Here is a 282,689-nt window from a genome sequence, read left to right on the forward strand (position 1 = left end):
AATAAGAAAATTAATAAATATAAAAAATATATTTTATATTTAAAACTAAGATGAAGTACAATAATTTCCCCGAAGTTGGGTTTCGACTTACTTAAACCCCAGGAAAGCGACACAATTGATAATCAAAATTGACGTAATTTACTTTTCTAATTTTTTTAATTATTTCTCCAAACTTGTCCCTAATGCGTCTCTTAAATCCAAACTTAAATAAATATACATGTCTGTGACTTTTAACATTAAATAACATATATGCTTAATTAAAAAATCATTTCAATTTTCTTGTAAATAAAAAGTCAACACAATTTATAAACTAATTTCTCAAAAAATAACTTCGTGAGACTAAATCAACTGAAAATGTATAATTATATTTTTTGGGTCTACCTTAATGATATATTTCCAAAATAATGTCCTCATTTCCTTCTCATTTTCTCTCCCAGGATTTGAGTAGCCATGATGCTTTTTTTCCTTTGAAAAAAAAAAAGCACAAGTATCTTTTTATTAAAGTTAATTTTATTCAAAAAGTTATTGGGCATTAAATGTGATTGTTTTTTTAATAAAAATTTAAATATTAATTCATCATATTATAAGGTACTAACTGATTCCGCTAAATTTACCCAACTTCTGTTGTTGTTACTCGATAATTCTTGCAGGAAATTGGATCTTTCACCAATTGAGGATTGAACTAAAATTGAACGTTTTCCGTATGATTCTTATATTATATTTTCTGCTCTAAATCTCTTTATAAAAATTGAATGAGAGTCTTTTTTTTTTTAAAGACAAATGCTAGCATAATTAAATGCCAGAAAAAGAAGTTAGCATAATTAAATACACAATCACCATGTTAAATATTTCCCCATCTCTTTTTATAAAATATCTTCAACCGCTTTATGCACACAAATAAAAAAGGTAGTTGTTCAATTAATAAGTTATAAAAGTATGCCAACATTTCATTTTCGCCTCTTTTCATTTAATAAAGAGTTGTTTTCACACTATAATTAATTAATATTTTCTGAAAAAAAAACCAAGGGGCTAAAGATAAAATGGTCTGACTACGGAAAAGAATATGATATATTATTCTGGGGCAAAAAGAAGTTCTATTGTATCTCTTACAAGAAGGGACGAAGCAAGTACTAATTAATAAGAATATTTGAATAAAAAATTAAAAATATTATTAATCTTAATTGTATTCTTAATTTTTGTGAAACAATTATTTGTTTCTTATAAAAATTCGAAAGAATATTGAACCTCAAACGATGGTTCCTCTTTTTTTTTTTTTTAATTATTACAAAAGATATAAGAGAAACGCTAGTCTGGCTAGTAGATACCCATCTTCAGTGGGCTCGTACTCCAAACTCGGTGCATGAAGGAGGTCCTCCGTTGCCGTCTCCAAGTTGGACGGTTCTACCAAGGAACCTTATTGCAGCATGAGTAAAAGGACTACTAATCAATAGAATGGGATCTAACAAATGAAACTAATTTTTCATGAAATGATGAATTAAGGTTTAAATTTTTATTTAAAAATGTGTCTATATTTAGTGTCTAATAATACCTCAAATAGAATTATTTATAATAAAAGAGAATTCTTGTAAAAAAAAAAAGTACGGAGACTTCTAATGCTTCCTATTAATCATAGTACTCCACCGGTCATATATAAAAGTAATAACTAACTAAATTATGTAAACTAAAATCTTAATTAAAATTAATTAAAAATAATACTACTAGTTGTGTTAGAAATGAATTTGTATTTTAAATAAACACTTACTTATGAAAAGAGTAAACGAAAGAGAATGCATAATAATCAATGCAAAAACATGTATTTAACAAGAGTAAAACTAAAAAGAGTAGCTTAAAATTTTAGACCTAAAAAACATTAGTTATATGAGATCTAAGACCAGCTCTATATAAAGAAATTGCTGCTTATATATAAGATCAGAGGGGATACATCTTTAGCTCTCTTGTTTCTGTGCTGTTCTTTCAAAGTTAAGTTGTTTTAATCTTCTTGTTGCCGGGTCTCTATTTCCCTGTTTGTAGTTTGTGAAGGGTTTGGTGTAACCCTACTTTCCATGCAATGAATATACATATATATAGCAGTATTTTAGTGATAGCTAATTATTATGCAATGTATACAATCCCAAAAATGAAAACCCCATTGCTTTATATGTCCATGTCTATCTATGTCAATGCGTCCCAAAGGGCAATAATGCTATTCTCAAATGTAATAATTAGGGACAAGCTGATCCCCAAAAAAATAAAGGGACGTGATTTTTTTTTTGGCAATCAATAATTCTAGAATGGTCATTTCCTTCCCTGAAATAACTTGAAATTTTAGGAACCATAGTCCATCCTAAAATTATATATATTAAATTAAATTTATTAAAAAATATAAATTTGAAAAGTGAATATCTTGCATTTAATATCAAAATAAAAATCCTACCAAGTAGCAACCCACAAATTTGATCAAAATATACCCCAGCAACGTGTTGCGTGTCTGAGACCTTGGAGCTATGTATGAGTGACATACTAGTAGCATGGCCTTGATCTTGACGTATTAATTAATACATGGAATAGAATATAAAATCCATTCTAGAAGTGAACTTTGAAACTAATATGAAAACGAACCCAAAAAAAAGAAAAAAGAAAAATAGAAGCGTGTAGATGGGACGAAAGGGAGCCTGGGGAAGCATCTTCCTTCTACTTGAATTCCCCTCCACGTTTCCTATTAATTAATAAATTATTGCCAAACAGAGGATTGGTGCTCTACATATGCATTCAGAAATTACATTATTTAACAATTCACAACTTCCTAAAAATATATACATAGATTTTTTCAATTGCCCGTATTAGAGTATTAGTCATCATAGGTCTGGGTTGTTAGCATTAGTTCAGTTAGTTCAGTAATATGGTCAAAAAGTCATACTCTAGTTGTATTGAGATGTCACACTACTCACCACTCATTTGTATATATCATACTGAACTTCCTCATATTCAATAAGATCCAGATCATTACATCTAAGTCTCTAGGATGGTATCAGAGCCAGACGGGACTGTCGGCTTTGATTACTATTCACCAGAAAATATTAATCGACATTGTAGTGAGATGATCTCCTCTGTGGATTGATTGATTCACGCAAGATGGCGACTCTGGCTGGATCGACTATAGAGAATTCCTTATTCTCTGCTCGTGGTTTTTCCAACAAGAAAATCACGATTAAACTCGATGATTCAAATTTCTTGATGTGAAAGCAATAGGTTTACTTTATGGCCAGCCACATCATCCACAGTGCTGATATTAATTTCGAAGGTCTGCTTTATCAAGAGTACTGTCCCAAAATGCCATGTACCAGTCTCCAAATGTCATGAAAATACAGCTTCTATTGAAGCATCACAAAGCCTCGCCGACCAAAGGTTCTATCCTCCTTCCCATCATCCATTCCATTCTGCATGGGTCCTACTCATACAAGCATCACTATAATAATGAACGGCCACATATAGTTTTGCAGTCCTACTCATAGATCTGAGTTTGTTGCCTTTTGACCCTTCTTAGGCACTTGTGGTATTGAACAAAGATTCTCCTGTCCTCATACATCTGAATAGAATGGACTTGTTGAGAGGTGCTATCAAATGATAGCTGAGACAGGACTTGCGTTATCAGCACAAGCATCTTTATCGATGTATTATTGGGACGATGCTTTTGCTACTAATGTTTTCTTACATAACAGGCAGCCCTCTAAGGTGATTAATAATCCTACTCTGTTTGAAAAGTTATATGGTATTAAGCCTGATTACTCTATTCTAAAAGTGTTTGGCTGTGAACGTTTTCCTCATATAATACCTTATAATACTCACAAGATAGAGTTTTGATCAGTATCTTGTGTTTTTCTGGGTTATAGTTCTCAACACAAAGACTACAAATATAAAGATTTAATCACTGGCAGGATCTATGTGTCCAGGCATGCGAGGTTTAATGAGACTGTGTTTCCAACAGGACAACCAAACAATGTTAAAGTTGTTGAAACAGATAGTTTTCACATTGTATGTTCAGCCTTCTTCCACCTTACCTAACCCAGTTCAGTTTGACCTATTTCCTCATGCCTATCACCCATTCCTAACTCACCAATCCCCTCTCTTTCCTCCCTACTAGCTCCTCTTTCTACCCCCTCAGTACCTTCTTCATCCTCTCATAACATTCACCCTATGGTAACTCGCATCAAAGCAGGTTTTTATAAACCAAAAATCTTTGTAGCACTACAACATCATGATCTACCTGCTAACATTGATGAAGCTCTAGTAGATCCTAATTGGAAACAGGCAATTTTGAACGAATATAATGCTCTCATTGAGTTTCGGATGTGGGATATAGTTCCCTTACGTTCTGATTGAAGGACCATTGGCTGTAAATGGTTATGGAAGGTCAAGACTCATGCTGATGGGTCTTTTGCAAAGAGAAAAGCAAGGCTTGTTGCCAAAGGTTATTCACAAGAAGTTGGTGTAGATTATAGTGACACATTTAGTTTGGTGGTTAAGGCAGTGACCATGCGCATATTACTGACTCTAGCTGTGACATTCAAATGGAAGTTACATTAGCTTGATTTTAACAGTGCCATTTTGAATGGTGACTTGACTGAAGAAGTCTACATGGATCCTTCACTTGGTTTCTCACATGGGACAAATGGTGTTGATGGTAGAACTTTGGTTTGTAAGTTTAAACGAGCTATCTATGGTCTTAAATAGGCTCCTCGTGCTTGGTATCAAAAGCTTACCTACTCCTTGTCCTTACAAGGTTTTGTTAGGGTTTGTGACTGACTCTTGCTTGTTTATTTGCAAAACTAAGAGCAATATTATGTCTCTATTACTGTATGTTGATGACATTATTTTGACAGGGTTAAATAAAATGGAGATAACACAAGTGGAAACGGCTATGAGACATGTGTTTTCTCTAAATGTGTTAGGTGATCTCTCTTACTTTCTGGGTATTGAGTTCTATCCAAATTCTCATAGATTATTTCTATCTTAGTGTAAGTACTTTTTTGAACTGCTACATGATGCAAAATTTTAATGCTTGTCACTATGAGACACCCATGGTGACAAACGCACAGCTAACTTCCTTCAATGGATCTCCATTCCTCAATCAAAAACTATATCCAAGTATCCTTGGTAAATTGCAATATCTATGTTTTACTCATCTTGAGATTATGTTTGCTGTGAATTTGTTGAGTCAATACCTTCAGGATCCTCGAGAGCCACATTGGATCTGTGTTAAGCATATTCTATGCTATTTGGTTAGCACATCAATCATGGCCTCCTCATCAAGCCCATGGATAGGTTATGTGTTCAAGCTTTTGCTGATGCTGACTGGGTTATTAACAGAGAAGATAGATGTTCTATCAACGGATATTGCACTTATTTGGGTCACAATCCTATCACTTGGGTCTCTAAGAGTCAACGAGTTGTCTCTCGCTCAACAACAGAGGCGAAATATCATAGTGCTGTTGATGCATCATCTGATGTCCTGTAGGTTATGTCCTTACTAAAGGAAATGCATGTGCCCATCACTAAGCCATCTACTGTTTGGTGTGACAACTCAAGTGTTGTTGCTATTGCTGCCAATCCAATTGTATACAGCAAAACCAAACATGTGGAAATTGATTTTCACTCCCTCCATAAGAAAGTTGTCGCGAGTCTCATTCGAATTAGCTATGTAACAATACATGAACAAGTTGCTGATTTGTTAACCAAGCCTTTAGGCAAAGCTATGTTTCTTTGATTTTTCTGATTGACTTGGAATTGTTAAGAAAGATGATTTTTTGAGTGTCCATGCTCAAGTTGAAACAACAAAGTAGTAAGAGGAATATTAGAGTATTAGTCATCATAGATGAAGGTTGTTAGCGTTAGTTTAGCAATGTGCTTAAAAGGTCATACTCCAGCTTTATTGACACGTTACACTACTCACTCACCACTCATCTCTATATATTGTACAGAACTTACTCATATTCAATCAGATCCAGATCATTACATCTAAGTCTCTGGTAGCCCAGAGTATCTTCTCACCCGAACGGTAAAAGACTAATCTCCTGAGATACTATCAGGTGCCGTAGCAAGGACTCCTCCCAATAATGTTTTTCCCCATACACACCGTCCAAAAAATTAAACTTGGAACATGATGTTTAAAGTGTCCAAGTCCTTTCTACTTGAACCAATACTTGTTGGTGTATATACATAGATTTGTTCACTCTTAAAATACAAACAAAAAAAATGTTTGATAACTCTCATTTTGAAGTCATGACCAAAAAGAGATGAACTTCTTTTAATTTTAGTAAAACAAGAATCATGCTTTTGCATATAGCTTTAAATAAGATTGATTCAAATCTTGATTTACTACATTTTAAAAGACTAACTCATTTCACATCCCCACTTCAATTTGGCGAGATTTTCTTCCTCTTCTTCTTCTTCTTCTTTTTTTTAAAACTAGGCACAAGTATCATTCATTGGAGACAATCATATTTGAGTCACTGTCAGGTATTAAATATGGGTATCTCTCCTAACACAAAATTGAACATCGGTTCACTATATTGTAAGGAACGAGTCTCTTCGCTAGACTCAACTCATTGGCAAATTTTCTTCCTTAGTTAGATTATTTTCTCCTTTTTTTTTCCTTAGGGAAAAGTATCTTATTCTTAAAGGCAATCCTGTTTTGAATGAAAATTTAAATATTAACTTGTCGCATTGGGAGAAACTAGTGTTTTCGGCTGGATACTTCCTTAGTTACATTATATCCTTCCGAAATACTTATTTGCAGCCCTGAAACGGGCCAGGCGAAATGAAGCCCATAAGCTAAAAACGTGCGATTGTAGGCGTAGGCCACTGAGAAAGCCCAAATCATAATGTTGCAGGAGAATATTTTATAGGGAAAATTACTGTAGAGTCCCACAGAAGAGAATTTACTACTGAAAGGTCTCATGAAATCATAAAATGTATATGAGGTCCCAAGAGACTTTATAGCAAAAAATTTCAAACGTGCAATTACTTTCTTGCCCTTCTGATTAAAGAAAGAAACTGAAGCACACGATTGAGAGAAAAACTCCTATCAGTTGTCATCTTCATGAAATCCGCCGCCGTCTCATTCGTGTCCATCCTTGTGTGCTCCGACAGCTTCAATCTCCGGTGAGGTCTGTCAGTGTCTGCTCAGTACATTGTCGCTCGCTGCTCCGCACTCCGTCAATCTCTGGTCCGCACTCAGTCGGTCTCTAGTTGGACGCCTCCAATCTCGTGCACGGTCCGTCGGTCGCTGGTTCGCACCCCACTACCAGTGAGCCTCGTGGGTTCCATCATCGATGACCTTCGCACCCCACCGCCGGCGAGCCTCTCTCTTGGTATATCATATTGATATTATCTATTACTGGTATATTTAGGTGAGGCGCTTCTCAGTTTCAGAGCAACAGTTGGTATTGTGTAAGTTGTATTATTTAAATTTCGAAGTAATGTTGGCTATTGTCAATTGTTGTGCATAAGTTGTTATTACAGTGATCGAAGGTTGTCATTAACGACCCCATGACCTGTCCTATTATGTAGGATGGAAGACTTGTGTAAGTTGTATTATTTAAATTTCGAAGTAATGTTGGCTATTGTCAATTGTTGTGCATAAGTTGTTATTAAGTGATCGAAGGTTGTCATTAACGACCCCATGACCTGTCCTGTTATGTAGGATGGAAGACTTGTTCGAAGGTTCAGATGCATTGTCCATGTCTCCACCCAATGTGTTTAGTGAAGACCCACTATCATTGTCATGTGGTTCAGAAGTGATGTCAACTCCAATTTCGGAAAGGAATTCAACAAAGTGAAAGGGTCTGGTTATTGGAGAAGGATAAATTTTTCCTAATGCAGTAGCCCTTAGACAAGCACTATATAGGTACAGCATTGCTGATAAGTTTTCATACAAATTTGTTTGGCCCATTGCGAAGGTTGTTAGCCACTTCTCTTCGGGTTGTCAACACCCACTGTTGAGGTTGTAAATGAATTGCTGTAGTAAAAATCTACTGTAATCCTATTGGGTTCAATTAAAGCTGTTAATAACTTTAAAATGCTCTTAATTTTTTTTTAAGGTCGTTATATATGCTGATAATACAATCTATTTAGAAGCTGTGGCATCCTACAGAGTGATTTGTCAGGGACACTGCCCAGGTTGTTAACCACTTGTCTTCGGGTTGTCAACAACCCCCGTTGAGGTTGTAAATGGATGTGGCAGAGATGATTGTGATATATGCCTATCATGTCATCATGGTTACCATTTGTTTATCCAGTTTTATTTAATCTGCATTTGTGGACATGATCCGTGTATGGAACGAAGAATTTCCTGTTTTGTCAAAACACATGAATGTCATTACAAAAACTTCATAATCAGTAAATGATGTCAATACACATTAACATATCTTAATATCTAGCTATCACTACATGGTCAAATAAAGAAACAAAATCTGAACTTTACATTCAACTGTCAAATAAAAAAAACTAAATACAATCTATGCTCATCGTTTATTTCTTCTTCTTGCTTTGGGAGTTTCCTCGTAGCAAAGACAGCACTTGATCACCATGCAGGTTGTTCTGATAAGTTACAAGCCACCACAAGCATCCAACCTTCAAGTAATGGATTTCTTGAGGGGATTACAAGCATCCAACATGCACAACATACAGTCACAACCTACACATCAGACAATCACAACCTACATTTGTGCCATTCACAACATACATAGCAGCCAATGACAATCCACGCTAAACCGAATGACAACAAGAACAGTAGGAAATTACAACCTATACATAAGCAAGCGACAAACTAACAGAGGCTAATGACAACCTACACACAAGACAATAACAACCTTCTCACCAACCAATCACAACATACAAATAAGCAGTTGACAGCGTACATACTAGTGAATGACAACATAGAGTAGTAAATGACAACATAAAGGATAGTAAATGACAACATACAGAGCAACCAATTACAACATATAAAGAATAGTATATTCCCACTGAGGGAGTTACTTGATATAACCCTAGAAAATACAGGAATATGATGAATGAATGAGATTTGTCCATCCTTATAACAACATAAATTGGATGAAATGAACCAGAAACTACATTAAAATACTGCACTCACGAACTTCTGAGCTGTGATAGGTTTCCTAGTTCATTTGGAATCGCTCCACTTAGGTAATTGCAACTTATGCACAACAATTGACAATAACTAACATTACTTCAAAATTTAAATAATACAACTTATAGAAATCTTCCATCCTACATAACAGGACAGGTCATGGGGTTGTTAATGACAACTTTCGATCACTGTAATAACAACTTATGCACAACAATTGACAATAGCCAACATTACTTCGAAATTTAAATAATACAACTTACACAAGTCTTCCATCCTACATAACAGGACAGGTCATGGGGTCGTTAATGACAACCTTCGATCACTGTAATAACAACTTATGCACAACAATTGACAATAGCCAACATTACTTCGAAATTTAAATAATACAACTTACACAATAGCCAACTGTTGCTCTGAAACTGAGAAGCGCCTCACCTAAATATACCAGTAATAGATAATATCAATATGATATACCAAGAGAGAGAGGCTCGCCGGCGGTGGGGTGCGAAGGTCATCGATGATGGAACCCACGAGGCTCACTGGTAGTGGGGTGCGAACCAGCGACCGACGGACCGTGCACGAGATTGGAGGCGTCCAACTAGAGACCGACTGAGTGCGGACCAGAGACCGACGGAGTGCAGAGCAGCGAGCGACAATGTACTGAGCAGACACTGACAGACCTCGCCGGAGATTGAAGCTGTCGGAGCACACAAGGATGGACACGAACGAGACGGCAGTGGATTTCATGAAGATGACAACCGATAGGAGTTTTTCTCTCAATCGTGTGCTTCAGTTTCTTTCTTTAATCAAAAGGGCAAGAAAGTAATTGCACGTTTGAAATTTTTTGCCATAAAGTCCCTTGGGACCTCATATACATTTTATGATTTCATGGGACCTTTCAGTAGTAAATTCTCTTCTGTGGGACTCTACAGTAATTTTCCCTATTTTATATCAATGAAATGGGACAATGTAATTGCCCATTGAAAGCGTGTAATGACTCGTTTGGTTTCTAGATCAGTGGTAATTGTCAGATTAAAAGAAATAATTAAAAGAGAGAGAGAGAAAATAAAATATAATTAAAATATGAAAGCTGTAATATTCCTCTAATGAGCCGACCATCGTTGAAGGGGAAGACGAGTCACAGGTCAGCTAACATATCCATACCATATCATTTCAGTCAATATTTTTACACAAACGTGTTTGGTAAAAGAAGTCGTTTATGACCATAAATAGCAAAATTACTTATTGTTAACCGACCAAAATTCGGAATTAAATGTAGAATCAGGAATGGCCTTTTCTGTTATTATATGTACTCCTCCGCTCCTTAATATAGAATCCAATTTTTAAGTTAGTTTTGGTCCTAAATATAAGATCCATTTCTCATATTTATCAATTTTTTCTAAATTACCCTTATGAATACTCCCCCAACCATAATTAAGTAGAAGAGAGAGATATGGTATTAAGAAATATTATTATGGTGTTTTAGGAAAAATGTGTCACTTTTCTTATAATTAATTAACTTACCTAACTTTCTTAATCTAATCAAATTAATTAAATAGGTCTTATATTAAAAACCGAAAGAATATATATATATATTTATATATATGCGCAAAGTCATTCCAGCTGATTTGAGTGCCAACCCAAGCCACCGGCTTCATTTTGATAATTTCATTTGATTAAACGATTTTTTATATACAAATGTGTGTATTTAAATTTGGGAGAATTACAATGAGATACTAAGAAAGAAATATAATTACTAAAAAGTCATGATAACAACTTATAAGGATAAGTTTCAGAATAGAAAAATAACAACTTTTAGAACTTATTTTGTAATTTGTAATTATTTTTCTTACTTAAAATCTTATTGTAATTCTCTTTTTTAAATTTTATGAATTTGAATGCTCTCCCTCTCTCTTCTTTTCCATTTTTATAGGCAAGAAAGTTGAAATAAGAAGCCCCCAGCAAGACGCATGTTCTTGCAATTGATATGCCTGCTAAGTGCTATCCGACTAATAGATCAACCTTATTTGGCTTCTTCTTTGTTTTTCTTCAAGGCTGATCGTGTTATTTCGTAAAATAATAAATCCAAATTGTGTAAAACCAAGTTAACCAACTCAAGCTGCTAAAAAATAATGCATTTCGCACACTGAAAGTTAAAAGCACGCGATTCACTTATAACTGTGGCCCCAAAAAAAAAAAAAAAACTCAACTGAAAAAATGATAAAGAGAAATTAGAACTTAGAAAATAAGGAAAATAATAATAATTTTGTATTAAAATATTTTTTAATTTCAAATAATTTGTATTTTGATGGAAGAAAAATACTTTGTAAGTTAAAATATACTTATATCGATAACTGAGAGATTTGTTAAATTTTTTTAAAAATAAATAATTTAGATATTTTAATTAGAGAATATTTTTATATGAAAAATATATAAGGAATAATTATAATGAGGTGCAAAAAAGTTATCAATAAGTCCCAAAAAGTTATTTTTTTACTCTGAAATTTATTATTACAAGTTGTTATTAAGACTTTATAATAATAATTTTTTTCTCCTCAGATCTCATTGTAACTCTCCAAATATATATAATCAATATAATTATTATAATGAAATTATTTATAGACTATTATTTAAACATTATTGTATGCCTGTACTATTTTTTTTTTCCAAAAATCATTGAGCAAAAGAAGGCATCACTCATTAGGCTGGCAGCCCCCCCGGGGTGATCCACTGACCCGGTCCCTCTTTCATTCCAAGTGGGCCCCTTTCGAGAGTTTTTTGTCTTCACTTCTCTGGTGCACGTGAGCCCCCCTTTTCCTCTCTCTCTCTCTCTGCGCTTTCAAACTCACCTTCCCCCTCCCACTTAACTCCACTCTCTATCACGATTCAGATCTCATTCTCATTTCCCTCATTTCACCGTTCATGATTCCTCCTTCCACTTACCTTCCTCTGTCTCCTCCATGTCTTCTCCTTCAACCTCTTCCTTTCCCATCTTCACTCTCTGCATCCTCCTCCTCAGCTTCCTATCGCAGCTTGCTTCTGCTCACACTTGTTCTTCACACCCACAAACGTCGTCTTCTTCTTATTCTCCTTGCCCACCTTTCACTTCGAATCCTCCTTTTCCATTCTCTTTCTCACCAGGCTGTGGCCACCCTTCCTTCCAAATTCAATGCTCTACTCCTCATTCTCTCATCTCCATTAACAACATAACTTTCTCTGTTCTTAGTTATAACCCCAATTCTTCTTCGCTTACCCTATTGCCTAATCTTGATGATGCATCAGAAGCAGCAAGTTCAGCCGCCCGCAGAAATTGCTCCACTCCTCGCTTACTTTCTATTCTCAATCGTTCTATTAATCTCTCTGGCTCTCCTTTCACAATCTCCGATGCTCTCTGTTCCCGACTCTCTGATATCCAACCTTGCTCGCCTCCCAGTCTGCCAAACTGCAGCCACTGTCCGTGGGAATGTAGCCTCATCAAGAACCCGGCTCACCTCCTCCGTGGCTGCGGATCTGCCCGTCGCTCCGTTTCAGACTCAGACGGTCGCTGCGAAAGTGATGTTTTGGGGTATCTCGACAACATACTTGCTCGAGGGATGGAAGTCGAGTGGAATGAAGCTCAAGATCCTTACTTTTCAAGCTGCAGAAACTGCAGCGCCAACAAGGGAGTTTGTGGATTCAATTCATCGGACCCACACAACCAATTTATGTGCCTTCTCTCCAAATCTGAATCTGGTTTTTCGCCTGGTTGGATTCGAAGGGTGAATCCCAAGCGTAACACAGTTTTGTCCCTTGTCATCCCTTTAATGTTGCTGCTGCTTTTTGTTTCTGTCGCTGCTGCAATTTTCCGCTCGAGGAGATTCAAGTCATCGAAGACAGAGGAGGACCCAACAATCCTTTTTCTTCACAACCAGCGCTCGGCTAGTCTTCTTCCTCCCGTCTTCACCTACGAGGAACTGGAGGCTGCCACTAATCGGTTCGACTCGAAACGCAAAATTGGCGATGGCGGGTTCGGGTCGGTGTACCTGGGGCAGCTCCACGATAGCAGAATCGTCGCCGTGAAGTACCTCCATAAGCACCACGCGGAGGTCGCCGCGGGACGAGCTTTTTCCACCAAGTCTTTTTGCAACGAAATTTTGATTCTATCTTCCATCGACCACCCGAATCTAGTCAAGCTTCACGGGTATTGCAGCGACCCGAGAGGATTGCTTCTAGTCTACGACTATGTCCCCAACGGAACCCTCGCAGATCATCTTCATGGCCCCAAGAGTTCATTCCAAAAAGGGTCTCTCACGTGGCAAGTGAGGCTCGATATTGCTCTACAAACAGCATTAGCCATGGAGTACCTTCACTGCTCAGTTGTGCCCCCGATAGTTCACAGAGACATCACTTCGTCCAACATCTTCGTGGAGAGGGACATGAGGATTAAAGTTGGAGACTTTGGGCTGTCTCGGCTATTGGTTTTGCAGGATTCATCGTCGTCTTCAACTGGGTATGTCTGCACCGGCCCCCAAGGTACACCCGGATACTTGGATCCGGATTACCACCGGTCGTTCCGATTAACGGAGAAGAGTGACGTGTACAGCTTTGGGGTGGTGTTGCTGGAGCTGATTTCCGGGTTGAAGGCGGTGGATCAGAGCCGTGACAAGCGGGAAGTCGCGTTGGCCGATCTGGTGGTCTCCAGAATCCACATGGGTCAGCTGAATCAGGTAGTGGACCCTGTTTTGGCGAAGGAAGAAGTGATGGACGCCGTCGCCGCGGTGGCGGAGCTGGCGTTCCGTTGCGTGGCGGCGGACAAGGACGACCGCCCGGACTCAAAAGAAGTGGTGGAGGAGCTGAAGCGGGTACGGATCCAGACCCAGGCGGGGCTTCGATCGGCGTCGAATTCCCACGCAGGTGCTGAAGTGAGGGATTGTGGATTGTGAGATTGGATGGGCCCAAAATGCCCTGTGGTGTTTGACTATCTCAGTTCACTTTTGTCGACTAGTCAAACGGACCCCACGAGAACGATAATTCCACGTTGGACTTACTCGCACGAGGGATTTGTTTGGTTGGATGAAAGCGTCAGCGGCCCCTCCGTACGGGATTTGAGAGGTTTTAAATTTACACCAGAGCCTTCTCCAACTCCTACCTCATGTCACCTCAGAATATTTTGTGAGTAAATATCTTGTATTTCCACTCTCTGTGCTTTGGAGATCAAGCACATTTCGTCTTTGTAATATATGCCATGCTACTCTTCAAGCCCTTTTAATTTGCAAATTGTAAATTGATGGGCGAGTTTAAACCATTTTGGGAGGAGCATACAGAATGAGAGCCAGAGCAGCGGGTGACTAAGAATAAATGAAATATAATAATGAATAAACTTTGAAAATACGAACGTGAAACTCTCACCCACCATTTAGTTTCTTGCGCAAATGTTAATAAAACTCGTACAGAAGTCAGAACCTCTCACATGTTTACGTAACTCGGCCGATGCTCTTTGCCCCCAAAAAAAAACCAAAAAAACTCGGCTCATGCTCATTAAAGCCCTTTGGTGTCTTGCGAGAGATATTATTATTATATTATGACACCATTACGCTGTAAAGAGAATGAGGCTGCGAAAAGTGAAGTATTGGAGTTGGTGACTGGTCAGCATTTCGTGCAGCCCCGGGCAATGCAAATTCATGGCGTGTCAACAACGCAAATAAGATATCTATCTCCATGACCTTCCCGTGATTTGCGCTAAGAAAATGACCCGACAGGGCTACCATGTGTCAAAGTCAATAAGAAACACGGCACTGCACATGCCACAAGGTTTCACAGCCTCCAAGGATGCAAAAGCTACAACTTTTTCATTCTTTTTTATAAGTTCTATGTTTGCATTACACAATAACACTCTTTTTTGCATCGACCATTGCAGTGCACTCTAGGATACCTCAGTATTCATTCAACAAGCATAGTTCATGTAAAGGAGGCGATTATTCCTTCGTTAGAAGTATGCACTCTCCAACGCCCTGGCCTTTTCGTTTGCTTTGCCGGCTTCTGGCCTGTTCGCTAGTCTGTATGCTTTCTCCTGATACAAAATTTGAAGTAACAGTAATGATTATAAGAATAATCATGGTTTTGAACAGTCATTAGCTTTTGGCTCTCTACTATAGGCAAGGCAATTGGCAAACTGTACCAGTAGGCGCCACATGAATGGAACACCTTCCCTTTTCTTGATTTGCTTCTCGATCACCTCGATTGCTGCATGTTAGTTACCATTTGTTAAGCATAACTGAAAGGTTTGAACTTTTAACTTGCAGTGGAGTTCGAGACTATACCCTTCATTGTTTCTCCAGCGTTCAGTAACATCGTGTACCAAACTTGATTGAACACTTCAAGTTGTTCATCTGACGCTCCGATTATCTTTACATGACAAAGGAATTGGAATCGTCAGATGGAAAACAAAGCTAAAAAGAAGCATCAGTAAAGTCTAATCATTACAACCTTGTAATTACAGGCATCAAAATCAGAATCCAGTAACTCCAGTCCTTGCCTGTCGTTCCCTCTCCCATATGCATAAAGAGCTTCTGCGAGCTGATCTAGAAAGTATCAATAGAAGGGAGTTTCAACTGTAAAAGAATGATAAGAGTTCACTCGCATAGTCGCATGAGCAAAGGATCCCATGTTTGTAATAATTTCTACTGACGTTAATCATGAAAGTTTGGGAAGGGTTGTCATAAGCAACAATATGGACAAATTATGCGCTTCACCATATACTTGAATGATTCTAAGAAACGGATACCAGGCCAGTAAGAATTAAGTAGGATTTATGCTAAAGAGGCGAGAGATGGCGATCCAAGGTAATCCATATGAATTGTAGTCCTATTTGTCACATATTCAGCCAGCACCACATGATGACTGTTGCTTCAAGCACCTAACTGATTGTTCTGAGTAAAATATCCAAAAGTGAAGGATGACTACAATTTACGGCGATCTGGCCCACATTTAATGGCTGCGTTGCCCAGGGGAAGAGCCTCAAACTTTTCCTTGATACATATTCTGTAACACTACTGGTTATTGTAATGAAAAGCCTAATTCACCAAATCAAAATTGAGTGCAACAAAATCGGATTGTCAAACATCAGAAGAGATTCACAACAAGCAATTAAGGATCATGAATACAAGAAGGCAACATTTTCACGTGGTCGTGGAAACAGCAGCCTAGGGCATACCTGCATTCCCTTCTGCATTGATTGTTGCTTCTTTGTGCCCATTCTAGAAATCCTACAGTAAGAAAACTTGATAAAATAATGCATAACATATCTCTACAAAAGTTTCTCTAGAAGATAAGATGATGCTTCTACCTGTATTTTAACTCATTTAGAAGATCCTCAGCTTTAGAGAATTTTCCAGTCTTTGCTAAAGCCCAGACGGTCATTACATCAAGGTGCCACTCTATATTCCAATTTGCCTAAACAAGTCGTGCGTACATTCATAAATTGCAGAATTGAAGTTATTTCAACATTGTACTTTTTTCTTTTTTTTTGGCCAAATTTCAACAATGGACTTGAAGCACTATATAAAAGCCATATGAAAAGCATCATTAATGGACATGGAAAAGATACGTCTCAGAAAAGTAGTAACTTGTAAGAGAAAAATACATTTTCACCAGCGATTCATAAAATTCCTAAATAACTTAAAATATCCTGACAGAGCTGTATCTTTTAATCATAATTTTTGGCATCTGGTATTTGCACCCCCCATTACAAAATCTTGATTTACTGTAGAGACATAAAATTCCATGTTTCATACCACATTGTGGAAATATCATTAATGATAAAAACAACGATTTCATTTTAAAGAAGTTCCAGTCTGAGATAGAATCCTAACAAAAATCAAGGTTCTCCTGATAGAAAAAGTTACAAAATAAAGTTACTTCATTACTAAACTTGTGTCAAGTCTACCTTCTCATGGGACAAAACACCCTAACACCTGTATATCACCCAGGACCATAGTAGCTGTTCCATCACCAAAGCAATGGTTTCTACGGTTCACTGGTTGTGCTTAACATGTTTCTGTGATCATCTATTGAATAAGTGCAAACAATTAGTGAGTTAGACCTAAATCTAGCCAGGGACTTAAAAATTGGTTTAGAAACCTGAAACTTTTAACAAGCTTATTTCAAATTATTTCTTACGCTTCAGACACTTAAGCTTCTATACATAACACATTTGGTCCATGTTAGCAAAAAGTTTTATGCTTTAAAGCGTCATCAGTCCTAGACTACATGAAGGCACACACGATAATAGCATCAAAGATACGCAGGCAATAGTATTGGTCCTTCGGTATCTGCTTTGTTAACCACTTTGACACTAAAAGATACTATGGACACAAAAGTGTTTAGTAGACCTTAGAACTTCTGATGTAAAAACTTTAAATAGGATTACCACCTTTGTTTTCATATTGGAATTGTAAAAATTTTAGTAAAATTATTTTTGAGATCATTACAGTATTCCAAATTTTACAAGAACCCTTCTAATTTTCAATACCAACACAAATTTCCCCAGCACGAATCCCCAAAGAAACTGCCATGGATTTTCTTGAGTGTTCACACTTTCTCTGTTCAATGGAGGTTTATGTAGAATAAGGCAATGAACTAGAGGTTGATGTAAAGATCCAGTTCAAGGTTGCAAAAGGAGGTCTACATAAATTCAAAAAAAGTCCGTGACAAAATCAAGTATTGCATTTTGAAAATTATAAATGTAGAATTTTTTGGGAACTCACTTGGTCACTTAGGCATCCTGCTAGTATCTCGAGACGATCCCCAAGGACATCAAGCTCACCATGAACATGCAATCGCAAAAGAAGACCCACAGCATTTAAGTAAACCTATGCGCAGATTAAGTTAGAATTGACAATAAAAGGAATGAAGAAAATTTAAAGCTATTGATTGCAGTAAAGTCGGCCAAATAATATACCTCTCCGGCAGCATCAGCTCTTTCTAACTCTTTCCATATATGATGGTCATATAACTCAAGGACTCTTTGTGTTGGGGCATTACCTTCTAAATAACAAAGTGCTACATGCCACCAATTGTGGGTCAGCCTGGAAAGGAAAAAAAAAGAAAGAAAGTTCTAGCTCACTATGACAAAGTGGGATGAAGCTTTGTAATAATGAAAAATATGCTTACATAAATGACAAACAAGAATTCCATGAAGACGCACATCCTTCCATGAACTGAACTGCTTCTTTAAATTTACATTCATACTGAAAAACATGGCATAACTGCAGAACAAAATTTGATGGTTTCAATAGTCATGTAGGTTATAACTAATTAGAGGTTCTTGAAGCAAATACACTTGACAGTAACTTGTGTTTATATATGTTACTCATTATAAATAAATTATATCGGAAACAAAAACATGAAATGATTGCTCAATCAATGACTGAATTGCCGGTGATAATTGAAGCCTAGGTGCCTAGCAAGCAGGAAATTTAATTTCCAGGGCACTGGGGAACCTATTTATAACGTTTGGATATGACAAATATGAACATTTTAGAATTGTTAAGTGCTGTACAGGATGTGTGTTAGTATTTTGTATAAATAGTTTCCTACGGTCTTGACAAATTCGATTTCCACAAGCAAAATGCCGCCTCATTGTCAATTGAGTAGCATGGGAAAAGGAAGCATGTCCTGTATAATAATGACACGGTAAAATATTTCTAATGTTTAACAAATACATCAACCTACAGCATGCTGCGCCCAGACGTCTTCCTTATTGATTTCAAGTCCCCTTTTGGCAGCTTTCTCAGCATCTCTCATTTGTCCAACCTCTAATAAAGCAAAAGAAAGCATGCCGTATACGTAATTATCTCCTTCATTTTCAGGAAGAACCTGCACAACTTAGAAGCATAAGGAATTGAAATGCCCTTGAATAGATAAATGATGTACTCCTCCAGTCCTAAATATAAGACCCACTTTAATTGAAAATCATCTAAGGATTAAAGAATTAAATATCTGGATTAAAGAAGAGTGTGATTTCCAGTGAGCGCTAGGCATCAAGCACAATGGTGTTTGGTACGGTAACTTAGAATGGTGAAAAGAAAGTGTTTGAAATAGCTAGGGGGAATATGAATTTATCCACCAGGCACGAGATTCATAGCCAATTTCAATTACTTGATGCAAATGAAACAGAACAAACAAAAAACCAACAGAATACATTCTGGTTTGGTGATTCATACTCGACCTTTGTGCACTTCAATTTGGTACGAGTCATAAAATTCAGTTCTGTACTATATGTCAAATGTTAATAAAAAAGCTATTATATATCTATATTGGCAATTTTTCCATTTCTTTAAACATGATGAAAGATTGCTGCTAATAAACCCAAGGTTTTCATATTCCACCTAAAAAGGTGCAAGAAAGTTTTTCATGACCACTGAAAAAAAAAATTGCTGTTTACATGAAAATTGTTGCAGAAAGAAGCAAAACAGTTTCAGATAAGAAAATAACCTGGCGAATAAGAGACAGAAAAAGATCAGGTTGACCCATGTAGAAGCACAGAACTTGAGCTCTCTTCAGGGATGCCAGATCTCTTGGGAACTCTTTCAGAACCTGCAAAGCAAACGGAAGTTGTATAAATCAAAAAGGCATGAGAAAGCATTATAAATTAATTTCAAAAGTAGTACAGGCACTAGAACTGGGGAAGTATCTGCAGCATCCAATTACTTTTCTCCAACTTTAACAAGAGATTGTCAATGTAACAATATACCATACAGCATGAAGATTCTTAGTTCACTGTTTTCATTATATGAACGATACCTAGACTTCAAATTATCAAAGTACTCTGTTTAAACTTCAACTTCGTACAAGCCAGCATTAAATTATTTGACTACATCCTTAACGCCTTCTAAGTTTACTGGTTTGGTTCACATTGTGTTCTCTAGTATTTAGGTCTTCCAGTTAATGCCAAAGTAACCAGCAATTATCACCTCAAGACTCGTAAGAAAAATGAGAACTTTTACAAAGAACTTTAACGGTGCTTTTATATTTTGAATCAATCATGTCTTACAAAATATACCTATAACTTCTTTAGATATACTGATTATTACATTGATATGCAAGAAGGAACTAAGATAGTATATACAGATTGGTTTTTAATAGATTCTGTGTTAAATGCAAAGGTTTTGGGCCCATCTGAAGCTCCGATAAAAAAATTTAGGCATTTATGCAAAGGAAGTGAGGAACTGCCAGCAAATTCTACAGGATGGGAATGTGTGTCAAGGTGATATTCCATACAAAACTATTTGTTAGCAATTCACGTAGTACTGAAGTGCTGAGATATTTATAAGAGAAGAACTTGAATTTAAAAGCCAGGGGATAATTCAGTATCTATTGTTGTCACCAAACTCACCACAGACCGTAATGATAGATTGAAAAGCAGAAGTTTTGGGCAAAAAAGGAAAGAAAAAAAAATAGCATCCATTAACGAGGGCCAATCACCTTAAGATGTAACTCAACAGCGACATCATCATCTCTGTCTTTAGAACCCAAATAACTGACGGCATCGAAAACTAGTTTCTCATACCGAGTAGCTTGTTCCTGTCACAACTGAGCTCCAATTATGCACAAGAAAGACAAATTGAGGCAAAATCATTTTCAACGGTAGCCAAGTTAATGAAAGATTACAAGGTTGGCCTTAGCAGCTTCAAGAAAAGAAGGAGCTCGTGAAGGATCAGAGAAGTTAAGGAGATGGGCTGCCAAGATGTTGGCCAAAACGCAGTCTTTATCATGAGCTGCGGCTTCCAGAATCACACACCGATCTCTGCCATACCCTAGAAACTTCGCAGTCCCAAAGATACCAATTTCAGATAATCGAAGTTCCGAGCACAGAGTAGAAGAAAACAGCGAACAAGAGAGGAGTTAGAAGCAGACCTGATCGTAGAAGGCGTTGATAGATGAAATGCAGGCCTCCGAAGAAGTTCTCACTTCGTATCCCCATTTGTCCAGTTTGACACCTCCTTCCATCTTTCCCCTTTCCTCTTTCATTCTATAATCTGCTCTCTCTGTGGACTGTGAAAATCTAAAAGAGCGAGAGTAGAATAAATGGTCTCAATCTTGTCCGAGGCTCGAACCTCCTATACGAGAATATCAATCATTAATCAATATTATCAATGTGTACTTATCATAAAGATCCTCGTCAGCATAACCGCAAGAAAATGTTGATGTCAATCATTGTCGTCATCTACTTGTTGATTTGTGGGCTTGCCGCCGAGAGTTGAATTTTCATTTTGGCACTGTTTGGTAAGTGGTTTCTAGATATTTTACGGACAATCAATGCTTGCCAAATTCATCCTTCATCAATTTATCACGCCCCGGCATCCCAAAGCTTCATGGTTTCAATTTTCATAAAATAAGAATAAATTGATTATCATACCTTTTTAAAGATATAGCTTCTTTTCTTTTCCGCAAAAAAGGTCAATGGGGTTACAACTCATAATTCACCTGTCGTGCCCCCGGAATCGGCGTAACTTATTGATGCGAAATTGGTCAATTTTTTTTGCTCCTAAAAAAGGAGGCTTAGGAAGCAGGCTTACTGATAAAATAAACTAAGCTTTACCGGTTTAACAAATTTAGAGAATTATGACCGCCGAGCTTGATTCTCTTCTCGGCAAATATTGATGCATCTCTAGGTTGCAAACTGAAAAGGCCTTATATATGCCTATATGGTTTTAAAGCATCGCGCTGAAAGTTTGAACATTAATAAGGTTTCGGATCTTATGTTACATAGCCCTACTTGTTGGGAGGCAACATGTTGAAATATACCTTTGGTTCCAAGTCTGTATGATTTTGCTACAACTAATGAAAATTTTTGAAGATTCCTTTGTCTTTCTGCCAATCACCAGACAGACTGATTTGAAATCAAAGTGCTAGCGGTGTGCTCTGTTAAGAAAGGATTTGAACTCTGCATTAAAACAAATGACCCTTCATTGAATGCTGATACCGAACTTTGTGATCTGCTATGAGAGTTACAGCTGCCTTTCAAGCAATTGTTAATCATCTAAAGGTTCATTCTTATTATTGTGTCCTTGGATGTCAAGTTCAAGAATCATAGGAACATATTTTCTGCATTTGCTCTGATGTAAAATCCATTTTGTTTGGAGCCCATTCCGTGTCATCTACACAGATAGGAGAGGAAGGGTTGATTCATCGGATCCTATCTAAATTTTCTTTATCATATAAAAGAAATCAGATTCACGTTTTAAAAGGCGACATCATTCTCCCACATCCATTTGGAGAAAAAGGAATATTGCCTTTCATCAAGAATTCAAAGGAAGCGAAAACTATCTTAATGATGTCTGTTCATGGTCTCATTTCCTGGAAAACCAATACAGCAGAACAATTCTTTTGTCCAAGAAATTTGCAGTAACTTTGGATTGTGAAGAATTTCTTGAATCAGTGTAATGTCAAGAATCATCGTGGGATCATTTGCTACCAGAAGAAACATATTCATTGACTTTTCGAGCTGGACATTACTATCCAACGTGCGCTTCGTCTCTCCAAGAATTTTGATTCATACTAGCTCCGGTCCTACTTATAAGAGCCAGTTGACTAATTTGAAGAGATTAAAAAAGTAAATTGAGTTAGTTATTTGTCCTAAATAAGTGTTGTTTTTTTCTAAAATATCTTTACTAATCAAGTGTATTAACTAAAACTATCATTGCTAGAAGGGCTATTTTGAAGAAAAAAATATAAATATGAGAGACAAAGTGGATTGGGATTTTATACTCAAGATCAAAATAAAAGTCAAACAAGATCTTATATTAAGAACCGGACGAAGTATTACTTAAAAAGTCAACGGTAAACTCAGATTGGGCCAGAAAAGAAACTGCTTATTATTACGCTCCCAAAAGCTCATCAAAAGAAAATTATTTTAAAGACCAAATGCAGTTCGTCATCTCGTTACAGAATTGTAAACGAGTTCGATTACTTCGCAGAAGCCGCGGCAGCTTTCCATCTCATATGAAGAGCCTCCACATATTCAATGAGTTTCTCAGTCTCAGGTATCAAACCCTTCACGTTAGGATCAGACCCGAATCTCTCTGCCCATTTCACCAAACCAGGATGTTTGGCTTCAATCATCAACTTTCTTCCATTCATAGTCTCTATCACACTCAACCAACGCAGCAAGCTTCCAAAAGTAATATCAACCAACCCAATTTCCTCTCCTCCAAAAAATCCCTTTCCTTCTTCTCTGCAACATTTCTGTAACTCACCTTCCATTGTCACAAGTGCATCTTCTACTTCCTCCAGGTATGACTTCCTTGCTTCTTCGTCTTCTTCACGAACAACATTTCTCATCGCCACAGTACACTATTCCCAGTGAAACTCATTAGCAGTAACCAGAAGGGATCGGAATAAGAGTAAAGATAAAGTATGAAGAGAAATTAAACGTTTGATACCTTGTCATCGATGTAGGCAGCCCAGAAACGAGCCATGGCTCGATCGTAAGCATCTGCAGGTAAGATGGAGGGACCGGAGTTCCAAACCTCGTCTATGTATTCGACGATGACTCTGGATTCACAGATGGGTTTGTCCGTGAAGTAGGACTGGGATTTTGGTGAACAGGATTTGACTGGAGAAGAAGCTGGCTTTTTGGGTTCAAGGTGTCCTCAATGTTCTCATATTCCATAGATTTGATGTTGAGGGCAATCTTAACCCCAAACGAATGGACTGAACCATGCACCCAGAAGCTTGAGGCTAGTGTTTGCCATGAGTAACTAGCATAAGCTATAAACTGTGAAGGAGAAAAACACAGGATATGAGAAATAATTGTGAAGGCAACACGGGTACAAGCAAGTATGAGGTGTTTATGTAGGAAAACTGGTAAAGTGGGAATCACCAAATTCAACAGAGGACACCTACCGTATATTATATTAATGGGTTAAGGTGCAAACCAGCACCCCCATGTACGGTGTACCCAGTGGCCTGAAATAATTTGTGGTGCAAATTTGCCCTCAAAGTAATTAAATTGGTGCACTGGTATCCCATGCTAACAGATCTGTTAGTTTGACCGTTAAATTGATGAGTCAGCACAAGTTTGACCAGAAAATCTGACGTGACATGTCTAATAAGCAGGTGATGTGGAATTTTTTTTGGGGTTAAGGTGCATCCAGCACCCCAAGTATTTTTCCAGGTGCACCCAGTGGCCTAAAGTAATTTATGGTCCAATTTTACCCTCAAAGTAATTAAAATGGTGCACCGGTATCCTATGCTAACAGATCTCTTACTTTGACTGTGAAATTGATGAGTCAGCACAAGTTTGACCAAAATAATTTGACTTGGCATGTCTAATAAGCAGGTGATGTGGAATTTTTTTCGTCTGCCACTGCTTTGTTTTCTATGTTCAGTAAATGCTCTCTTCGGCTCTTGGAATTTTTTTCAGAGTAAGAAATTTTTTTAGAGATACTCCTCTAGTCCTATTTATAGGGTAGAGAGAAAACATATTTTTTGATCCTATTTATAAGGCACTGAGAGAAATTTTTTGTATGGATATACAAATTTAACCCTCATTTATTATTGTATTGACTTTGTTTATATGAGGTATAATGTATATTAAATAGGGATAAAGTTGGAAAGTTATTAAAATTTAAATGAGAGTTAATGAAATTTAGGGTTTTCCTTGGTCTGTGTGAAACATGCTAGAAATACCTTATAAATAAGACCAGAGGAGTAATATTCAGACAAAACAATGGAATTAACAAGAAAAGCCATGTCACCTGCTTATTAGACATGTGAGGTCAGATTATTTTAGTCAAACTTGTGCTGACTTATCAATTTCACAGTCAAAGTAACAGATCTGTTAGCATGGGATATCGGTGTACCATTTTAATTACTTTGAGGGCAAAATTGCACCATAAATTACTTTAGGTCACTGGGTGCACCTGGAAAAATACTTGGAGGTGCTGGATGCACCTTAACCCCGAAAAAATTCCACATCACCTGCTTATTAGACATGCCACGTCAGATTTTCTGGTCAAATTTGTGCTGACTCATCAATTTAACGATCAAATTAACAGATCTGTTAGCATGGGATACCGGTGCACCAATTTAATTACTTTGAGAGCAAATTTACACCACAAATTACTTTAGACCACTGGGTACACCTGACTAAATATATAGGGGTGCTGGGTGCACCTTAACCCTATATTAATTCACTGAGCAGCCTTGGCCCTGATGGCGGAAAACAGTGGGCAAAATGGAATTGACAATTGACTCGGTTACACCGACGAATAGCCTGCGCCTTGTAATTAAATTTTAATATTAATTATTCAGATCTTAAATGGAGTACAGGATAAAAGATTATCATTTTTTTTATTTTTTTAACTTCAAGAATTAAAAATAGAAATATAATAAATTGTAATTTTTTTAAATTAAATTTAAATATTTTAAATAAGATTAGAAAATAGAATTTACGGTCAAAATTTTTTTTTGCAGCATATAAAATAAATACATAAAAAGAGTTTTATTTTGTCTTATGTAAAAGTGCTTACCAAAAACTCTCTGTCTCACTTTTAAGGGGTTTGGATAGAAATTAAAATCATAATTTGAGAGTTTCACTGGAAAAAAAATCATAATTTGGGAGTAAAAACCAGGATTTTGGAAAAAGTAGCTAAACTGCTGATTTTTTCTCAAAATTAATTGAAAAACTATGGTTTGGATATGGAAAATTATGGTTTTCCAAATCGTTTTTTTTTTTTTTTGGCTTTCAAGGGTAGAAAATCATGGTTTGGTGTGTAATAATTTAAATATGAAACAGTAATTCTCATAATAATCATAAACATTTTCAATTTATTAGAATTACTTTTTTTCACATAATTTATTTTTATAAAATTTATTCTCAAAATAATTTTTTTATTATTTTTAGAAACTATTCTCTAAAAACTAATCCACACATTAAACACAATGTTGTTTGCTGCTACAAATGACAGTACAGCCCAAAAGAGAAGAGAATTCAAGCAAGCTTGCAAGAAACACTCAGACTCAGGATAGTGACGCTCAGGACAGTCGGTCATCATTTTATTTATTAGCCATACAACACCGTAATAATCAATCAACATCAAAATAAAATATATTGATATTTTTTATATATCTGAAAAAGTGAAAATGTCTGGTTTGAGCCCAAACTATGTAACTGAGAGTGTCCGTTTCACATCATGACACTGACAAAAAACCAAAACTGCTTTCGTCAGTATTTATTTTAAAAATACAATAGGTTTGAATAGTAATCAAACTATAATTTTAAAAATAATTTTATAATATATAAAAAATATTTATTTTAATTTATAAAAATATTTTTAAAAAGTATTTTTAAACGTTACCAAACACCCTCCCTAAATAAAAGAAGTTTATTCCGATCGCAGAAAAGTAAAACGTACTTCTTACGCTACCTAAACAACCCTGTCATTACATCCCAAAAGCTTGGAAGAAAATTAATGTAAAGACCAAATGCAGTTCATGTTCATCATCTCACTTACAGAAATCTTGTTCATTTCACTCTGCAGAAGGCGCAGCAGCTTTGAATTTCATCTGAAGAGCCTTTGCATATTCAACGAGTTTCTCAGTTTCAGGTATCAACCCCTTCACGTTAGGATGAGACCCGAATCTCTCTGCCCATTTCACCAAACCAGGATGCTTCGCTTCAACCATCAACTTTCTTCCATTCATAGTCTCTATCATACTGAAGCAACGCAGCAAGCTTCCAAGAGTAATATCAACCAACCCAATTTCTTCTCCTCCAAAAAAACCCTTTCCTTCTTCTCTGCAACATTTCTGCAACTCACCTTCCATTGTCACAAGCACATCTTCTACTTCCTCCAAGTATGACTTCCTTGCTTCTTCGTCTTCTTCACGAACAACATTTCTCACGGCCACAGTACACTATCCGCAGTGAAGCTCATTAGCATTAACCAAAAAGGATGGGAATAAGTGAAAAGATAAAGTATGAAGAGAAATTAATCGTTTGATACCTTGTCATCGACGTAGGCAGCCCAGAAACGAGCCATGGCTCGATCGTAAGCATCTGCAGGTAGGATGGAGGGACCGGAGTTCCAAACCTCGTCTATGTATTCGACGATGACTCTGGATTCACAGATGGGTTTGTCCCCGTGAAGGAGGACTGGGATTTGCTGGTGAACAGGATTTAGCTGGAGAAGAAGCTGGCTTTTTGGGTTCAAGGTCTCTTCAATGTTTTCATATTCCAGAGATTTGATGTTGAGGGCAATCTTAACCCTCCAAACGATTGGACTGAACCATGCACCCAGAAGCTTGAGGCTAGTGTTTGCCATGAGTAACTAGTATAAACTATAAACTGTGAAGGAGAAAAACACAGGATAAGAAATAATTGTGAGGCCAATAGAAGCAAGAGGCGTTTATGCCGGAAAACTGGTAAAGTGGGAATCACCAAATTCGGACACCTAGCCTATGTTATATGAATTCACTGAGAAGCCTTGGCCCTAAGGGCGGAAAACAGTGGAGAAAATGGAATTGACAATTGACTCTGTGACACCAACGAATAGTCTCCGCCTTGTAATTAAATTTTAATATTAATTATTCAGAAAATTATCATTTTTTAGTTCAATAATTAAAATAGAAATATAATAAATTGTAATTTGTTTAAATTAAATTTTGAATATTTTAAATAAAATTAGAAAATACTCTACCAAAAAAAAATAGAAAATAGAATTTACGGTCAAAAATCTTTTTGCAGCATATAAAATAAATACATAAGAAGAGTTTATTTTGTCTTATCTAAAAATGCTTACCAAAAACTCTCTATCTCACCCTTAAAGATGTTCAGGTAGAAACTAAAATCACAATTTGAGAGTTTTACGGGGAAAAAAAAAATCATAATTTGAGCGTAAAAACCAGGATTTTGGAAAAAGTAGGAAGACGGCTGATTTTTTCTCAAAATTAATTGAAAAACCATGGTTTGGATATGGAAAAGTATGGTTTTCCAAGTCTTTTTTTTTTATTTGCTTTCAAAGGTAGAAAATCATGGTTTGGTGTGTAATAATTTAAATATGAAACAGTAATTCTCATTATAATCATAAACATTTTCAATTTATTAGAATTACTTTTTTCACATAATCTATTTTTATAAAAAAATTTCTCAAAATAATTTTTTATTATTTTTCAGAAGTTATTCCCTAAAAACTAATCTAAACATTAAACGCAATCAAATCTATGACAGTTGTTTGCTGCTACAAATGACAGTAGAGCCCAAGAGAGAAGAACATTCAAGCAAGCTTGCAAGTAACACGTAAGTCTCAGGACGGTGGGTCATCATTTTATTTGTTAGCCATACAACACCGTAATAATTAATCAACATGTATTGGCAAAAAAAATAAATAATCAACATCAAAGTAAGATATATTGATATTTTTTATATACCTGAAAAATTGGAAATGTCTGGTTTGAACCCAAAGTCAAGTTGAGCGTCTTTGACTATTTAATTGAGAGTGTCCGTTTCACATCATGACAGTGACCAAGAAAAGAAACTGCTCGCGGGGTGTTCGTTTTAAAAGTATTAATGTTTATATACAAACCGACTCATAATTTTAAAGATAAATTTATAATATATAAAATAAATATATATAAAAATTTATCTCAATTTATAAAAATATATTTTTAAAAAACATTTTTTAATATTACCAAACACCGCCCAAAGAAAAGAAGTTTATTTCCACTGCAGAAAAGTAAAACGTACTTTTGATGCTACTCAAACATCCCTGTCATTACATCCCAAAAGCTTAGAAGAAAATTTAATGCAAAGACCAAATGCAGTTCATGTTCATCATCTCACTACAAAATCTTGTTCATTTCACTCTGCAGAAGCCGCAGCAGCTTTCAATTTCATCTGAAGAGCCTTTGCATATTCAATGAGTTTCTCAGTTTCAGGTATCAACCCCTTCACGTTAGGATCAGACCCGAATCTCTCTGCCCATTTCACCAATCCAGGATGCTTCGCTTCAACCATCAACTTTCTTCCGTTCATAGTCTCTATCGCACTCAACCAACGCAGCAGGCTTCCAAAAGTAATATCAACCAACCCAATTTCTTTTCCTCCAAAAAATCCCTTTCCTTCTTCTCTGCAACACTTATGCAACTCACCTTCCATTGTCACAAGCGCATCTTCTACTTCCTCCAGGTATAGCTTCCTTGCTTCTTCGTCTTCTTCAAGAAGAACATTTCTCATGGCCACAAAACACTATTCCCAGTGAAAGTCAGTAGCACTAACCAAAAGGGATCGGAAAATAACAGTAAAGTTGAAGTATGAAGAGAAATTAATAGTCTGATACCTTGTCATCGATGTAGGCAGCCCAGAAACGAGCCATGGCTCGATCGTAAGCATCTGCAGGTAGGATGGAGGGACCGGAGTTCCAAACCTCGTCTATGTATTCGACGATGATTCTAGATTCACAGATGGGTTTGTCTCCATGAAGGAGCACTGGGATTTTCTTGTGAACAGGATTTAGCTGGAGAAGAAGCTGGCTTTTTGGGTTCAAGGTCTCTTCAATGTTTTCATATTCCAGAGATTTGATGTTGAGAGCAATCGTAACCCTCCAAACGAATGGACTGAACCATCCACCCAGAAGCTTGAGGCCAGTGTTTACCATAAGTAGCTAGCATAAACTATAAACCGTGAAGGAGAAAAACACAGGATTGTGAACAACAATTGTGAAGCCAATAGAAGCAAGAGGTGTTTATGCCGGAAAACTGGTAAAAGTGGGATCACCAAAGTCAATAGAGGTGCACCGACTTTGTATTATATTAATTCACTGCGCAGCCTTACCCGAACCGGATAGGGGCCGAAAACAGTGTGGAAAGGATAATTCACTGTGCAGAATAGCAAGTACGTTTGAATTGGAAATAGAAGAAGCAATTTATTTTTAATTTGATTTTTGAAAAAAATGAAATTAGGTAATATAATTTATATTTAAATATTTTTATAAATAAATTAGTTTGTAAAAGTAAATTGCTTAAATTATGATTGAATAAATAATTTTAGTTTGTAAAAGTATTAAAATGGGTATCACTTTTATTAAATAATAATAAAAAAAATATCAATTTATATAATATAATAATTTTAAATTATTTATAAGCTCATATATATTTTTTAATTTTTATTATTTATTATAAAGGTATATTTAAAAATAAAAATATTTTTTTAATTTATTTATTATTTTTAATTGATTTTTCGTTATTCGTAAATTAATTATTTGATGCCTATAATAAAAACCAAATGCAGTAGTAAATTTTTTTAAAAAATTTCTTTTCATATTTCAAAAGCCATAAACCATAAGCAATTAATTTTTACTTATAGCTTATTATAATTTTTTATGTAAAAATCAGATAACTCCATCATTAATCCAAACATATAACATAAACTTTTCAAACGGGCTTACGGTTAGGGGAAAAAATTAAGGGAAAACCATTTTGTAAGTACCTAAACTTTACTTCAATTTTTAATTTGGTACTTATATTTTTTTTGTTTTTTAAAAAATCCTTTAACTATCTTCCGTCATCTCCGTTACCCCCATAATTTACAAAACACACTTAAGGGCTAACAGATAGATAAACAACGTTAAAGGAGAAAAGAAGAGGGGAAAAATTAGAAGACACAAACGCAGATGCACAAACGAATAAGGAGTATTGTCTCCTCTGTCCTACGCATGATTTAGGTCAATAAAATCCCTGAACAGTATGTGCTATATGATTTATACATTACACTCAGCAATTTGTGATGCCAAATATAACTTTCAAAGTCTCAGTGTCTCGCAAATTGTTATCTAATCAGAAACTATTATACTGTTTTTCAATATCCCGAATTTGCTTTCAGATAAGAAAAAATAAAGTTGCATTGAGCAATGAAACTTGCAACTACCAAAACTAACTTGGAGTAGCACTTTAAAGAGTTCATACACTTCGAATAACATGATTCTTAAAATAAAGGTTAGTAAGCATTTTAATCCCCTTTTCATATATAAATATATATATACATACAGCTAGAATTATAGTTTCAAACTGACAAACTAAAGCTTAAAAGACAAAAACTTCAAGCAAAATCAACTGACCATGGAATCAAATCGCATTGAAGACAAATTACAAATCTCACCTATCCAATCGAAATCACTTTCTTGCCAAAGGGAGAAGCAAATTGCACGATCAATGGGCCTAGTAGAAGGTGAAATCAAAGAACCCATCCTCCCTCTACGGCAAAGATCAAATCTATCGAAGAATATCCCTTTGCAAAAGGTTATGATTCTGTTAAAGCCCTCCACTCCAAATCGCTTTGCAAATCGAACCCCCCGTCATCGAACGCCTCTCTGTCGCTGAAGTTCAATTTCAATGAAGAAGTTGGATTTTAACCTCCCTCTACTGCGGAGATCAAATTCGTCAAAGAAAATCTATCTATATAAGGTTTCGATTCCGTCAATGCCTCTCCAAATCACAATACAAATCGAACCCCTCCATCCATGGAAGACCTCCTCTGTTGCTGAAGTTCAGTACGTTCTGATGAAGAAATTTGATTTGAATAGTGTTCTGTAAAGTATAAGGGTTAACGGAGATAACAAAAGATAGTTAAAGGATTTTTAAAAAAGTAAAAAAAGTATAAGTACCAAATTAAAAATTAAAGAAAAGTTTAGGTACCTACATAATGGTTTTTCCAAAAATTAAAAAAAAAAGGAAGTAATTTATGGACCTCTACTCATTTTCTGGATTTGACCTGAGCATTTTACCTACGGTGCTTTATGCTTCATTGTGATGATCTGAACGAATTCCAGTAACTTTTTAATACATTAAAAATTAAAAATAGAGATTTCATAAATTCTAATTTGTTTATATTAAATTTAAATATTTTAAACAAGATTAGAAAATAGAAAATTACAGTAAAAAATCTTTCTTTATTGTGTATGAAATAAGTATATAAATAATATAAATATACTAGAAGAGTTTTATTACGAGCGTCACCATTTGACTCTTCCAAAACACTTATTTGTTGCTACGAGTGACAGTACAGCCAAGGCAGAATAAATTTAAGCAAATTTATAGTCTGTTTGAGATAGTATTCAACAATATTTTTAAACACATTTTATGTAAGTGGAAACAAGATTTTTGTCATATATTTACCTTATATTTTATAAATTATAATTAAAAAATTAATGAGGTTATAGTAGTTTGTCTTTTTCTTGTGAACAGTGGATCATCATTTTATTTAGCCATACAACACTAAGAATTCATATTAAATGTCAACAGTGAATTCATATTATTATCAGCATCAAAATAAATTATATAATTACCGATATTGATATTTTTTATATACCTGAAAAAAAGTGAAAATGTCCGGTTTGAACGTGAAGTCAAGTTGGGCGGCTATGGCTCGGAGTGTCCACTCCACATTATGACATTAACCAAGAAAAGAAACTGCTTCTGATTACATCCCAAAAGCTTAGAAGAAAATTAATGTAAAGACCAAATGCAGTTCATGTTCATCATCTCACTACAGAAATCTTGATCATTGTGAACGACTTCTTCCATTACTTTGCAGAAGCCGCAGCAGCTTTCAGTTTCATCTGAAGAGACTTTGCAAACTCAATTGAGTTTCTCAGTTTCAGGTATCAGCCCCTTCACGTTAGCATCAGACCCGAATCTCTCTGCCCATTTCACCAAACCAGGATGCTTCGCTTCGACAATCATCTTTCTTCCATTTATAGTCTCTATCACACTCAACCAACACAGCAAGCTCCCAAAAGTAATATCAACCAACCCGATCTCTTCTCCTCCAAAATATCCCTTTCCTTCTTCTCTGCAACATTTCTGCAACACAGCTTCCATTGTCACAAGCGCACCTTCCATTTCCTCCAAGTACGGCTTCCTCACCTCTTCGTCTTCTTCAAGCACAGCTTTTCTCATGGCCACAAAATACTAACCCCAGTGAAATTCATTAGTATTAACCAAAGAGAATAACGCAACAGTAAGATGATGTGTCGAGAAAAATTAATAGTTTAGTACCATGTCATCTATTTAGGCTGCCCAGAAACGAGCCATGGCTCGATCGTAAGCATCTGCTGGTAAGATGGAGGGGCCAGAGTTCCAAACCTCGTTTATGTATTGGACGATGATGCTGGATTCACAGATGGGTTTGTCTCCATGAAGGAGGACTGGGATTTTCTTGTGCACAGGATTTGACTGGAGAAGAAGCTGGCTTTTTGGATTCAAGGTCTCTTCAACGTTTTCATATTCCAGAGATTTGATGTTGAGGGCAATCTTAACCGTCAAAACGAATGGACTGAACCAGCCACCCAGAAGTTTGAGGTTAGTGTTTGCCATGGCTAACAAGTATAAACTGTGAAGGAGAAAACCACAGGATGTGAGAAATAATTATGATGTCAACACAAGCAACTGTGAGGTGTCTATGCAGGCTAATTATTGAATGCCAATCATCAAATTTGCTACATATCAGTGGTGGAAAATAATAGGTAGACCAACCTTTTACCTATATTAATTCACCGAGCCGCCTTAACCCAACAGGATAATTAAGGGCCGGGAACAGTGTGGAAATCTGTTGATGATCTGAATGAATTTTAGCAACTCTTTTATTAACACTTAGTATTAATTGTTTATATCTTAAGTGAAGTGAAATACAATAAGTAATCATTTTTTAATTTTTACTTTAATTTAATTAAAAAAGAAATATAATAAATTCTAATTTGTTTATGGTCAAAAATCCCTCCGGGGAAACAACCCATGGGAAGAAAACCAGGCACAGGATTATACTTGACGTGCACGGCACAAGCGATGACTTCCGGGTCATGTCAGTCTGCATGATCTATTAACTTCATCAGTGTCTTTTGTTGAAGGGAGCCAGGAGGTCGTGCAATGCTGCATGTTGCAGCTAGGATAATTCACAATGCTGAATGCCCTCAAATTTCTGTAGCCTGGAATGGCCCCTTTTTTTTTTTTTTTTGACCAGAAGAGTGGCCTAAACTATCAGAAAATGACCTGAGAAAAAGATCCAGTATTCAGATTTTGAATTTCAAGTAATGGAGCAGCGTTTTGAAAAGTATTGCAGAGATACTAGCATGTTATTTGACTCTGAAATCATCTGATCAAATCCAAAGCACTTAATTGCTGCTACAAATGAGAGTATAGCCCAAAAGAGAAGAAAATTCAAGCAAACTTGTAAGAAACACCCAAAACAACATATCATTATCTTATTTAGCCATACCACAACACAAGAACATTTACATTTTACAACAGCAAGCCGTTAATTCTACTTCTTGGCAATTGCAGTTCTCCATTTGATCTTAAGGAACTTGGCGGGCTCTATGAGTTTATCAGTTTCAGGTATGAGACCGTGCACAGCAGGATCAGCAGCAAATCTCTCAGCCCATTTCACCAGAGAAGGAGCTTTTTCCTCCACAAGAAACTGTCGTCCATACAAAGTTTCTACAACACTGAGCCAACCCAGATTGCTTCCAAAAGCAATGTCAATGAATCCAATCTGGTCTCCACCAAAAAAAGGGTTTTCCTTTGCTGATTTTCCCAAACGCATCCTCCATCCTCCCAACCACTTCGTCCATTGTCTCATAGCGTGGCTTTCTTGCCTCCTCATCTTCCACAGTTATGATGCTTTTCATTGAGGGAAACCACTACCACAATTAGAGATCCGACACAACTCCTATTCAGAAACGCAGAAATTGATGGAAAATACACAATTTTTTTCTCGAAAAGTCAAAATCTGTTACCTTCTGGTCGATGTAAGCAGCCTATAATCGAGCGTTTGAGCGATCATAAGCATCGGAGGGGAGGATGGAGGGGCCAGACGACCCCGTCTCGTCAATGTATTCGATAATAATGAGGGATTCGCAGATGGGTTTACCATGGTGGATAAGAACTGGGATTAGGGCGTAAACTTGGTTGGATTGAAGAAGAAGATCGCTCTTGGGGTTCATATGCTCTTCCATGTATTCATATCCAAGAGATTTGATGTTCAGAGCAATCTTCGTCCTCATCGAGAAAGGGCTCGACCATCTGCCCAGAAGCTTCAGCTCACTCCCCGCCACCAGGATCGACCCAAGTTGGTTCGATCATAATCATTTGTTATAGGATATATTAACCCCCTAAGACTCAATCTATAACGTAAATTATTTACACTGCAAAATAAGTTTTATAGTAAGTTTTAGACGCAAATTTTATTGGTTTATTCTCAAGTTCTTTGATTCTGGGGATATCATTGGCTTCGTCGCCAGGATCACTGCACCAAGCGTCATGGAGATGATTAAGGATTTTTCTGAGTGCTGATAAACACATTTTACCTAAGTTATGATAAAAAAAATTTCATATGCTTACTTTACATTTTGTAAATCATGATTAAAAACTTGTTTATAAATCATTCCAAAGAAGTCCTACTAAGTAATTTATTTTATGTTTGGTTGAGATGATAAGCAATCTCAAATCATAACTAAAAAGCATATTTGTTGAGAGGGATAAAAGTCCTTTGCACTTATACTCTTTGATCAAATAAGAAAAAAGAATGAGTCTTCTCATCACGAGATGATCAAATGTCTGATTGCATGACAATATTGGTCAGTATTACTTACACATAGTAATTTCTTAATTGATGAAAGCATCTTATTGGTTTTAATGGTTTTTTTTTGTCAAGTGCGCCATCAATGAAGCACGCAATAAATAATCCAACGGTCACCTTCGATCACGCAATCATTAATTCAATAATTCACATTTATCCCATTTAAAATTATAGTGCATTTACTGTTTTTGCGGTTACAGTCTGGTTCTTACGCCAGTGGAGGAACCGCTCTCTTTTTGAGGAAGAGTTTCCTGGCCGACTAATCCTGCAGTAATAGTGATGAAGTAAACTGAGCTTTACTAGTTAAACAAATTGAGAGAATTATGACAGCAGAGCTTGATTCTCTTCTCAGCAAATATTGATGCATCTTTAGGTTGCAAACTGAAAAGGCCTTAGATATGCCTGTATGGTTTTAAAACATCTTGCTGAAAGTTTGAGCATTAATAAGGTTTCGGATCTTGTGTTACGTAGCCCTACTTCTTGGGAGGCAACATGTTGGAATATACCTTTGGTTCGAAGTCTGTGTGATTTTGCTACGACTAATGAAAATTTTTGAAGATTCCTTTGTCTTTCTGCCAGAGACTAATTTGAAATGAAAGTGCTGGTGGTGTGTGCTCTGTTAAGAAAGGATTTGAATTCTGCGTTAAAACAAATGACAAGCACTTGTTAATCATCTAAAGGTTCATTCTTATTATTGTGTCCTTGGATGTCAAGTTCAAGAATCATAGGAACATATTTTCTGCATTTGCTCTGATGTAAAAAACATTTTGTTTGGAGCCCCTTCCGTGTCATCCACACAGATAGGAGAGGAAGGGTTGATTCATCGGATCCTATCTAAATTTTCTTTATCATATAAAAGTACTCAGATTCATGTTTTAAAAGGCGTCATCATTCTCCTACATCCACTTGGAGAAAAAGAAATATTGCCTTTCATCAAGAATTCAGAGGAAGCTTTCATTATCTTAATGATGTCTGTTCGTGGTCTCATTTCCCGGCAAACCAATACAGCAGAACAATTCTGTTGTCCAAGAAATTTGCACTAACTTTGGATTGTGAAGTATTTCTTGAATCAGGGTAATGTCAAGAATCAACGTGGCATCATTTGCTACCAGAAGAAACATGTTCATTGACTTTTCGTGCTGGACATTATTATCCAATGTGCACTTCGTCTCTCCAAGAATTTTGATTCATATTACTTAAAAAGTCAACATGAATACACATGAGGCCAGAAAAGAAACTGCTTATTATTACTCCAAAAGCTCGTCAAAAGACAATTATTTTAAAGACCAAATGCAGTTTGTAATCTCATTACAGAATTGTAAACGAGTTCGATTACTTTGCAGAAGCCGCGGCAGCTTTCCATCTTATCTGAAGAACCTTTACATATTCAATGAGTTTCTCAGTTTCAGGCATCAACCCCTTCACGTTAGGATCAGACCCGAATCTCTCTGCCCATTTCACCAAACCAGGATGCTTCGCTTCAACCATCAACTTTCTTCCATTCATAGTCTCTATCGCACTCAACCAACGCAGCAAGCTTCCAAAAGTAATATCAACCAACCCAATTTCTTCTCCTCCAAAAAATCCCTTTCCTTCTTCTCTGCAACATTTCTGCAACTCACCTTCCATTGTCACAAGCACATCTTCTACTTCCTCCAAGTATGACTTCCTTGCTTCTTCGTCTTCTTCACCGAGAACATTTCTCATGGCCGCAGAACACTATCCCCAGTGAAACTCATTAGCATTAACCAAAAGGGATCGACATAAGAGTAAAGATAAAGTATGAAGAGAAATTAATCGTTTGATACCTTGTCATCGATGTAGGCAGCCCAGAAACGAGCCATGGCTCGATCGTAAGCATCTGCAGGTAGGATGGAGGGACCGGAGTTCCAAACCTCGTCTATGTATTCGACGATGATTCTAGATTCACAGATGGGTTTGTCTCCGTGAAGGAGGACCGGGATTTTCTGCTGAACAGGATTTGACTGGAGAAGAAGCCGGCTTTTTGGGTTCCAGGTCTCTTCAATGTTTTCATATTCCAGAGATTTGATGTTGAGGGCAATCTTAACCCTCAAAACGAATGGACTGAACCATCCACTCAGAAGCTTGAGGTTAGTGTTTGCCATGAGTAGCTAGTATAAGAAAAACACAGGATGTGAGAAATAATTGTGAAGCTGATACTAGTACAAGCAAGCGTGAGGTGTTTATGTAGGAAAACTGGTAAAGTGGGAATCACCAAATTCAACACCGACCGTGCTTTTGATTGAAAGCGATAAGCTATAATTATCATTTCTTGTATTTATATACAAACAACGTTTGTGTTCTTAAATTTTTATAACAAATTTTTTATTTTGCTCCACTAATTATTTAATGTTTAATGTATTTATTGTTTTATTTTTTAAATTATTATCTCTCTTTATTACACATTTTTTTAATAATTCTTTTTAAGATAATAAATTTTTTATTTTTTTAATACTCTCTCCATATTTTGGTAAAAGAATTTCTATTTTTACCTACTTATTATCTTTAATTAATTTTTTAATCTATATAATAGAGTCTTATATTGTTTATGATAAAAGACGGAAGAGTATTAATTGACTGAGCAGCCTTCGCCGAACGGAATAAGGGCCGACAACAGTCCAATAGTCTCTGCCACTCATTTTCCGGATAAAACTTGGGCATTTTACTTGCAGTATTACCCCGGTCCTTAATATAATTAATATAAAAATTTATTTGATTTTTATTTTAATATTAAATATATAATCCAAATTTATTTTATCTTTTATATTTATCTTTTTTTGCAAAATAGTCATTATAATAATAATAGTTCTAACCAATACACTTAATTAGTAAGAATATTTTAGGAAAAACAACGCTTATTTATTATAAATAATTAACTTAACTAATTTTTTTAGTCTACTCAAATTAATTAACTAGCTCTTATATTAAGAACTGGAAGTAATACTTTTTGTTTCAGTATTTCATCCTGATGATTTGAACAAATTTTAGTAACTTTTTAATAAAATTTTAATAAAAATTATCGTTTTTTTAATTTTTTTACTTCAAGAATTAAAAATAGAAATATAATAAATTATAATTTGTTTAAATTAAGTTTAAATATTTTAAATAAGATTAGAAAATAGAATTTATGGTCAAAAAATTTTTTTAGACAGTGTATAAAATAAGTACATAAAATGAATTTTATTTTGTTTTACGTGAAAATGCTTACCAAAAACTCTTCATCCGACTCTTGGGAGTGCGTCGAGATAGAAATTAAAATCATAATTTGGGAGCTTCACCAAAAAAAAAAAAAAATCTTAATTTCGGAGTAAAAACCGATTTTGGAAAAAGTAGCCAAACAAGTAACTTTTTTCACAAAACCACTTGTACATTGAAAAACCATGATTTGGATATGGAAAATAATGATTTTCCAAAAAGTCTTTTTTTTTCTTTTTTTTTTGCTTTCAAGGGTAGAAAATCATGGTCTGGTGTGTAATAATAAGAGTCTCAAATATATTATACTCAAAATGTAACGTCTTAAATATTATTTTAATATAAAAATTATTATTTCAAAAAATAAAAATAAAAAATTAATTAAATAAATAAAACAAAATAATACTCCCTCCGTTCCTTATTATAAGAGACATTTGGTGCTTATGGCATGTTCCTATATATAAGAGACACTTAAAAGTTGTCTCTACTTTTTTGTGTTGATTTTCTATTTTACCCATATTTATTGTCTCCAACTCACACTCTCTCTCCTTCCCACTTCTCTTTTTTTTAAATAAATAAAACAAAATAATAATATTTTAATATTATAAAATAATAATATTTTATTTTAAAAAAATACTAATTAGGTGGAAAAGCTTGAGGGCATTTAAGAAGAAGAAGAATTTGGGAGAATGAGTCATTTATTGAGGAAAGAAATTTGAAGAGTGTGGTTAATAAATGAAGAAAGAAAAATGAAGGGAAGACGGTTGAGTGGGAAGAATCAATGGGAGAAGAAGTGATAGACAGAAGAAAAAGAGAGAGCGAGAGGCAGAGAGGAAAAGAGAGGGCAAGCGTGTTGAGCTACACCATATGTGATAAGCTCTAAGGATCATTTGGGTATGTAAAAATACTTCTTTTTATTAAATTTTTTAAATAAATATTTTCTACATATTGAGAGCTTTATGATAGGTCTCTTCAACATTATTATATTCCAGAGATTTGATGCTGAGGACAATCTTAACCCTCAAAACGAAGGGACTGAACCAGAGCCACCAAGAAGCGTGAGGTTAGTGTTTGCCATAAGCATAAACTGTGAAGAAGAAAAACACAGGATGTGAGAAATAATTGTGATGCCAACACAAGCATGATGTGTCTATGTAGGAAAATTATCGGATGTTCTTTGAGAATTTTCCAGAGTTTTCCTCTCCAGTAGGGAAGAGGAGCAATCATCTCAAAGAGTGTGGTAAGAGGAGAATTTTCATTCCTGATGTCATTCAGGTGATCATGGACGACTACAGCTGAGAAGGCTATGGCACAGGTATAATTGGCTGAGACAGACCAGATGTACCATAAAAGTTCCTCTGGTATGGGTCCTTTGATGATGGGAACAGTGAGGTAAGGAGCATCGGCATCAAAGTGCTGAGGATAAGGGTGGATTCCGGTATCTACAAAAACACGGTGGAGCCAGTAGAACATAGTACTTCTGGCAAGGTTTTGGACATCTGCTGGAGATTCAGGACGGGATCCAGGAGGGAAAATGGTGGCTCTCATTCTATGAGGCATTTCTGGTTCAGAGATGGTTAGGATGAAAAGAGGTTGAGGTCTGGAGAGTGACAGGACTTTTGGAGGTTGGGAAACTTTCTGAGGTCTTGTGAGGAAATCTGCTATGATGTTCTGGTGACCTTTGAGATGATGGACGGTGAATTTATAGCGAGAGAACCAGTCTTTCCATCGGAGTAACTGGCTGTCTGGCAAAGTCTTTCCCTTGGGATCAAGCATTCTTGGAAAAGACGTATTGTCCATTTCTACTCTGAATTGATAAGGACTGAGATGGAAGCTGAACTTCTCGATTCCTCTTTTGACAGCAAGGATCTCCTTGTAGGCAGCATGATAATGCTTTTCTGACTCCTTGAATTGTCCGCTTGCATGTCCACAGTAAAATCTCTTTCCATCTATCTCTTCAATTAGGACAGCTCCCCAAAAGTCATCACTGGCATCAGTCTGGAGAATTCGTAACCCTTTGTCAGGGATCTTTAATGGAGGTGGTTGCTGTGCAATTCTTTTGAGGGTCTTGACAGCTGAGGTCTGCTCTGTCCCCCACGCGAGAGGATTCTTTTTGAGAAGTTTGGACAGCTGGCTGGTATGATTTGACACATGAGGGATAAAATCCCGAAGATAATTAATAATGCCCAGAAATTGTTGGATTTGCTTTGTTGTCAGATTATCGTCTGGGAATTTGAGTAATTCTTCTGCAATGTGTGGTCCAGGATAATACTGGCCATTTTCAAAATGCATTCCAAGGAACTCTATGCTGTTGACACCTATTTCACCTTTCTTTGCCGACAACATAATCCCGTATTTTTCAATTATTTCCCCGAACTGGGTCAATAAAATTTTATGGGAGTCCTCATCTTTTGAGAAAAGTAAAAGGTCATCAATGTAAATGAGGAGGTTATCAAGCATAGGTTCAAAGATTCTGGTCATGGCTTTTTGAAACAGTGATGGGGCGACCTTAAGCCCAAATGGCATGACAGTCCATTGGTACTGGGCGTTTGGAATACAGAAGGCAGTTTTGGGTCGATCTTCTGGGTGGATACCCAATTGCCAAAATCCTGCTTTAAGATCAAACTTGGAAAAGATTTTTGCATCCCTAAGATGGACTGTAAGGGAACTGGGCTTTGGTAAAGGGAATTTGTCATCTTGAAGGAAAGTATTAAGAGGCTTATAGTCAATGACTAACCTTTTCTTCCCTCTTTTGATTTCTGACCTTTTTTCAACATAGAATGCCTGGCAAGCCCAATTAGATTTTGTTGGTTCAATAAGGCCTTGTTTGAGAAGTGCAGCACATTCCTCTTTAGCGAGCTTGAGATCTTCTGGATTCATTCCTGGATGAGAGGCCTTTGTGGGACTGATGTCTTCATTTTTCTTGAAGGGGAGTTTTATAAAAAACTCTTGATTTTTCCATAATGGAAAAGGATGAGAGAATTGTTGATGACTATCAGCACAAAATTTGAGAAGATGATCTCGAATATCTTCATATCCTGGTGGTGCCTGTTGGATCTCAAAGAGATTAGGAACTTCAGTATATGCACTAAAGAAACTTTTATATCTAATCCCTTTAGGCAAGACTTGAAGATTCCTAGTATGATTATAAGCATCAAATCCAATAAGAATATCTTTCCCCGGGAGATCACTACCAAGAACTTTCATCCATAGAACACATCCTGGAAAGAATTGAATACCAATCTTCCTGCGAGTTATCCATTCAATCTTGAAGGGCTTTGAATCAGCAGTAAGGAAAATTGATCACAAGGGATCCATGCTTCAGGGGGAAGAATATCAGGATTCATGATGGTTCTGCATGCTCCAGTATCAATAAAGGCAATAACAGGAATTGGCTTTTCATATCTTCCTGGAAGAATATGAATCTTGACATTTGGCTTAGGAGTAACTTTGTTGTGATCTGGCTGAGAAGCCACGGAACCAAGGAAAGAAGACGGATGCACAGGCTGTTCAAGGGAATATAAATACCCTTGAGGACTATCATCTTCTTGAGAAAAGGATTCAGAATCAGTTTCTTCATTCTCAGAGTAAGGAAGAACATATTGCGTTTCTTCATTCTGAGCATCTTGTTCTTCGATCACAGATTCTATATCTTCATCTTCATTGATCATGAGAACAGTCTGCAAGTGTTCTAGCATTTTGACATCCTTTCCTGTCTTGTTAGGACAATTTTTTGCAAAATGCCCCTTTTTCTTGCATATGTAACACTTGTCAGATTTCTTTGAGTAAGGTCTGCGCCTCCTGAAGTATCTCAGGAAAGGCTTTCTGGATCTTCTCCTGGAATAAGAACCCTTTGGATATCTGAATCGACGATAGTGAGATTTTCTCTTGGTAGAACAAGAACAATCTTTATCATCTTTGCACTTTATTTTCAGATGTGGTTTCTTGCAAGCATGCCTGAGCTTTGACTGTCCTTTCAGCATTCCTTTGAAAAACTTCTGTTGTTCACAGAGCTTATCCACAGTTGCTAATGCCAACTGATATATTTCTCCAATAGAAATGTCAGCCATATTTCTATGGAGTGCATTGATAGCTCTATGAAGTTCTGGTAGTAGTTCATCTGGAAGAGAGGCAATAAAAGTATGCCTGAGATTGACATCATTGGCTCCTCCAAGCATGTAGTATTTTTCAGACATTCTCTGAAAATGTTTCTGCAAGTCTCTTTTGTCTAAAGAGCAGCATTTCATCTCAAAGTATTCTTGGCGATGCCTTTTGTTAATGATCTGGAAGTCACCAATGAATTCCTTATGAATGAGTCCTAGGAGAGTTCCTGCATTATCAACTCTGGCTGCTGCTATCTTCTGGTAATCGCTGAGACTTTGATACCATTCTCTTAATGTTCCTGTTAGTCTTGAGAGAAATTCTGTAAGAACTTCCCCAAGAGTTGCATGATGTCTAGCAAGCTGTAGGTCAATCCATGCTCCGAACTCATGGAGTCTGTCTCTCCATTTTTCTGGAGGGAGATCATCAAAAGTGAACCATGGACCTGTAGTAGGTCTGTAATCTGTTCTTCTTGGCTCAGACGTATGAGGGACAGATGGGTCTTCATCAATAGGATCTTCAACTGTAGGGTCTGGTTGGACCATTGCTACTTTAGAGATATCAGCATGATATGCTTCAGAATCAGAACTGTATTCAATAGAGGAGTCAGACTCAGGTTCAGAGGTTTCATCTGCTGATGAGTGATCTTTATCCACAGATTGGAAAGTGGCTATGGTTTTGTTTGGATCTGCAACTTCTTTTCTTTTTTCTCTGTCTGGAGGAGGAGTTTGTTTTGGTGGAGATGATGGTGGAGTTCTTATTACAACTCCTTGAAAGGACGGTGTTGGTTCAATAGGTTTAGTATATGAGGATGATGGGTAGAAAAGTCTTTCAGATGAAGGGAAGTGAGGTGGTCTTACTAGGGGTCTGGGAGGAGGGTTTGGCTGGACAGGTGAAAGAGTGGGTTGTCGTGATTTTCTCAACTGTCTTAAAATAGGATAAGACATTTTGAAAACCTTGCTATAATCAGATTCTCTAGGGTAAGAAGGAGGTGATGTTGGGTATGTAGGAAGTTGGAAACCAGACGGATAAGATGGATAAGGGTCATAGATGGTTTGTGAATGATCCTTTGCGATATCTGACTTGATTCTTTGTAAATCCTTTTGGATTTGTGACAGTTCTTGCTCTTTTTTGGTAAATTCTGGTCCAATATATCCCTTCTCGATAAATTTCTTCAGATCTGCATCCAGTTGATAAGCCTGAGAAGTGAGAGTCATATAAAGCTGTTTGACTTGATCAGAGACTTGGTCAAGCCTGCTCGTCAGAGTATCAGTTCTGAGAGTCAGCAGGTCAAGCTTTGAATCAATCTTTGTCAGAGTTCTATTCTGGCCGATCGCATTCTGGGTCTGCCAGTTAAGAACTTCTTCTGCTGCTGAGACTGGTCTAGCTTCACCAGTAGGAGAGATTTCTGTCGGAAGAGAGAAAGGTCTTGCTGTAACCTTTGTTTCTCTGTTGGTTCTTCTTTCAAGAGGAGGAAAATCCTGCTCATACGGATCCATCATTGCTATACACGGGATGGATTGTTGGATGACAGGAATCACTGGATCTGGCTTCTGTTTAGGGAGGAGATTTTCGTGACCTGTTTCCTTAAGCAGATCATATAGAGATAATCTGCTAGAAGGAACAGTAGAGACAGGAGCCTTCCAGCTTCTAGCTTTCTGCTTCGGACCATGATCATCATCATCATGGTGGCGATGGTGACGTTTGTGGGAACAAGGAGATGTATTTTTCTCCTTTTTCTTCTTTTTTATGGCATATCTGATGGGGTAAGACCATCCAGCTTCATCTTCATCATCTGATGCTTCCCACCAGTAAGGTGTATCACACTCACAGTCAGGATCACATTCTTCTGGTGCATGATCCCAAATGAAGTGGCCATTTATGTGAGACACATAACATGGCTTGGCATTCTGGTCTACCCAAGCAATTGGAGGGTCTCGCTTAGATGGGAGATAGGCTGGAGTGATGGTCAAAATACGTCCAGAAGGTACAGAAGAACCTTCCTGGCCCGGCTTGGTGAAGATAGTTTTGACTGTGCCATCTGGAAGCCTTTTTATTTCAGGAGAAGTAGAAGTATGGACATCCCTTTGAACACTATGAAAGTGTTTTTCATAGTTGGTGATCCACTCAAGAGGCATCAACTGAGCAAGTTCTTCTTTTGGGATCTGTCGAGGAATCTGGATGATGGAGGTATCATCAGCTCTATCAGAAACCACATAAAGGGCATCTTTAGTGGAATTTGAAAAATGAAGATCAAGAGCATGATTCTAGAGTCTATAAATGACTTGATGATGAAGAGTTGCTGCAATAGCTCTGGGATCTTGTTCTGCTCCAACTATCTGGACTTGGATTTTTAGTCTGTCCGTCAAAGTTGGATCTGAAAGCTTGATATTGAAGTCTGGAGCCATAGTAAGGATGACACTACCGTTGCTAAGAGTGGTCAGTACAGCACCAATCAAAGCATTACTGTAGGTAGTATAGGTAGTATCGACTAGAGCAACCTTAGCAGTGGCTGGGATTCCTTTTCTCCCATGGAGAGTAAGGATAAGACGTATAGCACCAATATGGAGATGGGTATAACCTTGAGCTATCCACTCATTGATCAAAGGTTGAGGTATGTCAATATTGACATATTGTTCAGAGGAAGAGGCAGGAAGACCACAGTTTTCTAGTCTGGTAGACTGAACAATTTCTTTAACATGGGGTCTTCGGGTGGAAATCAGGTTTCTAACATTTCTGGTAACACGGTTGGTACGATGATAAAGACTGTAAGGACTGAGAAGAGGTAGATCTGTTTCCTGGACTCTAGCATCTTCAGGAAGATGGTCTATCTCAACAAGGTTCTCTATTTTTCTGGAAAGAGTTCTACGAACAGAGGAAGGAAGTCTCTGTGGGGTAAAGGAAGAATCCCACATAAGTAAATATACAACAAAAAAATTTCTTGAAATGTGACAATTCTTCTAAAGTCTCAAAGGGATTTGACTGCAATTTTCAGAAAGTTAAAATGATTTTATTGCCCTACCATATCAGAAACAGAAGACGCTAAGGTCAATTTCCCGCGCAGTGTGGCTCTGTTATGACTGAGAGAGAGGGCGTGGAAAAAGAAGGAAGGAGTCATTAATAATAAAGTATCTTCCCCATTATCATTAGTGAACTCCAAAGAAGTTTCATTTGAATCTCCATAAATCTTCAAGTCAAGAAATTTCTTTCCTCTCCTCTCTTGGAACATTTTTCTTGACAGATTGATTGTGTTTGGGAATGAGAAATCAGAAAATCATTTTTGCCTTTAGTACTGTAAATTTTTTTGTTGTCTAAGATGAACAAGTAAATCAAGGAAAAAACTGTGTTTTTGATTAGTGTGTGTTAGTGATTTAAGTTGGGTTTGTAGGATAATTATGGGTGTCATATTTTTGGATGTATTGTGGGTGATTTTGCTCTGTTTTGGCATTAGTTCAGTAACAAAAGAAGAAAAAGATGAAGGTTAGGGTGGATAGAAGCCCTTAGTACAAAATGGGATATTGTGTTGTCAATCAAACCACGATAGTTGTCAAATATGTGCCACGACAGTTGTCAACGTTGCTGCTTGACTTGTCAATAACAGTTGCGTGATTTTTTATGCAGGTTTATATTATTGATGGTGAATATGTCTAGAAAGCATCTATTGTACTTTGTTCATATAGGAGAAAAATTTATAAATGATGAAAAAGATGATATGAGATATGTGGGAGGTAGTGTAAGAACAACAACTATAAAAGAGGAAACAAGTTATGAAGAATTGAAAGAAATTATATTATCAATTGTTAGAAAAGAAAAATTTTAAAAAATAAAAAAATTTCAAAAAAAGAAGAAGAAGAAAATACTAGTTGGAGGTTGGCTTTTCATTATGCGAGGCCTTTTTAACCCGTATCGCCTAACCCTAACGCGCCACGGGTCAACCTGCAACCCACAATTTGACCTATGTTACCACCCGTACTCATCAGTGTCTTCCTTTTTTCTTCTTTTTTTTTTCCTTGGTAAACAAGAGGGCTAGAGCCCATACAAGCTAGTACAAATTGATCCCAAACACTCAACATCAAATAAGGTCCTCAAACGAGAAGGACAGGTAGCAAAAAGAGAAGACTTGGATAAACCTCCCTTGGCCAAAGCATCAGCAAGCTGATCTTGCTCTCTTGGAATATATTTTAATTCAAGGTCCCAAGCATAGGACATGTATTCTCGTATTGGAAGGCAGAGTAAGCTCTCTGAGTTGGTGCGCGGCTCCTTCTTGAACATGTATATCAATCGAACTCTTTGAATCAGATTCTAGAATTACCTTCTTGAATCCAAAATCCCAAGCAAGTTTGAGACCCTTGAAGATAGCCCACTGATCAGCTTCGATGGTAGTGCAATTACCGAGAAAACAGGAGAAATCTACTATCCACATACCTTTACAGTCTCTTAGAACACCCCCCTACCCAGCTTTACTCAAAGATGAAGTCATAGCACCATCCACGTTAACTTTTATCCAACCTAAGTATGGAGGTTTCCAGGAACCCCCACTTGTATTAGACAGGTTTGTTCTAGCATCATCCTGGATCATGACATAATTTCCCCGGCTATTTTCAATGACTACTGCTGGATCAGGAGGCTTTTGAAAATCAGAGCCAAACACCATCTCATTCCTCCATAACCATAATTTCCAGGTAGTGACAGCCCATTTTAAATCCCAATTACTATCTTCATGCATACCCAAGTCTCTTTTCAGATTTAAAGCAAACCAGTTTTTCAAGGGAGAGTTGAAGAATTGCGCATAATACTTTGGTTTGATAAGCTGCCTCCAAAACTGCTCAGCATAAGCGCAATCTCTGAGAATATGCATGGCACTTTCCTACTCATCAGTGTCTTCTGTTCTTGCAAGTTTGATGTTTTTCAACCCCACGCTCTTGCGAATATTGCAGCTAGGATAATTCACAATGCCCTCAAATATCTGGAGCCTACAATAGCCTAAAATATCAGAAAAGGACCCGAGAAAAAGATCCAGTATTACTCAGATTTTGAATTTCAAGTAATGAAGCAGTGTTATGAAAAGTACATTGAGGAGATACTAGTATGTTATTTCTTCAAATTGGCAGCAAGAGAAGACAACCATTGGACTCTGAAATCATCTAATCAAATCCAAAGCACTTGTTTGCTGCTACAAATGACAGTGCAGCCCAAAAGAGAAGAAAATTCAAGAAAAACTTGTAAGAAGCACCCTAAATAATGTATCACCATTTTATTTAGCCATACAACAACAGCATAAGAGCATTTACATTTTACACCAGCAAGCAAAACACAGCCGTTAGTTCTACTTCTACTTCTTGGCAATTGCAGTTCTCCATTTGATCTGAAGGAACTTGGCGAGCTCTATGAGTTTATCAGTTTCAGGTATGAGACCGTTCACAGCAGGATCAGCAGCAAATCTCTCAGCCCATTTCACCAGAGAAGGAGCTTTTTCCTCTACAAGAAACTTTCGTCCATACAAAGTTTCTACAACACTGAGCCAGCCCAGATTGCTTCCAAAAGCAATGTCAATGAATCCAATCTGGTCTCCACCAAAAAAGGGTTTTCCTTTGCTGATTTTCCCAAACGCATCCTCCATCCTCCCAACCACTTCGTCCATTGTCTCATAGTATGGCTTTCTTGACTCCTCATCTTCCACAGTTATAATGCTTTTCATTGAGGGAAACCACTACCACAATCAGAGAAACAAATTTCATTCAGAAAACCCAGAAATTGATGGAAAACACACACTTCTTTTCTCGGAAAGTTAAATTCTGTTACCTTCTGGTCGATGTACGCAGCCCAGAATCGAGCGGTTGAGCGATCATAAGCGTCGGAGGGGAGGATGGAGGGGCCAGAGGACCAATTCTCGTCGATATATTCGACAATAATGAGGGATTCGCAGATGGGTTGCCACGGTGGATAAGAACTGGGATTAGGGCGTAAACTGGATTGGATTGAAGAAGAAGATCGCTCTTGGGGTTCATGTGCTCTTCGAAGTATTCAAATTCAAGTGATTTGATGTTCAGAGCAATCTTCGCCCTCATCGAAAAAGGGCTCGACCATCTGCCCAGAAGCTTCAGCTCACTCCCTGCCATCAGGATGGACCCAAATGGGTTCGATCATAATCATTTGTTAGAATATATAAACAAGAAGTTTTAACTCTCCCTTGTCATTTTCAAATATTACGATTCTGGGTATATCATTAGCTTCGTGGCCAGCTCAGCGATCCTATCGATGCACCAAGCATCATCAAGACGATGAAAGTAATTCATTTTATGCACTGAGAATTAAAGAATGGCTCTTCTCATCACGAAATGATCATCTGTCTGATTATATGATAATAATATCGGTCAACATAACTTATAAACATTGATTTTATAATCACCGGCGAAGACAATATTACCTTTTTCGCAATAGTAATTTTATAATTGGTGAAAGCATTTAATTGGTATTAATGGTTTTTTATTTGTCAAGTGACATCAAACACACACAATAAATAATCCAACGATCCCCTTCAATCGCACAATCATTAATTCAATAATTCATATCTCTTCCATTTAAAATTATAGTATGTTTAATAATATAAGGCAATTTTGAATTTTCAGAGCGTAATTAACAAATATTTTTTGAAAATTATTAAAAATAAAAAATAAGTCATTCTCATAGAATAAACATAAAAAGAATGGGTATTCTCTAATGACATTAGTTGGTTGATTGATAACATAAATGAATTAAAAGTGTCTTTTATAATTTTAATGATAAAAATATTATTTTACCATATATAATCTGTTTCTGCTCTTCTTGACCTGCATTCATGAAGGGCTAACTTCATGTGATGTTGCAATTTCCGAGAAGATAAAATAATTCCCTGAGCAATGTCGTCTTGATATTAAAAACTTTGGTCATAGAATTTTTAAATTTCAGGATATTATAAGAAGCACCGCCTGCAATCTTATATGGCGCGTTTGGTAAGACTAATAAGAAGAAATGCATAGAAAATATTTTATCTCGATTTACATAATAAAACATGTTTATAATCATGATTCCAAACGAGGTTTATATGAATTGTCAGGCCTTTAGAAATTATGAGTTTAAACTTTTTAAAAATGCTTCAATGGATGGGTAAATTAAGAGAGAGAAAATCTTATATGAGAATCTTTTATTGCTCAATTTATTACTGTAAACGAAAAGTAGTAATTTCAGCAAATGATTTTGTTGAACTCTCTCTCATCTCATGAGGTTGAGTCCTTACATCGATTTCCATTCTTGTTTGGAGCAATTTTTCATGAGTATTTGTAAATACATTTATATAAATTAAAATAAAACTTTTCTAGTATACTTATTTCATATTATGTCTATAAATCATAATAGAAAAATTACTTTTGAAAGCTCCAATGCCCGTTCTAAACAAGGTTGAATTCATTAGAGGAAAATACCACCATACCCAACTCACGACGCAAATTCAGTCATTCCACTAACAACTGACTATTTCCAAAGCACAACTGTCTCTAATTAGTTAAATACCTCAAATTTAAAATATCGCTCAAATAAGTCTCGAATGATCCGTATAAGCCTCACTTCCTCTCCCTTCCCCATTATGGATTCTTCAGATTCATGTGTTAAGGCACAATGAAGCTGTTGTTATTTGGAGGATATGGATATATCTGCAGAATGAAAATGAAACAACCAGACTATGATAAATACTACCAATATAGTTTTAAATATAAACTCTAATTTGCATTACAAACTACTTCTCCGGTCCTAAATATATAAAGGTCTTATATTTAAGATCGGAGGAGTATATCTTATGTTTAGAATTGAAAAAAAAATTATAAATGGAAATTTTATTAAGAGAGGCAAGACGCAGACAAAGCCAAAGCCTCAGTGACGAGGCAAAACGACAGACACAAAATGAGACACAAGCCATTGCATGGATCTGCAGCGCAACTAGTTTGATGCCGTTTTAGCCATAAGTAACTTGGCGAACTCGCTAAGCTTGTCCGTTTCAGGCATGACAGGCTTAACGGCATCATCCGCACAGAATGTTTCGGCCCATTGGGCGAGGCCCGGTGTCTTGGTTTGGTCCAACAACTTGAGCCCAATATGCGACTCGGTTACCCTCAGCCACCCAAGGAAGCAGCCGAATGCAATATCCAGATACCCGACCCGGTCACCACCAAAGAAGGGCTTGCCTTTGCTAATGTTGTGATAGGCGCTCTCCATTAACGCTAATCCTTCCCCTAATTGCTGTATCAGAGCCTTCCCCTCTTCGTCCCCTTTTGCACCAGCAATAGCTTTCATCGCAGGGAACCACTACATACACGACACGACAATTTCACTGTCAACTTGTACTAAATCCAGTTCTAATTACAAAACTTTATTTATAGTTTACAAACAAGGTCTCATAAATAGGACTTAGTATATATACAAAATCATCCTAATAGCATTAAATTTTCAATTATATTTATTTACTTTTCTCTCAACTTGATATTTCAAATTTCATCACCCGACAGCCACGCTTATATGACTTGGGGTTTTTAATATATAATACTAAAGTTAGTTGAATTAAATTTGATTTTAAATATAAGATATCAGTCTATTTTGTTTCTTAAAATTATAATCCATTCTCCAAAATATTCTTACTAGTTAGTAGTTACACATATGAAACGATTCTATCGAAGAATAGTCATGATTAAAAAAATATATTTAAAAAAAATCAATTCATATTTATTATAAATAATTAATTTAATTATTTTTTTTAATTCTACCCAAGTCCCCAGTTTGGTCGCACCAAAAGCACTTAAAAATATGTTTTCATACAAATCGAAATAAAATTATTTTCACATGCGCATCACAGCATCACTTCCAGAAAGCTAATGTAAACAAAGGAACTCTTAAGAATCGGAGTTAGCCTAACGAAGAAAAGTACCTTGTCGTCAAGATAGGCAGCCCAGAAACGAGCAACGGAACGATCGTAGGGATCAGAAGGAAGAATAGAAGGACCAGAAGAGAAGACTTGGTCGACGTACTCAACAATAATGAGAGACTCGCACACAGGCTTATCTCCATGAATCAGAACTGGGATTTTCTTATGAACAGGATTGGACTGAAGCAGAAGCTGGCTCTTGGATCCCAAAGTCTCTTCAAGAAACTCATAACTCGCAGACTTAATATTCAGAGCTATGCGAGGCCTCATCACAAAGGGACTCGGCCATGCACCCAGAAGCTTCACTACTTTCTCTCCCTCCGACATATCTGATCGATCAATGTGTTTAAGTTACAGATTTACAAATGACATGGCAGGTTGTGGTAGGGGGTACATATAAATACAAGGGCTGCTGTGAAAATTAAAAACCTGCAGAAACGGTTTGGCAGGTTGGTGCATCATAGTGTGAAAAGAGTCTAATGGTTGGATGAAAGAGGAGAGTGGGGTCATTAATGGCAGAACGTAAATGTGGAAGAGGGTCGGCGACTTTTTGTGGTGGAGGGGGATGCACCAAGGCCATCGCTTTAATGCATACTTGTTGCTATTAGTTGTATTCATTAATTTCGTATGGCAATGCCACCGGTCTAATACGGACTTGTGCTTTTATTACTTGCTAGAGCTCAGTTCTATTTTAAGTCACTAAAAAAAAAAGTTTATTTTTAAAATAAGTTTTAAATAACTAATTCACAAATATATAATAAATAATTAGTTAAAATTAGTTAAAAATAATAAATAGATTAAAAATATTTTTTAAAAATATGTCCTTATAATAAATGAGAAGAAAAATAAAAAAATATATGAAAAAAATGATAAGAGAGAAATAATTAAGGACAATATTAAAAAATAAGCATTAAATGTTAAGATAAATTAAAATTGAAGTTTATAAAATTGATGACACACAGTCCCTAATTTAAAGACTATAAATTACTTATAAAGGAGGGAAAATGCCAGAAAAAGGATTGTTGAAATTTGAAATGACAAAATGGGTATACAAATAACTGAAATGACCAAATGGGCATGGGGTATCAATCTAGAATTTTGTCAATTCGGTAGAAAGACTAAAATGCCCTAAACCTCTCTGAAGATATGAACCGCAAAGAAAACAATAATATACCAGAAGAGAGAGAGAGCTGAGAAGACGAAGCTAGAACAAGGGTCGAAATCTGGAAAGAGGGAAAAGGTAAGCAATTTTTTCGTTAAAATGCTAGTATCACCCGATTTCTTGACTCGCTTTGTTGCTGCATGCTCGAATGGAGATGGGTCTGTGAGTGTAGAGGGTTTGGATGAAGAATTTGACCAGGACGAGAGAGTGACACGTCAGAAATGGAAAAATGGTGACAAACAGTAAGCATGAGGTGGTCAGTGTTGTTAAATTCATTAGTGAAATTGTAAAATCCTATATTTAAATTGTCAATGGAGTAAGTGGATGTGTGTATTTTTTGGGTGTTTTGAAAGATAAATGAAATTGATTATTGGGGAACTAAAATATTGATTTATGCTTCTTTGTTGCAGGTTAGCAGGCTTTGATGACATCTAACATTGGGTCTAACATTGAGGAGTAATTTTTTTGGTGTAAATAGAATAACTTTTGAACCCTTAATTTTTTTGAGAGAATAGTTGATAGAGAGGTTATCCTTTTTGTAAATGATGTTAACTGGGTAGGATATGTTTGTAATCTGAATGACAAGGAAACATTAGGTGGTAGTTTAATCTTAATGTTAACTTGTCATTTGAATACAAGTTATGTAACTTCTGTCATAAACGTACTGGTTTTTGGTAAATATTATCACTTCAGTAGTCAATTCCATTATACATGTAGTAAAGTCTGAATGTTAATATAAACATATTATGATGTTCTTCAGGTGTACTTATATGCTATTTTGTCAACACATTTTTACCGTTTGCTTAATTCCTCCAAGGGAGATGGCGGAAGTTGCCAATGGGCATGACCGAAGTGGTTAATTTGATTACAAATGCTGTTATTCACATTACAAATGTTATTATCATTATCGTGGTAGTAAAATTGGCTGAAAATAGATGTTATTTGGGTTTGAAAGAAATGAGTTAACAAATGGCAATAGCGAGATAGTAACTCTTATTACAAAAGTTGTAATTCACGTTACAGATATTATCATTATCATTATTATGGTAGTAAAATTGGCTCCAAATACATGTTAAATTCATTTCACATTAACCAGTTGCAAATGGCAATAGCAAAATGGTAACTCTCATTACGAAAGTTGTAATTCACATTACAAATTTTGTCATTATCATTATCGGGAGTGTGAAATTAGCTCCAAATATATATTACTTGAGTTTGAAATAAACGAGTTGCAAATGGTAATAGCGGATGATAACTCTCATTACAAAAATTGTAATTCATATTACAAATGTTGTCATTATTATTATCGGAGTAGTGAAATTGGCTCCAAATACATGTTATTTTGGTTTAAAATAAACGAGTTGCAAATGGCAATACGGAAGTGGTCACTTTCATTACGAATGTTGTTAATCCCATTATGTGTGTAGTGAAATTTGGGTCCAAATAGATGTAATTTGGGGTACAAATAATTGAGTTGCAAATGTCATGACAGAAGTTACAACTTTCATTATGCATGCTATAATTATCATTACTTGTTTAGTGAAATTATTCTAAAAAAGATTTAAATTAAGCCAACAAATATCATAACTTACAACCTACAACCATAAGTCAAGTATTTTGATAATATATGAACACTACTTTCACAAATACTATATGTTTAATTTACGTAATCTTTACTACTATCACAGATGCTGTCTTTTGGTCAGTGTGGTGGCTTCATTTGATGAAAACAAGCTCAATGCTTTGTCATGTCTTGAATTAAGGTCATGATTCACTAGCCACCACACGAATGCATAATTCAGTAACTTGAAACTGATTTTTCAGCTCCTACTTTGAGCTCACAGGTTGAAAAACAATCTGATTCAAACAACACAATCATAATTCAGCACTTAGAGACATAAATCATTATGTCCTAATCAGTTTTTAATCTCTAGCTCTTCAATCCTCAAACCAACAGTTTTTTTTAAAAAAAAAAGAAAGGAAAATCAGTTTTATGCCTTGATACTTTAATTTCACAAGCATCAATTCACAAGCAATAACCCACAAATTCATATATATACAAATATTTTACAAGTATTGAATCAACTTTTAACTTTCAAAACATTTCAACTAGCAGTAATATATAATCTGTAAATTATTTTCACTTTCAAAACATGCTAATATATAATTCAGATTCATTAAACAGTCTCTGAACACCATTATATCAGCTTCTAAATTTTCAAAACTTGAATCCCGCAACCTCAAGCATTAATAGCCCCAACAGCAATGAACACACACACATGCTTGTAAGATGACATGCCATAGCCACTCACTACCCTAATAATGATAATAACAACATTTGTAATGTGAATAACAACATTTGTAATCAAATTAACCACTCTGGTCATGCCCATTGGCAACCGCCATCTCCCTTGGAGGAATTAAGCAAATGGTAAAATGTGTTGACAAAATAGCATACAAGTACACCTGAAGAACATCATAATATGTTTATATTAACATTCAGACTTTACTACATGTATAATGGAATTGACTACTGGAGTGATAATATTTACCAAAAACCAGTACGCCTATGACAGAAGTTACATAACTTGTATTCAAATGACAAATTAACATTAAAATTAAACCACCACCTAATGTTTCCTTGTCATTCAGATTACAAACATATCCTACCCAGTTAACATCATTTACAAAAAGGATAACCTCTCTATCAACTATTCTCCCAAAAAAATTAAGGGTTCAAAAGTTATTCTATTTACACCAAAAAAATTATTCCTCAATGTTAGACCCAATGTTAGATGTCATCAAAGCCTGCTAACCTGCAACAACGAAGCATAAATCAATATTTTAGTTCCCCAATAATCAATTTCATTTATCTTTCGAAACACCCAAAACACACACACACACCCACTTACTCCATTGACAACTTAAATATAGGATTTTACAATTTCACTAATGAATTTAACAACACTGACCACCTCGTGCTTACTGTTTGTCACCATTTTTCCATTTCCGACGCATCACTCTCTCATGCTGGTCAAATTCTTCATCCAAACCCTCTACACTGACAGACCCATCCCCATTCGAGCATGCAGCAACAAAGCGAGTCAAGAAATCGAGTGATACTAGCATTTTAACGGAAAAATTGCTTACCTTTTCCCTCTTTCCAGATTTCGACCCTTGCTCTAGCTTCGTCTTCTCAGCTCTTTCTTTCTTCTGGTATATTATTGTTTTCTTCCAATTCATATCTTCAAGAGGTTCAGGGCATTTTAGTCTTTCTACCGAATTGACAAAATTCCAGATTGATACCCCATGCCCATTTGGTCATTTCAGTTATTTGCATGCCCATTTTGTCATTTCAAATTTTAACAGTAATTTTTTTATCATTTTCCCTATAAAGTAATTAATCATATTTTTAAAACAAAAATAAGTGAAAACAAAGTGGGCCTATTTGCGTTGATTACCGTCGTGAGAGGGCAATGCCAATTGCCAACGACCGCTCTCATTCATAAAAAGTACAGTTCGAGATATTTTAATTTGACTAGGGCAGAACACAGGTTAGGATGAGACAGCAGAAATGTCCAGCCAATAAAAATATTACATGTATTTTGAGCAAATTGTCAGTCAAACACACAAAAAGAGGTATTAATTAAATTTTGTGTAACTCCTTCCTGCTTACTGCACTCCGCAGTTCAATCTTGAACAAACAGCCAGTCAACCCTTGTGTTGAAGGTTTGTTTATAAACTTGAAAAGAACGTACAAAACCCCCAATATAGTTTTAAAAGGTTAAGTGAGACTAAACCTCCTCGCCACCTACAAAGTCATCAAGCTAACTCAAATATCTGAAATTGTAATTGTTCTCATACGCTATTTTCAATATTTCCGACATTACTCTCAAGAAAATACTAGGAATCATATATAATATTCAAGCAGAACCGCCAAATTTTGCACGAATAACATGGAAGAACTCAACAAGCTTCTTCGTCTCGGGCATAACAGGTTTCACAGCATCATCTTCACAAAACTTTTCAGCCCATTTGGCCAGCCCCGGCGTCTTGAACTCGTCGATCAACGCGGTGCCCGTGACCGTCTCCGTCACCCTCGTCCACCCCAAGAAGCAGCCAAATGCAATATCGAGGTATCCGATACGGTCGCCGGCGAAGAAGGGCTTGCCTTTGCTGATCTTGTTGTATGCATCCTCCAGCAACGCCAACCCTTCTTCCACCTGCTGTATCACAACCTTTATCTCTTTCTCCCCTTTTGCTCCAGCCATGGCTTTGAGGGTGGGGTACCACTGCACAGACATACACATATATATAGTAACGCAAATTATTAAACAACATTAACAAATGCATTGTGTATTAACAAATCATCGTTTTAGACTTTTACTTATCATATTGTATGTTGATTTATTTTAAGAACATAAAATATCCAAATAATAAAAGATAAAATAACGAGAGTACTTTTGTTCCCATGCAGCTGCACAAGACCTTCCCGACCCTGCAAACGGATACATTGAAAACTACAACTTGGTAGCAAATACCCAAGCAGTTTTCACCCCATAAAAGAAAAAAACCCAAGCAGTTAATTATACAAAGCATTTATACTCCAATCTGCCGTGTGTTATTAGAAGACTCTATAAAAGACATAATCATGATCGAATAATTGTCATATATATATATATATATATATATGTCGTACTTAAGTACTGTACAAATTAAACTGATACTCCTCCGGTCCTTAATATAAGATATATTTAACTAATTTGAGTAGATTAAGGAAGTTAGGTAAGTTAGTTAATTATAAAAAATATGACATGTTTTTCCTAAAACACTATAATCATCTTCCTTAATATCCTCTATCCCTCTTCTACTTGATTATGATTAAGGAAGTATCCATAGAGGTAATTTAGAAAAAATTGATAAATATGATAAATAGGTCTTATATTTATGACTAAAATCAACTCAACAATTAGTTTTTATATTAAGGATCGGAAGAGTACTAAAATGGCAACAACAAAAAAAACGATACGAAGAATGCTATACGCGTATTATTGTGCATACCTTGTCGTCGAGATAGGCAGCCCAGAAACGAGCAATGGCGCGATCGTAGGGATCAGAAGGAAGAATAGAAGGACCAGAAGAGAAGACTTGGTCGACGTACTCAACAATAATGAGAGACTCGCATACAGGCTTATGTTCATGGATCAGAACAGGGACTTTCTTGTGAACAGGATTGGACTGAAGCAGAAGCTGGCTCTTGGATCCCAGATTCTCTTGAAGGAACTCATACTTGACTGACTTCATATTCAGAGCAATGCGAGCCCTCATCACAAACGGACTCGCCCATACACCCAGAACCTTCACTGCTTCCTCTCCCTTCGGCATGATGATATGAGTTCTTCTTCTTCTTCTTCTTCGATTTGAGATCTGTGTGTTAAGTTACGATAATGACGCAGGTTCTGGGAGGATGCTATACATAAATACAAGAGGGAGAGTGAAAAATTAGGAAGCGTTTGGTTTGGTTGAGCAGGCTGTTTCATGCCGCATGCTGTGAGAAGGGACGGAATGAATGGTAGGTGAATGGGGGTTGGATGGCATGAGCTGCACCTGGCCCCTTCGTTAATAGTGCCATTGGTGGTATGAAGTGACTAAGGGAAAACGCCAAAGCACTATATAACTTGTAGATATTTTATCTTTTTGCGTATTCCGAGCTACTAGATTTTACACAAAACAGTTTTTTGAAAAGGACCCTTTAACATGCACCAGCCGGGAATCGAACCCGGGTCTGTACCGTGGCAGGGTACTATTCTACCACTAGACCACTGGTGCGAGATGTGAAATGACCGACCATTTTTCCACTCGTTTTGAGTCGTCGCAAGATTCATCTTCTAATTTCCATGCAGTAATGGAACCATCGGTATCTGAACTCTATAATGTAGTCTCTATCCTTTAAACTATAGCATATCATAAAGATTGAAGGAGAATTTAAATTATACTCATGAGATTATATGGCCCTGGTAGAGTAAATATTTCGCTGTTTCAAGAGTATGTTTTGTTGCAGTTTATTATTTAAAGTGTATAGGGGAATGCTTTGTTATGTGTTTCATCTACATATAGCCTAGCAACTTCTTTGTAAGCAAGTCCGATTTTTTTTTTCCCGAAAATGAAATGTACCACTTCAAATGTCATACTTTTTTTTAAATTAGAAGGAAAAATAAAAACTTAAAATCATGTCATACACCATTTTTATGTAATGTTTTTGATTTTTTAAAAATAATTTAAGGAGACAAAAACAGAAAATATTTATCTTTGTTAACAAAGGCATAAGATGCATCCAAGATCTTCAAATATTTTTTCAAGTACATCTAACAATCTAAAATATTTTTTAATTCATTTATTATTTTAAAATATTTTTTTTAGGTAAATTCAGTACTTTAAATAGAATATAGCAGTTTTGATTTCGTTTATAATTTTAGACAATTAATTCTTACATAGTTCTTTAATTAAAAAATTAAAAGCTTTTGACTCACTCTTGCACTTCACATTTCACTCTTGAACAAACAACCTTTCAACCTTGTTTGAAGGATGTTAATGATTAAACTTGAGAAGAACGTCCAAACGCTCCAATATAGTAGCAGTTTAAAGGGGTTAGGTAAGGCAAGGCTAAACCGCCCTACGACCTACCAAATCAAATTAAAAGAGTGTTTGGATGAACCCAATTCATGATTTGAAGAATAATTTCTGAAGAATAAATTTTGTATAAAAATGATTCTGAGAAGTGAGAGTATTTGAATAGTTGTTATCAGAAATACTTTATATATATAAATTACTAAAAAAACATAAGTTAATATAATAATTATATAAAAGATAGATTTTATGATATATTTTAATTTGAAGGAATAAAATTGTTAATAATATATTTTTTACCAACATAATTAATAATACATAAGATAATATAATTAATAAATAATTAATGTGTATATATATTTATAAGATATAAGATTAAATGTGTTTATAAAAAAATAATTGAGATGTGTTAAAATCATATTATTGTTGAAATCTACTCTGACAGGCACAATCATATTTTTCAATTTGAACCAGAAGCAGAATAGATTCATTTCTCCTGAAACCATGATTTTAAACTCCAAAATCATGGTTTCGGATTATTTCTCCAAAATTGATGTTGTTTGAGTGACATCCGACCCAAACCATGGTTTTGCCTCCCAAACCATGGTTTTGGGGGCATCCAAAGAGGCCCTTAACCCAAATTACTGAAATTGCCGTCATACATTATTTTCAATATTTCCAACGCTGCCCTCAAGAAAGATACTAGGAATTATAATATTCAAGCAGAACCGCCATATTTTGTACGAACAACATGAAAGAACTCGACAAGTTTCTTTGTCTCTGGTAGGGGTGTTCACGGGACGGGACGGGACCGGGACAGGCCCGTCCCGGTCCCGTCCCGGTGAACAGGGACGGGACGGGATTTTAGTCCCGTGTCCCGTCCCGTCCCGGTTTTGTCCCGGTCCCGTCGGGACCGGGACGGAACCGGGACGGGACAGGACGTCCCGTTCCCCTCCCCTTTTTTTTAAAAAAAAATACTATAATTTTTTATATGAAATTTTTTTATGTTATAATGCTTATTTTTTGTTAGGCTTTTAAAGATAAAAACATTATAAAAAATATTATGTAGAAAGCTCAATTATATAGTATAAAAAAGGTGTAAAAACAATACTGTAAAAAAAAATACGATAAAAGAAACACTATATAATGGCTTTATGAATTATTTTATTGAGGAAGGAGATATTGTTCAGATAATATTACAACTTAAGAGTTAAAAATCACTATAAAAATAATTATTATTATTAATAAGTAAATTGAATAATCTAATAATAATTATTAATAAATAATTTTTTTTAAAAAAAATTATCCCGGGACGGGACGGGACGGGACAACCCCGTCCCGCGTCCCGTCCCGTCCCGGTCCCTGTCCCGTCCCGTCCCGTACTTGTCCCGTCCCGAAATTTTTTTTGTCCCGTCCCGTCCCGTCCCGAACTCACCGGAACCGGGACGGGACGACCGGGACGGGACAAATTGAACACCCCTAGTCTCTGGCATAACAGGTCTCACCGCGTCATCTTCCCAAAACTTTTTAGACCATTTCGCCAGGCCCGGCGTCTTGGCCTCGCTGATCAACTCCGCGCCGGTGACCGTCTCCGTCACCCTTATCCACCCCAAGAAGCAGCCAAATGCAATATCAAGGTACCCAATACGGTCGCCGCCGAAGAAGGGCTTGCCTTTGCTGATATTGTTGTATGCATCCTCTAGCAAAGCTAGTCCTTCATCCACTTCCCGCATCAGAACCTTTATCTCTTTCTCTCCCTTCGCTCCAGCAATGCCTTTGAAGGCTGGGTACCACTGCATATATATAGTGGCACACATTAAACAAATTAATAAAATTATTGTAACACTTATTTTGAAATACAATATATGCATGAATATGTATATATGTATGTATAAAGTATAAACTGATCGTTCCCAAGTTAATAATATGCAAAATATCTATGCTTAATTTAATTAACTGATCCACCAAATTTTATTCCCGTACAGTACAAGACATTCCCGACTGCACAAAACGAATAAACACTACAGTGACTTGGGAGCTGGGATGAGTATAAGCGCAAGCAGAAGAAGAAAATCCAGTCTCAAAAAATTAGCCTATTAGGAGGGAGAGTCCCTGTAACTCCATGACATTCTCTTAATGAAAACACTAATATGATGAGCATAAACCTAAAGAAAGAGTCTAATCTCAAAAGATGAGCATATTAGAAGAGAGTACCCTTTAAACCTATAAACCACACAATACCTGTGAAACTCTCAATGTGGGACTAATAACACGAGCAAATACTCAAGCAGTTAATTATACAACAATTATACACACACACTCGAATATAATCTGATGTGTTAAGACTATATATATAAGACACGACGTATACTTGAGATACTGTACATATTAAACTGATACGAAGAATACTACTGCACATATTATATGTACATATATACGTACCTTGTGGTCAATATAGGCAGCCCAGAAACGAGCAATGGCACGATCATGAGGATGAGAGGGAAGAATAGAAGGAGCAGAAGACCAGACTTGGTCGACGTGCTCAACAATGATGAGAGACTCACAAACAGGCTTATCTTCATGGATAAGGACAGGGACTTTCTTGTGAACAGGATTGGACTGAAGCAGAAGCTGGCTCTTGTCTCCCAGATTCTCTTCAAGGAAATTATACTTGACTGACTTAATATTCAGAGAAATGCGAACCCTCATCACAAACGGGCTGTACCATACACCCAGAACCTTCACTGCTTCCTCTCCCTTCGACATGATGATGATATGAGTCCTTCTTCTTGGATTTGAGATCTATGTGTTCAGTTGCAATAATGGCGCAGGTTCTTGGAGGAGATTGTGTATATATGTTATATATATATATATATATATATGTACACACACACAAGAGTGATAGTGAAAAATGAGAAAGGGGTTTGGTGGGGTTTAGCAGGTGTGGCCTTTTGGGTGCATGCGGCATAGTGTGAGAACTGAGAAGGGAGCGAATGGTAGGTGAACGAGATGGAAGGCAGCTGTATGGACAACCTGTACTTGGCTCCTTCGTTAGTAGTGACACTTTGAAGTGATTGGAGGGGAACACCAAAGCACCAGTATAATATTTGTATATCTTTTATTTTTTTGCGTATTCCTATGATGAAGTTATTGCACTTACCAAAAAAGAAAATGCTGAAATTACATCACCAAAAAATAACAATCGAACCCGGGTCTGTACCGTGACGGGGTACTGTTCTACCAATAGACCACTTGTGCAGATGGGAAGGTTGGATTTTACTTATTGTGATGCAAAACTAATGCAACATTCATCTTTTTATTTCCTGGCAGTAATGTTCCTTTAAACAAGTATATATAGTAGAGATTGAAAGAGAAATTAAATTTACTCGTAGGATTATATAGCTTAATTATGACCCTGGTAGAGTAATATTTTCGTTGTTTCAAGAGTGTTTTGTTACAGTTTATTATTTAAAATGCAGAGGAGTGCTTTGTTCAATTGTTGGGTGTTTTATCTTCATATAGCATGCTGAAACATTTTTTTATGTGTATCTAATACTTTAAAGTATTTAATAGTTCATTTAATATTTTCAAATATTTTTGTAAAAACAACAAAGGGCCAAACTTAACTTGAAGCCTATACTCATGGGTTAGCTAACCTAGCCCAAGACGGCCTAATACATAGAAAGAAATATCAACCCAAAAATAAGTGATTTTTAAACCGTTTACAAATTTTATGAAAAATATAATTTAGTTTATACTTGGCTATTATTATAAAAAATAGTTATTAGGATTTAACAATTTTAAGATTTTATGATGTCTTCGTGTATATTCGTATTTTTATAAGCACTCTCTCTTATATATAGTATCCATTTAAAGTAATTTTTTCAAGTCACCAAAATTTCTCAAAAGTGCTTTTCATTTAAAAAAAAAACCAATCTTGTCGTATAAACTGAAACAAACAGGCACAAAAATGACAAAAGATTTAAGTGTTTTTAATTGGAAAAAAATCAATATATATGTGTGCATATTAGGAATAATCGGTCAAGTTTTTCTTTTCGTCAGGCTCTTTTTAAGCATAATAATGAATAAAAACATGCACTTTATGTAAAAAACACAAACTTAGAATTGTTCTGGTAAAAAAAAAAAAAACCTTGAATTCTATGCCAATTGCCAAGCACAAACTTCTTAAAAGGACTAAATTAAGTAATAAAGTAAAATCAAATAAAAAAGGAACTCAGAGCGTACGAATCTGTTGGTCCGTCACTAAATGAGACTTGGATGTCTTCATTTGAGATGTGACGTGATTAATTTGCTCTTTTGCCCTATTTTATATACCTTACTCATTACCATTCCCGAACCGTGAGGTGGACAGGACGGTTAAAGGCTTAAAGCTCATTCCTCGACTGAAAAAACCAGAATACTAGAATGCCACTTGTATAGAACAGAAAAGACCTCTGCTTCATTTTCACTCCCCAAAAAGGAAATTTTCATCTAGCCAGCTCTTTGATTCAGCAGTATAAATGATATCAGCACCAAACTTTTTAGCCAACCTCTTATTCTTCCTGCTTCATCTCTTTCCAATCTTTCCTCTAGAGAATCAATGGAAGCTAGGTATGCTTCAATTTCTCTTCTCTCCATTTTCTTCTTCCGGTTTCTTGCCAATTTGACCTCTGCTCAAATCTGCCACAAAACATGTGGCAATGAGGTTCTTCTGTACCCATTTGGCAGTTGCTCTGGTTGTGGCGACCCTCGTTTCCAACCACAAGCAACCAACAAAGGCTGTCCTTCACCACTCACACAGGGTCTTATCTTGTAACCTCAATAGACTACTACAGACAAGTCATATGTATCTCAGATCCTACCATGTCAACTTGCTCTGGGCTGTTCCCAGCAAGGGCTTTGGCTTAGATTGGGATGCACCCTTCACGTTGCTTTACTAGGCTTTTCCAAAAATTCATCATCTATTCACAGTTCTAAGCTTCTCTGTGATCAAGGAACACCAAGTTGCAGTCTTCTGAATTCATGCAGCCTTATTAATACCTTCAGTACTAACCAGCCCAGCTCTACGTGCTGCGTTTACACACCAGTCAATCTTGGGCCATCTTTTGAAATGGATTTGCAGAAACTACAATGCAGTTCATATTTAGGGTTTTACAGCCTCAATGGAGAGAAATCCAATCCTTTCAAGTGGAAATGCGGAATAGCTCTGAAGTACTACCTCTGGTTTTAATTATAAGACCTCGTTTCTAAACTACAAACAAGGTCTTATGATTAAGATTGGAGGTAGTATAAATTTAGTATGACAGATAATTATCCCAGCTCATGTATTGCTTGTCAAAGAAGCAACGGAGTATGTGGGTACACTGGAGATTTGAATTCATTTTTTTGCTACTGTCCTAATGGGATTAACACAACCCCACATTGCTTATTTGCAGCACATTATGATGTTGGATTTAGAAGTGGTATGCAACTTTACCTCCCGTTCTTCCCAACGTGTCAATTGCATAACTTAACCCTGAGATTGTTTTGGTTATTTTGTTTCAGGGGTTGCTTGGCTGTTGGTCTTTATGGCTTGGTCTGTGGTTGGGTTCTTCTTGTAACTTAATATGGAAGATGACGAACTTCAAGTCAACCTGATGGTCCAAGTAAGAAATGAAACTTTTGAGGCTTCACTACTTCGTTATCCTTGGGATTTTCAAGATTCTGGGGGAATATATTATTATGTACCAATTTATTACTTAAAAATTTAGGCCGTCAATTTCTGATCTCACTGGGAGGCAGAAGTGTGTAAAACTGTTACTTCCTCTGACATCAGACATGTTCCGCAATCAATGAGCTCCAAAAGGGGATTAATCTTTAATGAAATGTATCATAGAATGGCCATATGTTACATTAAATTTCTGTTCAGATCATAAAGGTTATTGAATAGCATGTGAAGGAGAAAGCCTTGTGGGTTAACATCGGTATTGAATTTGTGATGCAGCAAGTTAAAATTAAGGAATAGGCAATAGGGTTCCAACCCATTGATCTCTATTCATTAACAGAGAAACCCTTTGTGAAGAAGTCTTTCACATATCTATTAGATATTAGTGAAGCTGGTGGTCAGCACGCTCTGTACCTAAAACTACAGGTTCATGTTCGAAGCATTACCTCAGTGGCATCATATCACTTTTGAGAACCCCATAAACACAAGTTTGAAGATTGAACTGAAGAAAACAGAATCGATAGATTAATTCACAAGGTTAGAAAATGCAGAGTTATTTTAAACTCCACCTCGGAATCTCATACTTCTAACATGGAATCAAGTTTCGTACTTTACAACGGTTAACATTCCACCACCTTCTACAACTTTGACATCATAGACGAGAGCGAGGGGAGAAAGGGCTCTATTCCCTTTTTAAACTCAGCATGTGAATTTTAACTTGTAAGATGTCAAAATGTCTCTCAAACCCAAAATAAATAAATAGAAGGACGAGGAGGAGGAGATGAGTATGAAATATAAAATCTCTAACAAGTATTGTCCAAAAATCGTGAATAATACTGTTTATTGTTTCACTATAATATCTAATAATTGGTGACAAGAGCTATCAAAGTTGCCGAGAAGTAAGTTAGAACTACTGTTAGGCTTATTTATAGAAAAAACAGCTTATATTTAACTATAATTTATTTCTTGCAAATAGGTCGTGAGGTAATATCAAATTGTTGTCTAGTTTCATCGCTTTTGTCTGTTTTGTTTATTTCTCCCTAATGCAGGAGCCTGCCTTTTTTTTCTTTTCTTTTTTTTATTGGCTTCTATCTGCTGCCTTCTCCATTCGCTGCCCTCTTTTACGTCGCATCATGCGTAATATAATGCTCCGTTTGCTGGTCTCATTCATTTGCATAAGCAGCGCACAGTGAAACGTCTACAATTTTATTAAGATTTGTATTTACCATCTGTTAATTAAAAGTTTAATTGTAAAAATATAAATAGTTATATACTATATATTACTCTCCCTCCCGTTTTTAATATAGGAACCAGATGACTAGCTTATAAATATTAAAAGTATTTATTTTAATTCAAAATATATGAACTAGTCTATTTTATCTTCTAAATTTTTAACTTCTTTTTCTTAAACTATTCTTATTGAATGATAGTTCAATGTAAATGATGTTTAAAAATAATATTTTAGGATGACCACCACACATTTTTAATTAGTTAACTTAATTAATTTTTTAATATCTATACATTAGTTACCTAGTTCTCATATTAAAAACACATGGGAAAATAATATATAGTATATAGCTATTTATATTTTTATTATTAAACTTTTAATTAAAAGATTGGTAAATACGAATGTTATTAAAATTATATAAGAATTTATTAATAATCATATTATGATATAATTATTTTCTACTCTTCCGATTCTAAATATAAGACCTCTTTTATAGTATAATTTACATTACGAAAAGGGTCTTATATTTAGAATATCAGGAGTATTACGGATTGCTTGGGAAAAGTGATGCTTAATTTATGGTTATTTGCACACTCGTACGTTTCGTTGTGCGTCGCTTACTCGCTTATGCAAATGAATGAGAGCAGTGAATGGAGCATTATATTGCACTTCACACATGATGCGAGGTCATTTTCTAGGTAAAGGACGGGAGGGGATGGAGAAGGGAGTGGAGAGAAGCCAATCCCCTCTTTTATATATATCTATATATCTATATATATATATATATATTTTTTTTTTGGGGTGTTAAACCACTAGTATTCGGAGAATCTGGATAATGAGCTTTTCTGGTCCAGTATTTTTTTTGGGGGGATTTTTGCACCCGATATCTCAAGTCAGTCTTTATTCACGGGAAACTCAACAGGCCCGAATTAATTCAGATTCGGGTTCTATTAGCCTTGTATAGGGGAGACCCAGCCCCATGTGCTATTGTGTTCCCACGCCTCGAACTCAAGACCCATGATTAAGACAAAACAACTCTGATTAGTTGATCTAAATGCTCAGGTTTCTAGCCCAATATTTTTGTCCAAGCAAATGACTCGAAAGGGTATTGAAGGGTCAAACCTACCTCTTCTATTAAGTGTGCTTCTTAAAATTCCAATTTATTTTCTTTTTATACGGCAAGTTGATGCCACTCCAACCAACCACAGAACCACTCCCCCCACCCTCACCACAAAAAAAGGGTGACCATTTAAAGCTTTGCTTAGAGTCGGGAAAACGGGCCGAGTCCGTTTAGATTCTGAAATTATAAGGGCCGGGCTTGATATTTTTCCTTTTAAATGGAAAATAAATTTGGAGAGCCGTGGGCCGCAGGCCGGCCCGTTTAAACCCATTTTATAATTTTTTTTGTTTTTAAAATTTGTTATATAATTCTAATGTTATTAATTTTTTACATTGTTAATAATATTTCAAATATTTAGTTATTATTATCATTTTAAAATTTAATTTAATTTTAGAAATAATTTATCAAATTAAATTTTTAAAAAATAGGTTAATTTGGACTTTAATAATAATTTGATTTATATTATATGTGTTGATATTTTAAACTATATATATATATTTGACAATAGAGTATTTTTATACTTATATAACTTATGATTCTATAATTTGAATTAGAAATTCATGAGTTTTAACAACAATGTTTCTCACATTAAAGTAAAATAATAGCTAGATTGCAAAATTTAAAAGTAAAATTTCTATAAAGAAGAAAAACTTGATATTTTTGTTATAAAAAAAAGCATACTTATGAAGAAGAGTAATTAATTATAGTGATGATGAAATTTCAAAATATTAATGATAGTGTTTATTTATTACACAATTGCACTATAGATAAAACTTTTGGATGTTATCTTATTAATAAATATTTTAGATGTTCTTGAATGTTGATGGATATTTATATATGATGATATTTTATATTTGTGACTTAATTTTATTCATATTTATGTCTTTTATTAATATTTTTATTGGTTTATTTTTATTTTTTTATAAAAAATATGATAAATATAAAAAATAGTTTTTTTTTTTTAACGGGTCAAAAGCCGGCGGGTCGGCTCCGAGTCCTATAACTTAAGGGCCGGACCTAGCAAATTAGGGTATTTTTAAAATTTCAGTCCTGAAGGCCAGCCCTTTTAAGCCTGGAGGGCCGGGCCGATCCTGATTCTCACCTCTAGCTTTGCTCTTGAATTCCAAGGTCAACTATCCAGTCATGGCACACCAGCTTCGAAATGGTGTTTGTTTGCTGTGGAAGACCCCTCAACTTCGAAGTGGTCCTTGAACTGCTTATAAGATTCCAAAACTGAAACGAATCCTATGACTTTTGGACAAGAAATTTTATTCGCACGGGACTATTGCTCTATGCATCTCAAATTTTCGTTACTCTCAAAAGATAAGCTCCTGGTCTGCCTGAGCACATCCAAAGATATTAAAAAAGGATAAAAAATTTTAACATCTCAAATAGTACTTCAATTTTTTTAAAAAAAAAGTATAATGAAATTTTCAACCGATCCTTGACAATCGGGCAAAAAAGATTCCGTGACAATAACTGCCAACAGAGAAAGTGCACCTGCGCACACGGGGTATCAAAAACACTGTGGGGAGACGAGATTTGTGGCGCTTATCCAGATAATTATCAAATGGCCCATTCTTTGAATTCCTTGACACTAAACATTATTAAAGGCATCATGAGTAAGGGACAGCATGCTTTTGAGCGTCAAAACTTTAAAAGGAGAATAAAAAGATGAGCAAAAAGAAAAAAGTTGTACGTTTCTGAGCAATGCTGGTTGTTTTGTTCTTATCTATTGGAACTATTCGTCAGAATGAAACACAAACCAAAATCCATTAGTTCCTTTTCAGATAGAGCAACTCCATTTGCTAGCACAAAATGAAGTATCAGTTGATACGGTTTATAGTTACTCTGTTTATTATAATCACAAGTGGAAGCGTGAGAGGAAGTACGGAAGCTTGCAATGCCAATGACTTGGAAGGTTTAATGGGTTTCAAGAATGGGATTCAAATGGACACTTCTGGACGCCTAGCAACGTGGGTTGGCCACAACTGTTGCCAATGGGAAGGTGTTGTCTGTGAAAATGCAACCTCCAGAGTCAGTGAGATAAACCTCGCAGGATTCATTTCCACAGGTGATGATTTGTCTCAAACCCAGATGAAGGGCTTGCTTTCTCCTTCCATAACGCTTCTTACCTCTCTTAAAGTCTTAGATCTTGGTGGTTTAGCTGGTCTCAGTGGGACAATTCCACAAACAGTGGGTGTCCACTTGCAAAATCTCCAAAAGCTCCGCCTTTACGGCAACAACTTGACTGGTCCAGTACCAGAAAGCATTGGTGAGTTGTCAAATCTTCAAGAACTGGCTTTGCATGAAAATGGGTTATCTGGGTCAATCCCTTCAACCCTGGGAAGCCTGAAAAATCTCAAAAGGTTGCTGCTTTATACGAATCATTTTTCAGGTATAATGCCGGACTCACTTGGTAATTTGACTAGCTTAGAGGAATTGGATGTTCATGGCAATTCTTTAACTGGTCATATACCAGATAGGATCGGTCAGATGCAAGCTCTGGAGAAGCTTGATCTTTCTAACAATCTTTTAAGTGGCAATATACCTGCTTCACTAACCAATTTAACTGCCATTTCACTTTTATACGTGGACACCAACCTTCTCGAGGGGAACATCCCATTTCCCTCAAGATCTGGTGAAATGCCTTATCTGAAATTCTTAAGGCTCCATAGTAACCATCTCAATGGGAATATACCTTCCAGTTTTGGCTATCTAGTTTCCCTCCAGAGAGTTTCGCTCTCAAACAACAAGCTTGAAGGAGAAATACCTTCTAGTTTGAGCAATTTGCAATCTCTGACAGAACTTTATCTCAGTGACAACTTCTTATCTGGCCAGATCCCAAAATCAATAGGACAACTCTCTGAGCTTATAATGTTTAACATTTCCAATAATCTAATTGAAGGACCATTGCCTCAAGAGATGTCATCCCTTCAAAATGTGCAAACCCTTGATCTGTCTTTCAATCATCTGAACCTCTCTTCCATCCCAGAATGGCTTGCAAATATGCCATCGCTTTCTCGTATTTACTTGGCAGGTTCTGGAATCAGGGGTCGTATTCCGGACTTTTTGCAAACAGCCGATAGTCCAATTCAGGAATTGGACTTATCAATGAACTATCTCAGTGGAGCCATACCCTCCTGGATTGGAACCCTGGACCAGCTATACTTGCTAAATCTCTCAAGGAATTCACTTGATTCAAACATCCCTGATTCTATTTCAAACTTGAACGATCTGGGTGTTCTTGATCTTCACTCAAATAAGCTAACAGGATCCGTGAATCGAGTTTTTGAAGCACAAGGGGTTTCTGGGGGATCGCTGACATACATTGATCTTTCTGACAACAACTTCTCAAGTGGGATTGAAGATATTGGCGTGGGAGGGCAACGTGACATTCAGTTTCTGAATTTGTCTCACAACATTCTGAGAGGCAGATTACCAAGTTCTATTGGGAGTTTGAAATCAATTCAAAGTTTGGATTTGAGCTTCAACGATTTAGCCTCCAACTTGCCGGAGATATTGGCAAATCTAACCTCGTTAGAGAGATTGAAGCTGCAGAAGAATCACTTTACAGGCAACATACCCAGTGGATTTCTGAACCTGAGAAACCTGAAAGAACTGAATTTATCAGACAATTCTCTTGAAGGGGAAATTCCAGAGGGCAAACCTCTGATTGACTTTCCCGAGACTTCTTATTCTGGCAACAAAGGCTTATGTGGGAGGCCTCTCGTTCCCTGTAAGACCTGAGAATTGCCGGATGGTTTTTCTCTTTCCTTGCCAGAAATTGTCAGATAACATTGGAACGAAAACTTAAGGGTTGGATTGATTTGTAATGAACCATCATGTTTAAATTATCCAGAAACATTTTGATTTGGTTTATTTGTCGCGCAAAATTAGGAAGTTGAACATCCACTTTTTTCCCCTTGCAGAATGGAGAGAACTTCTGTAATTATATCTTTGGTTAATTTGATGATATTTGGTTAATGGGTCGAAGATTACTGTATCGACAATGCACGATGTTTTTATTAAGTTGCTTTCACACTGTAACGCGTCGAACTGCTAAAAAGAGGTTAACTTCTGGGATCCAAGTTTGACGAGCAAGACAAAGGAGAAACCCGTCCAGGCAAAAAACTTTTCTTTTTTATAACCCTACCCAAATGAATTAATTCATAACTAACAATAAGTTTGAAGTAGTTGAAGGCATGGACCCTCCTTGACCGTAATATCAGCAGCCATCCCATCATCACACGCTTGGATTCTCTATAATTGAAAGATGACAGGATTTTTTCTACCAACGAACACGAATGAAAACAAATGCATTTTCAAAACATGATTTTCTTTTAATGGACCACAACTCTGGGATTCAAACGTTGTTGAAGTTTACATTAGATGATCTTGAGTTACTCCAAGTTGCTGATATCTCTTGTAGTCAATTCCGTTTAGTCTAATACAACATAAGATCTGCTCTGGTAGCTCCTCCGGTTTGTTCCCCTGTTATTTAATCACGATTATCATGAGACTTAAAGATGATTTAGGTTCATCAAAAACACAAATTAATCCATGTCAAACATTTTTTCTGCCGCAAACTTCAGAGCCGGAAAACTAGTTAGCTACCTGAATTGTGAGACCAACGTCTAGAATGCAGATCGTTAATCTGTCTAGGAAAGCTTCAAAGCCTTTTCTGGAGATATAACTGAATCTATGCATATCCAAATCAATCTCAAAGTAATTTTCTCCCTGCAAAAATTTCATATCTGGGTTAGCTGATTCAAAAAACAGCGACAGCAACAGTTAAAGTACCACGCGTGTGTGTGGGTCTATGTCTGTCTTTAGTAGGGAAATGACACCACTTTAATTTGCGGGCCAAACTTAAAGGCGTCATAAAGAATCCACAAAAGATACTGCCAATCAAACAAGGATAAGGAGCCCACACACAAAAAATAGTAACTTGAATTTTACTTGTTCAGATTTTTGTCACGTCTTCAACTAGGAAAACAGTTTCCTTTCTGTGTCTTTTGCTTTATCCTCTTGTGAGAATGAACTGTTAAATTAAAATTAACCGGTGAAACATGTAGTTTCAAAAACAACAATACACAAAGCATTATCTAGGTCTGTTATAGATATTCTTAAGGACAGTCAGAGAAAATTATATTAGTTGGAAAAAATTATAATGGGTCAATAAAGGCATACCGTGTAAAACTCATGCTGAGGACGAGAAAGAACAGGTTTCTCATTATAAGCCTGCATAAGCTTTCGTTCTGCTGCACTCAAATGAAGATCTTCCACGTTGGCAACACGGCCTAAAATTTTCAACCTTTCTCGGAAGGGTGCAATTGTGTCTACGGGGAAGCCCTTCACCTTCTCAACTTCATCATCCATTAATCTCTACAAAAGGGCATGGATGGAATTCAGGTTCAGCATTCCCATCTCATCAGTACACAGTTGTTAGAAGGTTAAGAAAGAACGAAAGAAACTGAGACTTTGAGACATACTCTGATGTTTTCTTGGAAAGCAGGTGGAAGTTCCTTCGAGTAACTGTTAGAAAGCTTAAAGTACAACACAAAACTCATTCCTTCCCCATCAATTTCACCTTGAAAAAGCGTGGTAGGATACAGTGGAATCTGAAGAAATCCACAGAACATGAGTTTCAGAATGAAACGAAGGGTTTTCTATACGAATATAAACAATTCATAGGAATAAAAATATAAGAGAAATTTAGATGAAATGGTGCACCTGAACGTTGACAACAAGTATAGTTGGAAGTTTAGCAGAAGAATTCATGGCCGGAAGGTCCACAAACCGAGCTATATGGTGCACCTTTCGTGGGGATAAAAATACATCAACACCAAATGGATAATATGCAGAAAAGTTGGGAGCAAAGTCCTTCTTCTTATCCCTGCCATGAGCAACATCAATAATCAGGTGAAACGTAATTTTACCACAGATTGCACAGTTTATACCCTTCACTGATTTGTTTACATATGATGCAGGGCAGGGAAGTGAAAAAAAACGAAAGAAACTATAGTTAACGATGCTTACTTGAAATAATTCACTCCTCGTACTTTGAACGTGCTTGGGTCGATGTGTGACCAACAGTCAAGCATTTTCTTGTCCACTGGACAGAAGGGTACCTGCGAACCTGCTATTGGTCTTTGCAGAAGTGTCTTGGAGGAAACTGAAGACCAGAAATAGAACAGACAGATGAATTAGAAACATTATAATACTCTTTATTGATCCATTAAAACCTTTCTTCAGAAAAATCTAGTCCACTAACATCACTTGTTAAGAGACAAGAATGATACCAATGAAAATGAATAGAGACCAGAATCTAATAAAGAGAGCTTAAAATATCAGAAGCTTCTGACACTCTATCGAGAACAGATCAGTTTCATTTGACAACCTCATATTGCATTTTCATACTAATGAAATCATTTAATTATCCATTTTGGGCACATATGGAAAACAAATTTTCTTTCAGTTACTGCAGGAAACTTTAAAGGCAAACAATGACTTGAAGATATAGACTGAAAAGAAAGTCTCCTACATGCAATGTTGTGGCAAGCTATGAATGCAACAATGACCAGTAATGAAAAGTTGCGGTTCTGAGAATTTTAACTCACGTAGGTTAGCATTGCCAAGCCCTTCTTTCCATTTAAAGGGTAGTTTTGTAGGAGCCTTTTTCCTTGTACTAGGAGGACTAGAACTCGATGATCTCCTTTTTTCAGTGGAAGGAATGGTCGATGCAAGACAGGGCAGACAATTGTTGGGAAGAATCCCACAATGGTCCATAAGTCCATCATCCTTGTTGGAGTTAGCATCCACTGAGGAGATTTCATCAAGAAATACAGGTTGATTTACTTCATTCATACTTCCATCACGTTTACAATGCGAATCATTGTCATCTGAACTAATAATCCGAACATTAGAAGTTCCGGATGCTTCTGATAAATCCCCCAGTTTCTGAACCTGATCAGTTGAACCTCCATGGCTGCCATCTCTCAATTGAAAACCAGATATGGTTCCTACTTCAGTCCCATTCAGCGATACATCTACAAGATAAAAATTATACGTGATTGTCCATTTTCATAGGTAAATATTTCTGATCCATCAAACAGGTAAAAATCCACAGGTAATTAATTGGAAATTTTTCAAAATCATACCATCAGGAACACTTTTGTAGTCATCATCACAGTCAGAGTCAAATATTGCAGATGAGTCAAACCATGCCTCCTCAGTACTTCCTGGTGGTACACATAAGTATTCCATCAAGGGAAAGCAAGAGTAAGGATTATTATAAAATCCAAACTAATTGGTACGTAGACAGATACGTTGATCAAAAGAGCAACTAAAGAAAGAGAAAGTAAATGCAACAACCAACTGGTGGAACAAATCCTTCAAGGCCACTTATTCAGAGACATTACTGTGAACTAAAGTTTCAATATTACTAATCTACCCATAGCCTTGTTTTACCCTTCTTCATTCCAATAATTGGATTTCAACGCCTCCCTGACCTCATATAAAGAGGAAAATGAAAGCTCTTAGCGTTATTTATAGTAAGCAATGATACAGACAATAGGGACCACAAGCTATTTCCAGATTACTCTGGCTCAGATTTTCATGGAAATGAAGTTCCTGAGCATAATATCCATCACAGATGTTGACGTTACTTCCAAGTTCTGAATAAAATTAGCTCATTAAATTTCTGTTTCAGCTCAAGCTTTTATGATAAAATCTCATCTAACTTCAGCCTTACAGTAAATTAGATTCTATTTATCCATCATTATGACTCAAACAAAAATGCCGCAACCTTCAGAGCTTAGGTTAAACACTATACCGGTATCAATTATCAAAACCGTATCTATCTATGTTATTCAACTGTTTAACTCCTAAAGAAATAAATTAGCGTTAGTTTTCCACAGTGATTAAACATTGCATTACATGCCGAGACTCAGAGCAGAGGGAGATGAACTCCCCTGCTATGCCTGAGCTTACACTGCAACCATGCAGAGACATGAAACAGTATCAGCAAATTTCTTCAACAGAACAGTAAAAACATTAAGGAATTCCAATATTGGAACGCAATTGACAAGCTTTGAAGGTTTCAGCTGAGAATCATTTTGCCAGAAAATGGAGTGCGAAGAAAGAAATGAACCTTGGAGAGTGGGGTTGGCGAAGGAGCGATGATCAGGTAAGCCAGGCACGTCAGGTTTGTCCAATGATCCTTTGGCTAGCCGAGATGACACTCTTCTTCTGAATCCATCTCTTCTTCTTTTGCGAGTCTTCTTCTTGGAGGAACTCAACCTCCCTCCCACACAGCCCTGATGCGTTGAAGCACACGCGCCCATACCATAAATATCTCCTGCCTCAGATCCTCATCTCCATTGCAGACAAGGAAAAGGAAAAGGGGAAAAAGGGGTGGAAGCTACGGGTTTGTTTGTTGAGGTAGGAAGGAGAAAGACAACGTCATAATGAACCCCAATAAATTAAAAAGCCAACCCAGAAGAAGGAAAAGAAAAATTCAAAAGCGAAAAGAAAAAAAGAAAGGATTTTTCAACTTGAGAAGGCAACCAAATATTTTTACACAGTGACGGCACTTGTCGTAGTCGGTAGCAGCGTAACAAGGCATCAAAACTTGCTGCCATATGGGTGGGGAAGAAGCATGGCTAAGTGGGGCGAAGGAGAGGACCCCATGTAACACAGACGCAAGCCACGTGGCAAGACATGATAAGCTGAACGTGTGGGAAGCCTGGCTCTGAGGTTTGTGGACCACCTTAAATTATAGGGAAAATTTCACTGTAGGACCGCAGAAGACAATTAATCTCAAAGAGCCCCTAAAACTTTCTGAAATCTCACTGCAGGACCAAGGGGCCAATCTGATATTAATTCTACAAATGAAATGACGTCACTGCCCCTAGTAGGAGGGAACAAGTGCGGGAGAGTGCATTTGCAATGAGAACTAACCAATTTGCAGAATAAATACATATGTTCACACGTGGAATCAGTCCGTTCACATGTGGACTGGTTCATCTGATGCATGCGTTCGTGAGGAAACAAGTGTGGGAGATGCATTTGTAAGGGGAACTAGCCAATTTGCAAATGAAATATATATATTCACACGTGAAATCAGTCTGTTCACATGTGGACTGGTTCACTTGATGCATGCGTCCGTGAAGGAACAAGTGCGGAAGAGCGCATTTGCAAGGGGAATTAGCCAATTTGCAGAATAAATACATATATTCACATGTGGAATCAGTTCGTTCACATGTGGACTGGTTCACCTGATGCATGCGTCCGTGAGGGAAAAAGTGCGGGAAAGTGCATTTGCAAGGGGAACTAGCCAATTTGCAGATGAAATACATATATTCACACGTGAAATCAGTCCGTTCATATGTGGATTGGTTCACCTGATGCTAAGGGTAGTGGCGTCATTTCGTTTGTGGAATTAATATCAGATTGGCCCCTTGGTCCTGCAGTGAGATTTCAGAAAGTTTTGGGAGCTTTTTTAGATTAATTGTCTTCTGCGGTCCTACAATGAAATTTGCCCTAAATTATACATACGGTGAGGCTGCGGTCCTTTTGGCGTTTATTTGACGTCGTTTCACACTCTCATGTAAAAAAAGGTCATTATCGTTTTCCGATCCATATATGGCCACGCTCGTTCCAAATACTGTGTCTTACATTGCCAGAGTTTGCATCAGTATCGTTAAACTAAATATTTCTAATTGCAGACTCTGCTTAAATATCAGGCGTTGTATCTTTTATATATGGTTAGGGAACCTAAAAGATTGTGAATATTTTAGTAAATATTGTTGAGGTTAACGAGTGATTTGAGAGTTTGAGGAAGGCATGGTTTTCAGGAGCCAAGAGATGACGATGAATCATGTTCGAAAGTATCACCAAAGGGAAAAGGCACTTTTATGTACAGGTGTAGGTAGAGAGGGTCGTACAGGTACAGCTAATTGAAGAGACAACCCGTGTACTGAGACACAGACGAAGAGAGAGAGAGAGAGAGAGAGCGTGTTTTGACAAAGATAGTGTGCCAATCCCAAACGTCATTCTCATGTATGTTCATCTCACGACTCTTGAATTCAATCTTAGGAAGAAAATACGAGATGGCTACGTCTCTCGTCTCTCTGCTCTCTTAATGCGAGGTCCATGATCTTTCACCAAACCTTTTTTTGTTTTTTCAGCCCTATAACATCATTCTCAGTTCTCTTTATTTTTTCATTACAAAAATGTTTGATATTCAGAATCTATTAGGATCCAAAGTATATACTCTTCCGGTTCTAAATATAAAATCATTATACTAGTATGTATAAAGATCTTATATTGAGAACCGAAAGAGTATATCTAGAGAAAGTATCCAATGGGGATGGAAGTAACAAAAGTATGTATGTAAGTGAATTTGATATGATATCTTAACTCAATACCTTGATAAAATAATAAGTTTATACCAGAAAACACCCGTCTAATCTAAATACTGCACAGCCAAGCTTTTTTGTATATGATTCAAGTTCAGTCCACCATCTTAACTCTACATCTCTTGGCCATTTTCTTTTCTCTGGAAAAAAAAAAAAAGGAAGTAAAGAGAAGAATTATCAGTGTGCGGCATTTGAGTGAGTGGTGGAATCTTTTTCTCTTTTGGCCATGGCCAGCAAAGTACGTATGAGGGTATTTGGATCGGGCAAAAGATATTTTTAAAAAGTGTTTTTATGAAAATTAAGACAATTTTTCTCACCTGCTTACTTCATATACTGTAGAATTATTTTTAAAATTATAATTTAGTTTCCACCTTAACACTCCTAAATATAATCTTTATGGTTTGAAGAACATCAAATGAATCAGAAATAATGAGACACTGCTAGGGACTCTTTTTTTTTTTTGGTTACGTACTAGGGACTTTATTTTGTTTCCTGACAAAAACGTTACGATTGTTCATGGACTCTTGTCTTGTGCTGGGACTCATGCCCATTTTTTAGTAGTAATAACAATAATAATAATAATTAATAGTTATATCCACATATAATACTACTTCCGGTGTTTAATATAAGAGTTAGTTGACTGGTTAGTTATTTATAAAAAAACAAACACTGTCTTTTTTAAAATTTCTTGTCAATCAAGTGTATTGGTTAAAACTATCATTATTATAAATACTACTTTAAAAAAATAATAAATAAATAAATATAAAAAATAAAATGAATTAAAATCTTATATTTAAAATCAAAATAAAATTTATATAAGTTCTCATATTATTAAGCACCGGAGGTAATATTGTACCGTGGATCCCAACACCGTCCTTCCTGCGATTTAGTCCACAAACTAAGTTGACGTAGACTCAATAATTTTATACATGTTTTGTTTAATACGAAGGCGTGACTTTCTCTTGTTGTACTCTTGTGACCTCCGTTTTTATTTAAAAAAATGATATTTAAAAAGATTGTTATCAAGTTTTAAATTAAAGGACTAAGCAACATATATCTATATATTTATTTTGATTTGTGGGAGGCTGGGAGCCACGGTTTAGCTTGGCTCAATGCATTTTTGGGTTCTGTGTAATTTTGTCTTTTCGTATATTTAATGCAGGGATTAAGAAAACATAAAACAGCTAAGGTAGCATATAAGAATAATGGAAACTTCGTTTCAAGGGAGGAATCCCAGTTCAAACATATGAAATAAAGGGAAAGCATAATTTTAAAATATATGTTTTATTTAATTATTCCTCAGTTTGTCGATTTTGTCCGGTATATGGAACATTGGATTTATACTAAAATCTTCTTTTGATATACTCCTCTATTTCTATTTACAAGATAGAGTAAGAAGATTTTTCTTAGTCATGTTTATAAGTTATTTTATTAAATTTTTAGTATGAATATACTATTTTGCTATACATTAATTATAATGTAGATAGTTAATTTTTTTAAATGTGTATATATTAAATAAAGGTAAATTTAAAAAGTTATTAGATTTTAATTGAGAATCAATACAGTTTAAGATCTTCTTTTATCTGTGTAAAACAAGCTGAAAATTCCTCATAAGACCAAAAGAGTAATTAGACAAATATTGGCCATCAATTAAACAAAATTTTTAGTGCGAGAATAAGAGAAACGAAGCATATATTAACTAGCATAAAAAATTCGAAAATTATTCGAATATGAGATAATATGGGAATAAAATTAAACACTCTACAAGTGGGTTAAACGGATAAACCAAAAAAGAAAGAGACACTTATCAAAAGCCTTGGATATTTGATTTGTTTTATTAAAAAATTAATAATGCAACTATTTATTGTTATATTTGTAAATTAGTATATTTCCATCTGGCATCAAAGCAAAGCTGTGATTGGTCAAACTGTCAAGGGAAACAAAACTGTGAATCTGAGAAATACTTTGCTCAGAACTCTCTGAAGTCTTTTCGATTCCTGTTGGAAAATGACTTTGCACATTTGTTTTTTAATTAAAAAATGAAGCAAGTGGTAAAGAATATAAAAAACTAAATAAACAAAATGGCCTTCATTATATTCTCTTTAAATGGTTGTTTTTTAACATCATAAACTACCGTCAACATCAATCATCGATAATTCATGTTACATTCTATAATTAATTGATAATTGATGTACATACACATAAACGAATCTTGTTCTAACCATATTATTTTTAGCAAATTCGATTCTTCAATCCAAGCTTTTTGTTCTAGCCAAGTAAAAATCCATGCTTTTTCATTGGCCGAAAACGAATCCAAGCTTTTTGAAAATATACTAAATTACTATATAAAGAGTCCAAATGTTGTTTAATAAGCTCACATGAACATCTGTCCTTGGTTTTAGAATATGTCTTTTAGGTAAATTCAAATTTGCCTGACTAAAATACTTTTCATTAGAAAATATGTAAGAAAGTAGTTTAAAATTAAAGGCAAAAGTATCAGAATTAATAAAAATATTTTTAACTAAAGAAATAAATAAGATGACAAGAAATCATAGCGAAAGAATATATTCCTTTTTTATTAAATACTACCTTCACTCTTTAATATAAGAGCTAGTTGACTAATTTGAGTAGATTAAAGAAACTAATTAAGCTAATTATTTGTAATAAATAGGTATTGTCTTTTCTAACATATTCTTGCTAATCAGGTGTATTAGCTAAAACTATCATTATTACAAAAACTGCTTTCGGAAAAAATAAATTAGAGTTTTATTATTAGAACCAAAATAAAAGTCAAACAAGCTCTTATATTAAGAATTGAAGATAGTACTTATATAAATTTTAAAAATAAATACAAATTACTTTGTAAGATCCATTTATATATATATATATATATATTTTACATCAAAGAGGTTTGATTATTTAATCTATTTTTTGAATTCATCAAACTGGGAGACAACAAGAAGAAGAACCTTGCAAAGCTAACGCATTTCAGATACTGAAAGCACAAACATATTCGATATATTAATTGCCTCAGCTACCAAATACAAACGCAATTGACCTTTCATTTAAAAAAAAGGGTAATTTTTCGGCTCTCTAGAAGCGTATATGCTTAGAATATAAAAAACATGTTTGAAAAGAATAATGAGAGGTTAAGATAATAAGAAGAATATTTGAAGAAGAGGTAAAAACAGTGAAGAATAAAAAGTCAGTCCAGAAGAAGGCAACAGTACAAGTAAACAAGACAGAATTTATGGAGGGTTTGACTGTCTTCTTCTTCTTCCTCACAGACAAGGAAGAATATTAAATGCGCCAAACATGTCAATACAGTCTCTGGTTTCTGTTTTTCACTTGCTGGGTAAAACTGAGTTTATACATATAATTATATATTGGATCTTTAAATATTGGTTTCACAATTATTATTATTATTATTATTATTATTATTATTATTATATATTCTCCTAGATCAAACCAGTTCGTGACTTGGTCAATGCACAGGAACTGTGAACTGTGAAGAAACAGTCCCAAGACAAATCAATGAAAGTGACTAAATCAAGATTTTCCATAATTTTTGTCCCTGATCATCAGACGATGGTGAAGTATGTATGTATATTTTTTAAAAGTTAAATCTCTCGTAAAATTATCTTGTTCTTATCAATGTGGATGAGGTGAAATAGATAAAAGACAAGGATGAAATAATTCAGTAATGCTTAAATGATTAGTACAGAACATACAAGGGTTGTGGTCAAATTTTGAATGGACAAGTAACCACCGGGAGTGAATGGACATAATAACTATAATTAAATTGATTTTATTGTTGCGCTGATTATTGTGTGGGGAAGCAACGTTAATTATTTGATGTACTCCACCAATAATAATAATAATAACAACAACAACAATAACAATAATAATAATAAAAGAAGGTCCAGAGAGGCTACCTCTTCGGCTATAAGTATTCTCATTACTCATTAGATATAGGCAATGCATGTGGTTCACAAAACAAATTAAATATGTGTTTGTGTGTGTACATTTTTTAGGGACCCAAAAACTAATATTATAAAACTAACTTCCTTGGACAAGTAATTGAAACAATCTTGACTTTTTCTTATTTTTAAATTCAGGGAGTTCCAAAAATTAATGCATGGGGATCTCCAATTATTTTTGAAAAAGAAATACATAACTCATAAAATATTAGTATTTAAAAATGAAACTTAAAAAAAATTAATAAAAATCAATTAAATGATTTTCACGTCCATAACTAATAAGTTACTACTTTAGTTTTCCATAACACTGTATCTGCTTTTTTATAAGGAAAAAACTTGGGTCAATTTTCTTAATATTCATTTTATCAAATTCTCTAATCATGCATGATGATGTGTCCTTTTTTAATTTCATGTAGATTTATACTTAAATGCTGTTAAATGTTAATATTTAAAAAATAAGACACATAGTTATATGTGATTAGTGAACTTGACAAAATAGATATAAGTAACTTGATGTAAGTATTATCTTTTTTATAATATATTTGGATGAGAGATTTTTTTATTTTTAATTATTTATAAGATATCATATTGGATATTTGTTACATTTTTTCATATTACGCTTAACTAGTGTCGGTTTATATTTTCTAAACATACCTTTTGGACTTTTCAAATGTTAAATTTAATAGTAGCATCGGTCCTTAATATAAAATATTGTTTGACTTTATTTTAATCCTAAATATAAAATCTCAATCCACTTTGTCTCTAATATTTATACATTTTTTCCAAGATAGTCCTTCTAACAATGATAGTTCTAGCTAATATACTTGATTAGTAAAAATATTTTAAGAAAAACAACACTTATTTATTACAAATAACTAGCTTAACTTTTTTCCTTAATCTTCTCAAATTAGTCAGCTAACTCTTATAATTAGGACCAGAGGTAGTATTTATGTATTTTTTTTCTAACATTGTCCTTCTAATAATAATAGTTCTAACCAACACCCTTGATTAACAAGAATATTTTAGGAAAGACAATATTTATTTATTATAAATAACTAACTTAACTTACTTTCTTAATCTTTTCAAATTAATCAACTAATTCTCATAATTCGGACAGAAGGTAGTAATAGAAAGTCGACAACCTGAAATATTAGCTAGTTCATAGATAAAGTTAATAGGTTTTAAACCTTATCCCAAAGGTGTGTTTGGGTGATACCCCAAACCATGGTTTGGGGATCCAAACCATGGTTTGGGAAATAATCTACCCAAACACCCCCTCCAAAAACCAAAACCATGGTTTTGGGTCAAAACCATGGTTTTGGAAAAAGTAAAATTTTTTTGCTTTTGGAGAAAAAAGGGAGAGTGTGAGGGCTTATATGATATGTATCTTGTTATTTTTTTATAAACATATTTTTTTATAAATATATTTAATCTTATATTTTATAAATATATATAAACATTAATTATTTATTAATTATATTATCTTATGTATTATTAATTATGTTGGTAAAAAATATATTATTAATAATTTTATTCCTTCAAATTAAAATATATCATAAAATCTATTTTTTCTGTAATTATCATATTAACTTATGTCTTTTTTTTTAGTAATTTGTATATATAAAAAGTGCTTTTGATAACAACTATCCAAACACTCTCACTTCTCAAAATCACTTTTTTACAAAATATATTCTTCACAGAATCTATTTTCCTCAGAATCTATTCTCCAGAATCACTTTTCCAAACCACGGTTTGGTTTCATCCAAACACACTAGTTACCAATGAAGCGCGTTAGGAGTTTTTCAAAGATATCATTGGCTGGGACCCATTAAAGATGTGCAATGAAATATACGCAAATCTTTTATGGGGAAAGAAACTAAAGTCCATTGCACAATCATTAAAACCAATCCATAAAGCAAAATCTTGCCCCTGCCAACTAATCAAACAAAAGAAAGCCAAATCCATTATTGTATTTATATTAGTTGGTAACTGAATCATGATGTTGTGGGAATAAATTTGATTAGCATCAAGACAAATCACATAGGTTCTTTATTATCCTAAACTTCACCCTGATTTTTGGATGCAAGCTTTAAACAAATCATTTTGTCCACTTCCTATTCAACTACATAACTAATCTTTACATCCGCTAGAATTGAATATAGTGAAAAGAGTTAGTTCCTAAAAAAGATGAATTAAGGTTTGAATCTCTATTTACAGAAGTATCCATATTTAATACTCGACATTGTTTTGAATATAATTAACTTCAATAGGAGAATAGTTATACGTAGGGAAAAAAAAGTAACTAATCTCTATGTTGTCGGAAGAGCATTTTTAAAATATATTTAAAATAGAACTTCTGATATTTTATTTAATAAACCGGACCAGGCCCAAATCATTTTTCCTCTACAGCAGCGTTGTGCTTGTGGGATCACGAATGAAAATATTTAATTATCCATAGGCCTTAGCTACATGTAAATGCAGAAATTTCACATGTGAATACGACCAAGAAAATAATTTTGTTCCTTATCTAAGACTTAATTGTGATTCTCCCAATTTCTTTTACCGTGTGACAGTTAGATCTTGAAAGACCAGATAACAACTAGATAAAAAATTGTTAAAATAGACGCTGTAAGTATAAGTAAAGATAATAGCTGCTGGCAAAAAAAAAAAAGAAAAGATAATGGCAAATATATAAATCTCAGTTTTAAACCAGATATTTAGGTCTTGTATTACCATGTAATCGACACTTTCATATTTACACTTATATGAATTAATATTTATAAGTTATTTTATGGAAATTCTTTAAAACCCAGTTATAATTAAATTAAATTTAGGAGAATCACTGCGAGGTTTCAAGAAAAATATGATGATAAAAAAAGTTTTAATAACAAATAAGGAATTAGAATTTATTATCATTTTTTATACTGGAACTAATTATTACAAACTACTCAGTTGTTGTTACAAAATTTTTTGGTTAATATATTTATTTCTTAAGATTTTATCATAATTCTTTTATTAAACTTTAAAAAAATATTTTCTTTTGTTTCATTCAGTGGAGCTCAAAGATTGCGTGTTTTGACATTCACAGCGCACAAGTCACAACACAACGCTGTCTTTGGGAGAAAGTGTGGCTTCCTTCAAACTTCTATATCAATCTACTTTGGTAAAGTTAGGCAACTGATGCCCATTTAAGGAGCCCCACGTCTTGTGATATGAAAAGGGAAGAATGAATGAAATTGGGGGGAAAAAATAACTCCCCCTGTTATACATATAACTATTACAAATAATTTTTAATGTAAAAAGGTAATTTTTCTAAATATACTATTGTTCATAGCTAGAGAGACGACGAATGGGAGAGGAAAAATGAATAGAAAAACACATAAAAAAGGAAAACGCTTAATTAGGTGAAATTCATTATATTTATTATGTCAAGTTCTCCGATAATACATGATCGTGTCATTTTTTGTTTCATGTGAATTTATAATTAAATATTACTCCTCTGGTGTTAAATATAAAACTCATTTTGTAGTGTAAATTACACTACAAAGTGGGTTTTATATTTAGGACCGAATAAGTATTAAATAATATTTAAAAATAGGACACATAATCATGTATGATTGAAGAATTTGATATAATAAATATAAGAAACTTGATGTAAGTATTATCTTATAAAAAATTAATTGAAAAAAGAGATAAGAATAACATATACTCCTCTAATTCTATTTATAGGGCAAAGAGAAAAGATATTTTTTGGTCCTATTTATAGGACACTGAAAGAATTTTTTTGCATAGATATATAATTTTACCCTTCATTTATTATTATGTTGACTTTGTTTGCATGAGGTACAATATATATTAAATAGAGATAAAGTTAGAAAGTTGTTGAATTTTAAATGAGAATTAATAAAATTTAAGCTTTTTTTTATCTATGTGAAACATGTTAAAAATAACTTATAAATAAGAACAGAAGAGTAATTATAGGACTAAAAATTTAAAAAAAAATAAATTAAATTTTCGGACAAGTAATTCGGCATAGAAAAATAGTAGGAGGGAGCAGTAATAAATGGGCCGATGAGAGGAGAATCTGCAAACTAGAATAACCATGAGAGATCGGAGGGGGACGTTTTATTTTTTGGTAAGGTTCTGACCAGCATTAAATTCTGAAGTCCAAAACCAAATTCAAAACTCATCATTTGATTAATAGGAAGCCTGGGAAGACTCATCATTGCTTTCCTCTTCACTATACCCAAAGTTTTCCTTTGAATGTGGCCACCTCACTTTCATTTATTTAACTCCACGCTTTGCTGTCCTCTTTAATTGCAGTGCTCAAAGCGGTCAACCAGACAACCATCTTGATCACCCCATATAGGGCTTTAAATTTTCTCTCCATCTATGATTTTCTTTAGATTCCCCACAGATATACTTATCCAATCCTATTTAGTAAGTCATTTTTGTTTTCAATATATTTTATATAAATTAAGAAAAATATTAAATTTTATTAACTCTACTTTAAAGTTTAATAACTTTTTAACCTTATCCCTATTTAATATACATTATATCATATAAGAATAAAGTCAATACAATAATAAATGATAAGTAGAATTGTATATTCATTTGAAAAATTTCTTTCTACCTTGTAAATATGATAAAAAAAAATTTATTCTCTCTCTCTATCATATAAATAGAACTAGAAGAATATATACTATCAAATTAAACATATTTTTTACACACCTATAAAATCATTTATCACTCCCTCCCTCCCTCCTACTCCTCTGATCCACTCTTTTCTCTTCTTCCCCCTCAACTCACTTCGTTCAAGATACAAATTTAGTTTGATAACATGTAAAAAAAAAATACTCTGGTTTTAAATATAAGACTTATTTTATAGGATAATTTATATTATAAAATAGATTTTATATTTAGGATTATAGTAATAAATTCTTTTTTTGAATACAGACGGGAACGAAGAACCTGCATTTCCCAACAAAAACCAAAGGCTATAAAAAATAAAAAAAAAGAACTAAAAGGAAAACCTAGCTAATGCTCCTCTTCAACGTCTAAGAGCAGTAACATCTAAAAAGAAGTATTGTACTCCTTTCCATTAAATAGCACATTAATTATTTATTACAATTTTCTCCTCTTACATCTACGAAGTTGATATAGAAAAATAAAAGTGCCAGTGTGCCACAATAAATAGAAGATTATAAAAAATAGTTAATATAAGAAACAAGAGAAACAGACCATATATTCAAAATCAAATTATATCTTTCAATAAGGGCAAGTTAGAAAACTTCTTAAATGTTTAGTGATTTCCTTGATTTAAAAAATTGTCTTGGTTCCAATAAAAATATTAAAAGTAGTTTATAAATGGGAGCAGAGGGAGTATACAGATATTTAAAAATTTATGGCATAAATCACCTCCAGCGCAGCAAATTTGTCAAACTTTCCAGAAACTAATCAAATTGGGGGATGGGATCATGCTTTATTTTGCGGGGTCTGATGAATCACGTGGGTAGACTTCACGTACTTGTATGGGTTTTCTATTCTTTGGAAGCAATTGGCAGTATTTGCAAGAGATTTCAAACATAGATCTTAAATCTCAGACGGCTCCCCCAGTCAAGTGTGTCCAAACAAAACTTGGATTGCTATGCAATATTTCAATTCTGCGGCTAACTTTCTTTTTTGTTTTCGCAAAGGCCAACTTATTTCCTTTTTGCAAAGAGTTGAACTTCAGCCTCAACATTTTTTGCATTCCCGTTAAATTATTCAAGGAACTTTTGGCATCTCATTTACCTGCATGCTGTTCAAGAAAAGAATTTCTTTCCTTCAATCGCTCTGGTCAACTGATCTGACATCAAAATCAATCGACAATCTTGAATACATTTTTAAAATCATACTAGGAAGAATATTTGACGAATCTCACATAAATAGCTAAAATAACAAAAATTTGCTGACAAATGTCAATTCAGTATATCTGAAGCTGAACCAGCCAAACGCAAAAAATGCAACCCCAGAAGAATTGAATATTTCACTTTGAAGGATAAATTATGTACTCTGACCGCCATAGTTCAAAGGAAGTAAGGAAGTGTTTCTTATGCATACATCTGCCATTCAAATGGATGGTAAATCACATAGATTTCTGTAGATAACTTGAAATGTTAACCTCCGACGACTATGCTAGAATTCAGAGAGGAAAAGCACATACATATCAAACCTGTATTTAAGAGGGTGATTCCACGGGTTCTTGATCATTCTCTTCTTCGTCTTGAGCTACATCTTCCATCCTTGGAAAGGAATTTCCACGTGAGAAGAATGTAACAATTGATTCTACTTATCCATAGCTTTAGAGCCATGTCATCTCTTGTTTCTTGCGCAAACTATACGTCAATTCTCACACAATGACCAATGAATTGTCTCTTAATAATCAATAACTCTGGACATATTAAACTAATTTATGACGTGAATTGTTATTTATAAGTATACATCAATATTCCAAATATTTATTTTCTACAAATTATTTACAATATATCAAAGCTAAAAGACAGGTAAAGCATATAAGGAAGATGCATTTGCTCATTGTGAAGACTGGAATCGGATCTAAGTTCCAGGTCCATTGACGCCCTCAAAATAACGCAAGCTATGTACAGGATATACCAATGAAAACCATGCCCCGCTTGTTCATATTAGACTGAAATTTCAGTACATGATACGGTGGGTCCAAATTTTGGCCACGCAGGCTTATAGGCCTTGCGAGTAAATTTGAATCTAAAGCTTAAAATGCAAACTCAAAATAAATTAGCTGTTACGAGCCAAAAATTGTCTTTACCTGTTTTCTTCAACCTTCATATCCATTCCAGACGCTTCATTATGTTGCAATATTGAACAGAATAAACTTTTGTCCTAGCGTAGAAATAAGCATTGTGCTTAAGAACTCATTGGAAGTAACGATATCTAGAGGGAATGAAGTAAAAACTTTATAGTAAAATCAAAATACTTATCTGGTAACTATGCAGCCAAGGACACTATGTCACTCTATAAAGCACAAGAAGAATTTTACAACTACATTTTCCTTTTAGGGCCATAACAGCTACTTGTTTGAGTATACATTTTTCTCTAAGTGCTAGGTCCAAAAATTGAGTAGGGATAAAGATTTATTTCCAGCGCCATAATTTCCCGGAACACAATTGTCCTCAGGACACATTTGTAAAATACTCTAAATAGACGTAATTTAAGGGCATAATAATTAAATGCGCAACTTGAAATGCTTCATGAAATCCTTAATGAGAAACGAATCTGAACAATCAAAATTTTGTACCAAAGTAACTTTGAATTATATTACCTCCTCATTCATATTTCTGACAGTGGCGTTAATCTTCTGTAGGACGAATCTTAAACTTCCAACTTCATACTGCAATGCCTGTGAACAAAGTATGTTCAGAGAAGTAGGAAAATCTCCAGGATTGACAACTTCAAAATATAATATTGAGAAAACTGAATGCGGAACCTCTTTATCTGAAATTAAGTTCTGTATCATCACGTCCTTTACTGATAAAGTTTTCTGAAGGTGAGGCTTGTTAAGACAAAACTTTAAAATACGCGGACAAAAGTGCATATTATTTTTCTGGTGTTTGGTTCCGATTGTCATTCCTTGCTGGTAAGGATATATCTTCAATTTGAGGTGGGCTATTGTTGCTGAGTTTTTCTGCATCTAGCTTTGCTTCTAACTCTGAGATGAATTTATCCTTTCTTCTCAACTCATCTTCAATCTTTTCCAGTTTATTTCTCGAGTCGGTGATATTCTCTGGGAAAATTCAATTTTTCAGCTAATAAAAAACAGCTAATGTATCTGCTAGTTTTCTTTTTGAATTGCGCACAGGTGTCCTCCTATTCGAAGCAGTCCTATTCAAGGTATGATTGGACACTATATATGTTAGTTTTATTAATTCAATATGCATAAACAATTATTTTCTTTTCTTGTCTTAATAAACAAATATTATGTATACACACTCAACATTCCACATATTAAGATGGGTGGGTAAAAATTTAAATTACCTACAAATGCTTTTTCAAATGTGGAGATTTGATCCATTTTGTTTCTCAACTCAGCCACTAAATGCAGGAAACATAAAAAATGTCAATAGGCAGTGAAACTATAATTTGTCTGAGTGCCCTTAAATGAGAAGGCTTCTGAATAAGAGTTTGGAAAGCCACTTGCCTATTTTCTCTTTTTCATTGACAAGGCTGTGGACGTTATCAACAATTTGCTTGATAGAAAACACCTCCTTCTCTATTGAATTGAATAACAAGAGGTGGGCGTTTATCTTCTCAGAAAGAACGTTGAGCTTTCTATCTTTGGTTTCAATTGAACGTCGCATTTCAGAAGTGGTTTCCTGCACAACAGCAGAGTAGAAAAATAACTAAATTGAGAAAACCAATTGTGCAATTAAGCTTCCCCCCTGGTAGCATGCAATTCATTACGACAGTCATTTTTGTTGCTGTTGCTTAAGTGTTAGCCTTCATTGTGGAATACTAACGCTTAATAGTATCATTGTTTAACAAAGAACAGGGAAATGGTATCGGGCATGACATTAAAAAATAAAATCAGATACCAGCAATAAAATTAATCCCGTTCGTGTTTGAAAAATTACCATATACGAACCTCGTAAGCATGCATGAAATTTTCCCTGGACAAAAGTAGGCTTTGTATGGTATCCTTCAACTCTTTTTGCTGGATTTCAAGCAAAGCATTGTCGTTCTGAAGATAATTCACCTGCAGTTATAATGTTACATTTTAAAACTCCGCATTAGCAAGTAGCAGCTGATAGAATATAACTCCAGCGAACAATCACGTTAATTGGAATTTTTGATTGAAACAAAATGGGAAAAACGCACCCTCCTTCGAGTTTCTGGCACTCTTCTTTGACTGAAGCTAACTCGGCTTGCAGGTCCTGTATTTTTCTGTTATGCTCTTCCTCGCTTTGTTTATGCTTCTGTTTTTACTCTCAATGTCACAATCAGACCAACAGAAAATAAAAAACGGCCAAAAATAACCAATCATATCGAAATGAAAACCTCAATTCCGTGTTGGTGTTGTTCGGCCGTTGTGCGTTCCCTTTCCTGAAAAACTATCAAGTTATTACCGATCTACTGCGCTTAGAACACAGAAAATAGCGGGCAAAGAAATTTTTACTCTGAGCTCCCGAACTTCAGTGACAAGAGCTCGAAGTTGGAGCTTGAACTTGGACAATTTGAGCAATTCCATTACCATTCCCCCGAATTCCCCTCAGCTCGTTACTTCGCGATTTTCATTTGCAGCGTAAACGCGCCAAGACCAACAGGTCAAACTCCGCATCGGGTTTAGGCCCAAAAAACACTCGGGATCGGGTACTTTGGGCCGGAACATGAAACGACGTCGTTACATTTTGGGTTTTTTCCTGCAGTATAGCCCTTTTCTTTTTGGAAACTCTCTTGTGGAAACATATTCTTCTTGTCCTAAATATAAAACCCTTGTACATACTAGTATAAAAATTTTATATTTAGGATCGGAGGAGTATATGAAATGTAGCTGTCTTTATAAAATACTACCTCCGAAGTTTAATATAATAGCTCATTTAATTTTTATTTTGGTTTTAAATATAATACTCTAATTCATTTTATTTTTTATATTTATCTATTTTTTTAAGATAGTCCTTATAATACTAGTAGTTGTAGTTAATATATTTGATTAGTGAAAATATTTTAAGAAAAATACTATCTATTTATTACAAATAACTAACTTAACTGATTTTTTTAATTTACTCAAATTAGTCAACTAGCTCTTATATTAAAGACAACAAGTAGTATAAGAGCCATTTAACTAGTTAGAGTAGATTAAGAAAGTTACAAGTTGGTTATCTATAATAAATAAGAGTTTTTTCCTTAAAATACCTTTACTAATCATGTATATTAATTAAAACTACCATTTGATAAAACTTTTAACAAATACAACTATTATAAATACTATCTTTAAAAAAATAGACAAATATAAGAGACAAAGTGAATTGAAATCTCCTATTTAAAATTAATTTGTTGCCAAATTAGCTTTTATATTAAGCAAAGGAGGCTGGAGATTATGTTTCCAAGAAGTACAAATTTATACTCCCTCCGTTCCTTATTATAAGAGACATTTGATGCTTATGGCATGTTCCTATATATAAGAGACACTTACAAGTTGTCTCTACTTTTTTGTGTTGATTTACTATTTTACCCATATTTATTATCTCCAACTCACACTCTCTCTCCCTCCCACTTCTCTTTCTTTGAATAATTTAATTTTCTCTCTCATACTCTCTCTCCTTATTAATGAGGGTATTTTTGGAAAAAAATTATACTTTTTACACATTAATTGTTCTTAACTAATTTTAACTGTTTTTTTGATCAACGTATTTCGGTTATTTGTCTCTTATAATAAGGAACGGAGGGAGTAATTGACTTATACATACAAGCTGTTTCATTTGTTATTATTGTTATCTGTGTACTGTGCATTATTAGATTTTGGCGGCTTTGGAGCGGATTTTGGCGTGGATATATGGTTTAAATAACGTAATTCTTATAAGATTCTTAAACACGTTAAACGAACGTCCTTTCCACAATTGTGAAACACGGTAGTAATATGGATAGGCCGAATCGTTGTCCTTGGATCGTCTCGTGTACGAAATTGCATGTCAATATATCAACGTTTACAAACTCAAATGTTCGCTTTATCAATTTTTTAAAATATGTTGTCATTATATTTAAATTTAACTAAAAGCCATACATTATTTCATGCGGAAAAAATCAAAATTAAAAACACGATTTTTAATTAGGCAATATCATCATTATACTCACTCCAGAACTTAAAAGCTAAATGATGAATTTGCAGATATTAAAATAATTAATTAAATTAGTTATTTATAATAAATATATATTCGTTTTCCTCTAGTACCATTAAAACTGTAACTATCCTTTCATAAAAACTCTCTTACGGAGTGCAACCAATAGGAGTATTTTATTCAAAAAAAATATAAATTTAAGAGGTAAAGTGAATTGAAATCTTATATATATATGAGCTAATTAAGAAGTTGATTTGATCCTATATATAAGACCTATTTCACATTTTAACAATTTTTTTCAAATTAACTTTATTAATATTCCCCCAACAATAATTAAATAGAAGAGGGGGGAGAATTGAGAAAGATGCTTTTAGTATTTTATAAAAAAACATATCATATTAACTAATTCAACTAATATATTTAATTTATTTAAATTAATTAATTAAGTTTTATATTTAAAATCATAAAATTACTTAAAATCCAAATAAATTACTTATCTAACTTCTATATTTTATAGACACTCCCGAAAAGGAAGGGTGTGGGATGGAGCTTTCAAGCGGAGGAGTGAAAACTTGGAGAAAGGAGGGGGCCGGGGGACAAATGCTAAGAAAATTTTGCCCATTGTCATTCAATATGATAGTTCAGCTCATCATCATCTTTCTTTTGAAATTGCCTTCTTGCCTTCAATCATATTACCACATTCGCCCAACGCATTCACTGCTTTCATAAACGGTCGAACCCCACATAATTTTTCTTTTAACATATTATATATTAATTACTTTACCTAATACTCTCTTCCTCTCTTATTATAAGATTCAATTTTTTGAATAGGTTTATTTTTTTTATAAGATTTCTTTTGAGTTTGTCTGAACATTTAATATATTATTAACTATTTTATCCTTAATTTAATACATTTAATACATTCTTTTTCTTCATTTATCCTACTATTATTCTCTCACATCTACCCATTTATATATAACGGTGTATTTGAAAAAAAAAATTGTATTTACTACATATTAATTATTTTTAACTAATTTTAATTATTTTCTTAAATCATGTAATTTAATTATAATTTAATTAAAAGGATAGTACATGTTTCATAGAATGATAGGCCGATACGTATATTATTCTGTACTATTCCGATACCGTGGATGCTTTACAGCCATAGGACTAGTGAGCCTACTGTTTTTTCCTAACTCAAAGTATTTTTATTAAGTTATTTTGAATTTAAGACTAATTCTTATTAAGTTAAAATTATTGAGATTAAAATATCCCTAGCAAGTGTGTTCTTAAGATTTTAACTAGTGATTTTTTTTTCCCCGAAACGAGAGCACTTATCGCCTCAAATTGGTAAAACTGTTTTTATCAAAGTGAATAGGTGTTTTTTCACCAAAAAAAAAAAAAGTGAATAGGTGTTGAGAGTGGCTGACATTGGAAACCCAGCAAGAAGCCAGTGTCACGCGAAATGACACAAAATTGGAGTTTTCAATGAAATCTCTGCCACTTGAGGTAATGTAGCACGTGGCATGCTCCTGACTAGCTGCCTGTAAATTCAACGTGATTTTTTTATCCACATGTGACAGCCATACGAAACATAAAAAAAAATCTTAGGAAGTATTAGGGTAAGATTAAAATTATAATTTCAAAAGCATTTTTTACAGTATATTTGAGAATTAAACTTCTGATATTATTGAAATTATGTAAATAATTTTGAAATTTAAATATTTGATCATGATTTTTTAGATACTGGATTTAAAAAAAATAAAAAATGGAAATGTGTCTTAAGCATTGAGTTTTTTTTTGGGGGGGGGGGTGGTTAGCCAGGGATGCTGACTGAAGAAGATGGTTAGTCATTTTCGTTGCTTTTCTTTTTTTGGTCAAAGTCTTTTTCATTGTCCGGCATGTGTTTGTTATATCGTTTTCTTTTTTATCGCTCTTTTTTTTTTAAATCCCATCACCATTTTGTATTACAACTTGATGCCGAAAATGATCTCATAATCTAGCAGTATGATGAAAAAATCAAGTGGTTTTGATTATTGATAATTGATAGTTTTCTATGGTGCATATATTTTTGGATCAAATTTATGATGCTGCGTGCATAATTGGTTTATTAAATACAATATTCCAATTCTTTTTTTTGCCATCTACGATATTCTAAATACTTCATGTTAAAAAAAGGATGGAATAAAATAATGTTAGGATGGAATTACCGAATTAGCGGGGGAGAAAAAGGGAGAATTAGCTAGAAGTGACATAAGGGAGGAGCTAAGATTCTTTTTTTTACGAAAGGGAAATTTGAGAAAAACGTGGCGACAATCTCAGGAGTGAAGGCTTTAAATTTGTTATTCGTATTCGATGCTTTTTTTTTATATAATATTTTTCGTTCTGCAGTATACAACTTTGTGGTGTGAGAAGGAAAAGAAAGAAAATCAATGAGGAAGGATAAAAATTCAAAATATTCAAGCAAATAATTCTACTCTCATTTATAAATATAAGATCTAGTTTTTACAATATAAATTTTTATATTTAGCATTGGGAGTAATATTATTTTTCCTTCAATATAAGTTGCTTCATTAAACTTATTGTACTCTAGAATTTTACTTCCAATTTATTACTATTTAGAGTTTTATTTTATTAAAAATATATGTATTAAATTAGAGTAAAATTAAAAAAATTATTAAATTTTAAGATAAAATTAAAGATATTCAAGTTTACTGGCATGAGATATTTTATACAAGTAAAATATTACGCGTTCAATCGTACTTCTAACCCTATACCATGTTCGTGTTTACCTTTTAATTAACAAAACAAGTCATATTCAGATATTATTTAAGTAATTCATATCTTTTTTCCCATTTACTAGATTTAAACATTTGATCTCGCTTGGAACGACTGTTATGCCGATTAAATGTTTGATGCTAACAACTGGTCTAACTTGTTTTCAATTTAGTTTTAAACTTTGCTTCACAATTGTCCAAAAAAAAACAAAGGAAATTATTGATATCTATCATCAAACTGGACCTCCTAATATAATGCCAAAGACATGTAGAGTAGAAGAAGGATCAATGTCAAGGAATTAAAAAAAGACCAAATCGATTGATGCAACAAGATAAGATTTGTATAATTTATTCTGTTATTTTCCGGATTAAATTGAATATAATTAGATTATTTGTCTTAAACACATCTGAGCTCCATAGAGTTACGTGTTACTCACATAAAACTCAAACTATAAATAGATTATTTATACATAAAATTGACTTTAATAAGATTTTTCTTGGTAAAGGACTTCAATAAGATATTTGATTATTAATGATATATATATATATATATGTATATCATGTTGCTCTATCAAACAAGGATCTGAGTAAGAGGTTTCCACTGAATTTAGACATCAGAAAATTATTTATGGGTAACTTAAAACTGGATAATTTTGTGTAATTAACTTAATTAATAAAACATGGTGAGCCACTTTCATGGTGGAATTCTCTTCACAGAAACTGGGTCACTGCAGTCTGAAGGCGCAAAGCTCGAAGCAGAATTTCTTTTGTTTAGTTGTTTTGGTTTTTCTATACTCCTATACTTAATATAAGACTAATTTGATTAGATTAAAAAAGTTAAGTAAGTTAGTTAATTAGAAGAAATATGACATATTTTTCTTAGAATACCATAATTATCTTTTTTAATATCCTCCATCAATATCCTACTTGATTATGATTAAGGGAATATCAAAAGAGATAATTTAAAAAAAGTTAATAAATGTGATAAATAAGTCTTATATTTATTATTAAGATCAATTCAATAATTAAATCTTATACTCCTCCGGTCCTAAATATAAGGCCTTTATACATATTGGTATAATGGTTTTATATTTAGGACCGGAGGAGTATTAAGGATAAGAGGAGTATTTTTTTGGTTGTGTTCCGCGGTTGGTCCATGGATTTTTACTTATTATTTTTAGTTGTGATTAAACTTTCGGAAGCTCTGGTCTAATCAATAATACGAATTTCTTCTGACCCAAAAAAATTTGAAAACACATAAATCTCACCGTAAGGGACCGTTTGGGCGGTGGGCCTCATTTATCCCTAAAATTCCAATCTTGAATTGACTACCGCTCATCATCAAATTCTTAACCATCGTTTTCCCCAATGCTTTCCCACAAACCACCTCTTAAGTCTCCCTTTTTCTTGGATGATCAGGTCTCCCCCTAATCATCATTGACATCCCCTTAATCAAAACCATCATTAATTTTCCCATAGCTTTTCCCCTAAATCATAGGATAATCAATGAAGCCCCGCTGCTTTCTCTTTCCCCCTAAACACTTTGTACGCCGTATTCGTACTTTGGTTAGCTAAAACTCTCAAAATGACCTGTCATTTTTCGCTTTGCTTTTCTTTTCCCGGTTTTTGCCCCGTTTTATCATAACTTCTTTTAAAATTTAAAAAATTGATCGAGGCAAAAAATTTATAAAATTGATACTCATTTCTACTTTTACCTTTTTAAATTTTATAAAATTTACCACACACTTTTTAATTTATTTTATTATTTTAGTATTATATTTAAATTGAACTGTATACTATATTTTTTTTTATTTTATCATGAAAAGTCTTAATCACGTGAGACAATTGTATTAGGCCCAAAAGATGATGGGAAAATTACACACAGATCCCATTTGACAGAATTTATTAATTTAATGTTCTTTGAAATCTTAAAATAAATAGAAGGTCCTATAAGACCTGAGAATAATATATTTTAAATAAGAAATTATATTGTTATCCTTATCCTGATTGACAAGCTGATGGGGGTAAATTAACAAGTCAATGAAAAGCTATTGACAAATCAAGGGTATAGTTGGTAACTAAATTAATAGAATAATATAACTTTCATATAAGATCAAATTATTACAAAAGAGTATTATATAATAATCTTTAAGCTGAAATTAGACGTGACCAAGGCATCCACACTAATATTAGACAAAATGATAGGTTTGTGTCATAATTTCATTACAGACACCCATTAACAAGCTTAGGAGTACTGATTAACAAGTTCATGGAAAGCTATTAACAAGTAAAGAAGTGTTAGTTAACAACTAAATTTATAGGATAATATAACATCCATATAGGATCAAATTATAACAAAAGAGTATAAGAATTTTTCTAATTTTATCTTATATGAAAGTTATATTATTTCATAAATTTAACTATTAACCGACACCTCCTGATTTGTCAATAAGTTCTCACTGACTTGTTAATAAATATCCACAAGTTTGTAAATGGATGTTCCCAACAAAATTATAAGATAAATTCATCATTTCGTCTAATATTAATGAACATGTTTTGGTGACACATGATTTTAACATAAATATTGTTATGTAATACTCTTTTTATTATAATTTGATTTTATATAAAGTTTATATTATTCTATAAATTCAGTTGTTAATTAATGCTTTTGGACTTGTCAACAACTTCTCATTGATTTATTAATTCACATGGGTTTGTCAATTAAAAACAGGAACAATGACGTAGTTTCTTGTTTAGAATATATTATTTTCAGGCTTGACAGGACCTCTTATTTATTTTAAAATCTCAGGGGTGTTAGATTAATAAATTGTGTTGTTTGGGATTTGTTTGTAATTTTATCAAAGATGACTGGGTAGGCAATCAGCCGTTGGAATTTTCTTCTCGAGCGATGCTGTTGAAAGATCGGACGGCGAGAATCGGGGGAGTCGGCCTGATGAGAGAGATAATAAACACGATTTATAGAGTGAGAAATCACGAAATGCTGGACCCTGCGGGAAAGACCTCACTGGAAGTGACTTGGTTCGCTACTCTCGAGGTCTCTGTCTCTGAAACAGTGCCAGGGATGAATGGAATATAAATATTAACACGGGGCGCATCAGCCTGCACTGTCCATGGAGATCAAACACGAATACGAACTTGCAAGTTGCCGCTTCTCTTCTCTCTTTCTCTTTGCCTAATTGCAACCTTTTCGTTGTTCTGAAGCTTCTCGAATAGCACACTTACTCTTGAAGTTATTCGCCCAGCGATGGGGGGTGGATGTTGACTGTTTGAGTGAAAGTTCATTGGCGGTGTTGGCAGGGATCCGGCGGCTATCAATATGATGAACGAGGGTTCGTTTGCGAACGGGAACGCCAATACGGCATCGTATAACTTGGCCGAGATCTGGCAGTTCCCCATGAACGGCGGTGCGGGTCTCGGGGAGTCTGGAGGAGGGTTGGCCTTGAGGAGGCCGCAGTTCGGACAAAATTTGGGGCTGTTTGGCGAGTTTACATCGGGTTCGAACCCGAATGGCCCGGGTATTGACCCGAGCTGTTCGGACCAGGGAGCGAACGGGGTCAATAGGAAGAAGCGCGATTCCGAGGATGAATCGGTGAAAGGCGTCTCCACCACGAGCAACGGTGGCATTGGCAATAGCAATGGCGTGGTAATCACTCGTTCGTATGCTCAATGATCTAGTATATGTGTATGTCTCAAAACCATTGGAAAGTTAATCCAATTAAGTGAGATTAAGCGCTGTTTTATTTGGCAGAAAAGTTGACGGTACGAAAAATTATAACACAGAAAATAAATCTGAAGTTATATTTTTAGAATCCATCCATTTACCAATTCTGAATTTGAGTTGAGCAGAATGATGGTGATGGAAAACGGCTTAAAGTATCTAGGAATAGGAATGAGAGCCCTGAAACTAAAGCTGAAACAGAAACCAGTTCAGAAAAGCCAGCGGAGCAAAGTACTCAGCCAGCTTCGGAGCCTCCTAAGCCGGCTTACATCCATGTACGGGCGAGAAGGGGTCAAGCTACTGATAGTCACAGTCTAGCGGAAAGAGTAATTTACCTCTGCTACTGAATTGCGTTATTGTTCCGATTTTTTTTTTATTTATTTAGTGTTGATCTTAAAAGAAGTAAATGAAAAATTATACTCTAGTTTTATAACCTTCTGTTACATATTTGTGATAAAGTGATTGGTTGTTTATGGAGCGGTAGACTAACTTGCTAGGCATTCTGATTGGAACAGGCGAGGAGGGAAAAGATAAGTGAGAGGATGAAAATTCTTCAGGAGTTAGTTCCTGGTTGTAACAAGGTATGGCTTAGTACTTGATGAGTTCTTTTCTGATCTGGGTTAACTTGAACTGGAGAAACAGGTGTTTGTATCTGTAGGGTCTAGGTTATTGATAAGACATCTGAAAATCATTCGTCACGGTTGTTGTTGTGTACCAACTTCCTTTGAAATTTTAAATTAAATGATTTTCTCGATTCAGGTTATTGGGAAAGCGTTGGTCCTCGATGAGATAATAAATTACATTCAGTCGCTAGAGCGCCAAGTTGAGGTATAACCCCGTTTTGACTTCTTTGGTTTCTTGTCCCGCTAATTATGATTTTTTTTCCAACACTTATTTATCGATTGAAATTGAGCCTTGTAATTTAACTGGATGACACAGTTCTTGTCAATGAAGCTTGAAGCCGTAAATTCAAGTGTGAACCCAGGTGGCATTGAAATTTTTCCTCCTAAAGATGTAAGTTGTCTACGACGTCTTTGGACTATGCATTGAATATTTACGAAACTTAAATAAATTGATGAGTCGAAAACTGGTTTTAATTGGTTTGTCTTAAATATTGAATCCCGATAGGCCATTAGTGCTTGTTCCTTTTGTTCTTCTGTACTGATTTAAAGAAGAGTCAAACTTCCTTTTATAGACAATATTCATATCAGGAACCCTAAGCTTCAAGAGTAATATTCATATCACGCATGCATATTGACTTTATATTGAATTACTATATGATATCTTTGTATGGGAACCTTCCTTGGGAAGTTGAGGATTTGAATGATATGTGAAGTTAAATTTATCATGAATGAATAGTGCAAAATTTGATTCTTCTGAAACTTGTACTTGGATACAGTTTGGTCAACAAGCAGTTGACATGGTAATTGGTTCTCAAGCCCCGCGAGATCAGTTCACCCGGGGTTCGTCACCGGAGTGGTTACACATGCAGGTGGGCGGCGGATTTGAAAGAACAACATGATTCCATAAATCCTTGAATCTGGTAATAAATACATACAGATGCAGTGTTTCCTTCCTCTGCTTAAGACAGATACTCAAAGCCCGAGAAGAAAATGGACAGGGCGAATGGTAACGCTGTCTTTTACAGGCCTGCTGAAGTTAGTATATACTGCTACTAGCATGTCCATTTACTGCCGTGTTGTAATATTTATTATTCACTGAATATGTGGCATGGGGGAATAGAAGGCAATATTCAGCTCCAACCTATAAGGTATTGTTCTTGTAAAAGAAGGCTGCCTCTCCTGATTACATATCGCTTACTTATTTTGTGCGGCAGTTTCAACATTGGAGTTTGTTTGTGACGCTATGTTGAATAAAGTATCCGGATACTAAATACATCCATAATTAAGCAGTTCAGAAAATGAACCCTTCCAAAACTGAATAGTAACTGATGATACCCTAAACTGATGATTAGTCCGTTTAGAATCGACATTTCCATAGGCTCTCCTTAAGAATGTAAAATTACAAGCTGAGGTAAAATGGATCGCGAAGCCCTCTTGGCTCGCTTAGAGACCTTCCTAAACAAGCTCCGTAAGAATGTAACCAGCAAATCGACACTGTTCTTCGCGTCCTCTTAGCTGGTGTCTGCCTCAATTCCGTCATAGCCCCCGAATAGGGCTTCGTCCATTTCCTCAGGTTCTCCTTCAGTTGAATTATTCAACGAAGAAGAAACGGGGCAACGGTGAACTCAGTTCGAAAACAAATGTGTATTTGCTTTCAGAGGAAGCAGTTGTGACAGCATACCTTGCCATGGCAATGACTGAGTCTGAGATTGGAACAAGAGTGGTGGTGGAATCGGGAACCAAGTGTTGCGGGTGGAAAAGGTGCCGTTGAAGAGCAGTGGAGGAGCTTGGTGGATGGATATGGTGTGTGATTGATAAAAGAGGCTAGAGTTGCAGAAGCTACTGCCATTTTTAAAATAGGGAGCTCTCACCTCTGTTCCCTTATTTTTTGATCGGCATACTCCATTTCTTATTTTCAAAAATAAAACATAAGCCATCTCTGCTTTCAGTTAAATGGGCTCAAGCAGTCAATAAGTCATGGGTCGGATTGGGATTGGGTCAGTCTTGTGAAGTGGATCAGGCGGCCATTTTACGGTGCTTAGTCGATACTGATATGCTACCCTGCTACTTTCAGTCCTAAACTAGAAATTTCTCCCACATGGACTCGTGTATTCAATTAGATTTGAAATTAAGCAATACTCACATTAATTTCTTATATCTATAATATCAAGTTTTTTAATCATAATTATGTGTCCTATTTTTAAAATATTAGCATTTGGTAGCATTTAATTATAAATCTATGTGAACTCCTATTTAATAATGATGCTCCTCATTTAATTCTATATATTCAAATTTTAATTAAGATATTTAAGGTCAAAATTAATTGTTAATTTTTTCATGTGAGCTTCCAATTGAAACCTCATTTAATAACGATACTCCCCATTTAATTCAATACATTTAAATCCTAATTAAGATATTATTCAAATCTCAAATTAATTATTAATTTTTCTATTTGAGCTTCCAATTGAAATCCCATCCAATTATAATGTTTCTTATTTAATTCAATATATTCAAATACTAATTAAGATATAGGAAAATTGGAAATAAATCCCTTATTGAAAAATTAATTGGCAAATGGGACCTACCAACTTTGTGCAACTTGATTTCTATTGTGTGCAACTAAATTTTCTTTGTGTGCAATTTATCTTTCCTTATATATAATAATCTTCCTTTGTGCAATATGCAACTCAATTTTTTTTATACAAATAAAATTCTTTTATGTGCAAGTTATCTTCCTTATATGCAAACTCTCTTATATCCAAATAATATTTTGTACAAATCATCTTTTCTTTGTGTAACTTACCTTTCTTTATACGTAACTAATCTTTCCAAGTGTAATCAATCATCCTAGGGACCATTTGCCAATTGAATTTGTAATAAGGGATTTATCCCTAATTTTCTCTTAAAATATTATTCAGATCTTATTAATTAAATATATTTGGATTCTATAATATCATATTTGACTCATTTTTAAACTTTCAAGAATCTGGTCAATCAATTGATGATGATATAAAATCTAATTTGTAGCGTAACAATTACCATTCACTGGCGGATGGGAGGACGCTTTCAAGTGGAGAAGCGAATACTCAGAGAAAGGAGGGGGGGCCGGGGGCAAAAGCCAAGAAAATTATGTTCATTGTTACTCGACATGATAGCCCAGTTCATCATCTTTCTTTTGAGAGTCCCTTCTTGTCTTCAATAATATTATTACATCCGCCGAACGCATTTACTGCTTTCATAAACGGTCCAACCCCACACAATTCTTTAATACATTTATATATTAAGAAAAAAAAATGATAAAAATCCTGTTGAATTTCAAAAAAAATAAATAGGTCATGTTAACTATTCTTATAATGATTTTAACTACCCTTATAATTGTTTTAACAAGTCAAAATCTATTAAAATTACCTATTTATTATTTTGAAATTCAATAGATATTTTTCTGTCATTCTTCTGTATATATAAATGTGTATCAGCTTCTCATTCTATGAAACATACTACCTCTGGTCCTTAATATAAAAGCTAGTTGACTAATTTGAGTAAATTAAAAAAATAATTAAGTTAGTTACTTATAATAAATAAGTGTTATTTTTCCTAAAATACCTTTCTTGATTAAGTGTATTAACTAGAACTATTATTATTACAAGGATTGTCTTGGGAAAAAATGGACAAATATAAGAAACAAAGTGAATTGGAGTCTTGTATTTAAAATTAAAATAAAAATCAAACTAGTTCTTATATTAATGACAAAATGTAGTATATAATTAAAGCGATATATGTAATGCTTACCTCCATAAAAATCTTATTCCACCTTTTCTTCTATGACCTTTCCTTGATTTTCGGCTATGCTCTGTGTGTGTGCACACACACACATATATATATATATATAGACACACATATTACCTCCGGTCTTTAATATAACACTAGTTGACTAATTTAAGTGAATTAAGAAAACGAGTTAATTTAATTATTTGTAATAAATAGGTATTATTTTTTCTAAAATATCCTTACTAATCAAGTGTATTGATTAGAACTATTACTATTACAATGATTACATTGAAAAAAAATGGATAAATAAAGAAGACAAAGTGACTTGAGGTTTTATATTTAGGACTAAAATAAAAATCAAAAGAATTCTTATGTTAAAGATCAGAGGTAGTACATATAGAGGTGATACGAACTTTAGTCATTCGAGTTTATATTTATTTGGGTTTTGGTTTTTTAAATTTCAAACCAAAAATTTTGGTCCATCAAGTTTCTTTTTATTTATAACATTAATTTCTATAATTTAATAAAAACTTGAACTATTTTACCTTCTAAGAACCAAAACTTATAGTTTAAAATTTGAGAGATCAAAATCAAAATGAGAATAAATTTAAAGGATTAAATATTATATTAGCCATATATATATATATATATATATATATACACACATATATCCTGTACTTCGTACACCGATGTGAGAATCATATGGTAGAAGCTTTTCAGCCACGGGACGAGTAAGAGTGTTTCTATCAAAATGAATAGATGTTAATAGTACCTGACATTGCAGCCCAAGAAAAAGTCTGTCACGCGAAAATGACACAAAATGGGAGTTTTCCAATCAAATCTCTTTGCCATTTGAGGTAATGTACCACGTGGCATGCTCCTACCTAGCTGCCTGTAAATTCAACGTGATTTGTCATCCACATGTTACAACCCTACGCAACATCATTGAAACGTGCCCAAATATAACGGGGGAACTTGCTTTGCACGAATTTTAAAATAAGTGGCTACTTATAAATAACATGATTCATTATAAATTTACTTTGCGTTAAGAAGCCTTTTGCTTATCATTTTCACCTTTAGATGAAACAACAACGAGGAGTCATATCTAATTAGATGAGATTAATTACATTATACTGTTATATTCTATTAACAATTAAATATTTAAATAAATTGTTAATTAAAAGATTCTACTCAGTAATTTAATCGAGTGTTATATTCAGCCATTCATTTTCTCTGTTCTATGATATAATTTTTTTTACTGGCGCATCTAATGATTTTCTTTGCACGTGTATGAATTATCTCAAAACGATTTTACTCCAGCTCTTACTCACATATATGTTCAAAATTTTCATACTCTTCTTTCTACCGTTCTTTTTCACGTGGTAAGTTAGAATGAGAAACGTAAGTTCCGAATCCGTGAAATTCCCTCTTCATATTTTATCTCTAAAGCATACTACTTGAAAAGAATACACATGTGTGTGTTATTTGAGAGGAACTAAGCGAGAAAGTAAGTGGGTATGGGCAATAAAGAGAGTGATGAAACATAGAGGAGGAATAATAATGGAGATAGTTATGTAAATTAAAGTGGAAAAAAGGAAGGTAGCTTTCTGGGCATCATATATGCCCAAGCCTAACTATATTTGATGAAGAAAATGGACACGAGATCATGGCCTTTCATGCCTGTCAGTCTGGCAACTGTTTCTTTCGCTTTAAATTAGGTCGCTCGCCAACCCCACCAACTACAATATCCCTTCACTCTAATAAATAATACTCCTTCCGTTCGTTATTATAAGAGACATTTGATGCTTATGGTATGTTCCTATATATAAGAGACACTTACAAGTTGTCTTTACTTTTTTGTGTTGATTTACTATTTTACCCATATTTATTATCTCCAACTCACACTCTCTCTCCCTCCCACTTCTCTTTCTTTTAATAATTTAATTGTTCTCTCTCATGCTCTTTCTCCTTATTAATGAGGGCATTTTTGGAAAAAAATTATACTTTTTACACATTAATTGTTCTTAACTAATTTTAACTGTTTTTTTGATCAACGTACTTCGGTTATTTGTCTCTTATAATAAGGAACGGAGGGAGTACTGTATAAGAACTAATTTAATTTTTAAATTAATCATAACCATAAGAACTCAGTTTATTTTATCTTTTATACTTATCTATTTTTTTAAAGTAGTCCTTATAGTAGCTGCGCATATTAAATATTCTATCAAATGATCGTTTTAGCTAATACACATGATTAATAAGGGCATTCTAGGAAAGAAAACATCAATTTATTAGAAATAACCAACTCAACTAATTTTGTTAATCTTCTCAAATTAGTCAATTAGGTTTTATATTAAAGACCAGATGTAGTATTATTATTATCATGGAAAGATTTTGAAATTGTAGAAGTTCGTTTCTCATATTTATTTGCTGTTATTAGTTTGTTTCTGGATTATGTAGGGGCATAAATTAATTAATGGGTAAAAATACAGGATAATGAAATAATAAAAGGAGGATTTTGATAAAAAAAATTATATTTTTAATAAGATCGAATATTTTAACAAGAGAATTGAACTTTTTATTTATAAGCTAAAGTATATATTTGGTTCTTTAATTTTATACAAAATTTTAATTTGGTCCCTTAACTTTAAAAAAATACATTTAGTCCTTTAACCCTAAAATTATTAGGCTTTAATGATGATTTTTTTGTAACAATCGTGGATGTTTTGAAAACTAAACTTAATATGTTAGTATTTGAGAATATTTTATCAACATTTAAGATCTTAATGTCATCATTTTTTGAAAAATTTTTAGGGTTGAAGGACTAAAAATATATTTTTTAAAGTTAAGGGACTAAATTGAAACCTTATACAAAATTAAAGGACCAAATATATACTTTTGTCTTATTTTTATTATTGAATTAATTTAAAATAATTTTAAATTTGAATTTTCGATCATGAATTTTTTTGATCGCTCTTTTTCCCCAATGAGTTTTTTTTTTTTTGGGACGGTTAGTATTTTCCTTGTTTGCAGAAGATTGTCATATGGCTTTCTTTTGAATTTGATCGCTCTTTTTTTCAATCCCATCAACATTTTATATATCCATATACATCTCACATACACGTTACGACTTGATACCGAAAATGATCTCAATATCTAATGGCAAGAATTTTGATCAGAAAATCAAGTGGTTTGGATCATTGATTATTGATAATCGATGGTTTTCCATGATGCATATATTTTTGGGCCAAAGTTATGAGGCATAATTGATTTATTAAGTACAATATTCCAAATACTTCATGTTAAAAAAAGAATCGAACAAAATAATGTTAGGATGGAATTAATAGGAAAAAAGGGGAAACTACCTAGAAGTGTATTTAATAAAAAAAATATTAGAGGGGAGTTAAAATTCTAAATTTGTTATCCGTATTTGATGCTGTTTTTTTAAAAAATATTTTTCGTTCTGCATTGTACAAGCTTCTGATGTGAGAAGGAAAAGTAAGAAAATGAACTAGAAAGGAGAACAATTCAAAATATTCAAGCAAATTTAAACATCATAACGGTGTTGTTCTCTCGTCTTATTCATGGGATAGAGAAAAAGAATATTTTCTTTGTCCTTAGCATAAGTTATTTCATTAGATTTATTATAAGACTGTACAAATTTACTTTTAATTTATTACTATTTAGACTATTATTTTATTAAAAATATATATGTATTAAATAAGAGAAAAGTTGAAAAGTCATTAAATTTTAAGATAAAATCAATGATATCTAAGATTTTCTTTTTCATTTTTAATGGAATTTGTTGAAAGTGCCATAGAGATAAAATTAAAAGGAAAATTGTCGAAATACTTATTAAATTACACACTCTACTAACAAATAATGTCGCTAATAACTTTGTAGTTTATAAGAAATTTTACAAGCAAAATTCAATCTTACTTCTAACCTTACATCATGTTAATGTTTGCCTTTTAATTAAAAAAAGAGTAAAATACACTTATCACCCTTCTATTTTATCTCAATTACAGCAACTTCTCATCTATTTTTAAAAAATATATAAACCTCCCTTATAATTAAAATGTACTCCTCTGGTCCTATTTATAGGGTAGAGAGAGAAGGTATTTTTTAGTCCTATTTATTGGGCACTGAGAGAAATTTTTTGTATGAATATACAATTTTACCCTTTATTTATTATTGTGTTAACTTTGTTTATATGAGGTATAATGTATATTAAATAAGGATAAAGTTGAAAAGTTATTAAATTTTAAATGAGAGTTAATGAAGTTTAAGGTTTTTCTTAGTTCGTGTAAAATATGCTGGAAGTGGAGGAATATGTTACATAAATCTTCCTCCTATATTTAAAATTTCATTTTCACCCATCCAAACCGTTAAGTTTTTTGATTTTAAATTATTTTTTAATCAAAATGTGCCTTTTTAATTTAATAATTATTTAGACATTCATATTGTCTAAAAAATATTTTTTTATAAAATCAAAAAATAATTCTAATACATGTATTTTTAAAATTTCTAATATGTTATAATTTTTTTAATCTAAATCATAAAATTTTATTATTTTAATATTTTATTTTAAATTGTAAGAACACATTTCAAATACATAGTTTTTGTTTATTGTAAAGTTTAAATGATATAAGTTTAAAAGATTTTATAAATTATTTAAATTTATAATTTAAAACTTTTAAAAACATGTTTGTTACGAAAACTTATAAACATATTTAGTCAAGTATATATATTTATTAAAAAAATAATGAAATTTTTTATGTTTATCTTAACTGAATGAAATTCATGAAACTATAAAAATATAATTTAAAAATTTATTAGAATGAGAGGTAAAATAGTAAATAAATATAAATTTTGGTTAACAATAATATTTTAAGAATCTTTTTATAATATTCCTAATGCTGTTAATTAATTGGACTAAACTATATGTTTTAAAAATAGAGAGGAGGTCTCTATAATTGATACAAACTAAAAAGGTATTCAGGGTATCTTACTCTTAAAAAAAAGTCATATTCAAATATTATTGAGTTCAATTTATTTTTTTTCCGTTTACTAGATTTAAACATTGATCTCATTTGAAACCACTGCTCTGCAGATTAGGTAGTTGATGATAACACCTGGTGTAACTTGTTTTCAATTAAAACTTTGCTTCACAATTGTCCCAACAAAAAAGAAGAAGAAGACATCATTCATGTCTATCATCAAACGGGACCTTGCGGTATAATGCCAGAGACATGGAGAGTAGAAGAAGGAACAATGCCAAAAAAAAAAAAAAGACCGAATCTATTGACGCAAGAAGATAAGATTTGCATGATTTATTCTATTATTTCCCCGATTAAATTGAATATAATTGGATTATTTATCTTAGCGTGCTTGAAGCTTGTAGAATTACAGGTTACTGACATAAAACTCAAACTATAAAAAGACTATTTATATATAAAATTGACTTTAATAAGATATTTATTGATGATACAATTATTTTTTTTTTGATACAGATGATACAAATATATATCACGTTGCTTTATCAAATACGGCTGACTAACGATGAATGAATTATATGCACGAATTTAAAAGTGTAAGGAGTTTCTACTTTCTACTACATTTTTAATATTAGAAAATTATTTATATGTAACTTAAAACTATACACTCCTCTAATCCTATTTATTGAAAAAAGAAAAAAAAATTTTGGTTCAATATGAAAGACCAAGAAATTTTTTTTTATATGAATGAACAACTTTATTTTTAATTTATTATTATGTTGATTTTGTTTTCATAAAGTATAATTTATGCTAAATTAGGATAAAATTGAAAAGTTGTTGAATATTAAATGAGAGTTAGTAAAGTTTAAAATTTTTCTTAATTTGTATAAAACATGTTAAAAATGACTTAAAAATAGGAATAGAAAAATTAAAAAGCATACATCTCACCAGAGGGGACTATTTTGGCAGTGGACCTCATGTAGGGGGTGTTTGGGTAGAAACAAAATCATAATTTTAAAAGTGCTTTTGCTATATATGAAGTAAATATATGAAAGAGTTTGTCTCGATTTGTTGAAACATACTTTTTAAAAGTATTTATTGAGCAATCCAAACACCCCCTCATTCTAAAATTCAAAGCTTGAATTGACCTAAGGTCGTAATCACTCATCGGTCATCAACTTCCTAACCATCGTTTTCCCCAGTGCTTTACCACATATCACCGCTTAAGTCTTTAAGTCTCTCATTAATCATCATTAGCATCTCCTTAATCTCTGGCAAACAAAAATTAGCATCTCCTTAATCAAAACATCATTACTTTTCCCATAACTTTTTCCCCAAATCATTGGATAATCAATGGAACCCCACCGTTGTCTCTTTCCCGCTAAACAATTTGTCCACCGTATTTGTACTTTGGCTCGCTAAACTCTCAAAATAACCCGTCATTTTTTTCGCACTTTCCTTTTGTTTTCTCATAACTTTTTTTTGTAAAATCTAAAAAATTGACCGAGAAAAAAAAATCCAAAATTTATATTCATTTCTACTTTTTACCTTTTTTAATTTCATAAAACTTGCCTGACACTTTTTTTAATTTTTCGTTGCTTTCTTTTATATTTAAATTTAAATGTGTACTATAATTTGTTAGTTAATCATGAAAAGTTTTAATAACTATAAACACAATTAACGTAAATTAAGATAAAAATTATTTTATATATTTATTTCATATTTTGTTATAATTAAAAAATTATTTATAAGTTATTCCAAATGAAAACCCAAGATGATCAGGTTTGGACGTTTGGTTTCATGTGGGCAATCAACGGTTGGGGATTTCCTCTTGAGTGCCATGGTAGTAGCATCAGACGGCAAGCAATCAGGGGAGTCAAGCTGATGAGAGCATGAAATGCTGGACCTCGAGAAAAAGCTAACTGGAAGGGATCTGGTTTGGGTACTCTTCGAAGATTAGCATCCAGGGTTCATTCTTTGATGAGCGATCTAAACCGTTCAGATTTATTTTTTTTAAATTTTTTTAAAAATTAAAAATATTAAAACCGAATCGCTCACATCGCTCTCTTCCAAATTGCTGATCAGATGAGCGCTCAAATCGATCCGTGGGAGGGACGAATGAAATATAAATACTCTTCCGGTCCTTATTATAAGATTTTATTTGACTTTTTATTTGATCCTAATTATAAGACCCCAATCTATTTTGTCTCTTATATTTATATTCCTCCGGTCCTTATTATAAGACCCAATTTGACTTTTTATTTGGTCCTAATTATAAGACCCAATCCATTTTGTCTCTTATATTTATGCATTTTTTTTCCAAGATAATCCTTCTAATAATGATAGTTTTAGCCAATATACTTAATTAGCAAGGATATTTTAGGAATGAAAACACTTATTTATTATAAATAACCAACTTAACTTACTTCCTTAATCTCCTCAAATAAGTCAATTGGGTCTTATAATTAGGACCGGAGGAGTACATTTTTTTCCAAGATAATCTTTCTAATAATGATAGTTTTAGCCAATATACTTAATTGGTAAGGATATTTTAGGAATGACAACATTTATTTATTATAAATAACCAACTTAACTTACCTCAAATAAGTCAATTGAGTCTTATAACTAGGAGCTTAGGAGTATTAACAAAGGGCGCATCAGCCTCCACTGTCCACGGAGATCAAGCACGAGGAAGACCTTGCAAGTTGCAGCTTCTCTTCTCTCTTTCTTTTTGAATAATTGCATCCTTTTCGTTGTTCTGAAGCTTCTCGAATAGCACAGTTGCTCTTGTAGTTATTCCCCAGCGGTGCTGGGTGGATGTTGACTGTTTGAGTGAAAGTTCATCGGCGGTGCTGTTACGGATCCCGCGGCTATCAATATGATGAACGAGGGTTCGTTTGGGAATGGGAACGCTCATACGGCGTCGCATAACTTGGCCGACATCCGGCAGTTCCCGACGAACGGCGGTGCTGGTCTCGGGGAGTCCAGGGGAGGGTTGGGCTTGAGGAGGCCGCAGTTCGGACAAAATTTGGGGCAGTTTGGGGCGTTTACATCGGGTTCGAATCCGAATGGCCCGGGTATTGACCCGAGCTGTTCGGACCAGGAAGGAAACGGGGTCAATAGGAAGAAGCGCGACTCCGAGGATGAATTGGCGAAAGGCGTCTCTACCACCAGCAACGGTGGCATTGGCGATAGCAATGGCGTGGTAATCACTCGTTCGTATGCTCAGTGATCTAGTATATGTGTATGTCTCAAAACCATTGGGAAGTTAATCCAATTAAGTGAGATTAAGCGCTGTTTTATTTGGCAAAAAAGTTGACGGTACAAAAAATTAGAACACAGAATATGGATCTGAAGTTATGTTTTTAGAATTAACCTATTTACCAATTCTGAATTTGAATTGAGCAGAATGATGGTGATGGAAAACGGCTTAAAGTATGTGGAAATCGGAATGAGAGCCTTGAAACGAAAGCTGAAACAGAAACCGGCTCAGAAAAGCCAGCGGAGCAAAGTACTCAGCCAGCTTCTGAGCCTCCTAAGCCGGCTTACATCCATGTACGGGCGAGAAGGGGTCAAGCTACTGATAGTCACAGTCTAGCGGAAAGAGTAATTTACCTCTGCTAGAATTGCGTTATTGTTCCGATATTTTCTATTTAGTCCTGATCTTAAAAGAAGCAAATGAAAAATCATACTCTAGTTTTATAACCTTCTGTTACATATTTGTGATAAAGGGATTGGTTGTTTATGGGGTGGTAGACTGACTTGTGCTAGGCATTCTGATTGAAACAGGCGAGGAGGGAAAAGATAAGCGAGAGGATGCAAATTCTTCAGGAGTTGGTTCCTGGTTGTGACAAGGTATGTTTTGAGAACTTTAATGAGTTTTTTTTTCTACTCTGCGTTAACCGTGATTCTTTCAATTTGAATAAAATAACTTGAAAGGGAGAAACCGGTGTTTTCATGTGTATTTTTATATCTAGGCTATTGATAACACAACTGAAAATCACCTGTCACCAACGGTGTTGTTTGCCAACTTCATATGAAATTTTGAAGTAAAATACTTTCTCGATTCAGGTTACTGGGAAAGCGTTGGTCCTCGATGAGATAATAAATTACATTCAGTCGCTACAGCGCCAAGTTGAGGTATAACTCCGTCTTGACTTCTTATCTTAGTTTCTTGGCCCGTGAATTATGATTTTTTTTCCAACAGTTATTTATTGATCGAAATTAAAGTTCTGCCTTGTAATTTGACTGGATGAAACAGTTCTTGTCAATGAAGCTTGAAGCTGTAAATTCAAGTGTGAACCCTGCTGGCATTGAAATTTTTCATCCAAAAGATGTAAGTCGTCTACTAGGTTTTTGGACTACACATTGAATTTTTTACGAAACTTAAATGACTTGAAGGGTTGAAAACTGGTTTTAATTCGTTTGTTTTAAATATTGAGTCCTGATAGACCATTACTATTTCGTTCCTTTAGTTATATGGTGCTGATCTAAAGAAGAGTCAAGAGTCAACAAACTTCCTTTCGTGGACAATATTCATATCATGAACCTTAAGCTTAAAGAATAATATGAAAAGACTTATTAAGCAAGAATGATCTTGCATCCGATGGATTTTGGGTTTGCAGCCTTGGAGGCGTGTTTATTAAGCGCGTAGCAAATAGTGTCTCCTAGGTGTTTTCTAGGAGTGATTAGTTGAGGAACACACCCCCACACACACACATGCATGTTGAATATTACCTCATGATATCTTGATTCTTCGGAAACGTCTATTTAAATACAGTTTGATCAACACACACTTGACATGGTAATTGGTTCTCAAGCTCCGCGAGATCAGTTCAGCCGGGGTGCATCACCAGAATGGTTACACATGCAGTTAGGTGGCGGATTTGAAAGAACAACATGATTCAATAAATCCATGAACCTGGTAATAAATACATAAAGATGCAGTATTTCCTTCATCCGCTTAAGACATACTCAAAGCCAGAAGAAAATGGTCATGGCGATTTTGGTCTTTTACAGGGCCTGCTCGAGTTAGTAAACACTAGCATGTCCATTTGCTGCCGTGTTAGAATATTTATTCACTGAATATGTAGCATAGGGAAATATAAGCTTTCTGTGGCAATATTCAGCTCCAACGTATAACGTATTGTTCTTGTAAAAGAAGGCTGCCTCTCCTGATTACATGTCGCTCATTTTGTGCGGCAGTTTCAACATTGGTGTTTGTTTGTGACGCTATGTTGAATAGAGTGACCCAATATGACTTCGTATATTTCTTCTTGATTTTTTAGGATTTTTATAAACGAACTTGGAAAAAATAATTTAAATTGTCAAGTCTAATATACACTGTTCACATGAAAAATGCGAATGACATCCACAGACTCTTAATGGTTGGCCCAAAAGATTTGATATACAATATATAGTACATGATATGATGGCCTCTAGCCTGTAACCAAGTAGCACAGAAGGAAAGAATGCGAGGTTTTTAGCTTACGGAGTGGTAAAGAGAGCTCTAAGCTGCGGCGCCAAAGGAGCTGCCACCCTGGTTAAAGCTATTTCCACTTGACTGAAAGTAAGCAACTGCTGCCCAGATCACTCGCAGTAGCAAAATCCCAGCAAATACTGTACCTCCAAGTGTGCATATCACCTATGATTCATCCATATGCACTAATGGTTAAGTCCGTCGTCATACAGGAAAGCAAAGAATACTTCTCAAAGCACATATTGAAAAATACTAGAACTAGAGTTTATTGATATATCCTTGCTTATTGATCCTACAGGTCTCATGTTAGAGCTAGCGTTGATTCTTATTCAATGTGCTTTCATCTCTTTTTTGAGCGGTAAATGGATACGTGTTACTAAATTATGTACAGAGTTTAAGTACAAAAATTACAAGCAATTAAGTAGGGCTAGCAACAGTGTCTAAGAGTCTCCTCGCATTGGTGTAATGTACTTTCATCTCTCTGAGACCATATTCCGTTCTGTCCATAAATTGTTTCGATATTCAAAGATATTGAAACCAAGGCTAAAGAGGATGGTAATAAATTAATACTAACCTAACAATAGCCCGCTTAATGTTAAATAGATAGATGCTATTTGCATACAGCTTTTCTCACACCGTTATTTGTTGATTGATTGTGATTCGCAGAGAAAGTCTGAAATTGAGGAGGGCGTGAATATGGACAGGGAGAATCAGGAAAGGGTTTTGATTTCCACTTGATTAATGCTTAATAGGGTGGTTAATCAGTTTCGCCAACAAGCAAAAGCCCGGAGTGAAAACGAATATTATTTCACTACCAACCATTCCATATCTTTGTAGGATCCACCAACTTATGAGTAATTCTGAGTCCCAAAACGGAAACAGTTAATTTGAGTCCAGATTGAAACCCTCTCATTTCCATCCCCTATTTTGACCTTAACCAAACAAACCATTAATCGTTGGTGAAAATAAGATGTGCAAGGAAATACAATGAAGATTCTGCAATTAAAAATCTCTATCAAAGACGCAGCCCATTTCTGCATATTTAGGTATATCAAAAAAGAATTGATATGATAAAATAATATAGCAGAGCAATTTCTACGTGAAGTTAAAGAAAATAAAAAAAACGGTTTCAAGTAACCATAAACTCTCCATCAGGACATGAATCAGCGATAGAAAACAGTACCTCAAGAAACGCTCTAACAATAGAAAGTGAAGCAAGTAGCAGTGTACCGTCAACTGCAAAAGAAACCTGAAATCCCAATCCACATGGAAAGAATTAAGAGAGAAGCAAACAATGGGTTAGGAAAAAAAAAAACTTCAGCTGCATCAACTCTCAGACGGGCAGCAGGCAGCAGAATAAATCAAAGGAACTAAGACACAAGAATCAGTGTTAAGAGATACCGCACAAGTCTAATGCAGAGCGAAACTTGTAAGAGAGATTGCAGTTTATAACAAAACATGCAAACGATCGCCAAAGAAATAAAGTGGATATGGGGGCTAGTAGAAGAAAAGAAAACTAGCAACTTGAGCTACTTGTTTAAGCAATTTTCAGCTACATATCAAAGCAATAGTTCCTTTTTGACCTTTCAAGTAACTTCCTCTGTTCAACTCAGCGTTATGAATAGGAGGCCAATTAGTAGTCATCAAATTGCATCAGCACAGGCAAAATCCTCTCAGTTTACCAATGAGCTCACTGAACACATTCCATAATTTCTTAATTCTAAGAAGTTCAGAAATTGAACCCTTCAAAAACTGAATAGTAACTGATGATACCCTGAACTATATAAGTCCATTTAGAATCGACATTTCCATAGGCTCCTCTTCACAATGTAAACTTACAAGCTGAGGCGATATTACGGAGGGTAAAATGGATCGCGAAGCCTTCTTGGCTCGCTTAGAGACCTTCCTAAACATGCTCCGTAAGAATCTAATCAGCAAATCGACACTGTTCTCGGCGTCCTCTTCGTCGGAGTCATCCTCAATTCCGTCATAGCCACCGAATAGGGCTTCGTCCATTTCATCTGGTTCTCCTTCAGTTGAATTATTCAACTAAGAAGAGACGGCGCAACGGTGAGCTCAATTGGAAACAAATGTGTATTTGCTTGCAGAGGAAGCAGATTTAATAGTATACCTTGCCATGGCAATGACTGACTCTGAGATTGGAACAAGAGCGGTAGTGGAATCGGGAACCAAGTGTTGCGGGTGGAAAGGGTGCCGTTGAAGAGCAGTGGAGGAGCTTGGTGGAGGGATATGGTGTGAGACTGGTAAAGGAGGCTAGAGTTGCAGAAGCTCCTGCCATTTTTGAAACAAGGAGCTCTTTTCCTTTTTTTAATCTTTTTTGGGAATTGGAATACTATGCTTTTCATTATCGTTCGGAAAAAGCCATCTGCTTTCAGGGATGAAAAGAAGAAAGATTTTTTGTTTTGTTTTAATGGGCTCAAGCATTTGTTAATAGTCCGATTGGGATTGGGTCAGACTTGTGATGTGGATCAGGTGGCCCTTTTATGGTGCTCAGTTGACAACTTTTTTTTTCTGGACCAGAAAAGCTCAGTTGATAACTGATTGTAATGATTAAACAGGAGATAATGGTACAAGATTTTTGTTTGGAAAAATTAAAAAAAATTGAAAATTGTAATATTTCAATTTAAGCATCTAAAAGTTCAAAATCTCAGAGAAAGAAGTGATGTTTGATCTGGTATTTTTCAAATGCAGTCCAATATTTGATATGTCATTGTATCATATTTTAAAAAAAAGGCTATTAAATTAGTCATTGCTAGTAAATTTTTTGTTAGTGAATGTTTAAAATTTGTTATTGTCAATTCACAGCTTATTAATAAATAGCTTTTCACTGTTAGTACATTTTCTATCGTTTGCTGTCAATACTTATCATTACTAGTTCACAATTTATTAATAAACTTTTTAATATAAGAGTATTTTTATCATTTAACTATATTTGTAAAATAACCAATCAAGCATCACTTCCTTCTTTAGGATTTTGAAGTCTTAAGTGCTTGAATTGAAATATTACAATCTATAATAAAGTGTACAGTAATGTTGATTTTATGTCATTTTCCCTCTTTTTGACTTGGAAAAAAAAATCTTATGCCAATATCTCTTGTTATGATGGCATAAGATGAAACATTAGCTATAAAAATTATTTCATTTATATTTATCAAATTTCAATTTTAAACTAGAAATTTTCACACTTATGGGAATGAAAAACTGAAACATAAGAGAGTACATGCAAAAAAAAAACAATAAAGTGTACAGTAATTTTGATTTTGATTTTAATATTATATAATGATAGTTTATATTAAAAACAAAAAAGAAACTTTTATCCAAATAAAAAATTTTTGTTCAACATCCAAATAAATTTTCAGAGTGCCAAATTAAGTACTTAAATAAATACGAAAAAGACAAAATAAGCAAATGGGTGGCCTTGACCCTCTCCGGTCATCCCCTTCGTTAGCCGTTACAAATGTCAACTGCCTTGAGAAATTCTCTGCCTTGAACTTCCCAAGGGGATCGTTGCCACGTGTCGTGACTTTAGTGAGAACTGAGAATAACCCGCGGCAGCGCGCCAAATAATCATTCTTTAAACGACTTCAATCTTCGTTATTGTCTGTTTTGCCCTCACCGAAACTCCCGTTTAGCGCTTAAAACGGCACGTTCTTGTTCTTCTCCAAGGCGTCGTTTATCGCAGCAAAGTCTTGTTCTCCAAACGCTTGAACCAAATTTCAAAAATCTCGAGATAATAGTTGGCCTGAAATTTTTTTATCTTCACATATAAATTTAATTCAGTACATGAGATTAAAAAATTATAATACTTGTATGGAAATTGGAAAGAAACCACATTCGTCAAAAAATTGGAAAGAAACCAAGTTTAAAAGAGCGAGCGAATTAAGCGCGGAGCTAAGCCAAGACTACGTTGTTTCCAAATGAGTAAAGGAAGTGGAAATGGAAATGGAAAAGGGCAAAATGGAAAATAGGAAACTAAAGGGCGAAATTTCGAAGGGGGATTGCATGTGCATTGTGCACTAGTAACTCTGATTCTTCTGCGTCGACCAAACGAAGCCATGGAGATCATCAACGATTGATTTGAAACCGATCGCAGAAGAACTGAAGAATATGCGGATAGGTTAGGCTTATTTCATCGTTATCGTTTCTTCGTCTTCTTCTTCATCGAGAATGGATCGAAATTCCAGAGCCAGCGTTCAAATACCTTCGTCTCGAACGGGTGGACTCAGTGGAGTGGAGCCTCAGGCCCCGGACAAGCGCACCATTTTCTGCAATGATCGCAAGGCCAACCTTGCCAGTCCATTCATGGTTTGCTCATTCTATTATCATTATAATAATAATGATTATTTTTGTTTCATGCATGCCGCTGCTATATGCATCGCATTGTTACTGCTTTTAATTCATCGTATTTATTTATATTTTGGCATCTGGTTTCTCGAAGAATATAATTGGGAATAGGAAATGTTGATGGATACGCATCAGGTGTGAGTTATATTTCTGCCATTTTTGGTTGGGACAAAACAGGACATGAGAGTACTTGCTCTGTATTTATTATTGCTGACAAGCTGTTCGGAATTCATGTATGCGATGTACTTCTGCAGAAACTTGGCCGTTATGAATTATTAAGTTGTATCAGAACTATTTATTTACTACAACTTGGTCACCACCTGCCAATATGGCCATCATTGTTTTCTTTTTCCTTGGTTCGAGTTATTTTACTAAGGTGTGAACTGTGAAGCCTCTAAAGGGCCTCCATATTAAGAGAGACAGAAAGAAAGAGGAAGTGAGTGAATAGCGAAGAAATATGCTGTATACGCGCTCTCATTCATCCTCTCTCTTTGTTTTACACCTTAGAGGCATTTACACGACGACACTTCAAGTTCCATATATACTCCTCTCTCTGTCTGTCTGTGTATCTCGATGAAGCTAAGCTTATATTAACATATTGTAGTAGAGGTCAGAGAATGATGGTCCGATGAACTTTGGTTTTTACATGGTAGGGCTTCAGGCATTATGCAAGCAAACAATGGTCCCCAACTTTCTCATGATGTTTTAATACTTTCTATTCATGTAAACATTTTTCTGTTATTCAACTCAAGGTTTTTTTTTGGATCTATGTATTAGATGAACATAACCTAACAATTTTTTTTTGGAAGTTTTCCCATAGAATGCCTTTTCCCAAAAAAAAAAAGTAAAAAAAAAAAAGAAAGACTGAAAAAAAAAGAGACCGTTTTGGTTGCAGACAAGCAGACTCACTATGGGTGAGGCATTGAAAGTTGCGGCTAAATATATTAAGAAAAGGAAGCAAAATTACTTGTTTGTTTTGGGACATATCTGCCTTTTTGATAGGAATGTGAACTGTGTTGGTGATGAGATGTCAAAAGGTTTGATTTGAGACGTTCTGTTAAAATGCTTTAATAAATATCTAAAAGAAAATACACCCAATTTGCTAAAAATTAGACATATTTTCTTTTCCTGTGCATTACAAGAAGTCTGAAGAATGAGCTGTTGTCTATAGATTTCATGTTTTATTTTGATATACCCAGAACTAATATACAGATTAGAACATCGGTTACAAGATACGTTTATGGAGTAAATTCTTAAAATTTTAGTTAGAATTCTAAAGCTAAGTTTTAGCAAGTGGTGGACTTTGAGTTATGTTTTAATTTTGTGAAGCATGAAATAGGATTATGATGGCCAGTGGGGAGTGAATTATCATTTTTCTACTTTTCTTAAAGAATGGATTATAGTTTCGTGATATTTCCTTGTGCAGACATTGGATCTATTAGAGTGTCTAAAATTGATTAATTAAAAAATGGTGACGAAAGGCGTTCCCATACTCAAGTATTTATGCCAAAACAACTTGATTGTCCTCTCTAATCCCATGCACACACCTTGAAATCACTTAATTTTCCGTTTGCAAGCTGCTAGACATTGGGGGCTCCTTTTCATGGATGGTAATTTTTTTTGGGAAAATCACGGGTGTTAACATTTTGTATATTTTTTGTATGAATTTATTAATTTTGATCAAATGTTGACTAGTAAATATCCATTATGGCAGAGCAACTCGATATCAACTACAAAATATAACATCTTCACTTTCTTGCCAAAAGGGCTATTTGAACAGGTAAGTTAGTTGAGCCCTTTTGATTCTCAAAAGTAACCAAAATGAAAGTAATTTCCAATTTTTTTAAAAAATGATATTTGCTTTCTATTACATGACATCGCAATTGGTGCTACAGGTGCACCACACTCTATTAACAAAGCTGACTCGCAAACTTTGTTAAACATTGATTTATTTTAGGGTTTATGTACTTCATGTTTAGGTTTCTAGGTGATTGTTTGGCAATGGGTTTATATGAAAAAAAATCTACATTTTCATTTAGCTCACACAACTCTAAATGCTAGGCACTGTAATACTTGGAAGTCGTACAAGTGTGTCACATACTCACATGCAAATAATAACTATGGTTTAGAAAATGCCAAGCCCAAGAAACATATGCTTAAATCAATTTATTGATGATTTAAAGTAGGTCATGTTTTTACTTGACAAGGACAAAGGAATAATCGGGTGAATGTTTAATGTTTTGGAGAAATAAGAGATTTTTGTTTGTGATGCAGTTCAGGCGGGTTGCTAATCTCTATTTTCTAGCAATCTCAATTTTGGCAGCAACTCCAATCAGGTACGTAAATGTTAAGCGCATTGTTAGGGTATTGTTTTCCAACTTGCGTGACTCATTGGTGTAATGCATCAATATTTTTGTTTTCGTTAGTTGGCATTCCTCCGTGATAATTAATACATTGGGAATATTTGGACTTCAACATAATATTTAGAGCACAAAAAATCCTCTGCATCTCCTTGAAAGACGGAAATTGTGCATTTTTCAATATCAGCTGTTCATTATTCAACAAATTAGATCCTTTGTGCAGAAATTAGTTTGCTTATGCTAGTTGATTAATTGATTGCTTTTGTTAGTTTGTTTGAATCAACTAGTTTGTGCCTGTCGCATTTTCTGGTTTGAATTGAGTTTCTTGTACGATGTGTACGGTGTGCATATTGATGGGGAGATGTGAAGGATTTGAATCCACAAGACTCAGCAATTATAAGTCAGTTGAAGGTGCACTTATTGCAATGGTGAACGTGAAGCTCTTTCAGTGTCACATTTGTTGAATATTTTAGGACATTAAAATCTTGTTGTGATATACTTAAGACCTTCCGCTGCATTAGTATGGTTCTCCTTTATGCATTTACTACTTCATTCTTTTTTTGCCCCCCTTGGGCCTTACATCTTGTTTTCCTGCTATGCTGTAGTTATTGAGAAGGTAGTTATCAGTAATAATGTGCTTGATATGTGGTTTTCGCTTATGTCACATATTATCAGCTAATAAATTATTTATACAGTTTGCAATTATTCTGATTACAATTTTCTGATGATGTAGTCCTATATCTCCGATAACTAATGTGGTTCCTCTGTCTCTGGTGCTTCTTATCTCTCTTATTAAGGAAGCTTTTGAGGACTCGGTGAGGCTTTTTTCTTTCCTTGCTCTTTGCTTTCTTTCTGATTTTGGATATAAAATGTGGCCCTGAAAATTCCCTCCCCCCCCCCCCCCAAAAAAAAAAACCCCTTTTTGGGCGTTGGTCGTCTCTTTGACTGTGCTTTATAGTAACCTACCTAGGGTGACATAACACATGAAAGATAAATGGGTAGAAGTAGGGATTCCATGTTACCTTTTTAATGTTTGTACTGACACACAAACACACACACACACACACACACACACACACACAAACTTGGTGTCTATGGTTTCCTTCTCTCTTCTAAATATGAATTTTAATAGGGCATTATAGTTTGTGATTATAATGTAAATAGGTCCTTTTTTTTATTAAAAAAAAACAGTTATCTGTACTTGAAATCTTGTATTACGCTTTTAGATATTTTTGGCATCTGTTGTGATCTGAATGTAAAAGGGGAAATATAGTTAATATATTATATAATGGCATTAACATGATATTTGTGTTTTTTTTTTTGGTTGAATACTTTTTTTCCTTAAATTATGTACAACAGAAACGTCTTCAAAATGACAAGGTCATAAACAATAGAATGATAGATGTTTTGCAAGATCAAACATGGGAGTCCATAGCCTGGAAAAATCTGCAGGTTGGAGACATTGTCAAGGTGAGCGTGGTACACATATCTGCCAGATTGAATTTTGAAATGTCTATGTTTTGAACATCTACTTGCAAAGATATCAACAGTGATGATAGATCATATCGTTTTAAATCTCACAGGAAGTAAGCTATCATTTGTTCAAGCTGCAATAATGTTCGCACATATTCAATAGAGACCAGGGCTTGCAAAGACTAGGCTTTTATACCCTCGCCAAAATTTTGTGAACCTTGCTTTCTCACTCAGGCCTCCTTATATTAACCTTCATCCCAACTACTTCCAGAATTCTTCTCATCAGCTTCAACATGTCCTTCTACCTAGCCTCCTTCTCATAACTGGATTCACTTCGGTTATGTTGCTTTCTTTCCCCACTACACCACTTACTTTTTCTTCTTTATAGGTTCTCCTAATTGGAGCCCCGTCACAAGCCAACTCTCTGAACTTGTAGTCATAACTGCTGTTTGTTATGTTACCATTGTCCTTGTTCCTATGTACAAAATAGAATATTTAGTATGAATTATAATTACAATCTTTGTTTGTATCAGGTTAAGCAGGATGGATTCTTTCCAGCAGATCTGCTTTTCCTGGCCAGTACGAATGCAGATGGTGTCTGCTATATTGAGGTTTAGCTCCCTACCAGCAAACCAAAAAAAATCCAATGCTGAGTTTTTTTTTCAATGTTCTTCAGCAGACTGCAGTCTCTTACTTTGTGTCTGGGCTACAGACTGCTAATTTGGACGGGGAAACCAATCTCAAGATCAGGAAAGCATTGGAGAAGACTTGGGATTACCTGACTCCAGAGAAGGCATCTGAGTTTCAAGGTATGGATTTTTTATTGATTGAGTCATATAATAGTTGAGTGTGATTATGTGACCACCTTTCAGCCAAAATTTTCTTCTCAGCTCTTCTTTTATTCATTTTTGTGTGTTTTTTTCTATTCCACATCAGCATAGGCTTGGCACATCAATTTGAGCCAAGCTCCTAATCAGTCGTCAATCAGTTTTTATGTAAAAATTCTTTGGGAAGGGTTTTTGCTTCAAATCTTATATATGTACCACATGGAATCATTTATTTGCCTGTCTAGCTGGTGAAATTGAGTTTTGGCATCTTCTAGATATATTATTACCCCACAGACTACTTGCTTGATTTTTAGTAATAATTTTCTCTGATTTTCATGGTTTTCTAACCCTGAGGCTGTTACACATTTCTAATCTTGCTTTCCCCACAATATGCGTTTGAACATCCATGCACATGTTCGCCATTCTGCTTTGCAAGTGAAGTCTAATTAATTGTATTTTATACTGCATGGCAATAGGGATCCTGCAACAAATGAACAAAATATAAGCATCCAGTTTGCATACGCAAGATTTAAGTGGCAGAATCCATGAAGATAATAGTGAATTTATGGCTTAATGATATTTTTATATCCAGATTATAGGGCTTTTCAAATCTCTTTTCTTGCATGCTGATTTTTCAGGGCATATCTTTCTAGAGTTTGAAAAGAAGCAATTTAGTACTGGTGTGATGAGTCAGCTCTCACAATATATACGAAACTGACTTGTTGCTTATTTGAGTTCTGACTAGCAGTTTTGTAACTAACTGCAGGTGAAATTCAGTGTGAACAACCAAACAATTCATTGTACACCTTCACTGGAAATCTTATTATTCAAGCACAAACACTACCTCTCAGTCCAAACCAAATCTTGCTGCGAGTATGTAATGCTTATTCTTTCTCATTCTGTTTGAAGTGTGGTGTTTACTATGAGCTATATATTTGCTAGTAGTCTGGCCAGAATTGTCGCAATTGCTAGGGTGAGTGAAATCATTTTCTTTGCTGGATCCTGCATCAACTCACTGAAATTTCCTGCATTTTCAGGGCTGCAGTCTAAAAAATACAGGGTATATTGTTGGAATAGTTATCTTTACAGGGCATGAAACAAAGGTTTGTTGCTATGTAGGAGATTCTTATAACAAATTTGTGTTCCATCATCTACTATTTAGTTGAATATAATTATGAAACTGAAATGATGGGTATGCACTGATTGCTGAGATTGCTTGTAATCAAAATTTTAATGAAAAATGGTGATTTATCTCAGCAATGACAAGCTATCTTTTTCAAGCACGCCACTCATCAATTTTCTTAAAAGGTTGTAGCAAAAAAAGAAAAAAAATCTTAAAAGATGATGTTGTGGATCAGATAGAGTTAAACCAGAGAAGACGTTTCTGTGTCTTATTTTCATAAAAATTGTCGATATGATAGGTCCAAGCCCACTACAGCTTATGTTGGAAAAATAAGAAGGAAGAAATGGGTCAACCAGGCCCACTAGTGATGGGAGGGACAATGGAGGAAATGTGAATTAGTTTTTTTTTTTCTTTTGGGATGGGGGAGGGGAGATTCTGTGAACAGAAAAGAAGTTGTGTGCTGAAGAGGGAGGAGGTTAACAAGAATTTCAGAGAGAGTTTTAGGGAGTTTTAGGGAGAGTCTACCCTCGTGGATGCTAGAGTGTGGTTGTGTTGCTTTGCATTCCCGGCGACTATTCTGAGTTATTTCTGATTACATAGCAATACAGATCTTTTCATCATCTTTTTCTGGTTCTGTTAAGCAGAGTTTCTTGTAGGTTCCACAATGGTACAAACAGGGAATTGATAGGATTGGTCAGCCTCAACTCAGCCATTCAATTCCCAGTCAAAACCCTTCTCAGATTAGGTAGGATAAAACAAAATAAGATAAATTAAACTAAACAACTACCTTACAAATACATTCATCCGTGCATGTCCCCTTGATGATGCAAAATGTAGATCCAACAATGTCTGAAATTTTAGGATACAGATATGGGAAGCATGTATATTGGTATATATCTGAACAAATCAACAAATACAAATAAAATGTAAACAACATAATAGAAAATTGAGTTCTAAATAAGAACTTGAAATGCAGTTTGACTCTTTATTTTTTTGTTGGTGATATGATGAGGCTTATTTGTGTCAAATTATTTGGGTTGATCTCTTCATCATGTTTGATTGTTGATGGACTCTGCTTTACAGACATTTGCAATACATTGCAGGTGATGATGAATTCCATGAATGTACCTTCTAAAAGAAGTACATTGGAGAGGAAGCTTGATAAACTCATACTCGCTCTATTTGCAACTCTCTTTGGAATATGTTTGATTGGAGCCATAGGCAGGTGTGTGATTCTAACTGTGTGTGGGCACATTGTTGAGAAGGCTTGATCGTTTCCATTTACCCTGGTCCGATTTTTTGTTGCTACTATCAAATCTGCTGTTGATAATTACTATAATCATCAACATCAACATCAACATCATCTTAATTAGTATTATTATTCATGAAGTTTCTTGGGTTTGTGTAAATTGCAGTGGCATCTTTGTAAACAACAAATATTTCTATTTACGCCTTGATGTAGGTGGTGAGGGCTCAGCACAGTTCAACCCAAGTAACAGATTTCTGGTACCAAATACTTGCTCCCTCAAGATGAATATCTATCTCCTTTCATTCCTTTCTTTTCTAACTTTTCTCCATTTATTCATCTTTTTAGGTTATTGTCCTGACTTTATTTACCCTCATCACTCTCTATTCACCACTCATCCCTATATCACTTTATGTGTCAATAGAGGTTTGTCTCAGCTGATTACATACCCTAGCAGTGTCTCTATTATTGACAAAGGGAAAACTTTATTTGTTTTGGCAACTGTTTCAGATGATTAAATTTATTCAGTCTACTCAATTTATCAACAAGGACTTGTGCATGTACCATAAGGACACCGATACCCCAGCATTGGCCAGGACATCTAATCTAAATGAAGAACTTGGGCAGGTTTGTTGAAACCACATTCTTTGTAAACATGACAAAAGAATTATTATTGAAAAGGAAGAAAATTTAAGCCACAATATCATGCAATCTTTCTAACATCTAAGAAATCAAGAACAGAAGCGGTTGTCTAGTTTGCAACCCTATACACAGATTCCCACATCACTGTAACTAGCAAAATAACTAATAATGAAAGAAAAGCCCACTGCATGGGACGAAAAACCACTGCATATTCCTGAACAATCCCTGCCCTGCCAAGAGTTTTCTTATTAAAAAATTAAAGCCATCTCTAACTTGCACAACTGGTAAGATGCTCAAATTAATCATTAAAGGCGGTAAAGTACTTAGGCTCTGATTTAAGGATAACAAATTATCCTATTAGGTCCTAAGATGTAGGCTTACTGAAGCAAAATCTTATCATTGGCAAAATAAATAAAAAAATATAACATGAAATATTCTAAATAACAACAATTTGATACGAATAAAAGGTAAACAAAATAAAGTTGCAGGTGCAATAGACTCTAGTGGACAATAGCAAGCCAAATAACTCCATAATTTTCAGCAGTCTTTTTTTTTTTTTGGGGGGGGGGGGGTGGGTGTTCAATTCATAAAATTTTAACTACCGTCTCCCAGATGAGGTTATTACATGTGTCAAGAAGTTATACTTTACAGAAATCCTATCGATTTACTCAATGCTTATCTATTTGGCTTTTTGAAGTTCTTAGCTGAACTAAACAGTTTCGCTGCTGACTTGGTAGGTGGAATACATCTTCTCTGACAAGACAGGAACTTTAACAAGAAACTTAATGGAGTTTTTTAAGTGTTCAATTGGAGAACAAGTCTATGGAACAGGTGTTACTGAAATTGAGAGGCAAATAGCAGAGCGTAATGGGATGAAAGTTGAGGTGGTACATTTTTTCATTGAATGAGAGTAATTGTGCTGTTAAAGAGATCATAATTATGCAGTATCAATCTTTCTCTACAGGAAAATAAATCAGACACTGCAGTGCAAGAGAGGGGCTTTAATTTTGATGATGATCGGCTTATGCAAGGATCTTGGAGGAATGAGCCTAATCCTAACATTTGTAAGGTAAATATTTTTTTTCATGTTATTACAATATACTTATGCCATGAATTCAAAAATTTAAAATCTTGCACTATTATATGGCATGTTATATTGCTCAAATTAATGTAATATTCTTTGTTCACAATGTAGGAATTCTTCAGATGCCTTGCTATATGCCATACTGTACTCCCTGAGGGCGATGAGTCCCCACAAAAAATCACGTATCAAGCCGCCTCGCCTGATGAGGCTGCTTTGGTCATTGCTGCAAAGAACTTTGGTTTCTTCTTTTACAGGTTCAAACTTATTCTGCATATCTGCTGTGTGATTGTGTCATTTACTCCTTTTGCCACGCATTCTCAGCTGCAAACAAATTATAACTATGATGGGTTTTGGGTACTTCAACATAATAGGGAACCTAACTTTTTACCCCCACTTTTTATGAGGATGAATAACTATGAACGTTGTAATGAGAATGAAATAGAACGTAAATCTCAAAAAGCATAGGCCTGAGACTTTTTTTCCCATTCAGTTTTCTTTCTTCCTTTCTTTCTTTCTTTCTTTTTTTTTGGTGTGTGTTTGGGTGGGTGGGGGGGAAGGTTGGACCATAAATATAGGCTGATTTCATATATGTTGAGAAGAGGTACATTCCAAACCTATAAAAATTAAACATTATATATGTCAGGAACTTGGAAGGTCATAAATGATAGGGTAAATCATAATTTATCCGTATATGATTTGGCCTCAATTAAATATGAGTATATGACCGAATGAAACAAAAAACAAAGGTCGGCTTAAAAAAAAAAAAAAAGAAACAAGAAAAATGGGAGTTAAATGAGATGTTTCAAATAATAAAAAGGGTTAGATTGACTTTGAGACAAACTACAACAGCATGATTTATCCTAAATTCGACAAGCCTACATAGATTTCAAGATATTTTATAATTTTTATTTTATTTATTTTCTCGCCTTTACTTTTGGGGTATGTTTTATCCGATTCATGATCAACAAAATGATTTTAATTAACTTATGACAAAATCACCATCCTACTCTTTATGATATCCACTGATGGATCTGGCAAAAAAAGATATCCACTGATGGATTATTCATGAGAGTTGCTCTTTTTACTTTTATTATTTTCAGAGATATCCAGATGTTATTTTGCATGTTTGACATGTATAGTTTTTGAATCTGAAATGTTCTTTATTGTCCTACTGTTTGTTAAGAATACCATATCCGCTTCTTTTCTTTTACTTTTCTCCTCAATATATAACATTTTCTAACCAAAAAAATTAAGATAAAAACTGTCATATTCTTCAAAGACTGTGCCAAAGATGATCTGTCAATTGGGATGCTCAGTGGGAGTCGGGCTCCTTTATACGCTTTTAATATGGCTTACTATGGTTGGTTCTGCTATGCATAGTGAGCTGCTAGATTTTGAGGTTAGTGCAGCTTGATTTGGCACTAATCAATATTATTCTTTCAGACGCACACCAACAACAATATATGTCCGCGAATCCCATGTTGAAAAGAAGGGTAAAGTCCAAGATGTTCCTTACGAAATTTTGAATGTGCTTGAATTTAACAGGTAGTCATTATTCCCCCTAACTGGTATCTAATTCTAAGGTTTTGGCATTAATTTCTGATGTTGCTTTGCAACCGTTGCTCCCTTAATAGTACAAGAAAGCGCCAGTCTGTTATATGCCGTTATCCAGATGGGAAGCTTGTATTGTACTGTAAGGTAATGGTTTCTTGACGCTTCTTTACAAGACTTGAAGTGTATGGCTGTTGGCTAAGAAGATAACATCTTCCCAGGAACTTGAATTTCACAGGGTGCTGATACGGTAATCTACGAGAGACTGGCCAATGGTGCTGATGATATAAAGAAATTGACCAGGGAGTATTTGGAACAATTTGGAGCTGCTGGTTTACGTACATTATGCCTGGCCTACAAAGAATTACGTAATCATGTATATGAAAGTTGGAACGAAAAGTTCATCCAGGCCAAGTCTTCTCTAAGTGATCGTGACAAGAAGTTGGATGAGGTACATTTTTATCATACTCTGGTAGCTTTTATTTAAATGTCAATCATCAGCCTCTTCATATTTTTGGAATTGTGTGCCTTGCAAAAATTTAAATCTGACAAAACCATTGTTTTGATGTCCAATCTCTAGGTGAAAATTTTCAATTTTGTTAATTGGTTGTCTTTACATTGGTCAAATTTTCACCAATGTAATTTGTTGCATATATCAAATGTAAGGCATCACAGTTAAAAAGTTTGGCATGAAAATTACCAGTCTAACAAGCTAGCTAGTCACAGTTGCTGCTAGGTATAAAACAATATGCATCCCGTGATCTTCTGTACCATCATTTTAATTGGAATTACTTTTATTTCTCCAGCCTTTTCTCATTTCTTACCATTAAGATGTTTAGAATGAGATTCCGAAGTTTCTAGCTCTAATTCATGTCATATTAGCTGTTCAGCGCTTTATTTTCTCTCTTCTTATGTCATTGTGGATTAGAGTCATCAACAATTGGATTGGGTGGTTTAATTTTAACTGTTGAAGAAATTTCCCTTGCGACTTTGAGGGATTTGTGATTCGTATATAGGGGATACAAGTGATGAATGTTCCACAGCAGCTGATGTGAAAATACTTGCATTTTTTATGCATATGCTGTAAAAGAAAAATAATTTATATCAACACTGTTGTTCTTATCTATCTTATTAGGTTAGGCTGCTAGCTCATGTAGTACTATTAAGTTTTACAAAAGGCTTTCTTTCTGGAACTATCTTAAGAAATTAGAAAAAGTATTGTCATAAAATAGGGCAGCAACTATTCCCTAAATCTCAAGTTACCAGAAAAAGACTTTATTGTGGAATGTTCAGATGAAATTTTATCCTTACTGATACCAGCAGAAATAAAACAGGTGGCGGAACTTATAGAAACTGATCTGATTTTGATTGGTAGCACTGCCATAGAGGACAAGCTTCAAGAGGGAGTTCCAGCATGTATAGAGACTCTTCAAAGAGCTGGAATTAAAATTTGGGTGCTTACTGGAGACAAGATTGAAACAGCAATAAATATAGCCTATGGTGAGTCTGCCTTGGTTGAGATCTGGTTTTTCTCCTTCTCTGTTGGTGTTCAAAGAATGTCACCATGTTTTATCTTATATCATGTTCCCACACTCTGGCTGCAGCATGCAATTTAATATCCAATGAGATGAAAAAATTTATCATCAGCTCAGAAACTGATGCAATTAGAGAAGTTGAAGAAAGGGTAAGCTGCAATCTTAGTTTCTGGACTTCAGACCTAGTTTACAATTTTCCTCACTATGTCAGTTGCATTATGTCTTTATTTGTAGGGTGACCCAGTGGAAATTATGCATTTTATTAGAGAACAAGTTAAGAAAGAGTTGAAGTCGTTCCTTGAGGAAGCACAGAGCTATCTACGCTCTCTAAATGGACAAAAATTAGCACTTGTAATTGATGGGAAAAGTCTAATGCATGCATTAGACCCAAGTTTAAGAGTGATGCTTCTGAATTTGGGTTTGAATTGTCATGCGGTTGTTTGCTGTCGAGTTTCTCCTTTACAAAAAGCACAGGTAATTGACTGCTGCACAGGAGCTTATAACTTGTTTTTGCTGTCACACTTGGACTTTCTGTGCTGTGAAGAGATTTTGCATCTGGGGAAAATTAGTTCTGAATTAATTTTTGGCCTAATAGTAAGAATGCTTGGGATAACATCCTTGATAAACATTGATGGTCTTTGCTTGTAGCATTTTGTCAAATATCATGCATTATTTTTGCTCATAGGTCACAAGGCTAGTCAAGAAAGGTGCACGTAAAATAACATTAAGTATTGGTGATGGAGCCAATGATGTTAGCATGATTCAAGCTGCTCATGTTGGTATTGGCATAAGTGGGATGGAGGGGATGCAAGCAGTGATGGCTAGTGATTTTGCCATTGCACAGTTTCGTTTCCTTGCAGATTTGCTACTTGTCCATGGCCGCTGGTCATACCTTCGAATATGCAAGGTATCATATTTTGCAAACAGTACATTTGCGTTGCTGTTTTCATTGGTCTTAACATAATTGAAACTTGATTATTGCAGGTTATTACATACTTCTTTTATAAGAATCTCACATTCACTCTTACTCAGTTTTGGTTTACTTTTCAAACGGGGTTTTCTGGTCAGAGGTTCTATGATGATTGGTTTCAGTCATTATATAATGTGATCTTCACAGCATTGCCTGTAATTGCTCTTGGACTATTCGACAAGGTAAAGCATTATTCTCGTCATTGAGAAGTGCATTTTTTTTAATCTTTCCGTTTTGCATCCACATGGTATCTTGTTCAGGGAAACACATAACATTTGCCTGCTTTTTATTTTCCTTTTAATGTGGGTTTCTGAAACATTGTGCATTTTAATGTGGGTTTGAAGACTGTATCTGAAACATTGTGTGTCGTCATTAAAATGGTTTCATGTGCCTTTCCCAGGATGTCAGTGCATCTCTATCCAGGAAGTATCCTGGACTTTACATGGAGGGAATAAGGAATGTCTTCTTCAAATGGAGTGTTGTGGCGACATGGGCCATTTTGTCGGTCTGCCAGTCTTTGATATTGTTCTATTTTGTGATTTTGTCAAGTTCAGGTGCTAAAAATTCAGCAGGAAAAACATTTGGACACTGGGATGTCAGTACAATGGCCTATACATGTGTTATTGTAACTGTCAATTTACGACTACTTATGACCTGTAATTCGGTCACAAGATGGCACTTAATTGGTGTTGGTGGAAGCATATTAGCATGGTTTATTTTCGTCTTTATATATTCAGTGGTCAGACTGGTAAATTCTCCCTATTTGTTTCTCTCTCCATTTGGCCCGCTGTTCATTAAGAAGGAAACTGACAAAGATTACAATAAAATTATAATGGACCCTGCATTTATAGAGTTCAAAATGAGTTGTAGTGTTCATTGTCTGTCGACAGTGCAATTTATTTCAACTTTCCGGGATATACTGCTGATTATTATTCTTAAACTTTTATTTTAAGGGCTTAAAGTTTAAGCGAAGTAATCTTTGACAAAGACTGGTACATTATTTATGACCTCTTGGAAACATTCTTACCTTGGCTTCTGTTTCGTTTACCTGCAGGAGAATGTATATTTTGTGATATATGTCTTGATGAGTACAATCTATTTCTACCTCACGCTTCTGCTTGTTCCCATTGCTGCCCTCTTGGGTGACTTCATCTTCCAAGGGTAAGGCTTTCAAGAACCCTCAGAACAAAAAGATGTATGGGCAAGTTTTGTATTGGATATTATGCACACAACCTTTATTAAATATCAATGTGCTGGCAGGAATATAGAATGAGGTTCTTCCTTGCATGAGTGGTCTAGCAAGGGATGGCTTTGGCCATTTCTCTATCTGCTGCCACTTCTTTTTAAATTGATTTGAGTTGATGTGCTTACAGGATTCAGAGATGGTTCTTCCCCTATGATTATCAGATTATTCAGGAGATTCACAGACACGAACCGGATACTGGCAACAGGCAACAGTTGCTGGAGGTGGGGAGTCATTTGACGCCATCAGAGGCGAGGAGCTATGCCATGTCTCAACTGCCTCGTGAGGTATCAAAGCACACAGGCTTTGCATTTGATTCACCTGGCTACGAGTCCTTTTTCGCTTCACAGTTCGGTGTGTATGCCCCGCAAAAGGCATGGGATGTTGCTAGACGAGCTAGCAGGTTTCGAGCACCAAAGACAGGCCGCAAAAAATAGTGGAAACATACTGATTTTGATACGCTCAAGTGCATGCACTTTCTTTAGTCATGGTTTTCCATTTTGAGATGTGCATATCCAATATTTGTCAGGACACACACACCCGCCTTTTGAACCTGCTAGAGCCGGTTTTCTAGGATGCCGTGAGCCAAATGGCTCCTCATGTGATCAGTTACTCAGGCAGGTTTCCTCAAAATGAGATGCAGCATATTACCTTTTCTTTTTTCTGATGAGCAAGAGATTAAGTTTAAATACTATCCTTTCCTTACTGAATTACGCCCAGCTTAAGGAATCAGGAGAGGTAATACGTTCTTCTTCGGAGCAGATTTCCATACTTGAACCTCACATATAACCATAGCTTTGTTGCCATTAATAATTTTCTTACTTCCTTTTACAGTGATACAAATTATACAACCGACTGTGTAGTCTTCATTGTTACAATGTGCTTTAAAAGAAAACAAAGAAAGAAAGGAAAGCAAGCCCTAAAGCATAAGAGGGTAGAGAGTCTGCATACCTGTTCGCTTTGCGACAATGTCTAATTTTAAAGCCTCTTTGCTATTGAAAGCAATTCCACATAGTAATTAATTGGACTTGCATCAAAACCACGGAATAAATAATGCCCAGAACTTTTAATGGTTTGCATTAATACATAGAAAAGATTTTAACCAATTCTATATGCTAAAACTAGAATAAGTATGGTCCTTAAAAGATCTAGGAAACGACTTTTACCGAGCGGGGCAAACAAAGAATAACACTCACTGACACTTCTTAAAAGCAATTGGACTGATTGGGAAGAAGCCAGATGGGGATACCAGAGCATCAACAAGAACGTCATGAGGACTGACAGCTATTCTTTCATTTTCTGCTATTTGTATTGAGTATGATAGGGCAACTGCAACCAAGTAAAAGACAGCAAGGATGAAGAAAAATGAAGTGAATGATTAAGCCCAAGAAGCCAGCACATTACATATTTTCCCCAAGGCAAGGGTTTACAGTAATTACCGAGAAGTGGCTGCGGCCAATTTTGCTTTTTGACCAGCTCTTGGTATTTCCTCAGGAACATATCATAGTAACTTGCAAAATTTTAACATGTAATGAAAAATGAGAACCATGTTATTCAGTATTCAGTGTTGTCACTAAAATATACATGAAGGTAGAGATGAATATCCCAGCTACATAAAACCGATAACAGTGTGGAGAAATTTCGAAAATTTTTCCTATTGAGAATTCCACGAATGAATACATCATAAGTCATGGCTTAACTACGTATAATTATCCTGGACTCATGTTGAACAAAGCACCTAACATTCCGGAACTCTCTCCCATGTATGATGGCTTTTTTTTTTTTTTTTTGGGGGGGGGGGGAGGGGTATGGATGGTTAAACAATGCCATTCTATTGGCAGCCATTATTATCTATGTATGATTTTTCTAATGAAATCTGTAATATAAAATACTGGAGTTCTATTTTTAACTCAACAAAAAGCGTAATCCTAAATTCCTAGGTTAAACCTGTAGACAGCTAGTGTCACAAAAGTTAGGTGCATAAACTCACCCTCCACTGCGGCCCAACCGTCTTCCTGATCTATCAAATGCAAGGCCTGTCAAGGTAGCATACATGGTGAAATGATAAATTTGTACCATATTGCTAGTTATATGACATTACAAAGGAGACCAAGGATTACCTGGTAGGATGATCAAGTCGATTGGGTCAGTTGCCTGCATAACTGCCAGACATTTTAATATGCTCTCAGTAGAAAACACTAACTAAACTACATTTAGAAGAGAAACAACAAGAAGCATATTTTGTCAGCCAATTAGAAATAATCTTTACGTCAGGCATCACCACGAAAGCAATATTCCTCTATGATGTGTGGACAACATGCCAATAGTATCACAATTTCCACATTGAAGAACAGGATTATGTATCTTATGCCTAATTCTCCCAACTGCATTCCAAAACTACTATCCTAGTGACATTAATCTTACAAGACGAGTATCTGCAACGTTTTATAATGAACATCCACTCGAATAGGACAATGACCATACAATCAGAAATTATAATGGAATTGTTAATGTATTGAATACTTTGTGCAGTAAAATACCCGAAAAATATTATAACCTGTAAAATACCCGAAAAATATTATAACTTTGTGCAGTAAAACAAACTTAGTCAAGGTACGTAATTAATAAATAAATGCTAATCCCACCATCTCTTATCAAAGTTTACCAAGGCATAAAACATAATAAGGAAACGCACAAGAAAATAGTAAAAGGTTGTACCATCTTCTCGAGGATTTCCATTGTGATCTACTAAGGTTGGCTCCAAAATGTTCATTGAGTTCAGAACGAGATCATCAACAGTTGATATCCTCAGCATTCTCATGTTGCTATTTCTATCCTCTACACGTGGCACGTAAAGCTTCTTCTTGATCTGTACATGATCCTCTTCAGTTGAAAGATAGATGTAAGAAACTTCAAGTTATAACAGCAATGCAATACATGTAGGTGCCCTACAATAACTATGATGTAGGCTCAAAAGCCTGAGAGTATTAGATTGGCTTGAACTTTGTAGTAAATTTTGTATGCGTCATCTGCTTCTCTTTCATACATTGATATTGAATTCTGTCCAACATATTTCCAGCACCAACAATGCCGTTAAATTCTTTATCCACTCAAGGTTCTAACAATCTTTGTTGACTATCTGATCAAACATACATGCATGACTTCACATATTTACTCATCTGAATTGTGGTTTACTTGTTATTGTATATTATTAATTAGCTCAAAACCATTTCTCAACATGAATTGCCATGCTACCCCCTTCACAAGGAAATAAAGAGCAGCTAGAGGTATGACAAAAAGTTTAAGAATCTAAGATATGTTATTGATTATTCATCAAAGCATGTATGACATGACCAGCAGGCCAGTCACTGGCAAAAGGCCGAATACAGATCACACCTGTCGCGGGGTTAGATAATATTGCTGAAACAATTTTTGATGTATCTACTTCTCGTAAAGCATTAGAACTTATATAAGCACATATGCTGGTACTGTTCTTGAACCACGGAGCTTCTAAAACAACCCTCTGAATAGCATCATCTGAAGAACAAACACCCTTGTTCAGAATGAATTGAACGAAAAAACCAAATGATACTATTCATATGTTAAGAAATCTGCAGGACACTGCAAGAAACAATGTTGATACACGTCAGAAATTCATAACTACAAAGAGACCGCCATATTTGAGATGGCGCGATGGTGATACATGTTGAACTCCAAGTTCACATTCGAAGTCTCACTAATACTGTTAAAGTGATTTGATTACGAATTTACCATACATGAAAATTACAGATTCGATTACTTATATATCCCGAATGACATCGACTCACACCTTTGGTCGCTCTGTGCCAGTGATCAAAGAAATTCAATCCATCTAGTTTCAACAATGTTGTCTCTCCCTCCAAGTCTCAAATTCTCTTTGTTATATCAAAGTAAGCACCACTCAGGATAATTCCCAACACGAAACAAGACAACCAAAACAATTAAGGGGAAAAAAAATACGCCTTCATTCTTTTTTTTTTAATAAATAAAATCATCCAAAAAGAAAAGGAAAGGAGTAAAAGAGAGAAGCACCTTCTTGAGATCTCAGAATAGGGTCCATATTCTTCAGTTCTCTGCGCATTTGGGTCCGGAAAGACCGCTTTGCATCAAAGATGCGGTCGAGCTGAGGATCGTGGTTGGTTTTCATGGTGCAGAAGGGGCGCAGGTTAGCAGAGGGAGTGGACGATACTATAGTGCGCGGGAGGGGGAGGGAAACCAACTTGGAGGCGTTAATGGTGATCATGGAAAGCTTAACCAGACTTGTTCTGCACTGACGAAGCATGCCTCGCGCTCTCTTGTTCTCCGCTAACACTCACTTCAGCCGTTGCGGATAGAATTAGAATATGAATAACCGTTGAGGCCCAGCAGAAGCAGCGTCCCGTGCTGGATAATTTCCTTCAACCCTCCTAAAAACTCAACTCTACGTAATCTAATGCCATCTTTTTAAGGGGAAAAAAATAGGAAAAAAAGACAATAAAATCTCCTGAAAATTGCTAGGGTGGGTGAATTTTAAAATTTTAATTCAATCTTCTAGTACTATTTTGAAATTTGTAAATCTTGCAAATAAATATTCTTCGTTATTTTTTTTAAAAATATTGACACCTTAGCACCCTAAGCTGATTTTGGACTGTTGAAGTTTCGACGTGCTGCCAAAACTTTGGCGATATGTCACCAGAACTCAGATGATTAGTTGCCGAAGCTTTGATGACTCTTTTCTTATGTATCAACTATTCTTTTTTAACTATTAACTATATTTGTTTTCAAAACTCTGATGACTACTCTTGTTTAGTTATTAACTACTCTAATATTACAATTAACTAATTTTATTTTTAAAAATTTGGTGACTACTCTTGTTTAGTTACAACTACTCTAGTTTTATTATTGACTACTTTTATTTAAAAAATTATAAAAATGCATTAAGTGTTGCTGGAGGCTTATTGACTACTTTTTATTTAATTATTTATTACTATTATGTAATCAATAGTTATATAAAAGTAGTCACCAAAACTTTGAAAAGAAAAAAAGTAGCTAATAGTTATGTAAAAGTAGTCACTCAGAATAAGGACAATATTGTTACTTTACAATATTTTAAAATTTCTAAATAATAAAAGGGGTTTGGGATTTTGAAATTCACTCACTCTAATTTGTCCTTTAATATTTTTGAGGGTATTTTAGTGTCTTTTTCCCTAAAAAAAATATAAGCTCTTTCTGCTTAGTATTATTTATTTATATTTCAATTTAAATTTATAAATATATTTGACATTATTTAATTTGATTGTTCGTTTATACGACAGAATTATATGACTTCTATCTTTTAAAATATATATTAATATATATCTTTCGACATTCATTTATTTTAAATTTTAAATTTTTTCAATTCTCAATTAAAGTTATATGATCTAGTTTGTAAATGATTGTGATGATTATAGTTTTATTTTTTAAGAATGGTTCTAGTCTTCTGGAATATCAGTTTAGATGATGCATGAAATCGGCATAACTTATTTTAATGATTGATTCTTGATCTTTATACAAACAATTTTAAGCCCCATCTGATACAAAACAAACGTTCATTAAAGATGGCCCGCAGCTTCTTGGATTTAATTATATATGTAACCTACAGATCGGGAAAATACAAAAAGAAAAAAAAAAGAAAAAAGAAAAAAGGCATCAAGGCGAACTTATAGCAGTCACCACTGAATATGTTCTACAAGGCATTTTTACCATAAACAAAGCTATCAATGCCAGCTTTAGTTCAAAGTGGATTTATCACTGAATATGTTCGAATTCATACTATGGATCTAACGGTTTGCTTAAGAATTAGATCTCCCATCTTAATTAGTAATTAATTATTGCCATTCTATATCTCTTTTATTCGGATTGACATGGTTTATATGTCTAGGTGTAAGTAGACTGGAGCTACGTAAAAAGTCCCATATTAAGTAAAGTTAGGCTTAATAAATAATACTCCTTCGATCCTTAATATAAGACCCAATTCTTGAGTTGGTTTTGGTCTTAAATATAAGACTCATTTATCATATTTATCATTTTTCTCTAAATTACCCCTATGAATACTCCCTCAACCATGATCAAGTAGAACAGGGAGAGAGGATATTAAAAAAGATAATTATGTTATTTTAGGAAAAATGTGTCACTTTTCTTATAATTAACTAACTTACCTAACTTCCTTAATCTAATCAAATTAGTTAAATGGGTCTTATATTAAGGACCGGAGGAGTATAAAATAAAGTAAAATAACTCATGGGTACACATTTTAAGGTTTGGTTAGCCAGAACAATAACCCAACGAGAATGAAAAGTATCAGCATTTGAAATATGAGATGGAGGAGCTAACATGTATAGTTTGAACCCTTCTTTAACAGTATATATAGATGCTTGACGAATTTCTACGTACACTAACTGATTTAGTTATGCGTGTGTATCAAAAAAGGACACTGATGGAGAGTTCTCATGATCAGGTCACACAACATTAGAAGGGTATAATTGGTAGCTTAAAGACTTGCTCCGTCGGACTGGGGGGCCGGTCCTAATTAAAAGAAGTATGCAGTACGTAGGAGATCGATAACATGAAGCTGGTTCATTTGATTTGCTAAATCTTAATGCATAGGCCACCAAAATGATGTCGTTAAGAGGGCAAACCATTATCAATTGCCCATCTCAATTTACTAACTATAAGCTGAGATCCCCCCCCGGGTAATCCTTTCCAAATTCCAAAAACCCTGTCCAGGCTTCTTAAGTGTCATTTTGAATTTAAGACTAATCTCGGCCAGCTCAGATGGTTAAGATTAAAACCCGTTTAACAACTATACTTTCCGAATAGGATTTGATCTGGCGGAAGGAGTTAGTCTCCCACAATGTGATAAACTCAGGTTCGAATTCCTGTTGGAAAAAATACTCACATTTAATGCCTAACAATATTTCGAATAAAATTAACTCCAATAAGAAGATATCTATACCTACAAAAAAAAAAGTGCATTTTCTAAAATTTGAATTTGTTTTTTTCCTTACAGAAATAAAACTGCTTATTATTTTAACCAACAACTTGTTGGTTGCTTGCCCACTAATGCTTTAGTAAATCATTTTGTAGGCCTCCAACCAAAAACTCCTTAGTCTAAAGGAAGAAACAAAATGACCGTCCTTAAAATGTGACTCCTGTTACAATCCCTTTCAAAATTAATGCAATGCATGTGATAAAATTGTGTCTCGGTAATTTTACACAGAAAAAAAAAACATGGAAGCTAGCAGCAGATAAATGGAATATAATAATGTATTTATGTTTTTATAAAGATGATTTAATCAAGAAGTTAAATTTTAATGATGAGCACATATCTTTTAACTAGAAATTATATAAAATTAATTAATTAAAAAAAGTAAAGCATTTGACTGATTCACTTTAATTGAAGATGCATTACTTTATGGCGGGCATTACAATGAAAGAAAAGTAGGAAGTGAAAAACACACTATACCAGTTAACATGAAAGTTGGTGTTCTTTCTTTTAAGAGATATATTTACCTATTAAATAATGATATCAAGTGCAAAGTAAAGGAACTTGAAGTTCCCAATAAGTGCCCCTTTAATTATAATTATTAAATAGGATTAATTAATTAATTAATGGGACTAGAAGAAAAGAAGCATCTTTTGATGGCTGGGATATTGGAGGGTGATTGGTTAAACTTAGACGAAGAATTAAGATGATGAAAATTGAAAATGAAATGCTTTTAATTTGGACCAAAAAATTGCATTGGAGTTCCTGATTCCCACTTTTTTGCCTTTGAGGAGTTGAACTTATTCCCACCCTCACGACATATATTATTTTATCATTCCTCTATCTTCCTTTTGTGCCCAACATCTCACAAAGTTGTTGTGTACGAATCCATAAAAGTTACACTTCCAATTCATCATTCATGCACGCCTTGATTCATAATTTAATTTGCTCCGTTTATTCTTGCCTACATTTCTTCTTCTTTATAAATGTCCTGGCATTTGAGATATTCCTGAACTTCATGAGAATTAAGCAATTGGTTTTTGCTTAATTGAAAAATATTACTTCTTCGATCCTTAATATAAGACTTAAAAAGAGTTAGAAGCCCAACTTCTACCAAAACATGAGCTGTATGTTTTTAGTTGCAGTTGTCTTTTTCAATAACGTATTCGTTTGTAAGATGCCGGCTTTTGCTCTCTTTGGAGTTGGCAGCTTCGACATCTGTACCTCTTCCCGTTGGTTTGTTGCCATGGTCGTACTCATGCTACTGGAAGTTTGCTTTAATATCCTTACACATACTTAGAATACTTAAGAAGAATAAGCGTCAAACAGCCACTTCAACAAACTATTGTTAGTTACTACCTCCGATCCCCAATATAAAAACTAGTTGATTAATCTGAATGGATTAAGAAAGTTTGTTAAGTTAATTATTTGTAATAAATAGGTGTTGTTTTTTCTAAAATATCCTTGCTAGTATGTATATTAGTTAGAACTATCATTTGATTAAATCTTTAACATGTGTAACTATTACAAGAACTACTTTGAAAAGAATCGATAAATATGATAAACAAAGTAGATTGGAGTCTTATATTTAGGATCAAATTGAAAGTTAAACTAGCTCTTATATTAAGGATCATGGGTAGTATTTATATTTTTAATTATTGTGTATTTGCATGACAATCGAGGTTAATTAGTTTGAAATAAGAGAGTAATGAGTAAGTGTTACTTTAATGTAGCTTTAAGTTTAGATAAAACTATTGAGAAGTACTTGAGATGACATAGTGGGGGAATCCAAATTTGGCCACAACAGGGACTGATCATTTTTGGATCAACGGTGCCTAGTTGATCACATTATCAGTACACTACAAATTTTGCTGATAAGCTTGAATCTGGTAAGGTCCCGTCATGATGATTAAGAAGAAGAAGAATTTTTTTTTTTTTTTTTCACAAGCCATCTTCAACATTACTCATGCATCTTTCTTCATCTTTAGTTCTTTACATCCCACATATACACTATACAATGTAGATTTTCTTCTTTCCTTTTCTTGGCACCATTCAAGGGTCCCACTGAAACAGAATGAAATATGTACCTATATATATAATATTTATAGTAACTGAGCTAAAGCCAACTAACTTCATAGTCGCCTCCAGATTAATGGCTAAGATCTTAAATATATGACAAAGATTCTTGCACAAAAAATTTAAAAGCATATGTGAAGAAGATGGATACTTTGTTCCATTAAATCAAATCCAGGCTCTGAAATAAAGCAATGGTGATCACAATTCTTTCAGTACTGGCAGTCATCTTGCTACAGATGCAAAAAGATAATCTTTTTTTTTTTCTGTGATAAATCCTCAAAAAAGATACGGAAAATCCAGTAATGTATTCACTATTTCACTTCCACTGGTTTAAACATGGCTTCCAGCTGGGCTTTTTCCGTCTGTCTATCATTATTTATTTTCAGAATGGATTCTATTTCAAAGAAACATTATCATTCTCTTAGTCACTTCTTAAAATGAAGGGCAAATTGTGAACGTGCCTGGAGCCATTAATTTTATCCACTTTGTCTGTGCTAAAGAAACTGGTAGAGCGAGAATTATGCAGAAGAGAAGAGAGCAGCTCTGCTATGTAATATACTACTACATATTCTATACAGAAACTTCATGTCACTGCAAAACTGTACAGTACAGAATCAAGTCACGTAAGCTTAACTTGTCCTTAAACAAGATGAACAAACCTACGGCGACATTTTGGTTTTAGGCTCTGGCTCTGCTAAGATTGACAGGTTACTGAACTAACTAGCCAATATCTTTTTTATGCTCATTCTTCAGCAAAATGCTTATTCGTAAACTAACTAGCTAGGTAGCCTACGTGGTGCCCATCTAACTGATAGGTGTCCAACATCTTACTCTGACAAAAGCTTGAGAAGAAGTCAGAGTCAAATAAAAAACATGACTTCTTGGGGGGCAAAAAAAAATTGCGTATGAATAAAGATAAACACTTGAAGTAATTAGCAGGATCGAATCCAAGACCCACTACCATAACTAAGGCCATTAATTGGCAGAAACATGACGTTTGAGCTTGTGATTAAGTAGAAAGAATTGCGTCTTGACTAGTGGCTTTTTCCATTTTTTCCACTAGTGATTTGAGCTCTATCCAACAATTAATATCAAAGTCTTGATTCTCTTGTTCAATTTCTCAGGACAATACCTTGTGGAAGACATGGTGAATCAATAACTATAACCCGTGGCCTTGTTATATACGCCTGATGTAACGTTAATGACGCACCGTATGTGCCTAACATACTAGTAGTCTGAATTGTAGCCATATGAGAGTATGTGATAGGTCCAAAAAGGTTCTGCAGAATGAGCAAATCAGTTTGTGCCTGCGTGTCTCAGTCTTGTAAATTCTCAAATTTCTGAACTTTGGCATGTCAAATTGATACAAATCATGCTGTCATGATCAAAGAGTCTAAGCACATATAATATTCCAAATCAAACATGTGCCATAGGCAGGGTATAAATTCCTAAAGCTTCTCAAGAGTAATATGTTAATTACTGTAAGTTATTTATCCATGCACCTTCATGTTGAAGCTATTACAGTAAAAAAAATTAAAGAAGCATTGGATTCTCCCAACAAAAATCACTTTTGGTTTGTGATTTATTACTGTCTGATTCATCATGTAGAATGTATAAGACAAACTGCGCCTTATGCTTTGGCCTTAGGGAGTAATGAGAAATGTGTGGTGTGCTCTATATATTCCCTTAATCTCAAATCTCACTTCAAAGGAACCAGCTTCTGTTAGTAATCTATCCTAAATATAAGACCACCAATCCTTAATATAGGACCTAATTGTTGAATTAATTTTGATTCTAAATATAAGACCTATTTTTCATATTTATCAATTTTTCCTAAATTATCCCTATGGATACTCCCTCAACCATAATCAAGTAGAAGAGCAGAGAGGATATTAAGAAAGATGATTACGGTGTTTTAGGAAAAATATGTCATATCTCTTATAATTAACTAACCTATCTAACTTCTTTAATCTAATCAAATTAGTTAAATAGGTCTTATATTAAGGACCAGAGGAGTATATGTACATCCTCCTTGCTATTCATTTAGCATACAGATTCCTATACGGAGATATCCTATAAAAGATAAATTAATCTAATCAATATGTGCAGAATCTATAGATATAAGATTAATCAACATGCTTACTTGGTAAAACGCACACATGAGCACAAACATGTGGGCCATTTTTGTGGCAGCTACTGCTCGGGTACAAATTTTGAAGCATATGTGGCAGTAAAGATGCAAGCAGCCAAGCATAAATTGATGAACAAGTTTTCCAAGTACAGGATTCTGAAAGAGATAGGGTTTTAAGAGAAAAGAGAGTATTATTTTGTGTTAGCTATGTGTTTGTATATATTATTATAGATGGTGATATCAAAATCAAAATTATTTTATTAGTCTGACATGGACATAAGGCCAATAGGACCGTCTAATACTTCTGAACTTAAGGTAAGTGAAAAGTTAAGCACATTGATATGGAAGGTAGGTATGCAAATTGGTGTCTGCTCCTTTTCTGTCATTAAATAGTAACCATGTACAAAGAATGTTGGGTGCCCACTGAGTCCAACTTGTTCTTAGTTCATCTATTTTGTTTTTTTTTTTTTGTTTTTCCGCTCATTTTTGCTCCCATTCCTCTTTTCCTAGCTTTGCTTTATTGGTCAAACTGATGGTTTCATTGCTCGTTTGATTTCTTTTTTCCAAGTAGTTTATTTCATGTTTAACAGTAACAATTAGAAGAAAGAGTGAGGAGCCAATATTTCAATTGCAGTTTTATATGACTTATGAAGAACTAGTTATAAATTATGTATATAATTATTTATGATATTGTATCATTTTAATTAAAGGATAAACATTATATGCTCATCTCTCCTTTTATTGCCAGTCATGTTTTGACAGGAAAAAAAAATCTTAAAACTATTTCTAAGACCTAATGTGGTAGTAGCAAGTGAGTGATAACTGATAGGGAGTTACATCACTTTCTGGTAGCACTATATATATCTATAGATGGAGGGATCACGAGTTGTGAGAATTTTATACTATTCCAGCACTCTGCTTGATTCCGGATGGCACTGAGATGGATGGATAGATAGAGAGAGAGAGAGAGAGAGAGAGTGAGAGAGAGATAAGCAAAGGCAACCCCTATTATTTTTTCCTTTTAACAACATTGTACGTAAAGGCAGTGTTAGATAGATAGAATGAGGTAGTCTTTTGGTACCGTAGTTGCATGAAAATACACAAACCCAAAGCAAAAGGGGTGTCGTATTGGGACCTCCCTCTTCAGTATAAAGCAAAGTGTTCCCTCCTTCTCTTGTTCGAAACCAGCTAAGCTCTCTCTCTCTCTCTCTCTCTCTCTCTCTCTCTCTCTGAGTTCGGGAAAGTGCAATAGAATCCCTCTCCAACCTATAAAGAAAACCAACCACAGCCCATAATCCTCTGAAGTAAAAGATAAATAAATAACAAAAACCAATTTCTTTCCTTAGCCTTCCCTCTATTCTCTCTTCTCATCTCTTCTTTGTCTACTTATATAGCCCCCATTTTCACCCCAATCATCAAGCAATCATAGGCTTCTCTGTTTTCCTCCTTCATCTATCTGTGATAGCACTGTAAGGCTTATTTACATATATAGATCGATATATATATCCCCTTCCTTGCTACTATGTCATGAAATACACATACAAGGATATTTGAAATATGGGTAGGGGTAGTGGAAGTTGTTCCTGTCTTCCTAGGTTGTTCTGTGGTCGAGCACTTGCAGTGGTGGGGCTTGTCAGTCTTCTGGTTGTTGGAAGCTTGGGTTCTGTTCTTGGAACCACACTATCTTCAGAAGAAAGACTCGAGCATGAGTTTGTCTTGGGTCGTACTGACAGTGATCATAAACATGTGAACCAACAAGAGTTGGATTTTAACCACATGAGCAAAAGAAGAGTTCCCAATGGCCCTGATCCCATCCACAACAGGTTCGTCTCCTCGCAGCATTCATGTGTATAAGTATTATGGTCAGATGTTTCTGTAATATGTTCTGCTTTGATATCTACATTTGCTTTTGACAATTAATATCATACATATGGTACTCTGTCTCTAAACAGGATAAGCTTACTAGTTCTCAGGTCTCTTACTTGCCTGCTTATCATATCTTCTACTATCTGCAGTAAACTTTCTCTTCAGAGGACATTTATATCAGTTTCAAGTTTCATGGAAAAGGGTGTTAAGTTACAGCTACGAAGACTAATATCCGCTATAACTGTCACATTGAATTCCTGTCTTGAGGTGTCTTAGAGGCATAATAAAGAAAATAAAGTGTGGTTGACTACTTTCTTAGTGAATCATCAGTCTTCAAGCAACTAGTCGCTATTTCATTGTCTTCTCTCAGCATATAATAAAATTTTGAATTTCTTTTTCTGTTCGTTTCTCTTTTGATCCTCCTTTTATTACTTCAATCACAAGATGCTAACTATCCGTTGGTAATATAATGGACAATCTAGATTGCAGCAACCAAAAGATGCTATTTTATTCTGTAAGTTGTAAAGAGAAGGTTGGGCTGAGCTCTTAGTGTAACTTACTGAATCCAAATCCATTAGAAGACACTTAACAAACACTTTCTGTCAAACTGTTTGATTTAGATGGCGTCCAATTTTACTCAGCTTTTGGGTATCTTAGGATTTTACCTGAAATGTTACTTGATGATTATGTTCAGGAGAGCTGGAAACTCTGGTCGACCTCCTGGTCGGGCTTAGTGAACAGGGAATCCGACAAGAAGATGATGACACAAGATGTTAACCTTGTACTTGTGAGCATGGGACTTTTTATGTTTTGTGTAATATCTCTGAGCTTCTTAGGATTCCAGATTGCATGCGAGGGTGAATTTTTCATAAGGAACAACAGAAAAATAAACTCAAAAGAATCAAACTCAGATCTCAGTTTCTGCAGGAGCTGCAATTTAGTGGATTTTATTTTTATTTTTTTATCAAACTTTCGAACTTGTCTTCTTGTGTGTGGGTGAGAGAGAGAGAGAGAGAGAGGGAGGGAGAATAGTATCACAAATTCCAAGGAGAGTTTGCATGTAAAGCACATAAGAAACGTAGCTTTAAAAGGCACAAAGAGATAACTCAAAGAAGAAGACATTGGAGCAGAGCAGCCATGCATGCATGCTTTGGAGGACTAGATGAAGTTAACATCAAGTACAAGTCTCTATGTCCCAAAAGAGAAACGTTACAGCTTTGGCTTTGGTTTGTTTGTTCACTATTAATTGTTTTGGAATATCTGTTTTTCCTTTGTTTTTTTTCCCAATCTGTATTGTTTATTATTGTAAAGAGAATAGAGGCATGAGTTCTTCCTGAAGTAAAGCAAATCCCACCGTTTAAAGTTGTTGGCGCACCTGCAAAAGAAGAGTTTTTGCATATCTTGTGCAAGTCTTTTTCACTCGAGATTTTGGCCCTTTCAAACCCATTAAGCTGCTTTACATTCTTGTCGTCACGTGATTGGCACGTGACGAATGGGGAAAAAATCATTTTTATCCTTGTGGGGGAGCGGGGGATCGAGCTGCCGACTTTACTCGCACTTGTGAGAGGATAAAAATTCTACTAATTTATGTGGATTAAGTCTCCCAGTCTTTAGAAAAAGCGTCCCACGAGTTAAAGGGCAAATTCTCTCAACGTTTGTTTATTTGTTTTCACAAAATTTGAGATTTTATTTAATAAAAGCACAGCTATGCAACCCGAATTAATTATTGCAGTTTTAAATGACAGATTCAATTTTTTTAAATTAGAGGAGCAGCTATTGACAGGCTGATATTATAAACGAAATCGAATATACTTATATAAACTTTTATAAAACTTTTAAAATGTAATATAAACATAATATACATATATTTTATGGGATCATTAAAAACTAATATTATAAATATTCGAATCATTGATATAAATCATACATATAAAATTAAGTAAAATGAAAATCAAGTGTGCTGAATTAGTGTTTTAGATTGAAAAAATCTAAAAGAGAATCTAACGTAATCAAATATCTCCTTTGTTTGGTTTGTTTGGTCTGGATTGAGAAGAAAAGAATGTGTGCGCGAAGTAAGTGAGGCTGAAACTGTGGCATTACCAAAAACCCAAAAAAAAAAAAGGGGAAAAGATTTTCAAACTTATGCTTTTCATGAGATTTTTATACAGTTAGACAGGACCATATGTTTTCTGGTCTCATATTATGTACCAAATTTATGAAGCTGAGTGTTTCTATTAAAGGGAGGATTCCTTTAGCTCAATGCATGTCTATATTTTATTGAATGTATCTCTTTTCTTCTTCTTTTTCAATTTTTTGGTACAATACGAAATTAACTAATAATAATTCCATGGTCCTACTTTGAATGAATAAGTCCTTCAAAAGATTCCTATCGTTAGCCTTCAAAAATTTGGTAGAAAGAACTGATTCTTACTTTAAAGAAAATGCCAAGTAGAATGTACCAAACAACTATTTCACGCAAACAAACAAAGGGAGGGAAGGAAAATATGTTTATATTATTTGGTCAAATGTTCTCCTCTTATCTTTTGACTTCCTTTAAGATTTTGTATTTATTGTTTGTCTCACATGTTCATGATAAATATATATATATATATATATTTTAGTGAGTTTTCTTTTTTCGTGCCATGATATTATTAGGTAATTTTAAACAAAGAAAGCATCAGGGACAATTCATACACGAAACATAATCAGATTGATTAAAAATTAATTAAATGAATGGAGAGTAAAATAAAAACAGGAAAGAAATGAAAATGAGTAAAGAAAGATAATATTCTGGTCCTATATAAGATATATTTTGTAGTGAAATTTGCTTTACAAAATGAGTCTTATATTTAGGACCAGAAGAATATTTTATGTACATAAAAATGAAAGAACGAAAATATTTCTTTTGATGACGTTTAATATGGTAAGGTAAAAAAGATCTGAAATAAGTAAAATTAAAATGATTAAAACGTACCTTAAAAATAAAATAAATCAAGTGCAAAAGGTCATTGAAATACTTTTGAAAATTCACATGGTTTCCCCAGCAAACAATAACACCCCTTAAAATTTTGATGAAATTATTTCATGAATTTTGTTTTCAAAGGCACAGGAGGGAGAGTCGGTCTCGCAGTATAAGGTTCACTTGTAACTTTTTAGTTTATTAGCAATAAGCCCCTTCACAACTTCAACAAAAACCCATATAATAATTTGTAAATTTCTAAGCTCGATTTGTAAAAATTGCAAGAGGACTTGTGAAACCTTTTTTATGATTTAAGATTTAATTGAGAATTTTTAGAAATCTTCTTGTATTTTTTATAAGTTAAACTTGAAAAATCAAACAATTTGTATTGTGTATTTTTGCATGAATATAATTCTTCATGGAACTTAATAGTAATAAGTGGGATTTAAAGAACTTATTAATAACTAATTTTCTAACTTATAACTTATCTAAAACTTATAACTAATTTTTTGGCTAAAAAAACTAATCTAAAACTATCCTTCAAATTAAAAGCATATGAACATGTGTTAAGAAATTGGGGGAGGGCCGCTTCCTCGAGAATTTAGTCAAAACTGACTTGGTCAGATCGAACCCACAAAACTTTGTGTGGTCCAAGAAATCCAAACAATGGGTCCAGTTTTGACCCGGCCTGTCTCTAGATTTTGGTAGGATTGGATTTTTTTAGTGACGTGAGAGGTAAGACTCTGCGAGGCCGCATCCTGACTGGGTCAAGCTCAGTAGCTAGAACCGGAACTTCATATTAAAAATATATATAATTAACTACCAAAAAATAATTATTTTTAATCTTCTCTCCAATGGCCATATAACATATTATTAGTATCGCTTATCATCCATATCAACGAAAAGGAAAAGCTTGTTTTTATTTCTTTAATTTTGATTAACAAGGAACTTTCTAATTTTTAACACGGACAAGTAAAATTTTTTAACAGTGTTAGATAAGCGAAAAAAAAATCACAACATGCATGCTAAAAAGCCACACCAATTTTACTAGCTACTATTTCCAATTTTTAATATAAGAGTTTGCTAAGAATTAAATTTAATTTTAAATATAAAACTTTCATTTACCTTATCTCTCATCTTTTCTTAAAGTATCCCTATTAATTGTAAAAAGTTCCTACCAACCATCCAATACCCATAACTAAAAAAGATAATTTAGGACCAACACATATTTGTAATTAATAACCACCTTAACTAATTTTTTTAATATTTACAATTTAGTTATCTAATTTTTATATTAAAAACAAAATGTAGTATTATGCTTAAATAAAAAATTATTAACTAATGCAGTAATTGAAGTTAAAATATTTTCAGATATTAACATAAACAACTATGACCTTAAAAATATTTCATGTGAGGAAATTCAAAAAATTTATAACTTCAAAACAAATAATTTTTTATTTACAACGCAGATATAGAGAAGTCATATTTTCTAGTCTGTAAATATTTATTTTGAGATGTTCAAAATATTTTTAATGCAAGAAAAATCAAATATTTAGTTCTTATATGTGACGTGTTTCGATTGCTTTGTACAACTTGTCGCCTCAACAAATAAAATTTTAAAAAAATACATATTGAAGATTGGAAAGGAAATCAAAGTATTAAAATGAAATTTGCACCACAATTATATCATGAAACATGCACTTTTTTGTGTGTTTAGATTGATATTAATTGAAATTTTATGGGAAATACCTATCATTAATTTGAAAACCATATAACAAGTCAGAAATATTCGCCTTCCTGAGGGCATTAAATTATTGCATTACGAATTAGTATGTCGTTTCAACAAGTCAAAAATATTTACAAGCAATAGATATTTACTCTTCATAGATCATAACGTTATTTATTTCTCAGATTTACGCAACATGAGAAACTTTTTTTTAGCCAGAATATGAGAAATTCATACTAAATATCGCTGAAAAAATAAATTTATAGTATAGTTTAGAGAGAGAATTACAATAATTTAGAGAGAGAATTACAATAAAAACTAAGAAGACAACTGAGTAATTTATAATGATAAATTTTAAAGTAGGAAATCGAGATTTCTTAGTATTTGTTTTTGTTACTTTAGGCTTCAAAATAATTCTTCCTAATTTAAAAATCCTAAAAAGTGATATTTTTCATAAATCATGGATATGATGAGTTATTTCTCAAATTATGTATAACATATAATACTTTAACTATACTACTCATAGCTGATAAACATACAATATTCAGGACCCTGGAATCATGCAGTTTAGCTCTCCAATTTAATGAGAAAGTTGCCCCCCACACACACAATTTTGCATAACAACCACACAACACAATTTGACAAATTAATACTCATAACAAAAAGATTTTTCTGAGATGAAATCAAATAAAAGCGCGCCATGTTACGAGTGAGGGGAATAAAAATAAAAAATGGACCCGCCTTTCGCCGCCCACACTTCAAAATCAAATGTGACAACTCATGACCTTCAATTTGGACCAATCATTTTTTTAAAATTCAAAACAAAAAAGGCATGCAGGGTTTCCTGCTAAGTTGCGCCTTGGGTGAACGGGACTTGTCCGTCTCTTTCCTGCAACCTCCCGTAGCTGCACACGTGTCCTCCTCACCCTCCCTATTTCAGCGCTCTCACTCTTTTGACCCGGCGGAGCCACCGAAGTGAGAAAATTTCAGGCGGGAAAAAACGATAAAAAAAATACTACCTCCAATTTTAATTATAAGAACTAATTAACTAATTTAAAGAGATTAAAAATAAAAGTTAAATCAGTTATTTGTAATAAATATGTGTTATTTTTCATAAAATATCCTTACTAATCAAGTGTATTGCTAGAACTACTATTGTTAGAAGGACTATTTTAAGAAAAATATATATAAATATAAGAGATAAAGTAGATTATGATTTTATATTTAGAACTAAAATAAAAATCAAACAAGGTCTTACATTAAGGACAAGAGGTATTAATAAATAATAATTGGGAAATTTTTTATTCAATGCTTTTTAAGAATATTAATTATTTGATCCATATAATAATTTCAAGTCCCCGTAAATTCTAATTTATTATAATTAGTCTGTGTGACTTTTCTTTAAAGTCATAAAGACAAATTTTAGTAAAAATGATGTATCTGTTCGTTAATAAAAAAAATATTAATTATTTGATTTGTATAATTTTAATCTGTATGATTAAAGTTTTAAAACATGTTAAATCTTAGGAGCTATTTGAAATTCAAGGGGTCAAAATTAAAATGATTCCAAATTTCAGAAATAAAAAAGTATATTAACCTATTTATGTTTTTATAAATAGTTTGACTTTTTATTAACCATCTTTAATTTTAGGTGATTTACAGATGCTCTCTTATCATTTTAAAATTAAAGAATACTGTCCACAGCTTATAAATAACATGTCAAAATAATTAATAATTGATGGCCCAGAGGCATTGATAATAATTTGTCGTTCAGATACAAATATTGCTAAAAAAGGACTGCAAAACGATTGTAGTAGTTAGAATTGTTTTTCAAGAAAAGAAGAATAATTAAATTAGAAGATAATGATCTCAAGTCCATCGGACACCAAAAAAAAAAAAACTGTACTACCTCCGGTCCTAATTATAAGAGCCAGTTGACTAATTTGAAGAGATTAAGGAAGTAAGTTGAGTTAGTTATTTGTCCTAAATAGGTGTTGTCTTTCCTAAAATATCCTTGCTAATCAAGTGTATTGACTAGAACTATAATTATTAGAAGGACTATCTTGGAAAAAATTGAATAAATATGAGAGATAAAGTGGATTGAGATCTTATATTTAAGACCAAAATAAAAGTCAAACAGGATCTTATATTAAGGACCGGAGGTAGTAATTTCTAACAAAAATCATGGTCATGTAAATTTAGTTGCATTTGAGTTTCATTTACTTATCATTTCAAGCAGGCTGGCTCGCTCAAAGTCAGGCTCCTCATCATCGCGGCAAATTTCCTCGTCCCTAGTATCATTTGCAATTCGCAAATAAAGTTAAAACCAGTTAACCAGAGTTATTTGTATTTTATTTTTTATTTTTTTCCGTTACTTTTTTCTCCGTCTTTCAGAGAAGCACAAAAACAGAGAAGAAGCTGTGTCCGGAATGATTGAGAGATTTGAACCCCGTCGATATCTGAACCGGTTCTTCACGCTCTCCGCGTCTCGGCTCGAAACTCCTTCCTCAACCCGTCACCGGTCGCCGTCGCCGAGTTCCCGACTCGACTGAGCCACCACGGATATCATACCCATAGAATTGACTGGTTTCAGCTTTTTTTTTTTGCATATTTATCGATCTGTGCATCTTCGAGCTGTGGATCTGAGAATTTTTTTGGAGGGGGGAGGATAGGAGTTGCGTAGAACGATGCCGTCTCACGCGGATCTGGACCGTCAGATCGAGCATCTGATGGAGTGCAAGCCTCTGCCGGAGGCAGAAGTGAAGACTCTGTGCGATCAGGCGAGGGCGATACTGGTGGAGGAATGGAACGTGCAGCCGGTGAAATGCCCCGTGACGGTGTGTGGCGATATACACGGCCAGTTCTACGATCTCATCGAGCTGTTCCGGATAGGAGGGAATGCGCCGGATACCAATTACCTATTTATGGGTGATTATGTTGGTGAGTATTTTATTGAATTGCCCCTTAGGAAATCCGATGGGTTTGACTTGTCCCAGTGATGGATTTTTCTTTTTGCTTCTCTTTTCATTAGTTGTTCATTTGTTGGCTGGATGAAGATAAAAAGAGAGGGAAAAAAAAAAAGAAGGAAGGAAAGAAGGAGGAGTCAATATCATGGTTTATCGTTTACGTCGTTCTCTTTTGAAGACCAAAAATTAAATGTCAGGATTCTGTTTAATCATTTCTGTCAGTTGATGTTCGGTTTATAAGTTGAAGAACTTTGTCCTTCACTCCCCCCCCCCCCCCGGGGGGATGTTTTACGTGGAAGCTTTTGTTGCGAGAAGGAAAGAACTCGTAAGCGCAATCATACCTTTGAAAATTATTGGGAAATGATCGTTAAAAGTTTTGCAATGTGCTCTAGCTATAAAAGTACTACATTTACTACATTTAGGATTTAGCTAGATTCCCCTTATTTCTTCTCCATAGTTAGGTGGTCACATTGTATGATATATACTGACGTCTTATCCTGGTTTGAACGAGCTTTGAACTTCAAAGTATGAACATGGACGCAGATATTATGAGGCATGAAACGAGACAGAGAATTGCATGACACAGTTATATACGTCCATAAAACTATTAATTCATATTGGTCCCAAAAAGAAAGTATTAATGTATGTCAGAATGAAAAGTTAAAACATCAAGGACCATAGTAAAATATACCTCAGATCTCAGATATGTATCATATGGTCTACAAAATGTTTATAAGGACCTGATAAGTGTCTACTGTATAAATAATTATTTTCGTCTCTGTTTCTTTGGTTCTCAAGAGTACTGTACGTGGTGGAGTTTTAGCTAGTGTCAAACGTCCAATGTGCCAGACATGGACATTGCTATTTTCTTGCAGTGTTCCTGCTGTATAATTCCCTATTAAGGCTCTTGCTGGTAGTGTCCCACCAGTTGATCTTATACCAGACTTATTGGCCAAGTATAATAAACTTGTTCGTTTCTAAGCGTGAGACATGTAGCTACATGGCATGTTTATAACTCTGAAGCCATGTGAAAGCGCCAAATTACTGCAATCATTCATCAATGATGGCAATGTCAGTTGGAGTGCGTTAAAATACACTTATTGTGTCTTCTTGTGGCAGCTTGCTTATAACTTATGCCATATTGTTGTAGGGTACTAGCAGTAAATTCAAGAAATGTTGTGATGTCATAAATGGCTCTGTGCAAAGAATCGAGTTCATGAATCTTTTTTATGCTGTGATTTTCCCAATGCTATTAATTTATAGATCATATGAATAAAGGTTTGAGGATAGTGGTGTATAAAAGTGGTGATGGGAAGATGAAATAAAAATGGGATTTTTCTAGATTAAAATATCAGAGAGAAGCTCTGCATCGTCACTTGAGAGCCATTCCTTTGACTATTTATCTTGGGAACATTAGGGGAAGCATGTGATATTGTCACTCAAATAGAGATGTTCGACTAGTTATCACATTATGTGACATGCATGAAAAGTTCTTTGCATGTTTTGGGCTCTACTCCATATATGGAGAGAGGGCGTGGGAGATATCATCTTTCAATATTTACCAGATTGTAAGGATTGAGCACTGACTAGTCTTAGCTATAAGATGTTGCTATCTTTTTGTCATTACTATTCCTTTTTTGTGCTCTATTATGCTTCTTTTTTAAATGATGTGGAAAGTATTGAAATCACATCAGTAAAACTGCTTGCATTTTCTCATCAACTACTATATTGGGTGAATTTATGCAGATCGTGGTTACTATTCGGTGGAGACTGTCACACTTTTGGTGGCCTTGAAAGTTCGTTATAGAGATAGAATTACAATTCTCAGAGGAAATCATGAGAGCCGTCAAATTACTCAAGTGTAAGATTGCATGAACACTCTTGTCTTCGTTGTAATCAGGGTTTACGTGGTTTAATGTATACCCTGTCCAGAAGAAGCAGCACGGTTTATTTAATCATAGCATCACAGCATCATGACAAGAGTAAAAGATATATATGTATTAATACCCAATAGTCAATACTGTAAAAAGAAAAAAAAAATCAATGTCAAAATGCATTTAATTTATAGAAATGAGTTGGATACACAGATGTTAAGAAGCATTACATTAGAATGGTGGTCTCAAACCCTGCCTACTGAAATACACTGTACTTCCTTCGGTCCTATATATGAGTTACTTTTAACAAATTCACCACAACCAAGGTTAGTTAGTTGAAGCAATAAAATTGTCTTGAAATTGATTCACTTTCTATTTGTGTCCCTCAAAAACACCCATTAAATGCTTTTATATTACATTAAAATGTGGTCAAGAGGGAATTTTTGGAATAACTCATTAAATGCTGCACAAAACAATGGAAACATAACTTGCATTGAGGACCATGAGTTCTAAAACATGTCCAATATATAGGACCAGAGAGTGTATAATTGATGTTTGAACTGTGCATCTCTTGGTGGATAGAATTTATTATGACTTGACGTCTGTTAGCATCAATTTATTAATAGTTTGCTGGGAATATGGTAGGGAAGAAATGGGATTCTGTTTCTGCACAAGACAATTTTTTTATATTATGATTTTCGTTAGTTTCATGCTCATATTTTACCTTATGTTTTCAGGTATGGCTTTTATGATGAATGTTTGAGAAAATATGGAAATGCCAATGTCTGGAAGTATTTTACCGACTTATTTGATTATTTACCTCTGACTGCCCTTATTGAGAGTCAGGTTTGAGTTAATTAGATTGCAGAATGTTCTTCTGATTATTCCTATTCCAACATCTAACTTCTATGTATTTTGTAGATTTTCTGTTTACATGGAGGTCTTTCACCTTCTCTAGACACACTGGATAATATCCGGGCCTTGGATCGCATACAAGAGGTATGTGTTACTAAACTGATTTGATTCTTGTTCATTAGCTTATGTGATATGGCATTGAGAACCATTTAATATGAAGTCATGACCTGTGATGTTTGCTTTTTTTTTTTTCCCATGAATTTAAGATTTTCATGTTATTGTTTGGTATGAGGTTTGAGAAATAATCTATGTGATGTTGTATAATTGCCCACTTCTCTTTCTGTTAGTCAGGTACATACCATTATCGTCCACCATAGGTGCTCAAGGAATTTTGGCTGTTCCATCTTTTGGCTGACAATACGATGCCACTTTCATTTTTTTCCCCATAATGGCCACTTTCATTCTTATCTAAACCAGTGTTGATGGAGTTAAATGGATGCCAAGCAATTGTTAACCCTAGGATGCTTGACGTTGTGCTTGTACATCGTAGGTTCCTCATGAAGGACCAATGTGCGATCTCTTGTGGTCTGATCCAGATGACCGTTGTGGATGGGGAATATCTCCTCGCGGTGCTGGATATACATTTGGACAGGATATAGCTGCTCACTTCAATCATACCAATGGTCTATCCTTGATATCTAGAGCTCACCAGCTTGTCATGGAAGGTTACAATTGGTGCCAGGTGCATAACATGATCTTTGGGATTAGTGTAGTTTAATTTTCTATTTGGTTGGGGAGATTATTTTCTCATTTCTATGTATTGACTTTTAAATTGATGGCTTTTAGGAGAAGAATGTTGTGACTGTATTTAGTGCACCAAATTACTGTTACCGATGTGGAAATATGGCTGCAATACTGGAAATCGGAGAGAATATGGATCAGAATTTTCTGCAGTTTGACCCAGCACCCCGGCAAATTGAGCCTGACACTACACGGAAGACTCCGGATTATTTTTTGTAATTCCATACATCTTCCAGCCGTTTGTAGTTATTGTTTTCTGCTGTTGCTGTAGATGTGTTGTTAAGAGGAGTTTCCCTGTTTCATCAGCATATTCTTTCTCTGGGATTTTGCCTGCTACTGCTGCTGCCTTGTTTGCAGAAGAAACCCTCATAGGAGAGCTGACGGCCATCAATTAGTGTTGTATATTTTCGAGGAGGAAGCAGCAATAACATGATATATCTTGTGTAATTTTTTTCGTATCTCAAGTTAGAGAAGAGATTTTTGAGAGATCTGACAATCATGTTGATTTGGGACATCCCATTGTGCCAATGCCAAATGAAAGCGCAGGTTTTTATTTCACATAATTCCATGTTACTCCTGGTACTGAGTGTTGAGTAGGTACAGGTGCATGGAGATTCGCGAAACATGATTTCCAAACTGAATGAAGCCAATTTAATGACCTTATATGACTGGGTCCATTTTTTTTCGGATGAAAGCGGTTAATACTTCCCCGCAAAAATCCTTCATATTACTGATGTTTCAGCACACTGGTCTAATTTGATAAGATGAAGATAAAGGTGAAACATACTAATGTTGGGAACGCATTGGTCTAATCCAAAAGGAGTTGGCGCAGTGTCGGGTTCGAATCGAGTTTGCAGTGTCAGGAATCGAATCTTGCCCCAAAAACCCTTTTGGAATAGTAGTTAGAATGGTGATCTGTTCGTCGTGGCTAATGGCTTTACAAACACTGATATATTTCCATTGGGTAATCATATTGTCAAGAATGCTGACCGCTGCTTTGAGTTGTCGCTGTAACGAGTGGGGACAGCGAAAATGTTCATTGATATTCCCAGCCAAGGAGATCCGATTACGTCCCTGGCTACATTTGCTAGGAAAGAAAATTCAGTGGCACACCTTTTCTTTCCGATCTAATCAGTTTTATACAATTCCACAGCAACACAATGTTGTAGATAAGTGCGAGATAGTACAGATCAGATAGTATATTCTTTTTATATTTTTTTGGCCCAAAATATTTATAACATGAAATGGGGGGATATGAATTTTTTGGTGAATTAAATATTATTCCAATGTTTGAGTGCTTGTTATCAGTTTTTATACATTTCCATGTCTATGAGAAACCTCGCAACAAACAACCAAGGAACTTTACCTCAAGTCCAAAACTGATCCAGCCCACCATATCAAGTTTTTATATATTTCCATGTCCATGAGAAAACCTCGTAACAAACAAGTAAGGAACTCTACCTCAAGTCCAATACTGATCCAGCCCACCATAGTTGAACCTTACCAAAACTATTGTGAATATTGAATCTCTACAAAAGGACATGCTTTTTGGTCACAAGTCAATGTCGCAAGTCCTACTATGCTATAAAGCGTGCAGCATCCGTTTTCACCTCTGGTTTCCGCTAATAGATGCAGTTCTGAATTTTTATATCACTACCAGAAGCTGACAGACAGATAGTAAAAGCTTGAAATTTTCGCCTAATACAATCAAGTAGTGATTGATGATTAGGCATTAAAAAAAGGTTAAAAATGGAGCAAATGACATTATAAAAGAGGCTAAATTGTTAAAACCGAGAGGTCATCTGAACCCTCCCGGCCGCAAAACCTGATACCGAAGCCGCCGCCTTTTTTCTCAGCAATATGACTGATCCACTAACAAGAAATAAAAATATCACGATCCCCTGTCCAATGTGTTTCATAAAATAGATAAACATTAAAACATCATATTGTCTATCATCTGCGAACTAATACCAAATCAATTCATCACGATTAATAATTTAACCCCCAAAAAAATTGAGACTGAAGATAATAAGCAGAAGACGCGGCCCAAATAATTAATAAAAATACTTCTGATAACAGCCAACAAAAGAAACCTTTCAAAAACAGCACGGCTACTAATACTACTTCATAAAGATCATGAGAAGTAGAATCAAATCCAGCAAACTGTATACTTAAATCACATTCAACTCCATTTAATTCCCTTTTTTTTCAATCCATAGACAACAGAACCCCTTGACCTTTAACACTCAACTACTTTAGCTAAAGCCAGGTAGCATTAACATCATTGCATCCTGACACCAGTAGAAAACAAACCGATACAAAAGTCAAAATAATGCCAGCAATGAGTCAGTAACGATGCCTGACCACTCACTGCAGCATAGTTCTGATAATTGTAGACTTCCATCCTTACATAGCTATAAGGTTGATATAAGAATGAACAAATTATATGCCCTTGTATGGCACTCAATCTCCCTTTAAGGTTTCGATTCCAGCAGGATAGAAGCCTGCTCAAATGGTATCAAGGTCAGGCAAAGCACTTGGAAACATCTTTAGACTTGGAGGCTCGTATATGAGATATGCCAACAATGGCTTATACTCAAAACTGTGAACTCAATGGACACTTGCAAAATTACCACAATTAGCATAACATAGGTCGTGGAATGGTCCTTGACCAAGGCTGTATACTTAATTTTGGATAGTTGTGCACATGACAATTAACGGAGGACTAAATCAACCTCAATGGGAACTTTTCAGAATAAAGCTGTGAAGTTCTCTTGTGAAAGATTTACCAGAAGAGTGCAGACTCATCCCTGTGGTTCTATGATATGATGATGGAGGCAAGTGTATAATGGGGGTGAGCCCCAGATATATATATATATATATATATATATATATATATAAATAAGTATAAATTAGAGACGAAACTAGGCCCCTCCACCCGTAAAGAAATAAATAATTAAATAAAAATCACCCTAGTCGTGAAACCCGACAGCACCTTGTTAGACCCAACAGAATCTTGGTGACACAAGCCCATCTGCCTGCAGCTGATAATCCTTGAATATGATCGTTTTTTGTTTAAGAACAGAATATTACACACTCACCGTATGACTTGATTGGTCAATCATCTAAGTTCAGAAGCTAATAACAAAACAACATTAAAAGCAACACCAGAAAGCAGAGAATTACCTCAAACCTAAGCACTGACAACTTCTCTTCAGTAGCTGGGAGTATACAGCTTCGATAAGTAATGTAGGCTTGTGATCTATTATCTGAAGTGAATGATTCATCTGGTAAGCTTCTATGTTTCACTGTAGTAGTAAACCCTCTGGCATGATGTAATGCTTTGTTCAATTTGTCCGTATTGTCAGAGACTTCCAAAGACAATCGAGCATTCTGAGAATGTGTCCTCTTTGAATCTTTCATAGAAATTTTACTTTCTACACATTTGAACGGGATGCGGTAGCCAGTCTCAGTACAGCGATATTTGTTGTCACCCTATAAATGCAAAAGCACCTTCTAGATAAAGAGCTCAGGAAAACAGAAAGGGAAAATATACTCCATTTGGACTAAAAAAGAACATAAGGACTTAAGGGCATGCAATAAGAGGTATTACAAAGCCCTAAAACTAAGTAGACCGTCACGAAGGTTGTCCTGAAAATTTCAGATTTTCCTGTTTTTATACAAATTGAACTTGCCTCAAATAACTAAATAACTTATCAATATCTATTAGAAAATTAGAAACTTGAATCAATTCTGTATCCTAGCGGAGTTTATACATCTCATCAACCTTCAATCCCACAATTAGATTAATGAGCTAGCTAGCTGCAAAAAGAAATAACTAAACTAATGCGGTAAGTTCATTTTCAATTTGGCCATATATGAAAACACTATTACAATTTTCACAAGCAATGCATGTGGGGATTTGCAACAACGTCCACATGCTTCAGATTTAGGAGGAAGCTGAAAACAAAAATCGAGGAATTACATTCTCATAGACAAAATTGAAAGAAAGTACATTATATCTATCTTATATGACAATTACCAACAATAACTAAAACACGATTTGGCAATTGGTACCGTGAAACTGCATCGTACATGCACTTGATCTGAAACACTTCACATTATCCAAGAAAGATGCTGCTTGTACGTGCTTTCCAAACAACCTAATATCTTACATATGCATATAACTCATTAAGTGTACTGTAAGACTCATCAACGGGCTCTCGCTACCCACTTTTTCCATCTAATTGTTTTATGTCCGTTATAGGATAAAAATCATACAAGTTAAAATTCCTTTACGACAATTCGCCGTAATACATACACAAAACTCAAAACCATCTTTCGAAACCCAAAAGAAAAGGAAAAAAAAAGGATCAAGCATAAACCTGATATCTAAAGGAACAGGAAGGCGACCTTCTCAGAGTATAGGCAAGGGACGCAGAGACCAGAAGGAGAGCATTCAAAAGTAACCTTACTTCCAACCGGCTTTTCCTTGAAACTTAATAGGACTCTGCCGTTTACATGACGAGTTTCGCCGCTTCCAAAATCCCTGCCCAATTCAAACGGTTAAAACCAGAACAGAAGGTTAAGATAGATACAGTGCATCAAAATCATCAGAAACATCATGACATAGAAATATAAGAGACTACGTTTGGTGCCCCAAAGCGAGGAGAGCTTCTGAGGATGGAGCGACCGGAGGGCAGAAGAAGAGGACGAGAAGAAACGATCGTAAGTTCGCCGACCCCATGGCCTTGATTGGTACTTCTTAGTTCTTTCTCTTCCTGTGATTTGTTTATAATTTCCGGATCCAGATCATTCTCAACAAGTTTCCCTGAATCACAGCATCCAAATCCCAGCTCTCCGCTCCGATCTTTAAACTTTCATTTCCCAAGCCATGCGATTTGCGTCTGACGACAGAATTCTAGCATTTTTTAAAAAAAAAATAAAAAACCGCAAATTGTAAAATAAATTGTAAAAGCTTTTTCGTCAGCAGACTGTCATAAATATATGCGTCAGTCCCCAAAATAAAAACAAAAAAGACGAAGTATACTCGTAAACTTATATCAAATATGCATATAGCATCATAAACAAATATTGGATATAAAAATACACATGATTATTTTAAAAAGTTGCAAAAATGTCACGACCGTTAATTATTATAACATTGACCATTTGTTTGACAGAAAATATTAACGTGGACACTGATATAAATGATGATGTAGTTTAGAAGGTCTAATAAAAAACAGTGAATGTGCAAATATGTCTCTGAGTCTAACATCATATACAAATCTTGTGTGTAAAAATACTTATGATGATTTGAAACAATCTTGAAATGCTACAATTGTTTAATTCATCAAAGATGACTTTCTAATTCAAACTTTTGACTAAAAAAGGTAACACAGACCTAAGCTGGTGTTTCAATCTCCCTCCGATTCCAATGATGTTCTCTCCTCAGTATTGCACTTTCATTGAAGAGAAATAAATTGAAACTCTCTACAAAACTTACTCCTTCATTTCATCTATCAAAATCTCTTTTTTTCTAAAAAGAGCAACGCTATTCTCTCTCAGTAGCTCGTCATGTCTCCTCTGGTTTGCAAAGAGGAAGGGCTTAAACTTAAAAGAGAAAGACTAAAACACTAATTTAACATCTATGTCAACTTGTTTGGTCAAAAGTTTGAGTTAGACAGTAATTTTTAATGAATTAAACAACTATAATATGATTCTTTGAAATAATAGTAGGTATTTTCACACCCTAGGTTTGTGTGTATGATGTCAGATGCACATTTGATAAAAATTTATAGGTATATTTGCACCTTCACTCTTTTTTATCAGACTCTCTAAGCCATATCAGCGTTCACGTCAGCACCTTCAGTCAAACAAACAGTTAACGTTACGATAATTAACGGTTGTGGTATTTTTGCAACTTTTTGAAATCATCATGTATATTTTTGTACCCAAGGTTTTTTATGGTGCTAGACACACATTTGATATAAGTTCATAGGTATATTTACACTTTCATCCTTATTTATAAATCATTTTTACCATGTTTGATATGAGTTAAGAAAAAACCTTAAATTTCATTAACTCTCGTTTAAAATTCAATAACTTTTTATCTTTATTCGTATTTAATATATATTATACTTCATTTAAACAAAGTCAACATAATAATAAATAAAGTATAAAATTACACATCTGTATAAGAAATTTCTCTCACTACACTATAAATAGAACCAAAAAAAATTCTATGTTTGCACTATAAATACAGAGTATATAATTAAACATTATACATGAGTATTTGACAAAATATTGTTGAGGGAAAACTAAAAAAAAGAATAGACGGGGAAGAAAAGCAGAACGGCACATAAGCATTTTTATCATTCCGTTTCATCGCAAAGGGTGATAATTTCATTAATACGAAGTAAATGATAAATTAAACCCGATTAAAAAAAAGTAGCATTAAATAGAATCAAGTGGAATTTACTAGGGTTCCAATTGAATTGAAATTTAGTCATGGTGCAGTATAGTAACTCTAATAGCATCATGATAAAAATTCACACACGAGAATTAGGGTTCCAGAAGCGTTTGGGTTCGCCACTCTCAAAAAAAACAGCACGGGGTGGGCCGTCTCCCGTCCCTTAGTAGTCCTGTTTCCAAATTTTTTCATCTCATCCCGAATTGATCGAAACCGAGACGAGATAGCTAAGACGGAACAAGTTAAACGCCTTTGCTTTTAATATTGAGACTCTTTATTAATTCAGATGTATTAGAATTGACCCTTCCAGTACCTGAGCTTTTGCCCCAAAAAAAAAAAGAGACTGTAAAGACTTTGAGCATGAAAGCAAAATTTCCCTCAATGTGAGAAATCTAGTAAAAAAAAAAAAGAAAAGAAAATCCTAAACTCAGTTTTGACACACTAAAACAAATGTGGTGGAACAATGCCACCTCATACCTTTATGGACTAAAAATAACATGTTTGGGGTGACATTATATCATTCCAAAAATGATTTTTAAAAGCTGTTTTTGTACAGCAAAACATCACTCTAAACACACACCAAGTTGTATGCTGAAATATGGTTTATGAATATATCTCTATTACTCTATATCATGCAACAGAGATGTCACGTAAATTCTTTCACACCCTCTCCTTAAACATCTTCTTATAAAATATTTTTATTCTTTATACTCCTCCTGTCCTTAATATAAAACCCATTTAACTAATTTGATTAGATTAAGGAAGTTAGGTAAATTAGTTAATTATAAGAAATGTGACACGTTTTTCCTAAAACACCATAATCATCTTTCTTAATACCCCATTTCCCTCTTCTACTTGATTATGGTTGAGGGAGTATCCATAGGGGTAATTTAGAGAAAATTGATAAATATGAGAAATGGGTCTTATATTTAGGACTAAAATTAACTCGATAATTGAGTCATATATTAAGGACCAGAGGACTAATACACTAGTATACTCTCTTGACGCATTCATCTCATCTCTCGTGCATGTTTTGTTTTTACTCATCGCAAACTAGTTTTGTATTATATTATTACAACTGCCCCCTTTTCTTGTCTTATTTTGGGCCACCTGTGATACTTAGGATGAAGGATTTTGAGGGTGATTAAAGTAACAACAACGTTCAAAGTGAGCATTTGATTAGCTCCTTAATATTTAATCCCAATGAAATGAGTATACCTGGGATGATGATAATCCCCCTCCTCTAGTTGCTTGGAGATTGATCAAATTTGGTGAAATGTCAGGGCCCTTCTAACTCCATGTCCAAGAAAAAGCCAAAAGTTAATAGTCAATCATTACAGGAATTATTGAGTGTTGAGTGTATTGAGTTCAAAGTAGACTTGACTGCCAATTGGGTTAGGAATATGTCTTTGCAGGCCATTGTCGGATAGGACTAGGCCTCACTAGCCCAATCTTAGGGACTTCTCTTTTCCTCCGTATGATGTGCGCGCGCGCGCGCGCGAGAGAGAGAGAGAGAGAGAGAGAGAGATTGTTTTAACAATCATTCACGGCAATATCAAGCATTACAGTTTAATTAAAATGACATTATTGTATTTGCCTTAGAAAATGACTTTTTCTGCAGTAATTTATGCAGTGTTTGATGCCACCTACTATTTTGATTAATGTTTCAACATTTAAGACTGTGCTGGTAAAAAAAAATCATTTAAGACTCTGGTTTTATGGGTGGCAGGCACAAAGCATCAGAACCACGGAAGGAACGCAAACAAAGAGTTGAACAGTTAAACGACAGTGAGAAGTCTGAAACTCAGAAACTGAACCATGTGCTTAGGAACACAGGCACATAGGCTACTTTCTGCATCTCTCAGGCACAGAAAAAGAAAACCAACCCACACCACCGCCCCATCAATGAACAATTCAATACTCAATCACAAGGCACCAAATTAAAAGTAGGTCCAACCCACATGGTAGGGTAATGTTATTTATCCTTTAGGTCTCATTTGAGGACCACACAAAAACTGGTCCAAAATCAATGCCTTCTGATCTCTATGGTGAAACTGTTGAATGCAATCACGAGAGCCTCTTGAGTCTTGAGCTTCTACTTCTTGGCAGTTTATGTCCCATCCCATTCCTTGGTTTCCTTTTAAAATTAGGAGGACATGTACCAATAGTCTCCTACTCATAAAACACTTTCATGCCAATATGCTATATTTATTATTGATTCATTCATTCATTTATTTATATGATGTAGCATTTAATTTTAGATACTGATAGATTAAGCGCTGTCAGATTTCGAAAGGAAGAATTCCCTTTTAATTAATGCACATGCATTTAATTTTCCTTTGTATCCAAAAGCAAAAACACACATGCATTTAAACCCAAAATCTTATGCTTTAATGAGCATAACTAATGTTACTAAAACCAACATATGTTAATTTTTTTTTACTTTTTTATTTAAACCTAATATTTTGAGCCTATCACTTTTAACTCAAAGACTTTACAGAGCCTAGACTAATCTATATTAAGTTGGGTGAAACCCTTTCAAGTACAAACTCTACCGCAGAGTATAATACTAATCCAAATCTAAACTTGAAATTTCTAACTAATACGAAGTAACTCTCTTTTAAATTCATCCAGAGTATAATACTAATCCAAATTTAATTTGCTTGTTGAGAAAGTGAACAAGGGCTGTGTCTACAGGATAACAAAAGCGGCTTACCTCAGAATTTTAATTCTGAAATAGTTGCCTCTGGTAGGGTTCATGAATACCTAGTTTTTACAATTTCAATGTAACAGGATTCAAATGGGGATCAGAGAGGAAGCAGTACAAGGTAGATTAAGGAAGGTCCGAAGGGTGGGTCATGTTTGTTAATACGCACAAAAATTCTTGGGTCTCTATCGGATTATCATGCATTTCATTATGTTTACATAATGGGGCCACTGTCATCTGCTGATTTGACAATAAAACTGTTATGGGAACACCCGGTCAAATTCTTGGACGCTCGACGTGACAACGATCAATATAATAATTGTTACAAATCATCTTCTTTACAAATTCACCAATTGTGATCTGTGGCAAGCGTGATTTATGATCTGACCTATATTTTATCTAAATACAATAGACTTCTATGCTGTTACTATTGCAAAGTCAATTAATTGTGCGTAATGTATCTGAGATAATGAATTGTTTTCAATTGAGTATACTATTAAAAAATTATATGATCGAATTTTAAAAGAACAAGTTTCAATGTCATATGAGATAGGTTTTGTTATACAAAATGTATATATTTGAATAGGGGATCTCCAGTTCATGACTTCTAGCTTTGAAACAAACAATAATCTTTTGTCACTGTCACATGCCAGAATGCCAGCGACTCAAGGGTAAAGAAATGTAAAATTTGTTTCTGCATTGAAAATTTTCAAATTCCCATCAAACAGTACCACGAAATTTCAGCAATTTTACGGTCAAAGAAATCCAATTTAGTCAAATATAAGTTCCCATAGTTCGGCCATTGTTTGGAATGAATAGTAGGAATATGAAATTAGACGATCCTATAGGCCTGACAAAAGTAAATCGGATTTCCTTTTCCAAAGACCTCAATTCTCAATCTGTTTGCCTTTTTGATCGCTTCAATCCCAATTATTAACAGTATCATTCCGAAACACTTCCCATATGATGGTTATATGATCATGTTGCCCCCACAGATTTTGCATTATTTATTGCTTATAAATGAACCTTTTTTCAGTTCCCTTTTCAATGCCTTTATAATTTTTAATTGCCTTCTATCTTTTTCTTGCTTTTTCCTCCAGTCCATTGAGGGATCCGTAGTATATCTCCAATGCTATTTACAGATTTCTAAGTTATCTCAATTTTGGAGATTTTGCCGGGTAACAAAATTGCCAAGTTTCAAGTGCTTAACCCCACAACAGTGTAATGAATCTGGAAAGCTTTTATATCGGTATGCAACAGTGTGATGAATAAAGTAACTGGAAATTTGGTGCAACAAATCTATTAGATGCTGCTTAAATCATGCTGATAAAGGATTCAGAATAACGGCATGTCAGGTAGATAGTAACAATCAAAGAACCAGATGCATCATACTGTTTACATAAGGCGGGATATTATCAGAATTACGCTGAGCATGAAGTGAACAATACGAGTTACAAATCGTCCTACCAAAAAAAAGAAAAGAAAAGGAAGGTATATGTGAAATCTGAAAGTCTCAGCGTCTCTCATATGCACAACTCATGTTGTGCTGCTGCTTCTTCTTCTTCCTCCCTAATGGTAGGCTAATTCTTATTGTAGTCAGAGTCTTCTTTGCCAGAGACAACTGGGAAGTCATCATACTGATCTGCAAAACCATGTTTCTCAGCCATGCTCTTCAGTGAGGAGAAAACTTGGTACATGGAAGGTCTATCTTTGGGTCTAGAGACAACACAAGATAAGGCAACCCGCATGAACTGCATAAATTCATCACCATGTTCAGGATTTTCATTTAACAAAGCTTTATCTATGGCTTCTTTAGTTCTTCCTGTCACTGTTAACCAATTGACCCAATCCACTAAATTCCCTTTGAATCCTTCCCCTCCCGTGTTTACTTCCACCGGCTTCATCCCAGTGACCAATTCGAAGAGAACAACTCCAAAACCATAAACATCGCCTTTCATGGAAGCAACCATGGTGCTTGAGTACTCAGGAGCAACATAACCAAATTCACCCAGGTCGCCATTCACAAAGGAGCTATCATTGGGATCGCGAGTGGCCACAAGCCTCGCCAATCCGAAACCCGTTATTCGAGCTTCGAAATCATAGTCAAGAAGGACTATATTTGAGCTGATATTCTGGTGAATATAGGGAGGTTGACAAGCATGGTGAAGCCAAGCAAGTCCTCTGGCAGCACCTATCCCAATTCTCAGCCTCGTTGGCCAGTCCAGAAAAATATATTGACTATTATTAGCATGACCAGTTTTATGCAACTGAGAATACAAGGTCCCATTGAACATGTGCTTGTACACCAAAAGCTTCTCCTCTTCCACCATACAGAAACCCAACAGAGGCACCAAATTAGGGTGTCTGAGCTGCCCCAACCTGTTCATCTCTGATCTAAATTGCTTCTCAGCAAGTTTGCAAGAATTAAGCCTCTTCACCGCAAGAGCTGACCCATCACGCAAAACTGCCTTATAAGAGACTCCTGTTCTACTAGAAATCACAATATTTTCCGGATGAAAGCTATTAGTAGCGATTAGTAAATCAGCTAATCTGACCTTCACAATGGGTTTCTGGAACAAAGAAACTTGAGCAAGCTTGTGTGACTTTAACAAATCAATCCAATCGCCCACTTGCTTCCCGCCACCAGAACCACTATACTCTTTCTTTTGCTCACTGACTCTCAGGAAGAACCACCACCAGAGAGCGAAACCCACAACTAAAGATCCCAAGGCTCCAATCGCACCAGCAGCAATGATAATCCCGAGACTTTTACGACTCAATCCACCACACTTTGATCCAACTGGCTTCCCGCATAATCCACTGTTCCCATCAAAATCAGCTGCGTCAAATTTGGACAAATCCGGTGGAATGGAACCCGAGAGATCGTTATTGGCAACAGAGAGCTTCTTCAATCGGTCAAGCCGACTCAGTTCGTAAGGGATCGAACCCGATAATTTGTTATCGTTCAGAGTAAGGGTATTCAAGAATTTGCAATTTACAATCTCGGGTGGGATAGAACCCGAGATTTGGTTACCGGAGAGATCTAGGGTCACCAAATAAGGCAACCAGCTACAGATATAAGGAGGAATCGAACCAGAGAGAGCGTTACCAGAGAGTACGAGGGTCTGGAGACTCCGGCAATACTTGAGCGACTCAGGGAGCTTTCCGGCGAGCTGCATGTCACGGAGCTGGAGGCTGATGATGCGGGTCTCCTTCTCGTTCCAGCAAGAAACTCCGACGAGCTGGCAGATTGAGGATACAGAAGTGTTGCTGAAGCTCCAAGAGCTGAGTTTTCCATTTGGGTCAGAAAATGAGTTCTTTACACCTTCGAGGCAAACCACGTCGTCCTCGATGGAAACACAAAGAGATGGTGAATAAAGGAGAAAGATTGAAGCTGCGAGAAAGATAAAGTTCATGATGAACGAAATGGGGCTCACGTTTATGTTGTGAATGAGTGCTTTGGAGATCATAATAAAGCAGAGAGGCTGAAGAGATTGGGACGGATAGAGAAAGGAGGAGAGAGGGAATACGCAGCTTTTTGACTACCAGTTGAAATGTTGAATCTTTTGGGATGTGTCTGTATGTGGAAAGCGTTCAAAGATGATAAATGCGACGCCGTTTATTTAACAATGACATTAAAAGGTCCTTCATCCAACAAGCGCCTTTTGGATTAATTAAGGTTTTGGGAAAACTCGACGGCCCTATACTTGATTTCATTAGTGTTTTTGGTTTTTTTTTTTTTTGAGGTTTTTTAAGATAAGTTGTGTTGCATATTCAGCCTAAACTCGGAATAACTAACGGGTCGGGTTTAATTTTCGAGTTAGTTAAGGTTTTATAATTTATATTTAGTCCTTTAACGGAAACTATACAGTGAGTTTGAAAAGCATAACATTTTTCAGTAATGTTACGGATTTATTATTTTTTTTCTCATAATTTACACACCTATTACATTTTACGTATTATATTTCTTCCGGTCCTTAACATAAAAGTTAATTGACTAATTTGAGTAGATTAAAAAAATTTGCTAAATTAGTTATTTATAATAAATAGGTATTCTGATTTCTAAAATATCCTTGTTAATAAAATGTATTTTTTAGAACCATTGTTATTATAAAGACTACCTTAAAAAAAAAAGGATAAATATCAGAAACAAAATGAATTGGAGTCTTATATTTAAAATCAAAATAAAAATCAAACAAATTCTTATATTAAGGACATGAGATAGTATTTTTTATGAAGAGTTCAAAGTTACCACCCCATACTTAGGAAACTTTAAAAAAAAAAATTGTTATCATTTGGTAACAAGGCCCTCACTGCGAACTTACCGTTAATTCTTATGGAAACAATTTTTTAAAGATTATGTGTGTTTATATACTCATATAATTTTATTTATAAGTTACTTCTAATATATCTTATTAGAATCAAGAAAAGCCTAAAATCTTATTAACTATTTTAAAATTTAATAGCCTTTTAATTTAATTTTATTTAATACTACCTCCGGTCCTTAATATAGGATCCCGTTTGACTTTAGTTTGGTCCTAATTATAAGACCCCAATCCATTTTTCTTTCATATTTATGCGTTTTTTTCCAAGATAGTTCTTCTAATAATGATAGTTCTAACCAACACACTTAATTAGCAAGGATATTTTAGGAATAAAAACACTTATTTGTTACAAATAACTAACTTAACTTACTTCCTTAATCTCTTCAAATTAGTCAACTGGGTCTTATAATTAGGACCGGAGGTAGTATGTATACTTTCCAAGCAAAATAATAAAAAAGGAGTAAAATGATACATTTATGTTGCACATTTGATAAAGTGACTTATAATTATGACAAAAAAAATTTTACCTCATAAATTGCTCCAAAAAAGTGCGTGTGTGTGTAAGTAGCGGATTATGTGATAATGTGTCCTGGTAATTGGTAATAGACTAATAGGTCACAGGTCACATCTCTTTTCCAGAGAAACGTTGAGAATTATTACTCATTTCCCGCTCAAAATATAACATAAATTTTATCTATTTATATTTATGAAAAGTTGGTTTAAAATAATAAATATAACATAAATTTTATCTATTTATATTTGTATTTCGTATGGAAACTTTTTTTATTTTCCTTTCAATCAATCGTCATATTTCACAATACACGGTTGGCCAAAAAATTTAAATCGTCAAAACATAAATGGATTTAAGAAAGTTAAAATTTTGTACATTAAAAATAATATGTTAAATTTTACCATGTGATAGAACTATTTTATGATTTATCATATGACACGTGAAGATAAAGCATATTTTTCCTATATAATAACATTCGCTTGTGAAAAAACAATACTTCAAAAAAGAACTATCATAAAAGAAAGTTAAGAAACATTCACTTGTGAACTGTTTGCAAATATAAAATATAATGAGGTCCAGCCCAAAGAGGAGAGAGCCTCCTCGTAAATCATTGGCTTAGCCTTATTTTGCCACGTTATAGTATGGGCCCTTAGCGGGCTGAAATGGCTATGTTTAAATTTTCCAGGCCCAACACCACAAGATGGATACCAAAATTTAGTCATTAAATTTGAGACGTGATTTTAAAGGCGACATTCAGTGCCCAAAAAAAAAAAAAAAGGCGAAATTCGATTGTTAGGTTGGTTTAAGCATAACGAATCTTCCACATGTCACGAGGAGAAGCAAAAGGCATGATTTTTAAAAAGTTCTAGTTTTGATTTGATTGTGCGTAAAATCTGAATGAGGTATTATTAAGATATAATTACTTAACAGATGTGATTTATTTTACGGTTTTATTATAATAAGCAGATCAAGCATTCAATAATCAATATGGGCTTTTCTGCATATTTGATTATCATCTTCGTTTCAGTTTTTTTTTTTTCTTTGTAATGTAAGGAGAAAACCAAGTTATCAACAGGGGCTGGATTTAGTAAAAAGAGTTAGTCTATCATAACATGGTGAACCAAAGTTCAAATTCCCGCTGAGAGAAGTACCTACATTTAGTATCCAATAATGCCTCAAATAGGATTGCCTCCTATTGAAGGATACCTATGCTTTAGAGAGAGAAAAAAAGAAAAGAAAAGAAAACCAAGTTATGTGCAACTATTTTTTATGTTAAATCTGTTTAATTACAATAATAATCTGCAAATTTCAATCCAGGTCAAGCCCCCAAGTCGTGAACAATTATCTGAAACTTTTACAATGCAAAAGAGATCCCACACACACAATAAGTCAAGAAACGAAGAGATTCTGACAGGCTTTTGTTCTTGGTGGGTGGAGAAAGAGACAGCGGAAGCCAGTGGAGGAGAAATATATTTTAAACCTTATAAGTTAATTATTTTTATCGTTCCCATACTATAGAGATAAGATAACAAATATATAAACCAGTGTGATTTCTTTAATACATAAAAATCTTGTTGTCAACAAAGATGCTCCTTTTTTCCAAAAAAAAAAAAAAGACAACAGAAGGTTGAGGGGAGCAAGATTACAAGACATCCTTATATTTGTAGTGAGACTCGAACTAATGATCTTGAAGATTATGGATAAATCGATGAAGCTAATTTTTTTCAGCAAAATGCCTTTTCTTAGCTGGTATATCTTTTTTTCCGTTTATTAATATAATTTTGATCTTTCTATCAAAAAAAAAAACAAATATCCATCTTTTTCTCAGACACACCCATTTGTCGTAAACCAAGGAAAGATATATGTAGCCTCTTAAAATTGGGAATCAGGTTTGTTTCAAGATTCCAAAATTCATGCATTCCCTAATTCCATCCAATAATTAATTTCCGTGCCTTGCATGACATACAAATCATCTAGCACCATATATCCAAAATGAATTTGATGCATAAAACTATAATTACACCGATGGCTCCAGACTCTTAAACTGATATCTTTAATTATAAGATCTCGTTTATAAACTATAAACAAGATTTTATTATAAATGACGTGTTGGAGGTAGTATTAAATATTCTCGAAAGCAGAGTCTCCGGCCATTGTGAAAAGCTTATCTTTTCTTCCTGCTTTTCTTACGGAAGTATCTTATCCATGGCCCTGTTTAAATTCTCATCCCATCTCACCGCTTCTCCATAATTTTCCTCATCATCTTTCTCCCACGACATGGCCAACCAAGACTACAATGGAAACAAAACGAAATCTTCTTCCTCGTCCTCATCGTCCTCATCAGTTTGTGAAGTGTCGATGTTGCTGGTATCAAACATCATCAGACTATCATGTCGCGGCTTATTTGGGGCCCAAAATTTCCCTCCAAATTATAGTAATGATCCACCAAAGCCACGAGATCATGAAAGATTAGCAGAGTCGTCTAGCGAGACGCCCCGCCGGAAGCCTCCATCGTCGGCGGCGTCGAAGATTAAAATAACACAAGAGTCTGTAGACAGCGTCATGGTCACAAACCCGAGATCCTATCTGGTGAAGCCAGGACAGGTTGGTGAAACCTTGACGAGGCATGAAATTAATGACGATGTTGATGCTCATGCTGACAACTATATCAACCAAGTCCGTGAAAAGATCAACGGTGGGAATCATGTTGATAACTAAAACTGCCACTTCTGGCCCTTGTTCTGCTGGCAAAGAGATTTACTGGTATATATCATCATCATCATCATCTCATCGTCATCTTCTTCTTCTAGTGTGGTTTAGTACGTAGCTTTCTCCTGGATTAAGTGAAGTTGTGTTATATATTGTATATAATCCTAGTGGAAGTTGATTTTTTTTTTTGGTATAACCCAGAATATCTACAAAGTTACTTTGAGCTTAAAACTAATCTCTATCGGGTTGAAAGTGTTAAGGTTAAAGCTCTTCTTATTGGGATGAGATCGTTTATCATCTCAACCAACAGCTAGTTACTAGTAGAAATTGATTATATATAATTGGGTTATGAATGTTAAGAGTTTTGTGTGGATTTCCATATCTTCTTTACTATTTTGTTTTTAATCAAGTATCTCTTACTATTTCCCTGTTATTCTATTATTTTTATAACTCAACTTTAATTTCTACTGTTATTCATGAGTTTTATTTTCCATTAAATATCAGTTAACAAGAATGAGTCCTTTGATACATGTAGGATATGTTTATATAGGACATGTTATTTGTATTGATGTGTGTGTGTGTGTCTGAAATGATAGAATGCTCTCTCTTGTTTCAGCTATCTCTTTTCTATACCTCTTAGTGCTTCTCAAGTTGGTTTATTTCGAAGGCACGCATAATTGGACATCTTTGAAAGTTCTTAATTATTTTTGTTGCAGTAAAAAGATAATAAAAATATCCAACTCATACGCATAATTTTATTTTTTTTGCCTGACCAACTCATACGTATAAATAAATGTATAATTAATATAAAATTGGATCTCTTTCATTTGAAAAAATGCTCACAACTATACTACTTGAACCACATAGCCTTAATGGTGAGATAAGGTGAGGTATCTATAGAAGTTTCAAGCTCGACCCTTCCTTATATAATTTTAAATAAAGTATTCAAGATTCATCGATAATGGCATGATTTGTTATCAACTAGAGTAGTGGTTTTCTTTTTTGTGCGAAGTTTAAAATAAATCACATTACTCACTGCTTAAGACATGGTGTGTACTCCCACTACTTTTTACATTTTTATGTGTGTTGATATTATTATTAATAATACATTAAACACTCTTTTCGCTTCAAAATAAGTGATATTTTAGAGGGTTTTTTTTATTGTATTTTCGAAAATGTTGGTTCGTCATTTTAAATTTTTAAGCCAGCATTAATTTTTTTAACTGTTTTAGCCTCATTAACATTTCAATATGGGCGAACAGTGCATTTAAGGGGGTGCTTCAGTGAAGAGTTTTTTAGTATAATATGTAAATCATTTAAAAAGATATACTTCTCCAGTCCTTAATGTATGACATAATTATTGAGTTGATTTTGATCTTAAATATAATAACTATTTCTCATTTATTAATTTTTTTCTAAATTATCTCTATTAATACTTCTTCAACTATAATCAAGTTGGAGTAAAAATGAGGATATTAAAGAAAATGATTATAGTGTTTTAAAAAAATATGTCACACTTCTTATAATTAACTAATTTAATTAACATTCTTAATCTACTTAAATTAGTCAATTAGGTAGGCCAAATGAATATTTTTTTCCTCCCTGAATAAAGAGTTCATGATGAGCTCCTCAGAGCGCAGCCATGGAAGTGGATTTGCGTATACTGGCATTTGATGATTATCTCGTTCGGTGCCTTACTTATTATTGTTCAGCCTTTTAATTAACTTATTTAATTTTTAAAAAAAACATTTTTTCAACTATAAAAATAATTGATGGGAACCCACAATTGATTACCGATACACATGCATGCCAAATCTTAATAATACACACACACAGGGTACAACATTGCTGGCAGTAACGAATCTAGGATATGATAATGAATGGGGGACCAAATTGCAAACAAGACGCAAGAGTGGTGGGGCCAAAATCCATTTTATATTTTTTAAGACGCAAAATCTATAATTTCTTTCAAAGGGCCATTGAAGTTGGGCCGACGGGACCCCCTTTCCGCCCATAGACTCGTCCCTGATTGCTGGCAAGTGGCAAAGAAGGGGGAAAACGGCACAATATTACTGACTCGGTTTTAAGATAATTGTCAGTTTACAATTGCCATGAATCTTCGAAATACTTGTCATTTTTTAATTTCAATGAAACATTAGTTTATTTCACTGTTTTAACCTTCATTAACTTCCCAATATACGCTAATAACGTGTTTAAGACCGAATATAAGTCAAGGGTATGTTGGTCGAGAAGTCAAGAAAATAAAATATTTTTAATTAATTTTCTTGATAAGAATGAATTTATAAGTAAAAGTGACTGGTTGTTGGAAATATTTGAATGAATTTATTTGTAATTGTTGGGTGCTTGTTGTATTTCGTTTCTGTAAGCCCATCAGTGGCCCATTCTTGTGAGCCCTTTAGTTTAGGGTTATAGAGCTGCGCATTGTATATAAATATTGGGTCCGTTGTTAGCCCAAGTGTGTATTCTTTATCAGTTGTGATTCAATAAAATAATTCTTTCAAGTCCAAAGTCGTGTGTTTTAGGGATTCTTGGAGCAGGTCAGTGGTCAACATGGCATCAGAGCCAGGGAGCACGATCGTTTAGGGCTACGAAGAGACCCTGCCGATTCAGGCCCAACACATTGACACATCGCACCGGAACCCTATCCGACCGATCCGATGGGAGATGAGAAAGGCACAGTCGAAGGTATCCCTTTCTCACATCCATTGTTCTTGCATCCGTCCGACACGCAGGGGACGGCGATCATACCCCATATTCTCACCGGGACTGAGAATTACACCGTTTGGTCCCGAGCGATGACGATCGCGCTGCTCGGGAAACATAAACTGTGCTTCATCGACGGCACTTGCAAGAAAGCCGACCAAGAAGAGCGTCTCAGACCGCAGTGGGAAAGGTGTAACGTGGTTGTTCTCTCCTGGTTGCTTAATTCCATCTCGAAGGAGTTAGCCAACGGAATCATATACTTCCAAGACTCGCACGCTGTCTGGATCGAACTGAAGGAACGTTTTGACAAAAAGAGTGGATCTCACGTCTTTGCTCTCCATAGGGAAATTAGCTCCCTTCGGCAAGGCACGAACCCGGTTACCATCTATTTTTCGAAGTTGAAAGAACTTTGGGAAGAACAGGCAGCACTCGTGGCAATTCCTTCCTATTCGTGTGCGACGGCGAAGGCATATTTCGACGCCATTCAAGAACAGAAGCTGTTGCAGTTCTTGATGGGTCTCAACGAGACTTTCAATCAAGCACGAAGCCAGATCTTACTGATGTCTCCTCTACCGTCTGTGAATGAGGCATACGCAATGATAGTCCAGGATGAAACTCAGCGGTCCATCTCATATGCAGACAGACACATCCCCACTGAAGGATTGGCAATGGCCGTAAGAGGAAGGGGACGTGGTCGAGGAAGAGGCAGAGGAGACACTCCACCCGAATGCTCTCACTGCCATAAGAAGGGGCACGTTCGGGAGAATTGTTTCTAGATTGTCGGGTATCCAGCCAATTTCAGAGGAAATAAAGGGAGACAGCAGAGGGAATTTCAGCAAGGGGGAGCTGATTCTGTCAAAGACCCTGACCCTCAAGGCCACGCTGTCACAACAGTAGCTCCGACCTTCACTAAGGAGCAATACGAAAGAATCTTGGAGATGTTGAAGAAAGATGTGGAGCCTACGGTACACGCTTTAACGGGTACAAGTTTGATCAATCCTATACCAAATTTTAAAACTTACACACACTAGATTTTAGATTCTGGGGCAACTACTCACATGGCTAGTAAATTAGACTTGTTTGATGATTATAAGCAGTATAATGGACCGATTAAGACAATTAAAATACCGAATGGAGATAGATTACCTGTCACTCATGTTGGTTCTGTTACTATTGCTGAAAATGTTATTATGCATGATGTTCTGTATGCACCGCGTCTTGAGTTTAACCTGATATCCATATCTAGATTTACAAAGGAACACAATTGCATGGAAGCCTTCTTTCCTGATCTCTGTGTACTGCAGGGCCTTCAGGATGGGAGGATGAAGATGATTGGTAAAGAGTATAAAGGGCTTTATGTGCTAAAAGTGACAGATACCCCTGTTTTGGCAAATACTGTTCAGAATCAGAGACCTTTTAGAAAGGAATGTGATGTCGAATTATGGCATAAAAGACTAGGACATGCCCCCATATCTGTAATAAGACACATTGATCAAATTTGTACTGAAAATTCTGTTTTGAATAAAACTTCAAATTCTTGTGATATTTGCATTCAGTCCAAGCAGACTAAGTTCCCTTTCAATTCTAGTGTCATTAAATCTCAGAAAAGCTTTGATTTGATTCATGCGAATGTTTGGGGACCCTATAGGAACCCCACGCATCAAGGTTTTCAGTTTTTCTTGACTTTAGTAGATGACTTTTCTAGAGGAACTTGGATTTTTTTGATGAGACATAAGAATGAGACTGAAATTCATATCAAGAACTTCATTGCTTATGTTTCAACACAGTTCTCTGTGAATGTAAAAAGGATTAGAAGTGATAATGGAACTGAGTTTACTAATAATCAATTGAAAGTTTATTTTCAACAGAGAGGCATAATTCATCAGACATCATGTCCCTATACACCAGAGCAAAATGGGGTAGTAGAAAGAAAACATAGAACCATTATGCAGATCACTAGAAGTCTTATCTTACAGTCAGGAATACCCATTAAGTATTGGGGGGAGTGTGTTAAAATGGCGACATATTTGGTGAATAGGATTCCCTCAAAGGTTATAGACTACCAAACACCTTACGAAAGGATTTATGGAGTCAAACCAGACCTAAGTAATTTGAAGATTTTTGGGTCACTTGCTTATGCCACTGATTTAAAGGTCAGTGATAAACTACAGTCTAGATCAATCCCTAGTCTTTTCCTAGGGTACCCAGATAATCAAAAGCGATTTTTGCTCCTAGATCTAAAGCAAAGTACCATTTTTGTCAGCAGACATGTACACTTTATAGAAGATAAGTTTCCCTTCAGGGATGTTAGAAACAACTTTCAAGATACATTAAGAGATGGTGTGAGATCAATGTTTTGGTTTGAATCAGAAAATTCTGGAAATCAAACTTCTGGAACCATTGCAGAACCAGAATCAGCTAATAATAATGGTGAAAATCCTACGTATAACAGGACAAACAATGGAGGAGATGATGAATGTGATAACCGTAGAAACCAAACCAGTGTTGAGAGTCAAAGACCTGTTCGTACTAGAAGACCCCCTATTTGGGCAAATGATTATGTATGTTCCTTGTTGCAATTTGACTCTGATTATTCTTTGAAGCCTAATTGTAAATATCCTATTGATGATTATCTTTCCTATGCACACATGTCAGTTGATCATATGTGTTTTCTGACTTCTATTGACTCTAATTATGAACCATCCTGTTATGAAGAGGTTGTTCAAAGTGAAAACTGGGTAAAAGCCATGGAAACTGAAATGAAAGCTTTAGAAAGTAACAAAACCTGGACCATAGTACCTTTACCTAAGGGTAAGAAGGCTATTGGTTGCAAATGGGTTTATAAAATTAAATATAATGCAGATGGTAGTATAGAAAAGTATAAGGCTAGATTAGTAGCCAAGGGCTTTAATCAAAAGGAGGGTATTGATTATCATGAGACTTTTTCTCCTGTTGTGAAAATGTTTACAGTTAGAGTAGTCTTAAAATTAGCTGCTGTTAACAAATGGAATCTTTATCAAATGGATGTTCATAATGCATTTTTACAAGGTGATTTAGATGAGGAAGTTTATATGAAAATACCTCAAGGTTTTGAGAGACAGGGGGAGCAAATGGTTTGCAAATTGAATAAATCCCTTTATGGTTTGAAGCAGGCTTCAAGACAATGGAATCAAAAATTGTCTGAAGCACTGCAGAGAGGAGGATTTACACAAAGTAAAGCTTATTATTCTCTTTTTATTAAACATTTTGAGCAAGGGGTTGTTTTTATTTTGGTATATGTTGATGATTTGCTGATCACAGGAAGCACTGAGTCTGGAATTGCTGAAACTAAAGAATTCTTGCGCAATCATTTTAAAATTAAGGACCTAGGACTAATGAAATATTTTCTTGGGATTGAAGTAGCTAAGGCTAAGAAAGGAATTGTTTTGTCACAAAGAAAATATGTTTTGGATCTATTGTTCGAAACTGGCATGACAGGTTGCAAGCCAATAGGGGTTCCAATGGTTCAAAATTTGAAGTTACTCGCTTATGATGAGAAGAGGAACCGTGCAGAAGACCTATTGAAAGAACCAGCAAAATACAGAAGGTTGATAGGTAAGTTGATATATTTGACAATGACCCGGCCTGATATCTCTTATTCTGTGCAGACCTTGAGCCAGTTCATGCAGATGCCAACCAAAGCTCATATGGCAGCAGCTAGAAATGTCTTGCGGTATTTGAAAGCCACACCTGGTTTGGGATTCTTCATTAGCTCAGAAGGGAAACCAGTTTTGGAATGCTATTGCGATTCAGACTGGGCGTCTTGTGCTATGACAAGGAGATCTGTATCTGGATATTTGTTAAAGCTGGGAGGATCTCTTGTGATGTGGAAAACTAAGAAGCAACATACTGTCTCAAAGTCGTCCGCAGAGGCAGAATATAGAGCTTTAAGCATGGCAACTTCTGAGGTGGTATGGGCTGTTAGCTTATTGAAAGATTTGGGAATAGACACAAGGAACCTGTGAAAGTTTATTGTGACAGCAAGGCTGCAATTCATATTGCAGCCAACCCAGTCTTTCATGAACGCACAAAACATATAGAAATAGATTGTCATTTCATTAGAGAGAAATGGGAGTCCAAGCTGATTGATCTGGAGCATGTTAGAAGCCACAGCCAAGAAGCAGATCTGCTGACAAAACCTGTTGAGCAAGTTAGGAGCTATAGATATTTTCAAGCCCCTAACTTGAGGGGGAGTGTTGGAAATATTTGAATGAATTTATTTGTAATTGTTGGGTGCTTGTTGTATTTCGTTTCTGTAAGCCCATCAGTGGCCCATTCTTGTGAGCCCTTTAGTTTAGGGTTATAGAGCTGCGCATTGTATATAAATATTGGGTCCGTTGTTAGCCCAAGTGTGTATTCTTTATCAGTTGTGATTCAATAAAATAATTCTTTCAAGTCCAAAGTCGTGTGTTTTAGGGATTCTTGGAGCAGGTCAGTGGTCAACACTGGTAATACGAGTAAGAGGGAGTATTGATAAATAATAATAATATAGTGGAAGTCAAGCCACCAGAAACTGCTGAAGCGGAGGAGAAGGTAGAGACTAATGATATTCGGATTTTTTTTGGTTGGCTTTGACTAATTATTCAGATTTGAATTTCTCAATTGAGCTCTCTCAATTAAGGGTAAGTGGGGGATATTAGAAATTAGATCATAGTATACTTTTATGGTGTTAAAGGGAAATTACAATTTATCTTTTTTAAAAATGAATAAAGGCATTTATTTCAATGCCATTAAATCGTGATCTAAAAGTTAATATATCTGTCATATTGAGACACAGATGATGAAAATATCAACAGCGAGGGAGTCAATCGAAAGGGCACAAACCTTATTACCAAATTAAATTTTTTATTTTCAAACAAATTTAATAATCTAACCATCTCTATTTGATCTCCATGACTCATGAGGTGGTTAGTGTACAAGTAGCAAGCTACCACACTCTGTCCACTCCTTCTTCGCAGTTAATTCACATGTTGCGTTTCCTCCCGTAGGAGTCAGAGTTGACTGGGAAGGTTAGCTGATTAACATTTAAAATTCATTGGTCGTCTCTCCCTTCAATGAGAATAGCAATGAGCGAAAACAACCCAACAAAGATAGAAATTAATCGAAGAGGTCATCAGAATAGAGAAATAATAATGACCCCAGATCTTCTCATACCCGATAGAATAAGTCTCAAAGAGAAAGCTAGAAGCAAATCAAAGAACCAAAAAAAAAAAAAAAAGGTTTTCTCACATAAATTTGGATTTGGGATATATTTTGCTCCCAAAAAAAGAGAGCAAGTAGGCCAATCTAAAATTTGTTCAATTTATACTGATAATTGCTTTAATTTAAAAGAGATCAGACATGCGTATGCGTCATTCTTTTTAATCTAATCTCTCTTCATCAAAAGAAATGAGGGAGAAAAATCCATATTATGTATACGTAGAGAAAATATACTAATTTAAATCCTATATATACGGACACAATGTGTGTAACGTGGTGTGGTTCGTGTGGTACCCAAATTAAAAATTCACAACTGGGTGAATAAACAGGCCAATCACATCCAAAGAGTATCTGATACCCTACCATTATCGTCATTCATCACCTCACCCACATCTCCTAAAAAGCAAACCCCACAATTTATATAAATATATATATATAATATTAAAACCCCACAAAGAATCCTTCATCACTGAATATGACAACCCCCCACCTTCTCTCTCGCTCTGTACAGTCTGCGACAAATATTACTCTGCAAGTAACCTTCTATATCGCACCTTCAAGCAACACTGATCATGCTATTGCTGTCGCCGGCACCGCTCAGCTTTCCTGACATCACCTCGAAAGCCAACGACGGCTTCTCCTTGCTCGCCGGCAGAGTGTCGGCCACGTGACCTTCCTCCCTCAAGTTTAAATTTGCCATTTTCGGCGACGGAGCAACTGGCAGGATCGGCGTAGGCCTTATCAGCTTAGCTCCCATAGGTTTCATCGGCGGGGACAGCGTCATCTGAAAAGCAGAACCGCCAATGCCACCGTAATGGGGATATTTCGGCGGTACTGATTCTTGGTGGACTCTCCCTTCTTCTGCTGTCGCTGAGGATTCCATCACCTGGAACAAATCAATTACTTCTGATGAATGAAAATATATTGGTAACCAACAAGGCATAGAATGAAAACGAATAATTAAATACCGTATCGGTGGTGATATCAAACAGACTAGATCTCCGGCGTCTCCGGTTCTGGTTATGGCGACGGAGGAAGTACTTCTGAGCATGACTGGCTACCTGAGTTGGTGTACGAGTTTTCACGAAGTTTCTAGAAATCCCTCTCCAATCACCTTTCCCCACCTGTTGAAGCCCCACCAGGAATAGCCTATGCTCCTCTTCCGTCCATGGCACGCCTATACAGTATCACACAATCGGACCATCGAATACTCAATCCCCAGAACCAAACAAAGCTCACATATACTTACCTCATACTGCTAATATAAACACGCAATAAGATTACATTACGGACCTCTCTTTCGCTCGCGGCTACGACCGGAAGCGTGAACGACATCATCGGAGGCGTAACCGGCGTCGGCGTTGGAATCCTGAGGCAGCGACTGCTCGTACTGTTGTAGATCCGTCATGCTAGCGCTCTTCTTGAAACAGTTCCCTTGCGTGACTCGCACCCCGAACAGTAAGATACTATTCTCGCAGGCGCCGTTGCTGCCGTCGGAGCATGTTCGGGAGTTGTGGCCGGTGGTGCCACACTGTGAGCACGTGCGAGGCATCATCTTGTTCTCGAATCACAGAGAAGAACGGCGTGACTCGTACGTATGAGCGCAGACTTTGATTTATTCCGCTTTTGTTGTCTCAATCCATGAAAAGGAAAAAAAAAAGGTAAGAAACGGAGAGAGAGAAGAGCTCTCTAGGGTTTGTGTATCTTTCTGTTAGAAGCTGCCGTACGCGAGGACGAGGCTTAATAGGGTTTGAACCGAGGAAGTGAAGAAGAGGGGGAAATGATAGAGTGCTTCGCATGTGCAGTTGTTATTATATACTGACGGTCTCGATACTGTTTTGATGTGGTTTCATGAATCAGGACCGTTTGTTTTGCTCGGTACGCACGAGGCCAAATGTCAGACATAGACGGCCACCAGAGTCCGATGATAATTACAGTGAAAAGACACTAAGAAATGGAAACAAAGATAAATATACTATTATGGTCTCCCATTTATTCTGGGAAGATGCTCTTTGTCGTGATTGAAAATTAAGATATACTATCCCTTAGGCGGATTATTAATTTTCATTTTTTTATTATACTTTTTTAACATTATAAAAGGCGGGCAGCGCTTTGAAAGAATTTTTCTTATTATATTGTTTTTCTTTTCTTTTATTTTTTTCCCCCATCAAGACGAGTCGTGAATCATGCGCTCTGAATTTTGTTAATATATTGAAAATATTGTCTTTTTTCCATTGTACATTTTTCTAACACTAACAGAGACGTGTTTTTTTTTTTTAATTTAAAGACAGCTTTTTTGTGATTATGGTTATAATTATAATGCGAGCCATTATTATAGAAAAAAAGTAATAACTATATATTCTAATTATAAAAACTAGTTGACTAATTTAAAGAGATTAAGAAAATAAGTTAAGTTAGTTATTTGTAATAAATAGGTGTTGTCTTTCTGAAAATATCCTTGCTAATCAAATTTATTGGCTAGAACTATCATTATTAATTAGAAGGAGTATCTTGGAAAAAATACATAAATATAAGAAACAAAATGGAGTGGAGTATTATAATTAGGACCAAAATAAAAGTCAAACGAGATCTTATATTAAGGATTGGAGGTAGTATATATAAAGAGCTTTAATATACAACTAGCTAGAATGTATTTTTTACGTACCATTATTTTTCCATGTATCAATCCGTTATTCAAGTAATGATTTATTCAAATAAAAGACTGGGAAGAAGTTAAATTCTGGTAAAACGTGATTTATAACTTAATATTCTTCTAACATCTATTTACAGAAGTTAAATTCTGAAAATTGATGGTTGGTCCTCCAAAAACTCTGAACTCTAGTTTCTCATGAATCGGATGAAAGAAAAAGAGAGGGGAAGAGAGAGAACTCTGGAGCATACATAAAATAGAATAGGAGTAGTGTGAGGAGGTGATAATAGAAAGAATTAATTAATTAATTAATCAATCAATTAATTATCGAGTTCAAGTGATGGGGTGATTATGATTGTCCCCAAAATCTGTGGGCAGGGGACTCCCGATTAGGAAAGTTAATTAGTTTAAACCTTGAAGGACGCTGAAACCTGGCAAGTTAGATAATTGGACGGACAAAGTCTACCAAAAAAAACAAAAAAAGTCTGCACTAAGGTCACGATGATGATAATGGAAAATATATAAAATTATTCCCAAAACGAGTTAATTAATGGAATATAATAATGTGATTAAAAAAGAAGAGTGTATTTGAGCCGTGAAAAGGGGCATATTATTCGATGCACCTTCGTTAGAAACACTGGGTGGGTGTCACTGTATATGATTAATTAATTAACTAATTAATCTTAATGGGACAGTTGTTGTTTGTTTATTGATTAATAATATTTAATTATATAATAATTGTCCAAAGTTGTGGGTGTGGAACTGTTGATCAGCAAAATGAAAGGACCCCACTCATTACCATAGCACAAGCCACAAGGTGCTTCTTCCATATGGTGGATATTTGGATGCCACTTTCTTCTCCTTAATTTTCTTTTTAATTTTTGTGGCTCATATTAGAGTTTTGAATGCATGGTTGTCAAAACTCGGTAAGGTTAATTAATGGCGTTGAAAAATGAAAAGTGACGAGAGGCACAAGGATTAGAGGAAATACTATTATGCAAGGTCAAACAAATAGTTAAAAACGTGTCTAAATTGATTGGAATATGCAATTCTCATTTTTATCATAAGTCGTATATAATGATGATTTTCAATTTTTTTCTTGTTTAATCTTCATTCAAAAAAGAGAAAGAGAAGAAAAAATGAGAATAATTTGTAAATGTAAAAAGAGAATTTTTTAATGAGAATAAATTTAAAATTTTTTATCAAATCAATACATTTTTTGGTATGTGAGAATGGATTAGGAGTGGGTTATAACATAGACCGGAGTGGTATGTGAATAAGGATGACTTAACTAATTCATTTCATATTTTTCAATTTAAATATATATATTTAACTGAGAAAACTAGAATTGGTAATAAACATATCTATGCGATTAAAAATATCAACGCTCAAAAGTTCTGTATAAATATATTTTATTTTTTAATGATAAGCTTTTTAATTTGTATAATATTTTATGACACCATAAGAATATATATTTTTGTATGTTACAATTTCCCATATCAGAAAAATAGGAGAGGCAGTGCCGTTTGGATAGAGAGAAAAGTGAGAGAGAAATAAAAGGAGGGAATATTAGGAAGGAAAAATTCTCACAATAGCAACAACAAAAAAATTATTTTAAGGAATTTTTCCGCCTAATATTATATTTCTCCCCTAATTTTCTTCCCATCTTGGTCAAAATCGGAGGGCTGATCATTAAAAAAAAAAAATCAGGTTCTTTTTTCTTTTTTTTTAAGTAAAAACATGGGGACGCTGTGGTGTTCCGTTGGGCAATAGTTTTAATTTTATCTCGTTTCGTTAAAACAGTGTTCTGCGTTACCAAAAGCCTTTTTTTTTTACTTTTGGGTTTTGGGTATTAAAAGTAGAACCGGTAATATAATATAGGTCAATCCACCAGTTATGGGTTGGTCCATGGTAGGCTCAAGAACTGATAAGTCGGTTTTAAAAAGACTAATTTTTGGCGGGCTGATATTTTTTCAACCCAGCCCACTAGGATGGTTTGAGGGGTTAGGACCGCCAACCTGCCACTTTTTTTTAAAAAAAAATTTTGTGCTTTTATTTTCTTTTAATAAAATTTATTTTAATTCTTAAACATCTAAAATAAAATATGCATATATAAATTATCATAAATAAAATATGAAATCTAAAGTTCCAAACATTTCAAAATACTACTATAAGCATACATGATACATTATTCTAAATGATTAAACATATATCCCAAATTAAAACCTAACAAATCTAAATTAATAATAATACAAACACAATATTACAAATGCTCAACCATGAGCTACCATTCAATGTTGATATAATTCAAAGAATGATATGAAGATGTAAAATTATTTGGTTAAGCTTCATAAGTAGAATCACCTTCTTTTTGCTCAACTAACTTTGTCATAAGTAAAATTCATAATACAAAGTAAGAGATATACTACATTATGGTAATTTTAAATAATAAGAATGAGCTAAAAGACCAAAAAATAAACATAATTATATTTGAGGGAGGGAAATTTTTTTTAAATAATAAATAATAAATAAAACGGGCCTGCCCGCTAACCCTGCGGGTTAGTTTGTCGCGGATTTGGTCTTGGCGGTTACAGGCTTAAAAGATCCGTTTTAAAACGAGTCTGTTTTTATCAACCAAGCCCGTCACTTTTTAGTAGGTTGGTGGATTGAACCTGCGGGTTCAACCCATATTACTGGCTCTAATTAAAAGAGCATAAGCTAAACATTATCCATTGTAATTTTGTAATTATTGAGGTGGTTGGCGTTCCCTCGAAAAATTACTTTCGCTTAAGCGGAAAAAAAATGTTACTTCTACCAGGTAACTTTATGTGCTACCTCCTGTTCTTAGTATAATATTTTGTTTGATTTTTATTTTAGTCCTAAATATAAAATCTTAATTTATTTTATCTCTCGTATTTATATATTTTTTTAAGATAGTCTTTATAATAATAGTAGTTCTAATTAATACACTCGATTAATAATAATATTTTATGATAGACAACATTTATTTATTATAAATAACTGACTTAACTCATTTTCTTAATATAACTGAACTCATTTTTTTAATATGCTCAAATTAGTTAACTAGTTTTTATATTTAAAATTGGAGGTCGTACTCTATTTAATTGTTACAGCACAAAATCACCTAAAAATTAAGATAAAAGGTTAAACTTCTGGCAAAAAAAAAGGACGGCTAAACTAACATTCTAAAAAGAACGCGGCCCTTTAATTATTTTGCCCTGAAGTATATTAGTCTTACTTTTGGGCTTCCAATTTCATATGGCCCATGGAAATAATGTGGGCCTCTTGACATATTCTTCAACCCAAAATTAGGTTTGAATTCAAAGTTAGAGAATGAGTAGTCACTTAAAGGCCCATGGATGATTCTTCTTTTTTTTTTTGGAATTAAAGGGCTAGAATGAAACCTGTGTTACAATAAGGAGATCATCAGAGAGGCTCCGACATTGCGATCCTTGCTTTATCCGCCATCAGGTGCTGATAGCATCCTTGGCGAGTGTCCTACAAAAGAAGCATATCCTCCTCTTGATAATAAGCATCTCTAGCTAATAGATCAGCACACCGAAGGATTTCTTTTGGTGCATATTTAACTTCCACGTTCCATTCGAGTACAGCATCCTCCGTACGTCAAGGATCTCTGTCAACATGGGATGATTGTGTCCACCATCTAGCATGATTAATTGGATAGCTTCCAATGAGTCTGTGTAAAGCTGGATATTATCTAACATGTGTTGTTCACAAATCTGGAGACCTGTCAGAATTGCTAGTAACTCTGCTACAGTCAATGGTTGGCTTCCCAACCTCCTTTGAAAGCCCAAGACCCATTCTTCTCTGGCATCTCGAATCAAACGTCCACATGAAGCCTGACCACTACTGTTAATTGAACCATCTACATCTAGGCGAAGGTAATTAATTAGTGGTGGGTTCCAGCCATTCTCTAGGTTCTCATGCAATTTAAAGATTTGATGTTGAAGTTTTCCCTGATAAGTTGTCTCCATCAACTAAAACTTATAGGTGTGAATGATTTCATTTGGTTGAGCTCTAACACCCTCCATGACTCCACGACACCTATTTTTCCAAAGGTTCTAGCATATTATGCTAAAAACTTTGGCCATGGCCATTTTGTAGGGTTAGTACTGTAAAGGTTTCTGGTGAGATTCTCTTTCAACCAAACCTGCAAATGAGATTAAAAAAAAATTGAAATGATTGTTAGGAGTAATAAAGTGTATCCACACATGTCTAGCTATCTCATAGTCACAGAGAATATGTAGGATAGTTTCCTCTCTCTGGCACTCGAAAGGGCACTCTTCATTGTGTATAAGGCCTCTCTTAGCTCTGGGTGAATTTGTTGGGAGTCTCTCATGGATGACTTGCCAAAGAAAGAGCTTGACTTTCTCTGGAACAGGTAGCTTCCATATTTTGTTCCAAGGCATACCATTTTGTAAGCATTTTTAACATTAAAGTTCCCGTCTGACGAATTCTGCTGGCAAAAATTGTCCTCCTCCATGCCTGCAGAGGTTTGATTTGGGCAATTATGCAAGTAACCCGGTTCAGTAAGACTCGCTCCTATTCCTCCACATTCCAGGTCCCGTTTGTCATGACAAAGGAAGCTGACTTTGGCACAAGGGTTAATCAGATGGAAATTCTTATTTACCAGGTGAATTAAGGGTATACTTAGAGGCGTCCAAAGATTCAACCAAAAAAAAGTTGTAGCTCTGTTCTGGATTACCCTCCCTACCTTTGGAAGAGATCCAAGACTGAGACGATACTACGCCAGGTTGCTGATTGATTTTGCCTTTTACAAACATTGGGTACATACCATCTCCACAACCATATTTGCTTTTAAGGACTTGTACCCACAACATATTTGGCTTAGACATGATTCCTTAATACAGCTTCATAATGAAAGCAATGTTTTGGCATCTTAGATCTTTAATGCTTAGTCCTCCTGTCACTTTCTCTTGCTTGATCTAGTCCCATGCGATAAGGTGCAGTTTCCTTCCATCTTGTTTCTGATTCCAAAGGAAGTTCCTACTATGTTTTTCAATTTCCTTTAGGATTTCTTTGGGTAGTAGTACTGTCTGCATCTAGTGACACGGCAGGGTATAAACAACATACTTAATGAGAACATTTCTCCCCGCCGTCGTAAGAAACTTCACTTTCCAGTTTGCCAAACGTTTCTGGGTTTTCTGTATTATAGGCCAATGGGTGGTTTTAGTGGCTCTCTTATGCAGCAAAGTAACACCCAAGTACTTGCCTGAATTCGCCGTTATCCCGATTCCCAAACATTGGCCGAGGTCAAGGGCTCTATTGAAATTTACAACCCTAGAGAAGCAAGCTTTTGATTTTTCCAGATTGATCAGGTGTCTCGAGATAGCACAAAACGTCATCATAACCTCCCTCATAACTTCCACTTGTTCTACTGAAGCCTCTCCAAACAAAAGCAAATCATCAGCAAAGAAGAGATGCATGATAATTAGGCCGTTGTTACCCAGTTTGATGCCTTTCCACACTTTCCTTTCTACTTCTTTCTTTATCATATGCCCCAATCTCTTTATACACAGAATGAATAAGTAAGGGCTTAAAGGGTCACCTTGTCACGGATTCATCTTTTGCTGTGTCATTGATGTCTTTCTTCTTTTCTCTCTTTCCTTTTACAAATACTGAATGACTCGTCACTATATAGTATATACGCATCTATCACATTTAAAATATTCAAATATACATGAATGCATGGGCACTTAATCAAATAACATATAATCTCATATCCTTAATAACATATTAGTTAAGTTGGATAATTGTAACAAATATGATAACTAATTTAGAGATATTAAGAAAATTAGTTAAGTTGGATAATTGTATGTATTGACTTTTCTAAATTACCTTGTTTGATCATATTCATTATAATTATCCCTCAGTAGGAACTCTTGACCATCAATAGGAATATTTTTGGGTAAATATTATAAATTTAAGAGATAAAGTGAATTGAGTAGAACTAAATTCAATTATTAATTAGTTTTTGCATTAAGCATACAAGATATACTGTTTAACACCAAGCAAGTGTCGGGTAGAGCCACAAAATAAAAGCAAAACAGGGCAAGAGCAGGGGATTTTGGGAATTACATTCACACTGTCAAAGGATTTACAAATATGCGAGTCCAACCACTGCATTTCGTCTATAAATTATCTCTGTCCAAAAAAATAATCCACAGAATATTAAAAAAAAAACAACTTTTTCACAGAAAGGCCCCAGAAACCAAAATAAAAATCAATTCTAGGTACCCAAAAAGAAAAAAGTAACTTCTATGAGCAATTTCCTGGGGTGCAGGTCAATTCGTCAACTTCAGTTCAGAGTAAATTCGAAGACATAGAAACCTCAAACCGGTGTCGTGTGATCTCAAGGGAGTAGATAATAAATTACGTTTCTTCGGATCTCATTCTCTTGGCGAGCTTCTGATAAGCTAAATTTCAGAAGAACCCAGTTCATGATTTGATAATTATTATTACTGTACTTGAGAGGAATTTTCCCAGGGAAGGGTCCCAGTTTCAGGGTCAGCAAAATGAGAGAGAACAAAGTCCTTCAAACCGGTGTCCCAAACCTCGCAAAACCTTAGCCTCCAATTAGGTGGTTCTATAGCTTGAGTTCCTAGTCCAGGTGCTCTGTCCTTTGACCTTGTGTTCTTGTCCTCGCGCCAATCCACCACATAGGTCGCCACTCTTCTCAAAAACTTATCTTTGAATCTCTCCCACACTTGATACTTATAATGGTTTATCACTCCTTCTCCTTCCTTCACCTGCACCGACCACATTCCTTCCTTTAATTGAAAATGATGAACCACGTTCAACAGACTCGTATCCAGCATTTCTGGTTTAACAATGGATTTGTGTCTCTCTGCGTTCTTCATTCGACATGTGTATCCTGTAGTAACTCCTCGTTTAGGATGCGAGGTTAATCCAGAAGGACCGAAGTTATGGCATGCTGTTCTTATCTCTGCGAGTTTCGACGATGACGAGGAGAAATTGGAGACCAGTAATTTGAGTCCGTTCTGGTGGTGGCCTCTGTTTTTGAGGTAGAAGAACTCGTCCACGTCGAAGAAGCCGACCCAGTTACATTCTTGCTTTGATCTCAAGGCGCAGTGAGAAAAGCCAGCTTCTTGGGTCTTAATCCATGGCCATGTCGTTCTGCTCACGTTGTAGCCTTCGAGGTCGAGTTCTTCTATAATGTTTTCGATGTCGTCGTCGCTGTTATTGTCGTAGATGAACCATCGTTCTACCCCGAGCCATGAATGATAAATGATCCATTCTTTAAGAGCAGAGGCTTGGTTCCACACCATGGTACAGACACAGAGGTCGTGCTTCTTCTTCTTCTTCGTGATCGTCGTCTCCGCCACTCTGTTCTGAATTGTGGCTACCGATGGCATGAGTTTATGGATCGGACGTCTTTTATTTTGACCCGCACGGCTCACGGTGACCCGAAAGCCATGAGCTTTATTCGGGTTGTTCGCGATGCTCCGTGGTAATGAACACCGAACTACTTCTTGCGCGGCGGAGATTGCTTCCGTTTTGAGGATGAATTCGCCATTTTTCAACCCGAAGTGGCATCGAAATTGGGTCGGGTCGGATATCTGGTGGGGTCGGAGATTGAGTCCCTTAACGAACACAACGACGGTGTCTCCATCTAAGTACGCCTCGTACGCTAAATTATTCCAAGAATGATTCGTCTGGTTCGTCAGCAACTCCCAACTTCTATGCCGATCACCTCCCTCGCCGCCGCAGCGCCGCAAAAAGACGGCGGCGTAGGAGTAGTTCGTCGGAGGAATCGGGCACCTGACGATATACCGAAACTCGGCGTATTGGTCTGTGGAAATTACTGGTAGAGAAAGAACATCGAGAACAGGGTTAACAACTTCCTCGGAAAGATTCGCGAGCTTGTAGTAAACACACTCCAGTTCGTGGCTCCGGGGAATTTCGCGGCCGGTAACTATAAGAAGTAAGTGATCGGGGAAGAGTATGCGGTGTTGGAGTGTGAAGGGAAGGCGGAGAAAGGTTTGGTTGAAATTTAAAGAATCAAGAATTGAGTAACTCGCAGAGCTATAATAAAAAAGGGACAAGGAAGAAGGAGATAAATTGGGATGAAAGCCAAAGGAGAAGCGATCAAAGAAGATGAGAAAGAAGAAGAAGATGAAGAAGGAGAAGCATACAAAAAGTGATCTTGCAGAGAAAAAATAACAATTACTCCACAATGACTTTATCGTGCGCTTCCTCTTCCGGCGTATCTCCGGCGCCTCCATTTTTTTCTGGATTTTCTGTCAGAAGAAGAAGGTGATGAGGTTGGAGGGGGGGAAAAGGATTAAATAAAAGAGATCAAAAGGCGAACTGAAGAAGGAAATGGAGATTCTGTGGAATGTGTGGAAGCGAAAGGGATTATGGTTGAGCCGTCAACGGTGACAGAAGTGGGTCTGTACGTTTTTGCATAAATCTTCAACGATGGTCTCATTTCTTTTCCACTTCTTCTTTATTTTATATATTTACTGCAAACAGATTTAACCAAAAAAAAAAAAACAAAACAACAAAAATATCGTAATACTTAAATGCAGAAAAGGAAAGGAAGCTCTCAATAATGGAAAGATTTTGCATTGTGTGATAATGGATGATGCGATATACTATAGTCATGGAGTACTTCCTGGTTTTTCCTATTCAAGTATTAAGTGAAATGGTAAGGGTTGGCCCAAAAACAAAAAGAAACTGTAAGGCCCATAAATGAATATTTTAGAATTTTTTTAACCATAAATATCAAGTAATAAAAAAAATGTTTTGGAATCTTTAATGTTAAAAATTGGATTAAATAGTACTCGTATGTGTTGGGAAACGATGGAATATATCTATAATCTATAATTTTAGCCCAAACAAGAAATTTCACAATTCCTGTCGAATATCCCTGCTGTTGTATTCTGTTAAATAATATATAAATAAATAATCTTATATTACAATCTCTATTTTTTTGGGTCCAAATTAGTGAACCAATCTATTGTTTGATCATTGGTAAATTCTGTATCACTTCCAACGGTAATTGTGGATCTTACAGATCACTTCAGAAGAACTACTTTCTTTCTTTAAGAAAATGATGACAGACCAAAAAAATGTCAAGAATTTTGACCATAGTTAACTTTTTATTGGATGGTTTCCAGAATTTTTTTTTTTTTTTGCCTAAAGGATATGACATGAAACACGCAAATGTACAAATACGGCATGACTTGTCTATAATTATCTAAAAAAGTGCATGTTTTTTTGTGTAGTCTACACTCCATCTCTCAAATAATTTAGCTAAAATAATTGTACAGTACAATGCTACAAATGCTGTTTGGATTATAATAAAACTGATACGTATGCTTTAACAACTGCCATTATTAGCATGATTTATGTGATTAATAACTAGTGCAGGTGTTGTTCCATGTAATCCACACAATATGAATCGTATTATTTATAATTTATAAATGAATAATATAATTTTTTTCATAACACTCATTTATATCAATGGAAAGAGTTATTACAGCCTAAGCATAAAGTCTAGAATTGAAGTTATATATCAATACAGAAAATGTCTCTTTCAAGAAGAACTCAAATTTTGATTTGTCAAATTGTGAGATACTAATTTTTTTTTACCATAGCTATCCAAAATTCAAGGCCTTGAATTTTCAGTTAGACTTGTCAATACTTAAAATTGATTTAATACCACGGGCTGGGTCATTCGGATGCTATATTAATAATCTTTAATTAGAAATTTTATGTTATATATATAAATATACAGTAAACTTGGCAGACAAAAAATAATAATAATAAAATTAAGGTCATTAGATATTGTAAAGTGCGGCAAAACCGGATAAAAACAATGGCAAGTTTTTTTTTATAAATTATTGGGAGCAGCATTTGACGCAACCAAATCCAGATTCTTACTCCCCAATCATTCGCGTCTGACTCAATTGTGGGGCGGCTTCAATATGTTTGATTGGGTCAAACTTGGCTTCAAAACTTTCTATCCAATGGTTTTGTTCCTACCTCCTACCCTACCTTCGGATACATGTGTGCGCGCGTGTAATGGTTTGGGGGATTTGTATTGAGTGCTCATCAGAGATCTGGATCGTTCAAATTTAATTTAATTTTATTATTATTTTTTTAAAATAATTATTTTAATAGGTATAGAATAAAAAATAAAGACAATATCTTAATTATCATATTTTTTAAAAAATAATTTTTTTATTTTAAAATATTTATTTAAAAATATTAAATCTGGACTGTCCAGATCTAATCTGAACGGTCCAGATTGCTCATTACTTGATGAGCACTAAATGCGGATCCGTGGCTTGGGAGCCACCTTGCCATAGCCATCTATTATTTTGTTCTTGGCGCCACCGCGTAGGAATGATCCCAGAAGGTCAATGCTGATAATGGTATCGGGTCAAATACTTGGGGAGAGAAGGGTGAATGGGTGAAATTATTATTAATTATAAGAACTTTATTATTTCTTTCAAGGAATGTTTTGAGCTGTTTCTGGCCGGCAAGGCAGCAAGTAATATTGTGAACAATAAACTTCAAATTTTTTTTTTAATTACGTATGCATATACTGTTTTTTTTCCTTCTATTTTTTATATTTTTGTCTCTATTTATATATATCCTTTATTTTGATTTTTTTTTTTTTGGTTTGTTGAGCCTAAGTATCACTGCTGGTAGCAGCAGTGAATAATCCTAATATTAAACAAAATAAAAAATTTGGAAACATTTTTCAAGGCCACCAAAAAACAGTATATACCATACAACGTATAGGAAATAAAATTAAGTTGTTGAAAATATACCTCAAAAGGGTGACTCGTCTTCTTCTAAACCCATCATGAGTTCTCCATACGTCCTAACTAAAATACAGACAGCTTTATCAACAGATGAAGGCCATGATTTGCTATTAATATTGCAACTTACAGCCAATTCAATTGACATATATGTCCAGTAGGAACTCAACTTTTAAATAAGTAGTTGAAATTTGATTTTCAATAATTATACTTAAATTAAATTTAGTTGAAAGATTTTCCATTTGATAGGTACGATGTCCATTAATTGAGAAATATACTGAATTTCTGATGATTACGTTTTCTCCTCTGCTTCTCTGGGAATTGAGTTTTGAATTTGACATAACCTCAATTTCTCTCTCACAAGTTCTTTCACTTGCTCGCAAGTCAATGTCCAATTCTTTTGTTGTCTTTCCCTGTACCTTAAATAGAACACAATTAGTATATATCAAATCTTTTGATTTAAAAAAATAATACATTTTGTTGAATAGCAACAAAATTAATAAATATCACATCAAAAATTAACATTTACATTATTCTATGATTAGCATCTTCTTTCATTTCGTCATCAATACCTTTACAAAACTATGTATAACACACACACACACACACACACAGATACGAGGTATCATAATCACAATCCTTCTGTTAAGATCAGCCAATGTGAACTGATCAACCTCCCTGTTATATAAATAAAATAATTTATCCATTCTAAATGTTTTAAGTTAAATCTGGTTATTTAATTCATAGGTATAAAATTGTTATATCGTGTCTTCATGTGGGCAAAATCAACCTGTATGCCTCACTGGTGGTACATGCTAGTCATTATATAAATTAATATTATGTAATTGCTATAGCTAGCTATTCCTTGGTATACATTTTCTTTTCAAAATGGGTACGTATTATATATATATATATATATTTATATTGTTATAAAATATTGATACGTTTCGTTATTCAATTTCTCTCGTTGCTACGACTAATTAATTAAAAGCATGCTTATGAAACATAAACTGCTGAATGATCGTGACTTAGTTAATGAATGTGGAGCACATATAATTGGGAATTGAATAAACTAATTAACCAGTATTTGGAGTCTTTTATTTTTCAAACAGATAAGGAAATAAACAAAATTTCATCTCTAGATTGCCCCCTGTGGGTGTGTGTGGGGATCAATACGAAGCATTTAATGATTCAGAACGCACAATCGTGTTGTGCTTTTGCTCTGTTTTCAGTGAAACTTCTGCTCTCTACTTTATTGAATTGACGAACAAAAAATTTCGAGCCACATGATGTATTGCCCTGATCCTATTTATAATTATAAGTCACTTTTACCATATATTATTAAAATTAAAAAAATTAAACCTTATTAATTTTGTTTAAAAATAATATAATAATTTTTTAGTTTTTTATTTAATGTATATTATACTTTATGAAAGCAAATTCTGCATAATAATAAATAAATGACAAAATTGTGTGTTTATATAAAAAGTTTAATGATGTGATTTATAAATAGTTAAAAAAATGCCAGGAGTATATGTTAATTAATTTTTTGAGAAGGAATAAGGATATGTCAATTCGATGCACGATAAAAGGTAACACTGAAATTCTCAAATGTTACAACTTGATAATTATTGGTTTTCAGAAAAAGGCATAATTATCAGAAGTGAAAGAAATGACCCCACCTTCTGAATTCTGCATTTATCAAATCATTGCAGAAAATGATTAGACGATACCTTTTTTTTTTTCTTTTCTTTTTCGTTTTTTTTTCCTTTATGTTTTTTGCCAAGATAGATGAAATCAATTTCTATGCCTATAAAAATGGTGGGAAATTGCACGACTGTGGAAAATGCCGTGATTTTAAATGCACTGCTGATAATCTACATGCAAAAATTCACTCTAAAGTGTAGCGAAGTGTTACTAATTGCTGTTGGCCCCAAAAAAAAGAAAAAAGAAGTGTTACTAACTGTTGAAGAAGAATCCGTGAAAGTATTTTGTGTGCTTAGTCCTTCAATGCAGCGACTAAAATTGTGGCATATAGATTTGTACACTAAAATACTAAAGTTATGCTGCTACCTACCATGTTTGATATTACACTTATATTGCATAACATGATGCATTGTATAACTCAATAGTAACTAATGCTTGGTGACACGTGATATCATGTTTTATATATACACATAAGAATAAGCATTCTAACAAAAGTACACACAAAATATGCATTTTCTTAGAAAAAGACTTCTTTTAATATTTTCATAATGGTAGTGGCTGGTGATGGTGGTCGTAGTGACCGGTGACATAGTGGTTGGTGATAATAGTGGCCAATGGCGAAAGATTCTAATGATAATAGTGGTGATGACTAGTGATAACGGTGACTAACAATGGTGATAATGATCGTGACAACTGGTGACAATAGTGACTAATGAGTGATAATAGTTGTAATTAGAGATATTGATAATCGTATTAGTTACTACGAGTAATGCTAGTGGCAAGTGGCGGTCGCAGCGTTAATGGTAGTGATGGTGATGATCAATAGTGTTGTTATTTGACAAGCTGTAATAACAAAAACTACATAAAAGATGTGTTAAATTATAAGGACTTAAATAGAAACTTTTAAGCTATTAAGACTACATTAAAATTAAGTAAAAAACTATAGGACAAAAAGTAATTTTCCCGAAAAGTATACATTTTTGTTACAAAAATATACATGATATTTATTCATTAGAATTTGAAATACCAAATTTTCATCCCAGTTAGAAATTAATTTGTTTGTGGCAACTTTTTGTTATCAGATTCTACATGATATCAATTTTTAAAAATGTATCAATTATTAATTAATTAGGAGCAAACTGCTGAGAGTACAAGAATATATATTTCTTTTAACTTAATATATATATATATATATATATATGATAGCCATTTCTATTTAATATGTGAATTTTCTTTTGTGAGATGATGCTGGAACCTTCATAGTCAACTTGTCCTCTTGAGTCTAAATTGATATCACGAAAGGATGCTACTAAACGAAGAACACAAAAATGAGTGGAGCTTGTAAAACTTATCTCAAATCGAAAGTAGGAAAGCATTGGTATGCAATTTTGTTTGTTTGTTTGTTTGTGCTGGGACTCATTTTCTTCCTCCAAGATTAATGAAGATATTGACTTATAAATAGGATAGCACTTTTGACGATTTCAACTTTGCAAATTGGAATTGATTTGTGAGGAGAAAAGAAAATTATCATGCAGAATCTTTTTCATGTTTAAGATTACCCACTTGAGTGACGACAATGACTCTCCAAAGTGCTTCTATCAATTGATGGGCGTATATAAATAAAAGTTACACATTATCCTAATGAAGATTAGAGATACAAGTCATTTTCATTTACATACTAAATTAGATCATGCATCGTTTAAGCACAAAATTTTGGATCCAATTCTATGTAAATGTAGAAGACATCTTTAGAAAAACTACTTTCATTTGAAGACCGACGCTGAAGGCTCAATAGGATCAAATAGCAAATTCTATCATAAAAGAGTTAGTTGACTAATTTGAATAAATTAAAAAAATTAGTTAAATTAGTTATTTATAATAAATAGATATTGTCTTTTTTAAAACACGTCTATTAATTAAATATATTAATTAGAACTGCAATTTAACTAAATCTTTAATATGTACAACTACTATAAGGATTAGCTTAAAAAAAAATTAATGTGAAAAACAAGATGAATTAAAATATTATATTTAGGAATAAACTCAAAGTCAAAATAGCTTCTATGTTAAGAATTATCACCAGAGATAGTGTATTATATTTAAACAATTGCGCTACTTCAAGCCGTCAATGTAAGTTTCAATTTTCCTTTATTGTCCGCCTTTAATATTTATAATGTAACGTATGTTATAAATCAAATGAATACGAAACAGTGATACTCCTCAATCTACTTGGAGTCCTAGAACAAGATTCACCATTTTCTTTTCTGTTCCTCTAAAAAGGTACTCTGAGGGGAAAATTGTTACTTTTCTCTAATCGTAGCCATTTACTTTTAAGTATATTTTACTGAATATTCTTGATCGGTTCTTTGTGCTTATCTAATCAGTTATCAGCCGCATGGACACATTGATACCCATAGCCCATTCTCTGCCTTCCCTTTTGTGCCCCCAAAGGTAGTAATAACCATTGTTACCATTCATCATCAGGCATGCTCCTGGAGAGCACAGCCCTTTTTTTCCTGCCCTTAGAATGGCTAAGATAGAAATATCATACACTACAAGATGAAGTAAGCTCCTACGCTGATCACATGATTTAAGTAAATTACATATTTAAAAAAAGAAAAGAAAAAACTCCTCCGCCTTCATCATGTTTAAATCCATACGCTTGCCTCTGCCTCCATGTAAACATTGGCAAGAGAAAATAGCCTCCCTTTTCATTTATAATTTACCAAGGATTGCTTTGAATAAGCAAACTCCCGCATACTGGACCACCAAGCTAGCATATTCAGTTATTCACTTACACCCACAAATCAGAAACTTCCGGTGCTTGACGCAGTTCAATTGCCATGGAGTAAGGAGCTCCTCTTGGCTACACTGATGATCTGATAAAGCAGAAGAAATAAAAGATCATAAGTTCCATCTCAGACAACCAAAAACTACCTCTGGGCAAACACATAATTCACAGCACTAGATCTGTTTGATATGGACTGATGAAAGAAGGGCGCTGCCAATGGTCAAATATGATTGAGATGAGAAAAAACTAGTGTTCCAGACTTCCACACGAGTTTCGATTTCACAGTATGGTCGGGATTTTTTTTTAAAGAAGGTTTTTTGCTCTCTCTTTGGTAATTTAATCCTTTTTACTGCGTGGACTTTCTAACGTCTGAACAAGATCCTGCAAAAAAAAACCAACATAATTTGTGCACAGCTAGCTTAAATAGGGCAACGATAGAAAGTATGACTTTTCAAATACATTATTATCAATACCAAATTGTTGGGAGGATTATTCGCTACATTGCATTAATAATGATGTATCCAATTCAATAGCTGGCATCCCACAATTATATAATTGGGAAAATCAGGGACACAGAAAACAGCAAGAATAGTCTCAAGATAGTAAAACATGAACTATTAGAATCACAAATGTATTTACCTGATTTTCTGGTTCCTCAGTGCTGCACGAAAAGTTAGAGGTATGCTGTCCAGTCCACTGGCATTGTTGCTTTGTGTTCTCTCAGCATCTTGAGATATATTCTTTGGCAGATTGTGCCTATACTGCCCTAAAGGCCCTTTCAAATCGCCTTCAGTTTCAGCCATAGAGTTTACAAATAATCCACCCATACGATGCTGAAATCTTTTGCTATTAAAGGGCATTTCAGCACTATCTTTATTATCTGAGTTATGCATAGCATTGGGTGATGATATGCTTCCTAAAGAGAACCTTGACGTAGAATACCTCCCCTCCGTCTTTCTCCAGAATTTTGAACTCAAAAAATCAGAACCTGGTAGCTTGCAGCATGTGTCGTCTGCGGCATCAGTACTGGGAATCCTGCCGTTTGATACTGCCAAATCATATGATATTTCATCCAGGGCCATCTCTAGGCCATGCACACGAGTCTCCAGAGAATTCATTCCACTTTGAGAGCTTCCAATAAATCTCTATATTCGAATAAAGAAGTTAGCAATGCATACTTCCTTAAACGTTTTGTGTATTAGTATTATTAAAAAAGACTACAAGTGAAGCATTGAGAACCACCACAGGGTATAACAACAACATAGAATAGCTTAAAACTAAAGGAAAAGGTAGCTCTAGTTCCAACACATATGGTAGAGCAGTAGATATCATCCAAGCAAACACAAAGGAGAAAAATAAAAGGTTACTGTGCATCAATGGTTTTTTTTCCCCCTCTTCTTTTTTTGTCTAAAGATCAATGGCAACTGGCTTTACTTGCTAGGGGAGAAAGTAGGAGTAAAATTTTCAATTGTCAATCCACTCAATTCGTCAAAATCATTTTAGAGTGGCTTTTTAAAATCCAGCAGTCAGAAGAAAGGACCAACCTCAGCTACATAAAAGTAAGTCATTATGATCAAGAAGGCTAAGAAAATTAAGCCAAAAAAGGAAGAGGTTATTTAATGAAGGATATTGTACTCCGGTAACTTTTCTGGCAATTATGCCGATTGCAGATATTATGAAATTAATTGAAGATTGTTCCAAATCAGATGGTGAAGGCACGTCTAGGCTAAACCGGAGAACAAAAATGAAAGCATGATCATTATTTTATCCAATACTCAAATATGACAGGCTGTCGGAAAACTAAGTGCATGAAGAGTCTTTTTCAGAAGCACAATAGGAAAAGTGAAAACGCCAAATATACAAACCTACACAAATACTAAAGTATATTATCAGAGTTCAGAAAAGATTCTTCATTTTAGGTTGGCTTCAGTAAGGAAAAAGGTATAAACCTCAATGTACCTGAAGCATTTCTAACAGATTGGATTGCTGATTTTCAATTTGAAGAAGTTGTTCCCGAATCATAGAAAAATCTTCAACATCTTGAGGATTATCACAAACTTCATTTGTGTAATTGAGCTTAACATCTAGGTCAGGATTGTCATCATTATAGATCGGAACCACGCGAGACCCAGATTTTGGACCACCAAATTTATACAGTTTCTCATCAGACATCTTGCTGAAGACAACCCGCTTTATCTCTGCCCTTGATTTTTCTTGTTCTCCATTCTGAGCTGGTTTAGAAACTTCAAAATCACACCTTTTGATGTTATCTTCCTTGTCCATGCTCAAAGTTGATGACTTTGATCCTGGAGTTTCAGGTTTTGAATCAGAGCATTTCTCATGGTCCAGCTTGCGGGGTAAGCCCATGCTTAAGTTTTTGTCATTACCCCTTAGAGGGCTCATTCTTTTGATCGAGGACAACGCTGAAACTGTGGATGAAGGGGACCTGTTTGCTGGGACTGTTTTCTTTGACAGAGAAGATTTATAGCCAGCATGGGCTGAACTTGCAGTGTCACACTGATTATTATCATTATCTGGACCTACGAGAAAAGCCACGAACATAACAACACATTGGATTTCTTTGCTGGAAGTAGCCAAAGCTTCTATGGTTAAAATATACAGAGAAAGGAGAAAATAAATAAAAGAGACACTAATTTCCGATTCTGAACCGTCATCAGTACGTAACAATATTTCTCAATTCTTTCAAGTTTTTAAACCCCGTTATGCGAAGTTGGAATCAATGACATCCAGATAACATAAGATAACGTATCCTCTAACTCGTAGTTGCCATCTGTAGCATATGTATTCCCATCAGCAAAAAGGGTCCTATTGCCTAACCTATCTTCAAGCAACAATACTTGTGAATTACTCAAAAATAAATATGCCTATGAACTTATACAACATTAAAATAAGCCTTACCAACTGTAGAACACGCGGATTTCACTGGAGGCGACACATCCTCCGATGCATCAGTTACCTCCTTCCACGTCTCCAAGCTGCGATTCATAGCCTCCCGAACTACCTTGACCTATTACAACAGCATCACTCTTATCAACATAATTGTAGGACTCTCATTTCGACATTAAGCACGATCTTATCGGCTGTAGATGGGCAAAACCAAAGAGGGATCGCGAAAAAATAGAACTATATAAAAAAAAAAAAAATTACTCATCTCTTTATAGGACATTTTCCTCCCGAATTTTTTCCTCTGAAAGTGTTGGTCTTTTTCTTGGTGAAATGATGTACTCAAAGGTATCCCTTAATGAGAAAAAGAAGATCGATTACCTTATCAAACCTGCGATTTTGTAACGAATCCAAGCACAGCACTTTATACTGCGACGCCAAATCTTTCTCCGCTAAAGCTACCTTTCCCAAACCCTCCGCAGCTGCCTTCCTGACCGTCCAATCCTCATTGCTCAGAAACTCAACAAGACAGGGCACCAACCAATTCAACACACCCCGACTCGACGCGCCACCGACGCCCACAACACTCCCTATGAGCACCAACAACGCTGCCTTCGCCTTGCACACCTCGTTCTTGGCCAGCTTCCCCAACCTTGGCAAAGTGCTCTTTCGCAACGCCTCCACATCCAGCTCCGGCGCCGACTCAATTGCCGCTGCCAGGCACAGCGCAGCGCCGATCTGCGAGTTTACATCCTGCTCCTGCGTCAGAGCCTCCATTAACGGTTTCAAAAACGCCGCCGTGAATGGCGGTTTCGTGATCCGCGACGACATCGAAGTGACGGCTTCGACGCAGGCTGATCGGACAACGGAGTCGGGATCGCGGAGGCGCCTTAGGACGGTGGAGATCATCTTAGAGAGGTGAGGAGAGAGAGAATCACCGTGGAACTGGGAGAGAACCGTCAATAGGTGAACGCATTGCTTCCGGACGGGGGATTTACAAGAAGAGTCGGTGTTGTAAATGCAGTTGAGGAATAAAGAGAATGAGTCCTGGTTCAGAGTCCGAGCAATGCACTCGAGCTCAGCAACAGCAACGGCTAGAGTGTCGCGGTCGGAGAGCTTGTTGAGGCTGGCGATTACTCGTTGCTTGAGATCGTGAGTCGACCCGGGGCTGGAGGAAGCGAGTTGAGATGGACTCAGCGAGTGGCGCCTAGAGGGAAATGACATTGTGGATTTGTAGCCGTTGGGCGAGTCAGTGACTCGGCATTCGTGCACAGAATAAGCGGTGGTTGACAAAGAGAAACGGCCAGAACGTTGCGACGGTGCCGTTTTTCCGGCGAGAGGGATTTTCGCGGCAAAGTTTGGAGAAGATAGGACTTCGAGAGTTGTTAAATACCGAAGCAGCGAAGCCTCAGGTTTCAACCAAATGATTTTTATCCTTTTTTGGTTTTTTCTACTCGTATTTATTTCAGTACTATGCTTCTTCAAATGATTTGGGTAAAATTATGCCAAAAATACAAATCATAAATATCAATCTAAAATTATTGAAAAAGAACAAAAGAAACTCTTTTATTCTTTACATATGAGTTAGGACCACTCTAGATGGTGTAAGATCTTAAAAAATTAAATGAATCTAGTTGGTAATAACAAACACACAAATTGGCAAGAAGTTCGTGGAAATTATTCTCACTTACATAAATACTAGAATAAAATAAAAAATGTTTAGCAAGTTATATCATGAGCAGCGTGTTTCATTTTATAATTTTTGCCATGCACGCCCAAAGAAACGTAAATTTCTTTTCCACCTAAACTAATGGGTAAGAGTGTACGCATTGTGTTAATTTGATATCCGACAACATTTATTAAAAAATTTGTCATTAAAATATTTATTGAAAACTTGGTTAGAATATCAATTCAAAAAAATCAATAAAAATTTTTTTGGCTAAAAAAAAAAGTTTAGATAAGTTGGATCCAAAAGATTCACCAGGACCAAAATATGTCTCTAATATCAAAGAGCTCTTAAGGTGATACTTACATACCTCCCAATAAAATCTTGCAGTAAGATTCAAACTTATGACCTTATGCAATATAATCAATAAGCAATTTTGTTTTTCATTTTTTAGGAAAATGAAATTCAAGCTTTCAAAAGAATTGGGGGAAATCCAAACATTCCAAGCTGTACATGGATGATTCAAAAGAATAGATTGTGTTGAGTTCAGTTCACCTGGGATGTAATGTGACAGGGTGGGGTGGCTCACATGCAAGTTAGAATGGAGACGAAAGAGTCCAAGTCAAATAAATAAATGAGAGAATTTAATTAGGGAGGAGGGGCACATGAAGTTACTTACATGCTTAATCCACTGCCCTTGATAGGCAGATCCCCAGCACCACGACCTCACTACATTCGCCACGTAGATTTTCTGCTCGCTAATTTATAATTTATAATTCATAATTATGAATTATATAATTCAGCACTAACCATGTTGATAAGCCAAATGCTCCACATGATCACCCACATGTTCTGCACTTTCTTGCATGTGACTCTTGAAATATTAAGACAGACAGGGGTTGAATTATGCATAATAACATTTAAATGTCATATAATAATATTAATTCCCTTGTATCATTCGTTAATCAGTTTATTTTTCCCCCTAACACTAACAATATATTAAACCCCATCAATTAATATTGATCAAGGTCAAATCAAACAAGCAGATAACTATAATCTCTCTCATTGAAAATTTTTCTCGTTCAAAACTGTTAATTCATCAGCAAGAATTAATGCATAATTATTTCTTTTCACAGGAGTAATAATAATGATTTGAAACTTTAAATTATATACTAACTGAAGGGGAGTCATATATTGCACAGAGTTCTAAGAACAAATTATAATTTTTGAATGATTTGTAAGTATAATTATTCTTTTTAAGACTGTAAAAAAGGTGCCTAAAGGTGGAATATAGTGGTCACGTGACGTTTCAGAGTGCGTATGTACGTGATTGTTCCCAAAATTACTTGTTTCAGAAGCAATTAGTAAAATAAAACATTAGGATTTATTAATCAATGTGTATTGGAGTGAATTAGGAGCAAATCATGGGGCTCCATTCCATTTCATGATTATTAATTAGAGTTAGCTGGTCCTTTTCCTCACTTGAATATTGATTCCTGCTGCTTACGTCTGGAACAGCTGAACCATATCTCTGAGGACCCCCAGATTATATTGTCTTGCTCTTCGACTCCAGAAAAATGATTTGAAAAAAAACAAAAGACTAAAGAGAAGGTTGAAAAGGCTCTATCAGCCTACCTACCATATCACCATCCATCTTATATTAATGGAATTATTTTTTTTTTAATAAAATCTTCAATATTTTGTTTGGTCAAGTAAAATCTTCAACATGAATATTTATAATTTTTTTTTACAAAAATTAATCAAGTAGTGTTAAATTATAGTACTCATATATCTATCATATCTTTATTTTAAAAAATTGTAACTTAAAAATAAAAGATACCTAGTGAACTTCACTTCAATGCTTTTAATCACGATATTACAATTATTGTCGAACTTAAAAATAAAATCAAGTTATTTTTAAGGGAAATTGTAAAAAAAAAACTTTAAAATTGTAAAAACGTAAATAGAAACCCTTGACAACATCTATGTCTTTTTTTACAATTTTTTCTTATTTTTATTATTTATAACACTTGGAAGTAAATTTTATATTTAGGACATGAATTAGTACAATGAAATATCATTGATTGTACTAATGGTGCTGGGACAATTAATGCCCTTTGAAAGATACTCCCTCGTTTCCTTTTTATAAAACTCATTTTAAAAGCTTTTCATGTTACTTTATTATTAATATTATACTTTTTACAAACAGCAGTGAAACATACACGAGCCTTTCTCAAAAATGTCCTTTATCAAGTCAGAGTGTTGGAGTGGTAAAATCAAGTTTGAGATAGATATTTTTACCATATAAATGTGCAATTCTACTTCGAATTTTATTGTTCTTAATATAAGGAGTAATACAAAATGCAAAATAGTACTACTTTCAGCTTTTAATATTAGATCTAATTGACTAATTTGAAGAGATTAAGAAAGTTAGTAATACAAAATGCAAAATAGTATTACTTTCAGCTTCTAATATCAGGCCTAGTTAACTAATCTGAAAAGATTAAAAATTAATAAATTATTTGATTATAACATATGCTACATGATCTCTTTAAAATACTCATCAATTTATAAGTGTGAGAATTTTGTCAAGAGAAAAATGATAAATATAAATATTTTAAAGTAACTTAGTACTCCTCCGGTCATTAATATAGAACCCAATTCTTGAGTTACTTTTGGTCCTAAATATAAGACTTATTTCTCATATTTATCAATTTTCTCTAAATTACCCCTATGGATACTCCTTCAACCATATAATCAAGTAGAAGAGAAAGAGAAGGTATTAAGAAAGATGATTATGGTGTTTTAGGAAAAATGTGTCACTTTTCTTATAATTAACTAACTTACCTAACTTTTTTAATCTAATCAAATTAGTTAAATGAGTCTTATATTAAGGATTAGAAGAGTATTTTTTTACTCTCTTCAAAATTATTAACTAGATCTTATATGAAAAATTGAACACGGTGAATAATTTTGGATGAAACAAAAAGGGAAAAAGGGACACAGAATCAAAGGCTTTAGAGCTGATTTAGAGGGGAGCAAGGGTGAAAAAGAGAGAGGGGAGGGAGGGGAGGGGGGGAATTTTGGCGAGCATGAAAAAGGAGGTGGAGAGAGGATGTCCGTGATTTAAGAGGAGACGTAATAATGACGGGAAACACGAAGAGAGTGACGAGAGGGATGAGGAAACGAGTCTTTGCGTATGCGTCGGAAAGCTTGAGAAGCTCCATTGTCGTTTTGCTTATTTCTTTTTTCCCTTTCACCCTTAGTCACGCACCTTGATTATGACCCTGTGTGTGTCTTCACCGCTTGCTCAAGGATCTCTCCATGTGACTTCATTTTCATCTTCCATAACAAAGATTTTGACACCTCCTTGCCTTTAATTCCCTTCGTACCCATTCCTTTTTCACTTCATGTGACCCCAATTTCACACAGGATAAAGTTAAAGAAAAATTAATCCGTAAGTTCTTATAATTTTACATAATTTTTAATCAAATTCTTACATTTTCTTATTAAATCCTTATAGGCTGACTTGTTTATTATTAGTTCATGTAATTTTTTTTATCAAGTCTCATAGTTTTACTCATTTATAATTAGGTCCCATATAACATTAACTATTATAGATTAGTTTATAAATTAATTTTAAAATAATAATAAATATAAGAGATAAAATGAATTAAAATCTTATATATTTAGAACTAAATCCAATTTCAAACTAGCTAGTTTTTATGTTAAGAGCTAGAGATTGAATCCTTATATTATTATAACCACCTTGGGTTGTTAGAATTAGAATATTAAGTATGGATTTGCTCATCTGCACCTACATATACATATAAACTATTTCTAATCTTTAATATAAGAGTTAATTTGACTTTTAATTTGATCATAGATATAAGACTCCAATTCACTTTGTTTTCATATTTATGTATTTTTTTAAAGTAATTCTTATATTACCTCTGATCCTTAATATAAGACATTGTTTGACTTTTATTTTAGTCTTAAATATAAAACCCTAATCCACTTGTCTCTCATATTTATACATTTTTTTTCTAAGGTAGTCCTTCTAATAATGGTAGTTCTAGCCAATACATTTGATTAACAAGGATATTTTAAAAAAGACAATACTCATTTATTGCAAATAACTAGCTTAACTTATTATCTTAATCTCCTCAAGTTAATTAACTAGTTCTTATAACTAGGACCGGAGATAGTAGTAATTGCACCTGTTGAAGATTCCATCAAATAGTAGTTATATCTAATACATATGATTAGCAAAAGTATTTTAAGAGAGATAATACTTAATTATTATAAATAACTAACTTAGTAAACTTTCTTAATCTATTTAAATTGGTTAATTAGTCATTATATTGAATAGCAAATGTAGTATTAAAAAAAAAAAAAGAATAAACACGCTCACCTTTCTCCAGAGTGCTTCAAGATATGTGATCACAGGCTTTGAAAGAATGAAATATGACCTGCCATCAACTAGTCTCATTATTAATAAAATATTATAAAGTTGAGATCAGACATCATCAATTGGACTACCTAGCTACTTTAAACCTGCTTTTGTACCAATTAAGTTTGTTTAACTAGGGCCACTCCTCAAGAACCTGTTTTTAGTCTAACTACAAATTAAGTTATGCATCTCTTATTTTCTTCAAAAAAGACAAGTCATCCGTCATCCAATGAAGAAAAAAAGGCTATGCCACGTTGAAGATAGGCACAAAGGTGACGCTAGCTAAACCATATGTATATGTATTTATTTGTCTTACCCCATAAAAGGGGAGACATGGTGAGATTCTGATTTATTTTGATGACCAAGGCATGCGAAAGCAAGATACAAAATAAATTTTATATTTAGAACTAGAGAAGTATTCATCTAATCCTTAATATAAAACTTATTTAATTAATTTGATTAGATTAAAAAAGTTAGACAAGTTAGTTAATTATAAGAAATATGACATGTTTTTCCTAAAACACCATAATCATCTTTCTTAATATCTCCTCTTCATCTTCTACTTGATTATGGTTGAGGGAGTATCCATAGAGATAATTTAAAAAATTAATAAATATGAGAAATAGATCTTATATTTAAGACCAAAATCAACTTGACAATTAGATCCTATATTAAGGACCAGATGAGTATTTATTATTATTAATCACATTACACTATTTGTGGCTTTAGCCAACGACCGAAAGTGATGCAAGTATATATATGTTTGTTTATGTTTAAATCATGTGTTTTGCCCCCTTCTTTTACGTTTAATATAAACTCTTTTCAGAGTATAAAAAATAAAGAACGAACTCTTCCAACTAAACATGTTACGTATATGAAAGGTGACCATAAAACTGTGAAAAGATGATTGGGAATTTTAATTTTTTGATCTGGTTAGTAATATTTAACATGTATTATTGTATATAATTTTGTCCAATATGTGTAATATAAAATATATTAAAGCATATTTAAATTTAAAAGATATTATGCTATCTAGCAATACTCAATAACTTGGTGTATGACTGGCAGTCTTGGTTAAAACATATTTTTTTCACCGAAGAAATGATATTCCATAATTTATAAAATAAAGAAATTTATTATTTTTCCTTTATAAATAAATTATATTGCGTAAACCGCATGTGACCATGACTCTAATAACTAACGTATTTTTTTTTTTTTTGCCAACACTAACTAATGTATGTTACATCACTACTTTTGATAGAGTATTATTATGCTTTTTCATCGATATTTGATTTAAACTACCTTTCATCTTTAATATAAGATTCTGTTTAATTTTTTATTTTGATCCTAAATATAAGATCTCAATCCACTTTATCTCTCATGTTTATATATATATATTTTCAAAATAGCTCTTCTAATAATAAGAGTTTTAGTTAATACACTTAATTATCAAGGATATTTTAAAAAAGACAACACCTATTTAGGATAAATAACTAACTTAACTTACTTCCTTAATCTCCTCAAATTAGTTAAATGGCTTTTATAATTAGGACCGGAAGTAGTATTATTTTAATTTTGTGGATATAAAAATTAAAGTACCGTCTTAAATTGTTACTACTGTTTTTTTTTTTCACCTTGAATTGTTACTACTGTTTATTGCATGTTAGGTCTAAAGATATTTTCCGTCCTATATCACTAATAAGCCAGCCAACTTATGGACAATGATTACAAACTTCCACATTGTGCGTTTGAATATGATTTAAATTATAATCAAAACTTGTTGGAAGTTACTCAAATCATCGCGAAGGACAAAATTTAAGTAAAGTAATCCTAATTGCTTGACATTGAATTTATTTTAAAAAACTACAACACGTTTATGTCAAGCGGCAAGGGTTTTTTTTTTTTTTGGGGAAAAAGGTGCCTTTAGATTAATCTTAAAACTGAATAATCACGCATCTTAAAAATCTGGAACCACTACTTATTACTATTAATTAGCAAATGGTGTTAGGCCTATTTTTGCATTGGCTTTTATTTTGTAAAGTTTATTGCTTTAATTAGCAAATGGTGTTTGGCCTATTTTTGCATTGGCTTTTATTTTGTAAAGTTTATTGCTTTTAGTACCAAGTATCGGCTTATACTTTGAGTAGGTAGAACTTAGAAGAAAATGTTTTCATGTACTGGTAAAAAAATATAAAATGAGCATTAAAATAAAAAATTCTTATAAATGTCTTAATACAGTGGTGTTCTGTTCTTGAAGAAACATTTTAGACAAATAATTATACATTGTAAGTATTACATGAGATGCATGTCCATAAACTCCAGCCTCTAGCATTCTTTACTATGATGTCTTATAAGATGAATGACTTGGGAAGAGTTTTTTTCATTGTAATTTGCTATTTATACCCTTTAGACAATTTTCAATGGTTAAAATCCTATAAACAAACTTTGTGTATAAAGTTATGAATCCTGAAGTGAATAAGAAATATTATTATGTTGCTCCTCCGATCCTAAATATAAGACCCTTATACTATAAAGGTCTTATATTTAGGAACGGAGGATTATTTCCTTTCCAATTCATAAGTATTGTATAAAATAATTCTTGTAGTAATTGCACATGTTAAATATTTCATCAAATATTAATTTTAGCTAATATATCTGATTAGCAAAAGTATTTTAAAAAAAATAACATCTATTTATTACAAATAACGAACTTAAAATAATTTCTTTTAATTTACTCAAATTAATCAAGTAGTTTTTATATTAAGGAGTGAAAGTAGTATTATTGAGAATAATTGAAAATGAGACGGCATATTCAGACTACCTCGCGTATGATGGATCTAGTGCACGGCTCAATTAATATGTTACTTATTACCCAGCGCCAACTTAATCAGATGAAATTAGACCATATCACCCTAATAGAAGAGTGGGTAAGAAGTCAAATGTTTTTTTTTTTTTGGGTTCTTTTAAGGATTGCATATATTTTGAAGATTCAATGACTAAACTCTTAAACATCGTGAATTTGAATAATGGTGGTTGAGTCAAGTCAAAATAATTCAACACCTCTTAAAGAAAGTTATAAGGTTAGACACCGTGGATTAAAAAAATCACATTGAAAGAAGCTATTCTTATTTATATAGTCAACAATGCTCAAACCTAATCTGAAAATATCAAATGCCCAGCAGTTATTGGAAAAAAATTCATAACATTTTTGTGCGTGCTTGTGGGGAATACTTGGTATCCCTTTCCATTGAAAACGAAGGATCAAAGAGAATGGTATGGCCAAGGACCAAAAGAGTGTTAGTTATAAATTAAAAGAAATGAAGATGGGAAATGAGGAACAAGAGGAGGATGATAAGGAGGTGGGCAATTAAGGAGGGAGAGTGATCGATAAGAGATGAGAGAGAGGAGATGCATTGTGTGTATGTCCCCATTGAGATCGCTGCTACTTTTGACTGACTGAGAACCCATCACATGGCAGAGCCAGAAATGCCTCTAAGTAAGGCACAACCATTGAACTCTTATGAACATGTGACCCCCCTCTGTTTCCCCTTCTCATCAGACACTTTCACATGCACACCCCCCTATTTTCTTGGATTAGCCGAATTTCATCTTGGCTTATATATATAGATACACACACATATGTATGATTTCTATCTCATTTCTTTAGTTTTCTTAATTTTGGATGGAAATTTTTCTGATGCCTGAATCACCCTCTGAAAACATTCCTTTTTTTTTTTTCATTGCCCATGTGACTCTTCATGTGGCTTTTGCATTTGGATAATTTTTTGTCGCTGTCTCTACTCCTCCTTTCACAATATGAATCTCATTTCATTGTGGCACCAAGCTAGACCAAAACTATATATTGATTAAAAAAAATTATTATATTTGTGAAAAGTTGCATAACTTTGTAAATATAATTAAACTGATGAAAACTCAAACTCATATTTATTATAACAAATTAATTAATTACTTATAAAGCTTAATTGCACAGAAGGACGATATAAGTAATCAAACGCTCTAAATAGTATTAAACTGGATTTTTTTATCTGAGACTTATATTGTGAATAAGATGATTTTTTACTTATACCTTATAATTTAATTAGTAGTAATTACATCAGCGTTTGCGTGCATTGTAGCATGATTTTTTTTTGGCCAACGTTTGCATGTCTTGGATAAAATCTACATATATAATGCATTATTTAGTGCAATTTGTTACAAATTCTATACTAACTCCGGTTTTAAATACAAGAGCTAGTTGACATTTATTGGCTTGATGGTTTTATGTTTCACATTGGCAAAGGCAATAGTTTTCATGCAAAAGTTTGGGCTGTGCTTTGGGGCCTAAAAAGAGCCTGGAATATGCATTGGAGATGGGTTGTCGTCGAAATTGATTGCCGAGAGCTTGGAGACATTCTGAACACTGGTTGGCACGATGACCATCCAGAAAAGGATCTGCTTGCTGAGATTCAAGGGTGGCCTGAAAAGGAATGGGACGCGAACGTGGCTTGGTGTGGACGTGATGCGAACATGGCGGCTGACTCTTTGGCCAAGAACTCGTTAAGTGTTGCTGAGGGAATAAATTTTCTTTACTCTCCTGATTTTGCTGTGAGTTTTATTGTGTCTGATGTAGCTTAGTTGCTCTCTGCTGCTTGTAATTAAAAAAAGAAAAGAAAAAAGAAACATACAAATTCAGAAATGTGTATTTAAAGTGCATTTCAATTTCAATGATAGAAATTAAGAAACAAGCATCTAATTAAGACTGTCCTGAAAAACTCTAATTGGATGATCAAACAGTAATAATCTATATATGTGTGTGTGGATGTTTAATTTAATTTCCTGCGTCATAATCAGCATGAACTCAAAATAATAATAACATTTTCATTCTTTTATAAAATGGTTAAACATCATTAATTGGCTTTAATGTTTGATGTGTGGGTTTGAATTTTATGCCCAGCTCGCTCTGGGAAAAAAATATTGACTTAGATGTGAATATTTCATTCAAATTTGTAGGAATCAATTCAATTGTGTGCTAGGATACCTCTCAGGCTGATTAGATTGCTACGCATTGTGACGTAAGTATCCATCAACATAAAATATTACTACCTCCTGTTTTTCATTTTTAATATAATATTTAATTTATAATTTAAATTAAATTATAAATTAAATATTATATTAAATAACAGCGGTAGTAATAGATGGTAAACCTCTAATTTTAATCTCTCTCTCTCTCTGTTTTTTTGTTTTTTGTTTGGCCATTTCTCTTTTTTTTTGTTACAGCATAGGTATCCTCTTATTAGAGATACTGTAAGATATTAAATGCGGGTACCTCTCATGACAAGAATTTGAATATTAATTTATCATATTATGAGAGATTAACTTTTTCTGGTAGAGCTAACTCTATTAGTATTTTTTTTTTTTTTTGTTGGAACCAAAGTTGGAGACTACAGTCAATGTATCTGAGGTGGGCCCAATTCGAATGAGAGTGCCGACCTCCTTAAAGCGTGTCGACCCATATAGGCTTTAGACTAGGTCGACCTATTTAAGTCTTGGACGCCTAAATCATTTGGGCCCATACGGATCGCGTGAGGCCCCCACTGGCCTCATTTGTTGTGGGCTCCATACATTGTGCAAAGTTTGACAAACGCATCAGTGCATCACACCATCCGTACGTATATTTTATAACGCATCTTCTCATAGCATTTACTATTTTACATTTAATATGAGACTGTTTATTTACAGTATTATTTTTATTTTCTTCTTAAATATCATTTTATTTAATATAAATTAATAAATAAAATACTCTATTGGCTCAAACAAAATTTTAAGAGTATTAACTAAATGGATGGACCAATTTTCAAAATTATGACGAGTGCTATACATTTGTACATAATTTAATACAGGTTGTTTTTTTATTTATCACTCATGAATGATGAGTTTCATACTTTTATATTTGTAGAGAGTTTCATATTTTCAGTGATACGTTAATTGATGGTTAAAACTCTATTTTGGTTCCATCTAAGTTGTTTTCAATATCACTCCTATAATTTTTGTTCTAATAAAGCTTTACAACTTTTTGAAATACTTCAAATCAGTCCTATCAAACGACTTTCCTATTATTTTCATATATTTATTTAATTAATAAGCTCCACACGGATAGCAATTTTGGTATACCTCACCGTCCTTTATCTCCTTGACAAAAAGGCAGCAAATGACGAAGAAAACTGAATAGTGAATATTGGTCCATCTAGTTTTGCTTGTAATTCTCATTTTGAGTTTTTTTTTTATACATTAGAAGAATTTTCATTTTGACTTAATGATGTTCTGTATTTACTAAAAAACGAATACAGACACACATCAAAAATAATTTTACCAATAAATAGCAAAAAAAAAAAAAAGACTTGAATTCATCTCTTGAATTGATCAACAAATGATGGGGGAAAAACTAATGAGAAACAAACGAGCAACAAATCCTGGGCCTAAACTATTGGGCTTTGGCGCTACCCCAAACAGGCCTAAATAATACAATTGGGCTCGCACTAGGCTTCCGCGAGACTCTGATCTCATTCATTACCCAAAAGGAAAAAAAAAGGGCAAATATGAATGAGTGTAATGTTCCAGGCTCCATTCCAACTTCAGTAACGGCCACGTCCTAGGAAAAATTAACCATGAGTCGAGGAACTATTAATTACTAACCCTCGCTACTAGCCGGGTTAACCCCATGAAGATAAGCTCAAAATTAATTTAATTAAGGTTTAATTACTTTCTCACCCATTTGTTAGACCTAATTTCATCATCACCCACTGGAACAAGTCCTTATAATTTCTATTTATCAACAACTACGCACAATCTCACACCAACCTTACACAGCCCATGAGCATTTTTCCCTTCAATGCCTCGCAAGAACGAGCCTCTTCATTACTGAAATCCCCAAAACGCCATCACATAACTTGTCTAGGGTTAGAATCTCAGCCCTAATTTCACAAGTGGAAGAAAAGGATTAAGTTTTAACTGCCTATAAGCGGTAACATCGAGGGGATGACCGGGAAATGGAGGTGAAAAATTACTGCCTCCAGCACCCCGTTTCTGGTTCTCTATTTTTAAGTGTGATTATATCCCCATGTATATCAGATTGTGCACTCTCCCCCTCCCCTCTCCCCCCCCTCTTTTATACATTGTGGCTTCTCTTTTGCATTCTGTTTCTTCTCGGAAATTGAGAGAGAGGGAATTTGAAGTGAGAAGCTTCGTTTCAGAATTTTTGTATTCGCTCCATCATAGATTGTTGTTGACTTTGAAGATTTACACAGACCTCTGCCATACACACAGAGAGCTTCTGTTTTTGTTCTCTCTGTTTTCTATCATATACACATATTGGAAAAAGAAAAGCTTTTTGTTTGGGACTCTGCAGTTCGGGAACTTCACGATCACTTTGTAATTTGCCGTCTCCTTGTTTTTAATTATATTTCTGCTTTAAATTATGCTGACTTTGCTTTACATTGAAGTAATGCAAAATTTGCTTTTGTTCTCTCGTTCAGGATTTGGCTCTTCGAAGGTGATCTGTGTCAAAGGTCGGGTTAGAATTCTTGCTTATGTTCTCGTATCTGTTTGTTTCTTCTGGTTAGATCTGCTGTTTGCTTCTTGCTTTTGTTCAAATGAGCAACCCTGGTCTGCAGGATTTTGAATTTTATCCGAGTTGGATGCATGATTCGGTGTTGAAGAAGGGTGAGGCGAGGTTTTTTCCTTGTTGGATATGAAGAGGTCCAGAGATGATGGTTATATGAGCTCTCAACTTAAACGGCCCATGATGTCTTCCCGGGGAGAAACGTGAGTTTATACATCTTTGTCATCTTCAATTTTCTCTTTGTTGGATTATGCTCATGTCTATATTTTTGTGCTTGATCAAACAATTGCATCTTTCAGTAAGTGATTAACTCTTTTTTTTTTTTTTTTTGGGTACCATGATGATTTTTTCTTGTGTGAGATTGACGAGTCTAACCGCTGATCCATTTCGATAGTTGTTTATGTCATCTTTGTTCTGGGTTTAGTCTCATTAAAGCTATTTCTCCTTTTCTTTTTCAAACTTGACTTTGTGAGATATGATCAGATGCTTCTTTCCCTAAACTACATTCGAATCTAATTATTTTTCTGCTATAGAGGGGAAAAATAAAACTGGCAATTGTACTCCTTACGCTTTTAACCTTTATAGTCGTGCAAACCGTACAATTGTTTTTGGTTAAAAAGAAACTTGTTTTTGCGCTCTCAGATTTATCATCTGCGTGACAATTTTCTGAGTACTTCATTTCTCTTTTAATTCTAACGTTTTCTGACTTTTTGGAATGAAGATCGGGGCAGCCCCAGATGATGGATGGAGGTGCTCAAAAACTCACAACAAATGACGCCTTAGCATATCTCAAGGCAGTAAAGGAAATTTTTCAAGATAAAAGGGAAAAATATGATGATTTTTTAGAAGTCATGAAGGATTTCAAGGCTCAAAGGTTTAGTCATGTTGCATCGTTCTTCTTCCCCTACTCCCACTTCTAATTCCCATCATTTTTTTGTTGTATGTACAGCGGGCGGGAAGATTTTTTTTTTTTTTTTAAGTGAAAATTGATTTCTCTGTGTATGTGTGTGGCTCACTTTTTTGGATGATTTGTAGGGTTGATACTGTGGGTGTCATAGCAAGAGTGAAGGAACTGTTTAAAGGGCACAGAGATCTAATTTTGGGATTTAACACCTTCTTGCCGAAGGGGTATGAAATCACACTTCCTTTGGAGGATGAACAACCTGTACAAAAGAAGCCTGTTGAATTTGAAGAGGCTATAAATTTTGTCAACAAAATTAAGGTAAAATAATTAATAATTGAAGCATTACATTTATGGTCCACCCCAAGCACACACATACAAATAAAAAATGTTCAAATAAGAGAGTTGATAATTTTAACTCTGATGGGTTTTTGCCTTGAAGTCTCGCTTTCAAGGTGATGATCATGTCTACAAGTCGTTTCTAGACATATTGAATATGTACAGAAAGGAAAACAAGTCTATCTCTGAGGTCTACCAGGAGGTATGTTCATTGCTTTTTGGGACTACATAATCTTGTTGGAGTCAGACCTGTTCGTTTATTATATTATTTTTCCCTCTTGAAGGTCCTAGTTTCCTTTTTCATGCGCATTTTAATCACATACTGGACACTTTTCAGGTTGCTTCACTTTTCCATGACCACCCAGATCTTCTTGATGAGTTTACTCACTTCCTTCCTGATACTTCAGGAACGGCATCTACACATTATGCTCCTTCCCGGAGCTCTATGCTTCGGGATCGGGGCTCTGCAGTGCCAAGGCAAATGAGTGTTGAAAAGGTTTATCTCTCTCCAAATACTTAAGCTTGTCTAATCTCATAATGGATCATCAAGTTAACTTTTGGCTTGTCTCCATGTCAGAGAGAAAGGACTGTGGATTCTCATGGTGATCATGACCTTAGTGTTGATCGTTCTGACCCAGATCATGACAGAGTTGTGATTAAGGCAGAAAAGGAGCAGAGGAGGCGTGCTGAGAAGGAAAAGGACCTCAGAGAAGAGAGGGATAGGAGAGATGGGGAACGGGATGATAGAAATTATGGGCCTGATAGTAGCCGAGATTTTAACATGCCGCGCTTCCCCCCCAAACGGAAATCTGGTCGTAGGATTGATGACACTGGTGCTGAACCATTGCATCAAGGTGGTGACTCTGATGAAAATTTGAGCATGCGCCCGATGTCATCCGCCTGTGATGACAAAAGTTCTGTGAAGAGTAAGTGCATAACAAATTCTGGTCTTCAATTTGTGTGCTAGGTTTTGAGTGTTTTTATTTTTCTGAAAAAATGTCTGACTTTTTCTTTGATGAACAGTGTTCTGGCAGTTAAAATAATATGTTTGGAATCAGTCTCATGCTCATTTGCTAAAGAACAAAATGAAAAAAAGAAAAGAAAAGAAAAGAAACTCGTATTCTACACTTGAAAATTCATTATCTAATGGAAAGACTTGTCTTTACTTTTTATCCATTTCTAATGCTAGGAGGTAAAATTATTAGAAAGTAAAAATAAAATGCCATGAGCATATTGGATTTTGATCATCTTCATTTCTTAAGTGTGATATATTCTTTGTTGATTTCCATGACCAGCGGCGTTTAAGCAACAATAACTTTTTTCCTTTTTCTAATTGTACAAAATTGTTTTCCAAATTTAGTTGTTATTCTGTTTTGGGGAACAAGTTTATTTTGCAATGTCTTGTATCTCTTATACACTTGGTTATTTAACTTAAATTTTTGTCATGCCAGGTATATATAGTCAAGAGTTTGCTTTCTGTGAAAAAGTCAAGGAGAAATTGCGAAATCACGATGTTTATCAGGAATTTTTGAAGTGTCTACATATCTATAGCAGGGAAATAATTACCCGGCAAGAATTGGAATCCTTGGTATGGATCAAATGCATAATTGGCGTTTTCTCTTCTGCTGAGTTAATTATTGTGTTCTGTCAATATGAGAATGAGAAGCTTAATGAATACAGTGATAGGATGAGAGATGAACAGTCAAGATGAAACAATGGATTATCTTATTTTATACTTTTGAATAACATCAACTTTTTATGCAGCTTTTGTTTTTCTGCTTTGACCATTCATTTTTTTGACTCAGAGTCAGAGCTGGGGAACCTTTTCTTGCAAGACACTTCTCCCACGTATCTGTGTATGCACAAATTCTAGGAAATGGAAGAACAATTATGGTTGACTCCTGCATGATTTATGATCAGTTTTCGGTGCCACAGATGACTTCAATTTGAACAATTTTCTGACCTTTGATTTAGCCAAACATTTCAATGCAAAACTGAGAGAAATAAAAAGACTAATGAACATGTTTTAATGTTTTAGAAAATTTGATGAAAAGAGAATGAGGATAGAAATTGATGATCAATTGTCTTACCGTGACTTGTTCTTCAAGACAACTCAGAATTATGTCACTTGGTTTAATATAAACTTGATCTGACTTCTATAGTATTTACATAGTGTCAACTGATTCCCTTGAGTCTCTCAACTATAGACGGGCAGTGGAAATATGATATGACAGCTAATGCGTGGTAAATTGTTCAATCAGGTGGGTGATTTACTGGGAAAATATCCAGACCTTATGGAGGGGTTTAATGAATTTTTGTCCAGATGTGAGAAGAATGGTAATATTTGAACTATTGAATTTATTTTATAATTCTCTGAAGTTTAATGTTCATAAGTGGTTCTCATTAAATCCATTCATGCAGATGGATTCCTTGCCGGTGTAATGAATAAAAGTATGTAAGATTGTCCATTCATTTTCTTAGCTGAATGATAGATGCTTCCCTTTTTCTTGCTCTGCTCTCCAGCTCGCTTGAACTACTTCAGCTCCAACTTCTGGTCCAAACTTTTCTAACTATTTTGAATTTGGCAGAGTCCTTTTGGACTGAAGAGATTGCATCTAAGCCAGCAAAGGCAGAGGACAAGGATAGAGATAGAGCTCGAGATCATGATAGGGATGATCGGGTTAAAGAAAGAGATCGCGAACTGCGAGAAAGGGACAAATCTTCTCCTTTTATTAGCAAGGATGTATCAGGTCCTAAGATGTATCCATTTTCCAGCAAGGATAAATATTATGCAAAGCCTATAAACGAGCTAGACCTTTCTAACTGTGAGCAATGCACTCCCAGCTACCGTCTCCTACCAAAAAATGTACTCTTTACTGAGTCTCTTGGTTTCTCTTTCTTATGGAATGTGTAAATGAGATTCTGTTGCTGATTGTGTTCCTGTTCTTTTATATCATGCAGTATCCAACACCCACGGCCAGCCAGAGAACTGAGCTTGGTGCTGAATTATTGAATGATCATTGGGTTTCTGTTACTTCAGGAAGCGAAGATTATTCTTTTAAGCACATGCGCAAAAATCAGTATGAAGAGAGCCTGTTTAGATGTGAAGATGACAGGTTAGAGTTTTGTTCTTATTTGCCACTTTTGAAATTTTTATTTTGTTGACAATTTTTTAAGCGGTCAAGGCCACCATTGTCATGTTGTTCTGCTTTTCAATTTAATTTTGTGTTGATTAGTGGAAGTAATTTCCAAAAGCTTTCTAGATGTGCAAACTTGCATTTGCTGACCTTTCCCCTCTCATCCTCATTGGCAGGTTTGAACTTGATATGTTGTTAGAGTCTGTGAATGTGACGACAAAGAGAGTGGAAGAGCTCTTAGAAAAGATCAATAATAATATTATTAAAGCAGACAGCCCTATTCGTATTGAGGAGCACTTGACAGGTCATAGGATTTATTATTGGAATTTCATAGAGCACCATCATACAATCAGATTTTTCTTGTTTGGGATGTTTTCCATATTCTGATAGGATTTTTTCCTCTCTCTGTTCTTTTAGCTCTAAATCGAAGGTGCGTTGAACGATTATATGGTGATCATGCACTTGATGTGATGGAGGTGTTGAGAAAGAATGCACCTCTAGCTTTACCTGTCATATTAAGCCGTTTGAAGCAGAAACAAGAAGAGTGGGCTAGGTGTCGTGCAGATTTTAATAAAGTTTGGGCTGAAATATATGCTAAGAATTATCATAAATCTCTTGATCATCGCAGCTTCTACTTTAAGCAACAGGATACAAAAAGCTTGAGCACAAAAGGTAATATCTTAGTAATCCTTCCAATAAAATGGGATACATGAGGCTTGTCATATTTAAATTACAGAGTCTGCTTTTAGGCTGCCAAATTATTAACTTTGTTTTAACAAAGAAACATTAACTTTGGATATCATCCTCGTTCTTTTTGTATGAAATGTAGTTTTTCTGTTAACACCTCTACAATTCCTGGCGTTGGTTTCTTGCTCTTTTCTATCATATCCACTTATTTCCCTTCCCCCGTCAAAACAAATGCTGGTTGGAACAATTCTTTGTGCATTATATTTACCACAACATGCATTTGGCCTGGATATTGGTTAATAACATCCGTTAATCACAACTTAAGGTTATTTTTGGCAGTATATTCTTTCTTAAATGCAGTGGATTATTCCATATATTTGAGGTCCTTTTCATTCACCTGATTTTTTTTCCTTTTTTCCCTCTCCTACAGCCTTACTGGCTGAAATAAAAGAAATTAGTGAGAAGAAGCACAAAGAAGATGATGTTCTTCTTGCAATTGCTGCTGGAAATAGACGACCTATTATTCCAAATTTGGAATTTGAGTATCCAGACCCAGATATTCATGAAGATCTGTATCAACTCATAAAATATTCCTGTGGAGAAGTTTGTACAACTGAACAGTTGGATAAAGTCATGAAGATTTGGACAACGTTTTTAGAACCAATGCTTGGCGTTCCTTCTCGACCCCAGGGTGCTGAGGATACAGAAGATGTTGTCAAGGCTAAGCATAATTCTGTGAAAGGTGGCACTGGCAATGCAAGTTTTGGTGGCAGTGATAGTAGTCCTGTTGTAGTTGCAAATGTAATGAACTCAAGACAATTAAATACATCTGGAAATGGGGATGAAAGTATTTCATTAGAAAAGTCGAATTCCAAGACTGAAACTTTGGACTACAGTAAACGTCATGAGGCAACGCATGTAAATTCATCCATGCATGATGAGGTATCAGTCGCCAACAAACAAGGTCATTCCAACGAGCGGTTAGCAAATGTGAATGCCTCGATGGCTTCTGGAATGGAGCAAAGTAATGGGAGAACAAATATAGATAATGCATCAGGTTGGTAACTTGCATTAAGAAAGTTAGCATTACTTCTTAGTTACTCTACCCTTTTTTTAGAAACTTTGGGCCTGTTTGTTTCTGTTTTTGGTTTTTTTTTTTTTTTTGGTTCTCAAAAAAATTTTGTAAAATTTTTCTATAAAACGAGTTTTGGAAACAAAAAAACAAAACAATCTGTTTGGATAATTGTTCAGAAAAATTAAATTTGAAAATAAACATACTAAGACCGGAGGTTGAAGCTTTGATGAGAACTCAAATCCTCAAATGGGAAAAAAGCCATCGAGCGCAAAAGAAAGAGTTTCACAATTTTTCCAAATAAAAATAAGAAATGCAAAAACAAAAACAAGAAAACAACTAAAAATTGTTTTGGTTTTTTAGTTTTTAAAAACAGATTTTTTTTTTTGAACACTTAATTAAAAACAAGTTACCCAACAAGGTTTTTTTTTTTTTGAGAACAAAAACAAACAAGGCCTTTATTATCGGGTTCCCTTTTGATTTTCAACTGTAGCATTCTGAGAATGAATGGGCCTGAGATCCATCTTTTCTTTTCTTCCCCCCCCCCCCGGCGGCGGCAAGGGCTTACTGCTACTCCATCGAGACCTGGTAATGTTGCAGCTGAGGGAGGACATTTTCCTTCAACAGAGGTATGGCTTAACTCTTTGAAAAATTCCTGTATGTTTCATTTCAAGTTGAATTGAATATTGTCAGGTTTTAACTTAATCGTGCTTAGCATATGGTGGAGAGAAATATATTTCTTGTGAATTTTGGGGTGAAAGGATCGTTTTTATGCATGAGTTCATGCATTACCTCTTTATGCGCCACTTATGATTGCATTATGCCCTGCAGTATCATAGCAATTGAAGTCAATTGACTCAGTAATTTGAGTTGTTATATTTTTAACTCATATTTTGAATTTAATAGCCCACATTAGGTGGCGACAAGTAATTCATGTGCTACTTAAGTGGCATAGTTCTTCCCCCTTACAAGTTTTCAAGGGTCAGTTTCCCATATTCGCTTACCACTCTATCTGTTGGTATAAGAATTGGACTGGCCTTACTTTTTTTTTTTGGGGGGGGGGGGGAGACAAAGAAAAGAAAAGAAAGAGAGAATTGAACTAGTCTTCATGAAAAGAGCTACCTGCAGAGAGTAAAACTTTGTGGCTGAACTGAGTGCCAGAGGGAAGCTGTTGAGGATGTCAGCTCTTCAAAGACGATGCTATGACGGAATACCACATTGTGTAGCCACAAGTGAATCCTGTGGTACTTAAAGTGGGCACGTTTCTTCCCAAACCTTTTAGTTTTAAATTTTCACCCAAAATGTCAAGGCGCATTTGAACCTGCATGCAAGGGGAAGGATCATAAACTTGTTTAATATGGTTGAGTACTGAGCATGTCAAAATGCTAATGCTTTTTCAAGACTATTTTTTTTCCCGCTCCTTCAATGATTTTGTTAGTGTATCACCTGGATATATCATTGTACTTGGCATCATCTGCAGTAAGATACTGAACATTTGTTAATCATGACTCAGGTTGGCGATTCTACAAGACCAGCTACACCTATAAATGGGGCCATCACAGAAGGCAACAAAGTTCACAGATACCAAGAAGAATCTACTGGACACTTCAAAAGTGAAAGAGAAGAGGGTGAACTATCTCCTAATGGAGATTTTGAGGATAACTTTGCAGTATATGGAGATACTAGTTTAACAGCAGTAGGGCATAAAGGGAAGAATGGTGATGTGAGTATGCAATACCAAAATAAATGTGAAGAAGGTTGTGGTGAGGCAGCAGGAGAAAATGATGCTGATGTTGATGAAGGTGAAGGAAGTCCTCATAGGTCATCACAGGACAGTGAGAATGCTTCTGAAAATGGTCATGTTTCGGGAAGTGAGTCTGCTGATGGTGAGGAGTGTTATCAAGAAGAGCATGAGGAGGATGAGGAACATGATAACAAGGTTGAGAGTGAGGGTGAAGCTGAAGGAATGGCTGATGCCAATGACGTGGAAGGTGATGGAATCTCATTGCCATTTTCGGAACGCTTTTTGCTATCTGTAAAGCCTCTGGCAAAGCATGTTCCCCCTATGTTGCATGAGAAAGAGAGGGTTTCTAGAGTTTTTTATGGAAATGATTCCTTTTATGTGCTTTTTAGGCTTCACCGAGTAAGGACCACACTCTCTCTTTCTACAAACATGTTCGTATGATTGCAATCTCTTAATTTTTTTTTCCTAATCTGACAGACATTGTATGAGAGGATACAATCAGCAAAGTTGAACTCATCATCTGCGGATAGGAAGTGGAGGGCTTCAAATGATGCAAACTCTAATGATCAATATGGCAGGTAATAACTCCTATGAATGCTGGATTCTGTCCCAAATTTGAAAATAGTTAGGATACCTATGTAAGCCTGAGGTCCTCATTTGCGCTACAGATTCATGACTGCCCTTTATAACCTACTGGATGGTTCTTCTGACAACACAAAGTTTGAGGATGACTGCCGAGCTATTATTGGAACTCAGTCATATGTGCTATTTACATTAGACAAGTTGATATATAAGCTTGTTAAACAGGTCAAGTGTGCAAGCTTGCCTTTATCTTAATCCATTCGTTGCCAGTTCATTTTTCTTTCTGTTTCTAAAAGGTGACTTTATTTATTTCAGCTGCAAGCAGTTGCTACGGATGAGATGGATAACAAGCTTCTCCAACTTCATTCATACGAGAAATCAAGAAAATCTGGAAGATTTTTTGATATAGTTTATTATGAAAATGCTCGAGTTCTTCTTCATGATGAGATCATATACCGTATTGAATGTGTAAGTTTCTATTTTTTTTCCTATGTCTTCCTGAACCAGCTTTCTTTGAGTGGAAGTTTATGTAAATATTGCTAGAAGTTTTACTTTCCATTATTCTTTGTTCATACAGTCATCTACACCAACACGATTATCTATTCAGTTGATGGACTATGGACATGATAAACCTGAGGCAACTGCTGTGTCTATGGACCCTAACTTCTCAGCCTATTTGCACAATGACTTCCTTTCTGTTTTTCCCGAAAAAAAGAAGTCAGGAATTTTCTTGAAGAGGTATCTATTAAGGGAGGAAAATTGGAGGTGCAGTTGCATGTTGAAGCTTGTGGGTAAAATTTGCACCTATTTGTTTTTGCAGGAATAAACGCAAATATGCCTGTGGTGATGAACTTTCAAGTCAGGCCATGGAAGGATTGCAAGTTATTAATGGTCTGGAGTGCAAGATAGCTTGCAGTTCATCTAAGGTAATTTAAAAGAACATTTGTTTCTGCATATTCTGTAAATGTATGCATGTACTCCTCTGCCTGTGGTTTTGCTTTTGCACTTTTTGCTTATATACTGCAGCTGATTAGAGTTTGATGCCTGTTTAGTTGTGTTACTGAATTGCCGCTTCTCTTTTTTGTTCTTGGAACACGTTATATGTTTTTAGGTTTCATACGTTTTAGATACAGAAGACTTTTTATTTCGAATGAGAAGGAAAAGGAAAGCTTTGCATCAGAACAGATTATGTCATGAGCAGACAAATTCTAAAAACGTTTGTTCAAGGAGAGGACAGCGGTTCCGGAGATTATTTTCCATCACGTGATGCCATTCGTTGTGCTGGATATGGTATGTATCGTTCCTGTCTTGTTTATTTCCCTGTGCAGTTTGCTGGCTTGCTGCATAACTGAACACATGCTTGGAAGGGAAGTGGGAAAATATCTTTTGGGGAAAAAGGGACAAAGATTAAGTAAAAATACTTAATATTCCAGTCATTTTGTGTTGAGTTGTAAAAAAAACTTATTTTGATTCAAGCTGGTACTAAGAACTGAATTTGCATTCAAGTAACATGAAAGTTGTGCTTCTTCTTCTCTCTCTTCCTTTTCAAGAAAAAGAATATTTGTTGTCATTAGGTGTTCTCAAGCTAGTAATTTTATAAAACGAAGCACACATAATGGGAAGTGCATTTACGGAGGCTGCCCCTTAAGTTCAGTGACTTGTGCAAGCAACACTGACCCCAGAAAAGAAGTGAATCACGTTGCAATGAGCAGAGCAAGTCATGCTTTTTCTTAGGTTGTGTTTGTTGAACATTCACATTTCAACACCAGCAGCGAAAGTTTACGGAAGGGGAAAGATAGGGCTCGGTCAGATACTGTTATTTTGTGGCTGATGAGTCAGAATCATGTAAATAGAGGTAATTTGTGATATAACTAGATCACATTTCATATTTCATTCCATTCATCCATATTTGTTATTATCTTATTTAATTACAGCCTTCTCTTCCCTCATCTTCAGCTGCTGCTGCTGCTGCTGCTTTTTTTCCTTCTCTCTTTCCTGTTATTGACAAAATGAAATATTCTGTGGCTGCAATTGGCCTCCAGTTTTGGGAAATGTCTTGCACGGTCATAGTCACTCGGGGTCCCACTCGATATTATCATCTCTCTCTTTGGCTAAAAATACAAAAATATCTTCATGGAATTCTGAAATCCCAAACCCCTTTCCGTTAAGAAAGATCCATTTTATTATAGCTTCACGAATGTACTTGAATGAGCCTTTAGGAATATGCTTATTTGAGTTGTCTGATAGTTAGTCCACTTGACTCCAGATTTTGCGCGGTGAAAAACTGGAGGGGAAAATATTGGAATAGAATCCCATAGATTTTGGCTGAGTCTGATTCAAATAATGATGATGGGATAAGGGGGTAGATCGGAAATTAAAGTTTGAATCTTCCTAAAATAACCGAGGAATAAATCTGTAGGTTTTGGTGATATTAATAATTTTAATTGATTTGGTTAATGTGATAGTGTGATGGTTATGTGAAATTACATAAAAGGACTTTATTTAAATTTGAGTGGTGATAATTATTTTTATGAATATATTTTTTCCGGTGACAAATTATAAATTGTGATTTTTCAATGGCAATCGAATTCCATGTGTACAGCATGGTAAGGGCTATGCGTAACTAGCGGGTCCACTAATTTGCATATGGTCTCAGAAAGAATCAAATGGGCTTCAAAGGGGAAAAAGGTTGTATCGGGTTGAAAAAACAATCCTGCCTCCGATGAACAATGGGTCCGTTTTAAGTTTCATTTTTCAAGATAAAGTACTCACTGGGTGTTTTGAATTAAGACGCACAATAAAAATATAATAATAGATTATTTTCATACCGTGACAAAAATGTGATTTTTTAATTGAAAATTGGTTAAGTTGTACAAAACTTTCCCGAAATTGTTTAATGTTACTCGTTGAAAAATTAAGGCGTCTATTGATTCCCAAATCCCAACCGTTCAGATTAACAGTGAATAACTATGATTTTAGATAATGATAATTTTTAAATTATGATTTTTATAAGTGACATTAATTAAAAGTGACATTGTTAATTAAGATTTTTGTCTGGATATTTTTTTATAAGTGATTTGAAAAATGTAGATTATATTTGAATTTCATTTATTAAAATCACTTATAGACATCTAATTATCAAAAAGCAATAGTTGTAGGTAAGAGAAATATAATTTAATATAATTTTCATAAGTATTTATTATTTAAATATGATTTTAATTTAATAATAATTACTAATAAGGGTATATGGAAGAAATTTTCGTAGTAAACCTCAATTGGGATTTTCTAATGCAAAAGCTATGATAAATTATGTTCAAATGCGCGATTGGGATTAAAATTACGATTTACCAAGATTTCAAAAAATTCAGCCAAATAATATACATAGATTATATAATTACTTATTTGATTTCAAACAAGCTCACCGCTTAACCAAACAAGACAGTAATCATACAAATTAATTCTATTTTGGGCAAAAAAATTCTGGCCTATCTCCTCTGACTCGATAATGGATGTGTCCCTTTTTCATGTTTCACTGGTACAATAACAAACTGATTAAGTGTAAAGTAGTTACTAGTACTTGCACAATTTCATAATTCAAGAAAATTCATTGTAAAACTTTAAATATCAGAGACTATTTAAATATAACCCAGTTCAAGAAGTTCTATATAATTTAGCTTTAAAAATTTTTAATTAAAAATAAGAAAATATGAAGAATTGTAGCCAAATTTAATCATTTCTCTTTCCATTTTTTCCTTGAGCTGAAACTTAATTGGGCTTTACTTAAAAATTAAAAATCTGGCATCCATTCATGTCAAGGGATGCTACTTGTACTCTACATTAATGAAGAGAGAAATATAATTTATATAATTTCGCTGCGTGAAAATTTCTGCTTCTGTAGCATTTGCCCAACAAGAATTAACTAAAGGACTAAAATATGCAGGTTTATTAAGGAGGCTTGGGAGAATCCAACAAAAATTGGTGAAATCAACAAAACACATATTGTTCTCATTCCAAAGTGGACAATCCTGAAAAACTAACAGATTTGAGACTGATATCATCATGCAATGCAAGCTTCAAGATTATAACCAAAATCATTGCAAATAGGCTCAAACGAGTGATGGGTTACCTTGTGCAGCCCCAACAATGCAGTTTTATAGTTGGAACAAGGGAGTAACAATGTGATCATAGCCCAGAAAGCAATCCATATTATGAGGAATAAGAAAAGAAGGAAAGGTTTTGTGGCCATTAAAGTCGACATAGAAAAAGCCTATGACTGCCTGGATTGGAGTTTTTTGAGGAAAACTTTACTTACCTTAGGTCTCAAAGAGGGCATGGTTAACCTTATCATGGCTTGCACTTCTTTAGCCTCTATGAAAGTCGTGTGGAACGGAGTGACCTCACTCGTTCAAACCAACAAGAGGAGTAAGGCAAGGTGATCCTCTCAGTCCTTATCTGTTTGTTTTATGCATAGAGCGATTGGGGCAAGTGATCTTAAGAGAAGTGGAACAGGGGAACTGGGAAGGGATAAAATTGAGTAATTCAGGACCAACCATTTCTCATCTATTCTTTGCAGATGACTTGTTTTTGTTTGGAGAAGCCTCAAGTGATCAGATAAGTGTGATGCGCGATATAATGCAGACCTTTTGTGATACTTCAGGTCACCGAATTAACTTAGCCAAGTCAAAGGCTTTTTTCTCAAAAAATGTAAGTTTCCACCGGGCAAGAGAATTGAGCCAACAACTAGGCATTGGTATAACTAGTGACTTGGGGAAGTACCTTGGAATTCCTTTGTTACATAAAAGACTAATGAAGGCTATACATCTCCCAATCATACACAAGGTTCAAAAGAGATTAGTAGGTTGGAAGGCAAATTTTCTGACGATGGCTGGTAGATCCATTCTAATCAAATCGGTAATCTCAGCGCTACCGAGCTGCCAAATGCAAACCATGTTGCTTCCTATAGGAATCCTAAAGGAGATAGAGAAATGTAGTCGGAATTTCCTATGGAATCAATTCCATGAGGGAAGGAAAATGCATCTGATTTCATGGGAGAAAATTAAATAGGAGAAAGAAATGAGGGGACTGGGTATAAAAGACCTAAGATACCAAAACATTGCTTTCATCATGAAATTATGCTGGGGAATCATGACAAAGCCAGATGCTCTATGGGTTCAATGCCTCAAAAAGAAATATGGGTGTGGAGACGGTGACTACCCAGTAGTGATCAAAAAACCAAACTCCTCCATAATATGGCACAGTATTACATCTGTGGGGGATCAATTCTATGCAAGGCTTGGGAAGCATATAAATAGTGGAAACAACACTTTATTTTGGTGGGAGAAATGGTCATCGTTGGAGGAACCTCTCATCCATTTGGCCGAGAGAAACTTCCATTTAATAAATCCTAGTGCACGAGTTAAAGATTTTGTTGGAAGCAATGGGTCATGGAACGTACAGTGCTGGGAGGTTTTCTTTCCAAAGTGGGTCATCAACATACTATGGAATGCTAAGCCCCCTAGTGGTAACTCAGATGATGAAATCATCTGGAGATGTAGTAATGATGGGAACTTCAGTGTCAAGTCTGCATATCGAATGATAAATCACCAACACGACCAAAGTCAAGGCATCTGGTGGAAAAGATTGTGGAAACTTCCGGTCCCGGAGAAAATGAAAATGTTTCTTTGGCAGGCGTTTCATGAGAGATTACCAACCAACCTTCTTAGAGCCAGCATAGGGATAAACACGAGTGTTGAGTGCCCTTTTGAGTGTCAAAGAGAGGAAAACACTTTGCATATCCTGCGTGACTGTGAGATAGCGAGAGATATATGGAATAAATTATTAAACCTAACCATCTGGAAAACTTTTATTCTTGTTTGAATTTGCAGGTCTGGCTAAGGAGAAACCTCTCACAAGAGCTGGGAAAGCACCAATTTGCCCGTTGGCCCTGGGCCAAAACTTTTAGCACAGTTTGTTGGATCCCTTGGAAGAATATATGCAGAGGAGTAATGGAGGGGCACAGATCTTCAGCACAGGACATTCTTAACACTTGCCGCTACTTACTAATGGAATACACTAATCAAGGGAAGTTCAAACACCAAATCTTCCAACTCAACCAGCAGCAATCGCGATGGTCACCTCCGCCAACGGGAGTGTTTTGACTCGACACAGATGGCTCGGTGAATAATCTACGGCAAGCTACATGCGGTGGAACCATAAGAGATGAGAACGGTAATTGGATTGCAGGTTTTCAGAAATGACTTGGACGTGTTCCCTCAACCACAACAGAACTACTTGGGATTATCACTGGACTTCAAATCTGTAAACAACAAGGTTTTGACAAAGTGTTGGTCTATACTGACTCACTTGAGGCTATCCACCTACTCATGACAGACAGTGGAGGACACCATCTTTTTAGAACAGAGATCATAGAAGGAAGGAGGCTGATATTCTCTAAATGGGAAATTGAACTTAAATATGCACCTAGAGAGTCCATACAGTGTGCAGATTTTCTGGCAAGAGAAGCACATCATATCGTGGAGGACATGAAGATTTTAAACGAACCCCATCCTAGATGTTTTGATCACCTACGTTTAGATAGGGTCTAAATGTAGTTGTTGTGTTGTACTGATTTATCTTTAGCAAGTTCATCTTGCCCATTAAAAAAAAAAATAAATAAAGGACTAAACCACAATAAGGCCATCATTCCAATAACTAGGTTATTTTGGACATTCAATATATTTAGGTTTTAAGAGTTCAATAAGGTAGTTAGGTGAAAATTAAACCATGATTTTAAAAATAATTAGTAAATATATGAGAAAAATTTTATTTTGACTTGTATAAAAATACTTAGAAAAATGAAACAACAAATTAGTCTTTGTCATCGAAAGAGAGAGCCTGACCGAAAGAGGCATCGCGAATTTTATAAAATTAAATAAATTGGGTTGAGATTAATCCAGTTTTTTTAACCGTCATTTCTATATACGCATCTCTGTAATAATTTCCTTTTTCCAGGTCAATGACATAAAATATCATAAAAAAAATAAAAATATTGTAGATGAATTAAATTTCAAATATTGAAGATGAAAAAATTAACAGCCCAAATGAAGGCAGTGCCGTGAACAATAGAGATTTGCAATGTTTGCCATAAGGCCCCTTTTTCCTTTTTAACATTCATTCACACACCTTGTTTTGGAGAGAAACGTCCGTATTTATTCACGCAAAAAAGTCTGTATCCTTTTTCCGGATTTTATTCTTCCCCTTTTCAACATATACTTTTTACCCTGAAATTTAACGTCAACATAAATATTCCTAAAATCTAATTTTGTGATTTACACTTAATGTGTTTTTGCCAACTATATTCTATCGATTTAACAGGTGAGTCGATCTGAGGACGAAATGGCTTGATCCAGTTGACGTTGCCAACTTGAAAGGCACTCCTAACTTGCCAAGGCAACCACTACTGAAACGACTTGCACAATACCCACTGGAAATAATGAATATGTCATTTACAGACACAGGCAGAGGCAGAGAGACTAACCAGCTAGTTCACTTATTGGAGGGCGGTCCATAACATCAGCTGCGGCTAATGCATTGCGCTGCAACAATGGATCAATATCTGGCAACTTGGGAATCTGAGCTAAGAGATCGATGGTCCTTCGAAGGAGGCGAGCTAAATCGCCTTCGTCCATGGCACAATCCATCATAATTTCCCTCCATGTCAACCCAGAAGCCCAGGCCTCAACCATACCAGAAAATTGGCCATCTAAGCTGCAAGGTATTGTCACTCCATGCTTCTCCTGGATTTCCAAAAGGGCATTTCTTTGGTCATCTAAGAAATCAATGATATTGGTTACTGTTGTAGAAGGCTCATATATATAGCTGTTGTTTTTCCAGGGTCTGAGCTTGATACCCTCAGAAACCAAACTTGCACTCACTGCAGCAAGTTCTGCAGGCTTCAGTTCTAACAAGATTTTATTGCGAAGGACCATTGCAAGCCACAGTTCATTTTCTCCGCGAATTGCGCCAGCAGTTTCGCCAAGTGGAAATATGACGTGTGTGTTGATATCTAAAGCCCTGGTTTCATGTATGACATTGCTGACCTGCAGAAACTCCTTCCAACCAGAGGGTTCAATTTGCTCTATCCGATTAATCAATCGTTTTGATCTAGTCTTCAACCGTTTAATTTTGTCCTCGGTAAACTTGGCCTTGTCTATGATTTTCTTGTATTCTTTAAAGCCACCAGTGCGTGATATCTTTTTCCTTAAGCGTGAGACTTTATTTCTTTGGTCCTTATACTTTTCGATGGCATCTCTGTAGGCTTGACAATTTTGTAGTAGCTCATCGTCTTCAGAAAAACTACTCAAAACAGGAACATTTAAACTCCAAGACCATGTTTCTAAAGATCCTTCCATGACCCACATACCACCAAGTTCGGAGTGAGCGAGCTTATTCCACTTCATGGCCTCCTTGTCAAGAAGCGCACTCATAATTTCACGAGGCAAAGCATCTCCTTGGGCCAATGGAACGTTAGGAAAGCCTGTTCTATATACGGCTTTAATCCACTTCTCTGTAAACAGATACCAGGAATTGTCTGAACCAAGAGCCACATGATATGATGGTTCAAGATCCTCGTTCAGGTCAGAATCAGATTCACTAGGTTCGGCATCTATTAAATTTAATGCGAACGAGTCATCAGTAGAAACCATGTCTTTGAGCTTTAAAGCATTAAGAGAGTTGACCTTCCCCAGAAATACGGCAGGAACTGAATGTTGGACTCCATCAGAATCTTTGTACTGCAAGCACAAAAATGGCAGATGTCCACTTTCAGCCTCTTCCAATAAAGGTTTCAGGGAAGAAATTCTCTTTGCTTCCATCTGTTTTCGCAACTCAGTCCGAACTCGTTTTTCTGCCCTTAATTCTTCTTGTAATTCTGCAATCTCCTTATAATCCGCCTCCGACAGAGACTTCCTACTTTTCCTATCTATGGCCTCATCAGTGATTTCTGATGTCAGTAATTCAATTTCTTTCTCGATTTTAGTGATTTCCTCTTTAGCAGCCTGCATAACATTGCTGCTGACATAATTTCCAAAACTCTGCTCGACTAATTTCTTGGCTTCTTCCAAAGTTCTCCCTGACGAGTACGGTCTTGTGTCATCTGATTCATTTGACCTATGAATGGCTTTTACACCAGAAAGAAGATTCAAAACCATTCCATATGACGCAGTAAATTGTGACACTAGAGGTTGAAGTCCAGAAAATAGAATCTTGCAGCACTCTTCAGCACCCTCATAAGGAGTTTGGACAAGGACCACATGGCCACTTTTATCAGTGCCCCTGCGTCCAGCACGCCCAGCCATCTGAAGCAATTCATTTGAGCTTAATTGAATACGCCCACTATCACCCCTTTTGCTAAGGGACGAAATAACAGCTGTTCTGGCAGGCATATTAATTCCAGCAGCAAGAGTTTCTGTAGCAAAAACAACCTTGACAAGGCCCCTCTGAAATAACTCTTCTATGAATGCCTTCCACAAAGGTAAACACCCAGCATGATGAGCAGCAACCCCTTGTAGAAGCCCTTTCACCGCTGTTTCTCTCACGGCATCAGGATATTGAACACGGAACCTCTTCAAGGCAAGCTCAACCTCACTTGTCTCACACTCATCCAAGAGTTTGCAGTCTTCAAGGTATTGCACAGAGGCATCACAACCCTTCCTGCTAAAAATAAACCAGATAGCTGGCAGCATACTTCTTTCCTGAAGGTGCCATAATGTATCAGTGACTTGAGGAACCTGGAAAAAAAAATCATATTTGAAATGTAATTCGATTATTACAAATACAAAGCTAACGAGTTTTCTTTTAGGCTATGTATATTATATAACCCCAACCTATTTCCAGGGTTCAGGAATAATTTTTGGACAAATATGGCTAGATTTCCCCATTACACTCGGAAAATCAAAATTGGGAAGACAATGAACAAATACCTACTATAACCTTGTTATATATAAAAAGCATTTTAATATAATTGATGTGGAAACTCTACTTGTGATCGACGAATTGCATTTATATCATTCTTCGAAAGAGAACGTTGTTCAGACATGCTATCATCACTATCATAGCTTGTGTGAGTTCCGCGTTTTCTAGATTTTCTTCTTGTAGTCCAATCATCCTTGTAAGACTTAAACCTTGATGTTTGCAGTTGTAAGTAATTGAGCGACAGCTTCCTGTTCGAAAAAAAGGAAGAAGCTACGTTACCATTTGATCTAACTTAGCTAAAAATGATCTTAATATTTAATCTTCAATCTGTTATATGATAGTGTTATAGCGGGGGGTTTTTTTTGGGGGGGGGGGGGAATACTTTTGCAGAAAAATCCTTTTACATACATGCACTCATAACTCCCCTATCCATTATTCCACCCAAAAATCTTCCCATTATCACTATCTTTACCCCTCAACATGATTTATCATTCAGCAAAAATAACAAGCAACACCATTTGCCCCGAAAGCTCCTGCTGATACCATCACCACAGCCCCAACCACTGGTATATCATTTTTTTAGCACAAGCACATACAAACACAATATGCTGCAATCATTGTTGAGCACCACCAGCAAGTTAGAGTGCCAACGATCATGGCCACCCATGCTTCATCACTAGGTGAAAATTTCAAACAGTTATTCCTTAGCAATGGTTGTTGAATGCTCTGTGCACAATGCACCTCCTAACAATTATCATGCACTTGAGCAGCAAGAACCCTGCAAATCAAAGCACTAATATCATTGGCCAATGCGGCAGCAGCTTCTGCTCCCAATGAGAATTATCAACCACGTCATTGTCACTTGTGCCACTATATTCATCAACAAACACCATGAAACAATGCTACCTTCACATTGCACACAATCAGCACCATAATAAAGTTTAGTTTCATCACAGTAACCGGATGTTGTCTGCCCTTTGACACATTTGGAGAATAGGAAGCAGACAAGATTTGATCGAGTGAATCACTCAAAGTCAAAGGAAATATTCACCATGCATGAATGCTAGGAAGCTCTGATGCTGCTCAAGAACAAATTTTTATTCTCTATGCTATAAAATCTAAAATATTTAGCTATGGCAAGTGAAAACGAATGGAACTCCATCTTATCATTGACTACTGGCTGACATAGTATAATGCGATCCACCATCAATTAAACCAAATGAATGCAATGAAGCTTCTAGGTTGTACCTATTCATACGCGTTCCACTCTCATCAAGTAGTGGTAGTAAAGATGCTTTTGTGGAGAAATGCCAGGTCAATGGAACTGGGCGTTTTGATGATGTTACTAGCTCTGTTTGTCCATGAATCTGAAAGCACCAAAAAAAAAAAAAAAAAAAGCTCTCAATAAAGGAAATGCCACTCTTACAGTTGCAAGGGGAGAGGTTGCAACACAAATCTAGCCTTGTGAGAGAGCTGGAAAAAAAATTACAGGACACTGAGTTTGATATACTATTTGACTTTTGTTGCCAGGCACATTTCGCATTTCTCATTTTATGGAAAATTACACCAGAGTTAGGATGTGTTGATCAAGACGGTAATTTCACGGAAAATTTGTTTATGCGATCATCTTTCTCTACATAAAAATTCAAATGATTGCGGTAACCAAGTTATAAACCGAGGTATCTTATAGTTGTAATAGACACCAATGACTATCAGAATAATCTGAATACCTGACCAATCCAACCAGCTAGCTCGTCTGGATTTGCCACAGTTGCTGACAGACAAATAAGTTGAACTTCTTTGGGGCAATAAATAACCTGTAGCGAGTGATTGAGCATACAGTATGACCGTATGAGTAATATGAAAGTACTAATGCAAGCCATGCATGAGCCAAAGACAATGAATTGTGCTTACAATCTCTTCCCAAACTGTACCACGGGATATATCACTGAGGTAATGAACCTCATCCAAAACAATCACGTCAACATGGAAAAGTCCGCTTCCCGAAGACACATTACCAACGCTGCATGAATATCAAAATTAATTCTCTGAAACAGGAATTCTATTGATACCATAACTTTCGGACAGCATAGCTAGCTATACTAAAACAACAGTGGATGGTAATGTCATCAAAGGAGTTCAGGTGAAAACAATGATGATTATATCGTCAAAATCAAATCACCAAAAATGAAGAAAAAAAATCATAGAACTTATAATTTTTTATAGCGCCAAAAGAAACATAGAGCACGATTATTTATTCAAGTCTCGACGTAAGTTAGGATCAAATTATTAGTTTGTCGGTACACTGACTGCACAAAAGCTCTTCTATTCTTGATTGTTATCCCACTCTAAATATAATGCACCTCTGATATAACATGTTGCGTAATATCTCCGTAGTCATCACCAAAACCTGTGCATCCTTGTTGACTGCAGAATCACCTGTAAGAAGGCCAACATAGCTTTCGCCAAAAGTCTCCCTAAAATCAAGGATTAACTTGAAATTAATTAGCTTTTACTATGATGATGTTAAGACTCTTTCATCATACTTGAAAAGAATCCATTAAACACTCTATTATTTGCCATTTTGATACCGGAATTCGCGAAACTTCTGATTGGACAATGCTTTGAGTGGAGTGGTATAGAATATTCGCCTTCCTCTAGCTACTGTTGCCACGCCCGCAGCTTCCGCAATTAAAGTCTTCCCGCTACTTGTAGGCGCAGAAACCACAACTGAAGAACCTCTTAAAAACGCTTGAATTGCAAGCCGCTACCAGAAGCCCAACCATTACAATCAATCACTTGTACTACAAAGCGGTAAGGAAAAATGAAAACCAAAAAAGACTATAAAGAAAACAAAGAACTCCACCGATACAGAACCTGGAATTTATCGATTCGGAAATCGTAAACCGAAGCGAGCTCATCGACGTCAATAATCTCCTCGCCGAACTCTCTAACCTCATTGCGGAGCTTCTCTACTATCTGCCACTTGGCCTCGTGTCGAGTAGTCTCAGCCCCAAACACGTCACTCTCCTCGTCGCCTGATACGACGCCGTCAGAAACATCTCCAGAGACGTCATCGTACTCATCGGCCGCCACATCATCGTCGTCGTCGTGTTCGTCTTCTTCTTCATAGTCGTCTTCCTCTTGCTCTGCATCGGAGAGCTGGGAGCCGGCATGGAAAAATGAGCTAGGGGACTTGAAGAAGGCTCGGAGTTTGAAAGCATTGGAAGACCTGAGAGAGAACCTCAGAGGTTGAAAGCGAATTAGAGGATGGGGGACTGAGAGAGAGCTGATGGAGGTTGGGATGAGGAAGGGAACACGAGTTAGCGGAGGTGGAGGTGAGAGAATATCTTGAGCCTTCATGTTCATGGCGGGAGATTTTTGGCTGCTCCGTTTAGATTCAGATAACAGGGTAGACAGCTCACACGTTCACGGACGGGTAGCCCACCCGGCTCAACCAACCCGAACTTATGTCGGGTCCCATGGACCAAAACTCCAAAAGTGGTGTTGCCAGAGTTTTTTCCTTCTCAGCAATAAATAGTAAAGTACAAATGAAGTGGGAGCAATAAGAAAGGCAATAAATTAGTAGATTACATTAAATTGCTCATACAAGCTCTGAAACTAATCATTTTTGTCTGGGAGAATTAGAAAAAAAGAACAATAGGAAGTGATATTTAAAAGAAAGGATCATAAAAATTAAAATATTTAAAAAGACCAAATATTCAAATATAAATTTAAAAATACTACATTGTTCCTATTCGGGCCTCCTACATTTTCTCCTATATTTCCTCCTATATTTTATTTTTAAAACTAATGTGAATTAATAAATTTCACTAAATTAAACATGATTTCTCTCAAAATTTACAACTTACATAAAAATCAATTAAAAAAAACTCAAATATTGTTCAATCATGTAAAATTAAGGTTTTATTTTCTTTATCAAAAGTTAAAATTTTCTTTATAAAACCATCACAGACTTTCATTGAAAATAAAAGTTATATAATTTTATTAAAATTTAGATTATTATATAATTTATTATATAAAAAATCTTAAAAATTTAAAGAAAATGATTTCATTAAATTTCTTAACACCACATGTATTTTTATTTTAAAATCTTATATAAATTTCCTATAAAATAAAAATAATAAGTAATAAAAAATTTCTCTGAATTTTTTATTACCATGTATACAATAAATTATATAATAATCTAAATTTTAATAAAATTATATAATTTTTATTTTTAATTTTAAAAAGAAAATGTTACTTTTTTATAAGGAAAATAAAAATTTAATTTTTATATAAATAAACAATGTTTTCATATTTTTTAAATTGGTTTTAATGTAGGTTGAAAACTTTGAGAGAAATCGGATTTAATTTAGTAAAATTTGTTGATTCGCATTAGTTTAAAAATAAAATGTAGGAGGGAACATAGGAGAAAATGTTGGAGGTTTGGATAAGGACAATAGGGTATTTTTAAATTTATGTTTGAATATTTAGTCCTTATAAACAATTTTAATTTTTATAGTACTCTTTCATAAATATCACTCTTTATTAGTCATTTTCTCTGCTTCTTTCTTTTTCTTTTTTGCCTTAAACAGTTGTTGTTAACTGTGCAGTCTGCACGTCCCAGACTGCACTAGTATTTCTCTTTAAAGAAAAAGTCACTCAATTTTCTTAGGGAAAATGACATTGAGGTCCCACAGAACCAAAAATACAGCAAAAAGGTCCCCTGAAATCCCATAATTTTTTCTGAAGTCCCAAAGGGACTTAGATGCAATTTTCAGAATCTGGAAATTACCCTCTTGCCCTTGCTTATGAGATTCGAAAATGCTGAAAGGAGATTAGAGCCTCTGTTTTTTGTTTGACCAGAAGAAAGCTGAAACCCTGTTGTGCTTTTGTGCTGCTGGAAATCTGGTGAAAACCCATCGCGATGCTCAAATTCCCCTCACAACCCATCGAAAATCGTGAGCCTTCGTGCTGGTTGGTGTGTGTTGTGATTTAAGTTGGGTGTGTAGAATGATAATGGGTGTTCTGTTTTTGGGTTGTTTTTGGGTGGTTTTCCTCTGTTCTGACGTTGGTTTACTGGCAAAGGAAGAAAAAGATGAAGGTTAGTGAGGGTAGAAACCCTTAGCACGAAATGGGACTGTGTTGTCAATCAGGCCGCGATTGTTGTCAATGTGTGCTGCTACACTTGTCAATGTAGCTCTTTAAGTTGTCAATGACAGTTGCGTGCTTCTTGATGCAGGTTTAAGTTACTGATGGTATTTCAAAGCTTTTGTTTTTGGTTTAGGATTCAGAAGTTAATGAATGGAAAAGCTGTGTTTTTGGTTGGTATGTGTTGTGATTTAAGTTGGGTGTGTAGAATGATAATGGATGCTCTGTTTTTGGGTGGTTTTCCTCTGTTTTGACGTTAGTTTAGTGGCAAAGGAAGAAAAAGATGAAGGTTAGTGAGGCTAGAAACCCTTAGCACGAAATGGGATTGTGTTGTCAATCAGGCCGCGATTGTTGTCAATGTGTGCCGCTACACTTGTCAATGTAGCTCCTTAAGTTGTCAATGACAGTTGCGTGATTCTTGATGCAGGTTTAAGTTACTGATGGCAAGTACGTCTGGAAAACATCTATTTTGCTTTGTTCACATAAGGGAAAAGTTTATAAATGATGGAGAAGATAATATGAGATATGTGGGAGGTAGTGTAAGAACAACCAATGTAAAGGAGGGCACAAGTTATGAAGAATTGAAGGAAATTATATCATCAATTGTTGGAAAAGAAAGCAACTCATTTCTTCTGAAATTCTCAGTTGTGTTTGATAAAAAAACTTTTGTGGAGTTGGTAGATGATGATGGGGTGGAACATTTGATAAAGTTCAATGAAGAAAGTGGTCATGTGTATGTCGAAGAAAATGAAAATGAGGACCACATAGAAGCAACAAGGGATAATATATACAATGGAGGAGCAAGATGTGTAAGTATAGTTGAACAAAACTGTAAATGGGTGTGAAGGGAATTTTTTGTAAATCAATACACACCAATAGTTAGTTTCTTGTAATTACATGCAACCCCCGTGTTTTTTTGGAATGGGTTGTGAAATAGGTGTAGTTTCATGTATATGAAGGTGTAAATGAAAGTTGACTATGAATTGGCATGTTAGATTCTGCTGTCATTTAAGTTGTCATACCTGCACTCTGTATTGTCATTAGACCTGTTATGACTTATCAATAGAGCACTGTCACTTGTCAATTAATTTGCTGGTGTAAGTTGTCAACAATATGAATTCAAGTTACATAACTTGTTTTAGTAACATATGATATTTTCAATTACTCTGTCATATTATATTTTTGGTTATTTGTCATCTATAATCATTATTAATGAAGTGTCAATGGTGGCACTGTGACTTGTCAATGGTGGCATAGTGACTTGTCAATCATGTCCTTAAGACTTGTTAATGGTGGCGCTGTGACTTGTCAATGGTGGCACTGTGACTTGTCGTTGGTGGCACTATGACTTGCCAATGGTGGCACACTGACTTGTCGTTGGTGGCAAAATGACTTGTCAATCGTCGCACCGTGACTTATCAATGGTGGCACTGTGACTTGTCACTGGTAGCACTGTGACTTACCAATAGAGCAGAGTGACTTGTTAATTGAACATAACTCTGAGTAACACCTTCTGATTAATTATATTTTAATATAAATATTACTTAACATTACAAATAAATAACACCTTCAGTTGTAAAAATTTTGAATATCAATTGTTAATATCATTTGTTATATCACTTGTTATTAACTCATGCTATATTACTTATTAATATTACATAAATTTGTCGATATCAATAAAGATATAAAACAACAAAAATAAAAATGTGAGTTGTCCCCAAGAAATTGGTATCATAACATCTGATAACAAAGATAATAATATTATAAACATAATTTGATCAGTTTGTTACAAAAAGACCTATTGACCATTAAGCTATTGCCCTCATGGCTCACACCCTTAGGTGCCAATCACTTCATAACACATCCTGGCATAACAGAACAAAAAATTAATGGACTCCTCTATCTCCTCCTCTTACTCTTGTTGAAGTCCAATAGCATTGACATCACTTCATCCCTATGTTTATTTTGTGGATGGGTAACCAACCACCACAAACAGCCGACCTTCAACTCTTGCAATTCATCATTGGAGTATCGTGGCATGGTATATCCTGCAGCATCACGAACAGTGCCATCCCACTCTTGTAGCCAAGAGAGGACATGAACTCCACATGAATAACTGCCAAGCAAATTCAATATGTAAGCAGCATGCAATTTTTATTGTGAACAAACACAACATAACACAATCAAACAGAACAACTACACTCACGTATCATTCTGCACATAAACTTTAGCCCATTTCACTTCGTTGCCAATTTTGTCCTCATTGGCAAACAACTTTGGCTTAACAGCACGCAACATCGTATGGAAACAGTTCATCTGCAAAAAAAAAACACATAATCAAAAGGTTTTACTAACAACACAGCATCCAATGACAAGGGACAGAGCATATTGTGACAAGTAACATAGCATCTAGTGACAAGGGACAGAGCATCCAGTAACAAAAAACAGCATCCACTAACAACTAACAGAGCATCCACTGAGAAATGACAGAGCATCCAGTGTGAAGTAACAGCATCCAGTGACAAGTAACAGAGCATGCAGTGACAACTAACAGAGCATGCAGTGACAACTAACACAACATCTAGTCAACTAGGCATCCACTGACAACTAACAGAACATGTGATGACAACTAACACAGCATCCAGTGACAACTAACACCGCATCCAGTGACAACTAACAGAGCATGCAGTGACAACTACGCAGGCTGCTAGTGATAACTATAAGAGTAGTCATTGACAAGTATAACAGCAGCAAATAAATACACACAGTCTGTGTTGCCATAAAGTGTTTGGGATTGAAGTGCCCTTTATTCGTCCTCTTTTTCAGACGCAATCATCAATATGGAAATAGAATCCCCACAAAGGAATATAGTAACCACTACAGAGCATACAATCTTCACAAATACTTTAAACTCCAAGCAAGACATATCAACTATTCAACCTCATTTTTGTAACTCTAACAATCCACCGTGGTGCTCAAAATCCACTCAGTATGCCACCATTGGCAAGTCACAGTGCCACCATTGACAAGTCACATTGCCACCAATGACAAGTCCGTGTGCCATCATTGACAAGTCAAATTGCCACCAATGACAAGTCCGTGTGTCACGATTAACAAGTCATAGTGCCACCAACGACAAGTCACAGTGCCACCATTGACAAGTCACAGCACCACCATTAACAAGTCTTAAGGACATGATTGATAAGTCACTATGCCACCATTGACAAGTCACAGTGCCACCATTGACACTTCATTAATAATGATTATATATGACAAATAACCAAAAATATAATATGACAGAGTGATTGAAAATATCATATGTTACTAAAACAAGTTATGTAACTTGAATTCATATTGTTGACAACTTACATCAGCAAATTAATTGACAAGTGACAGTGCTCTATTGATAAGTCATAACAGGTCTAATGACAATACAGAGTGCAGGTATGACAACTTAAATGACAGCAGAATCTAACATGCCAATTCATAGTCAACTTTCATTTACACCTTCATATACATGAAACTACACCTATTTCACAACCCATTCCAAAAAAACACGGGGGTTGCATGTAATTACAAGAAACTAACTATTGGTGTGTATTGATTTACAAAAAATTCCCTTCACACCCATTTACAGTTTTGTTCAACTATACTTACACATCTTGCTCCTCCATTGTATATATTATCCCTTGTTGCTTCTATGTGGTCCTCATTTTCATTTTCTTCGACATACACATGACCACTTTCTTCATTGAACTTTATCAAATGTTCCACCCCATCATCATCTACCAACTCCACAAAAGTTTTTTTATCAAACACAACTGAGAATTTCAGAAGAAATGAGTTGCTTTCTTTTCCAACAATTGATGATATAATTTCCTTCAATTCTTCATAACTTGTGCCCTCCTTTACATTGGTTGTTCTTACACTACCTCCCACATATCTCATATTATCTTCTCCATCATTTATAAACTTTTCCCTTATGTGAACAAAGCAAAATAGATGTTTTCCAGACGTACTTACCATCAGTAACTTAAACCTGCATCAAGAATCACGCAACTGTCATTGACAACTTAAGGAGCTACATTGACAAGTAGCGGCACACATTGACAACAATCGCGGCCTGATTGACAACACAATCCCATTTCGTGCTAAGGGTTTCTAGCCTCACTAACCTTCATCTTTTTCTTCCTTTGCCACTAAACTAACGTCAAAACAGAGGAAAACCACCCAAAAACAGAGCATCCATTATCATTCTACACACCCAACTTAAATCACAACACACACCAACCAAAAACACAGCTTTTCCATTCATTAACTTCTGAATCCTAAACCAAAAACAAAAGCTTTGAAATACCATCAGTAACTTAAACCTGCATCAAGAAGCACGCAACTGTCATTGACAACTTAAAGAGCTACATTGACAAGTGTAGCGGCACACATTGACAACAATCGCGGCCTGATTGACAACACAGTCCCATTTCGTGCTAAGGGTTTCTACCCTCACTAACCTTCATCTTTTTCTTCCTTTGCCACTAAACCAACGTCAGAACAGAGGAAAACCACCCAAAAACAACCCAAAAACAGAACACCCATTATCATTCTACACACCCAACTTAAATCACAACACACACCAACCAGCACGAAGGCTCACGATTTTCGGCGGGTTGTGAGGGGAATTTGAGCATCGCGATGGGTTTTCACCAGATTTCCAGCAGCACAAAAGCACAACAGGGTTTCAGCTTTCTTCCGGTCAAACAAAAAACAGAGGCTCTAATCTCCTTTCAGCATTTTCGAATCTCATAAGCAAGGGCAAGAGGGTAATTTCCAGATTCTGAAAATTGCATCTAAGTCCCTTTGGGACTTCAGAAAAATTATGGGATTTCAGGGGACCTTTTTGCTGTATTTTTGGTTCTGTGGGACCTCAATGTCATTTTCCCATTTTCTTATCCCATTGGATCTATTCAACATTCTTAACTATTGGCTTTTTTGCATCGAGCAGCAACAACTTGAAAGAAGCCTTCGCGGGTCACTGGCCACACACGCTGACCCTTTTTTTTTTTTGGCCAAAACACACGCTGAATTTTAAAAGGCATATTTATGTAATATTACTTTATGTCTTGATATAAAATTAGTTTGATATTTAATTTAATTTTAAATATAAGATACTAATTTATTTTATTTTTATATTTTATTTATTTTTTTAAAATAAGTTTTGTGGTAATTATACATGTTTCATTAAATAGTAGATTTATGTAACATAAATGATTAGCAAAGATATTCTAAGAAAAATAACAGTTATTTATTATAAATAACTAACTTAATAAATTTTTTAATTTATTTAAATTAGTTTTATATTAAAAACTATAGAAGTATTTTATTGTTAGGAGACTTTTTCTATATTTATTTAGTAATTAAGCTAGTGATAGGCCATCCGATGATGCAATCTACGCCTCGTTTGGTAGGGTTGAGGGAAAATAAATCATTTTTCACAATGCGTCATCACATCCTTGATGTTATTACTCAACAATATACAACTTTTTTCTTATTATTTTCTATTGATTCAATAGCATAGAAAAATTATATATCTACAATTGTATTGTTATTTTACCGCAAATGGACGAAGATTTTTTAAGCGAATGCGTCCACTTGTTTGATGGGGTTTGAGACTGACAGTCCGATGACGTTGAGGCACAGGCTGAGAGGAGACCAAGCATCTAGTTTGCAGTTTGCACCAAACAACGACGCAGTTACAACTTAGCAAGGTTTTTTTTTTTTCCTTTCACATACTTAGCAAGGTTTTGTTCCAATCGGAAATACTGTCTCCGGTCTTTAATATAAAATGTTATTTGACTTTTATGTGATTCTAAATATAAGATCCCAATCCATTTTGTCTTTCATATTTACTCAATTTTTTTAAAGATAGTCCTTTTGATAATTATAATTTTAACCAACATACTTGATTAGTAAAGATATTTTAGGAAAGACAACACCCATTTATTATAAATAACTAACTTAACTTCATTCTTTAATTTCCTCAAATTAGTCAACTAACTCTTATAAGTAAGACCGGAGGTAGTATTTAATTACTTAACTCGTACCCTGTAAATTATGATTAAAAAATCATTTATCTATAAACATCAAATAGAACTGACAAGGAAAAGCTGCGTTTGAAGTTCTATCACACAGTCATTGTAAAAAAGCACTGTGTGAATGAAGAATTCAAGCTTCACAAATTCATACTTTCCATAAGTATAATTATTTTACTAGTTTTTTATGGCCAGATGATTCTACTCCTTTAAATATATAATTATTTACCCTGATTCATTTTAATCAAATTAAATATAAAAAAATTAAAACATGGGTCTAAAAATATTAGCAAAATCGTATAAAAAAGACTAGCAAAAAATTAGCATAATTCAATCAGTGAAATCTCAAAATCATACTCTATTTATGAAACTTTAAATTACTCATGTTTTATCGATTCAATTTTTTTAAATATATATTATTTTTACTAATTTCTTATAAGGTTTTATTTATAATCTTTTATTTTATATGGTGTCTTTTCAATTTCTTTTTTTTTTTGGCCTTGTGTCTTTTCAATTTCTAAACCCTAAAAATGTTAAAAAAATGATGCCACTAAAATTTATATACTGAAGAGACATTTTCTTTAAATTTAGCATATTAAGTTTATTTTCTGATAGTAATTAGCAAAAATCATCATTTAAAACCGGGAAGAAGGGGGGGGGGGAATCGAACGCTCGCGCCCGTTTTGACATTTTCCATCCAACTGGCGGCGGCGAAACGACATAAAGAAATTCCTTTTTTCTTTTTCTTTTGTTTTGATTTGAATAATGAAATTCTCATTTTGGGATGTCTCTCTCCTTTTCAGAGTACCTCACCTTCCCTCCCTTGCATCTCAGTCCTCACCTAACGCCCCATTCTCTCCTCCGCAACTCCGAACGAAGATTTCTGGTGTTCTTGGCTTCCTTTGCGGGTCTAGCAGATCCATATGGCTCTCTCTCGCTTCGCTTCTTCTTCTTCTTTGTCTAGATCCAAGCTTCTCAGACCCATCTCCTCTGCATTCTCCTCCGCCCCTTCTATCCGCCGTTCGATCTCCTCTGCCGCCGATGACTCCTCCACTCTCACCATTGAGACCTCTCTTCCATTCACCGCCCACAACTGCGACACTCCTTCGCCCTCCGTCGACACCACTCCCAAGGAACTCATGTCCTTCTTCCGCGACATGGCCCTCATGCGGCGGATGGAGATAGCTGCGGATTCACTCTACAAGTCTAAGCTCATCCGAGGGTTCTGTCACTTGTACGATGGACAGGAAGCTGTCGCTGTCGGCATGGAGGCTGCCATTACCAAGAAGGATTGCATAATAACATCTTACCGTGATCATTGTACCTTCATGGGCCGCGGTGGAACCCTGTTGGAGACATTTGCGGAGCTCATGGGTCGTCAAGATGGGTGCTCGAAAGGAAAGGGTGGCTCTATGCACTTCTATAGGAAGGAAGCTGGGTTCTATGGCGGTCACGGGATTGTTGGGGCTCAGATACCTCTGGGATGTGGATTAGCTTTTGCTCAGAAGTATTCTAAGGATGAAAATGTTACCTTCGCTTTGTACGGTGATGGTGCGGCAAATCAGGGCCAGTTGTTCGAGGCGTTGAACATAGCCGCGCTTTGGGATCTCCCTGCCATTTTGATCTGCGAGAATAATCATTGTATGTAGTTTCATTTGGTCAAAGTAATGCAACGTTCTAATTGGCTTTTGCGCATTAATCGGATTCGATTTGTTTAATAGATGGGATGGGGACGGCCGAATGGAGAGCTGCTAAGAGTCCTGCCTATTACAAGCGTGGCGACTATGTTGCTGGGTTGAAGGTAAGATCGAAGACTCTTGTTTAATTTGACAGCAGTGTTGCGTTATACATGTTTTACGGTCTCGCAAACTCTATGCTGCAATTTTGCTGTTGGATGAGTGTGGACTGTTTGAATAATTTTCTATTGGTTATACATATAACGTTGAAACGTCATTTTCAAGTAACTTTGAAGTATCTTTCAGATCATTGATTTTTGGTGGTTGAGAAATCCAATTTCCTTCTACCCTGATAAACCTCTTATAAGTGACCAGATTTGTATGTAGACCCGGTTGATGTCCGGGGAAAATTTTAAAAGCAAAAATTGGGATATGCCGAGGCCTTTATTGGTTTAACTGCAATCATTCTGTAGACTAAACTGGTTTTTGTTGTTAGTCCAATATGTTTCTAGAAACTAGTTCCTACGTTTTTTTGGGCTGGAGGAGAAATTGAGTTTTGTGATTTGATTGTTTTCTTCTTTTGCCAGATAGTGATTTAATTGTGTTCACAATTGTAGAAATGTGAAGGTTCATTCCATGTCCTGGTATGGTGGAAGCCTCGTCCAGATGTGGTTTTGCCAAGTTTTAACTATATAAACGTCTAATACTAATGCCTTAACAACAACAACAACAACATGCTTTGTTTGACTTTCTCTGGATATAAATTCTATTAACATGCAGGTAAACATACAAGCTAATACTATGAATTCTTCCAGGATACTGTTTATCTCATGTTTTCCTTGCTTCAACATAGCATCCTTGCCTTTTGTCCTGATAACCTCTTCTGGAACTAACAATTATCAGTTAGCATTTGACCACCTCGTGAAGAGTCTGAATGATGTATAATGGACACAGTATATTGGTTCTTTTCCACTTTGTGCATTGATCCTTCTCTGTACTTTGCATTTTACCTCATTTCCTACTGGGGTGGTTAACTATGTGAAAACTATGGTGGCTATGTGTGATTCAGTTATAATTGCATATATATGTTATTCACCAAAATTATTTTTAGTGTGCAATATTTGAGGGAGTGTGCGTTTATTTATGCAAGCTTTTCTGCATATATAGTCATTGTTATCTGAATATACATTTTAGCTGTAGAATTCTTTTGATTCTGAACTGTTTATTCGAATGGAATGAATGGGAAATAAATAGATACAGCTTCCTCAAATAACTTGTTAAAACAGTTATTTTTTAAATGACTAATTTTATTTTGTACAGGTGGATGGCATGGATGTTCTTGCTGTAAAACAGGCATGTAAATTTGCAAAGGAGTATGCCTTGAAGAATGGGCCCATTGTGAGTAAAAGTATCGCTGTTCTATGTTGAATTTCTTTCTTATGGTTAGTTATAAGCGGTTGAACGTTGTAAGTAGATCATTTATCTGCTATTAGTTGAGTTAATTATCTAGACCTAGAGGAATCAACCATGGCATGTCACCATTTCCTACACCTTAGAACCTCAGATAGAGGTAGGTTTAACTATGTCGACAATTAATATCTGCTTTTGCAGACTAGTTTGGCATGTGTCTCATCATCATCATCTGTAGTAGAGCTTGATAATGTATATGCACCTAGATAAAATGGGCATGACGTATTATATATTAGTTTAAACTTAAAAGTTGCTGGAAGCTGAGGAATTCCAATCAAATTATCAAATTTTGTACTCTTGATTTTGATAATTTTTTTTCCTTTTGGTTATTCTATTCAGATTCTTGAATTGGACACCTACAGATACCATGGCCATTCCATGTCTGATCCTGGAAGCACATATCGTACACGTGATGAGGTTTCTGGCGTGAGACAGGTTTATCAGACTCCTCAGCATAAAAAATCCTTACCAGATTAATTTTTTAAGAGTTTATTTTGAACGTTGTTATTCTCTTGGTTGTTTTGATTATAGGAGCGTGATCCAATTGAGAGAGTGAGAAAGCTGTTATTGAAACACGGGATTGCTGCTGAAAAGGAACTAAAGGTTATCCAACGAAGTTCATAATTATGCTTGATTCATTGGTTTACTAAATAAGATATATCTCTCAGCTCTTTCGGTTCAAGTATTCTATGTGTCATCTTTGATATATGTGACCCATTTATAGTAGGCATGTTCCTTTTGTTAAAAATATGCCAAAGAATTTAAATATATTGTTTATGTTAATGTATAGCATCTGGATGCTATTTGTTGTTATTTGATTGCTTATTTATTTTGCGATGTTTGTATCAGTTATATGTGGGTGTTTTCTTTTTGATATTTTTCAATATTATAATACTTTCATGAAATTTTAGTCCTTTTAGGTTACAATGTGGATTGGTAGAATTGTTTTGCTGTTCCATCATTTGATGCTCGGCTTCATTTGGCATTGCTATGGTCTAACTATTTTGAAACTCTTTCATTTCAAATAGAATTTTATGTAAAAGCACTGTAAGAAAGAAGCAATCTGTATTTAGTGAAAAACTGCAAACTGCTTCTGTTAATGAGCCTTTTTTGGTCTGAGCAAAAACTTGGCCAAACAGGTCACTTCCTCAAAAAAAAAAAATCAGAAAAATAAGGAGTACCCTCCCAGTTAGGCCAAACAGGTTATAAGCCCATAACTGTTACTGCTGCTATATGTAAGATGAAAATTCTTTTTTTTAAAAAAAAAAAAATTAATGATGAGTTAAGATATGATTTTCTTTTAGACGTTTGCCAAATTCTGTCTTTTCTGTCCCATCGATTCTAGGAATCATTTGCATGAACGCTGTCATCTATATTTTATTTATATTCATATTTTGATGCCACATTGGAATTTGATGCTAAAGATGTCTTCTGCCCTTTTCTTTGTCTAGGACATTGAAAAGGAAGTCAAAAAAGAAGTTGACGAAGCTATAGCTAAAGCAAAGGTGAACTGCATTATCTTTGCTATTTATTCTTTTAACTCTTTTCTCCTTTTTTTGGATAAATAATTTACAATATCCCATATATTTGCATCTCGGCATCTCCTGTTGTGAGCTGTATGATCTGACATCTGAGTTGTGTTCTTTTGTAACCTTCAGGAGAGTCCATTGCCGGAGCCATCTGAATTATTTACCAATGTATATGCTAATGGTTTAGGGACTGAGGTATCCATATTCTATCCCTACTCAATCATCAATTTCTTTCGTGTTTCACTCTTAAAATACTATTCATAAGTTAAGTTTAAACTAGCGACAAACTAAAAACTGTCAGTGCTTGAGGCACAGGTTTGTGCTATTTTCAAACTGAGGAAAATGAAGCTAATAATATCAGGATCATGAATGGCCAGGGCTTACAATCAAAGAGAAGAATGCAATTTAGTTAGCACGCGTGCATGCGTCTGTGATTAAAATTTCAACGTTAAAAAAGATGCGATATTGGGTTTTAGAAGGTGCATGAGTTAATTGATAGTTGTTGATTTGCTTTGCCTAACACTTGCGACTGTGGTTCTTCCTAATTGCAGGCATGTGGGGTTGACAGGAAGGAAGTAAGAGTTACTCTACCATGATAAATTCTTGGATTTTCAAATCATTTTCACCCCTTGGTACCAAACCATTCAAGATAGCGATGAATAAATGGTAAAAAGAGTAGAAGTTCATCTCTTTGCCTATTGTTTTGAACTGCACTTGCTGGAATAGGAAATTGATTCTTCTATAGCTTTAGGGCATATTACATTTTTTTTCCGTGCAATTTTGAAGGAGCCAACGGTCATATAAGCCCTTAACATTGCTGTAATTGGTTATGCTTCTAAAGCTACTGAGCGATGTGCTAAATTGAGGAGCTCATTATTGCTCAACTTCCCGGAATTTCTTAATTGGCGGGAAGCTTTACCTTTGGCCATTAGTTTAACTGGCATTCAAGCCTCCCGATATGTTTTCTGGAGCCAAATTTCCTGAACGTCAAGAACTCAGGTCTTTCTCGATCCAGTTTTCAAAAACCTTTCGTCCGCCATCTATTCTGTTCCTGAAAGGAGAATTAAAGAAGTCATTCATCAATCAATATAATAGTTAATATCATCATTAGTATATCAATATAACTATAAAAATTGGGAAAATTATCCATAGGTTCTCAAAAAATTAAATAATACCAAGTCTTAAAGAATTCAAATTTTCATGAGTTTGCCTTGTAGATGACATAACTTGTAAACATGAAGTTTTGACATGTAAACAGAAATTACTAGATTTGATTTATAAATAACGTGACTTGTCAATATGAAAATTTTTTAAAAGCCATCTATGTATTTAATTTCCTTAGAAAACTATGGATGATTTTCTCAAAAATAAGGCCATATTATTTATAACTCATGGACAAGAGGCCTCGTCTTTGGATCTCATATAAATGCTCAAATCCCACCTCATTTAGATTCTTTCACTTTGTTATTCTCTCCTGTTTGACTGATTGTTGTCATCTCATGTTTGAAAAGATTCTTCCAACATTGTTTCTTCTAATGTTCTGGTGGACCTGCCCGAAGATGGCCCTCTTCCTGTGGTATATCTCTGGATGCACGTTTTGGTTTGTACTACAAGCCTACCCTTATTTGCATTTAAAACCAAAGACGTTTTATTTTTTTTATTTTTTTTAAAAAAAAAGCCCCTCAATGAGTTACCAACTGAGCTAGTACTAGACTGTATGTGTGTGTAAACGGGCGGAAGCAATTTTATTCAATGTACCGTCAAATATTGAATATAGATGCTTTTTCTAATAAAGATTCAAATTTTTATTCATCATCTTTTGAGAATGAAAGACTAATTTCTTTTATTAGACTCAATTCTCTGTTGGTGATTTTAAACAGCTTTGAGTTGATAAAAATGATTTTTATCTCAATTGATTTTAATTTTAAAGTGACTTTTTTTGGGGGAGAATCATATTTTAGCCCAGGTAATTTTTTTAATCACAACTGGCTTCTAAAGCTTTCTGACACTATCCTGAAATTTTGCTCCTTTCTAATGATAAATATTGAAATTTTGTGAGGGTTTACGCCATGGGTTCAGCCTATTGCTGACCCAAAGGAAGATACAGGAATATACATTAATTTATGACAGGAAAAATTTTTAGGAGAATTATAATAAGTCTCGAAAAAAAAATTACTAAAGAGTTTAAATAATAACCTGAACAGCTAGTAATTAGAATGGAGAATAACAATCTCTGTGCCTTATTTTGTAGTAATTTTTTTGGGATTTTATTGTAATTGTCCCAAAAAGTTTGTCAAGAAAATTGGGATCCGGAGGCTCGTGATGATAAAGTCCACCGTCACACCATGGGGGTGCATGCAAGCTAGCCCCGCTTCGGCCCTGAACCCAAACTGCCATCCACGTGCTTCGGGCCTTCATTCCATCTTTATGACATCCTGCTCCGATGTGGCAGCATCTTATTGGACAAATCACGTGAGGACAAGCGCCACCGTCAGATCCTCTCTGGCTTCCCCATTATCCCATGCGTACCATCCATCTGAGCATCCTATGCTCTCCTCATTTAAATAAAATTAATTTAATTTAGTAGTATTGAATATTACTATAATAATTGTATAAAAATTTTGGGAAAACTGCTATGAAGTCCGAGAAACATAATTACTAAATTTAATAATAACAGATTTATCTGCTATGACAAATTAAAATTACATCTAATAAATAATAACTGCTTATTTATTATTAAGATTTATCAGTAATTATTCTTTTTGGTATGGGATGGTAATTCTCTCAAGAAATTTTCAAATTCAAATAATCACTCACAGGTCACACGTGCGGTGGAATGCTTCCCAGTTTTCAACATTATTTTACCCACTTAAAATGTAAGTTATTCACGTGCAAATCCAAAATGGCATAGGATTAGTATCAAGCGTATTATACTACCTTTTGTCTTAATTATAAGAGTTAGTTGACTAATTTGAAAAGTTTAAAAAGAGAAAATTAGTTAGTTATTTACAATAAATAGGTGTTGTATTTTCTAAAATATCATTTCTAATCAAGTGTATTGACCAGAACTACCATTGTTAGAAGAATTATTTGAAAAAAAAATACATAAATATGAGAGACATAGTGGATTGAAGTTTTATATTTAGGACCAAAATAAAAGTCAAATGAGGTCTTATATTAAGAACCGGAGGTATAATTAACTCAACTTTTTTCTTAATTTTCTTAAATTAGTTAACTAGTTTTTATAATTAGAACCGAAGATAATATATTACAGAGCCTAGTGAACAGTGGACGTCAAACAAGGCAGTTTGTAAAAATGATAATAATAATACTACCTCCGGTCCTTAATATAAGACCCTATTTGACTTTTTTTGTCCTAAATATAAGACCTCAATCAATTTTGTCTCTCATATTTATATTTTTTTTTCAAAGTAACTCTTCTAACAATGATAATTCTAATTAATACACTTGATTAGCAATGATATTTAAAGAAAGACAACACCTATTTAGGATAAATAACTAACTCAACTTACTTTTTTAATCTTTTAAAATTAGTCAACTGGTTTTTATAATTAGGACGGGAGGTAGTAATAAGTTAATAACAATTATTCATAAAATAATAATAATAATTATTAAACGCCAAGTTGGAGAGGTGGCAGAATCTGTATGAGAGGCGGAGACAGTGTCAGTGTGTGAGCTTTTAATTATTCACCTGACACCATTATTCATCGTATACAGAGGTTCCCTGTTTTCCACTTTTCTTCGTGCCTGTTCAGTTTTCAGTATAAAGTTGACATTTTTTAGAAACTTATTATTTATTTTTGTACTACTTGAAATTTAAAATTTCTTTTTATCAAATAATAATAATAATTTGGTGGTGCCTTGAAACTTGAAACTGTCACGGGGAAAATAATGTTGCCATTCGGATACAGCTTTCATTTGCCATGCAGAAAATGTTCGCACATTTCCTGCATCCCCATGCTTTTCATAACTTTTTTTTTTCTCCCCTTCTGTATAAAATTTTTTATTATGCAATTAATTTTAATAAAATCAACACTAAAAGCTACTCCATCTGCTGCCTAGAGGTAGGTGGAGAGTTGAATTTGATAGAAAATATAAAATTTTACTTCACATTCCATGTTTAGTATTTATTTAAATTAATTTAACTAATTTATAAAATAATATTTAGTATAATGTCATACGAATTATTTTATAGAGATCAAGAAATATGTGATATAATTAACTAATTTATTTAATGTTTAATATATCTAAATTGGTTAAGTATGTCTTGTATAAAAAATTAAAGCGAGTGTTTTTTTCATATGCAAGAGATACGGGAAGTCTATCTAATTAACCTGTCTAATTAGTATTGGTTAATAGGAATACATCCTGTGGTGCCTTTGCATGATATATTTTTAGTTATATATGAAAATAAATAAAAAAGGAAAATGGGAAAAATCTCGTATTAAAAATTCTAATGATACAAAAGATCTGATAAATCAAGTATTGATATTTTATAAATTTTTCACACAAAATATTTTTTTCCTCAAAAGTTTTCCAAAAACAATATTCAGTTTTAAATAAGTTTTTTTTTTAGGAAAAAAAATTTCTGGCTGGCCGTTTCCAAGACATGTGGTGGCTTTGAGAACAATCCAAGCGTGGGTGAGTTAAAAATGTGTTGTTGGTGATAATTGTGGTTTTTGAGAGTAAATGGCGACAAAAGCGGAAGCTAAGCGACTCCCAGTTGAGTCAACCAACATGGAGGGTCCTCAAATAAACCTTAATTAATATTAATATCATGCTAACAAATTAAAGAGCAATTCAAATTCACACTCAGAAGATGCAACTCTTTTTTATATTTATAGAGTACTTCTATGAAACAGTGAAAATAGAAAACGTTTTTCTCAACAGTGCTAATATTTCCGATCCTAAATATAAGAGCTAATTAACTAATTTGAAAATATTAAAAAAATAAAATAAATTAGTTATTTATAATAAATAGATGTTATTTTTTTTAAAATATTCTTACTAATTAAATGTATTAATTAGAACTACTATCATTAAAAAGATCACTTTAAAAGAATATATAGATATGAAAAACAAAATAATTTAAGATCAAAATAAAAATTAAACAATATCTTATATTAAAAATCGAGATAAGTAATTATTAAAAGGACGACTAATTCCATCATGCACACAAGTTCACAATATTTGACCCCAAAAAAGAAAAGAAAAGTGCAGGAGAAGTCAAGAATATGCTCAGTCCCTCACAAACACATAACGTCACGGCCACGTCCATTACGACCACGACTTCCATTCATTCTTTCTTCTACATGCTCTCGAAATTTCTGGTAGTTTTCCCCTCAACTTTACACCTATGAAAATTCAAATGATTATGCGTATGTCATCCTTCGGTCCCATTTTTTACCACAAATATGCGTCGGGCAAAATAAGGGTAATATTAAAAAAAAAAAGGATTTGGGTGGTAAATTTTATATTTATGACTAGAGGAGTGTTAATTTTAAGTCACACGAAAAAAAAAAACATCAACATATTTTCCCTTGGCTTGTTACTCTAAGTTTGCGAATAAAAAATACATCAAATTGATAATTTTACTTTCACATTGTTCCTATTAAAAAAAATGTATTAACAATATATTTTATACTTTCTCTCACATATTTACTTTATTCTTCCTTATATTAATTAAGTCAGCATAGGTAAAATAAAAAAATATTAATTACTCTACACAATAACTTATAAATAAAAACAGAACAGTACAATCCATCACGTTCGGAGTATTTCTAAAAAATTTAACTTGCTCAAAAAATATGCATCATAAAAAATTAATTAACCCGAGGAGAGAAAGAAATGAAAAATACCCTACGGAAGAAGTACAGGATATTTAGCAGTTTAGCTTGAGGGTTATAAAGGTAACATGTGGGTAAATTACATTGCCAATTATAGGTTTACAGAGACGAAAGCGGATTCGTTGATTGGATGTGGGCGAATAGTAGAAGGGGAAATTAGGGGAGTACAGGTACGAAGGTGCAGGTCATCACATGGGATGTTTGCTAAATGCTCATGCCTTTGCCTTTTGCTTCTGAAAATCTCTCTAATCAATCACAATGACGCAGTGGGCCCCTCCTTACGTGCCAGTTCCAGCTGGCACCCTCTCATCATTTCACCGTTTTTTTCCTTTTTTCTTTTTTTAAATTCTTTTATTCTCATTTGTCCCTCCCAAGCCAGCCCATGAACTGCTTGATCCCATCCTCAGAATTTCAAAAAGATTATTTTTTTCCTCTTGCCCTTCAAATGATATTCGTAATTTATAATTATTCATTTGGAAAAAAAAATGGAGGTCTAAACTTATACTACATCTAAATTCTTGAGACTCTTAATTTATTTATCATGTTCTCATATGTATGTATTTAGGTATATAGATATATGTAATGATTGGGGGGGTCCTACAACTATTTTTTTCCCTTGGGTAGTGGAACACCTGGCATTTGTTAAAAAAAAATAAATTAAAAACATATTGATCTAATTGAATATTGTGATGAATAATATGTCTTGTCTTTTGCTTATTTAGTTTCCTTCTTCATTAGTGCTTTGTGGTTGTTGGGGGTGCTTTTCTTCTACTAACTTCATCTTTTGTATTTTTAGAGGACGTTTTGTAATCTGTTTGGTTAAAGGACTGTGTAAATAAACTAATAATGTTCTTTTTTTAATTAACTTTGGTTTAGGATACGGTACGTTTGAATCGAACACGACTTCTTATCTCTCTAATAGAGACATTTGTTCATTTGAAATTAAAGATGAAAAAGAGGCAATAATGCAATTTAAAACTTTTCATTCTTTTAGGTTTTAATATCAATATCAAACCCAAAACCTAGTTACGTGTAGGGGTGAGCAATGGGCGGGCTGGGCTAGCCCAAGGGTTAGCCCATAGCCCGCCCATTTATGAATAAACGGGCATGGGCTAACCCATAACCCGGTAGTAGCCCGTTTTAGCCCGTATTAAATGGGTTGCGGGGCAGCCCGTTTGGGCTGACCGGGTTATGGGTAACCCATTTATTTTTTTACTTTTTTTTTACAATTTTTTCAGCATAGTGTAATCTTAGTTATATATAAGTAAGTCATAAACAAAATAATAGATCCCAACATTTAAATTTTTAATTGACGAACTTAATATATGTGGAGGGACTCTTCAGCGTTTGCACATTGTACATCTCTGTTAAAAAAGTCGACTGTGTTTGCGCTAAAATTTTATCTGGCCTTTGAATTATTTTCTTTTTTGGGGTGAGATATTATTGCTTATTTGCTTTATTATTGAGACGTATGAAGAGTGCATATCATGATCTAAATTATTTGCTTCAATAATTTCCTTTACCCGGAAGCCCCAAATTCATCCCGACCAAGATGATTCAAACCCAATAGTCATTATTTGGAATAGCCGAACAGAGAGACAACGAAATGGAGGAACACTGGAACAGAGAGAAGTCAAAAACAAAAATTTACCGAACAATAAGCTACCAGGCACCAGCGATAGCGACCTTTGCTTCAATCTTCAACAAATCGAGGGATGCCGCCACCAGTCCACCACGAGAAGCTGCTGAGAGGCGAGAAGTCGAACTCGAACTCGAAGATGGCAAGACGCAGTACTGGAGCTCCAATGTCGAAGATGAAGATGCAGCAACCCAGCGTCACAGGCTCGCAGATGATTACTAATTCACTGGAGCTCCAATGTCGCAGATGAAGATGCAAAGTCACGGCCTCACTCCCTCGCAGACGAATCGATTACAGTTCACAGACCGCTGGAGCTAGAAGCAAACTGGGCAGCTGGCTTGAAGTCGAATCGCAGAGGAGCTCAGACGCAGACACAGATCGAAGGCAGCGGAGACGTAGTGACGCTGAGAGAGTTGTTTAATGTTCACTGTTCAGTACTTCAGTCGAAACTCGAAAGAGTGGAAGTGCCGAACCGGAGTGGAAACTGGAATAGAAAGAAGCGGATAATGAAAGCTTGTGAAATCGAAATGAAAGGCAGCTGAAGGCTGAAGCTAGGTCTAAACTCTAAAGAATAAAAATATGTTTTTAAAAAAATAAAACTTAAATGGGCGGGTATGGGCAGCCCGAAGCCTTACCCATAGCCCGTCCCGTTTAATGGGCTACCCCGCCCATTTAAGTCAGCCCGTTTATTATCTTCTATTTGGGCTAATTGGGCGGGCTTTAATGGGTAAAAAATTATTGGGTTATGGGCGGGCTAGCGGGTTATGGGCTATTTGCTCACCCCTAGTTACGTGAGATTAATATCAATACATATTTTTATCAAAACCATGTTTTTGATGATTTTTTTCGTAAAACTGTTAACATGAATTTACACGAGTAATTTAAAATTTACTTGAATTATTTCGAAAATAAAAAGAGAGAGATAAGAATGGACGGGGGTGAGAAGGAAGAAAGAGAGAAGGCTTTTTGAAGCAATGAATGGCTTTAGTCTGAACTAAAAACAAAAGAGATACTTGATTTCATGTTAATTATTCACCGGCGCATTGATGCGTTGAACTGAATCCCCATTTATGCTTCATTAAACAGCCTCCTCTGTTTTCACTATTTCCTATATACCCCTTCAGCCTCTTAGCTGGCCTCTTCAATGTATAACTACGTACAATTTCTTCACCAAATCCCTCTTCTTAATTAATTACTCTCTTTTTTTTTTTAATGAATAATACTACCACCCTACTGGAAGGTTCTAGCCCTTAAACATGAATATTAATCCATAATTATAAATTTGTGAATTATAGTACAAAGTAGAGTGCCGAGAGAGAGAGAGGAAAAAGAATATAGGCTCTGGGAAACAGAGGAACATGTGCTTATCGTCCAAATCCTCATATAATCAAGTAATTAACCAACCTCATTAGGTTTTGGGCAGACAGTGGTATTTAATAAAACCGACCATTTTCATTTTGTTTTTTGTTTTCTTCGACGATGATGAGAGAGAACAAAGAAATCGAGAGGAGAGAGAGACGAGACATAAGTAATAACTTTCTGAGGACACCACCACCAGCACCACCAACAGCAGAGCCTCCATCTCTTTGTTCCTCTCTTTCTGAGGAAGCAAAGCCGTATCTCTCTCCACCAAGAAAAGAACAACGCCGCACGCCACGACGACGACGACGACGACCACCACCCACAAGAAAATGGTATCACCACTCACCTATTTCTCGTCTTCCCTTATCTCATTTCACTGTTCCTCACAGTAATCTCTCCGGTGCAACCCAATGTTATTCTGATTTCTAATCTCTGAGCCACAGTTTCTGTCTCTGTTAAGAAACCACCCTTTTTCTGTATCTTTCTTCTTCTTCTTGAAGCAGAGCCGCAAATGCTTCCCTTTCGGTTACGCCGCGTCGGTTTGTTAGTTCTTGTTTGTTGTTTTTTGCCGCCGTTTTCCCTTGGGATTCGGTCGTTTCCTACCAGGGTCGATGTCGTCGGCGGCTCTGAAATGGGCTTCGACGGTTTGGCCCGATTCGCTGAGGCGCCGGACTACCGTAACGGAGCAGGGTGTCCTGTTTCGACCAATAGAACCGACGTAACATTGCGCTGTGACCCCTCTCTGGTTCACATAGCCATCACGCTAGATTCCGGGTACTTACGTGGCTCCATCGCCACAGTCCATTCCATCCTGAGGCACTCCTCATGCCCTGAAAACGTCTTCTTCCACTTCATCGCGGCGGAGTTTGACCCTGCAAGTCCTCGGGTCCTGGCCCGACTCGTCCGGACCACGTTCCCTTCCCTTAATTTTAAGGTCTACATTTTCAGGGAAGACACAGTGATAAACCTCATCTCCTCCTCCATTCGCCAAGCCCTCGAGAACCCACTGAACTACGCGAGGAACTATCTCGGCGACATCCTTGAGCCATGTGTGGATCGGGTCATCTACCTGGACTCCGACCTCGTCGTTGTCGACGACATCCACAAGCTCTGGAACGTGACGCTATCCGGGTCACGGGTCATCGGAGCACCCGAGTACTGCCACGCCAACTTCACCAAGTACTTCACCGACACTTTCTGGTCTGACCCTGTTCTTTCACGTGTCTTCGCTTCTAGAAGGCCCTGTTACTTCAACACGGGCGTGATGGTGATGGACATGGTGAGGTGGAGGGAGGGAAATTACAGGAAGAGGATCGAGAATTGGATGGAGTTACAGAGGAAGAAGCGGATTTACGAACTGGGTTCGCTTCCTCCTTTCTTGCTGGTTTTCGCGGGGAATGTTGAAGCTATCGATCACCGATGGAATCAACACGGGTTAGGCGGAGATAATGTGCACGGTATATGCAGGTCGTTGCATCCAGGTCCTGTAAGTCTTCTTCATTGGAGCGGGAAAGGGAAGCCATGGGCGAGGCTAGATGCGAAGCAACCTTGCCCGCTGGACAGTCTCTGGGAGCCGTACGATCTTTACAAGCCACCACAGAGACATCAGAACAGTGGGAGGGATCAGCCATGGAGCTTCTCATCTTCGATATTGGTTGGATATGCTCATGATTTGTTGTGATGAAGTGATTAGGATTCTTTGGTAGCAAGCAGTGTACAGAACTGGGAGATTGATTTGGGAGGGGGGGCTTGGCTTTTCTTTTCTTTTCTTTTCTTCATTCTTATATTTTCTCTTTAATTTTAAAATTCTTGTGATTGTTAGGTATTGTTAGAGTTGAATCCTATTCTTCTTTTTCTGGGGGTTCCATCTCAGGAACAATTTTGCTGGTTGGGGGGTGGGGCTGAGTTCTGTGGATGGGGACCATTGATTGAATGCGAAGGAGGAGGAGAAGCATGTTGGAGGAGAGTAACGAGACAGTTGTCCATTGTTGCTATACTGCGAATTGATTTTCTTGTCATCTTCTTTTCTTACCGCTATTGAATGTTGTTGTAAGCGTCTGGTTCTCTTTTTCATTTGAAGTATTTACTCATGGAATTTGGTTAAAAAAATAATAATAAAACAGAAAATGAATGGAAGAAGTGAAATTTTGGGTCTTAGGATTCCGATGGAGATGGATGCATATGTTGAATGGATCGCGGATTCACTGATAGAGAAAGCTAAATTAGGCTGGAAAAGGAGTAGAAAAGGGGAAAAGAAAACAAGCATTGTGATTTTTAATGCACAACCAGATGGATAGACTCTGCAGAGTTTTCCTTTGCTTTAAAGTAGGAATCCAACAACAATTTTAATGAGTTTGTTTTTTTAAATAATTAAGTATTTAACTTTTTGCGGACTAATTATTAATTCACCTTTTTACGTTTTACCGCTCCAAAGTCGTCCGGAAAAGAAGTGTGAATGTGGGATGAAACTCCAGAGCATCCCATGAGGGGGCATCTCTGTCCGTAGTCATTTTACATATATTAATTATTATCAAATAATAATATTACAATGATTATGAATCAACATTCAAAATCTCTCTTTTTTTTTTTGTTTTTTAAATGTAGCGTTTGGTAGGCTTAGATTCTTCTCTCTGTGCGTGTCAGTGCCAGCTCTTGTTCCCCCTCAAAACTGTTCCTCAGTTTCCCTCGTCAAATCCAACTTGGATTCAACCATTCCACTATGAAGTTACCTGAGTAATAAATATCCTCAAAAGTACCCAAATGAATAGTTTAAATAATTAATGAATAAGTAGTTTTGAAACCGGTGCATTTTACTGTAAAACTATGTTTTGCGTATGCGCGAAATTATAGTTCATTTATGGAGAACTGATGGTGATGCAGATACAACGTCAATTCTCAAATGAACTGTATTAGTCTGTATATGGATATTTATAATTTATTTTTCAAATATAAAAATATAATTCTTTTTTTGTTTTTTTGCAGATAATTCATACCAAGTGCAACCTAGCAACTCATTTTGTTGTAATTTTCAACTGTTCCGTGTCTGAGTGGCAAGCTTAGCTGGCAGTATTATTATTAAGTGATCCGTGCTCATTCATGTTTGACTTCCTCAACTATTTAATAACAGTTGGTTGAAGCTCCTAGTTACATTATTCATTAAAAGCAGTAATGAACTGTAAGGCTTTCGATTTGCTTAAACTCTACTGCATTTTGATAAAAAATGCTGCACACAATACAATAAATTACCAAGATGCTATACCGTGAGAATTATTTCCCAGAATGCTATATTAAAACCCGTCATGTTTGACAATCTTTTTTCCCTAAACAAAATTGAAAGTCCTTCACGAGTTCAACCCCTCAGTTCACTCCCTTTTCTTTCGCTTAGACTGTGAAGGAAAACATGTGTAAGAAGGTTCTGCCAATTAAATTTTCAATTTAGATTAGTCATGACAGCTAGAAGTTTCGTGCATGCTACATGTGGGGCCAAAAAAAAAAAGTCATGAGAGAGAAACATGAAAGTTATTGAATGAACATGACGGAGCATACATAAATCATGTTTTAGATTGCAATTGGGGGTTATGGTAGCCTTTGAGTTAAAGACAAGATAAAAGGACAAAGATCGGCCTTCTACATATGGTCTGACTAAACAAAATTAGGAAAAATCAACGACAGCTCCAGAGTCCCTGTCGTGTTTCATTGTTTAATTGAGTTTTTTTTAAGCTATTTTCGCTAAATAAGTTTATGCTTCCATTAAGCCCAGGCAACTTAATTGCAAAAACCATTAACAAAAGGCCCATTGGGCTCAAAGGGCTGAGTCCAGTTTCATTACCAGTGAATTAGTCCAAACCCATGAGCGAACCTTGCTTCTGAGGTTGTAATGTCTAAAATGCATGGCAAGATGCAATGTTTAAAAGGATGTGAATTTCTTATTCAGATTATATGTAAGAAGATGCCTGTGCAGTATGTATCAGATGGTGACATTTTCAGTTTAAATTAAGAATGCTTTGACTCTGAGAAGGGAGATATCCACATCGACCAGAGAGGGAGAGAGGGAGAGGGAGAGGGAGAGCAGGCATTTTCGTGACAAACGGCAATAATAGTGTAACCCCATCCCAACCAGGATTAATGAAGATGATACCTATCCGCCGAAAGAAGACAGTAAAGGCCATAGAGAAAGTACCAAAACTTAATGAATGATTTGCCCTCCGACCAGTGAATTGAAGAGCCGTCATCAGCCGTAACAACACTATTGCATGGACGCCCTTTATAACACATAATATAAAACTCACTCAGCACATTTATGTATCAATATAAAGTTTATAATGTCTCGTACTACAGCTAAGATACAACTTAAGGGGTTGCTTCGAGTTTTCGTCTTGCAACCGGGTTAAAATTTTCACAATAAAGAACAGTGTATTAGATCCCAGAAGAAGCTCCTTTTTTTCTAAAAAAGTTTTCCAAAAGACAAAAGAAGCTCAAAGAAAGGAAGCTGTCAAAAGCGTACACTGATATTGATGATGCAGACAATTTTGGGCGATAAATCAATGAATGATTAGATGCAACATATGATTTAGGTTGGGTAACTTTTTGTTCACCGTCGCCGTGTTTAAAGTTCTGAATCAATGAGATGTTCAACTAACAGAGTCGGGGTCCCCGTGGTGGTGTGGCCCAAGGAAGGCGCACACATAGGTTAGTTTCCAAACCCATCCCATCCAATGTTCCTCTCAACCTCTCACACTCTCAATTCTTCACGTGGGCCTTCACTCTTTTCTCTACCTTCCCTTTCATGCTTCATCTGAATCACCAACATCGTCTTTATGTTATTGCGTCTCTCTTTCTCTCCCCCCCTTTCTCTCTCTCAGACCTTTGAGCGAGATATTTCTTGGTATGATCCTTCAGAAGCTTAGTTGATGAGTTTGGAATGTGATCTATCTACTGATCTTTGTTTTTATTATTCAATGCATCACACCCACTTTCCTTTATTTAATTGAGCCAGCTGGTCTCTTTTTTCTTTTTCCCTCCCTTAAATTATTTGCTAGATTCTGTTTTCTTTTGCCTTTTTCTTTCTGGGTCAGGGTTTTCCTTCAATAATTTATACTATATCCTTTTTATCATCCCTTCTCACTTACTGCTTCAAGCTCTTCGACTTTGGCCCTGTCCGGAAAGCAAGTACTTGAATGCCATTAAAAGTTAAATCGTCTGCCGAGCTATATTTCAAGTGATTTATATATGGCCCTGGGCTTGCACTTTTCTCTCGCTTTTGTGGAGAGTCTTGCTTTGCCTCGATGATTGGGTTTATCATTTCGGAGTTTCCAGAAGTACAACAAGCAGACAAACGATGTCGTTTGCCATGGATAGGTGAGGAAGAAATTGAAGTAAGAGGAAAGAATGATTGCTCTCACAACACAGGCACATGACCTCCCATTCCTCCTTCTAGTCATCAGTTTCTGCAATTTTTTTTATAGATTTTTTCTTTTTGTCCCATTGTGGGCTTTCTTGATTCTGGTCTTTCCAGTGAGATTCCCTGACTTACTTGATTGCTCCTTCTCAGACCATGCCGTGCACATCTTCCGTTTTGGAGTGATATCTGAGTAGGGATTTTACTTTCTATGGGTGAATTCATGGTGGATGCGCCGATCCGTGAGGATAAGGTGAACCATTTAACATTTAGATATCCGCAAAAGTATGGATTAAAACTTCATTTTTCACTTGGCGTGATTTCAAATCTATATGGTCGGTCAATTCCCAAGTCATGATTGTTCAGATCCCTGTGCTTTTGGCGAAAGCTTGAGATGTCTTTCTGTTTGTTACTTGTTCTTATGCAAAGAATTTTTGTTTTTTCTATTCTATTAAGCAGATGGGAGAGACGGTGGCTTCCAATTCTTCTTTGCAAGTGTCTGTTTCGTTTGGTAGATTTGAGAGGGAGTCTCTCTCTTGGGAGAAATGGTCGTCTTTCTCTCCTAACAAGTACTTGGAGGAAGTTGAGAAGTGTGCCACACCTGGATCAGTAGCTCAGAAGAAAGCTTATTTCGAAGCCCATTACAAGAAAATAGCTGCCCGGAAAGCTGAATTGCTGGATCAAGAGAGGCAAATGGAGAAGGATCGTTTGAAATCAGAAGATCTGAGTGACAAAACTTGCGGGACTGATGCAGAATTTGATGCATCAAACAACACTTGCAGGGCTGATGCAGAATTCCATGCATCCAAAGGTCAAGGTTCTTTCATTAAAGAGATTAAGCAGGCGACCAATTCAACTGGTGAGGTCAGTGGGGTACATATGGATGGCATGGTAGAAGATATTGCAGAATCCAGAGATTATCAAAGCACATCAACTGATGAAGAGAAAAAAGAACCGGAAAGCAGATCAGATGGTTCCCAGCTTGGTACTACAGAACCTGAAGCTGTCTACGCAAAAGAAGAAAGCCATCCCATTGACGCTGAAAATGTGAAGGAGGAACTTTCAGGCAATGTTGACAATGGGATAGCAAAGGGACAGGCATCTCAAGTTGAAGCGAAAGATGTGAAATTGGATCATCAAAAGGAATCTAAGAAGGTATGCTTTAAGTTATATGTCCATCACATTGTTTATTGGAAAATGGGACTGGTGAAATCTCAAGTTATATGGTTAGTAATTTGGTTGTCTGATTCCCTACTTTACTTTTTGTTTTTTTTCCGCCATCTAGTTTGGACAGGTTAACCATGTTAATAAGGAAAGTAGTGCTACAAAGACAAAAAGGAAACAGGTGGTGCCTACATCTAAGGCACACCAGATTTCAACACCTAGAAGCTCAAGACCCACATCAATGCCAACCAAAACTTTACCATCTGCCTCTTCAAATGGAAAGGGAAATTCTCCATCTTTATCTGGGAGGAAAACTCCATCCACTCAGGAAAACAAAAGAGTTGTTAACAAATCTTTACACATGTCCCTTAGCTTGGGTCCAAGTAATAATGATCCAGTTTCTCTTACCCCCCAGTGAGGAAATCTTTTATTATGGAGAAAATGGGGGATAAGGACATAGTCAAACGTGCATTTAAGACGTTCCAGAACAATTTCAACCAGTCCAAGACTTCTGGGGAAGCCAGACCCGTGGTAAAAGGACAGGTATGCGTGAAACAATGTAAAACTGTTGTTTTGTATCAGTAAATAAATGTTGCATTTACCCACAAAATTACTTTCATTTGATAGCATCTGCTTTGATGTTTCCTTGGGTAGGTTCCTTCAAAAGGGACAGAGGCCAAGGCTCCAACATCTATTTCTTTGCGGAAAGAAAATGGACGGTAATGTCTCTGTTCTGCAGTGTTAATGTGTTTTTAGTTGCTTTGGCATAATATTCTCGATGCATTTTACATAGCATGGTTGTATTTGCCTGTTCATCATGACCATATTTATAACAGTTGCATTTACCATCACCATCTTTATGCGGTTGGTTTTCTGTGGAGGATTCCAATCAACGACGATTGATAAATGATCAAATAAATGAAGCTGCAGCAAATGGTATTCATTTTAAGAATGTAATTATATGTTTGTAGGAAACAATTTATTTCAATAATAAAATATTGTTATAGCTTTTAGTTGTCCACCTTTTATCTCTTGTGACCCTAATTGAAAATCTACCCCTTTCAGGGGAGAGGGTATAAGAGGATTATAAATTGAAACATGTGGCTTAATCTGGGCCATGAAACTCCTCCTTCAGTATTCAATTGCAATTTCCTGCTATTGTTAGATTTGTCGCATTTATTTCTGCTCATCATTTTGTTCAATACCTATTCATATCCGAATGCATAAAGAATTTCTATCCTTACACTTAATGAAGACTGTTAATATCTCCCATATCTTCCCAAGAAAATAAATCCTGTTAGTTCTTTCATGAAAGAATAAGTTCGTTGCAAATTTCGTTTTCTTGCTGACCCGTTTGAAGCTTTATTTACATAGGCCTAGAACGGTTGACAGTATGGATAAAAGAAGCGGGAATGTCGCCCGAAGTACTGTAGGCTTGAAAAGTGACATTAGGGCAGTTAAAGGAAAAGAGGTATGAAGTGGAACTTGCTTGTTGCCATGTGTCTATTGCTTTATTTATTTCCCATTTTCACTAACTAAATTATGCTCTTTTGACTCCTTTTGTTTGTTTGAAAAAATCCTAGCCTTCAAAGAAGATGATGGGAAAATCTAATGCAAAAGAGGCTGAAAGAACACGTCTTCAGTCAAAACCAAAGGTAAACTCAGTGGAACTTCTTGTCCATTTCATCACTGGACCGTGTCTGCAATTGTTATGCCTCTTTGGTATGGCAAAAAAAACGGAACCCACCTTACAATACCCATATGGCCTTGATATCTTATTTAATACTGTTGTTTCTTTACTAATTTTTAAAATAGAGTGTGGGTCCTTTCTTATCTATAATATGCTTTTTTCATCATATTTTTTTCTTTCCGTTGTGCACTAAATCCCTTAGTTTTTAAAGATAATTATTCCATTGGACATTGGCTAATTTTACCTAAAGAAGTAGGGCATATTGTACGAATTTCATGCCTGAATGTTGTATTCCATAACTCAGGAGGAAAAATGGGCTGAGACAAAAAGGTCAAAGCAGAATGTTAAAACGACAACCCTACCAACTTTCTACCGGGGCCAAAAGGTACCAGAAAGCCATCCAGGAAAGGTACACCTCATACATTATCTGATATCTTCCTCATCATTAGGAAGTTTAAGAGCTAAGACTTGGGTATTTTCTTTATTGTGCTTTTTAGAAACTTAAGACAATGTCATTTCATTGTAATTTCTGAAAAATATTCATTTTTTCATGAACAAATATTGATATTTTTGTGTTCGAAGAAAATGAGGCACAGCTGCCTAATTAGTTTTTAAAATCATTTCAGGAACTGCTTACAATTAACTTCTGCGTTAATTTTTCATATTAAAAGTTTTTATCATAACTTCCAAGTTCTAACAGTAGAATGAGAAGCAGTTTTTGAAATGTAATAGCAACTGCAGGATCGGTGTGCATTATGCTTTTAAATGATTTTAACTGCCGTTTCTGAACACCTATCGTTCATTACATTCATGAAAGTTGACTGGGTTAAAATGACCGAAGCTTAGCTTTTAATTGAAGCCATTAAAAATTTGTGTTGTAATATGGTACACAGTTTAATTATTGTTTAGAAAACTTGGGGAGATTAATGGGACCTCGCTGTCTTATTTTGCTGTTACAAAGTATTGTTTTCTGCCGACTGAGCATAGTGGCTAGTGGGTCAACCGGACATCATGATAAAAAGTTTGTTGTCTTACATTGTAAAAATCCTAGACTTTTGGTTTAGTTTCTTACATATTATGATTAAATCTCAAGGCCGCCTTTCATTCTGTTTTATCAAATGAACTCCAAAACGTAATTATCGTGAACAGAACTTGAGTGCAGTTTTTAAAATTTTTGCCAATGGATGTTCAAATTAAAGCATATAACTTTTTGTACACTTTAGCATCATATGATATATTTTCTTAGAAAGTTCCTTCACATTTTGTTTTATCCAATTATTAGGCCACTCCAGTAAGATTTTTTTTGCTGCCAATCTTCTAGAAACCCGTACCAAGTTTCTTTGTAGAGCAACATTAACATGATTATAATTACATATATTTACAACAAAAATGAGAATGAAAAAGCTAAAGAAAGGGGGAAAAAATGCCTTGACATAAGTAGCCATTTTTATAAATTTGTGTGACTGAACATGCCTATTGCTGTATTTAATTATTCTCTATAATAACGCGTATACATCATCAGTGATTCTCTCTGGTCTCCATTTTCAGGGGGTATTGAGCCTGAGAATCCTCGTTGAGGAAAGAGAAGGCGCTGAACACATTCAGGACTAGTTAGATCTGTCATATAATAGTTTAGCCAGAGCAAGTAGATCTGTGCCATATATATATTGTAGCTTACGAACAATTTGAGTAGTAGCAGACAGAGAAAAGAGTAATGCATCATTTGTTTGCCAATAAATTTCTTCCCCAAACACCCTATAGGCAATTTATGTAATACAGAGCAATGCTGTATAATGTCTAAATTATGCTAGAAGTCCATGTTTTTATGATGCATCTGATTGCCTTGTGATTTCTTCTCATTATTATACTATGCTTTAAACAATTTGAAGATGAGAAGTGAGAAACTCCATTTCCAATTCTGAATCGTGCGACTTCCATCGAGAAAATACACAGATGAGACTTGGGTATTTCAGTTTGTGTCTTGGCATTATAAACAATTGTGACAAGGTTATATCAGAAGCAGAAAATGAAAAATAGCAGAACAGCTTATAGTTCTTGACAAAAGAACCCATCGAGAAAATACACAGGTTAGACTTGGAAATACCCAAGAGCAAAAGTTCTCTCTCCAGTGCCACACGACCTGGAGGTAAATTCTTAGACCCCGGTTGGCGTCACTTTAAAAATTTGAGTATGTTTTACGTAAGCAAGCAGGGATAAAACTTCTCATATATTTATGTAATCAGTGTTGATAAGTTATTTATAAATCATTTCAAAAAGACCCATTAATTAACTGGATTTTGAAGTAATTTTTAGATATCCGATGACCTAACACCAAATAATGGGATACATACAATATATAAAATCATAAGAAGACGTGCATCATATTTTCCATTGAAACTCACATTTAATATGATCACACGTCACTTTCTACTACTCATAGGATACAGCTAAGAAGCTTCCCCCAACTCGTGGTTCATGAAACACAGCTCAAATCCGCCTCCAGTGGGCAAATGGGTAGATCCAGTAACTGAATTGCCGGCCACTTACTCAAGAGTTGTTGAATCATTTAAGTCTTCCCCTAGACTGTTCCCACATGAGGTGTTCCTCAACTTTGTGTTAACGCCTGAATTGAAATGAAAGCTTACCCAGAAGAACCCTCTCTTCTGCATGCTGCGAGAAATCTCAACGTTGGCTTGATCAACAATCTCCACAAGCTTCTTAACTTTGATAAATAGTCCAAGAGGCTCTCTCTCTCTCTCTAGACATATATCCTTTTAAACTCCTTCTTGACCATATTTTCTGTTGTTTCTCTTTCACAATCTGACTTGCCCTTGAGAAGAGACTCCCCTGCTTTTGCTTGCTGAGTCAGTCCTTCCTTTTGGTGATCTTCTGTTGATGGCGACGTATCCGAAGAGTGCTTCCATAAGATCTTGATCAACACTGAAATTCATCGTTACATTCAGAAATTAGGGATCATCATTCTAACTAAAATGAAGAGGCCTATGATTAACTTTAGAAGCACAAGTACAAACATTAATATTAGGACACGATAAAATGTTTAGAGTCATTATGCATTGATAATGAGATTCCATGGCAATAGAACCAATTCCAGGAATCCATCCGGCAATTTTATAGATCATGAATGCCTCCGACATATATGGTGCTTCATAGAATGACAATAAAATTATATAAATTAATTTGGCTATTTCTTATGAATTAGGATTACCTGAAAGAACCCGCATCGGCTTTGTCTCGCCCCTTGGAGTGATCACCTTTGCTGCTCATCCTATCCCATTGAGAAGGCTTCAACTTTACCTGACCGTTACCGGATTCCGACATGCCTTCCCCGGAAGAATTTCCCGACTCACCGTTGTTAGTTGGCATTTCATGAGATGCCGGTGGTGGCTTTGACGATGACTTCACTGTCGGTGGTGGCCGAGGCCTTGACGGCGCCGGTGGTGAATTCTTTCTAGCCTGAACAGGTTGGAGAGTAGGAGGAGATGAAGTTGGTGGGGCCGAACTATTCCGTTTCGGAATTGCTGATTTAGGAGGAAGACTAGTTCTTGCTGTAATTATTCGATTTGAATCATCGTCTTCTGGTATGTGCGAAGTCGAAGATTTCCCCCGAAGAAGAGGAAATTCTTGAACCATCTCTGGCTTTTTCCCTTCAACATCGTTTTCTTCTTTTTCTTGGCGTTCTTTGTTCTGGGAACTGCGGAAAACCTCTTTTTGGAAATCCCCTTTGGAGCTTCTTCCTTGAAGCTTTCTCCAATAGACCACATCCAATCCATTCTCATCAACAATTAATCCCCTCACATTTCCTCCGATTCGCTCAAACCCATTGATTTGATTCTGAGGAACAACGGCCTCCTGTTTTCTTCTTGTTCTCAAGCACCTATATACTATGAAGAAGATTAAACCAGAAACAACGAAAGTAGCTGCTGCTGTTGCAGCCACTGCCTTGGCTATCTTACCGGTTGATGAAGAAGCACCAGTGGCTCCGGTGGGCGAAGCTTGAGGTTCTCCCGGTGGCTCCGGCGGTGCTGCTGAGGGTGAAGTCGGAAAGAAAGTTTCAATATTTTGAGGAGAGCTAGACTGGCTATGACATAATGGAATGAGAGAGCTATGAAAAACGAAGAGAAAGCTCAGAAAAAGAAGCCATGAATGAGGAATCATGAGACCCAAAGCCATGGGAGATAATTGGCAAAGCTTACTACAACAGAATGGGATATTGGAGTTTTCTTGTTCATTGCTAAGTTTTGACCTTTTGTTCTTTTTCTTGGGCTATTTGGACTTGTAATTTCATGACAAATTCAAAACTTAAAAAAAAACAAAAAACAAAAACAAAAACTCGGAAACGGTTGATTATGGTTAGCTTCGCGCTCTTGGTACCTTCCGCGAAATGACCAGCATTATCCTTGTCCGTGACTCTTTTAAAAGTCATAGTTGACGGGTAATTTGGTACTTATACCAGGCTACTGTTCTACTTTTAAAAGACCACGCAGGACCGGCAGCCAGGCGAAAGGGACCGAATTTTGCGAAAATTATATGTCAATACCCGAATTTTTAAAAAATTTACATTCAAGGACAGTCAATATCATTTTCACTTTGCAGTGGTTTTTTAAAATGACAGGTAAATAGAAACAGTAACTTTTTAAGGAAAAAAATTTATTATAAATAATATTTCAAAATATCAATTTATTAAAAAATTTCCTGAAACATATAATACCTTTGGTGGTTTATAATACTTGTAATTTCAGAGACATTTCAGTAAAACAATATTAAAATTTAAGATAAGTGAATGTCAGTGGCTTCCAAAATCACAACAACAACAAAAAATCATAAACAAAGTTTATCAAATTTAGACAGATAAATACATTGACCATTGTTCATCATAGAATTAATGTATTCAATCAATTTTCAATGGCGGAAAGGTTATTATAGAATACTCATCTGGTTCTTAATATAGGACCTAATTGTTAAGTTAGTTTTGGTCTTAAATATAAGATCCGTTTATCATATTTATCAATTTTTTCTAAATTATCCATATAAATACTCTCTTAACCATAATCAAGTAGAAGAGGGAGAAGGGGTATTAAGAAATATGATTATAGTATTTTAAGAAAAATGCATCACTTTTATTATAATTAACTAATTTACTAACTTTTTTAATATAATCAAATTAGTCAAATAGATCTTATATTAAAGATCGGAGGAATAGCTTCTATTAATTTTGTTCGTAAAACATATCTTAAAGGATCTTTGTCCTTAAATTTTCATCCAGAGAATTAGGGTCCTCGTTTTGACTTTGGTGTCCAAAACTTTGAAAAGGCACAAGCCCATCTTATAATTGTATGATTAAAATGGCTTAAAGTAAGGAATAAACAATCAAATTCTAGAAATTAGAGCCAAAAGATTTGCCTTGCGTTGTGTGGTTGTGACTCGTGACTATGGTCTTTTTGGCGAAGCCATGCATTTAATATTCAATCTTGACAAGTGAGCAGAGCGGCTCACCAAATCGGTTCTCTGCCGGTGAAGCAGTTGAAATCAGCAATGTCACACTCCACATCAATTGATAAATATAATTTTTTAGTCTAACTTCACATTAAAAAAACCAAGTTAAAAATCTTAAAAATTATAATCTTGAAAACACAATCATTAAGTTAAAAAAAATTACATTTTTTACTCTAACTTCAAATTAAGCCAGAAGAATATTTTACGATTTAAATCAATATAATATGCTTTAAGACAAAATCACTTGCCTCTTTAGCTTTATCGAGACAGCTTTTAATAAGTTGTTGCTTTAATAAAATTTGAATTGGAATATCAGTGTCCATATGTTTAAGGGGGCTTTAATAAAAGTGTGAGATAACAAGTTAGAATCACTAGTTGAGATTAAGTCCAGCAGGAAAAACTAGACTTTCATAACGTGATGATACTTTTTCTAAGAAATGTACACATATTTAATATCTGATAATAACCCGAATAGAAAAATATGTGTTATTTTGTTAGAAATAAATATATTTCTTCACAAATTTTAGAGCAAATTATACATGTATTCCAATTGAAGTTATGATATATATATGTGCTATTTTGTTAGAAAAATACAATTCTTAGTACTTAAACTCACTCTGAATTGGAAATTAAAAGTGATATTCTTATTTTATTATCTATGTGCTGCTTCAAAAACATAAACGAATTTTACTTTTGTTTAGGGCCTGGTCCTCACACATTTCACTCCTTGCAAAAAGATTTCTTTTCAACATTTTTATCAACGCGTTCACTAAAGCTGCTGGTTTTAAAAAAAAAAAAAAAAACGCGTTCACTAAAGCAAACACGTGTCAGTGTGTGAGTGTAAATTGCAAAGCTCATAAAAAGTGGATAGAGCCACGAGATATCCTTCTGCTAATCGGAAAAAGAGCACGTGAATCAATGAAAAGTTTATGTAATTTTAACCCAAAAAAAAATTAAAATAAAAAGAGAGAATTACTGTCAGGGTTCCCCAAAAAAAATTTAAAAAAACTTAAACAGTTGTAATTTCATGCACTGAAATTTGTCATTCTGAGTTACTTTTTTATTATGATCAATGCTTTTTAATAATTATATTTTTTTAAGACTCTATAGCGATTTATTATTATTATTTTTTTAAATGACGGAGTAAGTGAAAGGAAAAGAAGGTGGGGTCAGGGAAATCTTGTTTATTTAAGAAAATTAGGAAAAAAAAATAGAGGAGGAAGAAGAAGAAGCGCGTGGTCCTTGTGTTGACCCAATTTTCCACTTTCACAAATAAATCAAAATCAACGGGCAACGAAAAAACACAAAGAAACAAAAGGCCTCTGCAACGCTGAAAGCTTTAATGGGCCTTCCAATTCCAAATGCTCAGTCTCAGTGTGAACCTTCGGCCGATCATTTTGACTTCAATTGTAAGGCAGCCCCCTCCTTCCTTCCCATCTCGTTGACGCGCAAAATGCACGCATAATGACATTCAAGTCCCACGCGCTTACGCACTTCAATTATGCATCATTATTACTTAAATGACTTTACTCCTCAAATTGACTCTGCTTATTATACTTTTAAGGAATTTAGATTTAGTTAACACAATTTTTTTAAGGAAAAAAAGAGGCTGCGAGAATAGCAATCAGTTAATAAAATAGACTAGCCGACTAACGGGTCCTAAAAAAACATTAATTTTAAACATTTTCAGGACTTGAAAATTTTGAACATAATCTTCTTTTCATTTACAACTCACTTTCAGCAATTTACAACTTATCTTTAAACATTTCAAATTCAGTCCCCCCCCCCCAAAATAAGTATTTCATTGCCTTATTATTCTTGAAAAAATTGTTGAAAAATTTTTCTTTACAAAATTTATTACCCAAAGATATTTTAAAGACTATGTTCTGAAGTGAGTCCAATTTTTCTTTAACTATGAGGGTATTTGGGTAATATCAAAACCATAATTTCAGAAGTGCTTTTACAGTATATAAGGTAAATATGTGAAAAAGTTTGTCTCGATTTGTAAAAAAATACTTCTGAAAAGTTATTATTGGGGTATCCAAACACTCCTTATGTATAACGTATATTTAATTTTATACAAATATCTTAGTAAACATTTACACATAACTAAAGATATATTACACGCAGGTGAAAAAAAGTTTTATTTACTATAGATGGACTGCATTGTTTTGCCGATGGAATTCTTAAACAAGTTTTATGTGCCTTTAAACAATACATTTTGCGATCGAGATTTTTCAGTAATTTTTTCCGAACTTGTTTTGTCTTCCGAATCTCGAGTCCCGCGGCCTCAGGGTGTCTCTATTTCCTATGCTAGTTTGGACTGAGTCAATATCTCTAGAGATTAGAGATCAAAGAAACCATACGCTGCATGTTCACGCACTCTCCTGCCTCGCACGTTCCTCTTTTCTATTTCTCAAGTGCTCAGTCATTTACCACATTTGACTTTCATTTTAGCATATCCGGAATGTTATTGATAATGACTCTCTTTCAACCTTTCATATCCAGAGATATTTCTTTTCTATGAGCCACTAGATAAAGGACATCTTTTAATAAGGTATCAAATTTTTATAAGTAAAAGAAATTACCCCGGAAAATTCCAAATCAAAAGTTATTCAATAATTGGACTATAAAATAGTGACCCTTCGATCGATTTGACATGCACTGATAATTAAACTTGTGAATTTATAAAAAAAGACTTTGACCTGAAGAACACCATCTGATACTCTCCCAAGGGGGAAAACAAGCAAAGCGAATTTGACACTCAAAACTGTTGTTGTTACCTGGACGGAATTATTATTAACTTAAACAAACCTTAATAATATATAATTGATGAGTTGAAGGAAACTTGAGTGTGAAGAGGAGGTGGCTTAGAAAATAATCAATGACAGTATGGTACGTTGACTTGCCTACTTCGCAGATGTTGCCCTCCATACGTAATATCTCTCTGCCGCCACCATTAAACAGATTCTTGCATTCATATTGTGAGGTGAGAGTTTAGAGGAGGAGGGTAATAATCACAAACAGTATGGTACGATGAGTTTTTTTAAATTTCTGGGGCCAACAATATAATACGTTCATTCAATATAACAGTCAATCATATTACCACAAATAGACACATGTAACGTGAAAAATGAAACCAAGGCTGCAAACGCAAAATCAGAAGATGCCAACCATGTAAGTGGCTTTGTTTCCATTCCTTGAAGCCTAGTCATTAAAGACTTCAAATATCATTTGCAGAAGACAGGCACTGATGAATATGTAGCTTTGAATAAGAAATGTGATCATTATCCCTTGAGAATCCAAAAGGTAGGCCTATTAAGGAACCGCCATATGCTTCCAAATTAGGTGGGTGTGTATGCATTCATTTATCTACAACACTTCAATGCGTGTAAATCCACCTTCTTCATCCTCTCTATAGTAGTTCATTCAAAGAGGACATAGCTACCACCGGCAGGTAAGGGATTCACTAGTCTTGGGTTCAAATTGCAAGTTTTCCTCCAATTGGGCACTGATTTGACTTATATCCCAAAATCCACAATAACTGATTCCATAGTTGGGTCTGTATGTGCCAAGGCAAAGTCACATTTTTGGTCGAATTCAGTAACATCTTTACTACCATATTGCTTCATTAAGTGCTTCTTTCTTAGGGGTAGGGATACATGCACATGGGTTGGGATCAGATTTGATCCTTAGCCCGAGATCTGGCCCTTAATATTCTTATATTTACATTTTGGACCCTATTCCGACTTCACCTGGGGTAACTCAGCACAAGAAAAAGTAGGAAGGATGCAAGGATGGTTCTCACTGAGTCAAGCCCAACGTATCATGCTATCGTCATCACCATTTTAGGGCAACAAATCACAATTTTCACATAACCCCTTGCCACAAGCCAAAACATTGGAAAGAGGGGGCTTAGAATAGCGTTTATTTTCATGTTTCACCAAAACTAAGAATTCAGAATTAATGATACTCCTCCAGTTCTTAATATATGACCTAATTGTAGAATTGATTTTGATCCTAAATATAAGACCTATTTCTTATATCTATCAATTTTTTTCAAATCATCCCTATTGATACTCCTTCAACCATAATCAAGTATGAGAAGGAGAAGGATATAATGAAGATGATTAAAGTATTTTAGAAGAAAAAACATATCATATTTATTATAATTACCTAACTTACTTAACTTTCTTAATCTAATCAAATTAGTTAAATAGGTTTTATATTAAGGATCGAAAGAGTACTAAAAATGAATAAGAATTCAGAATTAATGATGCTAAAAATGAATAAGAGATTTCACGATTTTGCATCGATGACAAATCACGAGAGCAGGAGACTAGAGAAACACATTGAATATTGTTAATGAATGCACCCCCTTTTAGCTTGGACCATACCTTTGATGAACATAAATTTCTAGTTTTGGCTTGATTTTAAAGTAGGTATTTTCACACAAGTTGAGACAAAATTCTTCTCACACATACTCACTTCATATATCATAAAATTACTTCTAAAAAGCTAATCCAAACATCCTGTTAGTTATTCTTGAGCTTCATAAATCAAGAGGGCTACTCATCTTTATGTCCAGTATGGATCTTCTTAAACAAGGAGAGTATTACATAATGTGTCAAAAAGCAGCGAGATTATTACCTGGCTCAATTGTTAAATTTAATTGAAACCATTTAAATTTTAATACTTGTTTTAAAATGCCCGGTTATCAATAAAATTTATGAATATGAAATTTGAAAATTAAATTATTTCAATTGCAAGTTCTTATACAGGCAATAATAAATCTCAGAAGCTACCTTGTTCGCTGGCTCTTGGGTAATCCATTCTAAAATGTAATCTTCCTCTGGCCATGTGAAAAGGATGATCTGTGGATGGTGAGTAATTAGGGTGAAATCTTTCTTAATTAGGGAACTATATCACTATGATTCCCATTTTACCACATAAATCAGCCCATATTGGGCAACTAGGAATATAAATAAGAATAGCTTAATGGATTGAAATAAAAAGGAGAGGAGGCAAAGGGATCTGAGTGTGGCCACCATATATAATTTAACTTGAAGTGTTTTGTCTCTAAGTGAAGGCAAGAGATAAACAAATAATGGAGGAGGCCCAGATTTATATGTTGTTGTTAGCAAAATCAAGCAAATCATGTGGTGATTTAACGGATCATTGTTATTTTGAATAATTCTGCCAACCATGAAATACAGTGTGGAACATATCTTTTTTATTTTGTTTTGTTTTGTTTTGTTTACGACTAAGAGCCACAAATCTAAAATTGATTGAAGAAGTGGAGGATGACGATCTGTAAAAAGGAGAGAGAGATTTTGGGGCCACCTGCAAGATACTACAAGAAAAATTGTTCATTTCATTCTCATATTAGTGCCTCCTCCCATTTGGGTTTCATGGGCCCCAATACACTGTTCGGATCTTCGCGCTGGTTCCTCTGGCCCAGCCCATCTACTGTTTTGGATTTTCGTCTCTCCTCTCTCCTCTCTCTTTCTCCCTCCAGAAACTCAAGAAAAATCAATATCATTGTTATTCAATATTTATTCATATCCATAGGAGAATATAAAATTCATAACAAGCAATGGACGTAAATTTTTTTCCTTACAATCCTTTGTTTTGCCCGCCTTTTTTTAACAATCTAATCCAATGTTTAAAATTACATTGAATTTTACTCCTATAATTCTATTCACAGATGGAAAAGAGAGTTTTTTTATCCTTAATATAAGTCACCTTGTTAAATTTTTTACATGAATATACAATTTTATTATGAAAACATTATTTTGTAAACTGTTAATGAATTTTTTTTTTTAAGTTTGGCAAAACATGTTAAAAAATCTTATAAATAGAATTAAAGAATAACTTATACGAAATCAAACGAGTCTTTAAAAGCATTCGACACTTTTAAGTACTACCTTTGGTTTTGACTATAAGAGCTACTCTGGTCTAAATATAAAACCTCTATATATATATGACTGGAGGAGTAGTTCACTAATTTAAAGAAATAAGTTAAGTTAGTTATTTATAATAAATATATTTTTTTTCTAAAATATCCTTACTAATCAATTGTATTAGTTAGAATTACTATTATTAGAAGGACTAACTTGAAAAAAATATATATGAGAGATAAAGTGGATTAAAATCTTATATTGAGAATCAATATAAAAATCAAATAAGATCTTATATTAAGAATAAGAAGTGATAATAAACTCATTTAATTTAGTTAATTCTACAGATCGAGACTAAACAAAATATATGCCCGCGTCTGACATGTTATCCTAAGCAACCAATGACGATTTATTTATTTTGAGTTTGCAAAAGACGAGAGAGAAAATGACGAAAACACTTTGTTTGCCACGAGGTGTGTCTGGTTAGTGATTTGTTATCTTTCTTCTTCTTCTTCTTCTTCTTTTTTTTGTAAAATGAAAGAGACAAATACTAATAGCTTGAGTTTATTGACAAGATCGAACCGACTTTGTTCGGATCACAGGATATGGAGGGAGTAAAATGTAAAAGCAAAAAATAATGGCAGTTTAGGTTGGTACTTGAAAACACCAAAAGCCTGTGAAAAGGGAGCATTTAAAAAGAAGAAAAGATTAAAAAAAAAAAGGCAAAAAAGTATGGAAAAAAACAAATAGCTCAAACAGTATAAGGTTGGTGCAGCTTGTCCCTTCCAATCTTCGGATCACTATGTTCCAGAGTTTTCGCGAAAATATCAGCCCCTGAGAGATAATTTCTTCCAAATTTTATTTTTTTATTCATTTATTTATATTACTCCTTCAATCTTAAACATAAAACTTATTTTATAGTGTAATTTATATTAAAATAGGTTTTATATTTAAAAAAAAAATGCATATAATTATTAGCTCAAAAGAACATGCATCAGGCCCCTCATCCTTCAAAACAGATAATTGGAAATTCCATCATCACCTCCGCTATATGAAGTTTTGCACTCCACAGCTTAGGTTATTCCATGAACTTTAAATGGTTAGATTAAATCAAGTCTCGTTGGCAAAAAAAATAAAAAAAAAAAGTCAAATCAAGTCAAGAGGTCAATATTAACGTAACACATAAAATTTATAATAGCTCATATTATTTATAAATCATATACAGTATCAGTAATGATTTTGGTAAGAGAAATTACAATCATTTAAAGACGAGATTTTAAATTCAAATTCATATAAATACCAAAAAAAAATTGCAATCAGCAATCAGGTCCAACAACACTCAGAACTGGTTAATATTACTAACATTAAATGACTATATATATATAAAAAAAATTTCTTTACTATTTAACAATAGTTCGAATATGATTATTTCTAATAAGAGAACAGATATACCTAGTGAAAAAAAATCTGAAATATCGCCGCAAAATTTTTTTTCTTTAAATGAAAAGATTATATAAACGCAAAGAAGATGCATTTGAGTTGGAAGATATATAAAAATGGAGGGAGAAGGGATGGCATAAAGGAGGGCATTATAGAGGAGAGCTGGAGAGGGGAAGGCAACCCTGCCACGTTTGGGACAATTAGACAAAGACAGCAGTATAAGTGCCCCTCCTTCTCTTCATCTGGGGGACACCCTCCTTGTCCTTCTCCTGTTGCCCTTCCTCCTTTTTATTCTTTTCCCCTTACCGTATCTCCGCCCTTTCCCCCTTCTTCATTTATTCTTCTTCTTTCACTTCACATTCCCATTAAATAGAAAATTTAATTCACTTTACTTCCCCCCCGCCCTTGCCCTTTGAACCATATAGTTTATCTTAAACAACTGACAATCCCATTAAATGCCCAATTATCAACCAGTTGCTTATTCCAAAATTAACAAAAAGTGATCTTCTCCCTTGGCATCCTTCAATCATTCCATGTCAATCCTTGCTATCCATGGATGAGCGCAATAGTTATATTTTGGATTCTTTTAAATATGAATTTTGAGGGCACAAAAGAAAATTCTTTGGGTACAAGAATTAAAATTACCCATTCTTTAATTTATAAATTTCTCAAGTTTTTTTATAATTTTTTACTCCCTCCGTTCCTTATTATAAGAGACATTTGATGCTTATGGTATGTTCCTATATATAAGAGACACTTACAAGTTGTCTCTACTTTTTTGTGTTGATTTACTATTTTACCCATATTTATTATCTCCAACTCACACTCTCTCCCTCCCACTTATCTTTCTTTTAATAATTTAATTGTTCTCTCTCATGCTCTCTCTCCTTATTAATGAGGGCATTTTTGGAAAAAAAATTATACTTTTTACACACTAATTGTTCTTAACTAATTTTAACTGTTTTTTTGATCAACGTACTTCGGTTATTTGTCTCTTATAATAAAGAACGGAGGGAGTATTACAAGTTTTCGAGTTTTAAAAATAAACTTCACAAATTAAGCTTTCATTAAATTAATTGATGAGATTATATGAACTCAGTATTATGTAAACCGTGTCCTGACTTATAACCGTCTCCAAGTATAAACTAAATTGAAAAAGGAGGATGATGCAACAAAAACCGTTACAAACAACGGGCAATTGCAGTTTCATCAAGTTTGAATCCTGTGCGCAGATAAACAATAATACAGCCGATAAACACAAAGAAAAGAAAATTAGAAATGTAAAAACTGCAGGAATGCCCACCGGAGACAAGGAGCATAATAAACAGAACATAAGCCATATTATCATTATCATCATCATTATTATTAATAGTCAATCGGCGCTGGTGGTGGTGGTCATTCTAAGCCGCGTGACTGGAGAATCGAGCGGGGAAGGTGAAGGGGGAGGGGAGACCGACGGCGACGGCGTCGGAGAAGCCGAATCCAACGGTGACGACGGGGACGATGACAGTACAGATGACGAGGTTACGGACGGCGGCGATGAATCCAGATCAGCGGGTTCTGTCAGCTTTCTTTTGGTGAACCTGACGCCGCCCTCTCTCTCCTGACTTCCCGCCTTAACTTCTCTTGTCGTCATGTAATCCCTTAACCGCTTCACGTCTGATAACTTCACCGGCTTCACTATGAAATCCTCTGCCCCTTCTTCCAAACACCTTCATGTTCCATTTTTTCCATTTCGTTAAATATTACAAATTAATTAATTAATTAATCTTTCAAAATTATGCTATATGTGTGTGCCTGTGTGTGTGTG

General features: G+C 35.0%; 29 protein-coding genes, 1 non-coding gene and 6 pseudogenes across 39 annotated transcripts in view; 12 read left to right on the forward strand and 24 right to left on the reverse strand.

The window, feature by feature from the left end:
• The first annotated feature begins 11,831 nt into the window (after positions 1-11,831).
• Positions 11,832-14,516, forward strand: LOC114713827 (LEAF RUST 10 DISEASE-RESISTANCE LOCUS RECEPTOR-LIKE PROTEIN KINASE-like 1.5). Its single transcript, XM_028898499.1, has one exon. The coding sequence runs from the start codon at positions 12,109-12,111 to the stop codon at positions 14,068-14,070; it is 1,962 nt and encodes a 653-aa protein (XP_028754332.1). The 5' UTR covers positions 11,832-12,108; the 3' UTR covers positions 14,071-14,516.
• Positions 14,517-14,829: 313 nt separating this feature from the next.
• LOC114713828 (tetratricopeptide repeat protein 38) lies at positions 14,830-21,264 on the reverse strand. 2 transcript variants are annotated; one of them, XM_028898500.1, is made up of 14 exons: positions 21,044-21,259; positions 20,798-20,950; positions 20,612-20,710; positions 19,622-19,723; positions 18,860-19,003; positions 18,299-18,393; positions 18,087-18,213; positions 17,893-17,997; positions 16,473-16,579; positions 16,341-16,392; positions 15,614-15,703; positions 15,448-15,532; positions 15,306-15,370; positions 14,830-15,197 (listed from the first exon to the last, which is right to left on the reverse strand). In XM_028898500.1, exons 1-14 carry the CDS (start codon positions 21,155-21,157, stop codon positions 15,114-15,116), a joined length of 1,422 nt encoding a protein of 473 aa, XP_028754333.1. In that variant the 5' UTR covers positions 21,158-21,259; the 3' UTR covers positions 14,830-15,113. The 2 variants fall into 2 exon arrangements, 1 of the variants encoding a protein (XP_028754333.1); XR_003737389.1 differs by lacking the exon at positions 14,830-15,197 and having other exon boundaries at positions 15,346-15,370; positions 15,614-15,708; positions 21,044-21,264.
• Positions 21,265-23,023: 1,759 nt separating this feature from the next.
• LOC114713824 (glutathione S-transferase U17-like) lies at positions 23,024-23,950 on the reverse strand (annotated as a pseudogene).
• A 2,553-nt stretch (positions 23,951-26,503) lies between these two features.
• On the reverse strand, positions 26,504-27,547 carry LOC114713825 (glutathione S-transferase U17). The gene is made up of 2 exons (XM_028898497.1): positions 27,139-27,547; positions 26,504-27,049 (listed from the first exon to the last, which is right to left on the reverse strand). Exons 1-2 carry the CDS (start codon positions 27,454-27,456, stop codon positions 26,663-26,665), a joined length of 705 nt encoding a protein of 234 aa, XP_028754330.1. The 5' UTR covers positions 27,457-27,547; the 3' UTR covers positions 26,504-26,662.
• A 1,438-nt stretch (positions 27,548-28,985) lies between these two features.
• LOC114713821 (glutathione S-transferase U17-like) lies at positions 28,986-29,787 on the reverse strand. The gene is made up of 2 exons (XM_028898495.1): positions 29,470-29,787; positions 28,986-29,378 (listed from the first exon to the last, which is right to left on the reverse strand). Exons 1-2 carry the CDS (start codon positions 29,785-29,787, stop codon positions 28,992-28,994), a joined length of 705 nt encoding a protein of 234 aa, XP_028754328.1. The 3' UTR covers positions 28,986-28,991.
• A 2,692-nt stretch (positions 29,788-32,479) lies between these two features.
• On the reverse strand, positions 32,480-33,802 carry LOC114713826 (glutathione S-transferase U17-like; annotated as a pseudogene).
• Positions 33,803-34,265: 463 nt separating this feature from the next.
• Positions 34,266-35,256, reverse strand: LOC114713811 (glutathione S-transferase U17-like; annotated as a pseudogene).
• Positions 35,257-36,837: 1,581 nt separating this feature from the next.
• Positions 36,838-37,923, reverse strand: LOC114713822 (glutathione S-transferase U17-like). Its single transcript, XM_028898496.1, has 3 exons — positions 37,571-37,923; positions 37,078-37,481; positions 36,838-36,985 (listed from the first exon to the last, which is right to left on the reverse strand). The coding sequence occupies exons 1-2, from the start codon at positions 37,886-37,888 to the stop codon at positions 37,095-37,097; spliced, it is 705 nt and encodes a 234-aa protein (XP_028754329.1). The 5' UTR covers positions 37,889-37,923; the 3' UTR covers positions 36,838-36,985; positions 37,078-37,094.
• A 10,485-nt stretch (positions 37,924-48,408) lies between these two features.
• Positions 48,409-49,195, reverse strand: LOC114713843 (glutathione S-transferase U18-like; annotated as a pseudogene).
• A 1,733-nt stretch (positions 49,196-50,928) lies between these two features.
• On the reverse strand, positions 50,929-52,459 carry LOC114713848 (glutathione S-transferase U17-like). The gene is made up of 2 exons (XM_028898525.1): positions 52,030-52,459; positions 50,929-51,413 (listed from the first exon to the last, which is right to left on the reverse strand). The coding sequence occupies exons 1-2, from the start codon at positions 52,351-52,353 to the stop codon at positions 51,048-51,050; spliced, it is 690 nt and encodes a 229-aa protein (XP_028754358.1). The 5' UTR covers positions 52,354-52,459; the 3' UTR covers positions 50,929-51,047.
• A 4,549-nt stretch (positions 52,460-57,008) lies between these two features.
• Positions 57,009-58,716, reverse strand: LOC114713836 (glutathione S-transferase U17-like). The gene is made up of 2 exons (XM_028898507.1): positions 58,250-58,716; positions 57,009-57,480 (listed from the first exon to the last, which is right to left on the reverse strand). Exons 1-2 carry the CDS (start codon positions 58,571-58,573, stop codon positions 57,112-57,114), a joined length of 693 nt encoding a protein of 230 aa, XP_028754340.1. The 5' UTR covers positions 58,574-58,716; the 3' UTR covers positions 57,009-57,111.
• Positions 58,717-58,946: 230 nt separating this feature from the next.
• Positions 58,947-59,017, reverse strand: TRNAG-GCC (transfer RNA glycine (anticodon GCC)). The gene has a single exon. It is a non-coding gene; the product is annotated as a tRNA-Gly (tRNA).
• Positions 59,018-59,069: 52 nt separating this feature from the next.
• LOC114713812 (glutathione S-transferase U17-like) lies at positions 59,070-62,652 on the reverse strand. The gene is made up of 3 exons (XM_028898487.1): positions 62,258-62,652; positions 61,277-61,608; positions 59,070-59,142 (listed from the first exon to the last, which is right to left on the reverse strand). The coding sequence occupies exons 1-3, from the start codon at positions 62,579-62,581 to the stop codon at positions 59,070-59,072; spliced, it is 729 nt and encodes a 242-aa protein (XP_028754320.1). The 5' UTR covers positions 62,582-62,652.
• Positions 62,653-64,415: 1,763 nt separating this feature from the next.
• On the forward strand, positions 64,416-65,415 carry LOC114713835 (uncharacterized; annotated as a pseudogene).
• A 4,084-nt stretch (positions 65,416-69,499) lies between these two features.
• LOC114713832 (LRR receptor-like serine/threonine-protein kinase FLS2) lies at positions 69,500-71,854 on the forward strand. The gene has a single exon (XM_028898505.1). It carries the CDS (start codon positions 69,686-69,688, stop codon positions 71,615-71,617), a length of 1,932 nt encoding a protein of 643 aa, XP_028754338.1. The 5' UTR covers positions 69,500-69,685; the 3' UTR covers positions 71,618-71,854.
• Positions 71,855-71,988: 134 nt separating this feature from the next.
• Positions 71,989-76,386, reverse strand: LOC114713834 (uncharacterized). Its single transcript, XM_028898506.1, has 9 exons — positions 76,023-76,386; positions 75,031-75,111; positions 74,491-74,919; positions 73,910-74,045; positions 73,604-73,766; positions 73,363-73,491; positions 73,061-73,255; positions 72,485-72,607; positions 71,989-72,361 (listed from the first exon to the last, which is right to left on the reverse strand). The coding sequence occupies exons 1-9, from the start codon at positions 76,213-76,215 to the stop codon at positions 72,251-72,253; spliced, it is 1,560 nt and encodes a 519-aa protein (XP_028754339.1). The 5' UTR covers positions 76,216-76,386; the 3' UTR covers positions 71,989-72,250.
• An 11,817-nt stretch (positions 76,387-88,203) lies between these two features.
• LOC114713810 (chromosome partition protein Smc) lies at positions 88,204-91,541 on the reverse strand. The gene is made up of 11 exons (XM_028898486.1): positions 91,462-91,541; positions 91,344-91,388; positions 91,160-91,261; positions 90,931-91,041; positions 90,487-90,661; positions 90,324-90,380; positions 89,936-90,072; positions 89,776-89,835; positions 89,611-89,688; positions 89,098-89,171; positions 88,204-88,555 (listed from the first exon to the last, which is right to left on the reverse strand). Exons 1-11 carry the CDS (start codon positions 91,537-91,539, stop codon positions 88,492-88,494), a joined length of 981 nt encoding a protein of 326 aa, XP_028754319.1. The 5' UTR covers positions 91,540-91,541; the 3' UTR covers positions 88,204-88,491.
• Positions 91,542-98,930: 7,389 nt separating this feature from the next.
• Positions 98,931-101,187, forward strand: LOC114713838 (transcription factor BHLH089-like). Its single transcript, XM_028898512.1, has 6 exons — positions 98,931-99,562; positions 99,766-99,963; positions 100,153-100,218; positions 100,397-100,465; positions 100,577-100,651; positions 101,037-101,187. Exons 1-6 carry the CDS (start codon positions 99,236-99,238, stop codon positions 101,157-101,159), a joined length of 858 nt encoding a protein of 285 aa, XP_028754345.1. The 5' UTR covers positions 98,931-99,235; the 3' UTR covers positions 101,160-101,187.
• Positions 101,188-111,671: 10,484 nt separating this feature from the next.
• Positions 111,672-115,615, forward strand: LOC114713837 (transcription factor BHLH089-like). 3 transcript variants are annotated; one of them, XM_028898510.1, is made up of 6 exons: positions 111,672-112,230; positions 112,434-112,631; positions 112,815-112,880; positions 113,097-113,165; positions 113,287-113,361; positions 115,171-115,615. In XM_028898510.1, the coding sequence occupies exons 1-6, from the start codon at positions 111,904-111,906 to the stop codon at positions 115,240-115,242; spliced, it is 807 nt and encodes a 268-aa protein (XP_028754343.1). In that variant the 5' UTR covers positions 111,672-111,903; the 3' UTR covers positions 115,243-115,615. The 3 variants fall into 3 exon arrangements, with proteins under 3 accessions (XP_028754343.1, XP_028754342.1, XP_028754344.1); XM_028898509.1 differs by lacking the exon at positions 115,171-115,615 and adding an exon at positions 113,806-114,294; XM_028898511.1 differs by lacking the exon at positions 115,171-115,615 and adding an exon at positions 113,846-114,294.
• Positions 114,335-116,954, reverse strand: LOC114713839 (protein SHORT HYPOCOTYL IN WHITE LIGHT 1). Its single transcript, XM_028898513.1, has 4 exons — positions 116,636-116,954; positions 116,344-116,553; positions 115,688-115,753; positions 114,335-114,669 (listed from the first exon to the last, which is right to left on the reverse strand). Exons 1-4 carry the CDS (start codon positions 116,801-116,803, stop codon positions 114,535-114,537), a joined length of 579 nt encoding a protein of 192 aa, XP_028754346.1. The 5' UTR covers positions 116,804-116,954; the 3' UTR covers positions 114,335-114,534.
• A 1,738-nt stretch (positions 116,955-118,692) lies between these two features.
• Positions 118,693-133,706, forward strand: LOC114713813 (phospholipid-transporting ATPase 3-like). The gene is made up of 27 exons (XM_028898488.1): positions 118,693-118,830; positions 120,584-120,649; positions 121,144-121,205; positions 121,963-122,044; positions 122,589-122,699; positions 123,236-123,313; positions 123,415-123,511; positions 124,296-124,402; positions 124,567-124,632; positions 125,756-125,877; positions 126,068-126,158; positions 126,247-126,324; positions 126,409-126,525; positions 127,278-127,424; positions 127,505-127,609; positions 127,736-127,878; positions 129,068-129,169; positions 129,259-129,322; positions 129,414-129,626; positions 130,510-130,675; positions 130,780-130,859; positions 130,945-131,184; positions 131,396-131,617; positions 131,695-131,862; positions 132,081-132,428; positions 132,735-132,841; positions 133,054-133,706. Exons 1-27 carry the CDS (start codon positions 118,693-118,695, stop codon positions 133,358-133,360), a joined length of 3,627 nt encoding a protein of 1,208 aa, XP_028754321.1. The 3' UTR covers positions 133,361-133,706.
• A 13-nt stretch (positions 133,707-133,719) lies between these two features.
• Positions 133,720-137,352, reverse strand: LOC114713842 (5-formyltetrahydrofolate cyclo-ligase, mitochondrial). Of its 3 annotated transcripts, none has more exons than XM_028898520.1 (7): positions 136,995-137,352; positions 136,393-136,460; positions 135,642-135,792; positions 135,044-135,085; positions 134,914-134,959; positions 134,363-134,433; positions 133,720-134,252 (listed from the first exon to the last, which is right to left on the reverse strand). In XM_028898520.1, the coding sequence occupies exons 1-7, from the start codon at positions 137,242-137,244 to the stop codon at positions 134,116-134,118; spliced, it is 765 nt and encodes a 254-aa protein (XP_028754353.1). In that variant the 5' UTR covers positions 137,245-137,352; the 3' UTR covers positions 133,720-134,115. The 3 variants fall into 3 exon arrangements, with proteins under 3 accessions (XP_028754353.1, XP_028754351.1, XP_028754352.1); XM_028898518.1 differs by having other exon boundaries at positions 135,642-135,806; positions 136,320-136,460; XM_028898519.1 differs by having other exon boundaries at positions 136,318-136,460.
• A 7,818-nt stretch (positions 137,353-145,170) lies between these two features.
• LOC114713815 (CLAVATA3/ESR (CLE)-related protein 25) lies at positions 145,171-147,435 on the forward strand. 2 transcript variants are annotated; one of them, XM_028898491.1, is made up of 2 exons: positions 145,171-145,995; positions 146,733-147,435. In XM_028898491.1, the coding sequence occupies exons 1-2, from the start codon at positions 145,730-145,732 to the stop codon at positions 146,770-146,772; spliced, it is 306 nt and encodes a 101-aa protein (XP_028754324.1). In that variant the 5' UTR covers positions 145,171-145,729; the 3' UTR covers positions 146,773-147,435. The 2 variants fall into 2 exon arrangements, with proteins under 2 accessions (XP_028754324.1, XP_028754323.1); XM_028898490.1 differs by lacking the exon at positions 146,733-147,435 and adding an exon at positions 146,188-146,445.
• A 5,669-nt stretch (positions 147,436-153,104) lies between these two features.
• LOC114713829 (serine/threonine-protein phosphatase PP2A catalytic subunit) lies at positions 153,105-157,780 on the forward strand. The gene is made up of 6 exons (XM_028898501.1): positions 153,105-153,663; positions 155,436-155,550; positions 156,301-156,409; positions 156,485-156,562; positions 156,969-157,160; positions 157,265-157,780. The coding sequence occupies exons 1-6, from the start codon at positions 153,411-153,413 to the stop codon at positions 157,436-157,438; spliced, it is 921 nt and encodes a 306-aa protein (XP_028754334.1). The 5' UTR covers positions 153,105-153,410; the 3' UTR covers positions 157,439-157,780.
• Positions 157,781-158,464: 684 nt separating this feature from the next.
• Positions 158,465-162,120, reverse strand: LOC114713831 (uncharacterized). 2 transcript variants are annotated; one of them, XM_028898504.1, is made up of 6 exons: positions 161,869-162,120; positions 161,633-161,768; positions 160,406-160,714; positions 159,045-159,120; positions 158,830-158,917; positions 158,465-158,748 (listed from the first exon to the last, which is right to left on the reverse strand). In XM_028898504.1, the coding sequence occupies exons 1-5, from the start codon at positions 161,964-161,966 to the stop codon at positions 158,865-158,867; spliced, it is 672 nt and encodes a 223-aa protein (XP_028754337.1). In that variant the 5' UTR covers positions 161,967-162,120; the 3' UTR covers positions 158,465-158,748; positions 158,830-158,864. The 2 variants fall into 2 exon arrangements, with proteins under 2 accessions (XP_028754337.1, XP_028754336.1); XM_028898503.1 differs by having other exon boundaries at positions 158,465-158,917.
• Positions 162,121-167,732: 5,612 nt separating this feature from the next.
• Positions 167,733-169,923, reverse strand: LOC114713830 (probable inactive receptor kinase At1g27190). The gene has a single exon (XM_028898502.1). The coding sequence runs from the start codon at positions 169,866-169,868 to the stop codon at positions 167,979-167,981; it is 1,890 nt and encodes a 629-aa protein (XP_028754335.1). The 5' UTR covers positions 169,869-169,923; the 3' UTR covers positions 167,733-167,978.
• A 12,172-nt stretch (positions 169,924-182,095) lies between these two features.
• Positions 182,096-183,932, reverse strand: LOC114713840 (transcription factor MYB1R1). The gene is made up of 3 exons (XM_028898514.1): positions 183,199-183,932; positions 182,874-183,082; positions 182,096-182,791 (listed from the first exon to the last, which is right to left on the reverse strand). The coding sequence occupies exons 1-3, from the start codon at positions 183,458-183,460 to the stop codon at positions 182,462-182,464; spliced, it is 801 nt and encodes a 266-aa protein (XP_028754347.1). The 5' UTR covers positions 183,461-183,932; the 3' UTR covers positions 182,096-182,461.
• Positions 183,933-190,654: 6,722 nt separating this feature from the next.
• On the reverse strand, positions 190,655-207,181 carry LOC114713846 (glycosyltransferase family 92 protein RCOM_0530710-like). 2 transcript variants are annotated; one of them, XM_028898524.1, is made up of 4 exons: positions 207,177-207,181; positions 198,538-198,548; positions 193,877-193,883; positions 190,655-192,835 (listed from the first exon to the last, which is right to left on the reverse strand). In XM_028898524.1, exons 2-4 carry the CDS (start codon positions 198,539-198,541, stop codon positions 191,077-191,079), a joined length of 1,770 nt encoding a protein of 589 aa, XP_028754357.1. In that variant the 5' UTR covers positions 198,542-198,548; positions 207,177-207,181; the 3' UTR covers positions 190,655-191,076. The 2 variants fall into 2 exon arrangements, with proteins under 2 accessions (XP_028754357.1, XP_028754356.1); XM_028898523.1 differs by lacking the exons at positions 193,877-193,883; positions 198,538-198,548; positions 207,177-207,181 and having other exon boundaries at positions 190,655-192,975.
• On the reverse strand, positions 199,247-204,202 carry LOC114713845 (TORTIFOLIA1-like protein 4). Its single transcript, XM_028898522.1, has 5 exons — positions 203,198-204,202; positions 202,832-202,940; positions 201,872-202,452; positions 200,552-201,057; positions 199,247-200,000 (listed from the first exon to the last, which is right to left on the reverse strand). Exons 1-5 carry the CDS (start codon positions 204,038-204,040, stop codon positions 199,988-199,990), a joined length of 2,052 nt encoding a protein of 683 aa, XP_028754355.1. The 5' UTR covers positions 204,041-204,202; the 3' UTR covers positions 199,247-199,987.
• Positions 207,182-216,109: 8,928 nt separating the features above from the next.
• On the forward strand, positions 216,110-227,088 carry LOC114713844 (paired amphipathic helix protein Sin3-like 4). Its single transcript, XM_028898521.1, has 25 exons — positions 216,110-216,363; positions 216,468-216,500; positions 216,606-216,756; positions 217,275-217,427; positions 217,589-217,775; positions 217,897-217,995; positions 218,131-218,289; positions 218,371-218,719; positions 219,245-219,381; positions 220,055-220,130; positions 220,215-220,244; positions 220,382-220,659; positions 220,755-220,909; positions 221,107-221,234; positions 221,348-221,602; positions 222,048-222,674; positions 223,251-223,318; positions 224,203-224,832; positions 224,911-225,011; positions 225,102-225,240; positions 225,331-225,483; positions 225,593-225,753; positions 225,836-225,941; positions 226,127-226,305; positions 226,590-227,088. The coding sequence occupies exons 3-24, from the start codon at positions 216,683-216,685 to the stop codon at positions 226,280-226,282; spliced, it is 4,221 nt and encodes a 1,406-aa protein (XP_028754354.1). The 5' UTR covers positions 216,110-216,363; positions 216,468-216,500; positions 216,606-216,682; the 3' UTR covers positions 226,283-226,305; positions 226,590-227,088.
• Positions 227,089-232,301: 5,213 nt separating this feature from the next.
• LOC114713814 (DExH-box ATP-dependent RNA helicase DExH15 chloroplastic-like) lies at positions 232,302-238,356 on the reverse strand. Its single transcript, XM_028898489.1, has 8 exons — positions 237,865-238,356; positions 237,579-237,754; positions 237,351-237,464; positions 236,902-237,010; positions 236,718-236,804; positions 236,236-236,354; positions 235,055-235,235; positions 232,302-234,803 (listed from the first exon to the last, which is right to left on the reverse strand). The coding sequence occupies exons 1-8, from the start codon at positions 238,354-238,356 to the stop codon at positions 232,548-232,550; spliced, it is 3,534 nt and encodes a 1,177-aa protein (XP_028754322.1). The 3' UTR covers positions 232,302-232,547.
• An 8,657-nt stretch (positions 238,357-247,013) lies between these two features.
• On the forward strand, positions 247,014-251,919 carry LOC114713819 (pyruvate dehydrogenase E1 component subunit alpha, mitochondrial-like). The gene is made up of 8 exons (XM_028898493.1): positions 247,014-247,871; positions 247,952-248,031; positions 249,227-249,304; positions 249,716-249,811; positions 249,908-249,979; positions 250,828-250,881; positions 251,035-251,100; positions 251,457-251,919. Exons 1-8 carry the CDS (start codon positions 247,154-247,156, stop codon positions 251,499-251,501), a joined length of 1,209 nt encoding a protein of 402 aa, XP_028754326.1. The 5' UTR covers positions 247,014-247,153; the 3' UTR covers positions 251,502-251,919.
• Positions 251,920-260,098: 8,179 nt separating this feature from the next.
• Positions 260,099-261,826, forward strand: LOC114713820 (probable galacturonosyltransferase-like 9). Its single transcript, XM_028898494.1, has one exon. The coding sequence runs from the start codon at positions 260,285-260,287 to the stop codon at positions 261,452-261,454; it is 1,170 nt and encodes a 389-aa protein (XP_028754327.1). The 5' UTR covers positions 260,099-260,284; the 3' UTR covers positions 261,455-261,826.
• A 2,853-nt stretch (positions 261,827-264,679) lies between these two features.
• Positions 264,680-269,941, forward strand: LOC114713818 (protein WVD2-like 7; annotated as a pseudogene).
• Positions 269,942-270,281: 340 nt separating this feature from the next.
• Positions 270,282-272,274, reverse strand: LOC114713817 (formin-like protein 4). Its single transcript, XM_028898492.1, has 2 exons — positions 271,252-272,274; positions 270,282-270,965 (listed from the first exon to the last, which is right to left on the reverse strand). Exons 1-2 carry the CDS (start codon positions 272,214-272,216, stop codon positions 270,839-270,841), a joined length of 1,092 nt encoding a protein of 363 aa, XP_028754325.1. The 5' UTR covers positions 272,217-272,274; the 3' UTR covers positions 270,282-270,838.
• A 9,769-nt stretch (positions 272,275-282,043) lies between these two features.
• Positions 282,044-282,689, reverse strand: part of LOC114713841 (two-component response regulator ARR5-like) — a 1,349-nt gene continuing 703 nt past the window's right edge. For both annotated transcript variants that reach the window (XM_028898516.1, XM_028898515.1), the window contains one exon: positions 282,044-282,591. In XM_028898516.1, the coding sequence (XP_028754349.1) occupies positions 282,252-282,591 (340 nt within the window). In that variant the 3' untranslated portion in view covers positions 282,044-282,251. The remainder of the gene's footprint in view (positions 282,592-282,689) is intronic.

This window comes from Neltuma alba, unplaced genomic scaffold (assembly GCF_004799145.2).
Source record: "Neltuma alba isolate B1F8T4 unplaced genomic scaffold, ASM479914v2 tig00011475_pilon, whole genome shotgun sequence".
Lineage (NCBI taxonomy): Eukaryota > Viridiplantae > Streptophyta > Magnoliopsida > Fabales > Fabaceae > Neltuma > Neltuma alba.

Excerpts from the sequence above, each read along its gene's own strand:
- LOC114713813 (XM_028898488.1), top strand. The coding sequence starts at position 118,693 with ATGGATCGAAATTCCAGAGCCAGCGTTCAAATACCTTCGTCTCGAACG. Across the intron at positions 121,206-121,962 it reads TTGGCAGCAACTCCAATCAG|TCCTATATCTCCGATAACTA; the intron begins GTACGTAAATGT and ends CTGATGATGTAG. Across the intron at positions 129,627-130,509 it reads GTGACAAGAAGTTGGATGAG|GTGGCGGAACTTATAGAAAC; the intron begins GTACATTTTTAT and ends GAAATAAAACAG.
- LOC114713829 (XM_028898501.1), top strand. The coding sequence starts at position 153,411 with ATGCCGTCTCACGCGGATCTGGACCGTCAGATCGAGCATCTGATGGAG. Across the intron at positions 156,563-156,968 it reads CCTTGGATCGCATACAAGAG|GTTCCTCATGAAGGACCAAT; the intron begins GTATGTGTTACT and ends TGTACATCGTAG. Across the intron at positions 157,161-157,264 it reads AAGGTTACAATTGGTGCCAG|GAGAAGAATGTTGTGACTGT; the intron begins GTGCATAACATG and ends GATGGCTTTTAG.
- LOC114713834 (XM_028898506.1), bottom strand. The coding sequence starts at position 76,215 with ATGGGCGCGTGTGCTTCAACGCATCAGGGCTGTGTGGGAGGGAGGTTG. Across the intron at positions 74,920-75,030 it reads CTACAAAAGTGTTCCTGATG|ATGTATCGCTGAATGGGACT; the intron begins GTATGATTTTGA and ends TTTATCTTGTAG. Across the intron at positions 72,608-73,060 it reads CTCAGCATGAGTTTTACACG|GGAGAAAATTACTTTGAGAT; the intron begins GTATGCCTTTAT and ends AAATTTTTGCAG.
- LOC114713838 (XM_028898512.1), top strand. The coding sequence starts at position 99,236 with ATGATGAACGAGGGTTCGTTTGCGAACGGGAACGCCAATACGGCATCG. Across the intron at positions 100,466-100,576 it reads CGCTAGAGCGCCAAGTTGAG|TTCTTGTCAATGAAGCTTGA; the intron begins GTATAACCCCGT and ends TGGATGACACAG. Across the intron at positions 100,652-101,036 it reads AAATTTTTCCTCCTAAAGAT|TTTGGTCAACAAGCAGTTGA; the intron begins GTAAGTTGTCTA and ends ACTTGGATACAG.
- LOC114713828 (XM_028898500.1), bottom strand. The coding sequence starts at position 21,157 with ATGAAAGAGGAAAGGGGAAAGATGGAAGGAGGTGTCAAACTGGACAAA. Across the intron at positions 20,711-20,797 it reads AAGCTGCTAAGGCCAACCTT|GAACAAGCTACTCGGTATGA; the intron begins GTAATCTTTCAT and ends CAGTTGTGACAG. Across the intron at positions 18,214-18,298 it reads AATTCTTGTTTGTCATTTAT|GCTGACCCACAATTGGTGGC; the intron begins GTAAGCATATTT and ends TTTCCTTTCCAG.
- LOC114713814 (XM_028898489.1), bottom strand. The coding sequence starts at position 238,356 with ATGAACATGAAGGCTCAAGATATTCTCTCACCTCCACCTCCGCTAACT. Across the intron at positions 237,011-237,350 it reads CGCAACATGTTATATCAGAG|CGTTGGTAATGTGTCTTCGG; the intron begins GTGCATTATATT and ends ATATTCATGCAG. Across the intron at positions 236,805-236,901 it reads GTACAGTTTGGGAAGAGATT|GTTATTTATTGCCCCAAAGA; the intron begins GTAAGCACAATT and ends CACTCGCTACAG.
- LOC114713815 (XM_028898490.1), top strand. The coding sequence starts at position 145,730 with ATGGGTAGGGGTAGTGGAAGTTGTTCCTGTCTTCCTAGGTTGTTCTGT. Across the intron at positions 145,996-146,187 it reads CCTGATCCCATCCACAACAG|TAAACTTTCTCTTCAGAGGA; the intron begins GTTCGTCTCCTC and ends TACTATCTGCAG.
- LOC114713844 (XM_028898521.1), top strand. The coding sequence starts at position 216,683 with ATGAAGAGGTCCAGAGATGATGGTTATATGAGCTCTCAACTTAAACGG. Across the intron at positions 220,131-220,214 it reads GTCCAGATGTGAGAAGAATG|ATGGATTCCTTGCCGGTGTA; the intron begins GTAATATTTGAA and ends CCATTCATGCAG. Across the intron at positions 222,675-223,250 it reads AAATATAGATAATGCATCAG|GGCTTACTGCTACTCCATCG; the intron begins GTTGGTAACTTG and ends GGCGGCGGCAAG.
- LOC114713810 (XM_028898486.1), bottom strand. The coding sequence starts at position 91,539 with ATGGTAATGGAATTGCTCAAATTGTCCAAGTTCAAGCTCCAACTTCGA. Across the intron at positions 91,262-91,343 it reads AACACCAACACGGAATTGAG|AAGCATAAACAAAGCGAGGA; the intron begins GTTTTCATTTCG and ends GAGTAAAAACAG. Across the intron at positions 90,662-90,930 it reads ATTTCATGCATGCTTACGAG|GAAACCACTTCTGAAATGCG; the intron begins GTTCGTATATGG and ends GCTGTTGTGCAG.
- LOC114713817 (XM_028898492.1), bottom strand. The coding sequence starts at position 272,216 with ATGGCTTTGGGTCTCATGATTCCTCATTCATGGCTTCTTTTTCTGAGC. Across the intron at positions 270,966-271,251 it reads GCCGATGCGGGTTCTTTCAG|TGTTGATCAAGATCTTATGG; the intron begins GTAATCCTAATT and ends GATGAATTTCAG.
- LOC114713820 (XM_028898494.1), top strand. The coding sequence starts at position 260,285 with ATGCTTCCCTTTCGGTTACGCCGCGTCGGTTTGTTAGTTCTTGTTTGT.
- LOC114713848 (XM_028898525.1), bottom strand. The coding sequence starts at position 52,353 with ATGTCGGAGGGAGAGAAAGTAGTGAAGCTTCTGGGTGCATGGCCGAGT. Across the intron at positions 51,414-52,029 it reads CTGCCTATCTTGACGACAAG|TGGTTCCCTGCGATGAAAGC; the intron begins GTACTTTTCTTC and ends TCGTGTATGTAG.
- LOC114713812 (XM_028898487.1), bottom strand. The coding sequence starts at position 62,581 with ATGTCGAAGGGAGAGGAAGCAGTGAAGGTTCTGGGTGTATGGTACAGC. Across the intron at positions 61,609-62,257 it reads CTGCCTATATTGACCACAAG|TGGTACCCAGCCTTCAAAGG; the intron begins GTACGTATATAT and ends ATATATATGCAG. Across the intron at positions 59,143-61,276 it reads AGGGGTGTTCAATTTGTCCC|TTTAAAGGATAGAGACTACA; the intron begins GTCCCGGTCGTC and ends GATATGCTATAG.
- LOC114713837 (XM_028898509.1), top strand. The coding sequence starts at position 111,904 with ATGATGAACGAGGGTTCGTTTGGGAATGGGAACGCTCATACGGCGTCG. Across the intron at positions 112,231-112,433 it reads TTGGCGATAGCAATGGCGTG|AATGATGGTGATGGAAAACG; the intron begins GTAATCACTCGT and ends TGAATTGAGCAG. Across the intron at positions 113,166-113,286 it reads CGCTACAGCGCCAAGTTGAG|TTCTTGTCAATGAAGCTTGA; the intron begins GTATAACTCCGT and ends TGGATGAAACAG.
- LOC114713821 (XM_028898495.1), bottom strand. The coding sequence starts at position 29,787 with ATGGTAAACACTGGCCTCAAGCTTCTGGGTGGATGGTTCAGTCCATTC. Across the intron at positions 29,379-29,469 it reads CTGCCTACATCGATGACAAG|TGTTTTGTGGCCATGAGAAA; the intron begins GTATCAGACTAT and ends CACTGGGAATAG.
- LOC114713845 (XM_028898522.1), bottom strand. The coding sequence starts at position 204,040 with ATGTCATTTCCCTCTAGGCGCCACTCGCTGAGTCCATCTCAACTCGCT. Across the intron at positions 202,941-203,197 it reads AAAATCGCAGGTTTGATAAG|GTCAAGGTAGTTCGGGAGGC; the intron begins GTAATCGATCTT and ends CTGTTGTAATAG. Across the intron at positions 202,453-202,831 it reads ATCCGCGTGTTCTACAGTTG|GTCCAGATAATGATAATAAT; the intron begins GTAAGGCTTATT and ends CTTTTCTCGTAG.
- LOC114713819 (XM_028898493.1), top strand. The coding sequence starts at position 247,154 with ATGGCTCTCTCTCGCTTCGCTTCTTCTTCTTCTTTGTCTAGATCCAAG. Across the intron at positions 249,305-249,715 it reads CCTTGAAGAATGGGCCCATT|ATTCTTGAATTGGACACCTA; the intron begins GTGAGTAAAAGT and ends TATTCTATTCAG. Across the intron at positions 250,882-251,034 it reads AAGCTATAGCTAAAGCAAAG|GAGAGTCCATTGCCGGAGCC; the intron begins GTGAACTGCATT and ends TGTAACCTTCAG.
- LOC114713830 (XM_028898502.1), bottom strand. The coding sequence starts at position 169,868 with ATGATCTCCAAAGCACTCATTCACAACATAAACGTGAGCCCCATTTCG.
- LOC114713836 (XM_028898507.1), bottom strand. The coding sequence starts at position 58,573 with ATGCCGAAGGGAGAGGAAGCAGTGAAGGTTCTGGGTGTATGGGCGAGT. Across the intron at positions 57,481-58,249 it reads CTGCCTATCTCGACGACAAG|TGGTACCCCACCCTCAAAGC; the intron begins GTATGCACAATA and ends ATGTCTGTGCAG.
- LOC114713839 (XM_028898513.1), bottom strand. The coding sequence starts at position 116,803 with ATGGCAGGAGCTTCTGCAACTCTAGCCTCCTTTACCAGTCTCACACCA. Across the intron at positions 116,554-116,635 it reads TCAGTCATTGCCATGGCAAG|TTGAATAATTCAACTGAAGG; the intron begins GTATACTATTAA and ends GTCTCTTCTTAG. Across the intron at positions 115,754-116,343 it reads CCGTAATATCGCCTCAGCTT|GTTTCTTTTGCAGTTGACGG; the intron begins GTAAGTTTACAT and ends TTGGGATTTCAG.
- LOC114713832 (XM_028898505.1), top strand. The coding sequence starts at position 69,686 with ATGAAGTATCAGTTGATACGGTTTATAGTTACTCTGTTTATTATAATC.
- LOC114713831 (XM_028898504.1), bottom strand. The coding sequence starts at position 161,966 with ATGGGGTCGGCGAACTTACGATCGTTTCTTCTCGTCCTCTTCTTCTGC. Across the intron at positions 161,769-161,868 it reads CTCGCTTTGGGGCACCAAAC|GGATTTTGGAAGCGGCGAAA; the intron begins GTAGTCTCTTAT and ends TGAATTGGGCAG. Across the intron at positions 158,918-159,044 it reads GGCGGCGGCTTCGGTATCAG|GCGAAAATTTCAAGCTTTTA; the intron begins GTTTTGCGGCCG and ends TGATTGTATTAG.
- LOC114713846 (XM_028898523.1), bottom strand. The coding sequence starts at position 192,864 with ATGGAGGCGCCGGAGATACGCCGGAAGAGGAAGCGCACGATAAAGTCA.
- LOC114713825 (XM_028898497.1), bottom strand. The coding sequence starts at position 27,456 with ATGGCAAACACTAGCCTCAAGCTTCTGGGTGCATGGTTCAGTCCAATC. Across the intron at positions 27,050-27,138 it reads CTGCCTACGTCGATGACAAG|TGTACTGTGGCCGTGAGAAA; the intron begins GTATCAAACGAT and ends CACTGCGGATAG.
- LOC114713840 (XM_028898514.1), bottom strand. The coding sequence starts at position 183,460 with ATGATGCCTCGCACGTGCTCACAGTGTGGCACCACCGGCCACAACTCC. Across the intron at positions 183,083-183,198 it reads TAGCCGCGAGCGAAAGAGAG|GCGTGCCATGGACGGAAGAG; the intron begins GTCCGTAATGTA and ends GATACTGTATAG. Across the intron at positions 182,792-182,873 it reads TTGATATCACCACCGATACG|GTGATGGAATCCTCAGCGAC; the intron begins GTATTTAATTAT and ends GATTTGTTCCAG.
- LOC114713822 (XM_028898496.1), bottom strand. The coding sequence starts at position 37,888 with ATGGCAAACACTAACCTCAAGCTTCTGAGTGGATGGTTCAGTCCATTC. Across the intron at positions 37,482-37,570 it reads CTGCCTACATCGATGACAAG|TGTTCTGCGGCCATGAGAAA; the intron begins GTATCAAACGAT and ends CACTGGGGATAG.
- LOC114713827 (XM_028898499.1), top strand. The coding sequence starts at position 12,109 with ATGTCTTCTCCTTCAACCTCTTCCTTTCCCATCTTCACTCTCTGCATC.
- LOC114713842 (XM_028898518.1), bottom strand. The coding sequence starts at position 137,244 with ATGCTTCGTCAGTGCAGAACAAGTCTGGTTAAGCTTTCCATGATCACC. Across the intron at positions 135,086-135,641 it reads TGGAAATCCTCGAGAAGATG|TTATGCAGGCAACTGACCCA; the intron begins GTACAACCTTTT and ends AATGTCTGGCAG. Across the intron at positions 134,960-135,043 it reads CGACTTGATCATCCTACCAG|GCCTTGCATTTGATAGATCA; the intron begins GTAATCCTTGGT and ends CTACCTTGACAG.